At 40.0% G+C, this 251,205-nt stretch overlaps 10 protein-coding genes and 1 long non-coding RNA gene across 24 annotated transcripts in view; 5 read left to right on the forward strand and 6 right to left on the reverse strand.

Moving 5' to 3' along the window:
- Window positions 1-4,995, reverse strand: part of LOC148099902 (uncharacterized) — an 11,987-nt gene extending 6,992 nt beyond the window's left edge. Inside the window, exon 1 of the long non-coding RNA XR_015719911.1 lies at window positions 4,946-4,995. This is a non-coding gene — a long non-coding RNA (uncharacterized LOC148099902). The remainder of the gene's footprint in view (window positions 1-4,945) is intronic.
- Window positions 1,414-3,550, forward strand: znhit2 (zinc finger, HIT-type containing 2). The gene is made up of 2 exons (XM_006783617.3): window positions 1,414-1,476; window positions 1,658-3,550. Exon 2 carries the CDS (start codon window positions 1,725-1,727, stop codon window positions 3,444-3,446), a length of 1,722 nt encoding a protein of 573 aa, XP_006783680.2. The 5' UTR covers window positions 1,414-1,476; window positions 1,658-1,724; the 3' UTR covers window positions 3,447-3,550.
- On the forward strand, window positions 4,968-64,882 carry lrpprc (leucine-rich pentatricopeptide repeat containing). Its single transcript, XM_006783616.3, has 38 exons — window positions 4,968-5,251; window positions 6,001-6,203; window positions 6,340-6,462; window positions 6,593-6,714; window positions 6,854-6,912; window positions 7,694-7,780; window positions 7,894-8,020; window positions 9,468-9,612; window positions 9,763-9,917; window positions 10,250-10,355; window positions 10,534-10,641; window positions 18,703-18,821; window positions 18,967-19,057; window positions 20,626-20,695; window positions 22,679-22,706; window positions 23,110-23,167; window positions 23,976-24,082; window positions 25,332-25,409; window positions 25,594-25,665; window positions 25,894-26,007; window positions 26,132-26,262; window positions 26,593-26,678; window positions 31,037-31,244; window positions 36,018-36,142; window positions 39,702-39,808; window positions 44,849-44,917; window positions 45,041-45,131; window positions 45,677-45,819; window positions 47,864-47,987; window positions 49,375-49,501; window positions 52,909-52,997; window positions 53,076-53,280; window positions 55,154-55,281; window positions 55,381-55,496; window positions 59,816-59,890; window positions 60,576-60,660; window positions 61,719-61,861; window positions 63,949-64,882. The coding sequence occupies exons 1-38, from the start codon at window positions 4,968-4,970 to the stop codon at window positions 64,012-64,014; spliced, it is 4,374 nt and encodes a 1,457-aa protein (XP_006783679.3). The 3' UTR covers window positions 64,015-64,882.
- Window positions 64,883-65,926: 1,044 nt separating this feature from the next.
- Window positions 65,927-73,815, reverse strand: abcg8 (ATP binding cassette subfamily G member 8). Its single transcript, XM_006783618.3, has 13 exons — window positions 73,552-73,815; window positions 71,562-71,663; window positions 71,303-71,450; window positions 70,820-71,058; window positions 70,435-70,567; window positions 69,652-69,921; window positions 69,243-69,396; window positions 68,832-68,936; window positions 68,553-68,752; window positions 67,707-67,783; window positions 67,291-67,558; window positions 67,057-67,184; window positions 65,927-66,821 (listed from the first exon to the last, which is right to left on the reverse strand). The coding sequence occupies exons 1-13, from the start codon at window positions 73,594-73,596 to the stop codon at window positions 66,684-66,686; spliced, it is 2,007 nt and encodes a 668-aa protein (XP_006783681.2). The 5' UTR covers window positions 73,597-73,815; the 3' UTR covers window positions 65,927-66,683.
- Window positions 73,816-73,951: 136 nt separating this feature from the next.
- abcg5 (ATP binding cassette subfamily G member 5) lies at window positions 73,952-89,680 on the forward strand. The gene is made up of 14 exons (XM_087850101.1): window positions 73,952-74,219; window positions 74,433-74,554; window positions 74,697-74,833; window positions 77,084-77,182; window positions 78,079-78,211; window positions 79,372-79,511; window positions 82,411-82,540; window positions 82,670-82,883; window positions 83,103-83,308; window positions 86,952-87,090; window positions 87,219-87,292; window positions 87,425-87,536; window positions 87,662-87,774; window positions 88,113-89,680. Exons 1-14 carry the CDS (start codon window positions 74,053-74,055, stop codon window positions 88,295-88,297), a joined length of 1,971 nt encoding a protein of 656 aa, XP_087706227.1. The 5' UTR covers window positions 73,952-74,052; the 3' UTR covers window positions 88,298-89,680.
- Window positions 89,152-95,858, reverse strand: dync2li1 (dynein, cytoplasmic 2, light intermediate chain 1). Its single transcript, XM_006783620.3, has 13 exons — window positions 95,729-95,858; window positions 95,502-95,628; window positions 95,380-95,414; window positions 94,387-94,456; window positions 93,981-94,069; window positions 93,576-93,765; window positions 92,914-92,982; window positions 92,706-92,783; window positions 92,489-92,568; window positions 91,929-91,999; window positions 91,677-91,774; window positions 91,465-91,557; window positions 89,152-89,604 (listed from the first exon to the last, which is right to left on the reverse strand). The coding sequence occupies exons 1-13, from the start codon at window positions 95,740-95,742 to the stop codon at window positions 89,542-89,544; spliced, it is 1,077 nt and encodes a 358-aa protein (XP_006783683.2). The 5' UTR covers window positions 95,743-95,858; the 3' UTR covers window positions 89,152-89,541.
- An 89-nt stretch (window positions 95,859-95,947) lies between these two features.
- lyrm7 (LYR motif containing 7) lies at window positions 95,948-98,942 on the reverse strand. Its single transcript, XM_006783621.3, has 5 exons — window positions 98,843-98,942; window positions 98,642-98,714; window positions 97,176-97,246; window positions 96,658-96,739; window positions 95,948-96,493 (listed from the first exon to the last, which is right to left on the reverse strand). The coding sequence occupies exons 1-5, from the start codon at window positions 98,858-98,860 to the stop codon at window positions 96,423-96,425; spliced, it is 315 nt and encodes a 104-aa protein (XP_006783684.1). The 5' UTR covers window positions 98,861-98,942; the 3' UTR covers window positions 95,948-96,422.
- A 715-nt stretch (window positions 98,943-99,657) lies between these two features.
- On the forward strand, window positions 99,658-102,860 carry hint1 (histidine triad nucleotide binding protein 1). Its single transcript, XM_006783622.2, has 3 exons — window positions 99,658-99,821; window positions 102,300-102,404; window positions 102,572-102,860. The coding sequence occupies exons 1-3, from the start codon at window positions 99,711-99,713 to the stop codon at window positions 102,734-102,736; spliced, it is 381 nt and encodes a 126-aa protein (XP_006783685.2). The 5' UTR covers window positions 99,658-99,710; the 3' UTR covers window positions 102,737-102,860.
- A 2,947-nt stretch (window positions 102,861-105,807) lies between these two features.
- Window positions 105,808-144,659, reverse strand: cep170aa (centrosomal protein 170Aa). Of its 7 annotated transcripts, none has more exons than XM_087850103.1 (23): window positions 144,501-144,659; window positions 135,129-135,188; window positions 134,447-134,586; window positions 130,953-131,042; window positions 128,782-128,863; window positions 128,219-128,274; window positions 127,895-128,120; window positions 125,988-126,125; window positions 122,543-122,716; window positions 121,901-122,215; window positions 117,363-117,728; window positions 116,830-117,119; window positions 115,340-115,432; window positions 114,553-114,670; window positions 112,788-114,365; window positions 112,478-112,528; window positions 110,342-110,600; window positions 109,974-110,184; window positions 109,385-109,552; window positions 109,201-109,289; window positions 108,990-109,083; window positions 108,828-108,879; window positions 105,808-108,457 (listed from the first exon to the last, which is right to left on the reverse strand). In XM_087850103.1, the coding sequence occupies exons 3-23, from the start codon at window positions 134,549-134,551 to the stop codon at window positions 108,123-108,125; spliced, it is 4,890 nt and encodes a 1,629-aa protein (XP_087706229.1). In that variant the 5' UTR covers window positions 134,552-134,586; window positions 135,129-135,188; window positions 144,501-144,659; the 3' UTR covers window positions 105,808-108,122. The 7 variants fall into 7 exon arrangements, with proteins under 7 accessions (XP_087706229.1, XP_087706231.1, XP_087706228.1 ...); XM_087850105.1 differs by having other exon boundaries at window positions 110,025-110,205; XM_087850102.1 differs by having other exon boundaries at window positions 109,974-110,205.
- rtkn2 (rhotekin 2) lies at window positions 143,851-216,958 on the forward strand. 8 transcript variants are annotated; one of them, XM_006783630.3, is made up of 14 exons: window positions 147,996-148,150; window positions 148,448-148,549; window positions 150,111-150,310; window positions 151,729-151,787; window positions 151,929-151,982; window positions 152,092-152,209; window positions 152,438-152,638; window positions 153,098-153,192; window positions 153,967-154,073; window positions 154,166-154,297; window positions 154,746-154,914; window positions 155,126-155,233; window positions 155,560-156,295; window positions 216,942-216,958. In XM_006783630.3, the coding sequence occupies exons 1-13, from the start codon at window positions 148,016-148,018 to the stop codon at window positions 156,264-156,266; spliced, it is 2,187 nt and encodes a 728-aa protein (XP_006783693.2). In that variant the 5' UTR covers window positions 147,996-148,015; the 3' UTR covers window positions 156,267-156,295; window positions 216,942-216,958. The 8 variants fall into 8 exon arrangements, with proteins under 8 accessions (XP_035760572.2, XP_087706235.1, XP_006783693.2 ...); XM_006783629.3 differs by lacking the exon at window positions 216,942-216,958 and adding an exon at window positions 157,030-158,518; XM_035904679.2 differs by lacking the exons at window positions 147,996-148,150; window positions 216,942-216,958 and adding an exon at window positions 143,851-144,039 and having other exon boundaries at window positions 155,560-158,518.
- arid5b (AT-rich interaction domain 5B) lies at window positions 158,934-233,466 on the reverse strand. Its single transcript, XM_006783627.3, has 10 exons — window positions 233,349-233,466; window positions 232,763-233,017; window positions 223,311-223,545; window positions 200,306-200,536; window positions 180,082-180,245; window positions 178,077-178,350; window positions 173,430-173,482; window positions 172,291-172,388; window positions 164,271-164,481; window positions 158,934-164,081 (listed from the first exon to the last, which is right to left on the reverse strand). The coding sequence occupies exons 1-10, from the start codon at window positions 233,367-233,369 to the stop codon at window positions 162,081-162,083; spliced, it is 3,543 nt and encodes a 1,180-aa protein (XP_006783690.2). The 5' UTR covers window positions 233,370-233,466; the 3' UTR covers window positions 158,934-162,080.
- Window positions 233,467-251,205: the final 17,739 nt, after the last annotated feature.

Below are 251,205 nucleotides of genomic sequence, written 5' to 3' on the forward strand. Positions count from 1 at the left end.
GTTATAAAAGTATATTGTTTTTACAGAAATCAAATCTTACTTTTATTTTGTCATCACATTTTTAAACCATATAAGTAAACCAAATAAGTAATGTGTTGTTAATAGCAGGAGCAGGAACCATATCCTACTATAATTTGGTCAGATGGGGGTTTCTGTGTGAATGCATCCACAGTCCAAAGACATGCATGTTAGGTTAACTGGTGATTCTAAATTGGCTGTATATGAATGTATGTGGTTCTCTCTGCATTAGCTCTAGATAGACTGGAAACCTGTCCAAGCGAAGCGCTAAAAGAAGGCCCCTTGGGTTATGCTGGCCCTCATCAAGCATTTAGTTTATTTGCTGTCTTCTTTTATGGAGGTCTGTGAAAATTGATATCACTGAATTTACAACCAATTTTCAAGTGCTTTTGCTTGGTTTTTATTTTGGGATAAAACCTTCTGATTCACCTTTAGCCTCTCTGACTGGAAATGCCCCTGAAGCTACCCAGGGTGTCCTGCACCTAGTTAAGAAAATTCAGTTAGTCTCAGATATGACATCAGTCTCCTTAAGTCGGTTTAAATTGTAAAGTAAAGACACTATAAGAGTAAAACCCCAACAATCAGACTTGCTGTGAGCCAGCACATAGCAACAGTGGGACTGACAAACATACTTTTAACAAGAAGAAACAGAAGGAAACCTTGCACAGTCCAGGCTCAGGCAGCCATGTGCCAGGAGCGTATTGGCGTGGTGGAAAGAGAAGATAAAATCTAACGATACATGGTGGTGTATGAACACATGTGGAGCAGGAAGATCAGAGTCGAGAAGAAATTCTCAGTGCATCACACAAAGTCCCATTGCAGGAAAACCTATTCCAGCATAAGTAAGAGATGCTTCAGGGTCACCTGACCGAGCCCTAACTATAAGCATTTTCAAAAAGTAAAGTGTTAAGCCTAATCTTATAAGCAGAGTGGATGTCTGTCACCAGAATCCAAAATCAGAGCTGGTTCCATGGGAAAATAAGACTCTGCCTCCCATTCTGCGTTCAGAAGCTCTAGGAACCAGAAGCCATCAGCCCCAGAGCGAAATGTTGTAGTAGGATTATATGATACTATGATGTCTTTAAAGTATGATGAATACTATTTTTTCAAGATGTTGTATGGATAAGAATTTTTGAATTAATTTGCATCACTACATCTTTTTTTTTTCAGTAAATGTAAACATTTTTGCTTTTTAAAAAAATTCTTAATGCAAATTACTTTAATACATGGTTTTCTTCTAAAACTGGATTGATTACCCAGTTTTTCCTCCCTGTAATCCTATTAATGTAGATTTACCGATAAAAACAATCCACTAATTATGCAAATTATTATTATGCAATATTACAAAAACTGCAGTCTCACGTCAGCGCAGCGCTGAAAACTGCGTAGCTCTACGTCATCAAAAGGCGTCGTGGCGGCGTGAGAGGGAAAACAAATATCAGTGCAAATTGCTGTGAAGTAAGTAGAGCATTTATCATTAAAAAAAAACGGCTATAAGGTTAGGACGGCATTCTGGCGATGCTTAAAGCATTTTTAAAGCTGATAAATGATGGACGCTGCGCAAAATATGCACTTTCCGTTCGTAGCACTTTAACAAGTGTCGTTAATCGAAACTAACGTGCCTTTTCCATATCTGTAGGTTACTGCTCCTGCGCCATAACGCTCTCTCCTGATTTGTTCCAAAACCGCGTGTCGGTTCAGTTCTAATGAATCCAGTAATTAGACGGGGACTGCCTCCGTCCGTGAGGAGTCTTCTCACAGACATCGGTCCAAAGGAGGAATGGACGGATGAGGAGTCCGAAACAGTGACCAGAGATGGCATTCTGCTTCCGCACAGAGGAGCTACGTCTGGAAATGAAGAGCTTCTCACACCTGCCAGGAGCCATGATAATGCTCCAGAGGATGGTGGTGTCTCTGGAAGAAGTGGACTTTGCATGTTGTGTAAAAGTAAACCTCCTTGCTACACCTGTCCCAGGTGTAACCTGCAGTACTGTGGCTTGGAGTGCTACAAGAGCCCTGATCACTCTGCATGCTCTGAAGAGTTTTACAAGGAGTCTGTTCTACAGGAGCTGAAGGAAATGGGGACAACTGAGACTGAAGGGAGAAAGAAAATGCAGGAGATTCTTGTGGGACTCAAACAAAAGGCAGAAATGACACATGGGGGGATGGAGAGTTTGTTAAAAGAGACGGGTGTTGTGTCAGATGACACAGATGATAGGGAAGGAGAGGCAGCTGAGAAAGTCCAGGCTGTGGAGCTCCTGGCCAGGTTAGCAGAGCTTCAGCTGTCTGGAGAAGAGAATGCAACAGAGATTGAGGATATTTTGGGAAAACTTGAAGAGATTGGAGGAGGTGCGCTGATTCCTGAAGACACTGATGAGGATGCTGAAAGTGCACAAGGAGAGCTGGACTTGGCTGATCGGCTCTCAGGGCTCGAAATTGACAAACTTTCAGAAGAGGAGCTGTGGGAACTTCTTAACAACAAAGAGAAAGAGAGTTTTGTGAGTCTCATGAAGGATGGAGCTCTTGGTGGCCTGGTTCCCCTTTGGAAGCCATGGTGGGAGGAACATGAGGAGGGAGGCAGAGCACTGGTGGAAGTGCTTGAGGAAGAAGTAAGCAGACAGGAAAGAGAAACTGTGACAACTAGGGAAAAGCAGGACATTGATAATGGAGTGAAAACCTCACAAGGTGTTCAGAAACGAATCAAATCAAAGCCAAAAAGCTTGAAAGGAGGAACCGGGAAGGAAACGAGCAAAGGCAAAGGAAGTTCAGCAGTACCCCCAATTTCATCAAAAATTCCAAAGCTGAGTTCCTTATGTCCAAATCCATCTCCTCTGGTTTGCTATGGTTTAGTGAATGCACTTTTTGGCTATGCTTTTACCCTGTGCCTGTTTAACGGTGACACCGATTCACTGATGTTTGAGTTCTGTGACATGATTCTTGCTCTGTCTGAGGCACTGAACTCAAGCAAGGTGTTCACCTCTCTCCAAGAGGCCTTAGGCTGTGGAGAAGCTCTCATTTTAGATGGAGGTTACCTTGACAAGGAGGACCTTCTTGCCCCAGCCAGGGCCGTGGAGGCCGTGGCTCACATCATGACTGGCAGAGACAGAAAGGATGCTGCTGGATACTCCCTGGCAGCCTTGAGTCAACTTCGTTCTGTGCTCTCCCGGGCCAAAATGGCCCTGTCTAAAGATGGAGAGGAAGTGGAAAAGAGACGGAAGTACTTCCTGGCAAGCAAGAAGTGTGAATTCTTTCAAGCCTGGGTGCTGGACAATGTACATCAGATTCATAGACTGGAAGTTGAGCTGTGGAGCGAACACAGTAAAAGAGAGAGTGCAAGGAACAGCATGCAGAAAGCCAAGACTCAAGTTGAGAATTTACAGAAAGGGAAGAGAAAAGATAGCGATAAGCTGATTGAAGAACTAAGTTAAAGAAGATTTGGTTTAACGTGTTGATGCAAAAAGTTCATGTTATAATAAAATGCATCATATTCTCTCATATAGTCAAATTCCTACTGGCAATAAAAGCTGATATTTTCCACTAATTTCTTTGGTTATCTTTCTTGTATTAATTTATTTTAATGAGGAGAAAAATAATTTAAAATCTGTTTAAATTTCCTGTATAAGCCATAAGAATTTATATTAGTCAAATTGGAGATAGAGTTATCAATACATACATAGATGGATACTTTATTCATCTCCAGGGGCAAAGTCAGAAATTCCAGCAGTAACACATTAAGTGTTACTATTTTGTAACCGTTATTAGGTGATATACAAATAAGATATAATTTGATATGTAACAAAAGGATCAAGTTTCCACCTTAAATTTGAAACTACAATTTATGAAACTTATGAATTACTTTAAAGGGACCTTTGGAGAAAGAGGTCATTTAATACATTTAGAATGATTTATCTGTAACTGACAAAATATCAGATTTTTGTATGTATAATCCTCTGTTATAATAGTAATTTTGTTTTTCCAAAGGACAGTGGTGATAGAGTTCAAAAGAAGTGACATAAGACTGCAGGGGAGCCTGAGCTGTTTTGCAGTGAGTGTGGAAAACACATCCAAATCCCACACATGCAAGTTTTCTTAGTATTGTTCTGAATGCACAGATTAGTTCACAATACGTTTTGTTATCTAAGTGTTAATTTATTATTTAGGTTTTCATGGTTATAAAATGAATCCAAACAGTTCTAGAGTTTTCGTTATGGCTGTTATGTTTTCATATCTTACGTCAAATAGGAAATTATATAGTGCAGGAGTCTCAAACATAAGGCCAGGGGGGCAGAATTGGCCGGACTAAGACTCCAATCCGGCCCAAAAGGGCTTTGGAAAATGTAAGAGGGCATAATTTTTCCTTTCCACATCTTTCCTTTATCAGCTTCTTCTACTGATAAAGCTCTCCCCCAGGGCCATTCATACTATAACAAAGTAATTAAGTAATAGTTAAATGACAGGGAAGTTCTTGTTATTTTAGTTTTATAAAGTGCATCCAAAGTGAAGAAAAATCGGAAACTTTCTTCAAACTAACATAACTTTTCTGTTGTATAATTACAGGATAGTCAGGGCAATGAGCAACCAGACATTTTTCTCTTACTTTTAATTTCTTAAAGCTTAAGCCCTTTAATCTACAACAGCTGCATTTTCTTAATCACACTTAATGTCTGAGACATACATTTTAATTTTGTTTTAGAAAAGAAAGCTCAGGTATTAAATGTGTAGTTAAACTTTACACCGACATTACGAGAAATTTCACCCACTTAAGATGTAGTTTGAAGAGTTTGACATCCCTCGTACAGTGCGAAAATAGATTTTTTTTTCTCCATAAACGAGTATGATAAAAACAATAAAATAAAACACTGACCTGAACCATACTGTCAAGGCAAAGAATATAAACAATATGTAAAAGTTAGAGATGCTATTTTACATGTATTTTCCAGCCTTTAGCCATGTCCCAAAGAACGTTTCTTTTCACCGTACACCTAGCTTCGCTCTCGCGAGGACTTTTGGCAAGTCACGTGGTGCGGATGTTCTTCCACGCTGCGACAGAAAACATGGCTGCGCTCTTGAGATCATCCCGGTTACTCAAGTTTTCGCCTTCGGGTTTGCTTCAGATCACATGCACTAAAAGAAACGGACCGACGCTTGGTCGGCTGTACAGCGGGGCTCTCGGCGCCAGAAGGACCGGAGTTTGTGCCCGACAGATCGGACCTGTTACTGAAAACGCGTCCAGGTACCAGGCATCTGTGATTCACGCGTGAGCATGCAGCAGCAGAGATGTCATTGAGGCTCAATGACACCCAAAGGCACACGCAAGTGTTGACAGATATGACCTGCTGTATTAAATGTGGTTTGTTATCATGTTAGGATACGTTATAGATCACGTAGGTAACAGCTCAGTTCTCGTTGGTTAAACATGGCTACCAGGTTATGCAAGGTGATGATGAGTTGTTGTGTAACCAGGGTAAACTCACTGTCTGTTTAATCTGTAATCAAGCCGGTTACTATAATCTAGTAATCTAATGAAGCTGTAACTGTTAGCAACCAGTTCCTTCCATCAATTTGCTCCCAGCTGTACACACGCTGACTTTTGGGCCTATCACTGAAGACCAGTGTGCACTGTTACACAGCAGCCACGATGATGCGCGTAAATTGCAGCTTAAATGAACATTTATAGTATTATTACTGAGCACGAAATAAAAACTGACCTCAGCTGATATAGAAGTGATGGCTACTAGCAGCCGTGGACCTATTTGGAGGGACTTTTTCCTCACTTCAAGGTCACAGGTCTGGCTTTCACTGTGTACAGCTGTGTTACTGTCTTTGACAACATGCCTGTTGTTGTGCAGTAAACACATACTGTGATGGTGGGGCAGACTTTCTGAAATTAAATATTTCTTTTCTCTGATATGCATCCACAGCAGAACTGAGTTAGTTATTTTTCTGCTGTTGCATTTATACCTGTGGCCTGTATCTTCACAGTCGCGTGTGGTCATATGCAGCGGGGTGTGTGCGTAGTTTTTCTGTGGCCACCGAGCTAAAGGATGAAGCCAGCATTGGAGTGCGCTCCAAGCAAGCGCAGCAGTTTGATTGGGCCCTGACCAGGCTGGACAGTTCTGTGAGGAGGACCGGTCGTATTACCAAGACCCTGCTTCTGCGTATCTTCCATGATATCTGCAGGACAGGTAGGCAAGAGGATGAGCAACCACAGAGGGACCTTTAATAACGGATGCCTGCTAACGGCCATTTGAACTCTTTGAGAGACAGTAATAAAATGTTTTGCTTTCTCTCTCCTTCCTCATCCACCTCTGCCATCTGCAGGCTATCCCAGTGGCAACCAGGCCCTGTTGCTGCTCCGTAGCTGTGGGTCCCTGCTGCCTGAGGTACCTCTGGAAGAACGCACTGAGCTGGCACACCGTGTGTGGGAGAAACTGAAGGAGTTGGGTAAGGGGCTGCGCTAAGTAGAGTGTTTGTTTATCTTGCACACACAAGAGATGTGCACTACAAAATCCTAGTTGTGTAGTGAGTATTTTGTATATGTTTAATTACCCTGGCTGCACATTGTCTTTGCTAGGTGCACAGTATGATGTGAGCCACTACAATGCTTTGCTGAAGGTTTACCTGCAGAATGAGTTCAAATTCTCCCCCACTGACTTCCTGGCCAAGATGGAAGCGGCTAATATCCAGCCCAACAGAGTAAGTAGTGCAGTGCAGAGTGCTGTAATGGCAAGAAATGCATAGTTAGATTTGTGTTCTTGGTCCCATCAACTACATGAAGAGAGTATTTAATTTTGTTAATTCTAGCTGTTTTAATTTGTTTTATTTTTATTCATAGGTTACCTACCAGAGGCTCATCGCAGCCTACTGCCAAAATGGAGATATTGAAGGAGCCAGGTGGGTAAACGTTCTTGTCTTAATAGTAACCTGTCCACTGCGGGTACTTTTGCTGAACTAACAGTTTCACAGTTCAGGTGAATGGAGTAGGTGTCTTTAAAGAAACTATTTTGGTTACTCCTAAAAGTCCACATGCATATAACACCATGTGAAATGTTTTCATTGATCCCAGTACTACTGATGAGATTGTCTCTATTTCTACTGACTGCAGTGTGACTTGTGAGCACTGATCTTGCCAGGCAAACTCTCCTCACAAATTTCAGTCTATTTCCTGAGTGAATGACTCATTCACTATTGTTTTTTTTTTTAAAAGGAACAGTTCATATTAATTAACATGAGCATTTATATTCATCATGTAAATATGACTTTAGTCATCTGTAGTCCCTGGTATGACCCTACAATAATAAAATCCATCCTCCCCAACAATCAGATTGCCCACTATGAGCAAGCACTTAGCGACAGTAGGAAGTTAAAAAGTACCTTTTTAACGGGAAGAAATTTTTGCAGAGCCAGGCTAAAGGAGGGGCAGCCAAGGCTTTCCATGATCGGCCCTCTTGTTATATCATGATCAGGAGGGCTGATCATTATAAATTTTTCTGTGTGGTGGTTTTTGTTTATTTATTCTTTTAAATACTTGTCATTCAGCTCAGCAGCCTTTTCTGTGTCTGGGTATTTTGGTTTACTGTGCTTCTCATGGGTTTACTGTTAGATTACTTGTTGTGTTGCGTGCTTTTTTTTCTTCTCATTTTAATGTTGATGTAATGCTTTTCGGCTTTCTCAGCACCATATTGGGTTTCATGAAGAATAAAGACTTGCCCATCACTGAAGCTGTGTTCAGCTCGTTGGTGACAGGTCATGCTCGTGCAGGGTAAGTGTCAGTACTATTTTTTTTCTTCACATACTGAATTTAATATCACATAACAAATGCTATAATTGAAGGAATTTGGATTTAAATAAGCTGTTATCTTTATTACTCCTCAGTGACATCGAGAGTGCTAAGAACATCTTGTCTGTGATGCATGGAGCAGGAATTGAACCGGGTCCCGACACTTATGTGTCACTGTTGAACGCATATGCTGAGAACGGCGATCTGGAAAACATGAAAAAGGTGTGTGCATTAATTGTGTGTAGTGCCACCGAAGAGTTGAAGGTGTAGGTGCATTTAAGCTTGCAGCTTTTGAACTGCTTGCCACTTTTTTAGCTTATCTGGTGAAGGTATGCTGAGCTTGTGTGATGCGATTTCTCAAACAGTCCATCCAAAACTCAAGAGTCAGTACAGTCCAAATTTAATTAAATTTTCAGATAAGGATTACTTAATGGGTGATCATGGTCTGTTGCTACTCTTGCTTTATTTATGTACTTCACACATTACAGTAACCTTTGAATTGTGAGCTGGATGAGCTACTGTGTCACTGACATTGTGATTAAAAATATAACATATAATTGTATTTGCAAACCTAGTGCAAACCACATGTGATGATTTTTTTCTGTCTCACTGCATTTTTGCCCATGTTGTATATCGTGAGTAAGTTGAGGCAGGGATTTTACCAACAAAAAGTTCAAAAATCTTCTGTTTTGAGTCTTTTCTACGGTGGCCCTGAGAGGCCAAACGGACTGCAACTTAAGAAAACACCAGCAATAAGAAAAAGGCTCCAAAAGCACACAAAAATGACAACATAAATAGGAAAAAACAAAACAGAATTAGGAAAAAACAAAACAGAAATTGGAGAAACAACAACATAAATAGGAAAAAACTGATTTCCAAAAGCACAAGGGAAGTGTTTCTGGGGAGACAATAACCCGATGGACCATTTGCAGGAACCAAAATATGCTAAGAATTGCGCTGGGAGACACTTAAAAGAAGTGGAGGATCTATCGGCTTTGTGAGCAAAGAAAAGATGAGAGGTAAGTGTGTTAGCCTAACTGTTAGCCTAAAAATCTGTCATTAGTATTATATGAATCATGATAAAACACACCTAGCATGTTTTGGGTTCCTACAGCTGTTCCATTGGGTTATTGTCTCCCCAGAAACACTTGCCTTGTGTTTTTTCCTATTTCTGTTGTGTTTTGTTTCCTTTTGCAGCGTTTTTCTTATTGCTGGTGTTTTCTTAAGTTGCAGTCCGTTTGGCCTCTCAAGGCCACCGTACTTTTCAGGTATTAGCACAGGTCGTCTTAGACCAAGCCTGATAAAGTTTGTTAAATGGATTGTTGATTTAAATTGTCCATTACATCTGAGCGGCTAGCACAGGGAATTAATCTGTTAAAAACAAACATGCCCCCCTAGGGGCTACAAACATATGAAAAATGGGTTTGGCTAATAATTATATTGCTTACTGTATAATAAATGTAATTTTGTCTTAAATAAATAATTCATCTGTCTAGTAATAATGCTGTTTAAAGTCAGACATGTCAGGTTGCCAAATAATTGATATATATAACTTTTGATTTTCAGACAAAATTTTATAAAAGTAATCAGAAGAATTTTAGATTTTCAAGGTTGCTTACTCAGTTTTATACCCCTCCTCTCGCTTCCTTATTAATTTGCTTTCTTTCAGACTCTGGAGGCGGCAGAGAGTGCAGACTGCAGTCTGATGGACCGGGACATCATGCAGGTCATCTTCACGCTGGCCAAGTCCAAACACCAGCAGCACATCCCAGAGATGGTCGAGCGCTTGAGGCATGAGAGGGGTTACGTTCCAGGTACACATTAATGCGACGTGTTTTACAGCACTCACTTTAGTTTTATGAAAGTAAAATCGTAAAAAGAAATACAATTTAGTCAAAGTCTCGACTTAAAGAAATTGGGAGCTGTTATACAAATTGTGTGTGTGTGTGTTGTTGTTCTTGCAGATGCCATGAACTTGTGTCTGAGCCTGATAACTCAGGGACAGGAGGACACAGCTTTTCACATCTTGAAGACGTTTCCCACACTGCAGTCTGATAACTCAAGTGACTCTGCCAACCTGGGCAACTTCTTCCTCCGACATTGCATCAACATGGATACGGTACTCAGGCCCTGGTCTCTTTAAGAGACAAAGACACAGGATCAGACCATATTTTAGAGGAGGGGTGTCAAACATATGGCTGATATAATAAAGACTTTCTCCCTGCCCATTCATACTACACCAAAGTACTTAAGTAATAGATATTCAATTAAAATTCACTTGACATCAAACTCGGCTGTTTATGGCTGCTAAAGTAAAGTTGGTTTGATATCCCTGGTCAGTTCTCTTTTGCAGTTGACTGTTAGCTGGCATTGATTTTCAAACTGGATGCAGTGTTTGTAACATTAATAACAATATAAATGACATTTTTGTTTCCTATATTTGGACTCCAGTCTCTGGAGAAGATCATCTGCTTCTGCAAAGAGCTCCAAGAGTCAAATATGCACACATCACCACTCAGCTTCACTCTGTCCTGCGCCCTGGAGGCCAAGAAAACTGGTACGGCACATGCTTTCACTTACATGCATCTGCTTACTCACAGATATATTTATTTGCTACTGATGCATGCACACTCGCCAATTTACTTGCATGTGGTCAATTGTAAGCAAAACATAAAAGTTTGCCAGTTATATCCAGTAATATATCAAGTTATTAACTTTTTTATGTGTTTTTGCAGGTACTTCTTTAGAGCTGATGAAATTATTTAAGGAGGAGAAGTTGCCCGTAAGACCTCACTTCTTCTGGCCCCTTCTCACTCAGCACGTCAAAGACAAGAACATAGCTGGTACACACACACACACACACACACACTTACTTTTACTACTACCTTTGTGATGATTAAGCCTGATTCAAACCATAACCTCAGGATCAAGTCGTACCAAGATCAGCTAAAACTTTGCCCCTCCCTAAGATACTCATACAACTTTGATTTTGCAACATGGTCATATTGATGAGGTCCATTTGACTTTATTTTATATCCTGATTAATTGCTGTAGAAGGTAAACATGTCTTCATGTGTTAATGTTATGTTTTTTGATTAAATTATTGCTCATGTGCTTGTAATCTGTGCCATCACTTGGAAGCCAATAACTTGACAGAAACCATTAGATCTTGTAGCTAAACAAGCCGCTTTACCTGATGCGAGCAATCGTGTGTGTATGAGAACCTAACAGGTGCTATAAAGCCTTGTGACAGAAGGAAAAACTGACCTACGAGCTGTTTTTAATACACGTACAGTGGGGCAAAAAAGTATTTAGTCAGCCACCGATTGTGCAAGTTCCCCCACTTAAAATGATGACAGAGGTCAGTAATTTGCACCAGAGGTACACTTCAACTGTGAGAGACAGAATGTGAAAAAAAATCCATGAATTCACATGGTAGGATTTGTAAAGAATTTATTCGTAAATCAGGGTGGAAAATAAGTATTTGGTCACCTCAAACAAGGAAAATCCCTGGCTCTCACAGACCTGTAACGTCTTCTGTAAGAAGCTTTTCTGTCCCCCACTCGTTACCTGTATGAATGGCACCTGTTTGACCTCATCATCTGTATGAAAGACACCTGTCCACAGCCTCAACCAGTCAGACTCCAAACTCCGCCATGGCCAAGACCAAAGAGCTTTCGAAGGACACCAGGAAAAGAATTGTAGACCTGCACCAGACTGGGAAGAGTGAATCTACAATAGGCAAGCAGCTTGGTGTGAAAAAATCAACTGTGGGAGCAATCATCAGAAAATGGAAGACATACAAGACCACTGATAATCTCCCTCGATCTGGGGCTCCACGCAAGATCTCATCCCGTGGGGTCAAAATGATCATGAGAACGGTGAGCAAAGATCCCAGAACCACACGGGGGGACCTGGTGAATGACCTGCAGAGAGCTGGGACCAAAGTAACAAAGGTCACCATCAGTAACACACTACAACGGCAGGGAATCAAATCCCGCAGTGCCAGACGTGTTCCGCTGCTGAAGCCAGTGCATGTCCAGGCCCGTCTGAAGTTTGCCAAAGAGCACATGGATGATACAGCAGAGGATTGGGAGAATGTCATGTGGTCAGATGAAACCAAAGTAGAACTTTTTGGTATAAACTCAACTCGTCGTGTTTGGAGGAAGAAGAATACTGAGTTGCATCCCAAGAACACCATACCTACTGTGAAGCATGGGGGTGGAAACATCATGCTATGGGGCTGTTTTTCTGCCAAGGGGACAGGACAACTGATCCGTGTTAAGGACAGAATGAATGGGGCCAAGTATCGTGAGATTTTGAGCCAAAACCTCCTTCCATCAGTGAGAACTTTGAAGATGAAACGAGGCTGGGTCTTCCAACATGACAATGATCCAAAACACACCGCCCGGGCAACAAAGGAGTGGCTCCGTAAGAAGCATTTGAAAGTCCTGGAGTGGCCTAGCCAGTCTCCAGACCTCAACCCCATAGAAAATCTGTGGCGGGAGTTGAAAGTCCGTGTTGCTCGGCGACAGCCCCAAAACATCACTGCTCTTGAGAAGATCTGCATGGAGGAATGGGCCAAAATACCAGCTACTGTGTGTGCAAACCTGGTAAAGACCTATAGTAAACGTTTGACCTCTGTTATTGCCAACAAAGGTTATGTTACAAAGTATTGAGTTGTATTTTTGTTATTGACCAAATACTTATTTTCCACCCTGATTTACGAATAAATTCTTTACAAATCCTACCATGTGAATTCATGGATTTTTTTTTTTCACATTCTGTCTCTCACAGTTGAAGTGTACCTCTGGTGCAAATTACTGACCTCTGTCATCATTTTAAGTGGGGGAACTTGCACAATCGGTGGCTGACTAAATACTTTTTTGCCCCACTGTAATAGGAAATAGGTTTTTGGTGAATGTCATATTAGCAGTTTTTGAACATGTTTTTCTTTTTTTTCTTTGGTGCAGAGGGGATTATGACTTCCTCTGTACCAGAAAGAGCTTTTAAAAGAGTTTCCCTTAAATATTAATGACTCACAGAGTGGTCCAACTGGGACAGGTTTCACTTGGCTGGGGCAGTCAAGGGCGAAGAGGTCTGATCCTTGCATGACAGAGTCGGAGCAGGCGAAGACGAGACAAACGCACACAGAAACACCTACTCACAAATCCACGCGGGTCTCTCTAGAGAGTTCTTGGAATAGATAGCAAATTTTAGAAGATGTACACACTTTGCATTTGTTCCGGATCCTAAAGAAATGTTGACTTTCAGGAAGTGCAGAGACAAATGAACATTGTATTTTTAGCTTATCTGGCTGAAGGACCGATGAGCTTATGCCATGGCGAAGCTTCTGTCCGCACATCACAAGAATTGCTACTTTTCCTTCAGCATTGCTCATAATTTAATCGAACTTGCACACATTGGTCACCTAATGGGTCTTTTGGCATTTTACAGGAAATAACTGGTGAAATGAGCCAGAAAAGCTACTACGTCATTAACGTTTTGGTTTTTATCGGGTTTTGGGAACTCAGAACACTTTTAGACCTGTTGTGTAAGTCTTTGAAATAATATTCGGTATGTGCTTCTAGCAGTGTTGCAAAAAGACACTATACATATAAAAGCGAACACTACATCAACTGCGCAGAAGCAGTCTGAATGGTTGGACTTCTGCATCTCCCTCCTGCTCATACAGACCCACGTAGATGGATGCACAGACCTCTCGGGTGCATCGAGGGGTCAGAGGTCATTTTGCTTCAGTCGTTTCCTCCAATCATTTGTCTAAGTCAACTTGTTTTTCAGTCCAGATGTTTTTCCGATTCCCTGCAGTACTCCTTTTCCGCTGAAGTGTTATGCCGATGCCCTGTGGGGGCATGGGGCTACATTTAGATTATGAGAGTAATCTTTGCTTTATTTCTTTCCAGGATAATAATCAAATGGGGACTTTTGTTTTTCTCCTGAGCTAAAAAAAGCAGTAGCAGTAGCTGGTTGTATGAAATTAACACATAAATGGAGCCATTACATCAATTAATGTAATTTATTTCTGCAAAGTATTCTGGACAATAATGAGCAGGGTAGGTAAAAAAGTATATTTCATAGCATATTATTTTGTACTCTTGGACAACAATGAGCTAATGCGTGATATTACACAGAAAATGTGACGGCTGCCAGAATATTTACAAGAGCAGCTTTTTAAAAAAAAGCTGTTTCTTTCATGTCAGAACAAGCTTGACAAATAATTTCATTTTTAACTTTTAAATTTTACTCACCTGGAGCTTTTGACAGGTACTATTTGTGTTAAATCTGAAATGTGGCACAGCCCCCCCCTTTTTTTTGTTTCTTCTTTCACTGGGCACGTTACTTTTGCTGGACTCTTGTCTGACACTCGGTTGAAAACTTTTTTGGGTTTTTTGCCTCTTAATATAGTTTAATGGCTCAGCAGATGCATTTTATGGGAATATTTCTGTCCCCAATTTATGTCTCGTTTGAAGGAAAATAATTAGTTTCTTTCTCTTGTCTTTGTCGGCTATGGGAAATCGTCTCACTGACAGATAGCTGGCATCTGGCGACTTGTCAAAATTCATAACTCATTAGTGAATGTGCTCTGTCAAATGTGTTCAGCAGCCGCTCGGTTTTTAAGTGCTTTATTTATGCTGAACCCTGGGTCTCTCTTTGGGGTTTTTTAGAGCGATTAATAAATGATGTATTTTTCAACTGTCAGCCAATTGACAGCATTTGAACTGGCAGGGAGTAGAAACCGGTTACGCCGGTGTGGCGATGCTGCAGATTGGCTTCTCCGTGTGGTCGAGACAGATTCGCAGTTTGAATGGTGAGATGTCTCGGCGGCTAGCTTGACAGCATGAACAACTGGACTAGACAGGAGTTTAAACATGCACAACCACACACAGACACTTACTCCAGCTTAAATTCTCTGACCGCACAGTGTCGAAGCCACACAGACACATCGGACAGCATCCATTTAGGTATCACAGAAGGAGGAAGGAGGAAGAACGGAAGGAAGGAAAACGGAGAAACTTCACTCTCACTGACACACTCGCTTGTTGGTGATGGTGTTAGCCTCAACGCTCATGAATGATGCAACTTCTTTTTTCTTCCCCCTTTTTCTCTCTCCTGCTGTTGTTGGAGGTGTGTGTGTGTATTGAAAGTTGGAAGTGGAGAGGGCGGGCTTTCGAATACCAGTGCAGGTGATGTGACTGATGCAGAGTGACTTGATTTCATGTAAATGTAAGGGCTCTGAGGGAATTCACTTTGGATTACGCGCCCCACTGTGCACGGCCTATGAAATATTAAGCGCCGTGTCACTTTTTGTCCACAGGTGTCACTAGCAGGCAGAGAGGCCGGAGCTGTGGAATTGAAGGCGGGCAGTGGCGGGGGATGGGGGAGAAATAAGGAAAAAAGGAAGGGGGGGGGGATTTCCCTCTACATTCTGATTAGGTGTGGATTTGGCGGGTTTGGAAAAAGCATATGTTTGGCCATATATGCCACCTGCCTGCAGCTAGTCGATGCTTGTCAGTCCTCGCAACGCAAAGCACTCTTATCACATCTGACATGGAGGAGCAAGAAAAGGGAGCGGAGGGGAAATTGTAGAGGAAGGTGGTGTTTCTGGCCTTGTTTGTTTGAGAGTCGGGGTGATGAGGTAAAGGCTCCCTTCTCTGCTTTTGCCCCTTACCTGATTTTGTTTACATCCTCTGTGGGAAGCAGACTTTTCTGTCAGATAGTTAGCACATTCACAGCCTGACCCTGAACTTAATTCTGATTTAAAATGTAGTGTGAGAGCCAAGTATCATCTTGATTAAATGAAAGAAAAGGAAGGGTGTAATTGCAGCTCTTGATGTCTCACGAAATAGACATTTTCTTATGTTTTTAAACATAACCTGCCCTTGCCTTGCAGCAACAATGTCTACCTTTAGAGAGTCATGGACACGGAGAGACAGATGGTGTTAGGGGGGGAGAGAGCAAAGGGGGAAGTGACAGGTACTCATGTCCAAGGACAAGAGGAGATGACAGCGACCAGTTCACTCCACTCCTCTCCTCCTCTCTCTTCTCCATCCTCACTTCTCGTCTGTGACAGTTAACCTGAAGACATGAATCTGATGATGATATCTTGTGACCACTGCCATGCTTAACTCACTACTTTGATACTTCTTGCCTGGATGGTATGTCAGTCTTAATGCTGACCAACCTAGAGAGGTCTCCCCTCTTCTCAGTTGTCCTCTGTGCCAAATCTGTCTTTAAATTGTTCAGACAGGGAGGAAAGAAGAAAGAGGCTTTCACATTATTATGTATTCTGGAGTGAAAAGACAAAAGAGAGAGTGTTTAGCGTTGTAGCTTAACTGTTTTACTAATTTATTCGTAGTTAACAGTTTTGACAGATGAGACAAAGGCACTGGTTCTGTATTTACTATATTGACGTTACTTAGATATAGTACTCTGCAAAAGTCACCCCTCTTTTCTTTACATTTTGCTAGGGATATAGTAAAATGTGCATGGAAGGCAAAAACAGTCTGTACAATTCTAAGAAGCTTGAAAGTCAATATTTTAATAGATAGTATTGGATTGTGGATCAACATCTGATGATATCCATCAGATTTCGACAAGATCTCCGACATCAACGCCAAAATTCAGCCCCAAACCATCACAGAGCCTCCATCTTGGTTTATAGATGTACCTACTGATGATGATTTGAACCTCCCATTGCATTTGTCTTCCACTACCACTCCCAGTTTCCTCAAATGTTTTTAAAGTACACACTGCACACCTTGTCTAGTACTTGGCTAATAGCTCTTTGGGAATCACTTTATTGGTGCAAAACAAAAAAAATCCTAAAGATATGGTTTTAAAATCCGTTCTTTACCAAGTTATTGGTGATGTGTAGGCACAACACTAGTTCATCCCTTGAAATAGGTGTCATTTTAAGGATGAGTGATTCTTAGTTCAGTTTAAAGTGGCTTTACAGTGAAAAGGAGTGAGAAAGCAGCCAATGTTCAAACAAAAACTTTTAAAAGATCTTCAGAGAGCTTGGAGAACTATTTTTTAAGACCACTTTAAAAATTCTAAGAAAGTCTGGCTCCCTGGAAGTAAAATATAAAGATATTAAGACTTTTGCACAGTATTGCATGCGTAACCCCCTTTTTTAAAAAAATAAAGAAAGAAAGAAATTTTTAATAACTAGTATTATTCATAGGCTTGCTTCTTAGTTAACTCAATTCAAGCCTTTAAATAAAACCGAAGAAGAAACAACCTGGAGTTCAGAGGAATTAAAGCTTTTGGTTAGAGTTGATTGTGGTGATGAAAGCACACAAACCTGCTCGACTGACCAAAGAAAAGTGCTGACGGTCATAAAAGCTCATGTGTGGAAGCTGAAAAACGTGAGAGAACCTGTCCATTTATATACTTCCAGCTATCCATTCACTTGTTTTCAGCTCCTTTTGCTCTCTGTGAAATTGATTATGGATTATTCAGGAGGACAGAAGGTGCTCCCTGTTTTCTTTCATAAAAAAAGAGTTGGATGAAAGCGATTAGGGGGTAAGAATGGAGGGATGGGCAGCAGAGTGGATGGATCCTCCATTGAGAAGATCGTCTGTTTACTTTAACTTGAAAGCAGGTAGATGGATAGTGAGAGGGGATGATGAATGAGTGAAATGGAGGGCGGAGAAGGGTGGATGGATGGAGTGGTTCAGGTAGCCCTACCTGGGATAATGCACCCCAGCGGCAGGTTTTAATGGCATATAAAAGCCCAGGACTCATCTTTTATTCAGCTGAAAAGAGGCTGCCAGGTGAACACATACGTCCCATTAGGATGCAGAAACACAGATATGTGTGTTTGTTTTAGTACCTGAGTGCAGCTTAAATACACACAGCATCTTAAGGTATGTCAACTCAAGGAAGCACTTTAGGATAGTTTTCAGAAGTCCGCTTGGGAGCCAGGTGTATAAGCCCTTGATGTGCTTATGCATAGCATGTATAGTACCATAGATGGATTATTTCTGTCCTTGCACCAAATTGTAACACTTAATAAGAGCAAACACGCACACACAAACGTGTATATGTGCTCATTTAGGCCCATTTCCTTTGTGGCCATGCTCCCAGAAATATGCAAAGTGCTCCAAAGCTGCTTGCATATGTGCACGCACAAACATGAAGATGCTTGAAGGCATGTTAAACATGCGAATGGCTGTTCCATATGCATGTGACTGTTTTTGGCCTCTTTCCCTGGAGCAGGACCTCCAGTTTCTGCTGGAGAACAGGGTGAGGGTGTAAGGGTCCACTTCAGGGCAACTGCATGTTTATGCACACGCACTCACTCGTCTGAGGTAGATCGCGAAAGAGCCATTTGCACGTTGTTGCTGAAAAGAAGAGTGGATTTAATAGTTTTTTGGCAGACCTGTGCACAAATATGAGAAAAGGAAAGCATGTATAAAAGTTCTTAATTTCACCCTTTTAGTCACATTAACTTCAAGGCCTTTCATATTCTATAATGCATTTGTCATTAGAATCTGAATGATAGAAAAGCTGGTTTTAAAAAAATTAGGATTATCATTTATAACGGTGCAAATAACAACCTTGCTTTTAAATTTGTGTGTTTGAGACTTTTCCTCTGATTTTTAAACTGAATATATTCTGGTTTAGGGGTACATGTTTGACAGTAGCATCCTAGATTCTAGGAATGAGTGATTTTCAAACAATATTTAACAGAGTACCTTCAGAATTTAAAGGAACCTCTGATAGGAGCATTGATCTATTTTTGTCTTTTTTCTCTTTTTATTCTGTTGTTTCATAAAAAAAACAACAACTCTTAGTTGCTTCTTTCACTACACAACATAAATGCATCCATCTGGGGGAATAAAGGCAGATTTTTCTTACTTATTACTTGTGTGTTGTAGGTGTTGTAGAGGTGATGAAAGGCATGCAGGATCTCGATGTTTCCCCTGATGTCGAGACTTTATCCAACTACATCCTCCCTGTGTTCCCCAGCATTGATGCAGCTCGACAAGCCCTCAAGGTAATCCATAAATCTGTGTGAGGGTTCTTGTTTGTTGGTTTGTTTGTTTTGTTTTGTTTTTTTCATGTGAGCAGTTTTCATTTAAAATGTTTATTCTGATTTAAAGTTGTCTGGGATTTTTTTGTTTTGTTTTTTTGGTCTTCAGGATGCAGGCATCTCTGTGGAGTCGGAGGGCTTTTTATGCTCAGAGATGCGCTTGGTGGCTGTGACCGACCTGGCCAAACTCTACACTCTGCGTAAGTACACACTCTCTTATTCAGTCTAAAGAATCTCTGCAGCATTTTTTGCACTTTGCCTGCAGGCTAATTGGCTCAGCATTAACACACACACACACTTGCCCACTTGCTTCTCGGTGCTCATCAGGCCTTTTAAGAGATTAGTTTGTGTGAATATGTAAGAAGCGAGAACGAGAGGCACCTCAACTGGCAGAGGAATGGGATAGAGATGGCCGCTAAATAATGGATGACTCTTCCTGTTTTCTCTTTCTTCTGTTTTTAGTCTCTAGCATCCACCACTCATTTTCACAGGCAGATGTTGGTTTCCTTCATTTGTACTCCCTAGTGAATTTATTTCCTTTTTTTTTGACTTCACGTGAAGAAAGTTTTACGGATTCTTTAACCCTCACACATCTTCCTGGAAATGGTGCTGGGTCTTATCTGCTGCCAGCGTTATGTATTGCCTTTTTGTGTGCAAAAAAATTGTCTTGGCAGAATAGTTAGAAACTTTTCTGGGGTCAAAAAACAATTTTGACCCACCCCTAGAATGTGGAAGCAGAAACCAAGACCATGTCTGCATGCTTAAATGCATTGAGTTTAGGGTCACTGTAGTGACTATATTAATTTCTTAAAGTTCTCTCTTTCTTTTATATTTAATATAACCACACTACCGACGGACAAGCGCTTGTTTTTATGCGTTGTGGTTAGCAACAACGACGGTAACACCATCGCGTGTCTGCTTGTTTATGTTCCACATAAACCTTTCACAATAAAGCTGTGAAAATAAACTGAATCACGTGAAAGAGCAGATTATTTACGGATGAGAATTAAAAAAAGAGCCGCCAGGTGCTAAAAAATAAACCTTAGACTCAAACGTTAGAACAGGCTTTTCCCCGCAGCACGCCGTGTAATAAATACTCACACAGAAAACGGCGGCCTTTACAACTTATGTCTAAAAATGTATAGTTTCATGCATCGGTTAAAACACTCGACTCCAGCTACATGATGCGCAGCTGGAAACACTTCCCGCAAGACGAGCTGCCCGAGATTCACAAAATGTACAGAAAATGCTACATTTTTGTGATTTATATCCTTATCGGACGATAGAATTCTTATATCGGGATATGAGATTTTGGTCATATCGCACAGCCCTAATTGAGTTACTGCCATGTGATTGGCATAGTGGTGTTTCTTCCAGTTAATAATGGCAGGTGAATGTAGAAGTCTTCACACAGGCAATATGTCATCAGTGTTACACTTCGACACTGCCTTTTACGCAGCGTTTGGGACTGTAGCTTCTGGCTTATTACTGGAATAGCATTACTTCTAATCACATTCCGTGTTTGCAGGGTTTTAAGCAGACTGGTGAGGGTGGAATAACTATCACATTACAGCTTTAAACAAAGCTTTGAATTTAAGCTTTCTCCTGAACTTTCCTGAAAATGTGCTGAAAGCCTTGCATGTTAGATTATTGATTAGTTGAATTGCAAGGCCACCAATCCCAATCTTAAACTTCATTGCAGGATTTCAGAATGTAAATCGGTTTGTCGCTTTTTTTCCTGTAATCATGATTTGTCTTCTCTTTCCAGTGTCGGATCCTTCCTTCCCCTCCCTGGACCTCGGTGTTTTCCGCAGCAGCCTCATTCTGGGCTTCAAAAAGTGAGTCATTAGCCTGCCGTCCCTTCATGTGTTCACATGTTCCCCATCACTTTATATTCCATATTTCTCCATATTTTGCCCCCAAACTCCTCACTGGTGTTTGAGGGAGGCCTGTAGCTATGTGGAGGTCACTGCAGCATATGCTATGAATATGACATGTGCAGCTGATCACACCATCTACAGTGTCTGTGCTTCAGCAGCTGCGGGGAAAAACACTACCACACACACATGCATGCAGACACATGCACACACACAAACGATATACATGGATGCCTCATGCATATGGAGCTTGCCATCCCTTAGCTCTTGCCTCAAAGCACCGTGGGAGATATGTAAATTAGCAGATGCCCAACACTGTCGCTCATACCCAGACCCCCATACTGGTCTCTGGTTGTCTCACCCTACACAGACACACAAACGCAGACTTAGCCTTAGGACCTGGGTCTGACCCACAGGCTTTCTTGAAGGGATGTTTATGAATATTTACAGTTTAGCACTACACACCCGCACAAAAACACTCCAGCCCCTGAGTGAGGCTGGAGGTGTGTCAAGAGAAAAATGCTGACTTGTCTGCTGGGACCAAAGTTATTTCTTCCACTAAGCCAGGATACGCTCAGTTGAGCTTAAATTTGAGCTTTTTAATTCAGCTGGTAGTTTCTTTGTTGTAGCGCGTGCTAACTAACAAAAGGGAAAAAGTTATGCTGATTATTCTCAGGAATCCATCATTTAAAAAAACAAAACAAAACAATGCCATAGTTTGAGCTTGGCAGCATAGTTTTTACTTTAAGGACTAGAATTTTTTTATTTTTTTTTAAAAGCTAAAAATTTATTCAGAAGCTTTATAATAAAAATGTAGTAAAAAATAATCCAATTTTTCGACAAACTTTAAATTAATATGTTTCTCTGCATATGTGTTGTTTCCATTTTAACTCACAGTATCCACGTTTGTTTTTATTTTATCTCCAGAGCTTTTTTTTATTGGCTTTTCTCTCATTGCACACACACGTACACACACACACACACACTCTCACCGTTCTGATAGTTAGGTTGGCTGACAGGGTCATAATTGGGCTTGTCACTTGGGGACCGTGTGTGTCTGTGTGTGCATGTGTGTGTTTGCGAACGCCGTGTCATCGCTGTGTAAGACCTGCTCCTGTCAAAGACAAGGTCAGGGGATAATTTAATCATTAAAGACCTCTTCTTCCCTCCTCTCATCACCCACTTTCTCCTCCTTTCCGCCAACTAGCTGACAACGCCAGAAATGTCACACATCGTCATCATTTAGCCTGTGTGCATGTGTGTGACTTGTGTGTTTCACTGTGTCTTTTGTGGTTTTTCCAGGCTTTTATACTGCCGTCTCTCCTCTCGTGTACAGCGAGGTTGAGAATGTCAAATTACAAAATCTGTCGCTCTTTCTCGGTGTATTGTGCCACACTGTCAATTCAGAAGCTACGGGAACATAACACATGTCTGTGTTACGATTACTTGATTTCAAATGTCATATCATGTGTGTTGTTAGAATAAAAGTTACGTCATTTATTGAGTAAGTCCTTAATGCAAAACGTCTTTGAGCGAAGATGTATCATTGTAGTTCCTGAAGAACTGGATTTTCCTCACTTTGGGGGGAAAATGTAGCAAAATGTAAAGAATTTGTGTTTTTCTTTAAAGGTATGAAAATGTATTTTTGCTGATTTAAATATTATATAGTGTTTTTACCTAATACTTTTTGTTTTGTAGTGTGGCGTTAAAGGGAGGCTGTTAGCTACTAGCTTAAAACAGTTATATATTAAAACAAAGATATTAAGGGGAAATAAGCTGGTGACGCATTTCAGGTAGTAAAGATGTCCTTTTATATTTAAAGTATAGCCTATGCTTGCTTATGACCAAACTGTACAGCAACTCTGTGAAGTTGGAGTCTTGTTGACCTGCCCGTGTTTCGTGCTGACTGGGTACTCATGTCTTGTCCTCTACTGCCCCCTGCAGGTCTGCTGATGTGGAGAGCATGGTGAAGGTAAGAGGTCGACATGCCCACGCGGGCTGCAAAGAGTGATATAGAAGTACAACAGAGAGGTTTAGAAGGAGTTTATCAGCGGCTATGTTAGAACAAACAAGTGCAAATAAAAAGAAGCATTTTTTAAACTTGACACAAGTTTAATGAGACATGAGATGAATTTCTGTCTGCCTCTGATTGGCTTTCTCCTTGTATGTTGAGATGAGTTGCATTTAGGAGCGTTGTAATATAAGGGTTTGATATTTAATTTGCTTTTCTGACAGAAAGTCAGTCACATTCAGTAAAATCTACATTGTTAAAACATGGCCCATGCCTGTCCTTATTTGGTTATGCTTTGTACATTCTTCCACTTGCTGCATATGACATACTGTAATTTCTATGTGTGATCAATTTGTGTTTCCAGATTACTGAGGTCTTATACAAAGATGAACGCTTCTCTAAAGGAAACTCTTCCCCTGCTGGTAAGGAAATATTTATATGTCCCATTCCTACCAACAATTCATGATGCTGATATCTTGTATACAAGGACACGCCTGGAATGTGTTTGTGTGCGTTTGTGCAGGTGAGAAGGAGAGAGGAGTGAGAGTATGGCTGTACGTGTAACTCATATTGGTATTCAGAGTCGGGACTGTATGCGCTGTTACTTTCTAACTATAATTCAGATGACAAAAAATGCTTTGCATGTGTTTACGTTCAGTCTCAGTAGCAGTGGACTGCTGCCCGGCCCACTTCTCATCATTTTGTGTGTGTGTGTGTGTTGCTGTGTGGATGAAAGACCTGCCCTCTCCATCGGAGGAAAGGGAGCCTTGCTGCTGACACAGCGTGGAGTAGTTAAAGTGGGTACGTGTGACTGTTAGGCAGCGTTTTTGCGCTGTCAGTGTGTGTGCAGAGCGTTAATGTCGCTCTGTGTGTGTGTGTGTGTGTCACAGAATGTCCAAAGTGCTGAAACTGGTGTGTGTGCTGGTGGGAGCGATGGAGACCGTTATCCATGTCACATCCAGTTACACGACATCTGCAAGTGTGTGTGTGTGTGTGTACACGCTGCAGTAAGAGGAATGTGTCACTGCCAGCCGTCGTACATTCACTCAAACTCCAGCCCAAAAGCAGCTTCTGTCAGCAGAAAAGAAACACAATCACACACTCTGCAGAGGTTACAGAAAAATAGTATAAATGCACAAATGGCCAGAGTGACTGACACGGTGGCAAATGAAATTTATTCCCAAGACCACGGCTCACTGTGCATGTGTATATGCGTGTGTGTTTGTGCAGAAGCTACAGCCTACTTCCTGTATAATCTGATCGACAGCATGTCAGAAGGGCAGGTGCGGGCGCAAGAAGACAAACTGCGGAAATTCTTCAGTCAGCTGCAGTCTAAGGTACACACACCGATTAAGTTGATTGGGGGGAGAAATGCACACACCACACATTCATGTACTAACATCTCTATATCCAGTACATTCATAACCTTCCCACTTTAAAGGAGCTTGGACTGTCTGATCTGAGATGATGCGGTGTGTAATCGGACTCGGATTATTTACAATATACACGCTCATCCTGTGCTCTATTTTTGAAGAGTGAAGGTTTGAGTTACGAGGTCCAGACATGTCGAAGAAGATTAAATCATGTTTTACATCAAGGATTTAGGGGGGGGGGGGGGGGAAAGGAAGAAACAAAAACTCTCTTCACTGGCTTTGTTTGGAATTTAACGTTTAAAAAAAAAGTTAATCCTTAAGTGGACATTTTTTTTTGATACCAGTGTTGGCAGTGCTGTTTCTCACCTTCATCTGCGGAAATCCTTTTCATATAAAGCGATACTTCATATGCTTTGGAGCAAATATGAATATATATCACAAAAATTTATTAGTTTGTCATTTTCCTTTAAATTCTAATCAGCATAAACATTCACAAGATGGAAAGTATCCTAATCAATTTCTCAAAGTCCAGACTAGTGTTTTGTGAGAGTGTGTATATATTTTTGTTTGATTCTATTTTATTATTTTGGGTTTTAAGGTCTTTAATTTTTATCCAGAATTACATTATTTTATTCACCTTCCGGGGGTTTTGACTATTGTATATTATATATTTTTCTATATGTATCCAGCCATTATTTAGTTGTTTTTAATGTTTTTTTGTCTTGTATGTATTTAAAGTTGTCCTGTTGTATTATATTTTCATTGTTTTCATGTCATTATTGGCTCATCAGTCATCTGTGGAGGGCATTAACCCACATAACCTAAAACACACAAAAGCTCAAACTCTCATCTGCAAAGTGGAATCCAGTGAATAGTTGCATAATCATTTTTGACTAATGAGTCAATAGCGTCAACTCTAATTTGCATGCAGGTCATCTCTCAGGTATTAATCGCCAAAAAAAGGATGTCACTGAAAGAATTTTGCCATTTTGTTGTTAATTAGTCGTTAATGTCCCTTTATTGAAATTGCATCATTTCCAGTAGCACCTGATTACAGCATTATGCTTCGCAAACGATTTTGACCATAAGCTCTTGATGGATTATTTTTAATTTAGTTGTGGCTGAGAGATTTTCAGCTGACTTTGTAACAGAAATCGACAGGTGAAGCTCGAGTTTCTTGCTGATGTTTGTTTTCCTGCTGATTTCTACACAGAATATAATGATTTCAGCAAACCTCTATCGAGGGATAAGGAACCTTCTGGATTCCTGCCACGTTCCTGAGCTTGTCAAGGTATTGAGCCCGACCTTCAGTCTTTTATTTTTAAATATACCTACTGTTACTTTGGACATTTTATTATATCGTTTTCAGGTAAATTAGAGTCAGTTTTTCCACTATGTTTTCTGCACTGTTACTCTAAGTGCTCATTATATTGGATGCCAAGTGTTGACGCTGTGTGTGCATGTGTGTGTGTCAGGATGTGATGGCTTTGGTAGACCCCAAAGAGAAAGTCTCCAATGGCCCTGTGTCAGCTACTCCTCGTGCCACTGTAAGTAGGACATTGTGAAGGACGCATACAAAATGTTCACGTTTCACAATTATCCTCATAACTTTCTTTGATGTGCCATTTTGTAAAGACATCTTCCCCGCACCCCAAGTAAGAGCGCAGCTCTCCTGTGGAGATGAATGTCCATGTGTCTATTTGTACAAGCTCCTGTACCCGTGAGGTTGGACAGTGGTCATGTACATGTGTTTAACACCTTTCTGTCTCCTGTAGGGAATTGAGGGCAAGGTGTTGGCACTTGAGAATAAATTGGCTGAACTAAAAGCAGAGAACAAACCATTAGGACTTGTTCTCAAACAGGCCATCCAGGCTCTGAGTGCTGAGGAGGTAAAATTTCTTTTGGTCTCATAAGGCTCTTTTTCTTTTGTTTTCTTTTTTGAAGTTAGTTGTTTTGTTTTTGTGTTTGGTTTTGGGTTATTGTTTTTTCCTGAGAGCGTTGTTGTCTGATCAGAACCTGCAGCGTGCCCTCGAGCTGAAGCAGCAGCACGAAGAGGAGATGACAGCCGGCGGCTACGCCATCCTCATCAACCTGTGCTGTCGCCAAAACAATGTGGAGGAAGCGCTGAACCTGAAGAGAGAATTGTGAGTGGAGCATAATGTGCGCACACAAACAAATTTTCTACACGCGCGCACACACACAGACGCACACGGCTGCACTGTGGCCAGTAGCAGGCCATTAAAGTTTAACTTGAGTGGTATTAGGGGAGACATTAATGCAGGGTCCAGCCGCTTAGTTGACTGGCTAAAACACAGGAAACTCTCCCCTCTGCCTCCCCCGTTTCCTTCTCTTCACTCACCACCTGCTTCCAGCATCAGCCTGAACACTGAGAACGTACAATAGATGAGTTGCATTACTGTAAGTGGAATACATTAATCAAGTCTGTCTGTTGCTATCTCTGTCTCTGCTTTTAGGAGTCGTAAGGACTCATCAGTAGCACTGGATGCCAGCAAATACCTTGCGCTGGTCAAGGTCCTTTCTGTAAATGGCAGAATGGAGGGTAAGTTAACCTAGAACTGCAAATAATGTATTTTTTTTCCCTTCTTTGTACTATTAGTTTGACAAATTCTTTGATTAGTAAATTTCTTAAGTTAAGTCCTTTTTTTTTGAGTGATTAATCCTTTTTTGTTTTGTTTATTTTAATTTTGCGTGATGAGGATACTCTTATAAAGTTGAGCTTGCTCCAGTAGCTTTCCCTCTTTAAATAAAAGTAATACATACAATTGACTGCTGCTTTTTCTTTGTCAGTGTATCTGGCTTGAACTTAAAAACCGATGCGCTTGTTTGTACGTGTCACCAGCTCTGTCACAATCTGTCGTTTCCCCTCCCTCAAACCACATTAGCTGGCTATTTCCAGAATGCTACGGTGGGTTTCCTTCAGCCCATCGAAGACCCAATTACCATCAGTTTTGCCGCTCTGCTTTTTGCACCCAATGACAGGAAAAATGTTTCCCTTGTCTCTCCTCACCGTTCCTCTCCTCCCCTTTTGCTATCTCTCTGTCTTCCTCGGCATCTCTCTATCTGACCCTCTCTCCTCTGCTCCGTCGCAAAGCGTGTCATTCTCTTATCCCCTCCAACACACACACACACACACACGCACATCCGTGTCAGTGAGAAACGAGAGAGGGGAAAATTACAGGACTGTGTGTATTTTTCCAGAATTATTGAAATCTGCCTTGATGCTAATGGCAGATCATGTCCACCAAAGTGCTTGAACATTTCTCACACACACATACACACAGCGACACGCGAATTTGCATGTGAATTCAAGCAAAAGGCATTTGGTGGCACGGCGGTTGGTGTATCCATCTGTGTATGTGTGTTGGGGTGCGTATAGGCAGCGCTAACGCATTTGCCATTAGTCGGAGTGTGCATATGGAGGGGGACGCTTGTCAGCCACATTAGCACACATGGCTAACCTTGATTTTAGCCTGTCCCCACCCAGACGCTGGTCCGCCTGGCTCCCAGCACACACCAGGACCAGATGAAGATCATGTCTCCTGGCATCCTTCTTTACTTCTCACTGTCTCTAATGGCTTTTTTTGTTTTTTGCTCATGGCTCTCTCATTTCACCTAACAGGCGAACTTTGTTTTTACAATACGTCATCCTTTTCACTTTATTCTTTTTACTTTCCTTCCGCTGTTGCTCTTAGGTAATTCTTAATAATTGATTCCTCTTCTAACAGCTGATTGATCTTCCTATGCTGCTCACTCCTCATATTAACTTTCACATGTCCATAAATCTTCCTGATCTTGCATCTCTTTGGCTTTTTTTTCTAGCATGTTGAGGTTCAAAAACAACATTGTAGGTTCATCTGTTGAGATTTAGGAAAAGCTTCTCCACTCAACATGGGCAGGTGGAAAACTGCTGAACATTAAATGAACATGTTTATTATTGTTATTATGTTTTATTCAGTACTGTAATAGTCCACATTTAGTGTCTATTTCAAACAAATTATATAAAATTCAGTGTTTATTGGCTAATACAGATATATGCTGTTAGAAACACTTTTGTTAACAAGATCTACTCCAGATATCTTACTTCCACCAAAACACATGTTTATGGTATTTTCTTGAGAATATCAAAATGATGTGCTTTAGCTCACTGGATCTAGATGCAGTTCTGGCCTCTGTCCTCTGAGTATCCTCTCTCTCCATCTTTGCATAGCTCTGTCCTTTTTTAAATATACCTCTCCTATCACAACCATCTGTTTGACCTGCCCTTGCTCCGCTTCCTCCACCTGTCCATCCTCCCACTTTGGTAAACAGAACTTGTTCTGGCTTTTGGTGGTCCTGGATATGTCTTTGGAGCTATGTGTGTTTGGGAAAGAGACATCACTAGCAGTCATGTCATGGAACATTAGGTGAACCACTGGGCTGTGTGATGTTTGTTTACCTGGCCTGTCTGCCTCCCCATCTCTTCAAGTGTGTGTGCGCACACGTGTGTGTGTGTGTTCTGGCTCGCTGTGCTGGCCATGATGCTCGGCTGAGCTGATGGATATGCATACTGGCTAAACGAACAGATAAAGGGGGAGATGGAGAGAGGACGCCGTGGGGGAAGTTTGGACGGTGGACGGAGGGATGTTAGCTAGTGTTGATCCATTTGGGCAGATCAACTCCAAGCCATTGGTCTCAGTGATTAGTGGGTCTGTCAGTTAGTGATGGAGAGAGGTACGGAGAAAGGGAGAGTGGGAGGCATGGAGATGGATAGTCGGAGTGAAGCACAAGTTTCACTGGAAGTGATAAATAATACAGACTTGACAACGACTCAAGTCATTAGAGATATTGTTTAATGTTGATACCACCATTTGTAATCAACTCTGTGGAAAACTGTTCTTTAGGGGGAAAAGTGTTTTGTTTTTTGGAGGTTTTCTTTGTTTTTCTTGTGGATAACCTTGCTCAGTTCGTCTGTTCATGAAGTGATGTCCGCTTCATTTTTATCTTTTTGCTTCTGCTTACATTACATACATTTATACACTCGTTTTTACCCGAGTGGTGAGCAATGAATTTTCACCAAGGGGCCTCATGAGAGGCTGGGACCGTCGTAGAGAACCGCTCCAATAAGCTGATCTCAATTCTGCTCATGAATTTTATCTCTTCATAAGCTTATTAGTGCAGTCCACCACAACAGTCCCGATTTCTCATGTGGCCCCTTGGGGAAATTAAATGGCCACCCCTGCTTTAAACCAATTCCACCACTAATTTTACTTATCAGGGTCAGGATTTAGTTGCCGCTTAAGGTAATGCTTATGAAATAAATTAGCCTGAACTGAAAAGACTTGAGGGTAATTTAAAAGTTGCAATGAAGAAAGCGGCTAAAATGTTGGGGTGGGGGGGCAATTGGAGGGCAGATCATCTAAATCCTCTTGCTTTGTCTTCAGTTGCACAGATATGATACGGGGAATTGCAGTGTGTTGAGTATCGCAGAATTAGTAAAACGTGAGAATATATTTGTAGTTGGAAACTATGTTGATGGTGTCAGTTGCTGATGTCTTGATAATTAAAAACAGAAACAGAGCAGCAACAGAAACCCGATAAGTTGAAAGAGTGCCCTTATCTCCATCAGGCCCACATTCAATTAACCAAACTTATCCCTTTTGAAAAGCTTAACCCTCCTTTTATTCTCTCCCCCTGTTTAGCGGTGTCTCCTCCACTGCCAGTCACCCCGTCCCCCTCTTCGCCCCTCTATTTTTTCCCCCCGTCCCATTAAATCTGTGACAGCCATGGGTTCCCATCGCCATAACAACTGGCATAGGGAGGTGGAGGGCTGGAGAGACAGACTGAAATTAGGATGCCAAAGCACTCACCAGTGGCCCCGTATCTCAGCCCACAAGGGTGTGTGTTCCCAGTAGAGTGACACTCGTTTGAGGGGTTTTGTTGTATTAACAGCTGTGTAGGTGTGGATATCATTACTCCCATGTGTTCACTTTATTTGCTTTCATGCATCTGTGTACTAAAATCTCCACCAGTGAAAAGAGCGAGGATCTTTGTTGTGTGAATTGTAAGAGAGGATCCAACATTATCCTGCATTTGGAGGCTTAATGGTGATTATTCAAATATATTCTGTGTCTGTGCATCTCTCCATCTCCCTCCTCCTTCTTGGTCATGCTGTATAGATTAGTATCCGTGGTGGAGAGCGGCTGTATCGCTGTCAGCCCATTAGCAGCTGTCTAAATAGATGGTAAACGCATCTTAATTGCTTTACCCTGATACACCGCATATACACACACAAACCACACTCTCTTTTCACCATTTAGCCCCTAGTGTTGGCCAGATGGACGCGTGGCCCAGTAAAAAGCCCTCCATTACCGGCTGGACTTGACCAAACTGATCCACCCCTCAGCCCGCTTAGCGAGGTCTCACTGGGTCCACGGCGGGCCCTTGTCGCCACATACCTATAATTTAGCCCCCCAAGTGCTTTCCACATGGCCACGGCAAAAAGCTGGCCTCCATTGTAGAGGTCTGGTAATTGTAGTCTCGTTTAGAAAACTGCAAGTAGCAATTAGCACAGAGTTGGCATTATACGGGGTTGGATTTGCATCCCCCGCTGGGTGCAAAATTCTGTTTTAATATGGGTTTGTTTCCCCCACATGGAATTAGCTAAAGGGGCCTTTTATCACATTCACACACCCTACTCTTCTCCCAGCCAATATCTGCCCTCCTCTCGCTTTCTTTCTCCTCTCTGCATCATCTCTCTTTCTCCTTCTTTTTTGTTCTTTTCATGTGCCCGTTCTCTGTCTATCTAATCCACTGTCACATCGCTTGTTTCGATGGAGAGGTGCATGCTGACACCTCACTGAAGCGTCGCACACAGATGTGGGAGCAAGTGATGCTGACGTTTCTTCCTTTCCATCTCAGAGGCAGTGGACATCCTGAAGGAGATGAAAGAGAAGGATGTGCCGATGAACGACACACACGTGACCACCCTGTTTCACACGCTCAACGCTGTAGCGGCCGCAGGCGATATCCCTTCCATCCGCCGACTGCAGGACACGGTCTTTACCCTCGGTCTGGTCAAGCCCACTGCTAATCTCTGCTCCCCCGTGGTTACTGCCTACCTGGTCAGGTAAAAGAAATCCTAAGTGTTACAAAAGTGTCCCAAACTCCCTTAAAGTTAAAACATCGATTTGAGTTGTATGTTCCAGTTTTATGGTTGATGGTCTCCACTTAACCAGCCAACAAGCTCACTTTTGTTTTCAGATTTGAGCCTTCATCTGCCAAAGCGTGTTGCCAGGTGTGTGTATGCATGTGTGTCTCAATGAGTCACTCATTCCTCCCTATGATCATAGCTGAGGTTATATTCTGGGTCAGCGATTCAGATAGAGAGAGGATGTGGAAATTGCTCATTTATGTTAGCCGTGTGTGTTTATGCGCGTCAGAGCCAGGTTTTGTTTGTTTGAGGATGCGCCAGCTGCAACCTCTCCCATGAGCTCCCCCACCCCTGATCCCCTGAAACACCCACTGCTCTCCTCTGAGGTTTAAGTGTGGGTGTGCGGGGAGAGATGGCCATCGATGCTGCTCCTCATAATGCAAGTATGCAAATGAGCATTAGCAAATATTGGCTGCGGGGTCACTGCTATTGCCCCACCCTCAACTCTATTCGGTTTGTGTGTGTTTTTCAGCGCATGTGCGTGTTCTATTTGTCGAAGCAGCTTTTAAGTAGATCAACTCATTAGCATGTTAATTATGTACAGACCACTAATTGCTGGATTTACCATAGACACGTAATGCGCGGTTAGGGGGCACACACACATACTGTGCATGCTTTCATGTGCAGTTTACCTCTAGCGTGCTTACTGCAGCAGAGGTAGACCTCTGCAAAGAAAGCTCTCTTGCACGCACACACATACACACACTCCCTCTCACCGGGTGCTCCCTTGTTGCTGTTTGTGTTGCTGTAAGTCTGGTCTCTGGCACAAACAGTTTCCAGGTTCACTCGTTAATCACTGCCTCTGTGAGATTAGCAGGCTAATTTACTACTGGGTCATCAACAGCCGCCAAAACACAAACGCACACAGCAGCTTAGCACAGCCTCGTTCACAAATCAAGTGCCAGTTGTACTTCCTCCAAATGATACTGCAGTGAACACACACTAATAAACACGAAGGGAAAAGATGGCTGCTGGTATTCTAACATCTGTCATGTGTTTATGATTTGTTAGTAGGACATTTGGGTGCGTTTAGTTGGCTGGTTGTTGAGTGTTAGTCAACTCATCTGGATAAAAGATAAAATTTTGACAAAGTTGTCCAGTTTGCTGTGCATAAAGTGGATTGGTGTAATTGTAACAGATGGCTTAACTCTACTTAAATTGATAGATTTTAAGTAACAACCTAATAATAAAGCTTATTCAGGACACTCTTGTGAATAATCACTATTTTTATTTAACTTTATTTTACTTTGGCTACAGATTTATCTTAGTTACATTTTTAAATCCTATTTTAAAACAGCAAATGTCTTAAATTAGTCTTTTGTGAAAGTGCAGTGGTGGTTCTTGTAGTTCCATCAGTGGTTCAGTCAAGCCTCAGTACTGGAACACTTGACTTTTGCACGCCGGTTGAATCTGTCTCTTTGCCCTCTTCTCTTTTTTTATCTTTTATCTTCACCCATTCGTCTCCACCTCTTCATTCCGTCAGTCAGCGGACAAACAGTCGGAAGGAGGAGGAGGAGGAGGGATGAAGGGAAGCGATAAAAGAGGACAAAGCAGGCATCACTCCCGCCTGCACCCATCTCATCGCAGCGTCAGCGCTAATGACTTAATGAACACTTCTCCGCCAGATTAGCCCTTGACAGCCCATCATATGCGCCGCCCCGTTAGCCGTCATGCCTGTCCGCTTTGTATTGTGTCTGCTAACCTGCTACTACGCTAGCTGGCAGCTAGCTCACATTGCCACATCCTCGTGGAAGTGATTAGCAACAGCAAATGCTAATGAGTCCAGCAAAATGAAGAGCTGGCAGGACGTGGATGATAAGACGGCAGCCACATTGATGGAATATGAGGAGGAGGGTAGAGCTGAAAAGAGACAAGTGGCTTAGAGAAAAACGCCTCATTCACTCCCACTCCCTAGGAATAAAAGGAAGAAATGGAAATCCCATGTAGAGAAATCGAAGCAGCCGGAGTTGAATAATGGAAGAACGTGAAAAGACATGCTAAAAGATGCATGTTTAACTCTTAACATGGTCGATACTAAATTAAGCTTATGTTAAAGTTGGTCTAATGAATATTTTTGACATATTTATCCTTTTAAGCCAACTGTTTTCTGATTGGCTGCCCCTCATAAACATAACAGCAGGTGGGTGCTCACAGCCAGGGCAGTGTGCATGACATGGCCACGTAAGGACGCTGCCTCTGATTGATGTAGCAGAACAGTCTGAATATGGGCTTTGGCTCATAAGGTTTAAGTGCACATACATTTACTTAATTATTTAATGGCTCCATAACGTAATGATTTACATAGCTGTTTGGTAACCAAAATGTTGCCGGTGGCCGGAGGCACGAATCTCCCTTGGGGTTGCATCGGTGTGAGCTACCCACCGGCTACTTCCCTGTGACAAGGGAATATAATAAACCCACTGGCAAATTGATAAAGTTAGAAGTTATTATTCCCAGTAGCTTATATATAAAAGCTATACAAATTTGTGAATACTCTGCATTTTAAACTAGCCATTAAATCCCAATCCCAAATTGGGAACATCAGCTGAATTATCTGTTCAGCCAAAATGGTGATGGGAATGATTCACATCACCACAACGTTACACGCACAGTTTCACTCATGTGGGGGGTGAACAGTACTAGCATAAGTGCCTTTCTTGAATACACGTAGCGGTGTGCTGATCAGTTTCATTTGTGTTTCAAGACACAGACACCTCGTTTTCCCTCACGCGAGGACAGTGGCTTGATAACAGGCCTGCTCATCTCCTCCGAACAAAAGGGGGAGGAGGGGTGACGGAAATGGAGAGGGAGGTAAAGAATGGGGGAGTAAGATGAGGTAAAATGAGCTTCCTTGTCTAATCCTTCAGGTTTCTATGGAGCAAAGCGCTCGTTATTTTTTCAGGGCTTAATTGGCTGGAAAGTGGCTGACATGCAAAGTTGGGGACATTAACAGGGCTGTGCGCTGCAGTAAATGGCAATGCAAAGTGACAGTTAAATTGTACCTAGGGGAAATTATCCATCTTTCGACATCTTTAGCTCTTTTTTTGGGGGGTGGGGGGGGGTTAGCGGGCGGCGAGAGGGGAGGAAGGCAGAAGGGGTATAATTGCAACGCCAGGCCCCTTTTCTCTCTCTCTCTCATTAGAAAAGAGGGATTATAAGTAGTTATGGAGATGCTTGATGGAGGGATGAATAAGGTGGACAGATAGTTGAGATGATGAAACAAATGAGGAATGAAATGGCCTTGCGCACCACACCATAATAGTTAAATTGTATGTATATGATACGTCAACTACAAAGAGCATACTGTGCTTTTTTTTCCCTATCCCTCTCTCATTTTGGGGGGTAAACTGCACACCAACGCCTCCCTTTCTGGTCTCCTCCCATCTCCACACTCTTTCTCTCATTTTCAAAAATCTCTTAGTCGCTCTTCTGCGTTGTTCAATCAGACTGTTATGCATTTGAACAGCCTCTTGACTGCCGCTGCTGAATAATGTTGTCCCTCTTCATTTCAATTAGCAGACCTCTTTGCCTTCCAACCCTAATCACTCCATCCCTCCTCCCTCCATCACTCTCTTCTGCTGCTGCTGGCTCACAGAAGCTGAACTCAAGGTCACATCATTTTCGGTCCTTTTTTTCCCTTTAAAGTTGTTGGTCTTTTTGGACATATTTCACAAATCTGCTTATTTAATTGATTAGATGAGAGGAAAAAAAAACACTGCAAAAACTATACCTGTCCATTCTGTCTAACACTGTCTTTTTCTCACTCATTCACTCTGCCCCTTGCCTCCTTTGTGGGTGCCTTATATGCTTTGACCTCTGTGTGATTGACATGGTAATTACCCAATCAACAGATTGATGGCAGCGCTGTCACAATAGAGGGGATTGATGTGGTCTCTCCCACTCCCCCTTCTTGCTCTTGCTCTCTTACTTCCTTTACCCTCTCTGCCTCTCTACTTCTCTCGTTATCACTCCTTCAGGTGCACTCATCCTCCTTCTGCATGCTCTTTTGTTTGTTGGAAGGCGTGAAAGTAGAAGGTTAGGCGGGGGGGTGACATGAGATGAAGCCGTGGTGATGCTGCTGGTGAGGTGGGGGGGGGGGACTAATTTTGTTGCCATATTTCTGTTAAATTGCTCAGCTGGGGGGTGAGGTCATCGGAGGAGTGTGAGAGCTGACAGCATGGGGAAAAAAAGATGGTGTGGAGGAAGAAGGATGGAAGGATAAAAAGAAGACGGGAAGGTTAGAAGAAAAGGGAAATGAGAGAAGAGAAAATGAGGGGAAGGTTAAAGGGCGTTGAAGAGACAAAAGGAAGAGCAAGAGAAGTTTGAAGGCGCAAGAGGAGCAGAGCAGAGAGGGTAAAGATCAGTGGAGTCCTTTTATCTGTTGCATTGCTTCCTCTCTAAAAGCCTGTCCAGAGAGACATTAGCCCCTCACAGATAGGTGTGTGAGAGTGTGCCTGATTGTGTGAGAATGATGTATTGGGGCCAAAAGGCTTCATCGCCCACAGTTGTGCTGTCATGAATTCAAAGGCCTGTATTGTTGGGGTGGGTCATAGTGCTTGAATGGGAGGTCACAGGGTTAACACCCCATGATACGCTCTTCTATTCTCTACTGACACAATCCTGTACATGACTGATTGCACAGACCTGGCATCTAACTCGCTCTCTCTCTGTCTTTGTCTGTATCTGCAGTAAGGACGTGTCCGGAGCTCTCGAAGCGGCACTCGAGTGTCAGAAGCGCTACAACCACCTGCCTCGCATCCACGACATTATTGTTGCTCTGGTGGAGAAAGGAGAGACTGAGCTACTGCAGAAAGGTTACACACTTTGTACATAGTCATCACATCCTGTCCTTCAGCTAACTTTTTCCACATCCAGTAACCCATCTATCATCAGTTTATATTAAAAAAAATACTAATGGGCAATTTATTTATTTTTCCTTAATATTGTAAAGACTATTAGAGAATCCGACAATCCCCTAGAAGGAAGCACTTGTCAAGGACTAATTTTTAACAGGAAGAAACCTCCAACAGAACCATATATTTATAAAACATGGATGTTGCTATTGTCATATCACTCAGAGATCCTTTTCAAGGTACCGATGGGTGTGACTTGACCAACAATTCATCAATCAGACGTTGTTAGCCAGTGAGCATATCTGAAATAATCCTTCTTTCTGAAGCATACTAACTAGAATATAGAAAATAGACTTTGCTTTATTTTATTTGACCCAAAATTAGCGGCTGAGCTCATAAACTAATCGGAAAGTGTTTATAGATGTCTGGGCAAACAGCTGCTTTGATGAAAGTTTAGGGCACTTCCTGTATTGTCCTTACATTTCCGGCCAGGAAGCTTCATCCAACCTTTATACTGCCTGTGGTCTGAACAGGGGCTTAGGGAGTAACTATTGTAACTCCCTTTATTTAGGCCTCCCTCACTCCTCTCTCTACCGTTTGTAGTACAGAACGCTGCTGCAGCCTTTTATCAGGTGCCAGAATGCATGATCATATTACTCCAGTTTTTAACAGTACTTCTCCATTTGTATAATCCTAAAAAGCACTAAGATCTTCAGACCAGATGCTCTTAATACAACCTAAGTCTAGGCTGAAAACCAGAGGTGATCGTGCCTTTGCTATCGCAGCAACTGGACTGTGGAACAGTCTCTCTATTGCCAATCGCACTTCCGAGTCTATTCAGTCTTTCAAATCTCGCTTAAAGACTCATCTTTTTACCTTGACTATAACTAGGGCTGTGCGATATGACCAAAATCTCATATCCCGATATAAGACATCTATCAACACTAAAACATTTTGCATTTTCTGAAACTTCTGTAAATCTCGGGCAGCTCGACTTGCGTGAAGTGTTTCCAGCTGGGTATCGCGTACCTGGAGTCGAGTGTTGCATGAAACTATACATTTTTAGACATAAGTTGTAACGTTTCTGTTTTCTTTGTGAGTATTTATTACACGGCGTGCTGCGGAGAAAAGCCTGTTCTAATGTTTGAGTCTAAGGTTTATTTTTTAGCACCTGACGGCTCTTTTTTGCTTCTCATCCATAAATACTCTGCACACTCTTTCACGTGATTCAGTTTATTTCGAAAAGTCTCAACAGGATCTTGAGCTTTATTGTGAAAGGTTTATGTGGAACATAAACAAGCGGACATGCGATGCGCCATTGTTGCTAACAACAACGCATAAAAACTGGTGCTTGTCCGTCCATAGTGTGGTTATATTAAATATAAGAGAAAGAGAAAACTTTAAGAAATTAATATAGCCACTACAGTGACCATCAAAACGATGAAAAAATATTGCCGTAAACAGTTTATTTTGCGGCACCACGAAACAAACAATAGCGTAAAATGAAACGATAGATGTTTTTATATCATCATCCGATATATATCGTTATATCAAACAGCCTTAAGTTATTTTGACTATCATTTTGTTGGCTTCTAAGTTTGTCTTGTGTTGCTGTTTGGTAAATTTGTCTTATTTTATTTATTTCCTAATTTGTGAAGCACTTTGATGACATTGTTGTTTTTAAATGTGCTATATAAATAAATTTTGGTTTGATTTGATTTGATTTATGGAGGGGCAGCCATATGCTATAGCTGGGGTTTAGGTAAGAGGAAAAAAACATAACTACGGGATCATTCAGGTTGTTTGATTGAGCTCAAATCAAATATTTAGTGGTTCCACATCCTCTAAGGACGAGAAGATTTTACATTTTCTTAAATTTAAATTTTTTCATTTATAAATTATAACATGCTTTCATAGCATGTTTGTTTTGTCATGCAAACGAGAATAGTCCTGGTGGGATTTTAAACATTTTTCATTAACCTACAGATTAGGAGTGACAAAAGACGGGTTAATCTGAACTGTGGACCAGGATTCCCCAGAGTTCAGAAGTTCAGAATAGCTGTGTACTTTGTCACTGCGTCTCACAGCTATAATCCAAAGTTTTTTTTCCCCACTCCAGCTTAGCGTGATCCATTTTTGTTTCTTCTGATTGACTCCAACCTTTTGTTATTCATTTGGGTCTTTGTGTGTGGGGAGGAGCTATTCCAAAGTGCTCATTCAGTGTTTGCGTTAAACGCACATGTAACAAGTGCCAACAATCCCAAGAGAGCATAAGAGGACCAGAGAGTGAGAAAGGTTCAGACCAGGGTCACGGTGAAGCATGTCAGCCAGTCACATTTAGAACAGTCTCCCTGTATGTTGACAGCGATGCGGTGAAAAGGTCAAGTTCGGTGTGCCGCCGGGGCAAGTGGCTCTGGAGTACGTAAAGGTTGAAACTGTACAGTGGAGCACCTCTCCACTTCCTTACCTCCCCTCTGTCTCCTTTCATTCCCCCAACATGCCAAAAGGTGACAAACCCTCACAGTTAGTCGCTGCACCCTTAAATCCAAAGTAACTCTGATTAAAGTGCCGAAAGAGGCCAGCATGTAAAGCAGTGTCAACTTACGAATAACAAATTACACCGCCTCTCACTCCATCATATAAAGCATCAGAGAGGATGACTTGTGACATAAACCTTGAGTCACACTCGCAGCATCGTGAGTACCCCTGTGGACCCATGCTGATGCAGTGCATGAATGGTCTAAAAATTCACCTTAAAATACACCTTTTAAAATAAAAGAGAAGAAAAGCTTCCAGCAGACTGGCCTTCAGCTGTCCAAAACACACTAAAAGCATGACACAGCTTGTCAAAATTTTCATTCACATGTGTGACCTTGGTTTGGTTTCAAGCACCAACAGAAAAATAAAGTATAGGGTTTTCAGAGGGTCTGGCAATTATAGCAACTACTGAGCTATTTTCAGATAAGAAGAGGACAGAATACATGCTTTTAACCTGGAAGTTTCAACAGGATCCTGCTGGTGTGGTTCAGTCTTGGGAAGATAGGATTTGCACATAGAAAATGCTAAGTCATTTAATCCAGTCAGAAACTCTGAAAACTTGTTCACATTGGAGCCAATCAGTGAAATATTTCCAGCTTTAAATGAGTGCAAATGAAGGGAGTAGGATTATTCTTTTTTTTCTTCTGTTTGCTGAATATGCAGATTCATTTGGGTTACTGAAAGTTTGCAGGGTGTGTGTTTGTTTGTGTGTCTGGTACCTGTTCTGAAGCTGCTGGATGGAGATAGTACGTAACGCTGAGCAGAGCGTTTTAGCAAGTTCACTGGGGCAGCTTAGGCTTTCATTCGGGACCTGTGTTTGTTTGAGAGCTGTCTTGATAGGGCTGCTTTGTGAGTGGGACATTGTGCCAAATAATGGAATCAGAAGGAAATGAAGTGTGTGGTGGGTTTGTTTACCTTACGGGCGTTTTTCTTCATGACCTTTCTCTGCTCCGTTTCCTCGCCTGTCTGTCTTTCTCTTCAGCCATGGACTTTGTGAGCCAGGAGCGAGGAGAGATGACCATGCTCTATGACCTGTTCTTCGCATTCCTGCAGACGGGCCGCTACCGCGAGGCCCGGAAGATCATCGAGGTAACATTGTGTGTTTATTGGAAGGTTTTATTTGTTTTTGTTAGACTGCACTCTGATCAGATCAGATCTCCAAAGAAAATTAGTTTCTTAGTCTTGGAGAATCTAGCTGATGAAAAATTGTTCTCCGGTGTGCGTGGCCGTCATAAGCCGCACAGGACATGTAGGATGGAATTGCCAACCCTCTTTTTGTTATTGTAAATCATCTGACCTGAATATTCGATGAATATTTATATCTTTGTCATCTTAAGTCCTGCTTTAAAATCTGTGTAGATTAGTGCGAGAAAGAGAGAGGCAAAGCGGGCAGATAAGAAGCGATTTTCACATAAATGGAGAAGGGGTTGGGAATAGACAACAAGATAGAGAGAGTGATGAGCAGATGAATAGAGGGATGAGCCTGACAACAGAGGAACAGAAACAAGGCCGATCAGAATGAGAACAAAACAGTGAAAAATATCTTAACTCCCTCGCCCTGACCTTGCTCTCTCTCGCTCCCTCTCTCGCGTGTCCCGGCGTGCACGGAAATGGGGATTTGTCCCTCTTGAGGATTTTCAAACCCTCTTAAATATTATCAGCGTGTTATTGTGGCTCTCGCTAGATTGTATGACTGTTATCCTACTTATAATAGCGAGTCAGCTACGTGCTACATGTGTGAGATTGCTGATGCCTTGTAAATAGATGTACAGCTGACCTCGTCATGGAAAAAATAGCTCAGATTTGAATCCCACTGAAATGTTGTAGCACAGTACATCCAAAAATCCCCAGACTGCAACTGAAAAAAAAATGCAGGAATATTGATTTAAAAGAAGTCCAGCAAGCCTATTTACATGCCTACTGAAAATTATAGCGTACAAGATGTTAGTGGACAATGGCTGCTTTTTAACCAGAGTGTGTATTTACTACTTCCCACAAAGTATCACATCTACTGGCATTTTTATTAAATAAATAATTGTAATCTTTCCTTATCTGCTTTTCTGGACAAAGTTATCACTTTTTTTCAGATGTAGAATTTTTCTCACATTACTATAGTCGCTGTTGATTACATCGAAACTCACTGGACTCCTCCATTTATTTCGGGAATTATTGCCATAGCTGGACTCGACGTCCCTGGACTCAGGAAGCTATTTATTAGTTCTCTCAGAGGTGGGAATTTAAGATCCACAGAACAGGGCCTCTGCCAGACACTTCCATTGCACCCTTTCTGTATGTTTGGGCACGCCAGGCCTATCCGGCCACCCGATCTAGCGCACCACCAGGTGGTGACCAGTTCACAGCTCAGCTTCTCTCTTCATCCCATTATCTAACATATGCCTCCATAGATCTGATAATACAATTACAAAAATCAACCTGCAGCCTAGGGTGTGCTGGTAGATATGTATCTGTGAACGCCTTAAAGCAGGGATTATACTTTTCACGAGTCTGTCAGAGTTCGCTTGAGTCCCAGTAATGTAAATTCCATTGCCAGATGGTTAGCGTGAGGGTCTATGGAGGACTTAAAAGAATATGTCAGGAATGACTGCTCGGCAACTGGGTCTCCAGTTGTCGGCATCCTGGTCTGCAACAGAGTATAATTTGGGCTTTATGTTTAAATATGGTATTCATGGATGGAGTTTGCTGTGAATTGCTCAGTGGCCAATAACAAAACACCATTTGGGTTCATGCACCAAACTGGGAGGATATAAAAGTGTGTTAAATTGGGAAGGACAGAACCGAAACTAGCGGTTAAAATGCTTCCTATAGCAGAAGACGGCTGCAGGGACTAGCTAATCCTCTCTGGGTTAGACACTACCAGCAACAGTGTTTCTAGTTACATATAGGTGCTTCAAAACTGCATTCACAACTTGGGATTAAAAAAAAAAAAAAGTTCCCCAGATTTACAGTTAACGGCTTTTCTTTGCTGTCTTTCAGAGTCTAATCAGGAGAAAACAAAAAAAAGGCAGTTGATATATTTCAAAAGCCAGGATTCACTTAACCTTCACAGACTTTTAGAACAGTCTAAACACAAAGTTCACTTTTGAACTCCCCCGTATTATACTTGGATGGCGATAGATCCACCGCTGAGGTGATAAACTACAATTGAATCATATCTTTGACTCAAATATGCATACACACACTCAGATGCACAAATACTTTTTCCCCTGTGAGAGCGTCAAGTGGCAGTCCAGAGTGGTGTCTCTCTTTAGGCTGTGTTTGGTATAATTGGCAGCTGATTAATCACAGCTAATTAAATGTAATGATAGAGAAAGGTGGCCAATTTTGTGCTAAATGGTCATGGTTAGATAGGGGATTGTCAGGTGGCCAGGCCTATTATTGTGTGTGTTATGGTCAAGGTTAGGTAGTATTGCTAAAGAGTGGTAAGCCATTATGTGTTTTTGTGTTAGGGAGAGGGGTTTGCCTCTGCGTGTGTGTATTTGTGTGTGTGGGGGGCTAAGTGGCCAGGTGATTAGTGGAATTAGGACATTAGGAATTGAGATGGAGAGGGTTTGTTAAGTGGAGGTGAGGAAAGGTCGACTCCAGCACTTTCTTTTTGTCTATGCACGGAAGTAGGTGGGAGAAACCTGTGAAGATGCTTTGGCAACTAAAGGCTACGCAAGACACCGAGCAAGGTGGCAACAGGGACTCCAGTATAGTTTTATTTGAGCTGTTTGACATGTTTCCATGATCTCTGAGTGACCTTTTGTTTTTTGGGGGTGTGGGGGTTGTTTCGAACTTGAATTCTTTTCATGTAACCATGCGTGTGTGTAAACTATGTGCCTTCTTATTTCTGAGGATTTTGTTTTTGGCCCAGATTAGGGAGATTTGTCCTGATGGATTCAAAATCCCAAACATATTCGTGTGTGTGTGTGTGTGTGTGTGAGCAGTTGTGGTGCTTTGAGCCCTCAAGACTTTACCAAGTAAAAGGAATCAGAGGCAAAGAGATGGAGCACTTGCACCGGGCCTTAGTCTCTAAGAAGATTAGACAGACTGAGAGAGAGTGAGTGCAACACATTTTAATTTGTCCCTTTGGCTGGTTGGGTAAGAACATAATGCCTTTGCCTGGGACAGCTAGAGGGATGGAGAGGAGGAGCAGGAGAGATTTGGAGGAAGAGGGAGGGATTGAGAGAAGTGGGGATTGAAAGAGGAAAGCATGGCAGTCAGGGGAAGGGATGAAGCCGGTCTTTCCTTTTACTCTCCCCTCTCTCACAGTATGATGGGCTCCCATCAAAGAGGCCAGCAGGGATTGAGCGCTGTTGATCCTCATTCAGATTAACTTCCTGCCAGATCGGTCTGTGTCCTTTTTTTTTCTTTCTTTTTTTCCTTAGCCAGATTACCAGGAAGACAGGCAGAGTGAGGTTTCTCAATCCTAGTCTTATTCAGATTGTATCAAAGCCCCCAGGAGACAGATGAAATCCTGATCACTGTTATTCCATGATAATCATCTAGTCACTCCTCATATCAGACTAAATCATAGCTACATGAGCCTGCAGATCAATCTATGTCAGCCTTTATTGACAGCCCACACACTCTGTCTGTCTGCATCTCACTGGTGTCCTAAAAATCTGAGCAAATCTCCTGGCTGTAACTGCCGGGGCGTCAGATTCTCTGCATTTGAAATCATAATTTTGTTGTTGAAGTTCCTTTTTTTTAAAAAATGCCATTTTCAAGAGTGTAGTGGGAGGTCTTTCTGTAGTATTTCCACAGTTCATATAGGGCAGTTCCAGTGTTGCATTGTGGAGTCCTAGATAATGGTCTCTACTACAAGGTAGGGTGTACTGTAAGTGGCTTCACTGGGTTTTTAAACTTATTCGTGGCAAACATTTGCTATTCCTGCTCCCCACGATATACATTAGCTATGAGAGTTTTTTGTATCAATATTGCTCTAAAATGCACTCAACAATCCTCTTTGTTTGGGTTGCCTCTGAGTTTTCTGCCTTCATTTATTCCCAGACTGTTATTCTGAGATACAGTAGCATATTTTGTATGACTTCCTCTTCTTTGTGGAGCGGAACATATGTTTCTTATGAATCTGGCTGTATGTTTGGAGTGTAGAAGAAATTTCAGATCAGTTAGATGCTTCTATGTTGTTACTGGATTAAGAACAAAAATCTGAAATCCGTAAATCTTTGCACAGCACTGCAAATTTGTCAAATCTGAGTTTTGGATAACTGATTATTGAAAAAGTAATTTAAAGTGGAAAAAGTACTTTGCAAACTTCTAATGGACATATTCACTACGCTGTGAAACTCAGTGATTTGTCAGCTCTAATTAAAAGAAAAGAGAGAAATTGAGAATGAAAATAATTTACTCAGATGTAGCTTTGCTAAATACATGTGTCCGACTGCTGAACACATATTATATATCAGCTCTGTTTTCTTTGCCCTTTAGCTTTTATGTATTGATAATCTGCCAAACTAATTATCAAACACATTATCTTTAGAAATAGAGTGACTGAAGATACATCATTGATGATCTTGTAAAACCACTGCACTTACACTTTTGCAAAAAGCCTCCTGCCAGCAGACACTTAAATTTTAAAATCTGTTGTATATCAGCTCGTGATTAGTCTACACCAATAGATGTTAATATTTAAGGACTCTTTATACTGGGGTACGGGTGGATCAGTGTTATGTTAAGGATAATGCTTTAATGGTTTTGTATTATATTAATTTCCACCCTATGTTGTGCACAGTGAAGTAATGTTTTTTTTATTTGTCCTTTAGTTTCGAGAGATTAAAAAAATCCTTAAAGTGAGACCTGGTCAAGGGCAGTGGAAATTGCAGCAAATATAAATAGAAGTAAAGAAACAAACGCAATTGGCATAAAGTACAGACATTGTAGTAATAATAATAGTGACACTGATAAAATATAAGCCTGATGTTGGAAGATGTTATTAACCGGGATCAAGTAAAAAAAAAAAAAAAAAAAAAAAAATTGAAGTATATCTTGTTGCTATGCAGCATCTGACCAGTTATTTGACATCTGAGACACGTGAGGAACAATTTACTGAAGCTGCTATTTATCAATGAATCAACTGATTTCTTTTGTCTGTTTTCTTTTATCTAGACTCCTGGGCTGAGGGCAAAGCCTGGACGCGTGCAGTGGTATGCAGAGAAATGCATTTTAAATAACCAGGTAGGTAACACAAACACACACAGGCCTAAAATTACCAAAGCCACACAAAGAAGAAGAAGAAAAGAATACAAATGCAGAAAAAAAAAATCAAAGTTAAAGTATATATTCTGTCTGTGTGTACAGATAGAGGCCTTGGAGCAGATGGTGGACATGACAGCCAAGCTGTTTGAGTGCGACAGAGATGAGATGTACAATTATCTCCTCCGGCTCTGCAGTAAGTCTTTTCCTTTCATTTGTCTGTGTGCTCTTTTATTTGGTTTCTCTGTTTGTGGGTGTTTGTGGGTTTGACCTACAAACTGCCTTCCCCCCCCCCCCTCCCTGACCTCATCTTCAGTTGTGACTTTTCACCTCTGGGTGTGCCTCCTGAGCTCATTCCCAGACCTTGAGTGTGCAGCAGAATGGGATCAGTCAGAAGTCAGCAGAAGACATGGTGTGATTGCTGCACTGGAGAGCAGAACAGATAACGCTTGTGATTGGAGTGTTAAAGCTGATTGTCGACCCATTACCCTTCCCTACACACACACACACCACTAGCTGGTGTGTTTGATAAATTACAGCATAGTTGAGGGTCAGTCTGTTGATCAGATTAGTGCTTTGATTGCCTTCTCTCAGCATGGAGCGCTTTGTCAGAAATTGCTCTCTTGAGCATGCTGGGTAGTGAGCTGACTATACAGGCTCACAGGTCTGTGTGTCATGGCTTCCAATAACAAATCATAAACATTTTCTCATTCTCACTGCTTCGTTTCTGGTTGCTTTCAGAGGAGACCAACAATTGGCAGAAGGCAGAAGCCATGTGGACGAAGATGCAGGAGGAGAACGTCATTCCCAGGGAGAGGACTCTGCGTTTACTGGCAGACATCCTGAAGAGTAATGGCCAGGAGGTCCCTTTCGAGGTACCTGAGGTAAAGTCCCAGCTTGCAATAAAATGAAAATCCCAATAATGCTCAGTTGGCAGGTCTGTTATTAGAAAGATGATTGCCATGAGCAGGGAAGGCAAACCTAAAAGCAAAGGCAAGAAGAAAGAGCTGTGAAGGTGCCTGATATTAAATATGACATACAGCCCTGTAGCACTAATGGTAAGACTCAACATAGTGGGCCTGTTCATTAAGTCTTTAATCACGGCAGTCAATTTGATCAGTTGAAGTAATTACCTGTCAGGTAATATTTCTTTTTTTTTTTTTGGAATTTTTATTGTCTAAAAAGCTATTTTTTATGATGTGAGATTGTTGCTATTTTGAGATATTATATTAAGTCATTGTTTAATCAATAATTAACAAATCATTGAGGCATTCCCCAAGGCTTTGTCCCAGGACCACTTATGGTTTGAATATAATGCTTCCTCTCAGCCAGATCATTCATAGCCTTAATATTGCCCATTCAGTTTTGCTCATAACACAGTATTAAATCTCTCTCTGCTGTGCAACACCAGTAGCCTTGACAATCTATTGACCTTTCTAAATGACATCAAATCCTGGCTATCTCAGAACCTTCCAAAGTTCATTTGATAATAACTTTTATATATTACCTATTGGTCAGAAAGAATTCCACTTCTCTAGCCTACACTAAGTGTAGCTCACCTAAAATGTCAAGCATTGAGCTCATAGCCTGTCAGGGACTTTTAGATACTGAGCTCTGTTTTGATGTTCAAACAGGAGGAACAGTCTGATAATTGAGCTCAGAATGACAATTTCATTTAATCTTATAATTCTCTCTTTAAAATATTTTTTAATTCTAACACTTTTGTGACTGTTTAACAGGCGGTACTGTTGATTTTATTTTTCCTGTATTTCTTATTTTGTGCCTTGTTAGTGTTTTGTTTGTTTTATAGTAATCAATACTAAGGTTTGCTCAGCCCTCTTTGATGGTTTATACCTAAAATTGCATGGTAATAACACAATAATTACATTTAATATTCGGTACATTACTGGTCCTGCACTGATGTGGCAAAGTGCTTTAAAAGTTGCACTCCCTCATTCAAATCACAATGGTCTAATTACTACTTTTTTAAAATTTAGATGACACTACATGTTTATTTTTTTGTCTGAATAAAACTGTTGCTGACTGAATCGATTAACCAAAGAGCAGGTTGACCCCAGACTCTGATTGTAGGAGCAACCCCCCCACGCCCCCCAAACAACCTCTGAAAACTCTTATCAGCCGCTCTCCATGCAGCCCCCCTACTCTGCTCCACTTTAAGCCCCTGTTCATTACATGCAGAGGAAACAGGATTGAAGCTCTGATCTGAAGTGTAGTCAATCAGACCGGTTGGCTGGTGAAAGGAATTACAGCTTGATCTGTCTCTAAATCTGTAATGCCAGACTAATTTAGCCAGACACTAAATGCTACCATATGGTTGTCGCTTGATGCTTGGCTCGATATGAGTGTTCAGCTGTAACGAAATTAAATGGAGAGAATTAAATGTTATTTCTTTACTAATTAAATACAATAATTAGTAAAGAGATGAAGTCTTAAAGCCTTAAATTCCTCTTGTTTGCTTCATTCCCTCACTATGCATTTTTCCTGAGCTTGGTGTGCAAGCCTGAAGCAGCCTGAAGCATGATGAGACAGAAAGTGATTGCCGTTGCCTGAAGCGATGAACTTCGTGACCCCAGGGGCTCTTGAGTTGACACCACCCGCTCCAGCACACACATTCTCTAGCACGCACACTTTTCCTTTGCCCCTGGGGTGCCAAACCTAATTTGCCCCCAGCCGATACAGCTTAACCCCCTTCCCTTGCTGCTACATGGGTGACCGAGCATTATGGGACCTTGCCCTGCCTGTCAGGCATTATTGCACTGTCATATATGCACATAAACACACCAGCTCTTTCCCAGGACACAGCTGAACATGTTTCAGACCTTAATACTTGGATGTAGCTGCATTTTGTGGACATCAGACTGAGTTTAAGCATTGTTTTACACGTGTGTTTGTGTGCTGTTTTTCTAGACCTGGTACCAGCAAGCTGCCACCACACAGCAGGTCAAGTTCGCAACAACCCCCACTGCAACTGAAAGTGTTAGTGATTACCAGGTCCGTCTGTTGGCCCTCTGTAAGAAGGGCAAGGCCAAAGGTAAGCAGCAGGAGGTCCTGCTATTGTTCTCCTGTAAGAGGGGAGACATACTACATTTGCCATACTTAAAACATCAGAGGTGTATAAAATGACCAATTGCAGTCTCTTAAAACTAGAATTTGAGAATATAAGAGAATAGAAATTGTTTATCAGGCAATTTCCTACTTTCCCGTCATTCATGGTGATAGCATTAGGATCTTTTTTCAATGTTTTATATTCAAAGAGTTCTGCAATATTTCTGCAAAACCATGTGAAAGACTCATTGCCAGTTATTGCAAACGCTGGATTGCAGTTGTTTCTGCCATAGTTAGCAGAACCAGTTATTAGGTTAATGGGCGATTGGTTTTTCTCAAAGGGCCAGTTAGGCTTGGATACCTTTTATCCCTCTTAATAAATGAAATCATGATTTAAAAACTACAGTTTGTATTTGCTCTGGTTATTTTTGACTGATCTTCGATTAAGAAATCTGCAAAAAAAAATAATCACAAATCGGGAAGGGGTAAGTATTTTTTCATGGCACTGTATGTATTGCACCTGCAAAACAAATTATCTCCAAAAGCATCTAAATGTTTTTCTTTACTCAACCCCAGTTAACGTCTTGATAAATTACAGTCTGTTACACTCTTACGTGGGATTCTCTTTCCTAAGAAAGTTTTTCCTCCCCAAAATTGAGCATCTAACTTTCTGACATGTGGCTTTTTTATCTGCCCACCTTTTCATTTTGCTTTCTGCTGATTCATGCTGTGTAGGCATGGCATTTTCCTCTTGACCCAGCATTTTTTGAAATTGTACTATTGGTAAAATCTACTGAGTGCCAAGCCTGCTGATTCATTGGGGGGTGGGGGGGAAATAAATGTCAAATTATACTTGAAATGAAGTAGTTCATATAGCAGTCTTGGGTGACTACTGTTCGAAACAGATGCTGTTAAAGGCGCAATAAAGTGCCTGCTGTCATAGGAATGGATCAGGTTTAATAACTGTTCAACTTTTAAGGCGGTCACAGACACTTTTGGACAATTTCAAGGTATCCAAACATCACAGACCTGGCCAGGTGGTTGATTTTTGAAAGATACATGTCAGAATTTATTTGTCATACTGCCTTCACCACAGTTGAAGAACATCACCTTAAATTATTATTACCTTTTAAACAATGTTTGTATGTAATTACAAATATATCATTTTTCCAACTACTTTAGATACCGCAAATACATGTTTTCCTATAAATATTGAGGAGAAATGGTAACATCATGTTTTACTATTGTGTGTTCACATTAGGCTGTTCCAATCCATTAATACAAGGATAATCTTAAATTCTATTTTTCAGTTATCTCAGCCAATCTCATGACTCACTTTTCCCCTCTCGCTTTTTCTTGTTTTCTTCCTGCAGAAGCATTTGGGATGCTAAAGGAAGCTGACAAAAAAGGTGTGGCACTAGGCCCCTCCCCCTACGACCACCTGATTCGTGCTCTGTTGGCCGAGGGATCTATGGATGAAGCCATGGCAGTCAAGGACATGTAGGTGTATTAATATCTTGATTTGTGCCAAAATCATCTGGAAAAAAGCATTAAAATATTACTGCTATAGTCTCAGTTTATTGTCTTGTACGTATCCCTGGTTGCTAAAAAGACTTCAGGTTGTGCAGAAGTCTATGTGGACTTGTAAACGCTGCTGTGTTTAGGGGCTTAATGTCTAGTATGAAAATCATACAGTCATGCACACAATGCAAAAAAACCCTTTTCATTTGTAGGTGCAATGCAAGTGTTGGTAATCTCACACAATGCCTCGATTGCAGATTTTAAAGTCGCATCTGGAGGAATGTCACTGGTGAATTCATCTCCATCCAGCTCACAGTCAGCTTTGAAGTGAATTTGTATGATGGATTGTCAGTTTTATAATGGATCACACCCTAAAACATGCAGTAGGAGGGTTTTCCAATGCTGTCAGGTTTAGCAGTTTGTCGTGACATAATGCAGTTCTCTCCATACATCTGCTTTGATTTACAAGGAGTGGGTTTTAGCTTTTGTTTTAGAAGGGCAATCAGATTTTTCCCCGATATCTAAGTATGATAACCAACTAATTGTGTTTAGTTTTTCCTTGAAAATCAACAGCAGCAAAACAAAAGGGATCCCTTTCCATAGTTGTTCATATTTTAGAAGAGGTAACATAAGTGAAATATCCAGCCCCTAAAGCAGACAGAAAGCACAGCAGTTTGTATTAAACTTACAATTCAACATGTAGTTTAATGCTCTGCTACTTTTCCTGTCACTCCTCAGCTGGTGGTAGCAGGTCGCCTCAGGCTAAATCTGCAGCTCCTCAGTAGACATGAGGATTACAAACTGATTGTGTGCTAACACATTCAGTTCTGCTGGATATGGACAATGGTTCTTACTAAGCCCTGAGAGACACACACACACATGCTTGGATATATAGATTAATTTTGGTTCTCTGGAAAGCGGGTGACTTTGTGCGGGGACATCAGTCTTCTTCCAATTAGTAATGTATCATGTGTTGTTGTTTCGTTCGTGGGCCATATCAGGGCTTAGGCCTGGAGACGAATGGATGGACAGACAGAGGTATTAAAGATGCGAGCTTAGCACAGGGCTGATCTTCTTCTCTGTTTTGTCTTTTATAGGTAATCTCCAACTTTCCCTTTTTTCTGTCTCCTTTTGTCCCTTTCTTTATATCACTTTCTTTCTGCAGAGGAGAAACACAGAAGCAAAGAGTTACGATAATAACATAATGACACACACTGACTGAAGAGCTGCAGTTACTAATTTGTGCTGAAAGAAAAAACATGTAAAAACATCTATTACACTATCAGTCTCTTCCCTGTTTCCAGCTCCCTACATGGTTCACTCTCTTATATTATGAGAAATAATCATATCAATTTTAGAGCCGTGTTTCAACAAGCACAAGGCAATACAAGCGATAACCCATCTCCAGTCTCTGTTTGAATTGGTTTATGGCATCCCTGCCTGGATAAAAGCTTAGTTTATCTGCGCTCTTAATGAGAAGTGAAATGAGCTGAGAGGAAAGTCGGGGAGAAATGGAAATGGAAAGGAACGGATGGAGATAAACGGGGCTAAATGGGAAAAGAGGAGTGAACAAGGGGAGGAGGGCTAGATTTAATCACGTACGGGGATAATGAAGACGCTATAGGCATTAATTCTCAGTGCGTGTGGGTGTGTTTGTTTTTGGGTAATCTGTACAGAATTGAGCAGCGGGGTACTTATGGTGAGATTAAGGGATTGGGAGAGAGTGATGATGAGAGAGAAGAAGAAGTGGGTGACGCACAATATCCCTAGAAGGAGAAGGTGAGAGTGTGTGTTGGGAGACAGCTTCTGGAGATTTTCTTCCACCTGATAAGAATAATTCTGACCCGCTGCTCAGTCTCCGCAGCAATCTGTCGCCGACCCTGTTACTCCTCCAATCTCCGGCGTGACCCTGTCACAGTGGCCGCCGGATGCTGCCCGGCCTGGTGTCGCCGCAGTGATAAGGATTGCCAGCCTGATGCTCAATTGAGCGGGCAGATTAATCTGGTTGCAGGGGTATAATAATAAAAAGGGGGGGGAAAGGCAGGAGGCAAGCTTGATTGAGGTTTTAGTGGCAAAGAAATGAAAAAGAGGAGGGCTGGAAAGGACAGCAAGTTAGATGGACATGCAGAGTGAAAGGAGGAGGATTTGATGAGAGGGAGCAGCTCCCAGAGGAAGGAACATCACGTATACGACAACATCAATCAACCGCTTGATGTCTGCATTATTTTCAGGTCACAGAGAAGCTCAGACTTGTTTTCAATCAGATTTGTTCCTATTGTCTTGTCTGTCATATATCTTTCAGCTCATGCGTTTATCCCCTCTCTCTCTATGGAGTCTAACGCTTTTCAAAATGCGATGCCTGATAATGGCGGAGAAGACACCGTCGCACGGCTATCGCAGATTATAAAGATGCGTTTTTAGAGATACAGTATCGGCTTTAAAGTTGGAAATAATGGACTTGCCCATAACATCGTTCAGATATGGAACAAATCTGTCATGTATATTATGTATTTCTGATATCAAGAAATGGAAATATTAATAGAGGCATTATGAGAGTAAAATATTTTTAAAAATAAACCCAAACAGAAACACTTTCGCAATGATCTTATTTTTACATAATTTACTCAACTACATATGTGACAAATTGAAGTTTAGCAAAAAAGGTATAAATAAAATGTTAGAAGAACATTTTTCTTACAATGGGCAAAACAATATTTGTAAATTGGCAAAATCTCAGAGGCAGCTTTTTCTGAAATGGATAGTTGTTTCTGGTTTTGTTTATTACTTTCCAACTTTGTGCAAGAACAACATGAAATCTTAATTCTCTTCTTCATTGTCGTCTTCTTTTAGCGGCTCCCTTTAAGCGTAACCACAGCGGATAACCTGCCTGCTGCCTATTCCAAGCATCCACTTCTGTCACACCAACCCCTCTGCATCTCCTCCTTCACTACATCCATGAATCTTCTCTGTGGTCCTCTTCTTTTCCTCCCATCTCAGTCTTGTTTCTCAAACTTTGTCTCCAAACTGCTCAACCTGAGCTGTCCCTCTGATATACTAATTTCTAATCCCATCCTTTCTGGTCACTCGCATTGAAAATACGAGCATCTCCAACACTGCCACTTTCAGCTTGGCCTCACCAAGCCATACATAACAGCAGGTCTCTCTATCATCTGTAAACTCTTGTATTTATCCATCTTGTGTAACTAATATAAAATTGGAAATTATTTTAACATTTAGTAGCTCACAATTGATGTGAGACAAACAAACATCATCAATCCCTTTGGCTGAAGCATTGGTGCACTCCTAGCGTATTCTCTAGTTTGTCTTTTTCTTGTGTATTACTGTAGTATACCACAGTCAACCAAGGAATTATTTGTCTCCCTTAGTGCTGAAACTCGGGTGCCAGGTTTCAAGCTGACTGATATTGCCAGCAGTTTACTCATCATCACACAAAGCAAGAAAGGCCAGGTCAAAGGTAAGAAATGGACATGCATGTTTAACACAAACAAACACGTTTTTTGTACACACAGTCACTTGTTGCACTCCTCCACAGAGGCTCTTGAGAGACTGAAGTCTATGCTTCAGTTGGACCATGTGCCTTCGCATCTTTCCATCACCAGGCTGGTTCAGGCTCTGGGTAGTCACGGCAACGTGGAGGGGATCCAGGATGTGGAATCACTAATAAAGAGACTTGGTACAAGCCCCAACTTGTCCAGCATGGTGTTTGTCAACAACACTGCCCTGGCACACATCAAAAAGTAAGTTTATATGTGGAGATTTGTCAGTGGACCTGTTAGGTTCACAGCATGTACAGCTTTTCAGACATTCCCCAACATGTAATGAAATGTACTGACATTTAGCAGGAAAAAGATGACTGAAGATAGGTTGCATGAGCAAAATGTTTCAACGCAGTCGAGTGAGTCTTTTATGCCATTTCGTAAGCACTGTTGGATATAAACAGTTTAATGCACTACCCCACAGGAGAGTGTGGCAAGATCCAGGCTGACACACTGTTAAAGTAAAAGCTTACAGGGCTGCCAGGGCGTTAAGTACAAATGGGAAACACGGGCATAATAGGATTATTCATGGGTTCCTTTTAATGTCATGAAAAGAGCCGTCCTCCATTCCTCCTTTGTCTCTTCTCAAACTGCAGAGCAAAATAATAAAATGCATTGTGCATGAAAGTTTCATTGTGCCACTTGTGCATTAGAGCTGTGCGCCAGCTCGAACAGAGGCATCCCCGCGCCATCTCAGAGGGACAGCGAGAAGTGAAGGACAGCAAGGCGGTCTCACGCCTGATTGGCCATCGTAGCGCGGATCTGTCAGCTTGAACTCTGACCACTGGGAGCTGCGCTCTGAGCCTCCCTGACACATGCTTCCCCTTTGTATCCGAGTCAAGCTGACTGGTTAAGAGCAGCGGCGGAAAAGCAAGCGGTCCCGGAAAGCGGGGCACCACATTTAGAGGGGCCCTTTGCTGAATTATTCAGACGGTCCCAGTCGCAACAATCAGCGTAGATATGTTCCCCCACCTCCAGACACTCACACTTATATATATACACACACACACCCTGGAAGTTAAATATTCATCACGACTGGTGACGGCAGGGGGTGAGCAGGGAGCATAAAGTGTTAGTAGTGTAGCTGGGTTGCCAGTTTGAGTTGTTTTAGGTTTGTAATGCTGTGGTATGCAGGCTTTGTGTGGTTGTGGCAACCTCAGCAGAAAAACATTTCACAGAATAGGCGGGAGAAGGAGTGTGCACTCAGAGGGAGGCCGTAAGGGACAAAAAGTGAAACTAATATAATTTTAATATTACATTTTTAGATATATTTAAAGTCCAAAAATGGCATTTTGGAGTTTTTGTTTGTTTTTGGTTTTGTTGTCGTTTTATCGGCCACTTTTCCCCATTCTTGATCTCTTTAAAAACAGCTGTATTGGAGGTTTATGCATGTTGCAGTTTACGCATAATAAGTTAGTGCGAATTCAGAATGAAACCTGATCTTTTTTGAGGACAAAATCAGGTGTGGAGGTTTGGTGGTGGTTGGGTGTGTAACAAGTCCAACTTTTAAACAAGGAACCTGCTTGTTTCAAAGTTGAACTTGGACAACTTAAATCACATTGTGAGGTTTGAAGTGTTGCATTACTTTCGAGTTTTACGCGAATTTCCAACTCCATATTTTTAGTCTTAAGCTCATCACAATAATAAACCATATATCCGCTCTCACTGGTGACTTATAAATGCAAGACTAGAGCACTAACAAGCCTGAAAGTCCCACACCATTACACCACCACCAGCAGCCTGAGCTGCTGATACAAGGCGGGATGGATCCATCCTTTCCATGTTGTTTAATCCAAACTTTGACCCTGTCATCAACTTTTTGTTTTGTTTGTTTTTTAGGGGGTTTTTTTAGGGTTTTTTTTTTTTCCCCAGTCTTCACGTTGTCCAGTTTCAATAAACCAGAATGAACTTCAGCAGGTCATCTCATCCATGCCTATATGCCTTAATGCATTGTGTTAATGCCATGCCATAGGACGATTACATATTAGCATTAATGAACGTTTAGAAAGATATACCTTGTAAAATGGCAGGTGAGTGAATATAACAGAAAATTTGTATCCGTCTCCCTCTGCAGTGATGATGTGTCGTCTGCAGTAGAGTTGCTGGAGGGAATCTACACCAGTCCAGACAGCACAAACCCCAGCATGTCCTTCGTCTTTAGAAAGGTTCTGGAAGCTGGGAATGACCATGCCATGGACAAGTGTAAGACATAAGCAGAAATAGAAGGCCACAATCAAAGTAACTGATTTCAACTGAGTGTTTCTCAATAATCCTTTACCAACACAACATGTTGTTCTGTAGTGAGCGCTATGGCCGAGCGGCTAGCCAACCACTTTGCCTGCTACAGACCAGCTTCAGACCTCTTCCTCCAGCTGCTGGATATGGACAAAGTGGAGGACGCCAAATTCATGCTGGCTGTAAGTGTGTGTGAGTGTGTGTGAGTGTGAGTGTGTGTGAGTGTGAGTGAGAGAGAGAGAGAGAATAATAGCTCATAGGCTAAAAGCCAAGACATTTTGGTTTGAAGTGTCAGAAGTATACTTTTAGCCAAGTGTTGTCCAGAGGTATGTTAGATTCAGATTATTTATCTCCTCTGGCTTGGTTGTAGCCTTCAGTGGCTGAGACGAGCTAGAATACTCATAATTAATATTAGAGGGAAATTAGCTACCTTTCATACATGGATACATTACTGTTCTCACGTTACTTCATCACAATTTAATCACGGCGTGAAGGAGTCTGTGTGCTTCTCATTGTGCTTCTCACTGTGCTTCTCACTGTGCACGCTCTCAATAACCTTGATTTGAAGATAAGAGTGACTTGAATGATGCTGAATGTCTTACAAGAGGAACACAGTGGGTTGTCCTGAGTAAATTCAAATGTGTGACTGTTACAAAAAAATGTGCAAAAATAGAAATGAAAGAATCTGCTGTGAAAATGAAAACTTAACTGTTTCTTATGGCCAAGTTAAGGTACTATTTAAGCCCTGCTGAGTTTTGTTTATTCAGCTTGGAATTGGAGCAAAATGCACATACTAAGTGATGTTCTTCGATTTTTTTTTATATTTTTGTGACCACTTTAGATAAATTTTAAATCATATGGGGTGTTTCTGTCCCAGTGAGCGCTTCTCCATTTGACTGCTCTGTGCTTTTACATTTTAAATTATGATATCAAAGTAATTAAAATCTGCCAAAAGAGGGGAGAAAATATCAACAAGGGACCTTGTAGTGAATTTAGTCCATCACAACTCCCAGTTGCTTTCATCCAGTTGTCAGACCCCGGTGTTGTTGGAGAGGTTCTCCTGCCACATTCGTTCACTTATTTATCCAACCTTGCGTTGATGTCAGGAAAAGCTTGCCCGCTTTCCACCACTGAGTCTTGTGGTCTGAAATTTGCCTCCTACTCTTTCACTTATTCAACAGTTCGTATATTACAGCTCAATGACTTTGCATTGAGCCTGGGGATATAGATATGTAGCAGCTAGATGGGTGAGAGACAGGAGATGGATGGAGAGCATGGTGCAAAATAAGAGAGACAGAAATGAAGAATCGAAGGCCTGCAATGTACAAAATAATTATTTGCCCAAGTTCAGTGCATCTCTTGGGACAATAATGGTCCCTCATTCGCAATGGGACTCCACACCAGGTAGCTCTGCATGGAAGGACCTGGGAGGCTGTGTCTCCTCCTTGGTTTGATCCAGGGATCTTGCAAATCCTTAAAAAAAGTAAAACTAAATTTTTAAAAAACTGTAGCATTAACACAAAAGTAAATCAATGGGACACTGGTTTCACCTTTACACTGCTTCCCTGTTAAGTAAAAGATCAAATCAAGAGACAAATAAAGTCTAAAATGGGCCTTCTCTGAAAGATTTTGTCTGCACAGCAGCATAAGTTGCTACCAAATGTTGACAATTAGTATTGCTTTTAAAGAAGTCACTAGTCTGTGACTGTGATGAATCCCCACACAAATGCAGATGACTCAAATCACCTTTATCTATATAGCGCCTTTAAAAACAACAGGATTTGACCCAAAGTGCTTTTCAGCTCTGGCAGATGGATTAACAATGCAAGTATACAAAAATACCCAGAACAGGGATCACAGGTTAAAAACAAGTCTGATACAAACCCAGAAAACACGATAAACACATGTATATGCTAAGAAATGGATCAGTAAAAGGAGAAATTTGTAAACAAACAAACAATATTAAAGACAAACACATAAAGTCAATTGGAAAAAGTAATAAAGTTTAAATCACATTAAAAAAAAACCCCAAATAAAATGGTACAGGATGGCTTAAAAAGTAAGAGTGCAATTGAACAGTGATGTCCTCAGACTGATATAAGAAAGCAATGCATTAAATGGTAACATTCTTGCTTTTACCACATATTTTCCTTACTGTATTTTTCATGTTGCAGTGGACCTGACGATAATAGGGGGGAATCTCAGAAATTCGGTTGGATAAGACGCTATTGCAGAGCCTTAGAAAGTAATCTCACCTTTAATTTTTGAAGTAAGAGTCTGGCACTAAGGGGAACGTGGTTAGGAAAAATATCAAAGTACCATCAAAATGATCCTCATTTGTACCCCTGGAATAAAATGATTAAACATCAGCTTCACTTTAACCGTCCAGAAGAATTAAAAGATGCATCAGAACTGCAAGGCGCTTACTAGGGTGGATCAAATTTTCCACATATTTAAACTTCAAACAAATTTTAAGACTGAAAACTGCAAATTTAAAGTCACTTTAAACTTTAAAGTCAACACTGATAATGATAGTGTCCCTTTTTGAAGTCTGGTGGGGGTGAATGATTGCTTGTATAGCTTATTTGATCTCAAGATTATAGTTTTGCTGTAAACTCGGAAAAACCGTAAGGTGCTGTGGTAAATATCTGTGAGATGTTACTTTAAATACGATAAACCTACCAAAATTACAAGAATGTCTCATGGTAAAATGTGCCGTCCTGTTGTTAAAGTTTGAGTTTAGTCTCACATGTGACCGAGGTTGAGCTACATGCTGTGGTTTGTCCCTCTCGTTTTCCTGACTCTCCCCTCCAAGCTGCTCTTCCAGGGTCACTGCAGGGTAGCTTCCCAACTCCTCCATCCCATAAGTGAAGCAGGACCACAACTCTGAAAAGCTTTTATGCAGGCAAGCACACTATAATGATGACAAGTCTATCAGGAGAGATGGAGGTGAGGTCGATGGGGAGCGAGAGGGATGAAGTCATTAAGGAGCGAGAAAGAAGCTGTGAGGTGTGTGCGTTACAGTCTCGTCTATAACTGCGCTGGGAGAGGTCACTGAGGAAAAAGAGGAAGAATTCCCCAGGTATCCAGAGCTTTTAGGCAGTGTGTGTGAGCAGCAAAGGAGAAGGTAGGTCTGTTCAGCTGCGGCTTTACCACTGGGACTGTTTGGAGTGGCAAGGGAGGGCAAAAAATACAGGAGAGCGAATGAGAGCATGGAGCAAAGTTGCTTCAAAAAGTGAAGTAGCATAGTGGTAGTCTAATTGCCTGATTGTACTAAAGCTATTCTGCACTTAGTGACTCCAGAAGAAGGCAGGCTGCTCCGTGTCTGTGTGTGAAGCTGCGTGTTAATAGCCTTGCAGGCCATCCGCTTTTAATTCTGCGTGGAGCAGAGGAGGGAAACGTGTCCGTTTACGACTGGCTAGTAATCGGAGCTCAACGCAGCTCAGCCGAGAGACTCACTCAGTCACAGAAAGGCAATCTCCTTCACACACCCACAGAGTATATCATATGTATGTTTGTGTGTTTTCACAATAAGCAGTCGTTAACTGACCAGTGACAGAAACATGTCAGTTACTGGGCGGGGTATGCTGTTTTTCAGTGTAATAGGAAGTCAAAATCTGACACCCAGTTTACCAATTTCTCTGACAGTTCTTTAAAAAGAGCAACTTTAAGTGTGTCCCCCATAAAGGTGACCTCCCTGTACCATTAATGACGAGTTTTAACACGCTATAGATAAATAAAGATGCGATTTGACAAACATTAGAATTGTTTCTCAATGTATTTATGTTTTTTAAATAGAAATGGAAGAACCATACACAGCCACAACAGCCTTGGTCGCACACTTCAACCAGTATTTGTCAAAGTCAGCCAATGTGGTTATGTTCAGCACTCTTTCATGAGCAGGCTTTCCAATGGTATAAGATTTAACGTCACAAGGCTTTGTTACAACAGAAATAATCAACCAAACACAAATTGTCTGACTTCTTCAACCGCTAGGGTTACTCCTAAAAGATAAAGAGTTAAGACGCCTGTTTGTGGCGAATTATTTGCTGGAATCTTCCTGAAACTTTTTCACTTCTGTTTTGAATTCCTGTCATCAGCTCATCAGTGTAAATCGCTCCAGTCCAAGCTGCACAGGAAGCAGTCACGCTATGACCGTACTGATGTTTCCACTGAGTAACAGACATGGCCTTTAGTTGGACTTGGCGATAATTATGCTTTTTGTGAAGCTCTGTACCTATTAAGGTCATAAAGAAATGAGTAGTTATTAGATTCATAATTATCCTTTAACCTGAGTGTAACCCTGAGTGTGCGAATGTTTATACGAATGCTTGGGTGTGCTGGAGTGTGCGTGTGTGTGTTTATATACTGTACCTATTTAAAAAGAAGACTGAAGTGTCTTCTTGACTTCAGAAAGAGTCGAGAGGATCAGCTGTCGACTATCACACTTAAGCTCTTATTTCTTTCTCTCTCTTTTTTGGTCTCTTTTGTCCTAATGCAGCGTTGCAATGCTTTGGCTGAACAGAAGGAAGTGCTGCTGTCCTTTGTAACCCAAAAGGCTCAGACACCTGGGCAGGTAAGAAATTCTATCATTCGTGAACACATTATTTGTGACCAAGTGGGTTTCCTTAATTATGGACTAATCAAAATGCAACCTCTATGATATTTAACTACACTTCTCCTTTCAAGTGACTGCTGTAATCCTGATGGCTCAGATCTCTAAATCTAGTCTAAAGATTTGAATTTTTTTGACCCTATTAATGTTTACATTTGGCCACAATCCCCTTCAAGTAGGCCTCTCTGTGCACCTCTGGACCTTTCGCATATCTTGATATGTGTGGATTTTCCCCTGGAAGTCCAGTTCTCACCACTTAATAATCCCAAATGTCAATTTCAGAAGGCACTGGGATGTACTAGGTTGCCTGAGCATCCCCTGAGTTGTGCCTGTGTACTCACCTTGGTGAAGTTGAGTACACAGAAATGCATCTACATTGATTTTTGTCTTTCTGAATGAAGTCTGAAATGTCAGAGAGGCAAAATATTCCTTAATGTGACTTAGTTCAAATAGCCACACGTGGAATTAGGAACCTGAGCGTCTGCAGTCTGTTCCATGTTTAAAAGCACACTCACTTTTGAACAGCATTATTATTTTTACCCATTTTGTTGGAGCATATTTTAATTTCTTTTTTGTTATCAGGATATGAATCACAGTTCAATTCCTTACATGCGCGTCCCTGCATGTGTAATGTGTTTGTGTTTAGGTGGGTAAGATCAAGAACCTGCTCAGCTTGATTCCAGACTTTGCGGAGAAAGAACTGCTGTACCCATACCTGATGAAATGTCACGGTAAGATGCATAAACAGGCACTCGTTCTTACAGAAGAGCTGAACGGGTCTGGTAGTGCAGCATGCAGCTCACTGGACTGTAGCTAAGTCAACATTAACAGACCCATTAACAATGCATCAGGTCAAGCTCAGGGTGTGTGTGTAGGAAAGCGTTCAGGGGTTAGAACACATGTCCTCTAATGAGTTAGCTGTCCTGGCTAGCCTAGCGTGCTAATCTCAACACGTTCCACCACTCAGCTTTTCCCCCCCCTCTCTCCACCTTTTTGCTCCTGTCTACATTTTCTTGTCCTCAGTTTTTTTCTTTTTTATCCTCCTCAATTTGCTTTCACTTCACCTTCTCACCCACCAGTCCCCCCTTCTTCCGTACCTTGTCACACCAGAGATGAGAAGACATGACTATTTAATTAGCATTAGCTCGCTGGTCGGTCAAGGCAGCCATAGGGGAAGCAATTAGTGATGCTCTGCTCGCCTCCGTTCTTTGTCCCATCTGTGTACTTTTTCTTTTTTCTCTTTGAGGGCTTTTCTTTTTTCCTTTCACTCTCATTTTTTCACCTTTGTGACCTTCCCTTTTGGCTGCACACAACCACAGATATTTGTGTGCAGTTGTTTCAGGTTTGTCTCCCTAAAAATGAAAGTTACTGACCCTTTAATATTTTTTTTCTTGTTATCATTTTTAATGTCTATAAAGCCTTATTTTGCTGTCTAGCTGTTTTTAATTTGCGCCTTGAGAATATATTTTCCACGGTGCCAGTGACTCCTCGCCTTTTTCTTCCCCTATGTTCCCTTTTTCCACCTCCTCCATTGAACCAACAAACACAAGTAATAAAAAGAAAGTGTCACACTGCCAAGAAAAAAAGGAAAAAAATGGAAATGCACAGATAGTCAAATGTGCAGCTGCATTTAAAAATCACATTTCTTGGCACCAATAAATTGCCGGGAAAATAACATGATTATCCCACCACACTGTCAGTTTTCTCTAAATATCTAAATTCAAATAAGACATGTTTCTTGTCTCATTTGTTGACTTTCTCCCTCCCACTCCCCACTTTCATCTGGCAGTTCTGGATAAGGACTTACCAGCAGCCAAGGCTTTGCATGAGCAGATGCAGAAGGAGGGGATAGTTGTAGACGAGCTGTCACTCAAACGTCTGGCTGTGCTTTACCGCGAAGCAGGAGAGACGGTGCCCTTCCCCGAGCCCCCCGTAAGTCTCCCTCTCTCTCACACACACATACACACATACACACACACACAGGAGATGCTTTGAGCAAACACTCGGATGCAAATGTGTTTGTGTTTTAACATTTTAGAGGTTTGATTAAATAAAATGAACCATAGATACAAAGGCAGAAAAACTGCAGGAGAAAAGTTGCTCTTCCTTCATTCAGAAAATTCAGTTGTGAAGCTTTTGTGTACTCCACACTGTTGTACATTTCAAACTCTGACGTAAAGGAAAAAGTTGTTTTTTTTTAAAGCAAGAAATATAAATACCCTTAAACATGGCAATTAGTTGGACAATTGATTTTTGGGTTAGAGGTGAATTTGTTGAGTTTGCATCAGACCTCCACAAATGACAATCTGGACCTGTGGAAGGAATTATGAGCAACTGCATTCATATTATCAACATTTTGGTTTGTGTTACCAGGAAACATGGAAAGCATAGTTCACTACAACTAGAAATAAACCTAAAACAGAATTTATGATGAATTTCTGCCTTTCATTTTAGGGTGAACACAAATTTTAACTAAGCAGTGAATTAACCTCTTAAGAAAGAATTGACAATGAAGCTCCAGTTGGCAAGTTTTCTTTAAACATGACTTTTTCCTTATGTTTTGCCTCTGTACATCACCACAGTGGATTTTAAACCACACACTAAAGCTGTCATTGAAGTGCAGACTGCCATCTTTAATTCAGGGATATGAGTTAGAATTGCATTAACAGTTTATGCCGTCACCGCGTTCTGTTTCCTCTCTTAAGATGCTCTGTTTGGCCTGCTGCACCTCACAGCTCCTAACCAGTGCTAGCACTTGTTGTGCTGGTGTCCTAATGTGTGCTGTGGTCTCTGTGTGCCATACTAATATGAAGGAGCAGTATGCCCGCTCGGTATACTTCAGCATGCCCAGGCCTGCAGCAAGCCTCCTGAAGCCATTAGAGTGTGTGTGTGTGTGTGTGTGAGAGAGAGAGAGTAAGAAATGGCGCCCCAGAGTCACGGAGTTGTGTAAGGGAGATGGTGTCACTGCAATAGCCACTCTTCTTTTTGGGTTCATAGTGTTTTTGAGCATTTCAGCACGATGAACATTTTTTTAAGCTGATGTGGGTCTATTTTTAGCAGAGGACACACACACACACACACAGGCCTCTCAGGCACAGCACTTTTGATGCGCTGTCCCCTTGAGGCAGGTATAGGCCGGAGCCTTACCTTCACATCACTCACCTGCAGTACGAAGATAGAAGGAGAAAGAGGGGATGAAGGTAGAGAAGCTCTTACATTATTTACTGAACACCAGGGTAGTTAAGTGATTGCTGGATTTTATAAACAGAGTAGAGGGAGGAGAGTTGCAAGGAGAGGGAAAGGTGAAGAGTCACGGTGTTGAGAAGTTTCTACAAATAAAAGCGCAGCTCCCGTCGCTGGTCTTCATCCTCTCCGAATGTATAGAGGTTTGCATTTTCCGGCAGACTGTTTCCAAAAAGAAATGTTTCAGTTTTATTTCTTTTTATTTCTAAATGCTTTGAACTTTGTCAGAATGTAGCCAAATAAGCCAACATGTGGACAAACCTTTAGAGGAAATAAGATATTTTTAATTAGGGTGCTCTGACCCCCTCGAAACTGTTTGAAATGCGTGCCAGGATCTCCCTCTCCCTCTCTGTAGTGAGCACGGCGATTTATCGGCATTAATTACTACATTAATAAGCAAACGTACATTGTAAGGAGCTGGCGTAATCTGCAGAAAAGCTCTCACCTTCTCCCCCTCCCAAAAACACCCACCACAACACTTTGTCTGGATCAAAACACTGATTAATTAGCCAGGAACAGAGGCAAAGAACGGAAGTGCGTGTTTGGGGAATGTGCTACAAATCCTTTATTTGTGTATTAATGGGGATTTAAAGATGAAACGAGACAACCTGGTTGGAGACTGGAGACTATTTAGACGGACCCAGGAGGGCTCCAGTGCCGCTTACTTTAAGAAAGAGGCGAGATACAAAACACGCCTTACGGTGTAAGGCTGCAGCAGGTGAGCAGGTGTTGGGATGTTTGTTGCTGAATGGTCTGCCTTTGCTTTCTCTTTGCAGGAGTCCTTTAAGTTTTATGCAGACAAGCTGAAAGCTGCCAAAGCCCAGGCGACAGCGGAGGAATAAAGATTAATCATCCTCTCCTCATACCTCATTGCAAAACCCATAGTTTTCTTCCTTTCTTTCTTTTTTTATATGAGTTGTTCAATCTGAAATGTTGAGTGTTGTAACTTTTGGATGCTGAGATTCTGTCCACTGCGATATCAATATTGTTGAACATGTTGCGAATGTACAGAAGTATTTATGCTAATAAACGATGGTAGGAACCCAGATCGAGTGCGTGAGGTTTTTGTGCAATTTCAAAAAAAATCTTTTCAAAATACCCCGCCCACCTTGGGTGATGTTTTATGTCTTAATCGGGTGCAGCTCAGGGGACAAAATGCATTTACTCAAGAACAACAGTTTTCAAAGTACTGCATCTTTTACTTTACAGAATTAAGTTATAGCCAAAAAACCTATAAATTCTTCATCATGTTTCAGGTGGATCTCCAAAATCACTGGAGTCATGTGTTGCATGAGCATTACATCACCAACGCTCAAGTTTCTGACTTGAACTTTTTGAGGGCCTCTGCACAAGTTAAACACATAATTAAATGTAATACCTGTTTTAAAGCATGTGTAAAAACATACAAATGCACATCAAGCACATGAGTGAATAGGTTTTGTACATTATAATCTATATACCCAAGCAACAATGTGAAGCTGAAGAAATGAGATGAATGGATGGATATATGACTAATTTTGAGTCAAAGGTCATAATTAATCTAATGGTGGGCTTTTTCCTCCTTTTTTATGTAAGGTCATTTCCAGTGGCAGGCTAGAAACCAACACAATTTGGAAATTTATGTTATTAAAGGTCCTTTTCAAAGAAGTGTTGAAGCTCGCAAATATATTAATGTATGTTTGACTGTTTTTGCAATATTAAAATTATATTTCAAACACTGAAATGCTTTTTTTGGTCTTAAGTTTAAGGTGTGGCTTACATACTATATTTTCAGTGTTTGTGCACTGAAGGCTCCAGGTTTTCCCATCGCACATAATTAGCTACCATATGTTTGTGAATTCAGAAATCTACCAGGTCCAGGTCTGTAAGTCTGAATTTTGAGTGAGCATAGAGAAACTTTAGACTTTCATTGTCGTGTGTGAAGAAAGCTTCATGCATACTTCATGTACATACTGTAAGTAAAATGTATTTATGTAGTGCTTTTCTAGAAAAATATTGCAAAGGTATCAATAACAACCAGTTTGTGCAAGGTCAAGGGCACATACTGGGGTGCTGACCTGTTTATTTTTCTTCCTTTTTTTGTTCAAGTGATTGGCAACCCCACAATTACTGTACCTGTGACTGTCTTGAAGCCATGAAACAATAAAATAGGCTCAAACACGGCATCCTACACAGTCTGCTCAGAAAGCTCCTGCATGTGTAGATACATTTTCATGCAAGACATGTAGCCATTGATCTGATCTGGGAGACATTTTGCTTGACTGATAGATGACCTTATGCTGTCTAACCCCAGCTCTCTGCAGCTCTCCTCTACTCGACATTGAACTCTGTGCTGGCCTCGGATATTCCCTAGATATTCATGTAATGCAATGCCCGCAGCCCTCTCAGAGCCAGGTCTTAGATAACACTCACTGGTTTTTCCCCAAGAAGATTGCGGGTTTGTTGAGGTCAGCGGAGCTGATTTGGAAAACAAATTAAGGCACAGAAGAAGGAACTTCTGATGTAAACCAGCATGTTTTCTAAGTTATGGTGATATATAAACTTAATATCCCCCTAATATTTCTGCATAAAGGAGCATTGTGTGTTGCCAAAATAGCCGTGATACGAAGGATACACACAAAAAAAGAAAGAAAAATCACACTACCAGTTTAATTTTCAAGCAGCTGCAGAGCTCCAGTGAACTCCATCGTGTAAGTGAATGTGAAGGCTGAGGATGAGTGCACAAACCAAACAAACACGCAGAAGTGAGGCGTTTTGAGACGATACTTTACTAATTTGGGCTCAAACCACGTTAGAAAAAAAGATTTAAGAGGCTTTTGCACCAGTGCAAAAACTCACAGCTTACATAGCATTCAGTCTACACAAGAAGTTTTTTCCGAGTGTGAGTTGGCCTACTAAATTTCTCTTGGTCATCTTTCTTCAGTGCTCAGTATTCTGTCTTAATAATATGCTTAATAACTTTACATATAAAAAAAAAAAAAAAGATAACGCCGAGAAGGAAGATCGAAAATGGAACAAGCAAAAGCTGCAGATTGATATCTGCTAAAGTAGCGCTCTAATCATCTGCCATGCCTGGGAAAAAGAGGGCGAACGAGAGAAAAGTTCATTATTTTCAAATCAATGTTACGACAGTCCTCTGCTGCCATCCAGCAGCAGGCAGCGGTACTGCAACTCCAAACTGTTTCATCACCACGCTCAACTTTTTCTTCTGTAAATCTTTTTCTGTTGGCAGATTAAAACCGTAAACGATGGAAGCATTTTGAAATATTTCAGATGAGTAAATATAGTATTTTATGAATTTTTTTCCCATTACACGGGTAAAGTTTGTGATGCTGAAATTACAGAAATCTAAACATTTTAATCATGCATGTATTTTACTTTTATAGCATTTGAATTAAACGTCTAAAGAGGAATAAAATGGAAAGTTTGGTATCGAAACCAGCCGAACTAGAACCTCCCTGCCACTTATGCAAAATAAAAACCCTGATGATGTCAGAGGGCGTTTGGTTGTTCACCAGTCTTGACTGGACTTCTGCTTGATGAATTTTAGGGAGAGGAAATAGAGCACCATGAAGCCCAGACAGACTCCAAGTAGGACCAAGTAGCAAGAGTACAGCGGGTACTGGTTCATGTGCAGGGCCTCCACCACCTGAATGACATACAGAAAGGATTAGAGGAGAAAAATGTCCATCAAATGGGTTTGTGCATTAAAGTAAGAATTAGCAGGTCCTTAAAAACATTAACAGTCCTGATAAATCTCTTATGGTCTGATTTGTTTAATCCTATAAATCTTAAAGATTTAATATCTGTACAGATAATAGCAAACCTAACAATAATGTGTAAACAAATCATAACTTTAGTTGAAATGATAGTGTTTAACTCACGTGTATGCCATCAACATTGATAGACATGTTTGCAATGGTGAAGGAATACTCGTTGCCTCTGAACTGCACCTGCAGCATGCCCTCAAAACCCCAGCGCATGAATGAGGCATAAGAGAGCCACGATGCCACTGTGGAGACAAAAAACATGAACAAACATTAAATGCTGACCAGCTCATTTTTCTTTCCGAAGCTGTCGCCTGTTGTTTATGGTTTATAACGCAAATAATTCCTCACCAAGCCACAAATTCTCCAGGTTGATAACATAGCCTGCAGTCAAGTAGAAGACGGTGAACAAAGAATTGCCCATGAAGGCAGAAGTCTGCAGGGTGGGAAGCAAAGCAGCTACAAACAGAGCCATGGCCCGGCTGCAGTAAACCATCAGCCACACTAACAAGAAGTTCAGAAGGAAACGGTCTGGCGCCTTGTTAAGTCCTGCCAGCCAATAGATGGGCAGACCATAGACTAATGTGAACACACAGTGTTCTGGTAACTCCCCCAAAACCTGAAAATGGAGAAAAAGCATATATTCAAAAATGCACAACAGTCAAGAATGCATAAAACACACTTGTAGTACTATTCAGCATACAGTGACTCCAGCATGGAACAAGACTGGCCCCTGCTGGAGATTCAGTTTTATCACTGGACTTTACCTTGGCAAAGAAGTAGGAGGTCACAGAGTACATGCCGTCCTGCAGCTCGTGGTAAAGCATGGCTCTCTCTGTGTGACCTGCAGAAAGCATTCAGTCACAATACATGCAGTAGGATCACCTTCATGAGCTGCATTTAGCCTCAGCCAGGCAGTTTGTTTTTTTCACTTAAAAACTAAGATGTCAAAGAGTTGTATTAGGTTAGGACATGAATATATAGCACAATGTCTCTCTACATAAATGTTGTATTTGTTTTATGATACTGGATAAAATGCAGTTTCAGAGATTTTTTTTATTTTCTCTCTGCAGTTAGAGTCACAGTATTTAATTCTAAGTGAGCTTGGCATCATTTTTCTATCTTTTGGTGTCTTCTGACCTTGACCTGAATTTAACTTTTTTATGGTTATGGCTAGACACCTCTACACTGTATATGTGGCTGGATGTCATAAAGTTCAGGGTTAAAGAACACAAATCTGTCTGATAACTCTGATAATCTTTTCATTCTGAACCATCCTACCTTTACCTGCTCTGTTAAAGTGTTCATCATTAATTCAAAGAATAGAATAGAATAGAATAGAATAGAATAGAATAGCCCTTTTGTCATTGCGCATGTACAATGAAATTGTGGATATCTGCAAATGACTGCAAATGCAGAGGTCACAACTTGAAATGTCTTCAGTGATTTTTGCTTTATTTTAAACAGAGAATTTTTTTATGATACTCATTACATGTGAACATTTATAACATAAAACACTTAAATAATTTAAGGTGAATGCATAGAGAAATCAAAACGCAGTCCCAGTGACACTAATTACTGGCTTTATCCTTTCAAACTGCTTTATTACTCACATTTAGCTATGACGTCCAGCACCACAGCAAATGGGGTGAGAGCTCCGATCATGTAGAGAAGAGACACGGTGTCCTGAATGGACAGGCGGGTTTCTCCTGCCCCGTAGTAGAGAGAGCCGACCAGCAGCGACATGAGGAGGGCCTCGAAGCCGTGAACTAATATGGTGACCAGGTCTCTGAAGTCATTATACATGTGACGCCTGATAAACAAGAGGAGAGAGGTCAGTGTTCATATTCAGTCACATAGACTTGAGTGCTCCAAAACATTCATGCTCGTACTTGATGAGGGTGTTAAACTGGTGTAGTTTGCCTGGCAGTCTGTTTTCATGCCTGGAAATAGTTATTACTTCATCTTCTTTTCTCCTGCTTGGCTGTTGAGGGCTGCTGTGTGTGGGAAAAAGAGTAATGGATGAGTTAGTCTGGGTTTTAAAGGTCTGGTCCACAGCTTAAGCATGACCATAAAGGATTTTTAAGCATCTACAACAGGTAATCACAAAAAACAGTAAATCCCTATATCTGGAAAGCTGTAACCAGAGATATTGTGGTGTTATTTCTTACAAAAAATACAGAAAATCTTATGCTTTATTAGATAAATGCTGGTTTATTATCACTACTTACTGTTTTATTATTGAATGAACAACTAAAATAAAATTTTAAAAAAGCCAAACTTCAACACAAAAACATGATCACCTGTCGGTTTGCGCTACATCAGTCCCAGCGGCTTTCCACATGTGGTCGTCAGTATCACGGACCTTTTCCATGAACTGCTCAGCCAGAACTCTGGCCCTCTCCAAACACTCGGCTTCTCGCTCTGGACTGCGCCGGTCTATACTGATCAGATCAACTGGATACACACACACACATAAAAGACACAGGACACCAACAACATGAGGCTTGAATAGGTTTAAAAGAATGAAAAACACAAAGAGATGTAGTATTTATCATTAAGATGAAAACAAATGCTTCTTTTGGAAACTTAGTGGTAAATTGTTGGGTCCCAGCTTTCCTTAAGTTACCATTGAGCATGGGGTTGGTAAGAAGATGTTATTGCATGCTGGGAAGAAGCACATCTTAATTCTCTTTTGACACACTTACTAACCGTAGTAGTCAGAGGGGTTGCAGTATCGTGGGCAGGGGTGTCCCAGAGCAGTGAAGTAAGGCACCATCTCACGAGCTGCACCGCAGTAAACAGCTGAACCTGAAGACATCAGGACGACGAGGTCGAAGAGCTGAAAGATATCTGATCGAGGCTGGTGGACTGAAAGCAGGACCAGACGATTTCCCCGAGCCAGACGGGACAGTGTGATCACCAAGTTGTGAGCTGTAAAGCTGTCTAAACCTGATGTGGGTTCATCCAGGATCAAAATACCTGAGAGGGGAAATAGACCAATCTATCACCTCTGATAAACCCTGTTCTTTATATAACAGATCTTAACAGTATGAGCTCGAAAATAATGGAGGAATCGTGATTGTTAAAGTCAGTAATTAGTCAAATGTGTTTGTTATTCACAGGAAAAACTGTTACACTCGTGTCACTTCCCAGTAGTTTATAGATGTTCAGAAAGGGCGTGAAATACCCTGTTTAGAGCTGAAACATTTAAAACTTGCATAAACACAAGGGTTAAAAATGTTATATCCATCTATAGTAACTGTAGAAGTTGAAATAAAGACAACATATATGACACTGATTACAGTCAGATGCTAAATGGAAATGAGGCACTGGAGGTGGGTTGCAAAGTGGCTTGTAGAGGACACAATTAAAATAGTGTGCCATATATAAAAGCTGCTGCTTGGATTGGGACTTCGTCATTGCCCTGTCTTAACAACATAAATGACAGTTCAGGGGACCACATTAATTAATGTCTGTGTTAATATCTCTCACCGGGGTTCCAGAGAAGCTGGACAGCTATGCTGACTCTCCTCCTCTCTCCACCAGAAACCCCCCTGATGTAGTTGTTTCCCACCCTGGTGTGTGCACACTGCCGCAACCGCAGCTCTGCGATAACATCATCCACCTGTGACAGACAGCAACCAGAGACACTGTTAGTCATTGTTATCTGGACACATACAAGCATTCTTATCATTTAACATGTGTTTGTTCAACAAAAACTCCGAAGAGTTTAAAAGGGCATGCCTTAACGAGAATGTGATAAACATGCTGACAACGGCTCTATTATAAAATGGATAAACAAGAACCTCCCAATCCAAACAATTATGCAAATACTGTTATGGAAATAGTCCCATTTATTGACCAGTCTTAATCTTACCCTCTGGTCCCTTTGAGCCTGTGTGAAGTGAGTGGGCAACCTCAGTTTGGCAACAAAGGAGAGAGTCTCTCGGACGGTGAGGTGAGGAAAAAGCCGATCGTCTTGGCGGACGTGAGCGATGCTTTTCTTGACGAGCTGGGGCATGTTGCGCTTCCCATTAATTAGAATCTCACCGGACTTCGTGATGCCTCCTTCATCCCGACAAGTTATTATGTCCAGCAGAGACGTTTTACCACAACCTGAAAACATATTGAATTCAAGACATTCTCATCTTTGCTTATGTTCAAAAAAACAAACCATAAGCAATATAGAACAGGAGGAATGCATCTATGAGTCTTCCAAATTAGCAGATTTTCTACTTATTTTTACTTAACACACATTTATTCTTCGAGAAAATGCAGTTTTTTCTTTACTGTTCTGGTGGAGCAAAGCGTATCTATTACTTTATTTAATAAAGCAATACTTCAAATCTTTGTACGTCACCTGAGCTGCCAATAAGGGCCAGCATCTGTCCGCTGTGGACAGTGAGGCTCAGCTTGTTGATGGCTGTCTGCTTATTTCCTTTAATTTCCCACGGCATTTTGAACTCTGACAGCCTCTCGTACCACGGGATCTGAGCTGCTGTATCCACCTGTGAACATAAACACACGTACATGATGAACACCTGCAGCATGTATACACATGAACCAGTCAGGAGCTTGAGAAAACTCATGTAAGATAAGAGCAGGTGACCTATAGTTACCTCATAGCAAAGGTTTTTGACCTCCAGCACATTGCAGCCTCCGCTGTAGGTGAAGTAGAGACTGCTGTCCTCCTCAGATGAGAATAACTCTCTGTCTTGATGCTGTTAATGCGAAGCAAGTAAGTCAATACGTTTCATACAGACCAGGATACATGTACTAAATGTTTTTATATATATTGACCTATATATACCTTAAAAACTATGAGAAACAAGATGTTCTTATTTCAAAGTTTCAAATCAGAATTACAGATTTGCTGATTTTACAAACTAATTTCGTTTAGGTAGTAACAACAAACAGTACAGTAGATAATAAACCTGTGGCCACACATTAGTTGGATGTGTTGGATGTGATTAGAAAATGTGATTTTGTCTTTTGTCATTTAGTCTTTTATGGAAAAAAATTGTTACACGCATTAACTTGTGTGTTTGATTGTCAACCTGCTTGTGTTTGTTTGTACTGTATGTGCAAATATCTGCCTGTGTGACCAGAGTCCAATTTAAAATAAACCCAATAGTTCAGTTGCAGAAGAAAAAAAATACAAATGTTCAAGTTGAGATTAACAGCATGCTGCCACTTAATCTAGTTTACATGCTGTAGATTATAACATACAGTTCTGTTTTAAAATTAACGACTTTTTTAGCCACACATCAAATTTGATCATTTATCACTCATGGAAGCTTCTATAAAATAATAATGTACTGGCTGAAAAGAACAAATACATTTTTTTTTTTTTTTACAAATTTTTTTTTCATTGTATAGCAAAACACAGTCGGACATCAGATAGATGTGAAAATGTGAGTCGTGAACGTAATAAAACAAAGAACGCAATTAATACATTTACAACCAAATTAAACCATTAAACAAATGAGTGAAAAATAATTTGATATTTTACTGAATGTATTAATTAGTGATACACTTAACTGGGCACGATCTGATAATTACAATGAGACACAAATATGTTACAAATCCTGATTTGAACACTGGATGGAAAAAGGACCTGGACTTCAGTGCTGTAACTGGGAAAGCTTGGTCTGAAACTGGTAAAAGCTGCTGGCAAGCAAACAACTTGGGTTTGCTGGGGTTAGCATATTTAAGCAGTGAGTCTGCGTTGCCTTACTTAACAGAAGTTTATGCATTTCTGGCTATTTGATGGAAAAACATTTTTTTATGCTTGAGTAAACGAAACCCAGCAGTGGACATGTTATAGCTAAGCAATAATAACTGAACAGGAAGCCAGTGTAATGACACCAGGAAAGGCAAAAGGTACCAGGTGTGATCGTGACCTTAGTGCCTACCAGACTTCATGTACTGAAGCAGTCTACTCTGGACTTAATGAGTTAAATAGTTTAATTTTACAAATAACGTTAAATGGTTCATTTGGGTTCTCATTGCATAAACATCCAGATTTCAGAGCATTCTGGTCGCATTTTTAAGGATATTTATCTCGACAAAATGCATCATAGAGTTTGGAAATGTTGTCACTGCTGATCCTGCTGTTGCAACCAGAACATGCCAGATGCAGAAACTGAAATAGGAGGAAAAACAGAGGTTGCTAAACCCTCTATCCATCCATGTGTTTTTCCAACCAATTATCCAATTCAACATTTCCTATTTGAAATGACAGTTTTTTTCTAAATTAATTTGCACTTAAGTGCATTCAGGGAAAAATTCCAGTTTTTCAGCAAAATGTTAAAATGATATATTAGAAAATCAATCAAATTATTTTCTTCAAGATTATAAATAAGTTTGTTTTTTTAAAGAAAAAACAAAAACCCACATAAAGTAAAGTTTCTAGTACTGGTTGAGCACACTACTGATCATAAATTGATTTAGGTTACTTCAGATCAGTTAATAAAATCCCATGTTATACTCAGTCAAAGAGTTCAGGGAGTTCAGGGCTATAAATAAAGTAAAACAGCACAAAGTTAAGACCTGGATTGGTCATTTTCTTTAGGAGAGCTAAAATTTGCATATTTTGACCTGACAAACCTGTGAGTAGTCGTTTGTGTGTATAAGGTCACTCCCATTGTCCATGGTTAAAATTTGCAGGTTAGAGAGGTCAATACTCCTCTTTTCCTCTCTGTCTGCTGCTTTGTGTCGGCAGTTGTTCACGTCCTCCTGAAGATCTTCTCCCTTCTAGTTCACAATTCTTTCTTCTTGAAGCATCCGAGTTCATGTCATGTCAGTTCGCCCTCTGCTTTATCCTGTCAGTCACAGCTTTTTTGGGACGCAGCCGACAATACGAGGACTGAGTCCAGACTGAAGGGCTGTGAACTGACTTAGCATGTGTGCTTTTTGTCTTCATTATACAACCTTTGATCAAAGTTCTCTGAGATAACATGACATTTGCTGCGCTCACGCTTCCAGAGAGTCACTACTGATCTCGCATTTCTGCTGTGTGCAGGCAACAGGCGCAGAAGACAAAGTCTGGGACTGAAACAATATGAACAATCTGATGTGAAACAGATTTGACACAGACCTGGAGGAGACATGAACAGATTTTATTCAATGCAGATGGAGGAGCCGCAGAACGGGAAAGTAAAAGAGTCCTTCAGGTTTGTGGCGGAGGTGAAGAAAGATGTGTGGAGAGACAGCAGAGAGGAGCAATCAGAGCCCACCTGCTCTCTAAGTGTCAGAAAGATCTCCTACACAGTCAGGTAAGTGCTGCTGACGACCAACACGAGTAACTCAAAAACAGACTCAGAGAATTTGACTTAATTTACTCATTATTACTTGACTGTGATTGTCTGATTATCTGATTGTTCATAAAGAGCTGATTTTTCCCACAGCCGAGATAGACATCGTGTTGAAAAAAATAAAATACTGTCTTTGTCCTTATGCATGTGTGCATATATACATGTGTTTCACAGTGAACGCGTGGGTCCGTGGTGGGACTTACCCTCCTACAGGAACCGATGGACTCGTCAGATCCTGAATGATGTCTCCTTTCATGTTGATAGTGGGCAGATCATGGGCATACTGGGCAACTCAGGTTCGAGGTTCAGTTCAATCCAAGAGCCAAATGTTTAAAGTGAAAAAGAAATACAACATTTTTATCAGGAAGCGTTAAAAATCAGTTAAATCATGAGTGTTTTTATGCATATGTGTCTTTATCTGCACTTTTCATTATAAAGGCTCAGGAAAAACCACATTGCTGGATGCCATCTCAGGGCGGATTGGGAACCAGGGCACGCTGCTGGGAGAAGTCTTCGTTAATGGTAGAAAACTGAAGCAAGAGCAGTATCAGGACTGCTTCTCCTATGTGCTGCAGGTAAGACAAAGAAACGTCCACACATCAAGATTTAACTCATAGCTTTTACTTATTATCCCAGTATTGCATTTCTATTGATACAATATTGATATAATAAGCATTCATAAATAATTAAAAGCAATATTAATGTTAATATAACATAGTGTTATATGTGTTAATATTATAAACATATAAAATATTATGTGTTAATAACTATTAGGTTACATATAGGTATTACATGTACAATAAATGTTAAAATAACACAAGAATTGTGTTTAAGTTAAATTAACAGACTTTTATTAACAATTATAAGAAAATTGTTTCTCTGTTTAAGTTAATAAAAGCCTTGGGTTGCTTAATATCCTTAACTACCATATCAATTTTGACATTTTTAAACTCGTCATACGCTTTTCTGTTGCTTTATTACAAAAAACATGTACATTTATAAACAATTTACTGTGTAATTTTAAACAGCTGCATAAAAAGCACATTTAAATGGTAATAATATACACAGAAACAAAAGAAAAGCGGTCTAAGACTGCATGACCTCCATACTTTGCTCAAATTTCGGATCACAACATCAGTTTTTTGGGGGTCAGGAGTTCGAGTGGTTCGATCACTGGATCCTCATGTTCAATATTTGGCCAAAGTGTCATAGTGTAAATACTGAACCCTGGTTTAAAATCACTGCACACCTGAATGAGGAACGGTTCAACAAAAAACTTCCTCTATTACTGTTCAAGTTTATTATTAATTCTTATTACATTTATTAAGTTGCATATGCTCGCACATCCTCAGATATCCACCAGATAGGTTTCAATCCATTTAAAGCATGCTAGCTAGTGACCACTTCACACAAGTGGATGGCATTAGTCAAAGGGTAAGGCTAAAATAAAATATCAGTTTGATAAACTGAATCCTTAGTAACGTCCAAAAAGCCTCTAAACATTTTTTTCCACAAAAAAATAAATACAATCATTTCCAGCTACATCTACACAGGTCAAAAGAGGCTCCACAGGCATTCACCAAACATTACAGATACTGAACCCAAAACTGACTCCAGTGCATCCATTAGTGTGTCAGTGTGTGCATAATAGTTAGACATACCTTCACAATGGTAAAGAATTCATGGATTGAAACCCAAATGAAATTTAAAAGATGGGCCCAATCCCAACCACTGGTAAGAAAATGTAATGACACGTGGCTTTTTGAGCAATCCTGCTAACAATCAGATGGATAACAAACAAAAAGTCAAAGCAGTTGAAATTACATGACTTCTAATAAAGGAAAATGTATTCCCAATTCATAATTGTCAAAATTGTCGCTTAACAGAAGTTGAAACCCAGCAGTGGACTGATTAATGGGATACTGAACAGAGTTTAAAGTAATTAGCAAATAAGTTCATGCACATTTCACTTTCCTGTAGTTCACACAAACACTCATTAAACTTTCCACTACAGTTTCAAATGCAGCTGGCCTCATGCACATAGCCTGTATGTATTTAGTTTTGCCTGTGGTTGTACAAACCGCCACAAACTCAATGAACATTCTGCAGTAACTCCAGAAAAGCTGCCCTGGCCTCCGTATGAAATTAACTTAAGACCCCTGATAGCCTCCTCATATATGTAATCTCGCAATGAGAGGTGCTCAAGTGTATCCAAAGCCTGAATTAAAAACACTGGTTTAAAACCAGCCTTGCTTCTTTTCAAATCATCTCTCCCCTCTAGCTGATAGCTCCCCCTTCTGCTCTCTAAGCCTCGTCATTAACTTCCGCTGCTAAGCTGTAGATGAGGAGGTGATATGAGCTCCTCATATTAAAGTCATTCAGATGAGAGAATAAGGAGAAGTGGGATTGGGAGGCGCCATGTGTTAATTGAAGCAGGCAGCAGGTTCAGCTGGTTTAAGTCATGCGCCTGTGCCTGTGTGTGTGCACACATCCGAGGCAAAGGTATATTACAGATGGGTCGCACTGGCATATATGAACATAGACGTTTGTGAGGATATATGCTCACTGTACGGGGATGTGCTACAAAGATGCTATAGATGGAGAGAGCGTGACATAAAAGTATCCAGTCCAAACATATACTTCCATTTGTTTACTGATGACCACTCAAGAGAAATACTGAGATGCTTTCTTAATCCATCTCCTTGAGGAATAGAGGTGGTAGTTTCTAGTTTTAAGGCTGCCAAATCACAATTTACAGTGTTTTTTGTGTGTCTAGTTTCTTTTCTGTTAATGCCCTGTTTTCTCTTTCTGCCATTCTTTTCCAGAGCGATAACTTGCTGAGTTATCTGACAGTGGAGGAGACTCTGACCTACACAGCTCAGCTGGCCCTGCGGAAACGCTCGGCTGAAGCTATCAAGAAAAAGGTGACTTTAGAGCTGCGTCTGGGCATTTCTTTCATTATTTTCTTAAACCTGGCATCTCTGCCTGCTACAGAACATATCCCAAAAAATAAATAAATAAATAAATTACAGGCTGATGGATATCAGTATCTACTAAGATGTCAGCACACAAACAGTTTCAGTGCTTATTTGGATGATCAGCTTAATCTTAGAAGGTGCATTGCTGTGTTGTTTTATATTTTAGGTCAGTTAAGTATGGCTGAGTTATTGCTTCACAGAGAGTCATGTGCAGCATTAAGATGACTGAGAATGTGTTACATTTTGTTACAGATCTCTTTGCTTACAGCACATAAATGCTGTAAATGCCCATTTTAAAAAAAAAGAGTACCTGACTTGACATTTAAGAACGGCAGGTCAGTTGTTCTCAGCCTAATATTTTGTTTGAGTCCCTCGCTCTGAAATATTTCCAAACTGTAAAAACAGGAAAATATTGCTTCTCCTAATCTTGTGGAGCTATCAAATACACTCATCAGGGTCTAATGAAGCTCATGTGGTGCTTGGCACCAGCAGTGGGTCCTTTGGATCCTGTAAGTTTAAAGTGGAAACAAAATGAGTTTTTTTCTGGTGCTGGTTACTTCTAGTTTTTTCTTTCTTGTTCTTTTGAACATTATTTTTTTAGACTGTGTAGATTGTTGCTGGGGTCAGACTCAAACCCCTGAGCAATTTTCTGAGTATTGTTCCCATGAGCAGGGTGATTATCTGAAGAGTTCACAGCAAATCTTTTCATAATAATGAGGGGATTTTATTCCAATGTTTTAGCTGATCAATGTATGATATCTCCTGCAGGCCCTTTTTTAGTAGATTTACTAATAGTTGTAACTCTTGTCTCGCCTGAACCTTGACCTCTGGCTCCCATGTAGGTGTCAGCAGTGATGGCTGAGCTGAGCCTTAGTCACGTGGCCCACAGTGTTATTGGAGGTCAGGTTTTCCCTGGGATCTCCGGGGGTGAGCGCCGAAGGGTCTCCATTGCCAGTCAGTTACTTCAGGACCCAAGTGAGTACCAGTGCACCTCAGATACACCTGAGGAGATTTACACAAGTTCATCTGTGACCAACCTGTTTCCTCCAAAGCAAACATTTGCTGTCGGTTTAAATCAAAATAATGAGGTGACGCAGAGTAAAAGTCCTTAATCACTCAAATCTTCACTTTTAATAGATGTAAAATAGATAATAGGAGAGATTAGAAGTGATTTTCACAGGATTATATATAACATACTTTCATAAAATGTTGCAAAATATGTCTTTGGTGGAGTCGTGAAAAAGAAAGTTTCAATGAGGTTGTGTCTGAACTTTGACTGGGCCATTACACCACCTTGATTATTTTCTTTTTCAGTCATTCTGTTGTAGATTTGCTGCTGCTTGTTTGTCAGACTAGCAAACTGCCAAAACAGGACTGCATATAGTCCCGTGAAAACTTTCTTTTTTCCCACGACTGTGTGAGAATGCAGCAGAGGGAGGCAGAAGGATCAGAAGCATGAGAACAGTGGAAAGTTCACCACATAACCTGTCTCTCCCCAGAAGAGTTTTGAAGTCCACACTGGAGAAAAACAAAAGGATCTAAGTGAGACAGGAGTAAGAAGAGACAGAGAAAAGGGACAGAGGGAGAGATGGAGAAGAGTAATAAAGGACTGGGTTATCACACCGCAAGGGGAATGAGCAGAAGCCCACTTCAGTGTGTGTGTGTGTGTGTGTATCCCAGGTGTAGTTTATCAGGACTTCAGTCCTCTAGGGAGGATGGAGGGTCTCAGTCCTCATTCAGGATTAAAATGCCCATGAACACACTCACACACACACAGAGTCACACACAGAGTAATGAGGAGTTCCCATTCGGTGACTCTCCAATCAACCAGGAAATGAATTAATCTCACAATTAAAGTATCTGCTAATTCCACTCTGCTTTCATAATGCGAAGAGCCAATCTTTTAATTGTCCTAATTAGAGTAATTAACTAAAAAAAAGAGAACTCACTTATCTCCGCAAGTTAAGTCGGCCCCACAGAGAGTCCTGCAATGTGCCACTTAATAAAAAGTACATCTGAGAGTTTTTACTTAGAAGGAAAAAGTTATTGTCCTGCCTTTCACTTATTCTCAGTGTTTCACTGCGTGACAAACCTGCAGTGACAGCAGTGATGTCATTGGGATGCTGTCGTTGCAGGGGTGATCCTATTGGATGAGCCGACCACTGGTCTGGACAGCATGACGGCCAATCAGATTGTAGTGCTGTTGGCAGAGCTGGCCAGGAGAGACCGTATCGTCATAGTAACTATCCACCAACCACGCTCTGAGCTCTTCAGGGTGGGTTTTTGAGAAGAACTGGTGAAAAAGAGAATGAATGGCTTGTAGAGTCAAACCTCCTTTAAGGAAGGATGGAATTGCATTTTTCACATGTATGTGCCAACATCAGCTACATTTATCTAACTCACAGCTAAAGAATTAGGTTTTTTTTTATTAGAATTACACCACTTCATATATTAGACACATATTAAGAAAACATTTTGGTTACACTCTACACATGAGTCTTTGATCCTTTGATAGTGAATGTTTTGTGAAAAGTCACATGCTGATGAAATCAAAGGAGCTTACAAAGAAAAGCGTCTGGACTTCTTTAAGTTGCTTGAAGACGTTTCACCTCTCATCCGAAAAGCTTCTTCAGTTCTAAGGTCAAATGGCGGAGAGTCCCAGATTTAAACCCAGTGGGAGTATCCCCCCAAAGAGGAACAAACGGACCCCCTGATGATCCTCTAATCATCTGAGCCAAGGTGTGAAAATGGGTGTGGGTCCCAATCAGCCAGGGTTTCGGGTGAGCTCATTGTGAAACCTGGCCCCACCTTATCACGCGATTTCCTGAGGTCAGATGGCCCAGGATGTGAGTGGGCGTTAAGGCGTCTGGGAAGGGAACTCAAAACTGGATTATAGATGGTAGACATCCTTAAGATGCAGATTGACTGCTGAGTCTTGTCCTGTGGAGGTGGCTCTTCTATGTTGTGCCATATGCTTGTGAAGTGGCTGTTTGGTCTCTCCAATGTAGAGGTCTGGGCATTTCTCACTACACTGTACAGCATACACCACATTGTTAAGTCTGTGTTTTGGAGTTTTGTCTTTCGGGTGAACCAGTTTTTGTCTGAGTGTGTTGCTGGGTCTGAAATGCACCGGGATGTCATACTTGGAGAAAACTCTCCTGAGTTTCTCTGATACATCGGCTACATAGGGGATGACAATGTTGCTGCGTCTGTCTTTCTTATCCTCCCTCGCTGGTGTCTGATCTTCTTTTCTGTGCCTCTTTGCTGACTTTATGAATGCCCAATTAGGATAACCGCACGTTTTGAGTGCTTCCTTTACATGTATGTGTTCCTTCTTTTTTCCTTCAGGCTTAGAGAGAACATGTTCTGCCCGGTGGTGTAGGGTCCTGATTACTCCAAGTTTGTGTTCCAGAGGGTGATGGGAGTCAAAGAGGAGGTACTGGTCCGTGTGTGTGGGCTTCCGGTAAACTTTGATGTTGAGGTTGCCATTCTCTTCAATGTGCACAGAGCAGTCCAGGAAAGGCAAACAGTCGTCCTTTGTGTCTTCTCTGGTGAACTTGATGTTTTTATCCACAGCGTTAATGTGCGCAGTGAAGGATTCCACTTCTTGTGTCTTGATTTTGACTCAGGTGTCGTCTACATATCTGTACCAGTGGCTGGGTACTCTTCCTTTGAAAGAGCCAAGATCCTTCCTTTCCACTTCCTCCATGTAAAGGTTGGCTACTAGGGCTGGACTATATCATACCGTTCACGGTAATACCAGTGTAATTTTGGGCAATGATAGGAAAATGAAATATCGCGATAGAATATGGGTAAAACGCGCATGCGCAGTGCCTATGTTTACATACACACATGGCAGCAACAGAATGAGAAGAGCAAAAGTGGATCATTAAATGAAACGGATGAACCAGAATTGGTTTGTAAAAATGCTGCAACTTCAGTGGTGTGGAACTGGTTTAGCTTTCGTCCGTCAGATACACAACAAAGCACTATTTTTGGTAGAGCATGCCAGCGGGCCGTTGTTATTACCGTGTTTTTTGGAAAATACGGCACACTTAAAATCAATCCTTTGATTTTTCTGAAAATGGACAGTGCCCCTTATAATCCTGTGTGCCTTATGTATGAATTCTGGTTGTGTTTACTGACCTGGAAACGATTTTATGTACACGGCGCTTGAAAATCTGTCAAATGTTTTAGTGCGACTTTGCTAAGCTACAAAGCCGCACTGCTTGATGGATTGTCGGTGCATTACGGCTATCGTAGGGAGGAGCCTCGCGGAGTGATACGTACTGTGCTTCAACATAATGTTACCGTATTGTGTGTGTGTAACCTCTTTTTAAGTTTTGTGGATATTATACATGGTTATGCTGAGGATATGTCGGCCAGTTTCCACTGGAAATGCCTTTTGGTTAAACTGTCAGCAAGGAATTTGCACTGTTAATTGAACATGTTTTTGTCTCTAGAAGCCTTTGTTGTATTTGAAGTATGTTGTGGTAAGGCAGAGGTCTAACAGTGTGCAGATCTGATCGGGTGTGAAGTTGGTCCTGTCTTCTAAGGAGCTGTCTTCTTGTAGTCGTTTTCTGACAGTCTCCACGGCCGCCGTGGTGGGTATGCAAGTGAAGAGAGAGACTACATCAAAGGACACCATGGTTTCATCTGGATCCAGGGTAAGTTTCTGAACCTTGTCGGTGAAGTCGGTGGAGTTCTTGATGTGGTGTGGGGTGTTCCCCACGAGAGGTGCAAGGATGGTAGCAAGGTGTTTTACAATGTTATAAGTGGCTGGGTTTATGCTACTGACTATGGGTCTGAGTGGGACACCTTCCTTGTGAAGGTCAGGGGCCAGGTTTCACAATGAGCTCACCCGAAACCCTGGCTGATTGGGACCCACACCCATTTTCACACCTTGGCTCAGATGATTAGAGGATCATCAGGGGGTCCTTTTATCCCTCTGTGGGGGGATACTCCCACTGGGTTTAAATCTGGGACTCTCCACCATTTGACCTTAGAACTGAAGAAGCTTCTCGGATGAGAGGTGAAACGTCTTCAAGCAACTTAAAGAAGTCCAGACGCTTTTCTTTGCAAGCTCCTTTGACTACAATGACCTGGATGACTGAGAACCTTCACAGACATGCTGATGGAATAATATTGTTTCTTTGTGTGTGTCTACCTCCAAGGTGTTCAACAGGATAGCTATAATGAGTCGTGGGGAGCTAGTATTTTGTGGACAAACAGAAGAGATGGTGGATTTCTTCAGCCAATGTGGATATGAGTGTCCAGAGTACTGCAACCCCTTTGACATCTATGGTACAGTATGATATGACCCAGCACACAGAACGGTGTTGTGTTTTTATTATAAGTCATAATTTTTTTTTAAAAAAACAAGATGATTTTTTCATAGCGTGAACATTAAAATTTCAATTTGATGTCAAACAGTTGACTTCACCTCAGTGGACACACGCAGCAGCGAGAGGGAGGCAGCCACATTCACTCGCATGCATGAAATCACTTCAGCCTATCAGAGGTCTACCATCTACCAGAGCATGCTGGAAAAAATGGAGCAGAGCTTGCAGAGATCAGACAAGCCCGCCATACCCTTTAAGAGCAAAGAGTCACCCAGCGGTGCTGCCAAACTTGGAGTTCTCCTCAGGTCAGTGTGCTTGTACACACCACCCATAAATCACTATTTAAAACTGAAATATGATCACAATATTCCAGGTACAAATTACAAATGTCACTTAGTGTGCTGCTTTATAAAAGACATGTAACATATACAGATTACTTCCATGCATCATGATAATTTCTTCGTAGGGTATCAGTAGGTAAAAAATTTGCTCATTAATTTTGCCTTTCTGTGTTCTGTGTGCAGGCGCACAGTAAGAAACCTGTCCAGAGACAGGATGGGTGTTCTGATGCGTCTATCCCAGAACCTGATTTATGGTCTGTTTGTGGCCTTCTTCGTCATACATTTAGACATCGACGTCACTAAGGGTGCTGTGCAGGACCGCATCGGCATAATCTATCAGAGCATCGGTGCTTCACCATACACGGGCATGCTGAACGCCGTCGCTCTCTGTGAGTTCCGCCAACACCAAACATCTGTTCACCAGGATGAATTAGTACATTTACATTTGCACGTCCCAAACACCAGGATGCTGCCTGACAGTTTTATAAAGAAAAGAGGAAGCTGGATAAAAACTTTGAGTCAATAACTTGAAAACGTGATTTTTTCTTATTCAAAGACTAAATTAAAACATAACTCAGAAGCTAGTACTGACTCTCATTTCAGGACAATGTTGGCTTTATTCTCTTGGACAGACAGATCCAATGAAGAGCTAATAAATGCAGTTTCAACACTTGGAATCAACTCCAGATTCCTTTATCCGCTTATGGAAAAAACACACACAGAGAGGGATTAGGTATCAATTAATTTTGAACTTCTGAAAATATCTCAAATTGACTTTAATTCCTAATCAGCTAAATGCAATACTCTTGTTCAAACCCTTAAATTAAAGCTGAATATCTGCACTTCAATGACATCTTGACTGAATTGCACTGTTTGACCACTGTTTTGGTGTACCGAAACAAAATCACAAAAAATGCATCACTGTTTGAAAATGTATGGACTTAACTGTATAAAATGCTGAAAATAACAATTAGACAAGACAAAAGACAAAATATGAATGTCGACTTTGTTGTCCATGCATTCACTTAAACTATGTGACGTTACAGCACATCTCTGTGCATGTTTCTAACAACGCTTAATCCACATGAGGTGGATACTTGTTAGTTCTGAGAAATGGATATGAAGCATGTTTATCGCAGCTGTGTGTGAGGCCACTTCCCCCTGATTCAGTTGTAAAATCACTTTAATTTCTTACTGACTTTTGTCACCTTTGGCAAAACTGTGTAAAGTCTAGCTTAATCTTGGATGTTAAAGGTATGTAGACTATTGGAGATAAGAATACATGAAAGAAAAAATGTCCATTAGAAGACTGTCCATGAAGTGATAGTTTAGTTGCTGAGGAGATCCTTCAGTTTACATATTTGAAATGATCATTGGGTGTTCATGACCTTTAATCTCTTCAGAGCTCAATGAGCCCGAGTGCCCTTTTACCTACAAACCTAGAGAACATACAATACAGTACAATATTGTGTGCACATAGATTTCCATGATTAACAGTTTTATGGGTTTTTTTATATTGCGTGCTTTGACTTAAGATAACATCAAATACAGGGAGAGAAAAATCTGCACTAAGTCTCCTGTCAGCATTTTATAAACTACAACCACAGCAGTGTCTTTTATAGAGGACTTGTGACTGCCTTTTAACCCACTTTATTTTTAATGTCAGAGAGATTTATGATTTTTATTTGTGGTTTAACAAATAATTTGGTCGTTAGTGGCTTTGTTCAATATCTGGGAGACTTATTTAATGAGTGAAAAAGTAAGGTTAAGAAAAGGACAACAATCAATAGACAAAATAAAATACAACTATTTCCAAAAAGGCTCTATTGGAATGTGTGTTTCAGTGATAGGAATGGATGAATGAATCATCTTGGCTGTATTTCCTTACTGTCGGTCACACCCTTTGTCATTTACAAGGTTTTATCAAAACATAATAAAAATGTTCCAGTTCTTGCCAGATCTGACAGGTAGAGATGAACCTCAGATGAAAAACAACACTTGACATATCACACAGTGTCATCATATAGGCCAGAAAGCAGAAGCACTTTGTGAAAAATTGAGTACACCATGATTCAATAGCTTGTAAAACCACCTTTAGCAGTCTTACTACATCAGTATCTCACATGGAGGGATTTTTGAACACTCTTCTTTACAGCATTGCTTCAGTTCATTGAGGTTTGCAGGCATTTGTCTCTAGAGAGCCATTCTGTTGGAGATTTGCTGCTGAGCTTTGGGATCATTGTCCTGTTATCCTGTTAGCCAAGCTGTAGCTGTAAGACTGTCAGTCTGATTCAAACCAAATCAAATGCCCTCCACTCCCACAGCTGACAGTTAATAGGTGTTTGTGTGGATATGTTGTGTTCGGATTTCTCAGAATGTGACACTGTGCCTTACAGCCAAACATCTCCACAAAGGACATTGTTCCAGATGTCTCGTGGTGTCTTCAGCTGCAACTTTAAACCTACAGTACACTGTGCTGCCATGTAGAGAGAAGAGATTTGGTAAATGGTAAATGGACTGGTTCTTATATAGCGCTTTTCTACTCTTTCTGAGCACTCAAAGCGCTGTACACAACTTGTACATTCACCCATTCACACCCATTCGCACAAGCACATTTTTCTAAGTGCTTTCTAAGTAACATTCACACACACATTCATACTCCGATGGATGCATCGGAGAGCAAGTCTACTTTTCTTGTGTGTTTTGTGTGTGTGTGTGTGTGCTGTCTTGAACGTAAACTTTTAACTATTTTATGCTAACCGGGCTCAGTAGAGTCTGTGGGGTTTTTTGCAGTTTCCATGAGCATAGAAAGTAAATTTGCTCCGACGTCCACTCCTGCCAACTGTTTTGAACTCTTTCTCACTGTAGAATGATGTCTTTATAAGCCTATAATAATTACTTCTTAAAGATTATATCTTCTTCATCTTTATTGTTTGGCATAGATAGGGATGATTGGACATGCTGATGTTTAATTAACTGTGTGCATTTGATTATCAGCACCTACCCGCTACTTACCTCCTTAATTCCTTTGGCAGTAGTAAAGATGTACTCAGTTTTTCATGTACTGCTTCTACATTTTGGTTTAGTTAATAATAACATGGTGCAATATGTCATCTGTTGTTTTTAATCTGTGCTTGTATTTACCTAATTTGGAGGACCAGATGATTTTTATTATGTCTTGATATATAAAACCTAAGAGAGTATACTTTCTCTTTCCTATGACTGTATCAACATAGTCTAAAATCTTAGCTTCAGGTCTCCAGCCCTCACAGACACTGAGGAGAATAGATGTGATAAACGATTGGGCTGAGCTGAAGTCAGCCTCTGTAAACACCCAAACAATCAGAGGTTGTGCTTGGGGATATCATTGTGACCTTCAGTCTCAGAGATAACAACTGATAGGATTCAATGAAAAGCTTTTTTTTTTTTTTTTTTTAAAGAAACAGGCCCATCAAGTTGTCTTGGTAAATTCTTGGCATAAAACCAAGAACACCTGAAATATGGAGCGATCGCAAAAATCCATAATTGGCATCATCCTGTTACGGGGGAAATTAAAGGAAAGCCCTTTTGATATATTTTGTTTTCATATGCATGCTTTCAGTTATGAGACAATAGAACAGAATGGACTGTTCATTATAATGTGCAGATTTTAAAGTACTGGAACTGAATGAAATATGAAAAAGGTAAAAAGGTTTTTTGCACTCTTGAAATCATCATATTTTTCCAAGTTTAATGCAGGTTTAAAAACTGCAAGCAAAACAACATTAAGCCTTTTATACATACATGTGCATGTGCACAATCACTCAGCATTATCATATTCCTTGAATAATCAGTCTCAGATTTGGCAGGCATCAATTTGACAGTATTCATTTATCTTATTTATATCTATTAAATATACTAAAGTTATTCTTTAAAAAATAAAGGAATAGGGTTTGGTTGTTTTTTTTTTCAGATTTGGTTGATTTTATATGGAATGGACCAGAAGTCACTTTTATCTTTTTTTTTGCACCCCTTCTGTTTTTATACTCACAGTCCCAGCATTGCGAGCCATCGGTGATCAGGAGAGTCAGGATGGACTCTACACTAAATGGCAAATGTTCTTGGCCTACATCTTCCACATCCTGCCCCTCAGCATCCTGAGTGTCTTCATCTTCACCTCCTTCCTTTACTGGTTGGTCTTAAACTTGATGTGTTTTTGTGTTGGTGGTGGAAGAAGCACATTCATCCACTCAAGGATTTAGGTTTCATAGTCATCAATGTCTCTCCTGCGTGTTTGTCTCTGCCTTGCTTTGCTCTCAGGACAGTGGGGATGCATCCGGAAGGTTTGCGCTTCCTGTGTTTCACTGCTGTAGTTCTGGTGCCCCATGTTATAGGTGAGCCAAGGGTAAAGTGCTATTTTGGGGGGCACAAATTGGTTAAATGCATTTAATAGCCATGTTTCCACTTTCTTTATCTTTTAGCTGCACATATTCATAAGTTTGTTTGTTTTTTTCCACTCTCATCAGGTGAGTTGCTGACTGTGGTGCTACTAGGTGTGGTCCAAGACCCTAACATGGTCAACACTGGAGTGGCTCTACTCAATATTGCAGGGATAGTGGTGGGATCTGGCTTTCTAAGGTAAAATCCCAAATATGCTTAACTTTATGATTAGAAAACTGATTTAGAATTTATTGAAAATGAAGGTATAATAATGCTAACTCTCAGGACATATGCTTGCTTTCCTCTCCTCTTCTTTGCAACAGGAGCACCCAGCAGATGCCACAGGTCTTTCAGTGGCTCAGTTACCTGACTTTCCAGAAGTACAGCTGTGAGCTGCTCATAGTCACAGAGTTTCATGGTCTCCAGTTCACATGCAGTAAGTTCATTTTTAACATGGGATCATCCTATTCTAGAGGGAATGCTATTTTGTTCATTTACATTGTATTACTAAGAACACTGGCATTGGCCAATATCCTCAGTGATTCTGCGAGTAGTGTAGAGGATAAAGCAGGAAAGATCATTAGAAATAACTGATTTCAATTATCTGTCTTACATTTGATCTTTCTGCTATTGGTCCTTTTAAGACTGATTTATAAAGGATGGGTTCAGGATTAGTGGTCAAAGTCACTCAGCAGCACTTACAGTCATTTAGACTAAAAGGCACTTTCAGAAGATGAAATCTCTTAACACTTTTTTGTGTTTTTGTGATTATAGATAATTCCACATCTTTGCCGGGAGCTTGTGTGGTCACCCATGGCAATCAGATCATTGAGGAGGGTTATCCTGGCGCATTGTCCCGATACACACTATACTTTGTTCTCCTCTACGCTTTCCTGCCTGCTCTGCTGCTGCTGGGCATAATTAGCTTTAAGATCAGGGACAAGGTTGTGCGTCATTAAGCCCACAAACACGGCTTTGTGGGTAAAATCTTCTTTTTAAGTTAAGCTTATAAAGCATTTATGTTATGAAATTCACTATTCAGAGATGACCTACACCCACCACTGTATTAGGTACACCGTACCCTTTTTGCTTTCTCGATAATGAAGGGATGGACATTTTCAGCAATACTCAACAGACTGTTTAAATGATGGCCACCTGGTAGCAGCCCAAAGTGTGCTAGGAAAATAAATTACACCACCAGCAACAAACTCAACCACTGATATAAGACAGGATTCATGTTTAGTTTTTGTTGCTGATTATGCCAAATGTTGACCCTACCATGCAAATGTCATAGCAGAAATCCAGACTTTTGGTGAGTTTATGTGATTTGTACCCTCGGTTTCTCTTTTATAAGCTGACTGGAGTGGCACATGATGCCACTGAAGCCCAACTGCTTCAAGGTTTGACGTGTTATGCATTCAGAGATGCACTTCTGCTTATCATAACGAGCGCTTTTTGAGTTACTGTTGCTTTCCTATCAGTTTGAGGCATTCTGACAATCAAAAAGCCATTTTTTCTTTTTCAGAACATTCTCCTTAAACCCAAGAGATGGTTGCACAGGAAAATCCTAGTAGATCAGCAGTTTTAGAAACGCTTCGACCTGCCTATCTGGCACCAACAACTATGTCATGATCAAAGTCACTTAAATCCTCTTTCTTTCAAATGCACGCTTTGAATTTTAATGTCTTACATTGTTACCATGTGATTATCAGATTAAACATTTGTGTTAAAGCACTTTAACAGGTGTACCTAATAAAGTGGTAATATAAGCACTTAGAATAAGTTTAAATGTTTACACTTGATGCACACAATGTAGTACAGCACGGTTTATCTCTGTTCACTGGGATGAAGCCATGCACATTAAAACACTTAAACATCTGCAGATGTTCTGTAAAATACTCGAAACATGTTACCTGAAAAACGAGCATGTTTATGGCATGTACAGTTTTCTTGTGGTAACCTTAATCTTAGAACCACTGATGGCCGGGAAGAAAAAAAAACATAAATTTGTTTGCTTTGTTTGGAAGAACAAACATTATTACTGGTAAGCTAAAACTATATTTTTCTTGATTAAAATCTCAGCATTTATTTATGTAATTATAGAAAAGTACAACAGAAAATATAATACAAAAGTAAACAAATAGAATATATATACCCTATGTACATTATAACATGTTGTATGTGTGTAATAAAGCAGAAGATCTCATGTCTCCAGCTCTAGACCTTTCCATGATTTCGCTGCATTCCTTTTATACTGCTCCAACTCCTGAAAAACAGACAGATGTAACACTTTTCACATATTACTGAGGCAATGCAAGAAAATCAAAACAGTGCAGGTAAATGCAAAAACACACGCTACTGTGAAGAAATACTTGAGACTAAATCTGATGATGCAGATGAAGGAAGGTTCCACCAAAGGCAAACGTTTTCAATCTTGTTCTAATTTTACTGTTATAAATTTTAACATATAACATGCCAACTTTGGCGTATCGAGTTTGAGATGCAGCCCTCTGTTTTTTTTCCAGCTGAACATTGCACGTCTGACCTTGTTTGACTCCAGGGACAACTGGCACACACCTGAATGCTCCACACTTTGAAAATGCCAAAACCTCTACATCTACAGAGGCGCTCACACCTCAGAGCAGTACTGTGAAACCTTCTTTTTTTTATATCAGTGTAAATAACCACAAGACACTGAAGCCACTAAACTACAACAAATACACATTAACTAGGGGAAAATAGAACTATAGTTAATTAGCTTAAAACTCTTAAGATTGGTCTTTATTTGTATTCGTACTGAACTATGCATTGATACATTTTTACTTCGCAAACCTATCTCTAAATTCATTGTGTTGTCTCTCAAATAAAGAGGTCATTTCTGACTACCATGATCTGCTGAGATTCCTTTTAATCCAGACTAGAGGGTGCTGTCTAGAAAGGAGTTTCTCAAGACTTATTTGGAATTAACCTTTAGCCTGTTTTTCTATTGAGTTCTCAGACCACACAATGGCTGAGTGAAACGACGAGCGCCAGGTGAAAGTCAGTCAGCGATAACAGCCGGTGATTCGGGTTTGTGACTCCATCGGGTTATTGCAGTTCAAGTTCCAGAGTGGCACTATTGCAGGCAGGAATGAAGACAGCTAATCTCTAAGTTTATCACCACAGGATATAAAGTTACAGCCTGTTCATTTCAAGACAGAATCACTACTAGAAACAGACTACTGAAGGACAAAGGGTTACTTTGGATCCAGAGACTGAAGTCCTTCTGTCATTTCAACCTTGCAATTTCATCCATCCATCCATTCGCTTCCGCTTCTCCTTTTCAGGGTCGCGGGGGGCGCTGGAGCCTATCCCAGCTGTCATAGGGCGAGAGGCGGGGTACACCCTGGACAGGTCGCCAGTCTGTCGCAGGGCCAACACACAGGGACAGACAACCATTCGCGCTCACATTCACTCGCACATTCACACCTAGTGGCAATTTGGATTTTCCAATTAACCTATCCCCACAAGCTGCATGTCTTTGGACGGTGGGAGGAAGCCGGAGTACCCGGAGGGAACCCACACAAACACGGGGAGAACATGCAAACTCCACACAGAAAGACCCCGGCCTGATGTTGGAATTGAACTCAGGACCTTCTTGCTGTGCGGCAAGAAGACTGCAATTGCAATTTCAGACTGCCCTTAATAGTGTTTAAAAAAAGAGATATACAATATATTTTTATTCTGACTATTAAAATATTACATATTAATTAGCTTTTGTAACTTTGTATCCCACGAGCTTGTCATTTTAAGCAGGGTTATTATTTTATAAACACACATATCTTAACAGCCTCTTTTATCTGGGCTGCCATTATGTCTAATCTCTTTATCAAATGAAACTGTGCTATGTCACAGAAACTTATCTTCTTCATTTTTGCCTTAAATGCTTTAGTGATTTATTATCTTCCTAAATACTTGCTACCCCTCAGAAGGAGGACAAAAGTCAGGGTCATGAATCTGAGATAAGTGAATGGGAATTCTGATTACCACTGATTAACCACCGTACTGCCAACTCATGAGTCAAGAGACTTGACTGCAGTAGGTCTGTCAAAATAAAAGCAATGCAAACACGTATATAATGTATTACCTGGTCTTTCTGGGCTCTCATGGCATCAATCTGAGGCTCACTGTACTGGGGATCTTTGGCTGGATCTTTTAGCTCTCTCTGCTCATTTGTACTCTGCAATGACAAAGTTGGTTAGACGAACAGATGCTTTTAAATCATGCAAAAGAAAAAGTAGTTTGTCTACATAAGTTGGATTTTGCAGAAGACAAACATGTTGCCAGAAGCTTAACTACCTCTGGGGGGAAGACACGCTCATACACTTTCTTCCAGAGGTCATTTGGATTTTTAGCATGGAGAGACGTAATATCCACATCAACAGTAGGTGGGGAACCTATATTAACAGATTTTAAATAAAATATCACACCAAATGTTAAATAGAGGAGGGTGGATTTAAAGGAGATGCTTTGTTTCATCACAGAGTTTTGTAGTTTATTCAAAACTTGAAGACATTTCTACTTTTGGCTACTGGGGGGCGCTGTGCTCACCTATTTGACCGAAGGAATCAGAGCCTGCCGGAATGATGAGCGGCTTGAGGGGGTCAGAGGAAACAGTTTTCCTGATTACAGAAAAAAAGAACAAGAAAAACAGTATTACAGCTAAAACATTAACCAACAGACCCCTAACATAGACAGCATTTTGCTTTTTTTTTTTTTTTTATTAAATACTCAATGAGAGCAACACACATTTTCCCTTCAAGAAACAATGACAGTTGTTTGTAAGTAGCAGCCATGCTCCTTTAAATGCAATATCTAATAGCTCCATCTTAAACAAAGGTAAAGATTCTAGACTTCTGAGTGTGTATATCTATCTGGAGCTGTCCCATCACATGATTATATAACTAAAGTGAATATCCTAAGCTCCTAAAAACCTGTTCTATATCATACAATTTTTATACAGTACAAAAATGTAAATAAATCTGCAATGAGAAATCTAGTATTATCAAGCATTAGCGGTAACATTAAAGTAACTCTATTGAAACTATAATCTAAAATGAAAGCCCATGCCCATTACTGCTTTGTGTTCAATGTTGCTTTATCCTCCTCACCCTCTCTCCAAACCGAAAGCCAGGTGCAAGAAGAAGCCTTTGGTTTTTGATATAAGGCTCTCTGATTTGATGCTAGTGAACTAATCAAAGCATTAGGAGACACAAACACAAATACAAAGCGGTGGTTAGAGACAGCAAACTTTAAGAAATATATGAAAAAGTGCAAAATTATTTGTTAAATACAAATGTGCTGCAGGAGCATTAAAAACATTCTTACAACGAGAGAGGCCGCGTAGTAATGAGCAATAAAACGCAGTGTTTTACTGACAACTTTCTTCTTGTCAGAGTCAAATTCCTGAAAAGCAGATGGGAGAACTGGTAATCTTATATACAAATATTACTGAAATTTATGATCTAATAATAATTCTGTGTACGTGTCTTTTTTTAATAAATCATTTAAAAAGAGTACAAGTAGTGTGTTTTACCTGGAAGATGTCGTACTTGCTGCCGACGATGAGCAGAGGAACAGGAAAGGGACTGATCAACTCTCTGTCCTGCTGACAGAATCACAGTTAACTCTGGAAACAGCACCAGCCTTACACACTTTTAGTTGAGATTTGCTTTTTGTTCCCTCTGACAATAAAATATCTATTTTCACCATCTTGGTTGCATTTGTCAGGTCGATGCACATGTTACTTTGTGACATTTGAGTGTTTAAAAAGCCAGAGGCATGAATAGTTCATGTAGACACTTTAAATATGCAACTTGTTACGGATGCCTCAGTGCACCAGCACATTTACCCATTGATAACGGTTTTTTTATCATCCTTATTAATCTGCAGTCTCTTTGTGCTGCATCCCTTGTGCTGATCGACTGTAGAGGCTCACCTGTATCAACATAAACCCTGAGGAGGCAGAGCTGCCTTTTCCCTCAGTGCTTTTTACAGTCTATTATGTATTAGCTGAGATGGAAGTTACTTGTGATCCTGTTCTTGGTTACATTAATTTAGCCTAACAATATTAGAATTATTAGATAATAAATGGTTAAAGAAATTTGCTTCATCTCACATGTTGAGTTCCTTTGAGTCGTGGATTTAGAAATTGTAGCACAGCTATAAAATTGTGTGTGTAATGAGACAAGGTCTTACAGGATAGTCTTTAGGTAAGACACGTGCTGCTGAGTGGCTGGGAGTTTGGTGTTTGACTCCGGGTTTGGATTTCGGTACTTGGGAGGAGGTTCTCTCTAGGTGAGCCTGTGCAGCCTGCAGTAGCTTCTCCATTGTTCCCCACAGAGCGTTGGGTTTAGACAGGTCCAGGACGAGGATGACTGAGAGACAGCTGAACAAGACAGGAAAGGAAAGATGGTTTTCCTCTGAGGTCCAGACCAAGAAAACATTCTTCTTCTCTACTGGCATGACATTGCTGTTCAGAAGATTCAGATTTTAAAGATACAAATAATAATCTGAACAGAAAAGATAAATAACATAATTCACACTGTGAATGTGTCAAATACTGACCCCTATTCAAAAGCAGGACGTTTGTAAGAGACCTACCTGATGGTGACAGGAGTGATGGGGATCTGGACGAGGTCTGACAAAGAGGTCCCTCCTCCCAGCTCCCATAGGTGGGCTATGTCTTTAGGCTGAAAGAAGTATATAACAGTTTTATCTTGAAGTTACATAAACATCCAGTGCAACCCTAACCCTCTATGGCTTGTTCCACATTTCAGCAGCATTTAATACCAAGAACTAAAATATTTACTTGCATAATGAGCACATCCTGCCACATAAGTATACTAAACGTACTCTCTAATGTGGTCAGTGTGCTGAAATACTGGAAGGAAGTTCCTTCCTACTAACGCAAATAAAAACATATACAGCATAAGGTGTATAACCACATTTGTCTTCTCATTTTTAAGAGACTAAAGCAAAGTCTCCAAGACTAGAAGGATTTACTTACTGTGTTGTGTCCTCGTGCTCGTCTGCCAAAAGTGTACTCCAAGGCCAGAGTTGGTTTGGATAGTTCATCTCTAGTAGACAAAAAAAAGTGTGTTTATACAAAGTATGATGTCATGAAACTAACTTGTGCTTTTGGTTAAATATTTTACAGTACCTCATTCGTGTGTTTTCTCTAGATCAGCAGAGACACACTACACTTCCTTCTGGCCTTCTCTATATTTCTCCATTAACACTCTCAAAGCAAACGGTACATCTGTAGAGGTCGTTCTAGACATGAGCCACACTGCTGCTCACCAATCATCACCCCGTTTCCCAAACAAAGCTTAAACTCTTTCCCATATCTTCATGGTATGTCTTAACAACTCTATCCCTCTGTTGTCACTACAGCTCTGCACATCACGCTTGTTCTTGAAAATCACTACTCTTCTTTTCATTCCTCAGGCATCCTCTCACTCTCCAAGAGTCCACTCTTAGCTCACAGCTGCCATCACTTCCTCCTTACTAAACTGTCCTCCTCTCTCTCATTTTCTTCATTCATTAGCTCTTCAAACTACTTCATCTTCTCAACAGCCTCTCATCATTCATTAGTACACTTCCTTCCAGCTCAATCTTGCCGCCAAGCTAATATTCTTTCCTTAGTGCCGAGCCTCACATAAGCCTTTCCTTATGTGAGGCAGATCTGCATGCTTTCCCAAATTTTTATTTGTTAACCCCTCCCTTTGAATAATTGCCAGCACTCCCTCAACCCATCACCATGTACTCCTTGTTTTCCTTTTTTATGTCAATAGGATACACCAAATACTTAAATCTCCCTAAACACTTCAGCCATATAAAAGCTTTGCCAAATATTGACTGTAAAAGGATCAGCTTTAGCTTTCGTGATCCAGGCCTGTTTCACTTTGCATGGTGTAAACTGCCCCTGCAATGGGTCTGAATAGTGAATATGAAGAGGGGTTTAGAGCACTCTAGTCTGCCCGGGCATCATCATACCAACCTGTCCAAGCACCTGAGGAGAATGGACGTTTTGCCCTAAAAAAAATAAACGGATGTGAGTTTACTCAGTACAGTAACAAGATACAAACACTTCCGTGTGAAATCAGTGACACACACACACACCCCAGCTTTGCTCCCCATCAGAAGCACCGTCCGCTCGTTCACAGCCTCTCCACCGTCCCTGTCCTCTGCACCTCCGCTCTCCCGGCTGTGGACCTCCGCCGCAGCCAGCTCCCATAATGTGTCCGAGCTGACCCATACGAGACGAGACGGGACGAGTCGGTCGACAGATATTATTATTACTGTTATCACAGTAAACAGTTATAATGATAAAATAAAATAATTCTCACCTTATTTTTGGCATCGAGCTCGATGGTTAGCGAAGGCTACACAGCTAATAGGAAGGCTAACCGTTATAAACGTTGCCAAAGCAACAGCGCGTTTTGATGACGTAATCATCTTATGTTTGTAATGGGCATTGTGGGACATGTAGTTTTAGGCAAACAGACTAAGCTTGTAAAATACATTTCCATATTTTCATATCTACAATCTGCTATATGCCAACAATGTTTTAAATTAAGGTACCCTTTATTACAGATATATTTCACAAAGAGGTTTTTACAAAGGTTTTCAAAGATAATTATTTTTGTGGCTTTAAAGCAGAGCTGATTCTTGTTGTCTGTGGTTGTAACAGCAAATTAAGTTTGGAAATACTTGTAGTTAATCAGATAACAGTTAACATTTTTTACAGTACCAGCAAATTAATATTTTCCCCTTGTTTGATTCAATCATATGAAGAAGCCAGCAGATAATGTTTCAATTCCATTTGATAACATGCTGTACACGAAATGACACAATGCAGTTTTCCCAGCACAGATTCCTCGAAACAGAACGAAGTAGATCCTTGCTGAATCCAAAGTGCGGAGATGATCTTATATTTTATTATTTTTTAATGCTCCTTCTATAAAGTCAAACTGAAGATGAAAAGGCAACAAATGATATATAGTCTTTTTCCTGGTGATCGTGAAGTTATCAAATGGTTTGTCACGACTTTTCCCTTGGTTTGTCACAATAGGGGACGTTTTCTAGCAGAAGGTCATTTCTGGGCCGAAGCACTGAGAGTGAGGAGAAAAAAAACCCAAAAACACAATTGTATCATTAGAGGAAAAAAATCATTAGCAAGTATATACATTATGATCCCTGATGTATGAGTAATCTTTGCATGCACATTCCACTTCCTTAATAATAAATTTAAAAAAAAAGACAAATCATGTCATACACAGCTTATTTTCTTCTACGTGTTCCATTTGCACCACACCCTGTCGAAGGACGATGTCCACGTCTGAGCCCATTTTAATCAGCTATAAAAAAGGTAAAAGAAGTAGAAGTGAAATAAAATAAATTTTATTTTCAAATATCAAAATGCTTCACAGTAAAAATGCTAGAAAATCAAAACAAGTTTAAAGAGCCTTTAGATGCTTTTTAAAAGAATCCACAGATCTCAATCTAAACCATTTCCTTTAAATGCAGAAGTAGCAGCCCAAGTCAGTCCCCCCCCCCCCCTTTTAACGGTTATTCATCCCAGTGGGAAACAAGAAGATGCAAAGAGTCGGACTCGGAAAGTATGAAACAGTTTTGGATCAGCTCTGACTGACATGAAGTTTTATGCTCTTATGATGAACGCAATTAAATTAAATTTAGATAACGTTTCGGAATACCTGCAACCCCGAGATGAGAAAAGAAGTGTTAAAAGACTGTGGCGAGACTCACGTCGATAATAACAAACAGACACTGTACCTTCTGGATGTTTTCTTCTGACGTTTCATTTTTGTTTTTCCGAAACTCCTCATTGATCTTTAATCGTGCAGCTTTGTAGAAGAAAAACAAACATATTTCGAGTCACCTGAGCAATTCTGCAATTCTAATTTGACTTCACAGTAAAAGGCTCAGAAAAAAGGTTTCATTTACACTCATTAGATGAAAATAAATCTCTCCAATGCAGCCTTTCTATTACTCTGTGTACATGCTGCTATTACACACGGCCCTCATTACTGATGTAATCCAGATGATTTTCACATGTTTATCAACCATACAATGCAAAATTACATCAAATATCAGTTTACACTGTAAATAAGAACAAGAGGGTGGACGTTTTATGCTTTAAAAAAAGTCTTGATTCATCCTCAATCATTCAGGTAAGGAAATGCCAAAAAGTTGATCTGGACATAACGTTTTCAGTAGGAGAATTGTTTTGTCACTCATTCCCTCAGACATAGCGGCCACACAAGCAGAAGAACATCACATTTAAAAAAGCCCTGTAAATGTGGTTATCCCAGCTGGACATATGTCAAAGTTGGGAAAGCACCTAAAGAAAGCTCCAGGCTATCCAGGAGGGAAGAAGGACAAATGCTGCCTAAGGGATCACTAAGGGTTTTCTCTTATGTGTCATGAGTATCGAAACAGACTATGAGGTCTATTTACACCTATAGGCCATTGGACACTCTTTCAATGATGAGGATGTATACAATCTGGACAGAGAGGAACGCTGGTTTTAATGGAAAGTCATGGATTTATGTGAGAAGCCCTATGGCGACATCTTTGTTTGCTGTGATTGCAGCCACTCTGCAAATTGTACTCATGGGTGAGAGTACATTCATCATTGAGTGATGAAACGTTTCTACCAATGAAAATGCTACATCCAGCTGAAAAGAATCAACTTTTTGGAGTTGATGAAAGAGGTTCGTTTCCATGATTTCCCTCCAAATATATATATATACACAACGTTAGTGTAAGTCATGAAGCCAGAGGAACAGTGAGGGAAACCTATTCAGAAAGATCTTCAAAAGAGGAAGACCATTCAGGAGCACAATTTATTTGTAAAAAAATTCTTTAAGTATTTAAAAAAAATATTAATAACAAAAATAGAATTTGGTGGAGAATATTAAAATGCTGTGCATCTGATATGAACACACTCAAATTATTTTGACTTTTATAACTTAAACTGGTAATTGAACTTGAACAAAGACGTCTGGGGACATGGCATTTTAGGCTGTTTGTCCAGCTGAAAAAATAAATAATTTTAGGTATATATATATATAAAAAATTAATGGTAGAGAGGGGTTAATAATATAAGACACGCTCATGGGGCTCATATGACACCGAACATTAGGAATGACCCATTTGATGAATGCTGAGCATGTGTTCACTCATCTCCTGTTTGATAAGCATCAATTATCAGTCCAAGATACTGCTCACAGACTCACCTGTCAGTGCTCGGTCATCATCTTTGAACACAGCCATCCTGGTCCTGTGTAGCGTTTTAAAAACGCCCAGAACCTGTATTCACAAACAGGCAGCTTTTATAACAGCTGTGAATGATGCTACCAGTCACCTGCAATTTCAAGTAACATGCAAGCAATGTTGCAATAAAGGTATTTAAAAAGACGATAATATCCCATACTAACCTTCAAACGAGTGCCCATGTTGCCTTCTTGTGTTCACTTCCGATGTAGGGAGACGTCACATATGTCAGAGCCCAATCAGAGCCGCCGCTGGAAATGAAGCTGTGATTGTAGCCAATGAGGGCTCAGAGTAGTTTAACTGAGCTACTAATTCAATTGAGAACGCCCTCTCTCTAGATTTCCCATTTTATGGGGGGCACTAGTGAGCTGTGTTTTGTGCTGAGAGCTCCCTTCGGACACAAAAGTGCAAATGTTGTGGTGTATATAATCCATTTCTTGGATATTTTACAGGTTTCTGTTGGAGTAAAAAAAACTTTCTGGAAGTATTGACGGCACCATGAGTCACTTTTATGGCTACTGCCGTCTTGAATAGGGGAGTGGAGCTAGCAGCTAGAGAAAACTAATAGCAGCGGCGGCCTGATAGCGGTCGCCGCTGTTTCTTATTATACACACGGGGTTTTGGTGTGGTGTAACTGCTCCTCTAAGGTCAATGGATTTGTGCACTCGTAAAAGCTAGCATTTATTAACGTTTCACTAGCACAACGATGTTTTTTATTGTACTAAAGAATAAAGGACACGAGTCTCATTTTATTTAAAGTCGGGTGTATTATCGAAACCGTGTTTGCGAAAAATAAATAACGTAGTAAGTTTTTAAATCTGGAAGTAGGTGTAAATAACTACTTTCAACATTTAGCTTCGTCCACGCTTATCCACTGAGGGACGTGCGCCCTCTGCTGCCCCTCTGTCTGAACTGCAGCCGGTTTCTGTAAAGTAGCATTAACAGGAATTGGAGTGGCTCTGATCATAGATCGGCTCTGATTTTAGTGACACTGGAAGTTGCGTGGGGGAGCCGTGGCTCATCTGCGTCAACATGGCTGATGAAACAGCGAAAGCGCAGACCGCCAAGCCTGGCGGAGATACGATATTTGGAAAAATTGTACGCAAAGAGATTCCTGCCAACCTAATCTATGAAGACGATCAGGTATGCGTTCATCACTTTGATTCACGAGGACGTTTAAAGTCTGAATGTTTCTCATCGTGGCTCCGCAACTGCCTGCAGGAGGCGTTCAGCTAATGCTAACTCAGCGTTGCAGAAACGCTGTTTTTGTGCCTACTTGCATTTAAAAATGCTGCAGCAGAGCTTGCAGAAATCATGTAATGCATGAGAAGAATCTGCAAGTTTATAAAATATTTCGACAGGCTTCTTGTGCACGCTCTTGGTTTCGTTCTGCATGCCATCATGTGTCGTTGCTCTTGTCATATTTGCTGCAACACAGCTCTGAAGTTACAGACAGTTGGCTTTGCACCAAGAAGTGACAGGGTTCACTCTAGGGCTGCCACAAACAATTATTTTGATAGTCGACTAGTCACCGATTATTTTTGCGAATCTAATCAGATCGTGCATCCATTGGTGTAAAATGTACAGCTTATTGCACCAGCATGCATCCGCTCTTATATAACTATCATTAGCTTACAGCTTTAAGTGTTTAAGGTATGTGCTAACTAAAAATAAAGACAAGATGATAGCTTATTAAATTTTAATGAAATGTGAAGATTGTTTCAGTGGAGTTCTCAAACTCAAACTCAGCCGTCTGCTCCTTGATATCTAAAATATAACGGGACACCGGACTATATTCTCAAGCATCTCACACTTCTGATAATCTGTTGCCTGCTTGATGTTTATTCAACTGTGTAAAAACGATAACTTTAATCTCAGCCAAACCGATTTACTCAGGAACAGATGAAATACTAAAAAGAGCCAAACAATATAATTTTTAAGTTATCTAAGTCACTCATATATCATGTTTAACCTGAGTAGCGAAAGAGGTGGTGGGTTTGAAAACGATTTGCCAGGAGTCCGGTGTTCTCACGGGCTCTAGTGAGCCTTGCCCCTGGCTAGCTATCGAGCTAGTGGGTAACAGACGTCTCCGAAAACGTCGGAGCGCTTTTGAAAATATGTGGTGTCTTGATAAACTGAGCAGATATTTGAGGTTTACACAGTTACATTCTCACCTGAAAATATGTTAAAAGTTTATTTTGTGACCCAGAAAGAATAATAAGAGTAATATTAAAACTAACTAGCTGCCGCCATTGTTGTAAACTGAGCTGGGCTGCGCTATGAATTCTGGGACACAGCTTCTTCCTCGGGGTTTAACAGCCGCTGGCATCCTTGTACATGCAGTGCTGCCATCTTCTGTTTCAGTCCGCTATTACACTCTTAAATCCTACTACCTATTCCTGCCTCTTTTGGGATCTTACAAAGCTTCAAACGACATGTCGACTATTAAATTAGTCATCGACGATTTTGATAGTCGTCGACGTGACTAGTCGACTAATCGTGGCAGCCCTAGTTCACTCCAGTGCTGTTTGCAGACTTGTTAAACTGAGAACCTTCACAGACGACTTGTTAAACATGTAGCCGCTGTGGGCTAGAGCAAGACAAGGAAAATTAAAAGGTGAGGTTCCTACAATAAAGCAACCAAGCAACATCAAGTGATTTGCAGCAGACATTAGTGAAATGGGGAATCAGAGCGTTAAAAAAAAGCAATATTTATTTTTATTTCTAAGTTTTGGAACTGCTTTGTATTCCCAGTGTAAAGAGCTATAGTTGATAACTACAGATAATTTATATCTGTCATATTTACAGATTCCACATTTTTGTACGCCTTAAATGCAACAAAAACATGTAAACATTGTGTCACATTAAGGCTTGGGTTGTGCCACTAGTTGAATTTTAGTTGCAATTTTGTCAAAGTCGACATACATTTGTTGTTGTGCCCCATTCTGCTTTCTTTGATGTGTTTCAGATATTTGTGACAGAAAGATAGCAGCAAGATTGAAAGGGAAGGTTTACAAGATGATAGTGAGGCCTGCTGTGATGTAGTGTTCGTAGACAGTGGCACTGACAAAAAGGCAGGAAGTAGAGCTAGAGGTGCAGATGAGATTCTTCATTGGGAGTGATGAGGAGGTACAGAAATGAGATTTAATAAAGAAGAACATGCAGAGGGTTGGTGTGACAGAGGAGGATGCTTGGAATAGGGTGGTGGCAGGTTATCTGCTGTGGTGAAGAAAATGAGTGACTCGTGATCATCTCATTTAGAGCTGAAATTACAATTAGAGTTGATGGAAATTAGCCTAAAAAATACAATTTTATTCCTGTTGTTTTGTTTTTTTTTTAAGTTTAATAAATCTGTTTTTCCAAAATGTGTGTTTAAAATTTTCAGTATTGACCAAATATTCATGACTATGATTTTTGAGATTTTTGAGCCTTAATGTGTTTAACTCCAAATACTGGGGTGTGCATAAATACATAAAACTATGTAAGTACTGTTAAGACTGGAGTTATTATCATTTTTTTAATGATATTTTTATTTTTTGTTTTCAGCTAACTTTCAGTTATTTCCAATTTTGATTGTGCACAGTCTAATTCTGTTTTCTAATTTCTTGCTTTGGCTGTCAGTGTGTAGCCTTCCCTGATGTCTCACCTCAGGCTCCCACTCACATCCTAGTCGTCCCAAAAAAGCCAATTGTTCAGCTCTCTCAAGCCGAGGATGATGATGCTGCAGTAAGTATCATTGTAATGACTTTTGCTTGTGAAATAAACTATAAACAATCTCACACAATCATTTCCCTGGCATATTTCTATCAGTGACCACTAGGGGGAACTATTTGCCTTTTTAATACTTTAATGCAGGGTGTATTTTCAACTCATATTTGCTGTGTGTCTCTTAGTTGTTGGGCCACATGCTGATTGTTGCAAAGAAGTGTGCTCAAGATGCCGGCCTGTCCAAAGGCTACAGGATTATCATCAATGATGGGCCGGACGGAGGCCAGTCGGTGTACCACATCCACATCCACGTTCTCGGTGGGCGCAGCATGGGGTGGCCCCCTGGCTAACGCTCAGCTTCCAGCACCCACCATCCAGCCATGCATGTTCACATCTGTTGTCTGATTACCAGTGCTGTTAAATCTGATCGAGCCAAAATATATCTGTGGAAATAAAAGGCACATCACAACACCACTCGTGCTCTCTTGTCTTTATTCTTAAACCGGACATTTTTTTAATAGAAAGCTTGATCGTGTTCTTCAGTGGGGTTAGCAGTAATGTCATTTACAAGCCTTTAACTGAAAGACGAGCAGTTGTGGTCAGAAGTCTGCATATAGTCATGATGGTAACTTAATGATTCCTTTGTATTGTTCTTTTTCCAGGGATTGAATTATTGTACAGCATACCGGATTTTCTCTAATCTACACAGAGTCAAAACTGTACAGACAGGCTCAAATCTATACATACACAATCCTAAAGTGGTGCTGAAGGTTCTGCACTGTCCTTTAACTTGTTAATGCTAAGACTCCAAATTGATCATGACTGATTACAACCAGTAGTTTGTCTTTGCCAGCATTAAAGGAATTGTTTTACAGCACTCATTAGATTGGACCCAGGTCTTTCATAAACTGGAAATTACTGGAACACCAGTACTACTGTCTTGAGAGGATGCTGATCAAGTAAAAAGCCCCTGCCTCAAAATTGACACCTTCTAGCTCAACTGACATTCTGCCCACATGGACAAGCCAAATGTTTTATAGTCAGATGAGACAAAGATTAAGATATGTGGCCACAATGACAAAAGGTGTGTTTGGAGGAGTAAAGGTGAGCCTTTTAAACTTAAGAGTACTGTACCAGTCAAGCATGGTGGTGGTAGCATCATGGTTTGGAGCTCTTCACCTTAAATCAACAGGTAGAAGGTTGGACACAGTTAGGTTTTCCAACAGGAGAATGATCCCAAACTGGTTTTTTAAATGGATTTTATGGGCTAACATTACACTTCTGAAATGGCCTTCTGAAGTCTACACTTATAAGCCCAGTCTGTGTCAGGAAATCGCCAAATTTACCCAAGAGTGGTCAAATATCTGGCTGGAATTATGCCAGAAGCTTATTAATGGCTGCCAAAAGCACCTAGCCAAGGTTCAAGTTGCTAAGGGACATTTGTCCACAAATTAGCAGGAGCGTATTTGAGCTTCTGTGTATACTTTTGACCCTGTGTGGACTCGTGCATCCAATTCTTGTTCTTTAAAGTCATTAAAGATGTATGCTGTACAATCGCTCCACCCTGGGAAAAACAAAAAACAATTCAAAGAAATCATTATAAATGATGACGCCCATGATGAGTATATGCAAACCTGACCACAACTGTAGCTCTTGTGGTTGAAAGGAGTGCAGCTGAAAGGATGAGGGATCGTTCCTGCTCAAAATGGGACTGTGGGACGGTTAGAGTGTGGGTTTCAGCTTTCTTATAAACCACTTTCCTAGACAACATGAGTAAAGTCATCTGTCACAAGAAAACCAAGGGAAAAAATAAAAATATGAGAACCAGTCTGAGTTTTAGATCAATAGAGTGATTATATCTTTGGGCCAAAATAAAGCGTGCCCTCACTGGTTTCAAGGTTAAGAAAATCATTTTGTGTTATGTTTAGTGTTTGGAGCTTGGTTGTAAGATTAATATTAGGGGTAAGAGGCTTGGGAATCCATTAATAAAAGAACAACTTTTAGCCAAAATATAATTGGTACCCATCCAAATGACTTCATCACTGCACTTATTCAGGCCCCAGCCACAAACCTGACAAGTCTGAGGAGAGATGTGAGAATTCTGAATTTATTAGTGGGATAAATTGTATAACCTCCTACATCAATCAAATAGAATTAGATGGCAGGTACCATGTAAAAAAAAAAACTGATGTATTGTAGTTTGAATATAGTTCTTGTAAAAAGATTACAACAGCTGAACATGCAAATGTCTAACTGTTCAGGCATCACAAAGCGAGTAGTTGTATCATTTGCATTTTCAGTTGACGCACTATTAATGGCAATTCTACTCAGTAAAAATGATAGTTCAACTGACTGTAAAGGAGTTCCTTTTTTAAGGAGGAATAACAACAGGTTCCTCATTAATCAGTAGTGCTCACGTTACTTCTGTGCAGGTTATGCAGGTTAACTAAACCCCAAAAAGTAAAAGTGGGATATTTGAGACGGGTTACTAAAACGGCTGAAGCATGAGCATGAGCTCCAAATGTAAATACAGTGAGGATAAAAGCAAGTTAGAGTTTAATCCTTTAATAACAACCTGTTTTTTCTTTCCTGTTTTTTGTCACATCACTTTTTGAGTTCCAGGCTTCCTTGGCTCACCTTCCAACAGTCATGGGATGTTTCTCAGTTGTTACTGGAGATGCATTTCCTGTTCTTTGTGGTTAAGAGTGTGGGATAAGCCAGGTTTATGTTAAAAAGGGACTTGTTTATATACACTCACACGATCAAGGTGTGAATCAGAATGGGGAATAAAGGTGATTTAAGTGACTTCGAAGATGGCATTTGGTGCCACATGGGTATTTCAAAAAAACTGCTGATCTACTGGGATTTTCCCCACATAACCACAACCATCTCTAAGGTTTACAGAGAATGATCCAAAAACAATATCCAGCGGTGGGAGTTCTCTGGGTGAAAATCCCTTTTTTATGTCAGAAGTCAGTGGAGAAATGCCGGATTGCTTCAAGCTGATAGGAAAACAATATTAAGTCAAGTAGTTTCTCATTACAACCAATGATCAGAATTTGCAGTAAACATAAGAATGTGCCTTGTATTGTTTTGGGCTTGTGTTGGTGTAATGATGTGGGGGATATTTTCTTGACATCACAGCCTGCCTGAACATTGTTGATGACTGCATCTGACATCCCTGTGTCACCACAGTGTGCCCATCTCCCGATGGCCGCTTCCAGTAAGATAACTCATCCTGTCACAAAACTCAAACCCGTTTCTTGATCATGAAAATGGGTTCACAATGAGTTCAAATCTCTGAGAATTGTTTCCAGCACCTTGTTTTGAAGGCAAAAGTGCAGTACTAGCAAGGTGTACCTAATGTAGTGACTGGTGAGTGTTTTTTTTCCACTGCCTAGTCAAATGAAATTGGACAGACAAGTGTATGGCTCTTTTTTATTAACAGTAAGAACCAATGCAGATAACTGAACAAATATAAAATGCATGAAACATCCACAACATATTAAAACAAAAAAAATTAAAATAAATAAAATGGTTTTTTTTTCTTTACAAAAATAACAAGAAAAAAAATACAAAGAACACTGAGCAGATGACACATGTAGAGTTTTAAAAAATAAGCCTGTACCTAGCATTCACAGTCCCCCAATTTCTATTTTTTCTGATAAAATGGGAGAAAATAAAAAATAAAAACACAATTAGAGGCTTCTTCTTCTTCTTCTTTTTTTTGTACAGGCAGAATAGTTCCAGAGAGGCAAGGCAGTCACGTCTGATATCAGGCTAAGTGATATCGCTCATCTGATGCAGCCTTTGACTACTTCTGCATGAAAAAACACCACAATCTGATGTGCAAAACCAGATAAATCTTCTTTAGACGACTACGTCTTTTTTTCTTCTTGTAATCAATGCCCCTCAGCTTCAAAACGGGCACTTTGAGGCATTGAAAAACATTGTACAGTACGGTATAGAGAAGGAAATGAACATGTATTGTGGTACCTAATTCACTATTCCATGAGCATCTAAGTACTAATACACCTGCCTTTAAGTTGTCTTATTCTAGTACACAGACTATAAGCTGGAGAGAGATTCAGAAAATGGTTAGTCCCCATAAAGTAACTACAAAAGCAGCAAAGTCAATGAGTAAGAGGTTAATTATACTGAAATTCCACAGTATCAGTAAGATAACAATGCACCTTCTGTATATACACAAGCAAAATTCATTAAATCTTCACAGACGGGGAGCTTATTTTGTAATTATCTAATCAATTCAACGACTCGATATTTTAAACCATAAAAAGGCTTCTTGTGAGGTGCCCATATTGTTTTGACAGCACATTAATTGAAACTAACCCAGCAGCTTTTTTCAAGTTCAGATTTTGTATGCACAAAGAAAACGAACAAGTCAAATCATAAAAAAAGCGTCTAAATATAAAACAGTGGTTTAAACAGTGACCTTCTTTGTTGCTATTTGAAACAGAAGTCAATCTGTGACTTGAAAAAACAAAGCGGAGAAAAAGCCAATTGGAAATCATAAAGACACTTAGGCATAGATTCTCACAGGGGCCAGAAATATCTGTTTGCAATTATTAAAATAATGATTCGTTATAATAAATAATCTTCTTGAATCCTTGATTTGCTAACAGAGACTGGGTTTTGACATTCAGAGAGGTGGGTGAACTGCAGACCAGATCACGTTAAGATGAACTGCAATATCAGTTGGTGACTTTTTACCGTTTGAAAACATACTCGCTTTGGTAAGTGATTATCATTGGTTTCCCTTAGGCTGTTACTACTGAGTAAAACCACTATTCAGTATTGTTGAGAGCAACCCAGGCGCTAGCTTGCAGGGAGAAAACACTCGGCTCTCTCATGCATGTGCTACTGCTCTGACAAACATGTTTCCAGCTACAAGGAGGAAAAAATGGGGAGGACAGAGGGGAACATAACAGGCGAACAAGAAATAGGTGAACCGACAGATGGGGAGGCACTGCAAATCAGTTTGAGAGACGGCTCGATGGACGGTTACAATTCGGAAATATATAAAACATCTGCAATTTGGCAGTTCCTGGCATAAAGCATGTCTATTTATGACTGTGGTTTGTCGGGGTGGTTATTTAAGGCTGCTGAAATATTCTTTGCACTGGCGTGGAGCTAATAAATTATTGCAGTGTGTTGTATTTTGTTCTAGTGTAAATAGAACATGTTTTGCAAGTGTTATGTTACAATGCAGTCTGTCATGAAAGTGTTAAAAGTCTTTGAAGTAGAAGGGATACGGGGTCATGCTGCTACTATGGAGGTTATGTTTTAAGGCATGTCCTTAGTGTAGAAGGGGTCCAGACACACGGAGAAGGCAAGAGGACTGGAGGAGACTGTACGCCCACAGAAATCTGTCCACTGAGAGAGCACCCGACCGGGACCGTCATGTCAGCCGGCCAGCTTGAACAGTTCAAAGTTGAAATGTCAGTCTTTCATTCATGGGTCAATTTCTGTTCATGGTTAACTCATGATGTATCAGCTGAGGGTCAGAGGGGGGAGTCTAAACGTCAGATGAAGCACTTCAATTGGTGAGGAGATCTTTTTTTTTTTTATATTATGCTATAATCCTAGACTGGTATAGTCTCAGAATGGCCATTGTTCTGTCATAAACAAATAAACAAACAAAACAGTTTGAATGTTTCTACATGGATCACCAGCCGCTGGCACTCCAATCCATTTGTTGTTCACATAAACCAAACTTTACTTCTGGGCGATGGCCTCCTCTCCGCTCGGCCGGATCCGGCTGAAGCTAAGACCTCCGACTGCCGATTTACCCAAACCCATGCTGGTGTCGCGTGCTTTCTCCTCCGTGCTGGCAGAAGAAGTCTGAACCCTGGCGGAGGCTGCTGCTGAACCTCCAGACCCTGGAAGTATCTCCGGCAGTGATTCTTTGGCTGGGGGTGCCGACCCAGGGCTGGTAGCAGAGGTGGGAGTTGATTTGGCGGCTTGGGGCTTTGTAGGGGTTGTGGGGCTGGTCAGGCTGAGGCTGGCCAAGGCATCCAGAGTCCCATCTGGGTCTACCATCACATTGATCACTATCACAGAAATAGAAAGAGGGTCAGTGTGTGAAAGGCTTCATGTAAAAGCCAGTGTATATTTTCTATTGTAAAATATAGTTTTTGATCTGGTCTTGCTTTAAAAGCCACATTCACAAGTATAGAAAAAGAAAAACATTTCAGATTTGCAGAGAATCAGCTCACGAGCTCTTTCTGACACCTCCGTTTCCTACATATGTGTCCGTCCCATTTTGGAGGATGATGAATTTTTAGCATTTGAAAGAAATCCATCATTTTTATTTCTTTTCCCTTAGTATTAAGGTGCTTCTCAACTTTAAAATACAAATAAACAGAGTGGAGATGCAGGAAAATGTCTACGACTCTGAGCGAGTTCACATTTATAATTTACCTTGAAGTTGCTTTTCGACTCTCTTCAGTTCAAGCAGAATACCAGAAATTTCCTGTGAATGGAGGGTGGAAATAAAATGATTAGGAAGTAAAACGATTGGATTCACTTAACACTGGGAATTCTTTATCACTCGATATGATTCAGACAGATGAATTTACGCACCTTGTTGGAAGTTTTAAGGAGTGGTACTTCACTCTCTGATCTTAGTTTACTCTCAATTTCATCCCAGTTCCTGTCCTTATCCTTAAACAAAATCCTGGAAGCAAACATTGTACAACAGGTCATGTTTGTATTCAGGATCAATGGGTTAGAGTTAGGCACTGTAGATATGGTGTTAAATGCTAATGGTACTTATATCAACAAGTATAATCACCTTATTTTTCCTGCTGTTTTGTCAATGGAGTGCCTGATCTTGGTGGACAGCTGGGAAACTGAATGGAGCAGCAGGCTGTCTAACACGGCCTGCATGCACACAGAAGAAGAAACTGACTGTTAAGCTGACTGCTGAATGCAATGCAGCAGAAATTTGGTGTCATATGTTCTTGTTTGCCTCTCACCTCCTCTCTATTCCAGGTGCGTCTTCTTAAAGCTCGAGGCTCCAAGTTGTCAGGAGCACGGGGCCGGAGCTCTGCTGGTTTACCGTTTATCTCTGGTGGCTTACTAGTTGAAATCACAGGTGGGATCTTCCTGAAGTTGAGGCTCTCATCAAACACCCGATCAACCAACTAGGCAAAGAGGGGGAGAGAAGAAGCAGGGAGAGAAGAAGGATGTCAAAGTTTTGAACCGAAAGTAGAACTTCGGTGTTGTTCTACTTTAGTTTAACATAGTTAATATGTGAGAATTCATGGGAAATGAAAGAAGAATATCAGTAAAAGCTAAGCAGCTCTGAAGCTTTTTAACTGTTTAGCCAAAGAAAGTCGGTTTTTAGTCTTATAGTAGAAAAATAATAAAAAAAATACTCTCTTGGTCAAAATAAGGATAAACAAATGAAAGTGGAGTGCATGGGACTGTAATATGTGAATACCACACAGCAGGTGAGATTAAGAAGCAGCAGAGAGGCATTTTTTAAATGAAAGCAAAACATTAAGATGGAAGAGTGCAATGGAAACACACGCAGTAAGGCAAGAAGAAGAAGAAAATTGGCACCTTTTTCATGCTGTCCTGTATATCCGGCTGCGTGGGACGTGCAGGGCCTACCTCTTCCCGAGTGTCAATGGCCGATCCTGGAGTGGTGGCAGCAGTGCTGACTGTGGTGCTGGGTGCTGTGCCGGATGAGCTGACTGAGTCAATCTCGCCGGCAACATCGTGGATTTCACGAGCCAAGATGGCCAAGTCCTTAGCCAGGTCCTGGCTGATCCTGCGCACACAGGGGAATAACCTGTTAACCATCAGACGGGGTTCTTTAGGACTCGGGATAAACAGCCACATGAACACATGAAACCTGCATACACAGAACAGCATATACAAAACCGTTAAACCATTAAAGCTCAGTTTCACTCAGTGTGGATCAGTACCTGGCTATCTCCTCGCTGTGTGCTGTCCAGTCCCTGATGTACTCCTCTTGCTCTTTCATGCGGTGTTTGATCCCAACTCCACCTGGGCCCGTCACCCCAACTGGGCTCACAATGGCGCTGAGTCTGGAGTTGCGGTGTGGGACGATGTGATGAGGTCGCACGTGGGGCCGTTTCGGAGAATTGCGATTGGAGCCGAACTCTTCCTCCGAGGTGGAACCGTACTCTGGTGGCAGACGTCTCCACCTGCTGCTGCTGGACACTATGATAGAAGTGCATGAGAAATGTCATCTTTCAGTCAAAAATATTGTATTTATTCATTTCCAATATCAGTTATTCATAAAACAGATAAATGTGCTTGTAAAGTTGAGACGCTTTGTTTCTGAGGAAGCCAGCAGCCGATTCTGCTCTAGTCCGACAAAATATGAATGTTAAGCAGAGGAGAATGGATGCTTCCTTGTTTGTTGACAAACACAGATATTTCTCAAAGGCAACGACGATAAGCTTGATTACTGAACTGAACTGCCTTGCCGAGCTTGAATAAAAAACGATGGGAGAATAAGAAGCGTTAGTGGTGCCAAGTATTTCAGGAATACTATCATTATTGTAACTTTGTTTAGTTGTTGTATGGACTGATGCAGCAATGTTTGGAGTTAAAAAAAACATAATTAAAAGCAACAACAACAAAAAAAGAAACACTAGTTGAGTTTACTGAAAAGCTCTCGGCCCATGCTGCCAACAAAAGCATCCAACAAGTTAACAAATCTTGTTAGAGCCATGTTAGTGTATGTTAACCTGCTTCAAAATGTTCACACGCCAGAGCCATTAATGTACTGTAACTGTGCCATGATGAGATGACACAGAGTGCTCTTCCAGTTTTCTCAGAGTGGAAGTGTCTAGATCAGGGGTGTCAAACATAAGGCCAGAGGGCTAGAATCAGCCCAGCAAAGACTAATTCAGGACCAAGTAAAGGAAGGCATAAACAACACCAAAGTAATTAGGTATTTGCTCAACAGTTAAATGAAAGAAAATTTCCATGTTTTTCACTATCAACTATAAAACTTTCAGGGTTTTTTTTTTTTTTTTTTACAATAGGACTAAAATAAATGGTCAAAAAAACCCTTTTGCTTTAAAATTAAGGGACAGCCTGAGCAATGACCTACCAGAACAACTTCTGTAATTCTGCACGTCTTATAACTTAAGCGCAAAGAGTCGTGCTGACAGATTTCTTTTTTTGCCACAAAGTGGACTGTACGTGGTCCGACACCCCTGCTCTACATGAAAATTCTCCACAAGGTGGAGCCAGGACCACATAATCGCAGAGTTGGAGATCAAATATCAGATCTTTGGAGAAGTGAAGCTTAATCTTTAATACTGCGTTGAATACATCGCTGTTAGCATTTATACCTGCTATAAAAAATTTCGTATACTTTACAGAGCTGATACGACTGTATTGATTTGTTATCAGGAGTGACACTCGGCTGATCATATTGGAATTGAATATGATTGAATTCACTGAATCTATAAAAACATTTAAAAAACATGGTAAACTTGTAAAAATCTAGCTACTGCATCAGCACAGTAACCAATCTAGATACAAACAAATCCTGTTACATTTGTATCACGGCAGTTTTAACCTTGTGCTAATTAATAATTACATACAGTACAACATACTACTACAAAAACAGAACTAGGAAACCTCTGAAAAGGTGCACCTCAGGCTGCATGTAGCATGGGATATAGGGCCAAACTACAGATTTGCAGTACGAAAAGTCAAGCGTAAGAGCATTCAAGTCCTCATCACAGCAGATTTTAGGTAGGAGACGTTAACAATACAAATATGCTAGAGCTGGGTCATTGTAGTTTACTTTGACTGATTTACTGGTGATTTACTAAGCCTTTGCATTTTTGTATGTGGCAATTTTTGCCAAAGAAGCTACTCAACGTACATACATTGTTTTCATTTGACTTTTAAATGCAAGCAGCGCCATTTTTAAAACTGAGTTGCTGCAGTAACACAGTTCAGATCCTGTGGAGCTCAACCTTCTATTCCTGTGACCCAGGTCTGACACACACTTGTACACACTAGACACACACACACACACAGTCTGGTTAGGCTCTATAGTCCTGGTACAGTACCCATTAGCTCCTCCTCTGTATCACCACCTGGAGGTTCGGGTTGAAAGCTCTCTGGATAATGAAAACCAATGCACCAAATCATCACAACACGGTGGAAATGTTTGGACACAGATGTTTACACACTGACATGTGAGGTATGCAATGATGTAGATGTAATTAGACTTTGTCATACTTTTTATAAAGAAACTGATAATTAGGTCAAAACAAAAATAAAATGAACAGCTAAAACTAGAATTCTACTTTTTCCTTTCTCTGTGCAACTAAAAAATCTGAATCAATCAGACAACAGTGATGGAGTAGATGTATTCACCTGTGGGCGAGCAGTACCCCGCTGTAGTGGTCTTGGTTTTGGCTTCATTCAGTTTGGACACGCTGTTGGCTCTCATTCTGGGTGTCAGCTTGTTCTCCGTGGGTGTTGATGAGCGCAAGCCCAGACGCAGAGCAGTCTCAGACGATAGCCGGGGTGAAGAGGTGGAGCTTCGGTTCACTGTACACTCAGAGTCACTGCGGGCTGAGATGGAGCCCAGACGGTTTCTTCGCGGCTGCGCCAGCAAATCCAGCCGTGACATCCCTTTCCGGCCCGATGGCGGTTTTGAGGTGGAGCTGGTGGTGGACACCTCAGAAGCCACAGACACCCTGTCTGCATCAGCTAGATCCGTGTCAGATGTGTCTCCCAGTCGAGCACGACGGAGAAGAGAAGCTCTTGTGGGTCGCGGCTGAGGCAGTGAGGCTTGCTTGCTCAAGGAGGAGGCTGTGGCTGCATGAAGAGTCCGGCTGGTTTTGGAAGAACCACTGGCAGATGTCTTTGCAGACCTATCAAGTTTGGATTGCAAGACATCATCTGAGCCGCGTCCGTGTGTTGAGTGCCCCAGAGGTCCAGAGTAGGTCTCCTGGTCTGAGGAGAGGATGTCGGAGATGGGAAAGGATGAAGTCTGGTCGTCATCAGTGAGATCTGCAGAGGGCTGCCGTGCTCTGGAGGAGGCAGAAGATGGCTGAACAGAGCGACGTGCATCAGTCCGGCTCGTTGCCTCGACTGGCCTGGTTCTAGTCTTTCTCTCCAACCGTTCACGAGCACTGGGATTTGTGATGCTGGTTTTGGAAGCTGTGCTCATATTGCTTTTCTCCCGGTGCATGCTGCTGAGGGAACGCCGTTTTTGTACACTGGCTGCTGCTTTCTTATCTGCCGATTCAGCCACATGACTAGCTGTGCTGGCTGTGTCCACATCTGACTCAGGAGAGATAGAGTCAGTCCGAGGGAGGAGGGCTGAACTTGAACCCTGAGCAGTGATGCCAGCTTTACTACTTTTCTGATCTAGTTTGTTTTCATCTCTTAGTTTGGCCTCTAGGAAAGCCATGACAGCTTCAGTGTCCTTCAGGAGAGTTGCAGTATCCATGCTGCCTACAGAATCACTGCGTTCACGCCCATTGCAGCCTCTGTTTATACGTGGGATGAGCTCAGCAGGGACGCTGGCACTGGGCTTCTCAATTGTGAAACTGCCCTGGCGGACTAGAGGCTTTCCAGACTTCTCGCTTCCTTCTCCTGCTCCTCCTGCTCCTCCTTTCCTCTCCTCTGACTTCTTCCTCCTCTCAGTGCTTCCAGAGGTCCGGAGAGAACCCTTAGATGGAGAGGAGGTGGAACTTTGTTTCCGTTTACTAGTCATTTCGCTGTTCTCCATGGGAGTCGGGGACTCCCCGTCTCCCTTGTTCTCTTTCTCCTGAGGTTCAGTATCCTGCTTTTCCCCAATCTCTGACCTCAGAGTCTGGGTAGCGGATTTAGCCCGGGAGTCATCCACAGGGAGCTGAGGGAGGGTCCTACGCTTACGGTCAGTCAGACTGGACGAGGATTCGCCTCTGCTGAGGGAGGCACCAGACTCAACAGTATTAGCACCTAGAAGAAAAACCAACTTAATTGTGATTCTTTCTTTTTTTTTTTTTCGTTTGTTTGCATTAAATTTAATAAAAAAAAAAAAAAAAAGATTTTCAGTCCTAGTTCTACTTTGAAATAATTAGCATATCAAAAATTTTAAAAATGAAAACATATTGTGTTTAAAAACTGAGTTTCCAATAGTATCTACCTCTCTCTTTGTGCAGGAAACTGCCTGTTTCTGCTCCTGAACCCTCTGGGTCGGTTCTTGTGTGATTGGCTGCTATGCTGGCCCACTGAGAGACCCAGCTAGAATCACCAGGGAGAGCCTGGGAGGACACAACAGAGAAGAAAACAGGATTGAGAAAATTACAATAGAGCTCACTTAACTTAATGGTGGCACAAAAAATACCCAGCAGATCATGACAATCGCTATATCTAAAAGCCACTAAAGCAAATGTATAATAAATGATGAGAGAACTGAGTTAGACTGTAAGGATGAAGATATTTCACTGCATTTTTATTTGATATTAAAAAAATAAGAGTTTGCTATATGCTCTGTGTGTTATTTAAAAACATATAAATCACCCAGACAGGGGGGCATAAAAGACAGAAGAACAGACAGAAAGGCTGTCTATGCACACACACGCTGTCCCCTCCCTCTTGTAAAACTGCCTAAAGGGCCGAGCATGTCTCTCCTCATCTTAGTATGATCTAGGTCACTCGTAGGGAGGACTTGCCTACTCCCACGAACAGGCTTAGGGAGTAAGTGCCATCAGAGTTATTCTGACACACAATATGAAGCTTAGTCATGAATCTTAAGTCTGTTATATGACACTGGACTAAGAGGCTATTGTCAGTACTTTAACAACACATGCTAATCTATAGGTGAACATAAAAAAGCTAATCAAAGACAGAAAAAGGAAGAAAAAAACTATAAGGGGCATAAAAACGTAACAAAGCAAAAACAAATAACCAGTTCAAGTTCTGTTTTCTACCTCTTTTCCACTCTGTCCTGCCTCCTTTCCTTTTCCTTCTCCTTTCAGGTCTGACAGAATCGATGAGTCTTTGTTCTGCTGCACACCAAACACCTAAAAATATGTAAAAAAGAAGAATACAAAAACATTTTGCTCAAGTACAGTTAATCTTTAGACAATATGCACATTTTGTATGCAACAGAATAATGGTAGTCTTTGGAATGAAAATGAAATACCTCCATAATATATTTTATAAACATATCATTCAACAGTTCTCCTACTGAACAAAAGTAAACTAAACAGAAGTAAGTGCTGTTGAAATAAAGCATTAATTGGGTCTGGTTAGTTGAGTACCATGGCGACATAAAAAAATATCAGTCACACATCACACAGACACACACACACAGACACACACAGACACACATGCACTATTTACAAAGGAAAAGAGAGCGAAAGGCGGACAGACTGTGAGCAGTGTGCCAATTAGTGTGTCAGCTAATTACAGGAATTAGCATAACAACACTTCCAGTTTTGAATGTAATGTGCCCAGACTACCACTACCTCGAAATACACCCCACTAATTATATCACAGCTCCTCCTAAGATAACACCTGCATGCAACACTAGAAGGGACAAGTGCCACACTAAGATGTCATTTAGTAAAGTTAAAATCAGGCCTGTGTGACAACCTCGTAATTTAATAACCCACAGCAACAACCTGACTTCCTAAAAAAGGTTTATGTGCAGCCAATTCCAACTTCTAAATCGGTTAGGTGACAAATGTTAGAGTTGCTAACTTTCCTTTCTACAACTTTCTAACCTTAGCAAGTAAAATTGTCTCTGTAAATTTAACTCTCAGTCATCTCTCTAAGTGCATTTCTTGCCTATTTCCAGTATGTTTTCAGTGACCATGAAAAAGCTCTATGGCATAAGGCCAGTGGCAGCAGTAGGAAATTGATGATGGTGGCGCAGCCTCCCTGGAGCATTGTTTAATAAAGCAGGACAGTCCTTGATGGAGTAAGTCTCTCCAGGCAACTACAGAAGCATTAGCTTTACCAATGGGACAGAGAAGATGGGTGGTGGTCAAAAAAGGCAACAGAAAGGGGAAAGCTTTGTTTTAATGTCAACAATGCCAAATACTCTCATAGGACTCACTACCCCTAAAACTGCCAATGAAGCAGGTAATAAACAGACTATTAACCTTGCTCTGGCCTGTTTATGTTGGCTCAGTTACTTTCTGTAGTTACTGCAGAGAGACTTTAAATGATGCTTGTCATTCTAACTGCTACTTTTATGGTCAAAGTTTGGAAACGAAAAGCAACAACACACATAATTTTTGTTTTCTTGTGACTTTGGAGGGATCAGAATATAAAACATTAAGACTCAAACAACAAAATGCAACAAATGTCCTTTAAATAACCCACATTTAAATTTACTATTGTAATTTATTGTATACTATTTACACAGCACATCTCAGGTGAAAAAAGATTAACAGACATGTTTCCACGCTACCTTGTCTATCATTCGCCTGGCCTCCTCTTCCTCCGGGTTCTTGTTTTCCAGTTCGATGGTGTAGGTACCTTTATCACTGTGGTCGTCTTCTGCCTCCACACCAGCTGTACTTGCACCTCTGCCCACAATTGATGTGTCCTCACTGGGGGTGGTGGGGCTACCTGTCGCCAGCCCGGTACTGGCCGAGCTCCGACCAATACTTGGGTCCTCTGACCTCTGTTTAAGAAGCACTCGGGCAGCTGTAGGGGCACCTACAGTCACTGTAGCTGGTATTGGGGCTGGGACCTTACCTGAAAGGTACACACACAGAGCACAGAAATACAGCTGTTAAAAAAAATAATGGTCACACATACATAAAATGCTTTTCAGAGGATAAATAGTGCCTTTGTGTCATTCCTTTACTTAAATAGCTAAACTCCCAGTATGTCTTATTATATTTAATGGGTATAGTTTTAAACATTTACTTTGGGAAAGACAAACAAAATCTGGTCATAGAAAGAGTGTAAAAATACATTAAATCTGAGTTTTATTACCTGAGTCTGAGGCTGTTGTGGCCGAGGTGGAAATGCTAAACACCTTGGGGTGAGAAGGAGGCTGAGGACAGAGTCCCTCTCCACCAACTCCTGCTCCCAGCAGGGGTGCGGTCTGGGAAAATGAATATGACCGGCGCTTGCGAGGATTTTCCTCATCATAGAACTCGATCATAAAAGCAGTACGAGTCCCAGTTGTTCTGGTCCCACTGACTGTTATGTTGCCCCCTCCTGTTTCTCCAGATCCTCCTGCTCCCACGTGGCTGTGTGACGCTTTTAGGCGTTCCTCTAAAGCATGGCGTCTGTTGGCAAAACGCAGCCCCAGCCCATTCTCTGAGTCGCTCTGGGTGCCATCCTCATGTTTGCTGCCTAAAGGGACAAAAAAAAAAAAAAGAAGAAAAAAAAAGAATTATTTTAATTGACTATATTGACCGTCCACATATTCTCAAGCAAAAGATCTTACATTTACATCACAACATATATGCAGAATAATTCCACAGCAACAGACCGCAGCTTATGTAAAAAGATGCAATATAGCAATGCTGTGCATACAGCAGCATGTGCGGCACGTTCTGACAACAAGCAGTTAAAACAAGAGCCAGGCACACAGAACCACATCCACCTAAAACCACATTCGTAGTCTAAATGAACTATGAACTTTCAGTTGTGACACAAACATTTAACAGATAAAACAGACCCCAAAATCACAACCTACCGCATTACTCGAGTTATTCTACATTTGGATCAGCCTGGGTCAAATCATCACGTCCACGCTAATCCAGACATGCCACCCACACCCACCACTATCCTTGCCTACTTCACTGACAGCAAGAGAGGCGAGGGGGAGGGGAGGAGGAAAGCATGGAGAGGGAAGCGAAGTAGAAGAAGGCTGGACTAGAGTGTGTGCGTACGTGTGTATGTGTGTAGAGGGGGTTCAGGCTGAAGAAGGAGGGGAAGTAAAAGGGGAAAGAAAAGGGAAGGGTGAACAGAGAGGAAGATTGGGGGATGTGGAAAATGAGGAGGGTGGAGGGGCAAGGAATGAAAACGGATTAAGTGTGACAAAAAGGAAAAAACAGAGACTGAAGAATGCTCAGGATACGGAATGTATTGTCATTAGAGCTAAGAGAATGTCACACAATCAAAGGCCTAACCAGTCACTGGCATTTAACTAGCTGGCAGTCAGTCCATCAGGATATGGGAGAAGCGAAGGGAAGGAAACACCACAGGACTGGTGCTGCACATGATCACACACATTGTATAAACCCAAAGCTCTGTGATATAGTTAATACTTTCTCCAAAATAATACAGGCCCCAAAAGCTTGTTTTTAGGCTGTTTTTCACTTCAGACACAATGTGCAAGTAGTGCTACTGAACTGCCCTCTGTGAGAAAAGAGGACAAAGAGCCTAAAAGATGCATACAGGCTGAGTGGTCTTCAATGGCTTGGCAGGTTCACTGTGCACAGACTGTTCCTTTGAATCTGTTAATGCTAAACGTGACTTCACTTATAACTTTCTAGATTTATTTCATTGTAATCAGGACTGAGAGTCAAGTTATGGACAGTACTGAATTAAAACTGGAAAGCCGGTAAACATTAGTGCCGTATCAGTATAATGCATTCTTTATGTCAACAGTGACATGTGTACTTACAGAAGCTCCACATATAACACGCTTTAGTTTTCTAATTACTTCTACTACTTGAATCTATTACTTTTGTTTGTTTTGTCAAGTCTAAGAAAGTCTGTTTAAAAAAATGTGAGAGCTGGAGATCTAAACAGCAATACACCTTTTGAGATGACCTCTATACCATCCCAACACTAGGTGTCTCTGTTTTGCTTTGGTCTTGTTGTGCTTTGGTGGATAGCTGGATGAGCTACACCTGGGCCCAGTATGCCCAGCTTTAACAGCTCCCTCCTTCCTGCAGACTGACTGGCTATGCTACAGTGAACTCTTTTAATTTAATTATTTTACTTTTCATGCATGCTGCCAGCCACGCATGCATGCATTATAATGCTGACTGTTTGATAAATGCAAGTTCTTTTAAGTTGATCATATTTTTTCTACGTTTCTACATCTAGTTGTGTCTTATTCCTTGCTATAGTTTATGAGCCAGACTGTGGCACTCTTTTTTAAAAAAAAAAAAAAAAAAATCTGCCTTTCACAGGGCGCCAACCTTCATTCAAGTACAATATTAAATTGCAGAGTACCCCTGTAAGTACTTTTTCCACACTGGGATATCACAATGATTCTGCTGCCTAGGGCATAATTCAGAGTCTGTGGCTCATTTGTCACATTCCACCGGCCACGTCCTTGAAATGTTCCATCTTTCCAAACTGTAGTTTATTAAAGCATTTATTAAAGCATCTATTTCATTAACAAGAAGAAAAAAAGAAAACAGTAGCTTGAAGAGATCAGCAGATAAGCAGACAACGAGAGGCAGGTCTTTCATGCTGTGTGTCCGAGACAAAGAAGCCCTTGGTAGGGCCAGAAGAGAACAGAGATGTCTGTGAGAGTCCAGTGCTCTGTCCCACTCGCCCCACTATGACTCACAGTGGAGCTGGCCTCTGCCCGCACACGCACACACACGCACAAGTAAACAGACACATAGACATACAAAGCTCAGCATTTGATACAAGAAAGTACTTACTTTACATGTAGACACACTCACACAAGCAGGCAAGCAAACACACAACCTCAAATATACACAGAATTGTACTGTATGTAAGGATACACTGCAAGTACAACACATGCAATTGAATTTAAAGTCCTGAGTATGTGATAGGCTTTAACTATTAGGGCAAATTAATTACATTTCACATGAAACACTCATCATTAATAAGAAAATGAATTTTGTATTCTTAATAACATCTCAAATCACACATATTTGGCAATATGCTGATAAGCGTGCAATGAAATACTTAAATTTTCATGCACACACATGGCAGTTCATATTCTAAATAACCAACAGTATAAAGATATATCATGTAGACTATTTCCTACAGTGAGAAAAGAAAGACTTACCTTGATGGTTAGAAATCAAAACCTCAGTTGCTTCTTCTCAATTTTCTTGCTGAACCTCTGCCACCCTCTCTGCCTAGCACCTCTATGACACACCCTGAGCACATCTCACAAGCCTCCTCTCACACATGCCGCACTGCTTGTCTGCAGATCAGTGCAGAGCATGATTCCAGCACACACATGCAGCAGACGCAGACCTGGCGAATTTCAGCAACACAAATGAACGTGTAAGCAGCGCATGCTTCGCACACGCACTCATCAGCACTGAAACGCATGTCTCACACATGCCGCTGCAGCCTTCACGCACAGACACACAGACAGATGTTCAGCACTAGTGCTTGCTATGTATGTCTGAACGCTCGCCTTCCCTGCCATCATTTGCATCACTGTTACTATAACAACTAACTCAAAAAAATGCTCCCTTCCTTTGCTGCCTCCCTTTCCGCTTCTACTGCAGTGTACACAAGTCTCTCTGTCTCTCTCTCTCTGTCTTGCTTCTCTTTGTTTAGTCACCTTGGCTGCAGTTACTGCAAATACTGCTCTCTCATCCTGCTTTTTCCTACCTTCCCTCTGTACCTGTCTGCAGATAGCCTCCTATAGATAGATCTCCTTGCTCTTCAGCCACATTTTGAAAAGACTGCAGCGTCCAGCAACCCAAAACTCTTATTAAAATAATAGTCCCATAGCTGAGCCATTCTGACAGCCAATTAACATGTGTGTTGTACTAACTCCATCTAATGAATTACCTTCTCTCCCTTTCACTTCTGCTAATAGATTTCCATTTTCATCAGCTCGCATCTGCTGGCCCTTCCCTTGCACATGCCAGCACTATCATAAATTGGCCTTCATTTAATTGACTCAAGACATGTGCATGGCCTAGCGTAGCATCAAACATAAACTCTCTTTAGAGGGAGAGAGCACAAAGCTTAACCTTGCTCGGTTTAATCAATTCTCATAAAAACCCATAGCAGCAGGAGCCGACTCAGCAGCTGGTTGCAGGTAATGGGGACAAAGAAACACAGAGAACCAAGAAATCTACAGCAATAGTATTTTTCAAACCTTACCCCACACATAACACAAAAGAAGAAAAACATTTTTCTGATCATGCAATCAGGCTTTAAATGGCAGGATGTATTCTATGCATGCATGTGAGTATGAGTACTCTTTTCTGCAAACAGGAAAAAAGGGGCTGAGCTATACAGCAGCAGAGGAGTAGGCATGGTATTTTCTGCTAGCTGCTAATCTCCCCTGCTTGGCTACCACTGCCAACAACCTCTGGCAAAGAATCAACTCCAACTTCACATAGTATGGCAAATGACAGTGTGTTAAATATTGTACTATTACACTAAGAAAGTGAAATTAGAATGACTTTTCTGGTGAACTAACTGATAACTCACAAATAAGGATTATTGCAGGGACTAAATGGGATTCTTTTGTTAGAGGAAGGAGAAATAATCAGGGAAACCAAAAAGAGGCACAACAAAACACACAAACTACAGACATACAAATAGTAAACGCAATCTACCTTTCAGTCTTTTCAGATGAACTGGCACATCGCTCTTGATGCTCTTGCTGCTCTTGCTGTCATCCTCTGTCGACTCGCTGCGCACAAGAGTGGGGTCATTCTGGGCTAGCCAATCAGCTACTTTGCTCTCAGATGCCATCATAGCAGCCTGTAGGGTACTCAAGTCCCTTCCTCCTGCGCCTCCACTTCCTGCTCCACTCTTCTTGGAGCGAGATCTGTGGTGATCGGGCGTGAACTTTGACACGTGGTCTTTAATGGTGACTTTCCCTGGAGACGTGTTGTCAAACTCTATGGTAAAGGAGGCGTGACCTTGAGCTGTGGAGCAGACATACTACTGTGTCAGTCAGTACTAAATATAAGTTTGCTACTACTGAAGCACTTTTCTAAAAGAAAAAATGCATGTAACCAGATTGTGTAATTATACAGTAGTGCATGGACATTTGCTAAAATATACTCAAATAAGCCAGTGTCTCTAGCAGAATAACTGCTACTTTGTCTGCACTAGATACTCATTGATCTCTTATTTGTGCCATAAAAGATTTCTCAAAAGTTCAACATGAATAACATGAAGAATACAAAACATAAATACACCTGCTTTTATCAAGACATATCAAAAAGAATTAAACATATACTTCACTTTACCTGTAGTGATGTGACTGGCTGTGCCCTCAGTGTCCTTGGTAGGAATCTCATGGATGCCGTTACTGGCCATGTGACCCTCCATGGTGGGAATCTCAAAGTAACTGGAATCATGGGCAGTGGGTGCATGAAGACCACCCTCTTTAGCTTTCTCCCCTCGATGTGCCTCTTTGCTTTCTAAGTTCAGAAAATACCAAAAGATGTATTAGAAAATAGATCAAATTTGGGTAGGCAATAAATATTTGACATCAGTGGATTAAAATAAAACCACCCAACCAACCTGTGAAAATCTTAGCCAAAATTAGATGGTGAGATTATATTTTGGGGTTGTGTTGTGTTACCAGCTTGTGGACACAGCACAGCACTGTTCCAGCTAATGTGCTTTTGCTCTGCACACATCCTTTTTAAAAGAAAAACACAAAGCTACCAAAAATTTTGTATGTTGCCTAAAGACTCCATATTCTCAGCTTCTATGTGGAGCACAGGAATACATTACTTAGTCGACACAGATGAATACTAAGGATATGAAAGCGAAAATATTGAAAATCAAGCCATTCAAGACACAGATCAATCCACTCAGGGTTTGTTCTTCACATCAACTTTCTGTTTCTCATTTTCACTTTCTGTCACTCTAAAAAAAAGAATTAGTGCTGGCATAGCTCTTTAAAACCTGATTTCGGGGGACTGGCAATATGGAGCACTTTTTTTCTCATTTGTCCGTATTAGCAAACAGACCCTCTGTGAGATCTGAATATGACAAATGATACTTTCAGAAATTAGAAGGGCCATCTGCTTCATGTTGGGGAGCAAACGTAGGAACATATGGCAATTGACAAAAAGAAATAAGAAACAGAAACTGTCTGCACTATACAAGAGTGAGCAACAGTGAACACATTTCTAATAAAATATTTATTTTAAATATATCACAGAGCTGCTTAATGACTTAGGACAGAAAACAGGACATTCCAAAAGGTACAATCTCTTAGTTAAAAGCTGCCTTTTCCACTTCACTTTACTTCCCTCAGCTCAGTTTAGTTGATTTTTTTAAATCTTTTTGAAACTATCAGTGGCTGCCAGCGTAAGCGGCTCAGCAGTTTTGGAAAGATTTACAACACAGATTAAGACTGAGAGCAAATATGATGTACTTTAGATCAAATATGTGCAGTGATGCTTAAGATTCAATGACTATGAGAACACGGTAATACCATTCAACTAAGACAGAACACATGGTTCAACTTTCAAACAGCAGTACTGCTACACTGTTCACATTTCTTCTCTGTGATCTCTTACCTTTCAGGGCCTTCTGGTGTTAAAACAAAGTATTAAAAAGAGACAAAACAATATAAACAGCAATAGTTCTTCCTTTAAAATTCTGATGAACTCAGAAAACTTCCTCTATCCCACTGATGTAAGGAGTGAGTTAGTGTGAACATAAGTCATCTGAGAATCACTTACATTAGTCACTTCTGCAAAGTAAAGAACTCCAATAATAATTTTAATGTTATTTAACCACTAGGTTCAAACTAACTGCTGAATGTGTTCCAGCATTTCTGTTGGCCTAACAGTACAACACCAAACCCCTTCTCATTTCACAGACTTGAGAGTTGAAGAGATTTCACTGACCGGACAGCTCTTCAATGAGCTTCTGGTAATCAAGTGCAAGGTAAAATATTAGATAAATAACAAAGCTGACCCAAACTGAAAGCATTTTACCAGCTCCATTACTCAAAGTGTATGGATGAGAAAGTGATACTTACCAAAGAATTAGAGCGTGGTTGGCTAATGATTGCTGCAGTGTAAACTTAGTGTGGTCTGTTTGGACACTGTGTGTGTGTGTGTGTGTGTGTGTGTGTGTGTGTGTGTGTGTGTGTGTGTGTGTGTGTGTGTGTGTGTGTGTGTGTGTGTGTGTGTGTGTTGGGAGGAAAGGGGGGAGCTGGTGCAATGGTGTAACCCAATCAGCTTGAGCAACAATACATGAGGAGGGGAGGGTAGGGGACTCTGACAGCACAGCCTATTCAGAGGCAAACAGACACACACTAAATTTAACTGAAGTACACATACATGCTACAAAGCACACAACCAAACAGAATCGCTTTCTATCCCCAAACCTCTCTTTCTCGCTTTCACTTCCTCCTAACTGTCATATCTGAAACAAATGACCTATTAGAGGAAATACACATGGAGGTAAAGCCACACCACTTAAAATTAAATGTCCACTGATAACATACTGATAAATATGCACAATCCAACGTTTCAACATTCATCTTTTAAAAGCCGATGCTGGGGAGGGTAAATGCCTTTTACTCACCCGCTTCCATAACTGAAGTAGCCAATCCCATTTGGCTGATCTTCTGGAAACGTTTTTTTTCCGTTTGGTTTCAAATCAACCCTTCACACTTTCGCAGATTTACTCCAAACTGACAAGCTTTTCTAATCTCACTTCACCACAAAAATACAACACTAAAATCCACAGAGTGATGAGAATCGTAGAGAACAGAAAGCACCTATAACTGACTGTTAAAAGAGGTAAAACAAAAAAAAAAAAACAAACAATCAAAAAAACCCCACAAAAAAACAGTCTTCTTTTACCGACTGGCAAAGATGCTGCCAGACTATCCATCCAGATGTAACGAGAGATTTGAGGATGCTTCAGTCTGCTCCAGTGTTTTTTTTGTGTTTGGTTAACCTCCCCCCACTCCTTCTGGTCCACACTAAACCAGCCTGGCACAGACTGATTTTTTTGTATCACTGAGCTGTTCCACTATTCCTCTAATCCTGTTACTCTGACTATCGGCTTCTCGTTAACGTTATTCCCCCCTCAGTCCAATGGTCACTGTCTAATCGCATAGTGCAGGCAAACAGACATACATGCTATGAAAAAGGCCTTTGTGTGCACTTGGACTGTCACAAATACAAAAACACAGGCTAGTTGGACATCACCCCTTCAACACAAAGAAAGCAACTAAACGGAGCTGGAGGACATTAGGATGACTTAAGCTACTGATTCAACTTAACATAGCATCTTTAATGTGTTAGCTATTTAACAGCAAAGTTTCTATTCACAGTACACTGTAACTATACACTGCAAACAGTAAAACACTTTTATTTTACATTTTTTGCTTGAACTAAAGCAAATAGAAGCTTCATTTAAATTACTGAAAGTGCATCCTATTATAGAGTATGAAATTGAACTTCTACGTCATGTCTATTTGTAAAGCAGTTACCAAGTGCTAACAGTAAAAACACCTTTTACAAACCAATCACAACTACACAAACTTTATTATAATATGTGGAAATCATTTGGCATTCTTACAACTATGTTTTGAAAATGTAACACTGTCATTGTACATGCACATTGTACATGCTTGCTGTGTATAACCCAAGAAAGCACATGTTTGCGTTTGATCTCTGAAAGTGTAAAATAATTCAAAATCTCACAGCCTCCTACCTGAGGTGGAGCTGTCATGCTTTTTTGTGGATGTCCTGTTTTCCTGTTTGAAAGAATTCTCATCATCTGCGTCCCCATCCCCCCACCAAGACGGTTGGCCATACAGGGGGGTCCCACGAGGCAGTGCTGTAATATCCCCTGGGGCAAATGTTCACACAAAAACATTTTAACAAAGCCTTGCAGTGAGTCTACGTGTTACTCTGTGAAGGCGAGTGTTTATTACTGACTTTACATACTCAGGTCGTATCTAGATAAACAGTTCACTGAATCACGTTGCACCAAAATTAACCCAGCTGCTCCTTGCGTATGTCTGTGTTTGTGCTTTAATTCCCCCTAGTCGGGTCTTGCAACACTGACCTATTTTCAAAACTTTAGCCAGCTTGGTCGAACACGCATGTGAACATTCAATGTTTTGGGTTTTTTCTCTTTCAGAAATAAATGGTGGATATGAAAGACAAGCTTTCCATTTGCCTCCCTGTTCCTATCAGACTATAAGAAAAGGTACTATGCTCCAGTGGTAACTCTTAAACTGAGTAAGGAAGTGAGAGGAGTGCTGTATCAGAGGACATCTCGTCAAGTTCTTTGCATTCTTTCCTCATCTTATGCCTTTTCCCCCCATTTTAGTACCCTTCACCCTGCAATGTGTTAGTTTAAACACCGTATATCCAGATAATTATAGCTCCTCAGTGCCAAATTGGTTACAGTAAGTAGGGCTAATCTATATAAAAACTACTGAACGTATGTTTACTGTAAATTATAATATGTGGGTGAGGTCTGGTACTGAAGCAATAACACTGAGATTGCATCCTCATGAAAAACAGCATGAGTGTTATTTAAACTGAGTGGAAGATCAGGCAGCATACAAAGCTGAGTGTATATCATTGCCTGTTTAGGTCCAAATTTATGTCTGTGTCTGTGTATCTTACTGCATTTTATAGACAGCAGAGCTGGGATGTTGGTTTGCATTATTCATTCAATCTGACCCTATTACAGCTTAAGCTGTCTGTAAACCCAAGCCCTCTATGGCCTTGTTTTAACATCTGGAGATTAACCAGAAAGACTGCTAGCACCCCAACATGCCCACTGATGTCACTTATTAGGGACACCCTCAAATGTAAGCCGTCTTCATGATAATACTCAGTGCCGGGCAGCAATTTTTCCTGTGACCATGTCCACCCCCTACTGGCCTAACCCTACCACACTTAAATTACACAATATTCTTATTTTAAAAAAGGTTTCCTTATTTGGGAAAAAACCATCAACAAAAAAAACCCACAATAACAACAACAACAACAAAAAAAAGACACAAACACTAAACCAGGGGTGGGGAACTCCAGGCCTCAAGGGCCGCTGTCCTGCAGGTTTTAGATATCACCCTGTGTCAACACACCTGAATCAAATGATTATTTCATTACAAGTCCTCTGGAGAACTTCAAGACATGTTGAGGAGGTAATTCAGCTGTTTAGATCAGCTGTTTTGGATCAAGGACACACCTAAAACCTGCAGGACACTGGCCCTTGAGGCCTGGAGTTCCCCCACCCCTGCACTAAATGATGACATGAATGTGAAGCCTGAATGAGAATATAAAGCCTGCTCTCTCAGGGTTGTAGAAAGTGAAAAATTCAGTGAACTGCTTTTGAAACTGTGGTATTACATCTAGAGGTTTTAGAGAGTATTTGCAGAACTATATACCAGAACATACATTGTCTACTTGTTAATATCAGCATTAAACCATTACTAAACATTTGTATTGCTTTTGTTGTTATTTCAGTCCCAGGGCTACTTTTGGATCCCCACAAAATTAAAATTCCACTGAAGATATCTTTATTCATAAGAGAAATTTGTAAATTTAAGGAAACAGCAGACTCATTTACTTTTCCACATTTACTTCTGTTTTGTCTCTTACCTACTATCCTCTCCTCAGCTTTGTGAGTGTCCACAGGTTTGGCAGATGACTCTTTGGAGGAAGTGACCCCATCCGTGACTTTGCTCTCCCCTGATTTAGTGTGGCTGGGGGATCTATGTGCCTTTGTTGGGGTCTTACTGGGAGATTTGGTTGTGGCTGTGGTGCTAGCGGTTTCACCAGTCGATGGTTTCTTGCTGAGTTGGAGGCCAATGGTGAACTTTTCATGCTAAAAGGAGAAGAAGAAATGGACACATAAAATGAATAGCCATATATGTCGTACAATGCAACTGTGAAACATGATCATGTTAGGACAAAGGTCCTCACCTTTAGAGCCTCCTCAGGCACAGTGAGTTCTCCTCTCACCACCGTAAACAGGTTGGTATGTGAAACAGAAAGGTTAAGGAAATTCCGGTCACCATAGCACAACTATGACATAATTACAGACACTAATGCAAGCCCACAGGTGGGGAAGCACAAAGGAGGTAAGGACCTGCACAACCAGGTTAAAAAAAATACAAAGTAAAACTAATTTAAATGATTCTAATATTTTTCCTATTTTAATTATAAAATAATAATAATAATAATAATCATCATAATAATCTAAAAATGCTAATCTATTGAAAGAAATCATTCATAATTCCCTATGTATTGTTATAGATTGATAAAAGTTATGGGGTGTCAGGCATGAGCTGTTTTGGCTTCTGTGATGGGGCATGACACAAACTGTTTAAGAACTGATACACTACTGCAAGTTGTGAATTCAACTATGTTTATAGGTCACAACACAAGTTTGGCACCTTGGCGAGAATTAAAAATTTTCCTCAGCATGTTCTCTAAATGGTGAACCTATTGCTGGTTGTGTGAGGGGTGAACAGATTAGTGAAGGATATCATATCCAAACCTCAGCTTGTCCTCTAACTTTAGAGTGATGTACATCTGCTCCTGAATGCGGACATCGTTTACAAAGGTCTGCAGAGAGAGGGTACAAAAAGGCAGTTATTTAAAGAAATGGTCACAGAAAAATTCCAAATAAAACGTGCTTTAGTACTTTAAGTACTATGGTTGACATCTTTCTTTCTTTATATTTATTTCCTTTTCATCAACAATTAACATTCTAATGTTTAATTTTTTTACTTAGGTTTTTTTTTTTATATATATATACAGCCATTATAAATCACAAAAGCTCAGCAGGGACAGCTTGCTTGGTCTAACCAACAATTCAACATGTAAAGATATTCAGGTTAATAACATTCAATACAAGACATGACAAAGCTTTAGATTCATAAAGTAAGCTAAAAACAGATGATGTTCAGCATTTTTGCAAAAACAAATACATCACTCAGCCATCTATGTCTCTAGCTTGTTAAGAGGTTAAACTAATGGATGGATAAAATGATTAACCGATTAGCAAAATAGCAACAGATTAATTTTCTAGTGATAAAATAATCAACTTAAGATTACAGCTCTAGTCTAAACAGCCTTAACAGTTTACAGTTTTAGGATTATGAAGCTAGGATAAACCAATCCGACAGATTTAAACACCAATAATAAACTTTCATATAGTCAACAGGGCTTTTTATATAGGAACTACGACTGGTCTGGATAGCGTGGATCAAATGCCAAAGCAAATGAAATCCTGTATTTCTTTGTTTTGTTTGGAGTTTTGCTTTCCATTTCTCTCCTTCTCATATCCCCACACAACCCTTTCACCCTTTTTTCTACTGTACAGCTCTGGGAAAGATCAGGTTTCCCTGGATAGCCAATGAAAATCTATTACACTTGCACTGCTGTTGTAATAAAACATTCCTGTCTTCTCTCCAGTGAGATGAAATCCAAATATTTCAACAACACAGCTATGAAATGACTTCAGAAAGACAGTAAATGGTGACACTGTCCAAACATAGCTTTTTAGACCGTGGCAAACCTCAGTATATCCACTGACTCAGCAGGAGAAAACTTCCTCTAAATCCCATCAAAGAAGCTGGACGGTTAATGACACAGCAGGAAGCGGCTCTGACTCTGGCTTCCTGTCTGAGAGCTAGAGAGGATGTGAGGGGCATTGTGCATATGTGTCTAATCTGGTGGGCTGTGACTGAGTACGAATCATTACACATGACTAACGCCATGTGGTAGCTGCGTGTAACCAGGTCAAAGTCAAAGAGACAGAGAAACCAAGAATTACGAACGAATATAAATGTGTTCCCCATAATTCTCACATGCATCATGCTAACATCAATTATGGTGTTTGTTATGTGGTATTTTGGGATGAATGTACTGCTCGAATTTTGGTATCAACCAATTTAATCTATTCCAACTTGGGTATCACTATCCATTACCCTAAATATGCAAATAATTATGCTTTTGTCCACACATCTTTTATCTTATACCCAAAAACATTACGCATCTACAACAAACTTATTAAAAATTCACAAAACTTCGTGCAATAAGAAAAATTTATAATGTTTACTCTTTATTTCATCTTCCACAATAGCATTCTTTCTGCCAGCTCACATGTTTACAATGTGTATATCAAGTAGCATCAGAAAACACTGACAGCTTTTTTCTTCCATTGTCTTCTCATAAACCCTTTAGGGAGGGTTATTTAAATCAATCAAGGTAAGAAAACAGGTCCTAAAGATGTGTTTTATTGGCAAATTGACTCCTTAATTCATGTTCACATCACAGTTTGCCCTTAAGCAGCAATTTGCATAATTGGGTTTAGATTCAAATTGATCCAAGCCTTGATATGAATCTTGATTGACAAGGTGATTGATTAGCAGCAGAAAAGAAGTTCCCAATGACTTCCAGAAATAAACCAATCTCTAACCTCATCTCCATCTCTCCTACTTTTAACTTGACTATATTGAATGTTTTGTTTCTTTGTATCTATTGGTCTCTCTCTCTCTATTTCTCTCTATCCTTTTATTATCTTACTCCTCCCCATCTGTCATCCATCTTCTCCCCCTTTTCCCTTTGCTTTTTGACTCTGTATCCTCTTCTAGTCCTTTTATCTTGATGCTTACTCCTGTCCTTAGCATATTTTGGTGTTTGTACTCACCCCATTCAGACTGCCCAGATCCTTAACCTTGTGTTCATCAGTCCCAGGCTCGTAGTTGATGACAGCATGCTGCTTGTCCACACTGCGCGACTTTAAACAAAAGGAAACAAACACGAAACATTAGCAAGTGGTAACAGCTGTTAATGTGATTATTGACATCTGGACCTCAAAATAATGTGTGATTGTTGGCTTTACTCTTCATGTGTGCTGTTGCACTCCAGCACAGATTCACAGGTTATTCACACTAAACATCAGGACAGTAACTGTTTCTTACATAAACGATTAGAATGCTGTATGTCACTGAACCGAAGCCTTTGTGGAATTATCAGAATCCATGACAATGTCAAGAATGTAACTCTGAAGGTAAATATCAGGGTTACTGCATATGATATCCACTATCATATCAACTCTAAGCATATCAGCAGGTATTTCAATGTCTGTGTCAGGGCTCTTTGTAATCATTTGCATTTGTGCACAGCTGTACACACACTTTGCGCACACACAGACACAGACACACACAAAGTAGACAAAGAGGAGCAGTGGAATAGTAATTGGAGATTGGAGGTAAAATATTGATTTTAAGCAGGCTGTTTTGAGGATAAACAATTTCCAGTAGAAACACTGCAACCTTCTGCATAGCTAAAAAAAAAAAAAAAAAAAAAGATGGCAAGAGCCTCGGAGAGAAATATGCTGTGGAATTTGGTAAATATGTCTCATGTACCAGTGCCACACAAATGTTTCATGTATCTGAAGAATTGCAATGACACTGACTGGTTAGCAAATTGCTGCAGTCAGATATCTACTGCAAAACCCTAAATCTATAAAAATGCAAATAAAGCAAGAAAACCTGGAATTATTTTGTGTGGAAATGTCAATGTTTCCATTTTAATTTTACTGTTTGAGATTGAAAAGTCTGCTGGATCTGGGGTTGATATTAGGCAAGTCATTTCTCAATGATTAGCTCATCTGGGAGTGACCACATTTCTGTTGCCAGCCTTAAACCTCTCCAACGCTGACAAATACAGATGTTATATCCAGTAAATATGTGCACAAGCATAAACTCAGGTTCATCTAAGGGCTTTAGGGTTGTGGAACCACAGAACCTCTTTCACCAACCTGTTAAATGCAAAATTTTAACAATGCAGATGTCACAGAAAAGATGGCCCAAGGGCAGTGTTCAAAGAATCCATAACAATACACAAAGACACAGATGTCAAAAGGACCGTATATACTCACAGAGGCGATTGGTGACGAAACACAGGTAACAACGAGATGCAAGTGGAAACAATTAAGCATAGGTGAAAGAAATGATGGCAGGGCAGCCAAATACAAAGGATGGAAACTATAAAAGTAACAGATACATTGGGCACCATTAAAAATAGAACTAATAATGACTAAAAATAATCAAAGACTAAGTAATTTCTGCAGTGAAGCAAGGCAGACAATAGTGAATTTATTCCACTGAAATCAGCCAGTGCTGATTATGGGAGCTGAATCTGATATTCAGTTCTCATATGACTTTCCTATAAGCCATTCACTCCTTGTTTAAACAAAGAAACATGCTCGTGGTGAAGAAAAAATGTTAAGATAAAGCTGCAAGGCTTAGTAAAACCAAGGGAAGCAACTCCAGAGGGCCAACTGTGAAAGCGATTACTTTAGTGAGATTAGGCTAGATCAAACAGGATAGAGACTAGCTGAGCTGCTCATTGTACAGGAGAGAGGACTCGTGCTGCTATACTCAGACGCACTGACAACCAACAGAACATATGCAGAGCCAAGCCACGTCCTCAAAATGTTTAATTCAGGAAAAATCATTTGTAGCAGTTAAATTAATGTCATAAAGTTTGGTGTTCCTCTATTCACTAAACACCTTCTCTGTTCAATAAGAAAATAAGAGCTAGGCGTTTCGGATCATTATCCTTAATTTGCAAATACCACGACTGTCAAAAGCAATGTAGCACAAACACAGTATGACTGATGGGAAAAACAAGCTAATTCTTCAAGCTGACAACACAACATCTACAAAACACTTACGCAGACCACTCAAGCAACTGTGTGATAAATTCTGTCATATATTCACTTGTATTTTGATATTCTATCTGTGAGTGTGCATTACAGTTTTATTTGGTGCATGACACAAGCAGCCTTAAACCATGTGATGATGCCTTGGCTTGTTAAAACAGTCACATGGAGGGTAACTGTAAGCCGCTTCACATGTGCTGTCCAAGTACACAAAACCAATAATGTCTGTAACTTGGAATAGTTCCCCTATCTTTCTCTGGTTCCAAACACATCACAGGGATAGAATTACAAGAAGACACACAGAAAGAAATATCCACATACAGAAGCCGAAGACACGCAGGTCATCAAAAACACATTAAGAAACCACTTGAAGAAAAGAAAGAGATCTTTTACAACTCAAAGCAAAGCAAACAACCTGTATTACTTAAGCACTGAAGGCTGTGAGAAACCAGATTGTAAAGGCGTGATACGATACCATCTGAACAGCAAGTACTTTCCATGTTTAATGGATGCAAAGACATTAGTAAGATATCATCGAGTTTGTTTTATAACATATCCTTTTTAAATATTTTACCATAAAAGTTAGATATTTTGCATATATATATATATATATATATATATATATATATATATCAACTTTAGTCTCTGCTTCACATGCATTTCACACAACGCATGACATCTAAATTATTTTAATAGTGTAGATTTAGCTAATCTACACTATTAAACTCATACATAGGTTGTATTTTAAACAACTATGAAAATTAGATTTGATTATCTGAACATTTATCATTTTAACTAATACAAATTACACACAGAAAATCTAATTTTCAGTGTTGTATAGAGGTTTTGTACTGAAAACAGAAACTAAAAGCAGACAGAAGTGTATGTGTGATGCACAATGTAAACAGTGAACAGAAAATGTCTGCTGACTCAGGATCAGTGAGTGCTAAACAAATGTGTTTTGACAATCATACTTTCTGACAGGCACTGGTGGCTACGAAAAGTTCTCTAAAAATGTAATGTCATAACTGGAGTCCTGTAGCCATGGATGAATACTCTATCCACAACAACACACATCAGAAAAGATCTAACTCAAGAGGTATCTGCCCCACTTTCTATTATTAGTGCAGTGACCAGAGGTACACATGAGCATGCACGTGGTCTCTCTGGATGCATGCACAGCTGCAGCGACATCAGCATACAGACATATAAATCAACCTCTGCTACTTTAAGAGCAGCAGCATGAGCATTGTGTGCTATTGTTGTTCAATCCTTAGTACAGTTATTGCACTGTCCAATGAAACAAGAAGTGAACTCGGCAGCTTACTTCTAAGGCTGAGAGAAATTTCTAGGTAAGGTCACATCTATGTGTACAGCAGTTTTAATGATCTCTAAACAGTAAAATCAAACACGATTGTTTTATTGGGGCTTTTTTTCAGTGAAAAAAAAAGAGGCATGTCAAATGTCTTTACCTGTAGCATGAGCTCACAGTCATCCCGGCCGACAAAGATCATTTCCCGTGGGAGTCGGTGGCGAGTCCCACCGCTGCTAACCAGAAACCAGGAGGTCACGCTCATCTTTGTACCCTGCAGCAGCCTCTCATGCAAACCTCCTGAAAAGAAACATGCAGAAGTGTAAGTAATCTGTTATTCTGTGACCACAGTTTAGATGTGGTTGAATCCACAGCAAATTACCCACTCAGCAAAAAATATTTGTATAGAATTCAAATTCAAAGGTTACAGCTGTAATCCTGGCATTTTTCCTCATAATCCAGAGCCAGTCTTCCCCCCCAAGAAAACACCTCTTCTTAGAATCAACCTAAGTCTTACACTCTAAATAAATGTTGATACATCATATTTCAGAAATGAAATCTACGAATATGTGTGGATAATTTTTATAAAAACAGTATATAAACAACAGTGGGAGGAATTGTTTTGTACCAACAGTATTATTTAAAATAACAGATTGTAATAAAAAAAAGAATGAAAAATGTGTTTGTTGCCATACCCTGTGGAGATCACTGATCAAGGTTTAACTTATCAGTGCACCACAGTATTCAAAAATAGAACTCTTTATTAATGTACATGAAATCTGAATGTATGCAAAAGTAAGTCATAATTTGAATGAAATATGTTGGTGAACTCTACTACACACCTCTGCTCCAGGTAGCTCACTGCAGATTGACCACTGACAGCAAAACACAGCTACGCCATCCTGAAAAAGATGAAGAACCAACATTTTTGTTTTCTTCTTTTTCATTTATTCTCACAGATTCAGGCAATCACAGATTTTCTATCATCATGAAAAATTGGTAACCTCATATGACAGAAGAGATCATGACGACATCAGAGATGGTCTGAGAAAAAGTCTTTCACAACTCTTTCCATCTTCATTTTGTTTTGCTCCAAGGGGGAATGAGATCGAGTGGGCGGTCTTGCAATGTGATGCCTCTGTCTACGCCTGGAAATGAACACTGGGCCAGCCAGTAAGATACATCCTCTCTCTCTCTTTCTCTCTCTCTCTGCCTGCCTTGATCACTGCCAGATGTTAGAGGAGGAAGTGATGTAGATTTGTTGGCTGGCCGGCCCATCAGGACATTAATTTTCCCTCCTGCCTCCCTCCTCCCCTTGCTCTCCTTCAGATGAGCTAAAAACGAGGTCAAAGCCAGCCATTCTTACTTTCTAACTGCCTAGACCTGAAACTACAGCATTAAGGAGATCTAACTGATGGGCTGTTGACCTCTATACCTATTTTTAAACTGATTGAGCATGCTAGAAGTTTGTTTTGAGCAACAGACTGAGTGACTGTTCCTGTCTGAATAAGCAACAGGGTGTAAAATATGAGACTAAAGGGGCATTTTAAACTAAATTTTAGCTGTAACTAATGTTGTACCAGCTATGAAATTCATTTTAACATACTGTTGTTCATGTGGGGTTTGGACGGTTCTAAAACATTTCCTAAGTAATTATTTCAAATTAAAAATAAGTTTCCAAGCTTTTGACATTAATTTGAAGTGACACTCAAATAACCAGAGCTCTCTGTCGTGTGTAGAAAGTGCCAAGAAAAGCCCACCAGAGTGGGAATTAAAGATTATTGAGCTAAGCTCTTGCTCACTTGACCTTTTAAGTACTTAGTATACCAACTCAATAATCTCTTGGGTAAAGTTTTAATCAACTGCACACCTCAGTTCTTGCATGACACTGTAGGAAATATGGGTTGGGAATAGGACTGTATCAGCAGCTGTCTCTGATGTAAAACAGATCAGCTTTCATTCCAGTAACCACTCTGAATATCTGACAGCTTTACATGCTGAGTGAAAGATTTAATAGGAAAATTTAGAAACTTGGTAGGTACTCAAATACAAGTAATGTGCTGCAACAAGCTGCTATAGAGAGAAGCACTTTTGAAGATGTCGCATTTTTACAACAGTGATTACATTCTCAAATTACTAAATCTGACATATGATTTCTCTGCATTTTCACATGCAATTATCAGGAGCAAACATAAGTATTAAGCACCAACCAAATATAAAGTGATTTGCACAGCTTGTATTGGTCACTTCTGCAGGGAGGTGTTGTAGTCTTTTTGCAACTTTTAGCTCACCTCAAAGTTGAAAAGGTTTCACTTGAGACCCATCCAAGTCATGTTGCTAAGTGTTATTTTTTACATAACTTCTCTTCCTTTTATTTTAGTATAGTAAACTCATGTTAACTGTGAAGTTAAAATAAAAGTAAACTAATTTAAAATGTTTTCATCTGCAAAATAAATAAGATTATTATCATATATTAAATCCAGCACCAGGGCTAATGATCAGATCCCAACTAATGATGTTCTGCTTACATTGCATGCGCCACCTGTTTGGCTAACAGGTGGCACAATTTGTATTGACAAACCTGCAGGTACATGTGAATATTATGTGGCAGATATTACAGATAATGGTGTTTGGATACACCACTAGTGCAACCAAACCTAGCAACAGAACTATAATTGTTTGTGGTTTCCTACTCGACTGTAACTAAAGCATCACAGAGCTGCCTGTCTCAATAACCACTGCAAACTCACATCAGAATGCAAGCCTAATGAGAATGTGGTTAAATAGTCTGGATGCAATCCATACCAGTCTCCTTTATGGTGCCATTAAAAGGAAAGAAATCTTCTCACTATTTCACATGAAAGATGTGGCACAGATGGAGGAATGCAATGGTAGGTCTGAAGAAGGACACACGGCTGAGAGGGAAATATTATCAGTTCTGCATGTAGTCTTTTCCTTCTCTATAATAAAAACGGTGAGTGCGAGTGCATCCAAGTAACAATATTAGAAATATTAGAAAAGTCCTTGTGTTTTGGACAGCTAGTCTGACATATCATGCAATATAAGGCACTGCATGGGCAATTCACAAAGCACTAATGTGTAACGCGTAGCCAAAAGAAGGACAAAAATATTTCATTGTTTACATATTCAAACACACTGTTTATATATGTAAACGCTGGAGTGGCGATGTAGCACGTTTTCAGCAGCATTTTCTACTAGGGCTAATAAGGAGGAATAGTGACTCATGGGTTTTGAAAGGAATTTCCCAACCCCCGACCTGCACTTACACTATTTCCAACACACTCAATCTCACACACACGCACACATCCACAAGGACTGAAACAGGAGGATTATTCTAAGATGACTGTGAACTCTTTGTATAGAGAAGATTGCAGAGGAGATACAGGAAGCATGTGCAGCGCTCCTCGCTGCAGACACTCATCTTTGCATCCACAGAGCACAGTTAGGTCATTTTTGATAGGCTGATATGAATTAAAAAACATTTGTTATCTATAGCGAGGCTGCTCACTGACTTTTGGAAAATCCGATTTAACTGCACTTGTATTTTGTATGCGGCACGGTGGCACGGTGGTTAGCACTGTTGCCGCACAGCAAGAAGGTCCTGAGTTCAATTCCAACATCAGGCCGGGGTCTTTCTGCGTGGAGTTTGCATGTTCTCCCCGTGTTTGTGTGGGTTCCCTCCGGGTACTCCGGCTTCCTCCCACCGTCCAAAGACATGCAGCTTGTGGGGATAGGTTAATTGGATAATCCAAATTGTCACTAGGTGTGAATGTGCGAATGAATGTGAGTGCGAATGGTTGTCTATCCCTGTGTTTTGGCCCTGCGATAGACTGCCGACCTGTCCAGGATGTACCCCGCCTCTCGCCCTATGACAGCTGGGATAGGCTCCAGCGCCCCCTGCGACCCTGAAAAGGATAAGCGGAAGCGAATGGATGGATGTATTTTGTATGTATTTCGGACCAGAAAAAGTTATACAAATAGCCTTTTATCCTTTCAACAATTCAAACCTCCTCCTTTGACATGAATTACCCAATCATAAACGCTGGCTGAAGGGTGGCAGGAGGAAGTGATGTCAGTGAGCACTAGTTTATTTACTGGCATCACCTAATATGATTTTTTTTTTTTGGTACTGGCCTGCTACTCTCCACGTAGCATCTGGCTGGAGTGTGCGTTCCAGGATGATGCAACAGCTGGGTAACCATTAGAAAACACTCATCTGCTTTTCCTCTCTAACTTTCCAGATGTCACATCAACTGGCACAACCATGACAGCTGACTCGCACCACATCACACACAGAGACATCGCACACACATATGTCCTACGCAAACGAAGCGACAGACAGTAAGAGGGAGAGGACGAAGGGGAAAGAGATGGGATGAGCACAGAGAGACAACTCATTCTTTCATCACACTCACACACTCATTTCCACATGGTCTTATGATAAGAGCCAAACTTAGTACTTCTAAGGGCGTGGTTGCATGCCTGCATTTATAGCCTGTATCTGACAGCAGTTAAATAAAATACAAAAATAATAATAATAATTGTCACATTTGCTCCTTATTCACTGGGATCAATCAAAGTAATTACATTTAAAAAACCTTTCAGGTACTTGTTGCTTTGATTTTTTTGTCTGGTTGGTATTTGTCTGGCAGACATGAGACAATGCATCTAATGTTTACAACAGCCGAGGCTGATTGTCCAAATATAAACAGCACTCAGTAGTTACAGTAGCTTCAGCACTTACAGGCCCTTAGGCTAAACAGACAAAGAACAGAGCAATAGCTGTACTAAATTAAACTCTGGTCACTCTGACTGATAGTATAAGCAATATTGTAGCTTCACAAAGAAAGCAAAGATGGTATGTGATGTTCTAGAGTACCTTGAAGGTATAAAACCAATAAAAGAAAGTATACTGGCACGCAAAACAAACAGCAAAGAAGTCTATTCTTTCAATAACACCAATGGAAGATCTGTGAGGGCTTTCAGATCAATGTCAATAAATAATAGGTCAGAGACGCTGAATCAGTCTCGCAAGCTTAGTGATGTTTTTGTGCAAAGAGTGCAAAGGACCCTGAGGGGTGCAAATCAGGGGAACAAACTCAAGACAAGATGGTAACCTTTGGACAAACAGACAAAGGCTTTTCTATCCCCCAATGGTTTTAGTCGACTACATACATACAGACATGAAAGCATGTAGTGGAGAACTACAATCTATTGTTCTTCTAAAAACAAGACAAAAGGAGTATCCCAGCTCTTGTTGTGATATAATAATATACCAGACAATTTCCACAAGAAAAAAGATTCTGTCCATAATATGAGATAGGTTTTGTTGCTCTTGGGAGAAAAAAACAAAAATTATGTTTTTATTTCCTTTTAAAACTTTCTAATGGTGACCACTTGTTTTTAATAGAATTTACATTCAATAATTTTTAAAACATGATAATTGAAATAAAATAACTGTGGAGCATTTTGTTTCACGATAATGCTCTTATTTTGTTTTTCAGCAAAATCTCCTCCTTTCAAATTCCTTCCCTGCCAGGCAATGACAGATTTAGTGCACATTTATTTATGTTTTCAATTTAGATTTATTTAATTATAAGTACCAAGAAATCCTATTTTAGAAAGACTATTTTTTTTCCAAACTCTAGGCAAAATTGGATTAATTAGTTGTGATCTCAACACTGACAAAAATAATAAACATAACAGCACAAGTTTTATTGTGTTGCACAGAATATAATGCACCATTCTAATACATGAGTATGATACCGTTGTCAAACATGTTTAGTCTAATGTCTAATGTAAGAGAAATAAGTCTATCGGTATCGGTCCAAAGCACTAAGTTACAACACTTTGAATAACAAAGGCAACCAGTCAATAAATGTATAATAAATAAAATAAATTTTATTTAAGAATAATTCAATGATACGGTACATCAAAAATGTTCTTAAGAGAACACAAAAGAAGAAGCTATGGCTGATTCAGACATACCATTATGTGATATTTTTATTGTTTGTGACATGACATTGGCCTGCTTTAACTTCTTCTAATAAAGGAAGAATAGCCAGTAAAATCAAAACACTGCCTTTCCAAATTATGTTAAAAGGTATCTCATCACAGTCTGACATAAAGCCGGATTCTACGGAGTATATTTTGACATCCATGATAAACACTTTGGGTTTATCATCATAAAAAGGCTGAATGCAGTCTGACAGTGTGTATTTCAGCCAAGGATGCTCTTCTAACATCCAAACCCTGCTTAAACACCAGGAGCAAAAGAAAAAAAAAACAAGAACTAAGCCAAATGAGAATAAGCATCTTTTAGACACACACACACACACGCACACACACACACACACACACGTACATCTAAAGTAAACAAGTGTTTAATATTCCATTTAATCTCAAACTGAATTATATATTGAACAAAAGCATAAGTATGTATCAGTATGTAAGACCTTTCTAAACATTTTTAAGGCTATACTCATGCTTTCTTAAATATAAATGTAAATATTAGTATAAATACTTTGTGACAATAAATAACTCAAGAATAATCAACTGCCTCTCCAGTGACTTTATCATCCTATCCATATTTATCCACTGTGGTTAATAAAGTAATGTAAATGTGTATGTAAAAAACGGACTTCATTCTTACACATCTTACCTGGTTCAAAAATAGACTATATACCCACATTAATCTAATGTGACAGAGTTATAGCACCGTGGAAGGACATAATAAATCATTATGGGCAGTGTAAGTCAGCAGAAACTTGGGTGCGCGTGTGCAGCTATGGCTTTATGTGTAGTTGATGTGGCTTTTACATGCAGCATGTGGGTGAAAAAGAAACTGTTCAATGCAGCAGAAAAGACCATATGGTGTAGAAAAGCAGCCACACACACACACACACACACACACACACACACACCACATAAGCCATCGGCAAGAGGAACAAACAAGCAAACACCATCATTTAGCCAGCATCCATCCTGACTGCTTCAGTGTTGTTACCAAACACAACCCAGCACACCCTGGCCTTAAGACATAAACCCACCACATGCTTAGTGAACCCTTCAAAATGAACTATAGCCCTCCTTATGGAAATTTAACCTTTATAGAATGTGAAGAACAGGATTAATGGGAAAAACAACAGTATTATTCATGTTGAGTGGAAGGAGGAACATCAGCACCCTGGGCAATCCTTACAGTAATATAGATATGCTGAAAAAGAGATTATTAATAATCCAAGAGAGTTAATGATGCACATGCCCTGAAGCATAGTCATTTTCATGTGACTCTTTTTTTGAAGCATGGGTACACTACATTTTTCAGAAACAAGGTCTGGAGGCAGCTTTCTAATAGGGAATAAGAAAAATAAATTGTAAATGAAAAAAACAACATGAATTACCTATTAAACTTCCAGAAATAAATATTTAATTACAAAAAACTGAAACTTTTAACTAACTAATTATTCATGTAGATAGTTTTACCTATTTTAGCATCAAGAGGGCACAACATATAAACTCCATTTACATAAAAAACATATTGCAGTCCTTTCAAATATACCTTTGGTCTGATGACTGCTCTAATGGCCCCGCATAGCCCCTGCTGAGCAGATAATGACTAACCCATGGCCCTTTAACAGGAACATTAGTATTTGGCCAACCCTGCCACTTTGATTATGGTGCCAACATTTATCCTGGCTGTAGCAATAGCTTCAGTAGCAGATAAAAATAGTGAACTCTCTCACTCTTGCACTTAGAAGGGAAAAAAAACATAAACATTAGCATAACAGGACAATCAGGAGTTGGCAGAGGGAAAGATGAGAATAGAACATGTTCAAATATAAGATTGATATCTAGTGGAAAGAAGTATCAAATGAAGGAAACTCAGAGGGGAGTATGTTACACACCAAAACAGATGTGTAATTTCTCTTTCTGTGAGAGGTTAAATGGCATATCTTCTTTTCTTTTCTTTTCTTTTTTTTTTAAATCAGACACACCCTTGATGTTCCATAACAAGGGAGAGGCAGATGATTGTATATATATAAAATGCTCCATGCTTGTTTTTGGGTATTTTGTCTGGTATACTGTGCTGTCTCTCCCAATTTGTAACCACAGACTTCGCTATTCACCTCTCTTGTTTTTCCCTCTGACACCACACGCCAGCATGAGCATTACCAGGCAAGGCTATGTCACTCTCATAACCCTTTTAACGTTTCTACTCTGGCAGATTACAAAACTGAGATTCACTTCTATTTTTAGCAACAGGCTCCCAATTACAAAACTTTTAACAACATCTTAAATACAACTGAATACAATCAGATACAATCAGTTCAAGACTGGCTTGTTTTCTGTCACACATAACACTCCTGGGCCACTGAAGTAAAATGAACTCACTTCCTAAACTTCCTACTATACACAATGGCCGTGGGCAGGCTGAGTAAGAGTCTCCCAACTTGAAACAAGAATTTAAAATATTACTGAAGGATATACTATATGCATACAAATTACTCTTTGAACAGTAGATTGAGTTAAGATGGTGAGAAAGAATATCAGGGTGAAAAAGCTCAATGAGTATGGTAATTTACAGCAGTGCACATTAAATGTGAGTTGATCAAACAGCACTGATAGTCGAATTACTGCAAGAAGCTTCTAGATTTTCTTTCTAAAGAAAAATAAAACTCAAAAAAGCTATGTTTTAAGTGTAATAGACAAGTCTGTAGTCAGGCTCGGCTGTAGTTTAGCTTCAGTCAGTTTGCTGCTTCCTCTCCGAAAGTGCAGCAACCGTCCTGTGACACTGACACAGTTTTTAAAAATGCAACCGCCAGTGGAGCCAACAACCCTGCTGGCAGCCACATTTGTGGGGAGAACACAGGAAGAAGGCGGAAAAAGGGGAGAAAAGGGAAAAGGAGCAAAACTGGATTGGATGGTATTATCTGCACATTCTTTTGGCTCGAACCCAAGAAATTTGAATTCTTACAGCTGAGGGAGGAGACTAGCAAGACACACTGATGTGAAACACGTAGCTGTCAAAGAACATCTAATCGGGTTATAAACTCAGACCAGAGCTGCAAGTGACTTTCACCAGCACCTTTGAGTCTACTGGATGAAATTAAAGGGCAAAATATAGCTGATTACATAAAATAAAACAGCTTCTAATGCTGTGAATATAAATATTAATTTTAAATGTTTTGAACAGTTGTGAGGCTTTGATTGATATGCATCTGCCTCTGGCATTTGTGCTAAATTGGTAACAGTAATTAAACAATAATTACAATATTTTTGCATTGATTTCTAGCATCAAGTACCATTTGCTTATGAACAGCCTGTCAAGAGTTATCAAATTACCATATGGCATTTAAACTAAAGAATTTGCTGTTATTTTCAAAAGTTTTACAGCTAATGTGATGATGACAGCAAAAAAATCAAACTCAACACAAAGAGAGCGGATGCATGCAGGCCAGCTACATCTGCCCCACGAAAACAAAGCCTCCACACAGAAGAAGAGGAGGGGGGTCCGTTATCGGAAAACACTCGGCAGTTGTCTTACTTAGAGCAAAACCTGCCCATAAAATCTACCTCTTAGACAATACAAACTAAAAGAAGATCCGAGGGGTAGCATGTTTCCACTAAGATAAACAAAGCGTTCAGTGTGACCGACCTTCATTGATGTGCATCTTGTCTCGATTAGCCTCTGTCTGGCTACAAAAGGATGCAACTACTGGATAAAATCAGGTCAGTAGTAAACAATAGTATTGATCTGGAGTGAAGCAGTATGTGGTCGGTGTTTTTACAAGGGCAGCAAAGTGGCTATAGTCTGTGCGGCTTACAAAGGTGGAGCAGGGTAGGCTTGTCATGCCGCTGCTGACAATAGTAGCCATCCCGTTAGCCAAGAGGGAGTCAGACCAGTCTGTATAGTCGTTACAAGAGCCGGAGTGTTTTTTGTTTCCTAAATTTTACTCAGATTTAATACAGATTTAATGGTTTGAAAATTTGGGAGAATTTTCTATGAGCTCACTGAAAGAGGAAACTGACATCAGTGGACTGCAGAAGGAAAGCAAAAGCGACTCTTTATATTTTTTGTCTGCCGCAAACTTCACGTGAGTAACGGTCAACCACCTAGCTAAAACCATACTACGGACTGTCCACTGTATACTGTTCGCTAAGAAAAAAAATCAAGTACACTCCACACTTACCCTTTCCTTAAAGATGTTTTTTGCTCTGTGACTCCGTGTGGAACCCAGCCCTGTCGTTGCTGCAGTTCAGTCTGGCTCTATGCGGTGGCCTTCTCTTCCTCCGTTGCTCAGCAATAAGCTACTGACTCCCTGCAAAACAGCGGCGAGCGGACCAGCATCCTGAAAGAGGCGTCGAAGTGGCAAATAGGCCAATCGCTGCCTCCGGTCAGACGTTTCAAAATAAATGTCAAAGAGACAACAGGATACTCAGATTTGCGAGTTGAGGCGTCGATCATAATTTAAGTGGTGTTTTAAGTTTTATTCATACCGCTGTCGCAGTATGGAAATCTGCTTCCGCTAAAAGGAAGTTGAGGTAGTTTTTAAAATTTTTTTATTGCTATTCTTAGTCATCATTTCAGGGTGTTTTTTTTCCCCTCAAAATTAACTGGAAATTTTACGTTATTTTCTCGATTTATGTCATTTTGGAGTTATTTTCTCTGACTTTTTTCAGATAAAAACCTGACATTTTGATATATGGATGGCAAATAATGTTGGGTTTTTTAGTGGTGGAAACGGGCTTCCATAGTAGATAGCAATTTTTCAGTTTTGTTTTTTGTGATATGATGTGATTGTGATGTTTTTAGTTTGCAAAAAGAATAGGTTGAATAGAATGTACAGAATGTATGGTAATAAAAAAATGGTAAATGATAAAGTTCATAAAACATCCTTCTTCTTAGAGAAATTAGGATTAAAAGACAACATTCATTCAACATTCAGACAGCAGTTCACCCCGAGTGATTGTGTCACTGCCAAACAAGCCCGTCAAGTATGGCCTAAAGATCTTCTAGGTTTGTGATACATGCATCCCCTATGCAATCTGAAATGGTTAACATAGGGAAACGAAAATGGAAAGAAAGGATAGAAGTTGATAAGAATCTGGGTGAAACCATTGTCCAGCAGTTGTGTAGTAGATTCAGAAAGACAAGAAGCAACATTGGCACAGATAATTTTTTTCCTCCAGTGTACTCTTTCACCGTGCCTCCTGGAGACACTTTTATGGGGACTCTACATACATCCTTTATCTGATGAAGGCTTCTGAGTCCAGGGAGGCTTACAGCACAGAGTTTGCATTCAGTGGCAGCTTTACCATAGTCAGCTATGTCAGCAGAAAGAAATGGCTGTTGTACTCCTGAGCATGATGCATCACAACAAAATGGGGAATGAAAATACCAGAAAGGGGAAAAAACACTAATTAATCAAATTTTATAACTAGACCAAAGGAGGTGTAGATACTATGGACAAGATGGTTGGCACCGACACCTGCAAGTGTAAAACATAGAGATGGCCCACGGTGCTGTGTTACAACTTCACATTGCCACCCTGAATACCTACACCTTTTTCACAGGTCAGCACCCTGAATTCAACAATGGTATTATCAGTGCTTGACAGATCTTCCTCATTGAGCTCTCAAAGCAGCTTGAGACAACACATATGAAAAAATGAGTTAAGGTTGCCCCCCAACTGCAAGGTGTGTGACTTTCACAGTTTAAACGCTGTCTCCCCAGAAAGCATTTAAATTACTTTTTAAAATTTATTTGTGTATTTGATACTATAATAAACTTAATATTCAGAACTACACGCACAACTATAATCTCATGATCACCTGAGTTAAACCAGAGGTTCAACCAAAGTCTTTCTCTTATGAGTTTCAACTAAAAAGTTCAACATGTTGTTCTAACTTATAAAGCCAAATTGTGTGCATTGTGTCCCTATCGATCCTTTTATATTTTTGGATATATGAAACCATTCTTTGACAAAATATGCATGTAATAACCTGTGTGTATTTTGAATAATTTATTATATGGGCAAAGTTAAAAAAAATAATAATAAAGAAAAAGAAACTTGTATTTACAGTAATACCATATTTATGGAATTACTGTACCCTAGACCCAATGCTACTAAAAGCATTGTAGAGATAAAGACTGATATCATAGATTAAATTATTAAAAAATATAAGTAAGAAAGACATGACGAGTCTTTTTAAAGCCATAAACCATTATAGCACTTTCCCAATAAAATTCCAAGCTCTTGCATCCTTCTAGGAATTAATGCATTTCAGGCACATGCCTGTATGTTAACACGTTTTCCACTTATAGATAGGTCAGCTGCTGGTGCAATTGCAGACTAGGACTACAGTGTGAAATAAAACGTTACAGCCTATGAATACACACAGATATGGATTATTGTAGGACAGTCGCTCAGACTAACAATGCTCTCCAGATGGTAAAGTAGCTGACTGTGTACTGAGTGACTCAGAGGATTACACCGCATGTGAACCTCGTCTAAAATTCAAAATCCTGCGTTTTATTTTTAAAAGCGGATGTAATTTCCTGTATTAGTGGAATTTCTCTGCCCAGCTTGACGGAGTTCATCCTCGGGAGCGCCTGCGTCCACAACTGCAACCGTGGATGCTTCCAACTCAACCAGAAGCGATGTCAGCCAGAACCGGGTGGGCGGGTTTCCTGGACTCGCACTGGTTACGTTCCGGGGTCTTTTGTTACAGTACCACCACCTGGACTGTGCAGAGGTCATGCTGATAATGAAGGCTGTACCTGCTGCATGATATCCAGGAACCAAACTACTAGAGATTATCAAACGAATTAGGGATGTAGCACCACAAGAAAAACATCCACCGCTTTTAAAAAATATGAAATTAAGGAGGTCGATTAAATGGCAGTAACATATAAAAGATTCATATTTGTTTTGCTTTAAAAACGTGAGCTCAAAATGGAAATGCTCATTGCATAAACGTGAGAATTATACTTCTAAATTAGCATTACAGCCTGTTAGTTAATTACATGTTTGTATGTATTATATTATAATATTTAAAATACATTTTCAGATGAATTAAAAATAAAATATAACAATAATATATGTAATAAAATGTATGTTATCTGATACTGTCTATGATTTTATACCGTCTAAAAATTCAAACTCGAAAACGGTTCAGCCCTGTTTTGTCTGACACACTGACGCAATGACGCCCCCTCCCTGTTGGCGTAAAGGCACTCGTTTTTATGTATTGCAGTGCCGCCGGGAAAAGCGGAACGTTTTTTCATGTTTATTTTTGAACTGTACCCTTTTATGTATTATTGTTAAAATATTATTTCTTCTTTATTTAATGGTTGTTATTTAATGATTTCGATTGCATAGGACATTTGTAAGTTAGAGTTTAATTTTATTTTAATTTTAAGGTTTGATCTAGCGTGACGTGGTGACTACAACATTGTATTAAGTCGTAGCTTTATGTATTGGTTACATTTTATACCCTAATTCTTATTTATTTGATATGATATTAAATGCGCTGAGAGAACAACACACTTTTAAGCTTTTTAATGGGTTTACTTTATGTTAACGCGACGGGAGATTTCGTTTACGGGGGGTACGATAAGAGAAATCGAACCGCCCCCGGCCGTTTGAAGCAGGAGCAGTAATACGCTGCAAGTGCAGCAGCTCTTAGCGAATGGACATGCAACATGGACGATCCGCGGGACGTTCAAACTTCCAAGAAAAATGGGGGCTCCAGGTCATTGTTTTTGGCCGGCTCCGCGGTGGATATGGAGATTAAACGAAAGAAAATACGACAGAGTACTTTATTCCTACAAACAGAGGTATGGGCGGTACGACAGTGATTGTTTCGTATGATTTACCCAATGGAGTGGGTGCAAAGTGCACGTCAAACACGCGAATGCTGATCTTTTTAATTCACATGGCTTTAATAACATAGTTTCATGCGCTGCTACTTGACTTGCTAACGCCCTTCTCAAGCTGGATTTCAACCCTCCAGGGCAAAGTTAGTTCGGGGGCAGTGCCCCTTTGTCAATATTCACTTCCCTGAAACCATATCCGTGTACGCTGCATCATCATTGTATGTTTGCTTCCTTCTGCTCCAACTAATCTCCCTGCAGGCAAAGAACATGCAGCCGTGCCCTAGTCTTCTGAAAGACACTCTCCAGATAGTAGAGGATATGAATTTGTTGTACATACGACAGATTTCTAAGAAGCTACAGGTGCATATTGTTGATTGTGATATGGAGAATGATGATCTTTGTGTTATATTAGATGTGTTTATAACAGACATCATCAAACTTCATTTAGTTAGAATGTGTCTGCTGCATGCCTACCAGTTTTCACTTGTTTTGTGCTTTTCGAAATGCCAATCGTACATTTCCAAACTTCATCTTTGCCATTAAAACTGCTACCCGAGACAACTTATTAATCTCATTCAGCTGGCATTACCATCTAACCCCTTCATGCATGCATCATTACGTCACCGAAAGGTTGGTCTTGAGTTTGTGATTTCAAGCTTAACAAGTAATTTGAAACATCACCAGTGTATCATCTTAACTGTGATGGTAGTTACTAGTGGGGCTAATGTGTCAAATGATTGCAAGTCCACCAAAGGGTCCAAAAATTGTAGGGAAATCAGTTTTTCACAAAAAATGCTTAATATTGAGATTCCAGCATTCCTACAAAGGAATGTAAATGTATAAAAAGTTAAAAGTATTTCTAAATGTTGATTAATTATTTGAGGTCTGAATCAGTTTTTATTGTAATACATGAGCAGATTTTTCCTAGATCTTTCATCTGACATATGCTCTCATTAAAACAATAAATAAAAAGACTAAAACTAAATAAACAATAAACACTAAACTGAAAAAATAAAACTAACTGAAAGTAAACTAAAAGAATAACACCCAAAAGGTTGAGTCTGTTCATCTGGACAAAGAATAACAAAAAATTAGCAGTAATTAAAAATAAAAAATAATTAGAAAATACCATGAAATATTGACTGGTATGGCCCACTTGTGATCAGATGTGTTTGGACACCCTTGGGCAAGACGATTTCCCAACCGCCATGCTGTTTAAGATCTGTCCTTTGTATTAAACCCAGAAAATGTTAGTTCTGTTGGTGCCAGAGTGACCTTGGATTTTGTTTAACAACTGCTTTTCTTTAAAAATACCATATAAGGTAAAAACATGAAAAGAAATGTAGGTCTGCTGTGTCTTAAGGCAATAAAAACAATTAAATAAAACTTCAATGAAACAAAATACAAGTTATCATATACACAAACAGATGTGCGCACACAAAGAGCTGTTAAGTTTAAGCCTATGAGAATAAAGGTTTTAAGTTTGTTTTTGAATATAGACCAAGTTCCAATTGTCCTCAGGTCAGCTGGCTGCTTGTTCCAAACATCATCACCACAGTAACTGAAAACACCCTCAGCACGCTTCTGTCCAATTCTGGGAACAGTTAAAAGATCTGCACCTGATGACCTGAAAGGTCTAATTGGGCTATAAACTCTGAGGAAGTCAGAGGGGGTAAACCACTGAGTGCTTTATAAGCTACACAATGTGAAGTGGACTAAAAGACTGAAAGAAAATTCTGGTAATCTGAAAAGCAATTTCCTATGAAAAAAGTTTGCATAACTAATGAAAACCTTTGCTGTGATGCCGCTCATGTCCAAGCTTTTGTTGTCTGATGCACTAACACAATAGAAAACGTCATAGAAAAGTTGCCAGTCTGTTCTTTTTTGACACTTGTTCATTCTTGTCTGTCTGTCCACAAAGACAACTAACATACAGGAGAAACTTGACTTTGAGATGAGAATGCGAGAGGGGGCCTACAAGCTGCTGCTCGCTTGCAGTAAGAGAGAACAGGTACTAAATGCTTCCAAGAACATGTTTACCTGCAACGCCCGGATAAAGGCATATCTCTGTCAGCTGCAGAAGCAAAAAGAGGAAGAGGACATGATGGGGGGAGTCGGCAGGTAGGGAGATTGATGCTTATGGCCCAGTCTTCTTCAGTTTGAGTCTACATTACTGGTGTGTGTGTGTGGGTGAAACAATTGTCCTGTCACTAATGAAAGAACTGAGCGGGTTTTGGACAGAGGTTTTTAAAATGTATTTTAATCCATCCATCCATCCATCTTCATCCGCTTTATCCGGGGCCGGGTCGCGGGGGCAGCAGCCTAAGCAAAGAGGCCCAGACCTCCCTCTCCCCAGCCACCTCCTCCAGCTCATCCGGGGGAACACCAAGGCGTTCCCAGGCCAGCCGAGAGATATAATCTCTCCAGCGTGTCCTGGGTCTGCCCCGGGGCCTCCTCCCGGTGGGACATGCCTGGAACACCTCACCCAGGAGGCGCCCAGGGGGCATCCTTACCAGATGCCCAAACCACCTCAGCTGGCTCCTTTCGATGTGGAGCAGCAGCGGCTCTACTCTGAGCCCCTCCCGGATGGCCGAACTTCTCACCCTATCTCTAAGGGAGATGCCAGCCACCCTTCGGAGGAAGCTCATTTCCGCCGCTTGTATCCGCGATCTCGTCCTTTCGGTCACTACCCACAGCTCGTGGCCATAGGTGAGGGTAGGGACGTAGATCGACCGGTAAATTGAGAGCTTCGCTTTTACACTCAGCTCCCTCTTCACCACGACGGACCGGTGCAGCGTCTGCATTACTGCAGCTGCAGCCCCAATCCGTCTGTCGATCTCCGGCTCCCTTCTCCCATCACTCGCGAACAAGACCCCGAGATACTTGAACTCCTCCACTTGGGGCACTTCTCCTCCGTGAATCGCAACCTTATCGTGGTGGAGGGGTTTGTGTGTCCCAGGGATCCCAGGGGCTATGTTGTCTGGGGGCTTTTGCCCCCTGGTAGGGTCTCCCATGGCAAATTGGTCCTGGGTGAGGGACCAGACAAAGAGCGATTCAGAAGACCCCTATGAAAAAAACACAGAGGGAACAGTTTACCCTGCCCGGGATAGGGTTACCGGGGCCCCGCCCTGGAGCCAGGCCCGGGGAGGGTGCCCGAGGGCGAGCGTCTGGTGGCCGGGCCTTAGTCCATGGGGCCCGGCCGGGCACAGCCCGAAGAGGAGACATGGGCCCATCCTCCCGCAGGCCCACCACCCGCAGGAGGCGCCATAGGGGTCGGGTGCATTGTGTGCCGGGTGGCGGCCAGGAGCGGAGGCCCTGGCGGACTGACCCCCGGCTGCCAAGACTGGCAATAGGGACATGGAATGTATTTTAAAAAATAACAAAATCCAGGAAGTCTTGTTAGATGTGTCTAAAATCTTAATCATGCAGTGATTCCATCCTTTTTTGTAAATGCATATACACTTTATTTGTTTTGTTAAATTAAATACATTACACACATTTTGATCTATTGTAATGGTAAATTCCAAATTTTATTCCAGACCTTCAGATCTAATTTCAGGTGCCCGTTTGCCCTGTAATGGAACAATTGCTTTGTCAGGTAAGATTGCTCATCTTTTATTCAGAATAAATCAGCACCGCACATCTATAACTATGCAACGATTACATTTAGTTGCAACATTTTGCTCCCTGAGTTAATTTTTAAGAGCCTTTCTTTTTAATTAACTTTCTGCAAACGTAGGGCTGCGCATACCTTTGATGTGGAGGGACTCAGACCACTTTAACAACAGAGGGAGTAAGTTTGCTCTTTGTTATCTTTCATGCCTCATGTTCAGCTTTGCCTCCTGTAATTTTGTAAATACTGACTGTACTAATGCATTCTGTACATCCATGACATTTGTTAGGTTCTCGCAGGGTGGCTGTGTTCTGTCTGATGCAGATTGGCTCAGAAGTGTTTGACACTGAAATGGTGGTGGTGGATAGATCAGTCACTGACATCTGCTTTGAGGGAATTACCATCTTGTAAGTGTTTTTGTGCTTATGTAATATGCAAAGTAGTACTCTCTGAACTGCTGCACTCCACCCTTTAAGTGGATGTATGTCTATTTTATAGATTTATATATAAGGGAAATTTAAAAGTATTTAATGAAATTTTGATCTAGTATATGTATAATGTATATTGTGTCGCTTCAGCCCTGGTTTGTTAATATGTTTTAATGGTTATGCTCTTATTAAAATCCCCACCCTTAGTAAAGAAGCAGTTCCTCAGTTTGAGCTGAAGGTGGAGTTGTGGAGCTGTGCCCTAGAGGAGGAGCTCACACTGGTAAACACGCCAAAGAAACTGGCAAAGAAGCTCCGCAACTCCTTTGGAAAGAGCTCTGGGAGGAAGCTCTGCTCTCTGCTGGACACTCCAGACCCTGACACCTTCCTACAGCACAACCCAATACCGTCGTATGTATTGTGCTGTCATAAAATACTTTATAGGCTCTTGGCTCAAGATTTTTTACAATAACTCTACAATGACTTGTTAGTGGAACCAGGACTGTTGGGCCAGATCTTGTGTGGGTTTTGAAAACAAACCCAGTTCCCGTGTTTAGCTTTTAAGTAATCATGATTTATTTTTTTGTCATAATAAAAATAAGAATTTTATTAAAATGAGCAGAAAAGCATAGTTTAAACCATGTAGATTATTAATTTGGATTTCTCAGCTGAAAGTATCTCAAGTATCACCTGTTCACTGAGATATAATTTACAAAAATATAGGTTATGTGTACATTTTATAAGTTGAATTGTCTTCATTATCTTTACTGTTATTGTCAAATTTAAACTTGGCAATATTTCCCCTGAAAAGTCAGCGTGCTCTACTTAAAGACTGCTAAAATGTTCATATGTGTCTTGTACTTGTAACAGTGGAGCCAAATACAGCCTGTTGGCCTACACAACGCTGTGTCTGCCCGAGGCTGAAGGCAGCTTTCAGTCTCACTCCCTTATTGTCCTCCAAGATGGTAAGAAGCAAAACACACCATTTTATATCTGGGGATATGAAATGCTTATGCTTTTTAACTCCTGATTTCATTCTGGAATAGTAATGATAAATATTTTTTAACATCCCTTAAATCTAAACCTCCATTTAAACAAAAGGAAGAGTGATGAAATGGAAAGTTAGGGCAGGAGGGGCAGGTTTCTGCCCCTCCTGCATTGCTGCCCTGCCTTGATCCTGGTTGTCTTTCTGTTAAAAAGAAGTTCTTCCTCCTCACTATGTGCCATGTGCTTGCTCATAGGGGATCATCTAATCACTGGGATTCTCTGTATATATTTTAGGAATTTTACCTTACCATACAAAGTTACTTGATGACTATTGCTGTGAGCTTGTACTAGGTTTTGGTACAAGTTTGCACAGTTCACATATGGGGTTTTTACCCTTCATTTATAAAAGGCTGATGTTGCATGGATGCCTAAGTTTGTGAGTGCAATAATTTGAGAACGAGGCGATGTAAGAGTTTGACCTCAAGGTTGAGGTCAGAGGCCAAGTTTTCTGAAGCTCTTATGAGCACAATAAATCGAGAACGTTGTCACCGAGGAGTTTCAAAATGATACCGTAGCTGCATCTGCTGGGAGGCTGAGGGGAAACACTGGGGCTTTTGTTACAGGAGAATGTATGAGTTGTAATAACATATGTTCTTTTTAGAACTGAATTATTTTTAAATTAACTTTACTTTTTCCATATAGTACAAGGTAACTTATTACACTTTTCTGGTTGCTTTTCATCGTCCTTACAGCCGAGTGGTCCTCTTGGCTTCCACTTTATGGTAACCTCTGCTGCCGGTTAGTGGCTCAGCCTGCCTGTATGACACAGACCATGATGGCCGGTTACCTGAGCCAGAAGGTGTGTTCACTGTTATTTTGTAATGATAGCAATAAGCTCCATCATTGATTCTCTAGTGTCTTAGTATTTATTTGTATTCTGCTGATTTACAGCAAAGTGTGGAAGGCATGAGCCGCTGCTGCAGTCTTTACTGCGTGCTGAGTGCCGGCTTTTTGTCTTGTTTCTTCACTCCAGAAGAAATTGATGCTAAAATACAACCCATTCTCAAAGTACCCATTAATAAGGTAAGAGACGCTAAGAAAAGTCTTGAATTACTTGATAAACATTAATGTTAGCAATTTCTTGTTCTGTTGCATCATTTTATAACACATGACTGGAAGAACAAACTTTTCTAAAACTCTATATAAGATGAGGCTTTGTGGTTACCCCTGTTAAACTTCATTATCTGTTTCAATTGTGCTGTCTGGAAAGAGAAGTTAAACATCAGATTCATTGTTATTGATTTAAATCTCAATTCACCTTTTCCCTAACATTTGCAGAGTAACCAAAATACAAGATACCAAATTACTCACCGTGATACGGCTTGGAGCTTTGGCATTTTGCTGTGGAATTAATTTTCTTCTGCAATATCAGCGATGTAATTTTTAATGCACTAACTCGCGCAGAGGTGTGATTTGTATTCTGTTAGTGATTTTCAGCTTGTAATAGGTTACTTTTGCTTTTTTTGTGCAGGACACCCGAATCCGAGTGTTGGAGAAGGAATCAGCAGGCCACAAATCTAGGAGCCTGTCCATCATTAACCCTTCACCAGAGGGATCGCAGTCCATCGTCTTCACCACAGACACCAGGGAAGCGCTGGAGGACTGGGTGGAAGCCCTCCACCAGCACCATTATGATCAGAGTGAGTGTTATGTGACCATGCACCACAAGCATTTCTATATGAAAACACATGTTTATGTAAAGGGTTTCGTGTGTGTTTGCCATTATAAAAGAGAAACTGGGGTGTGTGGACTAGTCTGCGCAGGAAAAGTGGTTGCACATACACTTAGCTAAATTTTAAGAACAGATGGTATAGGTCTTATTATCTCATTCCTATCCTTGTTTATGACCAGGCCAGTGGGTGCACTGCTGTGACCAGCTAATGAAGATCGAAGTCGCATCTCCACGGAAACCATCACTTTTTCTCTCTAAGCAAGCAGACTCTGTTTACAACGACCTGAGTGAGTAGAGTAATTGGAAAGAGTCACTGAAGTGAGTTAGACGGAGGTTAATATTTTGCCGACTGTTTGATGATGAGGATTTAACAGGATTTATATTTACACATATTCATTTTAAGAAGGTGTAATGCGAGTGCTCACAGCAAATAAGACACTCACTGAAAAAGAATACACATAATACATTAATTTTCAGTGGTGATGCATGTTAATAAGATGCTTTTTCAAGCAAAATATAATGCTGCAATCTGAGCCTTTGTGATGCTTTATTGTATTTTAATAGTACATCAGGGAAAACACTTGATTTTGGTGTTTATTTATTTCCCTTACAGGTATAAATTCACCAGGCAAGTTTGAGAGCATCACTGATATTATCCACAATAAAATTGAGGAGACAGATGGGCACTTCCTTATTGGCCATGAAGAGGAGAAAGAGGCACCTAACTGGTCCAGTCTGTTTGATGGTTCCCATTCAGTGGTAGTGCAGAAGGGTATTCTGTCCCAGAGCAAAACCTCCACCCCTTGTTCGAGCCCCAATCCCAGCAACAGCAGCTGTACTACCAACAGCAGCAAGAAGCGACGCGCTCCACCTCCTCCCCCTGACAGAGAGCCTTATGTTGCTCCCACCCGCCCAGCCAGACCTCCTCTCCCTGCCTCTCTTCATCAGCACCCTCCTCCCTCATACCAGGAGAAAGAGAATTCTAGCACTTCACGTCCAATCACAAGGTCCAAAACAGGCAGACCATCTCTGGATGCCAAGTTTTCTGCCATCATCCAGCAGCTCCAGCGGAATAATGCTGGAGGAGCCACCGCCTCAAGTCGAAAAAATGCTCCTCTGGGCGTGCTCAATGTACACCCACAAGGTCAGCCCCAGCCCCCCCTCCAACAGCTGGACTACCAAAACCACCACACCCAAACCCCTGAGGCCACAGCTGATCATGGCTTTGTGAGAGCCACTGATGGTCCTGGTCCTGTTCCTGCACCACGGAGCAAACTGAGGAAGTCTTTCAGAGAGAGGATGAACCTTAAAGCGTTGTAACCCCAACCTTAGATCAGATCTACAGTGAGGTAACCTTACTACTAATACAGATACCTGCCACACTTTATCAACCGAGCTGGGTAACGCTGCTAAAATCAAATATAGCACTATAGAACTAACTGAGGAGTGATGATAACTCGTCATGATCGGCGATGATATTTGGGCTTGACTGTTGGTGTGGTCCTTAATAGAATACTTCATCATTTGGGAAATGTGATTTGCTGACAGTTTGGTTGGAAAAATTCAATACTACTCTCATATATACAGGAAGGAGCTTGAGCCAGGACATTTAGTTTAGATTAGGAAGGTTATAAAGCTGAAAATGCAAAGACGATTTTTCTCGATAGGTAATAAATGTGTTTACCTGCACATTTCTCTCAATCAAATATTTTAAATAAAACAATAAGGTTAAAAGGGGAGTAATGTCAGAAGCAGTGACTCACTGGAATGGGCATGACACAGCTCAGAGAAGTCACGCCAGCGCAAAACGAGTGTTAGTTAATATTTTAACTTTAGATGTGAGCGTAGGTAGTTTTTACCTTTGGACAGTCTTCAGCCCGAGCTCCAGCTTCATACTGACTGCACAAATCTTACTCAACAATGAAACACATAAGCATAGTTCCAAAAATGCGTAACGGTTGTTTGCCATAAAGGGTGGGTAGGTGATGACGCCACGTTTGAGTTTACACCTTAGTTTGCAATATCAGGACTATGTCTATAAATTTCCTGCTCCTCTTTCCCTTTCTAAACCTTCCATGTGCAGCTAACCCACAGATGAAATTAAAAGCTGAATGCTGGCTTATACACCACTACCACCATCATCAATCGCACTAAAATGGAAAGGCTTATTTCTTTGCTCTGCCACTGGAACATGGATTGAAGAAAGAGCTTTTGAAAAGGCGCCCAAATTGGAATTGATCCATTGGCCGACCGAGGACGAGTCATTCCTTTTGGAACTATTGACTTATTCTACTTACTGTGATGACTTTATGACCACTATAGCTGAATTTAAGGAACAGAATTTTAAGAGCAATTGCAGGCACTAATGTGACATTCCCCCGAGGTCTTAATAATAGTGTGACCTTGGTTTTCAGTGGCTACACAGTATGTCCAACATAATTTAACACTACAGCCAATGTATGCTATAAACATTATTGAATGAATGAGTCTTTTGAGTAGCTGAAATAATGAATGCCCTTGTGTGTGTGTTTTGAACATATCCAGTACTGCCAGCCACTAAATATCTCAGCCACTTAGTGATATTGTGTTGAAGAATGGTCGTCATAATTACACACAGTGTGCAAAACATTAGACTTTGCTCCCTTCACAATCTAGTTGAAGCATTATAGTGAAAGCTGCAGTCCCTGTTTTCTTAAATCTCACCCTCCATACTCTGTTTAATTTAGAGGGGAAGATGTAGATTTAGGAGGAGGTGGATTACAGACGGGTTTAGTTTAAGCCTTGAAAGGGAAAAAGGGAGAGAAGAGTACAGAAAGCGCTGCAGCTTGATTTTTAGCAGTGTGTCAAATGCTTTTTGTTTGATGTGTATTACTGATGCATTAGTCACTTTGATCTTGTACTGTATACACTTGGAAACATTAGAGAGGGTTTGAGGCTAGAACAGCACACCATCAGTTTTTGCTGATGAGAACAGTGGTTATGTCTCAGACCCCGTGATTATCAAAATAATTACATTGCACATCCTACATCCCCCCCCCCCCCAATCAACATCTTGGCCATTTTCAGGTACACTAGGTATGCTTGGGAAATGCATAGAAGTACCACTAGCAGGTACTCTGAAAACTGTGTTATTTTGGACAACTGACTGTGTAGCCCTGGTGAAACTAATTGCATGAAAGTATATCATCTTATAACGGAGCCAAATTTGCTTTCATTTTATGAATTTATAATCAGTTTATATAAATGAAAACAGCATCTTGAATTTGTAGTTTTGTTTTTTTTTTTTTACTGTTTTTGATCAAAATATTTTGTAGTTTTTTACATTAGTATTGTCCTCTGATCTCAATGTTTGTTGTTTAGCATGTTAATTATTTAGACATTTAGTGGCACTTAATTTTATGTATTGCAACCTAGCTATTCATTAATCATGTCCCACTGCAGTGTAATTTGCGTATAGTGCAATGTTAAAAAAAAAATTGTAGTTAATGTTTCTCAAAAGGTGCAATTTTCTTCTCACTCTGTTGTCTTGGAAGCTCACCGTGTTTTTTATGATTGCTGATCTGCAATAAAACGGCCTACATTCCACCCTGGTGAGGCTGCTTTATTTTTGCTGAGCTTGGAAGTATTACTGAATATTTTTCATGTTAAAGGTTTACCAGGGGGTGGCAATAAAAGTCAAAGCATAGCTTTTATTGCAACCTAGTACACATCCCATAGAGATACATGCACTGGCACATTTCTCTACTGCAGCAAATACTGAAGAGGCTTCTCTGGCATTGAGCCCAGAGGTAGCCTGTTGTGAAGATTAAGGCGGATGGAATCTCATAGCCAGATAATGGTATTACAATAATAAAACCCCATTCACACTGCATTTACTGAGGGGGGGAAGCATTGCTTTGATGTTAGCACACTGACATTAAATACCAGTTTATCCAACCCTTGCTATTTATCTGCAGTTCAGTTAAAGAACACAACTGAAGAAACATATAGATAGTAAAATACTTTAATTAAATATACAGGAGGTCATATAATACAAAATGTGTATTTTTTTGTCTTGCCTGCCAGCTGGGTGATTGGTAAACAGATGGCTGCTGTATCAAAAACACTTTCAGGATGCACATTAATGGAAACGACATGGAAAAAAAAGTGAAACGACAACAAATAAACAATATCCTAATTCTTAAATTGTAGTGTTTGAATTTAACGTGATCACGGTGACCTTGAAACAGAGCAAACAAGGACACGGCTAGATTGTGTAACCAACTTTTATACTGTTTTTATACTATATACAGATTATAACAGTTTATATGATAACAACCACGCAGTACTATCTACAGTGCTATTTACACAAAATAAGACGAGAAGGAGGGGTTGCCATGAATTGATCCCGTATGAATGTTCTGTACAGGAGCCAGCACTAATGCCAGTTTTACCTACACACAGCAATGTACAGTACTTAATCAGAAATGAATGTCTTTATCTAAGTATTCGGTAAAACTTTACAGACGTTTTACAGATTTTTTTTTCTTCTTTTGAAACACCAGACATGTTCACTGCGTATTTCGACTATCCTGGATTGCAATTATATAGTGGTTGTAAAAGCCGGCACAGGTGTTGTCTTTCCACCTCAGGCTATGGAGCATGGTAGGCATATTTTATGGAGTCTGGTACCTTTTCATCACTGCTAGAAAACACATAGAGCACACACGCCCTGCGGGTGACAGACACCAGACCTGTGTCAGGATCGGTAAATCTTGCAGGTTCTTGTATAATCGACTGGCTGACAGAGTTAAGCTAGGTCAACAGATTTACTTAATTTAAAGCGTAAGTGTTTAAAATTTAAACTTCTTAAAGTGCCCCTATGTGTTTCACCTTATTTATTTATCTGTTTTATAGCTTTTCTTTTGTATATTTAAAATTATTCCCTCACACAGAAAACACTGCTGCTGAACTGCCTTGCCAGTCCAGGCTTTACTTACTTGTCTACATCATAATGTAACACTGTGACATATTGCCTTCTTAGCAGCTAGTTTGGTGCGCACTCAGACAAAGAATAATGAGCAGTGGCATGAATTAAATCCAGAGTCAACCAGCTGCAACTTCTTTAAAATGCTGCATATCTCAGTTACATCTAAAGAACTGAATTCCAGTAGATTCATCTTTTATTTGTTAGTTTTTTAAGTATTTTTGGGGGGATTTTTGCCTTCGGAGTTGAACCCAGGGCCACTGTGGAATATGGCCGCTTGTGAGCTAAACCAGAACCCAAATTACTTTTATTTTTGACAGCTATATCGTAGAATAATTGGGAAATTCTTGTGTTTACTGTTGGTACAGAGCACGGGTAGTGTGGCTAACATTATCATCCTTTGCTTCTGTCTGTACTCTGCAATTACACATACTGTATTTTTACAGCAAAATTCCCAATAAAGCTGCTTACATTTACATATTTTTCTATTTCTGCTGTCAGACAAGAGAAAGAGCACAAACCCACTGAGACTAATTTAAAATAGCTGTAACTTTCAAGCTATTAAACCATTGCTTAGAACTGCTAGAATTATAACAGTGACATTGTCTAACAATATCACCGTTTATATAAGTAGGGGGACCATTTCAGAGGTTGGGAAGAGTATAGAAAAAAGGTTTTCATCAATAAAGTGTGTAAACTTATTCAAATAGGTCCCCTAAATATATTATGAACCTGTAAATGAGCACAATAGGGGCACTTTATAATTTAAGCACAGATACTAACCATTAGGTTTACAGCATAACTGTTTACATTTTAAAAACGTCCCATTCTGTGCCTCACACATTAAGTCTGGTGTCTGATAGCCAAGTGTGCCGTATTGTTTTTGCATGGGTGTCTGTGCGCTTCGTTTCAGACAAGAGTGACAGTAATATTGACATTCCTACCCTGCTACAGAAGATAAACCTTAACAACTGTAGTGCTAACTCTAATCCAACACTGCGAAAGGCACAGATATTTGCAAAGCAGTAATATCCTAAGTGACAACATTCCTATCAAATCATACAGGGAGTCTTTTCAGCGTACTGAAGAAAAGAATATGTTCACCAACAAAAAAGCTTTTCAAGTCAAGAACAAAAAGATGAAATGCTGATTTTTTTTTGTGGTGAGCATTCCACAGCAGACAGCTGCTTCATTATGCTGGTCCTGCAGACAAAAACAAGCCGCTAGAGTCTACTCATCACAAAAGGTTTAGGGGGTCATATCACTTTTAGTTTAGAAAGTAAAAAAAAAATTAAATGACTTTTTAATCAATGCTTAACAAAAAAAGTAATTTGTCAACAGACTGAACATGAAAACGGCTTATTTTGTATTTGAACTGAAATACATGATTATTAATAAAAGAAAAAACCTGAACTGAGGAACAAGTGAGTCTACAGTACATCTGTCATACACAGCACCTCTAAATGTTTTGTTATGATTAAACTATTCGTGTTATGCAGCACCACAGTGAGTGTTAATGTCTATTCTAAAGAGTCCATGTGGATTTACTGTGGCACAAACAGGCAACAGAGCTCAGCGTGGAGACATGTAAACAGATACAACACCACTGGCTGCCTAAAGAGTAATTATGCGCTAAACAGCTGCTGAACATGGTTTGCAATTGTGAACGCACCTCTAGTTATATAAAGAATTTGATTTACGTTGTCATGTTACTTGTAGTGTTCTTAAGCAACAAAGTTTAGCCCTCAGATGTAGTAAACAAATGGCTTTTCTCTGTTGCCCTCAACATTTCACACATCCAGAGCAACAACCTGACTCATGGTTACTGAGAGCGGCAAACTGATTTGTGAGCACATACACATGAGCATTGTGCAAATAAGAATACGACGACAACAACAAAAAAGATACAGTAAGTGGTGATACAAATAAAGAACAGTGCAAAGTATATAAACAAAGGCATAAACAATTTTTTAAAAAAAATAAAGAAAATGGAATTTTCAGTCCACCTGACTGATGCATTTATCAGTCAGTTATCAGCCAAAGTTATATAATCAGTGTTTTGTTTTGACTGAGCCACAATCCCCGAGATAGAGAAACAAAGACAAAGAAAAGCTGAGACAGTTTCTGAGGATGAAGAAAGAGAGTGGGAAATAAATGTCTCCTCTTTCTCACAGTCTGGTGCTGGGGTGTACCGAGGACAGCTGAGGTGGTGGGAGGGTTGAGAGAGGGTATAGATGGTGCAACAGGTCCCCATACAATGCTGCCCCACCAGGGTGCCTGTAGAAGTGGTGTGGACTAGGGCTAGAGGCCAGCAGCTGCCTGTGGAGCATCATGGAGTGGAATAAAGGGGGCACAAGAGGAGATACTGCTGACTGGCTTTTTAGGTACTGGAGACCCGGATGCTGTTGGAGCCCGTCCTGGGCCCCTGGTGAAACCAGGCTGCCAGGCGGGTATATGCCAGCATAGAGGGGTGCGGCATGAGGTGGGGGAAAAGTGGTTGTAGGGTGTCCCTCAGGAAGATGGTTGTTGAGGTGAACAGCATGGGCCGGCTCAGCTGGTTTCAGCTCTTCTGGATCGCTACGTCGGATTGTGCCAGCAGGGTGGATTGGTGTAACCACACGAACTTTCCTTTCAGGGACATCTTCGCTCTCGGGCTCTGCTAGACTTCTTTTACTGGGTCGATTAGGGCTGGTGAGGGAGGATTCACCTGAAGCTTTGGGGCTGGGAAACGATTGTGATGCCTCTGCTGGGTTCTGCTTGGGGGGAGAGATTGTCATAGGAGGAACTCTGCATGCTTTAGGGTGAGAATCCAAACCCTGGTGCATGATGGAATATGAGAGACTACAGAAGGGAGGCTTAGAGAAAGAGGAAACCCTCTGACAGCGTTGTTTAGAAACTGTGAAGTCTCTTGGCTCATCTTCGGCCTCTCTGCTCTCGCCGTGTGTTTGAGTCCTGTCACTGAAGTGAGATCTGTAGGCCAAGCCCTCTTGCTCCAGGGTGCCACAAACGAAACCCTGGCTGCCTTCACGCTCCCTCGTGTAGTGCTCTCGCCGCTCTGCACTAACAAAGCCAGGAATCCTCTCTTGACTCAGACAGTTCTCCGTTTGCCTATACAGATTGTGGAGGTGAGGGGAAGAGTAGCAGTCACTTGCGTAATTCCGGGGCTGAGAAGCCGGGCCCTGGAGTAGCTTCTCCCCACAGTTTTCCAAGGCATCCTGAGCTCGGGGGAGATAGGGCTGCCATGGTGCGCTTACTTGAGGCTGGGGATGATGGCTCGTCCGGCAATTGTAACTCTCTGAAAGCTCCCCAGCAGTGCTCCTCTCTGATGGGCCACCTGTGGCTTGTTGGTGAGGCTTGCTGCTCTGGGCATGCTGGATGACTGATGGCCTGAATATAGGAGCTACCTCTGGGATGCCATGCCTTTGTCCTAGTCCCTCCTCTTCACTCTTTCTCTTCTCCTTTTCCCCTTCAGACACTGATATGACAGGAACTGAGGATGTAGCTGTGGGTGGTGGAGGCTGAAGAGAAAGAGGTGTAAAGGAGAAAGGGTTGGACTCACACACTTGAGAGAGGAGCTTCTTTTTGGCCAAAGGAGACATGACCCCCTGGCTTGCTTTGCAGTAGGCAGCCGTCTGTCCGGAGCCCTGGGTAGACTCCTTCTTAATAACCCCATAGTCTTCTTTATCTGGGAAGGAATCTGTGCTTAAGTCTATACACTGTTTGTCTGCCTGTTTACACATCGGCAACACCTTCCCCACTCTCCCACCATGACCTTCAATGGGGTCTTTGACCCTGGAGAAGGGCTCAGGCAAGGCTACATGTCCAGCAGGTTTGTCTATATCCCATCGATGAGACAGGTAAGGGTTTTTAGGAATGAAATGACCTTCAGTTTGCTGTTCACAGGTGAGTTTTGACTGCAGGGCCTCACTGATTTGCCTCCATTCTGGCTGGGAACCAGAACCAGTAAGAAGGGGTAGACCAGCATGTGGGCCTCTGCAGTCTGGCTCTTTGGGGCAGAATGAAAATGGCTGCTCCACCGCCAGGGACTCCTCTTTCTTCAGGGTAAGGTGTAACTCTTCCTCCTCTATTACAATTGGTTCATCTTGCAGAGGTACCTCCTGTTTTATGGCTGAGGGAGGGTCATGATTCTCTTCTTTCACCGTATCATCCTGCAATTTGGAAAAATGATAGTTATTTCAGTTTTTCAAAGCAGAAAAGAAACTCATACTTTCTTATTTGGCAAATTCAACACAGGGGATGAGGGACTGATGAGAAAGCATAGCAACATAAAAATTAAATTGAATTGAGAGTGAGATGGAATCCTGATGAGCCAGCAGCTGGATAGGTTTGCTACTAACCTGTGACTGTTCTTGGCCTTTCAGTGTATCCCCTCTATCCTTTTTACTCCCCAGCTTGGGATTGCTCAGGCTTTTTAATTTCTTGGCCCCTAGTCCTTTGGCTTTGGCTCCTGACGCCTTCTCCTGGCTGCTCTCCTGCTTCCTGGGTTTGGCCAAGGGGAGGGGTTTGTCCGGCTCTCCTTTAATATGCCTCTCGTAAGGGAGGAGGAGCCTGAGGAAGAATGTGGGCAAAGCAGATATGATCAAGTTATGTCCTGTCAACTTTGCAAGGCTTGGTTACTGATATATTGTGGATCATTGCACATAAACAAAAAGCTTTTTTTCCTGCTAAACAGGAAAAAGATGGAAGCTTTTTTTTTTTTTTTTTTTTTTTTTTTAAAAAGCAAAACACCTCGGTTGTTTAGCGTAAAATACAATACACCACATTGTTTGGCAACTGAGCTGCAGCTTTGCTCCTGGCATGCAGTGTATCAAATAGCTTGCTTTAAAACCTCCTTGTTTTAATACCTGGCAAGCATTAACGATCCTATTGTAATTAAACTAGGTTAGGGGAAATCCAAGCTCAAATGGGTGCCAGAACATGTGTGTGTGTGTGTGTGAGAGAGAGAAAGAGAGACAGAGGGAATGTGAATAACCAGTTATCTCCTGCTGAGACAGATCACATTTGGTATTACTTTAACCTTGACAGAAAATAATATGTGTGTGTCTGTGTATGTGTGTGTGTGTGTGTGTGTGTGAGGGGATTCTAAAGTTAATGTAGTTTGGAATGAAAAAAAAGGGAAAATATCTTGGAGAAATGACATCATCAAATTCTTTAACCTCACTGCACATAATCTCTAATTTAATATACTAATGTTATTAATGATAGAAGCCGTTAAATCGGTTATAATAATGAAATATTTCAGCTGGTATAAGCATGCTTTAGCTGTTACATGTTATGAAATCCTGAATAGCTGCGTATGCTTCAACTTAATTAAGTCCATACTAAGTAACAAGGAAAAATCTGTAGAATAAACATTAGACTATTTTTGACTTCTGGTAATCCTCCTCTGAATACGTCGCAAGTCACTTTTCCATATCTGATGTCATAACTAATGGGAACATTAGGATCTGGATAACATAACAACACCCATGTGTAAAATAATAGCATGAAGAAACCAGTGAGGGAAACTTTTAGGCTTTTATTGCTAGGAAAAGAAAATGGAAATTGGCACTAGACCAGAAATAAGAAACGCTGTGGAACAGGAAACCAAGACAACTGAAAAACTACGACACTAAGAACTTCAATAAGTTCTTCTGAAAATCTTTCCAGCTCCTCTGTCAGTTTCTTTAAAACAATAAAAATCCATGAAAGCCAGACAGAAACATGACTTTCTAAGTCATGAGAAGAAAAAAAAAGGTCTTCTCGTGTAACGACAAGAGACGGTTGCACTATTCCTTTTAAGGGACATGGCGGTAAAACAAACAAGGAATCAAGAGCTGTTTCGCCTCCTCTTCAAAAGGAAGAAAAAAAAGCCTCAGAGAGTTCAAGAGGCTCTGTGGGATTTTTTGTTATTTTTCCTCTGAACAAAAGTGCTGGCAGGGAAAGCGGTGAAACTACATTTCATACAGCTGGTCTGGCACCAGGCCCCAGGCCAAGAAAGGAAATGTACTATTAAATGTGACTTATTGGAGAGATGGAGAGCAAAGAGGTTGTGAAAGAGAAGAGAGGAGGGAAAGGGCCAAAAGGAAAAAGAAACAGAAGGAGAGAAAGAGCGGCATAATGACATGTTAATGAACAGGAAAAATGATTTTGAATAAAGGAATGAAAAATCCTAGAAAACATAACTTTAAAGTAGAAGCTGTGGATTTTTCCCTGTTAAACAGGGAAGTGCTTCTCAGTCTTTCTATAATTAGGCCTTATTGCACAAAAAAGGAAGGTGAAGTAAATCTTCCACTGTTATAAACTAAAGGTCTTGAAAATTATTATCAACATACCGACATGTAAAAGTATCTAGAGGCTATTAGAGATCAAAGGGCTAGAAAAGTGACATGTTTGCTGCATATACAAGGGTCTACTGTTGACTATCAGCAGGATCTGTGGGAAAGAGATGGCTGCCTGGGCCTGGGTCAACTTTATGGAATGTCAATAAGGGCTAGGGGGATGGTGGTGTTGCTGGTTAATGTAAGAGCCGAACCAGGGAAATTACTGGAGCTGAAAATAGTTACAAATGGAAAGCTTAAGATGTTATGTTGGTCCGGGAAACCAAAAAATAAAAAAAATAAAAAAAATCAGCCTCAGGAAGTTGTATTCATTGTTAGAAAGACTTGTTTTGTAACACTTAACTACTGACCAAAAATTTAAGTCTATCAAAATATGATTGCACATTTTATACACCTATTACAGTATCTTTGACTGCCAGGAAACAAGTATTAAAACTGCAGGAGTCAATTTTTAATTCTGTAAAAAACAAACAAACAAGGCAAAGCAAGTAAAAATTAAAAATAAAATCCTAATAGACCCCTGCGTGTGAAAGCAATTTCAAACACTGCACCTATAACTTAATCATGACTGTGTAGTATGATATAATAAGCACTTATAATACAATACTGCTATAAGTAGCAATTTCCTTCAAAGCAGGGGAAGGGCTAAGCTTGGCAGCCACTGAAATAGTTGAGAGAAAGCCAGATGTAGTTATTAATTTGAGCCACTTGGGGGCGTATTCTGCACTGGAAGACTCCAGCAAGGAATTTCATCAAGGCAGGAGAGGCAACATTTTTATGAGGTCAATAAATACTTAACTTCCTCTCATGCCAATTTATCACCTGGCTTTTGTTTAAGCGGCCGTTTTCCATGTTCCTTAACAAGGAATCCAAATACGCAGTGAAGATGAAATATTTATATTGATAGACAGAAACTATCTCATGTAATTAATCAGAAAAAAACATTTCTTCATATATACGATGGATTATATGTGACTGATTTTGGAATCTGGGTTCAACAACACTGTGATTCAACAGAACAAAACTGTCAACTAAGCAGGTCTGTGCCTTTGAAATAAGGGCTTACACACAAAGCACTTCCACTGAAAACAACAAAAAAAAAAAGACAACTTGGCAAAAACAAGGTGACTTTACCAGCAATGTGCTGCAGTTGTCCGAGTCTTGTGTTACAGGAACAAGCAGTGTGCTCAAATCCAAGAAATGCCTAAGTCACCAAATAAGTGGAAAAAGCCCACAGGCTGTTCCATTTCAACAATTTCCCTCTCGAAATTAATTTTTGCTGGTGTTGTGTTAAGATCACAAGAGCTGCTTCATGCGTTAAAAAAAAAAGAAAAAAAAAAGGCTGGTGGACAAGCCCCTGGGGCTGTAGAAAGATTTGGAGGAAAGAAAAATAACGTACTTTTACAAGGCTGTGAGGAAAAGAGAATAAAATAGAAAAGGATAAAATCAAATCTTTATCATATGTAAGTGGAATGATTAAGCACCATCACAGCGATGAGAAAACAATAACTGCTGTAGAGAAAGAGCCAAGATGCCGGCAGAGGGATAAACAGACATTGTAGCTGGTCCCTTTGCTTTGGATTTATGCCTCAAAGCCTCTCTTTTGTCTCGAAGCCAAACCACTTGAGGTGACCCTCATTCATGCAGTTAAAACAGGAGGGCAGCGCAGGAATGTATGAAAAACTTAAGTCCTTTGTCAAGTCTGAAAATACCAGATTTAAAATGACCTCTACTGTTCCCCCGGGGTTTGCTCTCATTAGCTGCTGCTGCTGCAGCTTGCAGTAAATGTTCACCATACAAGGTGTGAGCCAAGAGTGCTACATGTAAGTGTTTAAAATAAATGTGTACTATTCTGCATAAAGGACCACTCAAGTCTTTCAGTCACTAAAGTATTAATACGCCGTAATATCCACAATATGTTCCCTCTTGCTGCCCTGAAGTGGACTGAAATCTCAGCAAGAATATCATTAATTTAATTTGCAACACTGAAGCACTTATTAATTTCAGTAGACTTGAATAGATTCTCATACAGTCGATTGCCTGTCACACATCAGTGCCATAATTTGTGATTTCTCACTGCCACTGGGGGAAAAAAAACCCTCAGACCTTTTGATTAAATTCGACACATAAAGAAATGATCCGATATTGTGATTTGTTAGATGGCTGCAAAAAAGAAAGAAGAAGAGATTTTTATCACTGAATGCTCAATAAAGCATTTGTCTTGGGGAAACCATCTCACTCTCAGATGTTAAAATAGCTGCCTGCTATTTTAGTGTAAAGAACATGCAGCTCTTTGGCTGCCTTCCCACTCTAGCTCAAGTCCACATTCTGTGGAAGTGTCATGGATATACAAAGACTTTGGCCATCCTTCTGATACAGACAACATGTTGAGACATTATTATAGTCTTAAGGAATGCTGAGAGTAAATACTATGTTATCATATTGCAACTGTCCTATCTCTCTCCTGTTTTTTTTACTTTCTTTCTTTTTTTTTTAAAAACTAAAACAGTCAACCATTTTTACTTTATTAAATTCTATCAATGTCTCATCCTGCTTCTTACAAGGTGATACTCTTTCCACACCACTTCTTACTGCAATCTAATGATACCCCCTGCTGCAGGACAACAGACCAACTTAAATCTGTGTTTCAGTGTAAAAAGATAATGCGCTACATCTGATGTATTGCAACACAGCAAGGACAATGCGGAGCGAGACGCTGACGAGTTCAGAATAAAATTTACAAAACAATCCTGTCTCTTTCTCTCTTGCCCAAATTTGAAACCCGTGGTATTATACGGTAATTCTCAGAGCAAGGACTGACTCAAGGTTTCCTAATAATGTATTTTTATATCTGGAAAGCAGCTTTAGTGAATGCAAAAGAACATCGATACCAGGAGGAATGAATAAAGGCTGAATCAATAAAACATCTAGTCGACTAAAATTGGAACAGTCGTGCATCTGTCTTAAAAGAAACACATATCTGCATGATCTGAGCCAGAGAATATTTCACAGGCTCCGTGTACAGTACATCTGGCAAACATCCATTACTTTATAGACAAAATGATTTAATCCAAAAAAAACCCCCTCATCTGCGTTTTCTGCTATTACCCAAAACCTCAGAGTTTTTAAATAGCAAATTATTCTAAATTGCTTCGCTGTTGCCATGGATACCCCCCACCTCCCCCTCCAAACCACCCACCCCCCTCCCCCCCACACCAATACCAACCCCGTGGTGCAATTACATTAGAGTGCCAAGGCATGGTGAGGTATTAAAAATCCGTAACAGGCAGAAATGAACAGAGATGGTGGAATGTGATGTTTCTGTTACAAGAGATCACGTAGGAAACCTGGAAGATTAAATATGTAGGAGCTGTTAAAAGGCGCTGACCTGTATAATGAAAGAAACAGCATGAAGTGCAAGGCAGGGAGTGGAAGAGAGAGACACGGGGAGAGGGAGAGTGAAAGAGAGAGAGAGGAGGGAGAAAATGGCACAGCACAGAAGCAAAAGGCAGTCTATTTCAAGGTTATTGATGCCATCTTTTTCATGACCTCATTTTTAATTCAGAGCGCTGGGCCCTGACAGCTAATCTCGGGAAACGGTTTAAATAAATATCATTAAAGCTTCCCCGTAGCTGCAGCGGCAGACCTTGGCTTGGACATTTCTACATTGATTTTTCCCTGCGCACTAATGAAGGGCGCTCTGTGCCTAAACAACAGTAACTTTGAAAATGACAATTAGCTGAGGTTATCTCCTGTTCAATTCCAGCTATGTAACTCTATTTCTACCAGTGATTACCGCCCGCTCCTGGACAGCATAAATATAGTGATTATGCCCCTGGCTCCATCTTTCACAATAACATCTCCTAGGAAACCATTTCATATGATTTTACCATTAGGGCTGTAAAGGGATAATGTGTATAATTTAAAACGAGCACTGAATGCTTGTGGATATTCACAGTCTTTAACCCAAATAACACCAAGACAGCCAAGAATATCCACTTAATTGAAAGCAATTATGTCCTGAAATATTGTTTCCTTTTTTCCTACTAGCTGGAGACTTTTTATTTCCTGCTCTACTCTACTTTGGCCCACTGAGACAAATCAAAGTGATCCTTCTGAGAGATGAGGAAAACATAGGTGTTGTTCCAGTTTGTTCACTGTACATTCTTCCCTGTGAAATATATTTCTGTAGCACGTTGACTAATGATTAAAGGTGGAAACAAAGACGCCTCTGGGGAACAAACACATACTTCAGCGAGCCCACAAACAGCCTCATTCATCATGCAGAGAGAATGGCCGTGTTTGCTGAGTTAATACAATGAAGCTAATTGCCCTCCAAGCAGCCCAAACACCAAGGCTCAGCTAAAATTATTCCCCTGAATGGAAACTTGCTCAGCTTCAGCTGATATCTCTCTCTCTCTCTCTCTCTCTCACACACACACACACACACACACGCACACGCGCGCGCACACACAGTCACCCCCAACCCCTCCTTCTTACACCTTCTCTCTGTCAGACTGATATTCACTGCAGTGTGTGGATATTATTGCTTTGTATTGATTCAGCATTATTTTCTCTCAGCTGCTTCTCGGTGGCTGGAGAGGGAAAGGCCAGCGCAGCAGCAGTCACACCTCAGCGCTTCCCACAAATTCGTCCTACACCCCTATTTTATGCCTTACAGACAAATGAACAATATAGCGTTTTACTTCAAAGTAATTGCTGCACTCCACAAAATAAGGATGAAACACGTCTTGGATTCTGCGTTTTGCAACAACAACAAAAAAAAAGCAAAAACCTCTTTTTTCCCCAGTATCATATTTGAAGCCATGAATTGATAGTCACGTCTATTATTAGTAGAAATAAGAGCATCCAGTTTGCAGCAGGTTCTTATTTGAAGTTCGGAGAAACAACTGGGAATGCAGCATAAACACTGGAGGCACCCGCAGCTGAACATTTAGAGGCGCATTGTCAGCTTGTCAACAAATTCAACACCTAAAATAATATACTCTCACAAATATGGTGTTGCAAATTTCCTGGAAAAACTGCCCTGGCCGCCACTGCCTGTGCTCGTGAATTCGCTTACAGCATGCAATCTTGACACAATATGAAGGTGCCTGGCTCCCTCATATGGCACTGCTGGCATATTGCTGTATTACGGATAGGTGTGTGTGTGTATGTGCCTGAACTGTGCTGATGCATAAACCTGCAGCAGCCGGAGGGATGTGGAGAGGGTCACAGGCCCGGAGGAATGACCTGCTTCATGAGCGACTGGTTATCTCTTGCTGGGAAGATCGTATTTGGCATTTGTTTAACCTTGGGAAAGTGGCCGTGTGTGTATGTTTGCATGTGTGTGTGTGTGTTTGTGTGTGTTTGTGAGTGTGTGCTAGCAGCCCTGCATTAATAACCACACAGCTCCCTTAGGATCATATCCATATGCTTGCTTAGGTTTTGTAATACCATCTGAGTGATTATAATGTGGAGGTTGAAAATGCTGCAGTATCAGGCTGAACGATTAAATGAATATATTAAACTGGTGTTTTCATTTTATCCCGCAGCTTTCTGTGCTTGTAATGCATATATAGTGGAAAATGGAGAGACTGCATGCGTATTCATATAGGTCAGCTAATAATTAAAAACTTTGCTGTTATTTTGGACTCCTTAATCCTCTTTGGTTTGTTTGTAGAGCGGAATTGGAGCAGATTACAGCACAATTGGTTTCACTGTGCCACACAACTGATCAATTGAGGCAAGGAAAATAACCCAATCTCATGTCATAGGATAAGGAAGACATTTCTAAATACAATTACAGCTACATGCTAAAACAGTCAGCATCCCACTGTTGCTCTTCATGTGTACATTGACTTTCCGTAAATAAGATCAATATGTGTCCCGCTGTGTCCCGATGTTACAAATAAAGCATTGTGAAAGTACATTTGATGCAGCTGTGAAGGAATTTACCCACTTCAGGCGATGCAGACTGTTCACATGTGCATGCATAACAATGTGTCATATATAACTGCCCGACATAATAACTCACCTCTCGTAGTGTCTCCGTGTACATGTGGCGGCACTTGTGCTGCTGGGGTTGCCGCCCAATTCATCATATACATGTTTCCACTGTCTGCGGACTGTGATCTGGAGCGATGGGTGAGAATACAGAGTGATCAGACAAAAAGACAAAAGAAATAGAGACAAAAAAAAGAGATAAAAATAAGACGAAGAGAAAGAAAAACACCAAAAAATAATAAAAGACATAAGTGGTTGACATCATTTCAAGGTCTTGGGGAGCTGATGAGTCATCGTGTTCCAGTTATTGAATCCTCAACACTCAATTCTCTAACATAATAAGCTCTGTTAACATCATGCAGTCAGTTGTTCCTGCTACAAACCCTTATTCCACAACAGATGGGAATAACGGACGAGCTACAACACAAAACACAAAAGAATGACGGCTGCCACAGAGCCAACAAAGCCACAACATGAAACGTGAGATAATCAGCTGCAGATATGAGCGTTTTAAAAGGATATGAGCCTCAATTATATGAGCTGTATCCTGTTTACGGCCTAGTTTAGTTGTCTGTTTGGACGACACAGCTAGCATATTTAGAAACAGACATAAGCAATCGACTTGAAGACTTAATATCAAACATTGACTTCACTTTGAAAATACGTCGCACTTGAATAGTGAGTGAATAAAAGGCAGGTAAGGCTGCCAAGTTAAATGCCTCATACACCCTCATTTCTGACTCACTCTGGCTGTGTGTGAACTCGCATATAGTACTTGCTCACACGTGGGTATGTATGTGCATTTCTCCAAATGGGAAAAAATGAGTGATTTAACCAATTTCCTTTTGACCAGTTTAGAACAGAGGAACATGTGTTTTCCACTCCAAGGGGGTTTTGAAACAACAGCATCATTTCTGCTAAAAGTGGCTCTGAGCGAAACTTTCTTCTTGGGAAAACAGTGACTGAGCTCAAGGGGTAAAAGGAGGGCAGAGAAATAAAAGGCAGGGAGGAAAGAAGGAAGACAGGTTGGAGGACAGCATTAGTGGAAGAGACAATTTAGAAGAAGAAAAAAAAGAGCAAGTGTGGATTTTTGGAGGAGAAACAGAAAGAGGGTGGGGAGGGAACTTCATGGAAAAGCAGGACTATATTGCCACATGTGTGAATACTTACCAACTCATATCCTCCGAGTTTCTGAGCAGCTTGAAACATAGTCCAAAGGTTGACTGTGGGAGAGACAGAAGACAAACAAGGGAGTTAGGAACTCTGGGAAAGGACTTGAGCTGAAACACATGACGTCATGTGCAGTCATTACACAAGAGAGAAGGCGATGAATATCAAACTTATTTAAAAGCTGCCATAACAAAACAAGTGTTATGACTAAAAGGTATGTTTACACGCTGAAGTCATTTGTTTAGATTAAAAGTAGTACTGGGCGCTATAATTGTATTTATTACATAAATGGATTGTTAGTGCTGACAAATCAACATGTTTAAAAGCTGATGACATTTTATTTTAGGTAAAGTCTAAAAGCCTACAGAAAGCATCAGTACGGACAAATACATGTTTAGCGTTAAACCATATAATGCACATATAAATGAGCGAATGCACGGATTAAACAATAAACTAATGAGACACACTGAAGAGAGTAGTAATTACATATTCTTTGTCTGGAAAAGTGAAAACAGCTTTTCATCATAATTTCACACAAAACAATTCTGCACTTCAGCTAAAAGGATGCAAATGAATACTGAGCACTTATACAATCATGACTATGTGATAGAATACAGCATATGCTTTATCCTGACAAAGAGATGTGTTAACCCTCAGCTGCCGCCTGCAGGTATGAATGAAACACCATTAAAAGCATCAAACACTTGGCAATATGCTCAAACTTCTGTTTGAACTAATGCAAATTCATTTGCATTGATTTTCCCATGCAAATACCCCATGACAGCCCATATCAAAATACAAGTCTTGTGTAACATTTTCCTAAAAATAGCCGTGTAAGCTTTCAGAAAGGCTTCAAATGGCTGTCTGTCGTTGAAAGAAAATATTTCCCACAAACAAAGAACCACGAGTTCATTGGGAGACTTTTGTGCCAATGACATTTGTATTTGCTTTCTGTAACATCATTGTTTAACATTTTTATATGAAGGCCTATAAATAAGAAAAGGAGGCCTCGCCTGGGGAGAAATCCATCAAAATTCAATCTGTGCGTACACAAAGCCTTGCATTTGTCAAAATGACATTTTCCTATCTCCGCATTTGACAGCATTGATTTTTTCCTTCCCTCCTCTCTGTGACCGTTGTCAATGCACGGGTGGAATAACAAAGGGAGCTGGGTAGGTTTTTCTGTTTGAACTGAGCACGCTGGCGTATTGTGCTTTCTGACTGTAGAAACAGAAAGATTGTCTATTTAACTAGCTTGTTATGCATCGACTGTAATTATTACAATAGCACACGGGACTGGGAGGGAACAGGACACATAAAGGAAATGAGAGAACATGCCTTTTCTTAGATGTCTTGTCATTAGCAATTTCTTTTCTTAATTCCCCTCTATTTGGCAGGGGCAATTATCACTGAGATAAGGATGACAAAACAGGAACACAATGCAGCCTCAATGACACACCGATGGCATGGCAATTAGACAACAAGGCTGGAAGAAGGAGACAAATTGGAACTGATGTTCACAATCACATGCTGATGCCCGAGCACTGAAGCACACACAAAAAAATTTCACACAGAGGCACACACTCACACTTAACAGTTAATCTTGGCGATCAAGGGCATTCGCAACATACAGTGTAACTACTTCTACTCTGTTTTATTCCTCCTACATCCACTATCACAATCTCGAAATTATCTTTCTACAATCTCTGCTGCAGCCATGCAACTTAAATGGCAGCAGCTGTACAGCAAAGTCAACAAACAAAAAACCCCCAAAACAAAAATAGAAGGACGACAACTCACTGGAATAAACTGCAGCCACACTTGGTAGCTGTTTTCTGCAATTCAAATGCTAGTGCTCTCGTAGCTTTTAAAATGACTGAGCAATGCAAATTAGAAACAAAAAGAGCGCATACTACAGCTGGAACATTAAGTTTAGGGATAGCAATAATCAGTGGGTAGTTTCACAAACAATCATTTTAAAAACCAATCAATTCAAAAATTGTATTATTTGGGTACTCTGGCTTCCTCCCACAGGCCAAAAATATGCATATTAGGTTAACTGGTGATTCTAAATTGGCTGCATCAGCCCTGCGATAGACTGGTGTACACTGATGTTCACCCTATGACAGCTGGGATAGGTGTTTAAGAAAATGGACCGATGGATGAAATTATCTGGCTCCAACTCTTGAAATGTGAAGACTTTGTTTTTCTTTTCATTTTACTGAATACATCAGCAGGGAGAAAAAAACCCAGTTCATTGGATGTCACCTTGCACGCTGGGATTCTGTGACTTTTTCATAGTTTCACAAATGAATCACTGATTAGCTGTAAGTAGAACACTAAACAACATGTTGATCTCTAGATTAAACAGAGAAATTGTTCATTTCCACCTTCCAGCAAAGATAAGAATATCTTGAGCCTCTAAAACGTAAAGACATCTTGTGCTTATCTTGACAGAAAACTGAATATGAGGCCGGCTGGTCTCAGATGAGCACCTGAGCTCTAAGATGTTTAATTCATACAAACCTTGAAGTGAAACATGAATTCCGCATGAGCGTGAGGCAGGAAAACAAGTGGGTGCTGAGCTAAACCAGCAATATTAGCATTTCTCTGTTTAAAATAGATTATGAGTCATTCGAGGTAAAGGCAGACCGACTGAATTTCAGTGGTTAGCGGTCTTATCTCTCAGCCAGACTGTAAAGCTTCACTATTATGATGTTAAAGGTAAGGCTCCACGGCTAGAAGATGAGGTGGAATACGCAGAAATAGTCTTCGTTCAGGCTCAGATAGGGTTTTTTTTGGAGGTGAGTCAAATGGATATTTTAGTGATCCAGCCAACAAAGCATGGGTAAGTCTGGTAAATCAATCAACCATCTGTTGCTTTGGTAAACTCTGGAGAACTTCATAAAAGATTATTACTCAAATGCAACTGAAATAACATAATTTGGATTTCCATTTCAGGAAAGTGAGCTCTGATCTTTTAATGCATTTGTAGCAAGTTTAAAGAGAAGACTATGAAAACAGCGTCTGATTACATCTAAGGGTTTGTTGTATTAATTATGATGTGTTTTCCTTTTTTCCTCCTCTTTACATGTGCTGATGTGCGCTCGCTGCCAAGGACGAAGTTTAAACAGCATGATTTCACCATTTAATGAGGGCCTTGCTTATGATGTGTCTGGTTTTGAGATTCAAAGCATGTACTGTATGTAAAACAGTTGGCGCGTGGACCTCGACTTTATTCTGAGCTCAAACTGAGAAATGCCAGCTAAAAGTAAAGCGAGTTGGGTATGCAATTCTCCCTCCGACTCTCTACGTATTCCTCGCTCCCTCTTTATATCTCCCGCAACCACAATGACCTATTTAAGCAACAACATGTCGGCAGTCAAGATGACAGGACTGTCAAAATACCGCAGTGAGGTTAGCACAGTCGAGTCGACCACAGCTTACCTTCGTGTAATAGTTTAGAGTAATGAGTTTTACTACGCTATAAAATGTCACTGTTACATTCAAAAGGCATGTCTCCCCTCTCCCCGTCTCTCGTTAATTTGCTGGAGTTGTCGTGCTACATTCTGATCTGAATGGCTAAATTCTCCTTGGTTCCTCTGACATGAATGCAAATGTTATGTCCCTCCTTGAATAAAGACTGAGCATGAACTAAATCTGAAAACCACAGTTTGTGAAGAGAGCCCGCATTCTCATGCGTCTTGCCTCGACATCAAACACATAAAGCAAACACACTTTTTCACTTTCCAGAGACCACAGCGTGCCCTTTTTGATGCTTAGGTGCGCGTTTCTTCTTCTTCTTCTCTGTCCTGTTCACACCAAGTGCAAGCTAAGCATCCGACCTATATTAGAAATCTTTCATCTTGGGCCGACGTGTTTCCCATACATGTGATGTTCTTTTAACACTGGTAGAGGACGTTCTTGGCCTTCACAGGAAACCCCTTTGACAAGTGAGAGAAGATATTCTCTCTTTATATAAAAGCCAGGCAAAATGTGCTCTGACAGGAAGTCTCCTGAGTCTTTTACTAACTGCTAGATGGGATTTTTCTCAACATAGAATATTAATCCTTTAGTTTATTATTACTACACACTGAGTTAGTTTTTTAACATTTTGGCTGCAGTTTAAACATATGGGAGCACATGAAACTCTCACACACTAGATGAATAGGAGAAAGTCCACCATTGACTAAAAACCAGCTACTTGTTTCTCCTTTGATCACAACAGGGGCTCTGCATATATAACATGTGGTTAGAGATGCCGATTAGAGTCCATGCGAGGTTTTCCCCTGCCCGTTACACCGACATGTGTGACTTACAGAGTGCACTTTCACTCTGATACATATACTTGTGTTTCTTTTCTCCAAGCACACGATATTTTAGGGTTCAAATAATAATGTGCTTTCTTTTTTCTGTGCAGGGAAATTCTGAAGAGGTTTGGGGGCTTTTTTTTATTGCTTGTTCCTACAGGTGTCTTTTACTCCAATTTTTTTTTAATCTCCTCTCAGCCTCAGTCGATGTTACGACCTAAATTTTCAAAATAACTCCTGTAAAAATGTATCCACACAAATTTTTACTATCGATTCGAGCGCTGCATTGCTTCAACAACGGCAGTGTGGGAATAAGAGAAAAAGTTGCCCTACTCACTCTGTTTGAAGCCGAGGAAGGGGATCCTCTCTATGGGCGTGTCTCTTTCTTTCATGTACTTGTAGAGGTCTACTAAGAAAGCCTGCTCCTCCGCTCGGCTCTCCTCTGATGTATCCTCCTCTTTCTTGTCCTCTTTCTCGCTTCTCTCCTCCCTCTCCTTTTCCTTTCCTCTGTCCTTCTCCTCGGATAAAGATTTCTTACTGAGGCCAATGGCCTTTTGTTTGGCCGGTGCGGTTATTTTTCCGTTGGGTACCGTTTTACAGTTGGGTTTGACCTGCAAAGAGAGAGCATACAGACTCAGCGGATGTATTCAGCGGAAAATTAAACCCTTAACAGAGTGTTATTCAAATGATGTCAGACAGTTTGTATGACTTTTGTTAGGGTTTAAGCACAAGTAAATATTCCTAATGGCCACAGAGGAAAACTCCCATTGATTATCAATGAAGCAGCTCCTCTGGTCATAACAGATTAGGCACAGATAGGTTTGACTCCAGCTTTGAGAAAGAATTGCTTATATTGATTTAACTGTCCAAGGTCATAGGAATAACTGTGGAAGAGCTTTTACCAAAGATATTTCCCTCACAGGAATATTACGACTAATGTCAGACAATAAACGAGGACAGAGGTACAAAATCAAAATATCAATAGAAAGTGATACCACTAAACCGATTTTTTAAATAAAGAAAACATGACAAAGACCTAGTAATGGGGCTTGATGATTATTTCTTGTTTCCAGTTTCCTCCATCATCTAACATGATTTCAGAATGAGTTGAGTGCTTCTCATTGGTGGAAACTGTTCTTAGATTAAAATAGGAAATAACCCGTTAATAACCCAATTTTAGATTACACTGTACCTGGTAAGAGGCTATTATGAGAAAAGTGACACAGACAAAAAAGTACCTCTCAACAAAAGATCCTATCATAATATCTATCAGTGATAAACTAATCAGGTGAAATCACATTAGATTTAGGAAGAAGTCAATTATAGAAGTATAATCAGCAAATGCTGTCATAATAAAAATAATAATTTTTAAACAGTCTTCATTCCCCAGTCGTCCTTGCTTCATTTGTGTTGATTTGTGACATCCCTTTTTGTAGCACGTGGCCTTCGCAATCGTGTTGCTTTTTACACGTCCCGAATAGACTACACTGTTGCTGTGTTGGTCATTGTGTAGGAAAGTAAAGTTTATTCTGTAACTTAAGATTCAAGGACAACGTGGAAAGCAGCTGGTTGGCAACAAAAGCTGTGATCTTAACATAAAGCTAGTGGACTTTAAAGTTACTATTTGTTGTATAATATCCTTATAATATGTCTTTTACAAATATTTATGTAAGTGTAACCTTGTAGACTAACTTACATGGCTATATGTTCTAAGGAAATGAAATATATGGTGTATGTATACCGTACAGGCAATGCGTGTAATAGACCTGCTGACTGGAGGATACCATGCCAGTGTCAATTTTTTGCTTTGCCTTGGCATGAAAAAAGTGCTTTTTCTCCAATAAACTGCAGAAATCTGAAGTGGCAGAGCAGTTCCTCTCAGAGCACCGAGTCCGCTCAGAGTCATGTGAAGGACGCTCTGCAGGCAACAGCAAACAGCTTCCCCACAACTTTAACTAAAACTGATAAATTATTGTCTTACTAAGCCTAACCATAACAGTGTGCAAGACTGCTTCCTCCAAGCCAATTTGAAGAATCCAGGGATCAAACCCTGAACCCTGTAATTATAGGACAACATAACTCAGAATCTGAGCCAAAGCTGCCAAAACAGTTCTAGTCTGTGTTTTTATTTATTTTTTAATCTATAGGGTTATCTCTGGAGCATTCACGCATACATGTACAGTGACACTGATGAAGCATCCTCTAGTGGACGGCTGTTACCGTGATATCGCAGCTGTTTTTATGGCAACACTTCTCCGTTTTATTTTAAGAAATATTTGCTTTTAGCCCATGTCCCAGTTGTAACATGTAAATACTCCCTGAGGGAATGTAACTTATCTTACCTTGGTTGTAATTTTGCCCTCTGGACTAGAGGGTTCCTGTGCTGTCACTGCTGTCGAACCCTGGTTTGACCCTGATGACCCCTGACCCTGAGCCTGACTCTGGGAGTCTCTCCTCTGAGAGAAGGACAGCTTCTTCTTCCGAGGTCGCCCCTTCAGGTTGGGAGCTGAAGGAAAGGGAACAATGACAATTAGATTTATCCATTTAGATGGAAATTTGCTTTTTAAAATCACTGAATACTTTCAGCTCTTTGTTGCCAACATCTAATTCTTTCATAATAATATACTTTGTTTTACAAGAAGAATAAAAAAAAAGACTTAAAAAGAAAACGCCTTTTAAACCCAAATATGTATTTCTTGCCTGGGAACTTAGAGGGAGGCTATGACAGGAACATTTACAATCAGGGGAAAGGAATTTCACAGGCCTGCTAGCCTGTAGCTAATTATTTTTAAACTGGATTAGTGCAACATTGTGCTGAATGGGGTTGCAGCCTGCCAAATTGCTCCAATGTGCTAGTAAACACGATCCTCAAGTTCACTGCCAGCCTAAAAGAGAAACTCCATTTTAAATTCAGACAGATGTATTTTTAAGATTACAGATGAGGGCGTCATAACAGTCAGGCAGTTAGAATAATAATGAAAATGACAGATGCTGGTTAACCGAGAAACCCACAAAAGGGAAGAAATTTTAAACAGTCAGTTTGTGCTAAGAGAAATATTTCACACAGATGCTAGACAAACATAGCTTGTATTTTTTTTCTAACCGCAACATATATAACATAAAAATGCTTTGTCTTGCCCCCCCGATTCTAAGCAACATAAATAATTACACTGTACTACAGCACATCAGATGAACTGATAATCATGACTCTATTTTTGGTTTCCCTCTGGTTAGTCTTCTCATGTCTTAAAGCTCAACGCTGTTAATTAAAAACACATGAACCTGCATGATAGGAGCTCTTTGTTTGAAAGGCTGGCAGATATAATTGCTCAGTTCACATTACACACACAATAAAGTATCTAAGCCCTCCAAGTCCTTTGTACACCCACGTTTATGTCAACCCGCAATTGTAATGTAACTTTTTGGCAGAGTGACTTGCCTCCTCGCAGCAACACAAACAGAGATAAGCTCAAAGGAGAGGGAAAGAAAAACTTCAAATAATCTAAGTTCAGTCATGTATTTCTCAGCGTCGACATTCTTTCTTTCCATCTGCAATGACAATTAAATCACATCCAAGGTTGTTCTCTGCCAAAAGGACTCTGTGATTATTTTTGTCGGATCAAATTCCCATCAAGAGAATGTTACAATAACACCAGAGCTGAATAAAACTAAGAGGCAGTCATTAAAAGGGTAAAATGATCACGACTCAGCAACCCATCACTTCATGTTGTTATTTTCACAACCGCTACGCTGCGGAGAAACAGCACAGGGAAAATTCCAAGGACATTTGTTGTGCATTTGTCATCTCTTTGGCACTAAAAAAACAAGTTTTCAACGCTGTAATCTTTACTTAGAAAGCGCTGGGTGTGTTCCTCCCTCCACTGTTTATCCACTTTGGTGCTTATCCGGCTCCTTTTATTCGGCCAATTACTCATTAATACTGAAAGATAACACATCTTATTGTATTTACTTATGTTTAATTTTGAAGGGACATAGACATAAGCCATAAAATATCACATTATGTTTCGTCTCAGCCAAATTGTGATGCTTAGGCTTTATGTAAGCAACACAAGCCATAAATATAAAGTAAAAAAGAAAATGAAAGCTTGAGATGACTAAGAAAACATATCTCATAGAGAACAAATATAAGAGGAGTTATTATGACTGCTTGCAGGTTTGAATCCAGATTTATCCTCCAACATGTGACATTAGATTTAAACAAACATCGCAGGTCCAAGTGAGGTCACACACTCAGTGCGGTTCTGTTTTTAGTCCAATCACTAACCTCGCTGACACCATACACTGAGTTACATAACCTGCCTGTCTGTTTACATTTTTCATCAAGTCAAATACTGCTGCGTAAGAAAAAGCTGCAATTACTGCAAAACGCTGCTGCAGAACACTCTGCAACAGGGCAGCGAGTGAATCTGAATTCAGTGACTTATTGACAGAGGCCAAACAGAACACATTTAAACCAGCCAGGCAGAAGCTGCCGATAGGGGTTAAATGGTGCATTCATGTACTTTTGTAAATATACAGAAACAAGCACACAAGGTCAAGTAAAGGCAATTTTTCTGTGCTGCAGAAGAAGCGCTGATCTGCTCTCCTCGTGGCAGTGTTGCGTAAGGGAGGAGTCATCAGCTTTAGAATAACACAAAGAAAATAAAACGTGGACTGACTCTGTGCAGATCGATTTTGTCGAATGGAAACACAGACATTTATAGTCTGTAGAAAAACAAAGCCAACATCACAAGACGATGATTCTACAGCACCCTGGGAGACGTGGTATTTTTAACACTCCGTGGGCATTAAGTGTTTTTGTCAATGTACTAGAAAAGAACAAGATCATTTAAGCACACTTGATACTTCCCCTCTGCAAGCCAAATATGGACCTTATAATCATACACCAAAAATGGATGCTGACCAAGCTTCCCCTTAAGTTAATAATTTCTTACTTTGTGGCTTTCTGCTTATTTGGGACACTGACATGACTTGGAGACATGCACTGAAGTGACCAGAGGACTCTTTCCTAGTCCTCCATAAAGCCCTAAGGCATACTGCTAACACATGCAGACACACACATACACCATCACCAGACACTGGTGTTATAGTAAAACAAAAAAATAGTGACTAAATTCATATATATGGATAAGGGTTATTCCCATCATAAGCCACGAACGTCACAATGACTTCAGCACAGAGAAGCACAGGATGAACACTTGATCTCAGGATGCAGCTGAATGCTTTTAACAGCTTTAAAACATTGCTTTGTCTAATAATTTCTACCCCCTCAGATTCAATTAGACACAGCCCTGGCACCTCTGTTTCATTGCTATTCAGCTGATGTCAATGATAATGAAAAACTCATTAGAGACAGCTCAGGAAGGGTTCTGACGGTTCTATGCATCAACAGAGGCGAGCCACAGGGAACCACAACAAAATGGACTGATTGATTGAGCGGCTGCTGTGAGTAGAGAGACATATCAAGCCAACTGGAGAATTCAAGTGATGGATGTCTCAGTTGATAAAGCTCACAAAGCTGACTGAAAAAGTGCAATATCTGCATGCTCACTTAATGAACAGGAGGGTGGCTTCACAGATCCTCTTTAAAGTAGTTGGACAAATGATCACGCTGATGGGCTGCATGGGCCAAATAATTGTGTTGTGCCTGTTTTTGTATTTGTTTGGCAAACTGAAATTAAAGGCTTAGAGGATAGAAAAACACTTTGATGTGCTTTACAGGATTAGTGGCCAACTCATCCTTTCATTTGGCACTTTGGAGTAACACTTATGACAGAAATAATCACTCACAACTACAGATGTGTGCAGCGGTTTCCTAATTTTAGCCACACCAGCAATATCGGTTAAAAGAATGGCAATTTTGGTCAGCTGAAAGATCAGTTCACCACTTTGGCACAGATGAAACAAGACAAAACAGCTAAACAGAGGAAATTTTTAAAGATGTTGTTAAAGGTTCACATGGATAACAATAATTTTGACTGAAAGTCCTCGACAACTGCAAAAAGTTTGGTACAGACTAGATTTTTAACTTGCTATTATCATAGTAAAAAATATTTACAATAAAGTTTGATTAGGCTAGAAAAGTACACAAAGGTGGCAGATAGCATCTAATCCCATAAATGAAGGTTATTCTTTAATGAGAATCTTGATTGTATTACCATAAATGTGCAGTCATACAGAAAGAGTGGGAGTTACTCACGCCTTTGTTTTCTAACACTAGTACATTCCCATGTTATTGTATTGTTTAGCCTGTGACATTATTCCATTGTTAGGTGGTTGCTAGGCAAGATGACGACATAATAGAGCCTGCATTATGAAAGTTTTTCTGGGAATAATTGAGATGTTACCGTCATGAAAAAAGAATGATAGACTGCTTTTCTGAGGTGTTACAGTTGCATAAAGCTTCAAATGGGTCATTTTAGCCCATTTGTAGGTAGTTGCTAGGCAACATGATGACATGATATTATCTGATATAGATAAGAACCTCCAGGGGCCGAAGATGTTCCTGTGTGCCAATTTTGGTTGCTCAACTCCTCATTGTACGCGAGGAAAACAAACAAACAGATTTCATGTATTATAGTAAGAAGATTATAACATGCATACTGACACAATGTCACCACTTCATTTTTTAAATATTAAAGCTACATTTCTCATGACACCCCTTGCATTTTTTCTCTGAAGCTATTTTCAAGTCAAAAGTTGAATCTACTGTTTTTCTTAATGACCAAAAACTCCTTATACAACATGTTGTTAGCACCACTGTAACTGCCTCGGGGAACTACACAGTGTGGTAGACTTACGTTAATTTACAATCATCCTTGTAATCTTATTATGCAAATATACAACGAGGATGCTATAAATGTTGATCATTCATTTTATTGACATTTACAAAGGTCAAGCTGAAATAAATCATTAGAAAAAATTGTTCAGAAATGCTACAAAGTTTCAAATGACAAACTAAACACTTATCTGTGGATTTTCTTGTTCAGTTCACTTTTAAGTGCTATAAATGTTTGATTTTTTGCTTCAGTATTAATCCTTTTAATTATTACAATGCAGGGATTTGTTAGAGGAGCATTCATGACCAACAGTCACCTATTGTTTCTTTTTATTTCAGTGTATTTTACACCCAGTTTCAGGTTAACTATGATAACCTTATTCAGCTCGATAAATAACATTTTTTTTCAACTGTAGACAAGTTAAATGATAATTTCCTTCCTGAAATGATGACTGTTCTGACTCATCACATTTGAAAGAGGAACATATGAGAGTTTTTATCCCCCAGACAAACTGCAATTGGGGAAGAATGCCCCATCTACGCTTTCATGAAACCAGACTCCCACTCATGCTTCTGCGCACATCCTTAATTCTACAGTTGAACTTCAACTACATCTAACTTCAGCTAATGGGGTTCAAGTTCAAACAAAGAGGAGAGTGAGGATGAGTGTGGTATTTCAAGAACAAGCACCAGAAGAACATGTTTTGACATATTTTGTTGTCTTACTTGGTTGCAAATTCACTAAAGGTCTGACACCCACTCAGCAATTATCAGAATAGTTCGCAGCCAAAGGTAACATTCATGTTGCAATACAAGGCCTTGCTTGTACAGTACAGTATGTCCCCCTGGATAGAACATGGCAAAATTTAATCTTGAAATTATAATTAACACCATTTATGGACAGAATTCTTGATAACCACTCAAGTCAGTTTAGCAGCGCAGAGATATTGACGAGTGGAGTTATGTTCCAGAGCTTACAATCAATGTGAATTCTCCAAAGAGAGATCCTCTAGGTCAATTAGTTCAATAAGTAACTCCCTGATGAGTTACATGCTGAAGGTTCAGTAAATGTAAGGTTTTTTTTTTTAACTAAACACACTGTAAAGTTGTGAGAGAGAGAAGAGATCTATCTGTGCAGGTGAGAAGCAGTCCTCCTCAGGGAAGGATTTGTAAATGAAACTAAACCTGTGAAAACGCCCACACTCAGACAAAGGAGGTCGCTCAGGTCTGCTATACAAGCTTACAGTGGCGCATCGGAAATTTACCGCAAGTTATACAACATAAAGCACCGGGAGAGACTCTTTGAGGACCGAGCAGCTGTATTTCCATGTATGCATAAAAAGATGCCACTGGAAAAAGGGGAAGTTTTTCAAACGGAAAACAGAAGCAGACTTAGAGAATTAAACAAAAAAAAAAATAGAATAAAACTAAATATGACTCATAAGGAACAATAATAGCAGCTGTCACAATGCAAACAAAATAACCAAAGGTTAAAAAAACCCTGACAAGTAATGAATAACACATGACAAATCATGATACAAAGTGCCCTCTGATACAACGCTTTAGACACAGACTTTAATCTGTAGAGCAGTGGAGCATTAAATGTGTGATCAGCGAAGTGATATTGCACTTTGGTGGAACATTTTAACTCCACTGGAGGCACAATGAAGTGACAAGGCAGGCTCCAAAGCAACAAACCAACAGTACCAGACTGATTCCTCAGCCAGCGATGACGGGCAACCATGTGTCTTCACTATATGTACGTCAAAGATCTCAGAGTTTGGAGGAATTTCAATTACTTGTTCTCAAGGACTGGATGTTTCTGACCACACTTTCATGGAAAAAGCACGTCTAGGCTAATGTTTCTTTCTCAGGCTCATCTCTGAGTCAATACCTTGTCTATTGCTCTTTTGGTATTTATGACACATATTGCCAGCAATTTTAATCAAAAGGTTCTCAAGGGGAATGCAATACACAACACCTAAGCACATTTGTACTACAACCTACCGCACAGGTCGCTGCTGCTTACCACAAATTAAAACAACAGTTATTTGCCTTTCAAGCTGGCAGTAAATCAGGAAGTGATAGATTTGTTTTTTACCGAATACCACTGGATATTTAAAAAACACACATTCTCCACCCACACTCACTGTTTTGGTTTAAAAGACTCGCTTAAATCTCTCTCAACAGTGCCCTTCATCAGAGCTGGCTTTAATTATACCCACACACTCCTATTAGAAAAAAAAGGAAATTCAGATTTCTATCTTTAATTCCTAATTGTGCCTGTTTTGCCCGTGTGTATGGACTGTAAGTGACTTTGCACTTGCAGTGTGCAGAGATTCAGAAAACACAAGCAGTCCTACCAGTTATCTTACACTATGACCATAATTTAAAAGTGATGGTATAATAGAGCGAAGCATCAACAAAGGGAAGAAAGGACTTTTACAAACATCCTTTGTTTTATGAGGCAACCAAGCAAACTAACCCAACACAGATTTCACAATATCATGACCGAAACCAATACAGCTCTCTTGATTTTCGTCATGTAAAGCAGCATTAGATGCCTCCTCCTCCTCGCGATTATGCCGCGACTGAAGCTGCCGTCACCTTTCGCATACTAACATCAGGCACTTTTGACATGCTCGTAATTCTCACTTTGTCACATCTGACAGCAGAGCTATTCCTCTGTTCCTGCGCTTGAGGCACGTTTCTGCTCAGAGTCATTTGAGACACATACACACACAGACAGACACACAAAACCTTTAATGAACAGCAATACTTCAAGCATCTCCATCGCTGCAATCATCAAAAATTACACAATGCGCCCACAGAGCGAGCGAGTGTGTGTGGGTGGACACAGTACACTGTTTTTATTAATCATCAAAACCTCCGTAGGTTGATAGATGATACAAGTGTTAATTAATTTCTCATAAATATACAGGGGAAGATTATCATTGATAAAGTGCAAAACATTTCACACAACACAATCCAAGAGTGCGGCATTTCATACTAGGTCAACCTCAGGGGGATTTCACATCAGTAACACTGAAATATTTTCATCACCGCTATTGCCTGTTTTTGACTATGAATGCATCTGCAGCATAAGAAGATATTTTAATACTGCTGTGCCTGAGAGCTATTCTGAATTTAATGAGGAGGAATTATTTGGCTTCTTCCTAGGTATGATAATAGTTACACGTTACTGTTATTACAAAAACACATCTTAGCTGTGCCAAGCCTTTAAAAACAACAACAACAAACTCACCTTCCAATTTAACAGAGGGAGAGGAGAGCGAAAGAGATAAAAAATCAGTAAACACAGCAAAGCCCAGCAGCAAGAGCAACAATTTCAAATTTTCACTGGTGCTGTGTTTGGTGAGAGTACCTGTATCAGGAACTTGTTCTGACTACTAACACGCAGAAAATCACTGTAATACAAGGCTATTAGAGCATGGCCCGAGTAAAAAGCAGGGATTAGGCCGACCTGTTTCTAAAAGAGGTCTAACAACAGTCCCCCTGAGGTACAACTGACTCATCCCCAGGTCCTCGACAGCGTCTTGTAAACAGCTCTTTCTTTCCAACAGCACCTTGATTGACTCTGCTCGAAGCGTTTTTTAAAGAGCAAGCTTGCCCAAATTACACACACAAAGAAGCTTAGCCCATTATTGGGTTTTTTTGATGTCTCTATTTTTGTCTGTGTAAATTTTTTTTAAACCTAATGCAGAGGAGGTGAAAAGAGGTTCACTTATCCTCTCCTTTCTATTAGGATAATAGAAAAATGATTTAAATTAACAACATTAAATTGGAGACAATGTCAATATTATTATCTATGTAAAATATTCACTCTCCGAGGGAAATATCCAACTCCTTAGCTTCTAAGTGCTCAGCTATGTTTGCCATTTAGTGGGAAATTAGTAGAATAAAGTGAGTGCAAAGACACAACTCATAGGGCTGGGTGGGTCATTCCTGGTAATCCTCTTCATATTTCACACAGCCAGTTGAATAAATGTTAACATGGAAATCTTTTTTTTTTATTGGCGAAGCAAGTCAAACACATGTGTACTGACCAAACACTGACAGTTGTTATTATATTAAACAGAGGCGGGGGTATATGAAATGTAAAAGGCTAGAAGGAACAAACAAAAACAGCCATTTCTTTCATTTCATTATCTTGTTCATATCTTTAGAATCTATACTTAAAGAAAAGAAACTAAAAGAGAAGTCAGGGACGAGTTTTAAACAGGTCCGGGCGGAAACGACGTAGGGAGGAGATGAATGGAGGCTTCTAAGAACCGAAGTTTTTTTTTTCTTTACACGTTATTGATAATGACAACTATTTACAGACCATAAAGTAATTAAGACAATTTACAATAAAAAAGGGCGTGTGGGTTGTTGAACCTGTCAGAATTGGGTGTACTGTATGCTATGACTTATTTTGCTGTTGTGAGTCAACATTAACGCAACAACCTAAGCCCCAAAACAAGTTTTCACTGGAACTTATCCCACAGTTGGTCTGCCAATTATCCCAAGGATACACAGCCATGGCTGGAAGAGTCCCAGTTCCGAGTATTTTTCATACTTTTCATTTTTCTGTGTTGTTATGGGCTGGGGAGCAACACACAGCTACCTGCATGGTTTGGTACCACTAGTGGTCAGAGAAAAATCAGACTTGCTCTCTCTAATGTGCGCTTAATGTTAGTGCGATTACGTTAATATATTCACAATGCAAAGATGGGAATCCGTGTGAGATTTTTACCAGACCTCCTCTTCGTTTCCAACAACTCTGACATCCCGTTCCAGTCTATTTCCCCAATCCTATCATTTCCTATACAAACACCGCATTATTTCGGCTACAGTCTGTTTTTATTTCCCTCAAAGACGATTCCCCTTAGCTGGCTGACTGACAGCTGTGTGTGTATGCATCATTATCTCCTTCACAGAGCCTGTCTGTTGCCATAGCCTGTGGCAGACCTCAATCACACAGTATTAGAAATGACTTCGGTTTCTGCAGAGTGCCCTGCTTTTGCCTGCTGCAGGTGAGCCACACATTATATGAGCCAGCCAGATATAAGTGAACTACAATATCTGTAACTACAAACGTGTTAAATCAGATACTTGTGTTTATCTGATTTAGCCTGCAGAACATGACAAGACATAATCAGATGCTGATAATGTTTCTGTTCCTGGAAGTAGAGGTTATGGAGGCCAATTAAATGGAAGAGAAAATTAGAAATAAAATGTTCTATGAAGCATCCTACACCTACCGAGAAGCAGCTCGGGTCAGCATGTTTCATCAAAAAGAAATAGTTGTCATCTTTTTGTCACATAAACTCATTTTTTTAAAATATTGTCTATGTAGGTGCAATTTACTAAAAGCTTAAAAGGAAGAGTGCAGTGTTTAATCTGAATTTAGCTGATGTTTTAAATGCTGGTCAGGTCTGCAGTGTTAGTCTGTGGTTTCAGCATACAGTCAGGTAATAAGATCCACAACAGAGGGCCTATGCTAATGCCTTTTTAGACAGTGCACAGTAGATAAATCATGTTTATAGATTGATATCCTCCTCTATGGCCTCTGTGAATATAACAAGATTGCCTCCAATTGCATCTAAATATGAGCTTTACGCATGCAAACACACTGCATAATAAAATACCGCGCACACAGATATGGAATAAAGAGTCTCGCTTGCCATTTCAAACTACAGCCCACCACACTGGCTATTATCTGGTGTTTATTTTCTAATATGTGACTATACTGTAAAATGCTCTTTCTTTCTGTTAATCCTGACAATTTGTCAAATTTAAATCCAGCAGCAGTGCGCAGAACACATCAATTCAAAGTTAAATTAATTTTGTCCCTCCCTCCTTCTGCTGCCTGTTTTTGACTTTCTCCCACTCTCCTGCTTCTCCTATCTGTTTCTCTTTCCTTTCTCTAATAAGTATGTGAGCGGTGGCAAATGTAATTACAAAGGGGTGGGGTTGGGAGGGGGTGCGTGTGTGTGTGTGTGGTGGTGGTGGGGGGCTGCTATGCATACACAACAAAACGCAACATTAAAAAGCTATTATCAGAAAAAAGAACATTTTGGCAGATATATGGCGGAGGGCAGATCTCGCCATATGTTTGCGGAGATGGGGACAACAAGTCAGGTAGTAATTATCAATCATCATCAGGAGAAACTGTCAAAAACGCTAGGCCGGGCACGCTCTGACTAGTGTTGCCATGGAGACAAGCCCACATCCCTCTAAGTGTGTGTTTACCAGGACATTAAAAATACTCTCCCATATTTTTATCTCACACTTATAAAATCATGTAAATCGTTCTCTTGGCTTGCATGAGGGCTCAATGTGTGTGTGTGTGTGTGTGTGTGTGTGTGCGTGTGTGTGTGTGTGTTAAAGATTTCCTGACAAGTCTCAGGAGATTTTTAGGGGATAAAACTGAGGAAAATTAATTCAGTTAAGGTTATGGGTTTTGGTGGTACACCAATTTCCCTGTCTTGTGTTTTGGCATTTTAGGGGTTACAATTAGCAGATGTAAATGGAATATTCTCACCATAGTAATGAAAAAAGAAAATGTGTGTATGTGTGTGTGTATTTGCCAGTAATGAGCTCATTTCTGCAACCATACTGTTGCTGTACACAGACTCTCTATTCAGACTGTCACTATTCATATTCCTCAGCCTAGGAGAGAGGACATTCTCCCAAACCGTCATGACTTTGTCAGTTTAAATTTTACATATTTCATTCTCTCTTTTGCATAGCCTACTTCAGTTCCCCCCCTTTACATGCACTGCATGCCTTTAAATCAAATGTCACTACTTGCTACACGGGCTATTCATTCCCACAACAGTGCAAGTGTGACTTTTCGCAGAATCACACATGAGGAATGTTTCTGGAGCATTTCCAAGCATTTCTATCGACAGTGGTTCCTTCAGATGACACTTTTCATGTGAACTCAATCCATTACCCTTTAGAAATCTGGATTTATTTTCACTTAAAGCCAGCTCTGAAAATTAAATACATAAGCAAGTAAACATAAAAGCAATTTAGGGGAAACTGGTGTAAGTGCAATGTGAATTTTCCTGCTTTATTATGGCAGTCATTTTGGAAAAAAAAGGAGTAGTGTTCTTAATTCATTATTTGTGCGCCGTTGTGCATGCTCCCCCTGGGGAGAAGCAACATTACTCTTTCATCAGATCAAATGAAGCGAAGCCGTGCCGTTCCAGGAAGAGCCAATTAAACAGTTCAAAGAAGTTTATTATTGCGATGGATTATGAAATCATTCTCATCGGATTCATTGGGGTGTGTGTTTCAACAGGGGTGTGAATGTGTGTACTTTAGCACTGCGCAAACTCATAAAGGCTGTCGACTCAAGCTTTCCATTTACAAAGTAAATAGGAAATTATGTTACAGTGTTACATGTTTTACAAGGGAAATCTCACAAACTTAATTTATAGTCAAAATAAGCCGTAATTACAGGAAGAAACTCTTTCCTTCTCATTTCTTCCTTTACTCTTTCCTTTTTCTCTTTCATTTTATCCACCTCATGTGATTGCCTCATGATGGCAGCGTCACCTGTTAAGTACTTATTAACAGTGGGTTTAATCTTAACCCAGCGCCCCTGACTGACACATATGCTGAGGAATGCAATGACCTCTGACCCCGGTGAACCAAATAATTTGATTTATCTCAGGACCCATATGCACAGCATAAATTTTATGCATGGTATATATTAAAAAAAAGAAGTGATACTGGCTCAAATCCAGCAAGGCACAATGTCTTTCTGGTCTCTCTGTGTTGATTTAAACTGTAATAAGTCATAACGCAGTTTTTCTGTCAGGACAAAAACACTACAGCACAATAAAAGCTGTAAATATCTGACAAGTGAACATGTCACCTCAGCTTTTTACTGTGCCAAAGTGTTGGCAAGAGCTCTTAATGGCCATTGTTCCAGGAGAGGAAATTAAAAAATAAATCCCTTTTTGCAAAGAAATGTTAAGAGGACGCAGAGGGACTGCCCCAAATACACACACCCCTGTTGTTCCAAGAGTGGCAAATGTAAAACAGAGTCAAAGTTACATAATGTGGAGGATTTGCTAAAAACGGGATAACGTTCAAACGCTTCCACATCATTGATACTGACAGACTGCAGCAACAACTCAGTAGGAGTGGAGCTCAAAAAAAAAAAAAAATACAGTATTTCAATTTGGCTTTTGGAGGGAGGGAGAGGGAGATAGACAGAGGGAGGGAAGGGGGGGAGGGAGGGAGAAAGAGAGGGAGAGATGAAAGGGAGCAGTGGATAAGCTTCAAGGCTTATCCTATTCATTACTGGAGGAAAAAAAAAATCGTAGCATCGACCTATAAATAAATGAATGCCAGGATAAACACGAAGCCCATACATCAATAAAACATATGTATTCTAATAGATCACGCTCTAGTTACACTTGATGGGATCGAGTCAGCCAATGAGCCCAATCATAGGGACTTTATCATTCTGCAAAGCTACGCAGCATTAGGCCGTGGTGATTATAAATAATCATCATTCTCATAACAAAATAGACCAATAGATACTTTCATCTTTATTCTCTTTTTCTTTTCCTTGTTTATACGCTACTGTGTTTAAGGCATTCAAATTAATTCTCAAATCTACAAACAAACAAACAAACAAAGAAAAGGAAAACAGGACAAGTTATCGCCTCTCTTTGTATTTTCTTTTTAGTAAATAGTTGCATATTCATAAGAAAGAAAATTAACACATTTGTAAACAAATGTCTAAAACTGCAGCCAGCACCGCCTCTGTTTAAGCACTCTCCTTTCCAAGAAACATCTGGGTCACTTTGAACAAAAAAAAGAAAAGAAAAAAAAATCTGGAAACATCAATCACATTCACCGCATAGTGTATAATCCTCACTTTGCTGCTGTCATGTATCAGCGGTGCAACAATGATTTTTGACGTCACTGAAAGTTACACAAGCCTTTTTTTAGGGAAACAGCCGGCAACAAGTCTCCACCTACACAGAGATATTGAACACTTAAACCTGACTAAAAGGCTGCATTCAGGACGTGTTTCCACACCGGAGTCTGACTCTGTAAATAGCGTTTACAGTTACACGTATGAGTCAGTCTTGCTCACCCCAGGTTGCAACATGCTATTCTGTACATTTTTATTAGGGAAATTCAGAAGTTGTATCACATCTCACATCTGGCGTTTATGAAAATCTGACTCTCAGTGTGTTGTTTTTATCACATTTGACTCACGATAAACCGATTTATCAATTGAGCCATTTCGAATGAGGTCAAGCTAACCTCCTCAGCTCAAGCGTAACGTAATAAATAAAAAGCATTGGATTTTATTTTAAAAAAAAAGTTAAAAAGAAATCGTTTATAAACTTAGAAGAGCTCGAGGAGGTTCTTTTTCATGTGTGCATTAAATATAATTTATTTACCAGATTTTTCCCTTTAATTCCTGGAAGCTGTCAACATGAAGACAATTGCACATACATGTTGCAACATACTTGTTATTGGCAATCATTTGCACTGAGCATTTCATCACTTTATTATTATTATTTTTTCCACTGTTAACATCTTGTGGTTCTGCTATTACAAGTAGGAGCCAGTCTGAAGTCATTCTTTTGTGATGCGTTCAAAGACGCTACGGCATCCAATGTGTGAGACTCTGCCCCCTCTTAAAACACTCCATTCAAAAATTACAATGTGCTGACAGGAAAATTTCACCTGGAAAAAACCGCAGAGGGAAAAGCATAATAAGAACTTAGACTGATTTAAAATAGTTTAAGGCGGGTAACTTTGAAATCTTGGATGTCAGAGTTTCCATAAATGCAGCAAAAAGGGGAGATTTCCAGACAATCACTCCTTGCAGCTGCAATAACATGTGATGACAGCATGAAAATGAGATGGTGACTAAATATTTCACTATAGGATCAACGGCATAAAAGAAATTTTATGCTTCTACAAACCAATTTTCATTGTCACTGCATTGAAATCAAATTTATGTTTTGTCAGTATATGTCTGTTGATACAGACCTCATATTTCATGACAGATTAACAGCTTACGAGGATTTCCGCTGAAATGATAGCAGCCCTTTGCTGTTTATCAACCATTCAGCATTTGATTGATGTGCATTTCTATCATCTTTGTGGAAAATTACTGACTACATTAAAATATAAACATTCGACTATGAGGAGCAGGTGACAGTTTCCCACTCATTATGCGTAAATCTTCACCACATATAAGAGTCAGAAGTAGCATGAGTGTAGGGGCAAACCCAGGGCACAAAACAAGGACCGCCCCCATGCTCAGTGGTTATGATGTGCTTTGAACTATATGTCATTGATGCACTCAAAAACAAGTAAGCAAATAAATTGGTATAATGCTGAAATAAGACATGAATGTCCTTTTTTCTCCAAATATCCTCGATAAGCTCCTTCGCTGACAAACTGTTTGCACTGGAAATAACAGCTAAGCTTGTTCCCCAAAGCTAGATACTTATTTATCTATGTTACATTTTGCTATTAATAGATAAGTAGTAATGCAAAGCCATATATGTAGAGCTGCTGTGTTGCTGATGACATAAGAGGGATAATACAAAACAATTGTGCCTTACACGATAGAGAAGTGCTAATGCTACCGATGCCAGTGGAGGAAAGTGGTTTTAGTTAAAATAGCACAGTAGCATTTATTCTGCTGTGCATACCATACACATTAGATACGATGAAACACAAGCCTAGTATATATTAAAGCTATATGTGAGTAATTTAGGTGCTAATAAAGTAAAAATATACAACTTTCACATCTTACACAAGGACATTGCAATGTGCGTTGTCATGTGTAAGTGATCTTTCACCAGATGTTCACTTTGTTTTTATATACAGTTCATGTCCTGATTATGAAATGTGACTATACAGCCACAGCATGTGCTCTGTTCTCCTCTAAAATCCTCCTCTACGGCCTCTGTATACCATGACATATGGACAATGAAAAATTCATGGGCCGTGGTTAACACAAATCTGCAGAGGAGATAGGAAAACATGAGCTTAGCAAGCAATTTGCCTATTACATTGACAGACGGAGCTGTCGTGGGACGATATTGGCATATGCATATTTCATCTAATCAGATTTCATGTTTAAAGAGCAGCGAGAAAGTGGTTCAAGTTGTGGAAACAATGACATCATGCTGTATGTTCATCTAGTGACCCAGCCCAATCAAGCTAGAAGGACTCAATGTTTTCAAAGATTGTATCTCAAAAAGCACAGGTTCAGGATTTTAGGCTGTTTACTTACTATAGATTCACTCGTTTTTTTTTTTCCCTCCGTGTATGTCAGCATCAGTTCAGTTCAAATGTTTCTTTTTTTCCTGTCAAACACAGACACCGCTGACTCTGACATGCAGAAAAACCTCTTAAAAGCACACAAAGCTCAACTAAATTCAGCCACAGATGCATTAAACCAGCGCTCATGCACCGCAGTACAAAAATAGATTGTAAAATATTGTGTGTGATTGGTGCGTCTGGACAGCATTAATATATTGAAGCAATAAATTGTTTTTTTATACTCCTCCCACCCTGGAGGATTACAAAAAAAAAAGAAAAAAGGATTCCAAAGGATCGCAATGAAAATGTTTCTTTTTGATAAAAATCAAATCAGCAATGAGTGAGATGTATTTCAAAGAAAAACAAAGCTGATAATAAAATACATAGATTCTGTGCCAAGACCTGGAGCATATAGGATAAATGCGAGCAAGCCAGAGAAGGAGGAGGAAGAGGGTAACTCCTCTCAACTGCTTTGCCTCAAAAAAGTGATTGCCTCACTAACTCTCAGAATACTGTTGATTTAAGCAATGTGCACACCAGGAGTGTTAGGTTTCTGGAGGTGGGGGTGGGGGTGGAGGGTGGAGAAGGGAGCGGAGAGGAAGGTCAGCAGTTTGGGAGCATAACTTGAGAATGCGAGAAACCGGGAAAAAATGGTGCTTGTAATATTTTCCAAAACAGACGGCCATCTTGTTTAAATATATCATATACAGCACCTCTAGGTTGAGTTTACAAATGTTTATGTTATTGCCTTGTAGCACATACTGCGTCCCTGCCAAATTAATGTGAGTAATACTCAACATAACCAGGGCAGCTAATAACAAATACCTGACCCTTGTCATCTGTCATTCAGCGCTATTTATGGCTTTTTCTCAAGGCATTTTATTCCGGCACAGTCTGTCATTACTCTTAGCTTTATATAAGAGATCGTTTTTCTTTGAGTGTGTCAGTAAGCACACAATAAGTAAAAATATCTGCACTGGCAAGGTTTAATGCATAACTTAAATTTCCTGTTGTACGACTGTGCAGTGTTAATATTACATTCCTCCTGGCAAGAAATTAAATTGGGGACACAAAGTAGCATGGGTATAATCAATCCACGTTGGCAGAGAATGCATGATAATTATAAACAAAATCTGTGTCATTCCCTGCGAGGAAAGCAGCTGCAGGGGTGACAGGCGATGCTGAAGATGAATATGGATCACAGGACTAAAGATCTGGTAACTGACGCAACCCCGGTTTTGCTCGAGCTGGCTCAAAAGCAGGGACGCTGGTAGTGACGAGCTTGGATTGAGTCAGATAAAGAACGTTTCTGATTAATGTCGTTAATACACCAGGAATAACTCTGCACCATCTCCGCACCTTAGTGAACTCCAAGCAAACGCAGGAGAAATGAAAGCCATTATATAGACAACAACAGCCCAAGTACACTAATGTTTCATTATCATCTCTTTAAATGCAGATAAATGAGAATGAGAGTGCACTGAACATGCTCAAATAAAACGACATATGCTGCTTATTAAATAATCATCCCCTACATGATTATGTTGTACATGCACATATTGTAGTGCTCTGTTGAATCCGTAACCAGGATGCCAAGAATAGACTGGATTTCACCACCATCTGACGGCTGCATTTCACACACTTCTATACCAAAAGGCTCAGTGAAACTCTTATTTTTTGCCCTCTCGTCTTCTTTACCTCCTGAGGTAGCTTGACACACTTTCATGAATTAGCCTAGACAAGATGGACAGCTATTACAGCTGCCACAGCAGATTTAGCTGAATCCAAAAGGTCAGAATTAGCATTGAGAGAAGCACAGGAAGAAAAAGTCCTAAAATTGTTCCCCGGATCAATTTCTAACATTTTAATATTTCACAGCAGCACAGTATTCCTTCTTACGTGTCCACTGTGCTAGTATTTATCGTAATAAAGGTGGATTTAATATGGCGTTTATAGCTGCTTTTTCATATGGAGCCTATAAATGGGAGAAGAACTTTACTCAGCAGCTGTGTATATGTGCATAAACCCATGCGTGTGTGTTAAGGTCTACAAGTAAGACACCCTTGAGGCTTTAACTCACCTGCCAGAGTGAAGAAAATTACTTAGCTCTGCTGTTTTGAAACAAATCACAATCAAGTCTCCTAGCAGCAATTCCAGCAGATATAAAACTCTGCTTCAAAACTAGTAAACCCTTAAGTGAAGAACATTAGAAATCTGGTTGCCTTAGTCAAAAAAAAGTGGAATTCCTTTAGGCTATGAAAATAAACCTTTAGCTTAAATGTGGCTCACAGAGGAATGGTATTATTGAGCCAAGTGAATGAGCAACAGCCGCCACAGGATGTTAGCGTTACTATTCATAACTTATTTTCCTATGCCTAAAACCGTTTTCCCTTCTGGTCTCACCTCTGCTGCTCTCTTAAAATGCAATTACCTACTGGCAAATTTACAGGAAAAGAAAAACAATGACTTTTGACCAGAGGAGTCGTTAATGTGAATGTCAAACCGATGCTGCACAAGAGCCCGCTGAGCAACCGAGCAGAGGAAATATATAGAGAGAGCTGAATCACTTTAATCCTTTGTTTTAGACCAACTCGGGGTTTAATACGTGGATTCGAGAGAGGCAAGGAAAGCGGATTGAATGGCAAACAGACATGTTCCAGCACTTCAAGACTCTTCTCCGGAAACGCTGAATGCTTTCCATAGGTGTGACTGATGAGGATGTTTGAACAGTAGACACTAAATAAACGCAAATATACTGAAAGTATGTCATAAAGCAAAAGGTGATTCCTGATTCCTCTCTTGGTTCTAATTATGTAACGTAAACTAAAAAAGCATTGATCAAAAGTACATTTGGTTTCAAAGTAAAGGGCAAACAGAGGAAACAAACAAGGGAGTGACGTGTTATGAAGACAAATCACAGCTTTGAAAAACATAAAACGTTATTATTTTTATATTTATTTCATTATAAACCAAGTCAGGTAACAGGTATAATAAAAGGTGCTGAAAAACTTTTTTTGTATCAATATCAATCCAATCCTCTCTTAAACAACTAAGCTTTTAGTGATATATTAGTGGATACAGCATACTATGTGATGAATACGCCCTAACAGCAGGGATTATGCACCACATTTTCTGTCATTTAACTTTTTTAGCTTTTTTAGGCAACTTTTAGTATAATTTCTGATTTGTCAGCACCATTCAAACATTCATACTCTTATAAATTCATTGCATAATAAACTGCACAGTTGCACTCGTCTGTTTTGCTTTTTCCTCCTCAAGCATGACTCCACAAACCTGACAAGATGACAGCGCCGGTGACAGGTCTCACTCATGTTCTCGCTAACATTTACTCGACTTACACGGCTCTGGTGATTGCTCTCTTTATGGCACGTCACTCAAAGCGTTGTTAAGGATTTGCTCGACAGTTTAGGCAAATGGCCTGCGTTTAACTGTTTGTTTGTCTTTTTATTTGATATTCACTCCAGTGATTTTGGCGGGTGTTGTGCCAATACAAACACCAACTATTGGTCCAGCTCGGCCCTAATTTTACATTTCCAAGAAAAAAAACTAAATAAAATCTAGTTATTTAAAAGTTAAATAGCATTCCAGTGTTCTAACACGTCGTACTATGTGAGAGAAAGGGATCTGAATCAATGCAGCAGAGCCGAAGGTGCGGTCTTATTCTCCTTTGTGCCAAAATCTGGCACCGACATTACCCGCATTCAAATCAGCCACTGACAGTTTGGAAATGTGGGTCTGTTATGTTAATGGCAGTTAGCGTCATGCAGAGATAGAAAGCAAATTCACAGAAAGATAAGCTCAGTTTGTTTTAACTCCACGCCCCCAGATGTGCTTTTGTCACTTTCAAAATTCATATTCAACAAGTCAACTGAAGTGATTTCACTTTAATGTTCACACTCAGCCTATTGAAAAATTCCTTGTCAGAAAGCCAAGCAGGGCTGTTTTTCTCAGCTCATTAAATCCTATATTTTTTTCACAGCACAACAGTATTTGGCATGGGAACCAGAATAATTCACTGGCTCTGTTTTTCTTTGTCCTCTGATGGACTTCGTTTTGATAGGCAGCCCTTAACAAATGAAAATATTAAATGAACCTATGTACTTTTTCACCATTTCACAATTTTCACACAATGGAACTAAATTACTTGGCCCAAAATGCCAATTTCCCACTAAAAGCAGACTTGAACAAATGGTCTGTGTAACCAAAATGACATAATTGGGAGTTTGAGATGAACTGTACTGTGAGAATGAGTTTTAAGAGCATGCGTATGTTCAAAGATCAGGACATGATGAGTTTGATGTTTCACGGGCCAACACTCAAAGTTCCATAAACTGCCACTATAATAGCTGCTGGCATTCAAGATGAGCTAATATGATAATGTATCTAAAGGCTACAATCAAATCTCCAGCTGCCACACTCACCAAACTCGTCACAGATGCTCTCATTCTGCAGCAGGGTGGGGTGTTCGAAGGTGTCCCGGCAGTACAGGATCCTCGTGCTTCCATCCAACGCAGCAATGCCGCCCAGCGCCAGCACCGTGTGGTCTATGAGCAGAGAGGACGGCTGCTCTCTGAGCCGTGCCAAAACGGAACGGTAACGACAATACTGAGGGTAACTGAGGACTAAAACCTTGCGCCCATCTTCTTCCTGGCCTGGAAAACACAACAAAAAGGCACAGAGGTTACACATACTTTAATTTGACATTGAACTGTAACTGTTTTGCTTTTTTCAAGTGCCCCTCTAAGAGTTGTAGAGAAGGGCAGCACTTAATTTTTACAGAACACATCCACTCTTCCGTTTCTCTTCGGCTTTTATGATTTCATTCTAGCTCATCGATCATTATTCGGCTACTTTTATATTCAAGCACATCTACTGCCTGTGTGCTGTGTGTGCCGTGAATATGAAATTATCTGTAATCTCAGACTTTGTCCTAATGAACTTTGTCCTAATGAAATTTTATTTGATTCACAATAAAACCAAGGAGGATCAATATGTAAACCAGCAGAACAAACTTCATACTTTATTTTGTTTCAAGAATTTGTGAAAGGTGCCACATCTGCACTGTTTTCAGACGGACAGGTGTCCCTTGCGAGCTGATATCTCACCACAGTGATTTCTCTGTGTGTATCAGGAAATGCATCGAATTAAGGAAGCAAGATTCTCTAACGCTGCTGTTTCATTGTGACTTTAAATAGTCTTCATGAAAGTTTCACATCCTTTCCTTGTAGTAATAATACACTTCAGCAAACTGACAGGATGACTTTCATGAGTGCAAACATATGACGTTGCTGGGCGGCATGTTCGAAATGCATGACATGCATAGCTGCTTGGGTGACAAGAGGAATGTCAAAACAACTCCAGATGCCTTCTTTTAACAAGCAAGGTCAAGGATGGGAATTCTCAAACAGCAATTTAAACAAGGCTGGTGTGAATCAGTGTTTGCAGGTATCTGTGTACAGCCACTTGCTGATAAATGTCTGAATTTGTTATTTATATAACAATCTCAAAAAAAAAAAATTATGGTTTGTCGCCTTGCTTCAAAAGCTACACTCACTGTTTCACACAGTAATAGCAAACCCTCCCACTGGAGCCAGACTTTACTTTTGTGTGATTAACATTCCATTTACAGTGTGTAAGTTTGACTAATGCATTATCACCTGTGACAACTGACTGGCAGAGAAACCTCTACTGTTATTTGGAGAACCTCAGGACAGGAAGTGCACACTGAGCTGATACAATAAACTGCCATAAATCCCAGGAAGATATGCTGATAGACAGTCGGACAGTTAATATTATACTGGCACCGTGTAAGAACCTAACTAAGAGACTAGCCTGCTTTTAACTTTCGACTTCTGACAATGGTGCTAGATGATTGTTAAAGGCTCAACAGAGGTTTCACAATTCACCCTGAGGGTGCATGACTGTGCGTATGCAATTTCAGTGCAGCCCATCAAAAAGTTGTTTAAATATTCAAGTCTCGACCTGAGCGCCGGGGCAACAGACAGAATGCCATTCCCAGCTAATAAAATGCCATAAAGACACCGTTGAACAAAAACAACTGAAAGTGTACAATGATACAGAAAGATAAAAATGTAACATAAAGTCATACGAATACAGAGCTCTGTGTTAGAAAGATGACAACTTATTACAGGAAAAGGGAAACCACTAGAACCACATATATATGTAGGGTTTGATATGATGTGCTCTGAAACGTGCACTGAGTTTTATTTATATTTGTTATGTGTTTATGGCATTTCTCCTTCATAAGGATGCCTGAGTAATCGCTTATATGTTGATGTTATGCAACTAGGGTGTTGAGGTTACAGGTTACTGACAGTGATTAAAATGACAGTTTTAATGTTTAATTAGAACAGAATGTATCTCCTGCCACCCACATATCAGATATATGATAATCCTTAACTAATTACATGCCCGGTTAATGTTTATTCAGCAGGAGAGGGTTAAGCAAGGCACTTTAGTAAAGAAATATTGCTGTAAATATCGGCCACCTGAAGCCATGAGAGAAGCATTTCCTGCTTTTTAAAAACGTATATATATCTTGTGTTTCCTGTTGGACTACTTCGCAGAAACTGCATGCTCTAGTAAATCTGTCATGAGAACCTACTCCTTTACAAACAATAAATGGAAATGATCTGAATATACACAGAAGCTCTGGCACTGCATCAACTACTTTGTGTAATATAACATCATCAGGGCTGACCACGGACATGCAAATGTTTTCAGTGAACTGCATGCACAGTACTAGTAATTGCAACAAAACATTTGGGCACGAGTGTTGCTCTCTTTCACCAGAATAAACAGGTGCTATGAAGTGTGCTCAGTGCACATGACACACTGGAAACAACTCCTTGGCACTCCAAGCGCTAGCAGTGGTTTTAGATGAAACTATCAACAGTACTATCAGAGCAAGTCCATACAAAATATTTTTTATTTTTATGAATAAACTGTAGAATTCTTTTTACACAAAGGCTGCCTGCCAGATCTGAAAAAGAAAGTCAGCCACATCAGCAATAAATCTGTTATATTATCAGTTATATTGCATGTACCTTTATGGAAGGGGGCTACTTAAAAAGCAACAAAAAAGAATAGCTAAGAGTAGGTTAAAATGAATGTCAACTGAGTTTCCAGCCATGAGCCCTGAATGTGAAATGACTCACTTTAATCTCTGTAAACTGAACTTTAAGCTAGCTCTTGTGAAGTCTGAGCTTGCACAACACTGAACTTCATACGCGGTTTTCTGTTCCAAACAATGAACTAGGTATGCCAATTATAGCCACTTTCATTTCAACTTTTCAAATGCCAAAGTATACATTTTCTAATGTCCTCATTTTTTCTGAACAGCAGAGCTAAATAAAGCTAAATGAATTACCCTGCTACCACAAAACGAGCAAATTCAAGAAAATGCAACTGCTGAATTTTCACTCACTTGGTGTAACAGTAGCATTTTAGATACTGACTAACAGTTTCAACTCTAAGATATTATGACAAATGAATATTGATAATTTCAATAAGTCCAGGGTGTACCCGCCTCTTGACCCATCAGAGTTGGGATAGCTGGCAGACCGTGAGTAATTACATAAGCGTGAAAAAATGGAGGCATAGTAAAAGCTCACGTGTTGTAACCCTGTAATTATAAAGTACAATCATAAAAAAATGACCTAGAACAAAGAACAATACTAGATAACGATCTGACATAAGCTAATCATAAGGCACACAGATAATATGCAAGTGCTTTGTTTCTTAAAAGCAAACACAAATCTGTAAACGTCAGATTTTTCAGACTCACTCATGTTAATAGGCTGTTGTTTGCAGTAAGGTCGTAATACTATTCTAGCTTACTAACCAGACTACAAGGTTCCACAGCTGATGAAGTAGAGTCAAGCAGTTTGAAACACGATTTTTATATGAATTATTAACCACCCTGTCTACTTTTACAAAGCCCTTGGACATGACATTCATGGGAATTTCTGCTGGTGAGTTAATATTTCAGGGGGAGGCTAACTAGCAAGCTTTTCACCTTGCCTTGCTACAGACAGTTTTAAACAGATTTTAAAAATGCATTTTCCCTTTTGTGGTGGTATTTTCTGAAGCTGCAGGCTGATAAAAATCACTGAAATGTGCAGCAGAAGCAGGACAGGAAGGACTCTATTCATAACATATTTACAACAGCTGCATTCCCAACAATTAGCGTAATTAGTTCCACTGTACTCCAACATGCGGACCACCTCAAAAGAAATTATTAAAACCATTCAGCCACTCCACTCACACATATATTCACATGCTACAAAGTCGCTACAAAGCCCACAAATGTATGAACACACATTTTACTGCATACATATCCCACAGCAGTCACACACATTTATCCAAGATTGCGGCATTTGTCATTCGCAATTACAGCTCAGAGGTAGAGCAGGCTTTGTTTCCAAATGTCAGGGATTTTATTGTAAGCGGTCACCGTCAGAACTGCTCTTTCTCCCGAGGACCCTCACAGCATTTCACTTGATTAGATTCAATTTGGAGTGAGAGCCGCAGGGCATTAATAACTGTACAAAGGTGTTGTAAAGTATGCATGTCAGTGTGCGCGCGCGTGTTGGTGCGTATAATGCACATTGAGTGCAAACACACTTTAAAAATTCCTTTTGTTCTTGCAGTCCGACCTTTCAAAATAAAGGACGTCCTTATCTTAATGTAAGCGTCCTAATTGGTTGGGGCTGTGGCTGTATCACTGGAGAGCTGAAGACATTGTGAGAACATTATGCAATTTGTTTCTCTCTCTGAGGACCTCTTTTCTATTTTCTCTTTCTGTCTCTCTGTCCTTTCCTAGTGGTAGTATGGTGTGTTGATCAAACAGCTGCGGTGCGGCAGATTATTTTCAGAACATGCTGTAAAGCTTCTGACCTCATAAACTACAATAGTGTCAGGGTCATAACTGCTCTGCAGGACAGCTGATAATATAACCACTCAGTCAGAGCAGCACAAAATAAATTCCAATACTTTACAGTACACAGTAAAGTGAAAAGGAATACTAATCATTAAATATTACATCCCCTGTGGTGCTTTTAAAACACGTATTACACTTAAAGGGGCACTCAGCTTATTTTCACCTCTCTGTAGCCTGCTGTATCATCTGCTGTGACTCTGGAGGAGCTTTCTAAAGTTTCAAAATATAATGCTGATGATGTCATCGTGCTAGCATTAAGGTTATCTAAGCTTGGACCAGCACTTTCCAAATATATAACTGAAAAAGTGCGGCGTATAAAAGATGTGGGGATAAACAAGCCAAGAAGGCCCTAATCAGAGACGCTATTGAGTTGCATTACTGGAGCTCAACTCATAGCGAGGAATAAAAGGCAGAATATTTTGGCATCTCATGCTTGAATTATGACTTATCTGGTTGGCTATTGTTTCCAATGTGGAGTCAGTGTTAGTCGGTACAGTCACCACTACTTAAGAAATATGTCTGGTCTCCCTTTTCCATCCACCAGAATGCTGCACAATCAGATAAAATCTACCACCCCACATCCCTGCTGTTATCGCTACATATATATATATATATATATATATATATATATATATATATATACATAGATATATATGTATTTGTGTGTGTGTGTCAGATTCAGCAATTCATATTTCTTCTCCTTTTGATTTGAGCTGTCCAAGAGACTGCTAAAAAACCTTGATCCGTTTTCTCATGGTTTTCTGTTATGGTACTACCGAGAATAGCATTAATACAAGCTAATTCAACACCTCCATAGACTTGTCTCTGGTATGCAAGGCCTCCAGAAGAAAATCAATTCAAAAATGTACTATTGCAAGAGAAGGGCTTTTATTAACATATGTCTATAGTTTGATATTCAGTCTTGCAGAAAAAGTTTGCTCAAGCTGTAGACACTTCAAGGATGACTGAGTTACTAAAGCAAAAAGTGCATTACAGTAATTTAATCAGGATGTGACAAAAGCATGGTTGGGTTTCACTCTGTGTTGAGATGACAAGATTGGGCTGATCTTTAAAATATTCCCCAGATTAAAGAAGCATGACTGAAACATTTCTGTAATATGCAAATAAAAATGTGAGCTAGAGTCAGTCTTTTTTTTTTTTTTTCAGACACAGGCATTACACAACTACAGCAAGAGTTCGGGAATTGTGCAACAGGGGCTGGTGATTAAAATGTATGTTTTAGCTTTGAGCCATCGAACCTCTAATGTCAGGAAGACAATTATACAAGAAAGTCTGCAATACTCATTTGTGGGCTGGAATACTTTAAAAATGACATCAGTCAGGAAGCATAACATTAACAAATGTTTCTCCATTTATTTTTCTATCATGGGAACATTTTAGAGTTTCAGGTATACAAGCAGGACTGCATGCTGTGAGTCCATACATTATGTTAATGGTGTCATGACCCACGTAAATAATAAGACAGATGATGCACAAATGAAAGGGAACCGAAATGGGGAGCAAAGCACAAAAAGTGAACAAACTGAGAAGTTGCAGTGCACAGTTTTCTTTTTATACTTTTGGTTTGAACACGTGAAATAAAACAACTGTACACCAGATGTAGTATTTCCTTTTTAAAGGGCCGGAACACAAGATTTGATAGTCCTGATTTTCTGGCTTATTGGCAGCCGCTGTTCTTTATTCAACAAATAAAATGGAAAAACAAATGAGACTCAACTTGCAGGGTGAAGTTGCTGATAATTCATTTGGAAATCCATCACAGAGAACAAATGAAATATCTGCTTTGATGGTGCATTCAAGGAAATGCGTAAATCTGAGAGCCTGCCAAACAGCAGCTTTTTAATGTGAAGCATGATAGAAAGAATGAATGTCATCTTTTTTGCAACATCTGTGTCTGCCTCCTGTCAGAGGTAGACACAAAAGTTCCAAAAGTTGATTTCCTCTCAGAATCACTCATCTATGACATGCTTTTGGAAACCCACTTATCTTTCATAGACATCCAGCTCACCAAATTTCCCTTGAATACATCATTGCAATTTAAAACATAAAATTACTCAACTTCTTTTCTCACTAATGACAGCAAAGTCTTATGAGTTGTGCTATATGGTATGTCAGCTGTACCGGTATACCAGTTATATTGTCTTGCATGACGTGAATTGTTCAAATACAGCTATAGTCATACATCTACTCCACCCACAGTAACATCGAGCCAGGTGAGTCAAGGAAGGACTTAAAGGTGTTTCATCTGACTTAAGAATAATTTGTACCACAAGGTTCGCAAGAATAGATTGTTTTCAAAGCTGCACTTCACAGCTCAGCTGTGGAAACATTAAAATAAGACAGCGGCAACAAAAAGTTGCATTACATCTAACCGAAAAGCGGAACAGAGAGCCTGTTAAGTGCTAATTCTCTAGCCCTGTGCCAAATAGTGAATTCCTGTTAACAGAGTCTGTGTGCAGAATACATATTATTGTGGGTGTGTGGTTTATTTGTGCTTTATTTCTCATTTTATGATGACATTTAAAGGTTTTAAATTCTACAAACAGAACAATGAACTGTTGGGAACCTATATAAAGACCCACTTATAAAGAGATATTGTACAAACTTTTGGTCACACCAAATAGTATGACTTTCTAATTCTTTTATAAGCATTATAAAATGGCATTTACATATTAGTTAATATGTGCGATGATGTGCTGCATGACATGTTTAATGAACATATTTAATAAAACAACTATCTACAGCATACAGTAGCTCTAATGAGGTAGTGTGTAAAGTAAAAATAAGGGTTTTTACTTCTACCACAGCATAATAAAAGCAACACGCAGTAATCCATGTGCATAAAAAGGGATGAAAGGAGATTGTACTGTGGTCCCACTGTACAGGAATAAGTATGATGAGAAGAAGCTCAGCCACTATAACATATTTTGTGTAATTACACCAAATGAAGAATTTCTCTTTAATAACAAGCATGATAAACGAGTCATCATAATCAAAATCTCAGAAATGCTGCATTCAACATGAAACTCATTAGTTGAGGTTGAAGCAGCTGCTCTGGCAGATGAATAGCAATTGCAATGTTAGATGAAACATCATTGATATCATTGAATTTCAAAAACCAGCAAAATAAAAGGGTGATCTATTTGCCGCATCTTTGAGCTCCTCTGCTTTTCATTGGAGAATTTCTGTAGCGGCTTTGAAAGTTGGGAATAAAACTAGTCGTAATACGAGGGTTGCTGACAGTTAAAAGCAGATCTGTGCTAGCTAATTAAAAACCAAATGCTACTCATGTAAACTGTGTCATTTACATTCAACCAAGCTTAAAAATATTCAAACTGCCCACAAGCTCTGACAAGATCTTTCAAGCAAGTGTGCTCATTTCTCTTGTCACAGACAAGCAGGAAGAAGCTGAAAACCATTACTCTCATGCTCTCTGTCACCCGCTGTAGTCCTTAAATCACTCACTCGGCTCAAATTTGCTGTTGTCAACATTTCCACATTATCTGCTCGGCCAAGGAATTTACTGGATCCCCCTGCTGCTTTTGTGGGGTTGGCGAGAAATGGCAAGGCATGTAACCCGGAGCCAATAATGTCACTTTCATATTTGATTTTTTTTTCCTTCCTTTTTGAATCCCACGGTAACACCAAAACAAGTCCAAAAGCTTAAAATATAGGGACAAGTGAGGCTGCGGTGAAGAAAGGGGGCAGAAAATAAGTAGGGAAAGTAAAGAAAAGTAGGTTCTTGTTTGGTATTCTCCCTCCATGCTGTGGGCTCTCTTCTCTGTGCTCTGTATTGATCTTCGAAACTGCCCTGTTTCCATTTAGCCTCTTCTCATAATATATAACACAGCTCTGATTTATTCACCTCCTTTCTCTCTCCGACTTTTCAATGAGGGGACATGACACTGAGAGACAGCAGGCGCCCGATCTGGCTGTTGGTTTCAGGTTATTGAAACCTGACCAAATAAAGAGGGAACGGCATCTGTCAATGACACCAAATGGAAATGATGTGTGGGGGGCATCACATTTACACTACAGGCAACCTCATGCTTTCAATGAAGACAGAATTACATAAAACAATGAAATAAATTCGTTGAATTTGCATGATTCATCGCCCATCCAATCTGTGAATGACTACACTATCTGGGATAAAACGAAATGTGCTAGAACATTTCGCTAATTGCAACCTAGTCTGTGCAGTAAACAAAATCACATTAATCACACCGGGGATGCAGCAGCATCAATAAATCACTATAGTAGAGTAAAACAAAGCAAAGCCATCACACAGACACTAACGCACAGTTTATTTTCTTTAAAGGGAGTAAAATTGAAACAATATTTCAAATTTGTTTAATGGATTTGCACAAAATAACAAACTGTGTTTGCAAATGACTCAGTGGCCGTCCATCATCAACATTGCATCAGTCACACACACTGGCTCGCCTCTCCCCTGCTCATTATATCAGCTGCAAGCTGTGCTCTCACAGACAAATGCACACAATGTACACAGCATACGTTCTGCCTTTTAGATCAAAAGACAAGCTGAAATCTAACTATCACAGTGAGTTGGCTGAGATGATTTAAATCAGGACATTTTTTGACAATTTATTTCCTTTCTCAGAACAGATATGACAAATTCATAAATCAATTCCCATAAATCAACTATAACGAAAATGATCATGTAGATGAACTGTACTTAACTGAAGACTATTCCTACATGAGCAGCCACTGTTTTTATGCCGTATTAGCAAACAATTACATCTCAACATCTAATACGAAACTGTTCATTTTTAGTGACTAATCAATAAAAAAACCTCTCACCTGAGCCATTTTAGCTTCTTTAAGCTTCTTTCATGTTTTGGTTTTAACGTCAACACACTTGCATCTTTGTGCACAGCTGGATGCCCTAAAAACCTACTAAGCAACTCATTACCTCAAGCATACCAACACAGTATACAGCTGGTGAACACAGCTTAGCATTTAGCAGCTGAAGATCCAGATATTTTCCCTCAAGAATTGGTGGAGATCAAAACAGAGTGGAAACAAGCAGAGTATGGAAATTATTTTTACCAAATTAATCCAAGTGCTATGTTGTTGCCCCGTGTCTATTTGTTAACATGCCCACTGTAATAAGTTTATCTTTGTTAGCTGTTGTATTCACAGATCACTCAGTGGCCTGAAATTGGGCAGAAGGACAAATACACAGTAAACTATTTGCTTGAAACTGGGGCATTTGGAGGAGCACAAAGCAGTTCAACCTCAGCTGATGTGTATTATTATTAGTACATTTTTTTAAAGTCAGCTTAAATTAGCACTCTGATCTGATTTGCTTTCTGTATAATGCTTTGAACAAACTGTATTTTCTCACCTGCTTTTTTTATATAAAATATCATTATTTACTGCCAGTATAATGTATCACTGCATATTCTGCTATATAGATATTTCCCCCCACCCCTCAAATGAGCACTATTGTAATCTGTGATTGTTACAAATAAATGTTCACAAAAGCCTCTCAGAGGCATTTTCTGCCTTTTAGCTGCGTTTGCAAACATAGTTTGTTCCCGACATTTATATTTTCACCAGAATGTTTTATATTTTAATACACCCTGTTGAGCACAGAGTCTGGTCTTTTGTTTATTGCGAAAGTGTTTCAGTGACAAGCTGCGAAGCAAGTAAACCACAGCAGAATTTCAAAGCTGACAAACAATGTGGAAGCAGGTTTGTCACAAGGTGGAGACTGACACAGGCGCAGTTTACTTTGGGATATTTTGTTATAAATATGACTGTTTGGAACACATTGAGCTTACCGGCGGATAGCTAAAAAGCGTTATGTGCTCCAACACAAGAAGGTGAATGAACTGTACCCATCAGGAATTCAAGCTGATCACATCTGCTGCTCTGCGTGAAGGCTGTGATATTAAAAAAGTATCAGATGGGTGGAGTGAGTATGACTTAGTATGTGAGAGTCTGGCTTTTACGTGCACATGCCTAATTCTTGCAAGAGAATAATATTCTCACAAAAGGGCACCAACACCCAGAGGAAATGTTCCACTGAAACTGTACAGAGGGCAAATAGAAAGAGAGAGTAACAAAGAGAGAGAGTAATACATAAAATAGAGAGAAAGAGAGCCCTCCATGCATGCTGGCTCCTGTTCTTAATTATAGTAAAGCACTAAAGTGCCTCATTCATTTCAGCAGGGTGGGGCGGCGGACTGTGACAAAGGGAAAAAAAGAAAAAGGAAAAAAAAAAAAGAAACGTTTATATAATTTTCACCTCAATTTATTCAAGTGTGAGGCACAAGGATTGAGGACACACAGCTATGCATACTACACTAGTATGCACACACACACACACACACACACACAGAGAGAAAAATTCAACTTCCCTCAGCTTAATTCCTTCCCAGATGTTTTTGCGGTTGATGGTGGTGGGAGGGGGGGGGTTCAAAAACACACACCCATATTAAATGTTTTCAGTTAAACAGGCAAGAGAAGAGAAGAGAAGAGAAGAGAAGAGAAGAGAAGAGAAGAGAAGAGAAGAGAAGAGAAGAGAAGAGACAAAAACAACACAAGCACTTTCCTCCGGTTGATTTATGTGATTCTATTACATTAAACATTCTTTCCCCTGAGCAGGCTCAGCTCCCTAGCAACCATCGCTCGCAGCCCTAATGTGTCTGGCACAGGGCCAGGGAAAGCTGCCTGCCTTATTGATTGCCAGATTGAAAAGTTTGCATTTAATAGGTCCTGTAATACATGAAGGAATTATTCAGAGAGGCTCCTTGTCAAAAACCCAAATTGGTTCTTTTGACTATAAAAAAACAACGGGGGCCGTGTAACAAATGAGCTTTCAGAAAGCTCCTCTTTTGTGCCTGAAATGAAATTCGATGTAGCTTTGACCCTTCAGAATTATCACTGTCACCAGGAAGTAAACTCGAAACTGATAGCTATGAGGTTCGAGGCCACATTGTCGCTTAAGATGAGGAAGACAAGTTTGTGCCATGTTGATCCCCTTTTGTGCGGTGATGGATTGGCCCTAAACACTGTTCGCTGTCTGGTCCGCGGCTGCATCCTGACTAATGAAAGACTACTGCTGGGTTTTGGGGGTCAATCCACTTATAGCGCAGTCAATTCAGAGAGTAAAAAAAGCTGCTCTGCGAGAACCCAAAATGTGCAAATACCACAGGGAGTAAATTTAATCAACTATCTTTGGTTGGAGAAATACAGCTTCCTTTCAACTACACAAACAAGTAAAACCCTTCCCCGTGTCTCTTTCCCTCTCCTCAAACAAGCCTAAAAGCTGTTACACCCAGGTGATGATACTCTATCTGCTATGACGGCCACTCTCATTTGTCACGCGGCTCTGTCCGACACAAACTCAATTGAGCAGCTGTGATCAGAAATCTCAGAGGTTGTCAGCAACAGAGAGAATGAAGAATACATAGAGAGTTTCTTTGGCTCAGCCTGTAGAAGACAGCATTTTCAACCGCACATATCATTCTCCCGCAGAATGAAATGGATGACATGTTTGCCTTTAAATGTATCTTTAATGGGACAGCGAGTTCCCATTTAAGTGAGTTCTGCTGGAAGGTTAGAGCAAAGGAGGGAGAGGGAGAGAGAAAAAAAACACATCTTATCAGGAGATTGGGAATTGGGTCAGGCAAGGAATTACATGCCATTCTAGATCAAAGTTGCCGTGTGTATTTCCTCAAAGAAGGGCCCCTCATTATCAGCTCAGACTTATTTCTCAGGGCGTATACTCAGCATAGTGTGCAAAAGGAAACATAATTTAATGTGTTTTAGTAAAAGAATGAATAAAAAAAAGAAAAGAAAAGAAGAAGAAGAGGGACAAAAGAATAATACTGGAGGCTATTTGGGACAGGCATGTTTCCCAATGGTAAAACTGTAATGAGAGAGAGAGAAGAGAGCGGGTGTTTGCTGGAGATGCTGAGGGTGGGGGGGTGGGGGTGTTGTTGTCATTCAGCATGGCTCCATTGCGAATTCCTGTCATTAAATATGAACTTCTCTTTCTCCCTCGCCCTATCTCTCTATCATCAGATCTGTATAGAGGAGGAAGGCTTTGTATAAACAGCCTGTGCAGTTAAGCCAACTGGAACCCTTTTCAATAATTACATCCAGCACAATACTCAATTTACATTGCATTTATTTAGCTGGAGGATTTGACAATGTGGCAAAGAAAAGAGTGACATTAGCAGTAGATGATAACAACTAGAGCGGTGCGCTCCCCAAGGGGAGATGTTTTAGTCTGTGGCTTAGAGGGAGACTTTACAGATAGCAATATGTCATTAAAAACCAGTGCCATCTGTTCACATTTCTTGTTTATGTGCTGTCATGGATATAAACCGTACTGAAGATACAAAAGCAAATCCCAGAAATGCAATCTGTAGGATTTTCTCTTGCATTCTTTGCTGTGCAATTAGTTGTGATTACACATTCCTGCAGCACCACAATAAAGAAAACAAGACCCGCTAACAATTGTTTTCTCTCCACAAGCACTAATGATCTCTGTTTGAAGTTCCCAAGCTCAGTCCTACACAAACAGTTTTCACATAGCTGCTGTCTCATTCGCCTAACATACACAGTATCTGGCGAAACGAGCAGGTAATTTCTGATAAACTTGCAGCCGTCTTGGCTCTAAACTCATTCATTCCAGATTACAGAACATGACCTCTGATGTGGCAAACCTCCATCCTGCGCTTTACTAACAGAGCTGTAATTACTGTAATGCAGCACATACAGTGTTTGTAGCTGCTTGTCTCACATTGCACAGGACTGATAAGAACTTCAGTGAAGAATATCTACCAGCTGTGATAACAAGTTTATGTGCACTGGTCATTCATGCCAAAAGGCTTCTTACTTCTCTCTGCTGTTTTTTTTAATATAATTATTATGAAACAAGTCCAACAGGAATCTAAAATGACAGTGCAAGATATTTTATTTGTTCTGTATAGTGTTGTACTTTGACTACAGTATAATGACAAAGTCTGACATGAAACGAAAACAACATGAATCAGAGATTCTTTGGCAAAAGCCTTTGTTGTCTAAGAAATAACTTGCTAAGTTAGTCTTTGTGATGCCTGACAACATGGGTGTGTCATACTTAGCTCTTCATGAGAGTCCAACACAGCTGTTTTTCCCCCTCCCATTCAGTAATTATCCTCAGCAATATAAATAAAATTTTGCACCTACTCTACAAGGCAGCAATTCTGTGACTAGGCTTTTGTTAACTTTAAATATTACCCTCTGACACTGTGAATGAAACAACAGCTTTCCCTGAGTTATGGCTGACGGGAAAATCGGGGAGGGGGGGGAGAAGGGGCTGGCTGAATGCCTCTCATTTTGCCAAGTGCTCCTCGGGCCACCACATAACAAGGAAATGGACTGAAAGATTGAGAAAGAAGACAGAGAAGCATCAATGATCTATTGTTTGCAGGGAGGGCACTGCATACAACTCCTCTGGCAGTTAATATATCAAAGAAAGCCAAACATACTACACCATCTGCAACGAGATATTTTGCAAATACACATTACGTCATCTGTAGTTCTTTGGCTTAATAAAAGCATTAAGAACAGCTATGTACCCAGGCAAGTATGTGTGACTATGCGCACACACTCCCACAGCTTCCAACAAAGGTCTGGAATCTATCAAAGCTTCCAAATTGCAATTACCTTTCAAAGGAGGAAAAATGCATTACAGTACCTCTGTGCTGTGAAATGAACGCAAGGCTATACTTTATACTGTGTACTACAGTTTACACCCTTCAGCTTGGCTGTGCACCTGTGTTTAGTTCAGCCTTACACATTATGAAATATATTATGTGGTGTTGAGAAGCTGATCCGCAATCAGCGATGAAAGCTATTTTTACCTTGGCAAGGGTCTGACTCAAAGTGTTTTTCCAACACTCTAATGCTATGATACAAATAAATGGTTATTTAATGTTCACACACTCTCACATACTGTAGAAGTCAAGAAGCTATTATTATCATCGTTCTGCAGAGTTCAGTCTTATTAATTTACGCACCTTCAAATCTTGAAAATAATGAGCCAAGTCTCTGGTATTATTAAGAGAGACAAGTGGAATTATTAAACTCGCACAACTTGGAAGCTCACAATAAACTGATAAAATCTGTGTTTAGTTTTGTAAGAACAACGGAAATGTCACTTAGGAAATATTTTATTACAGCATCAGATTTAATGTATCTCTGCTTTAAAGATGATGCAAAAGTCTGTTCATTTATCTTCAGATCAGACACAGATGTGCCTGTGCTGATAATTATATGTTATTATAAAGTAATTAACAAGAACTAATGAGGCAAAGGTAAAGTCCTTGAAAAAAATGCCACTTAAAGTAAAGTTAGCAATTCCAGTTTGGTAACTTAGTAATGTCTGTTTGTCCATCCATCCATTCAGCTGCTCACAGGGCTATAGTCTTACATTTCTATATCATTACCACTGATATATTTCACTACTGTAACTGGTAATATGTATATAAAATGTCAAATTCTGGGCCAATACTGACACCCATATTTAAAAACAACAATTTAGCCAACAGGTGATCTTTTTTTCTGTTATATCATCGATTAATTTGCTTTTTGTTACTCTTCATCAGACCATATTTGCCAATTATCCAGTGCAAAACGGATGGAATACAACAGATAAATATCAGCAGCCATCAGTAAATGGCATCTTATGTGCTGATAGCCTATACTGACGTTTGGCTAATATATCGATGCATTAGCAGTCATTTACTGAATGATAAATAGTATTTTTGTGAGTAAATCTTACTATGTGCTTTGCCAAAACTATCATATACATAATCAAAAGGGAAAAAAGCAAATTTTCCCTGACTTGCAATGAAGTAGAATCATCAAACAGTATAAAATTTAAACAGTTGAAACTAAAAGCAACTAAAATGCCTCAGATCTGCACTTCAGTGGAGAACTTAACACTGCTCATGTTGTAGGTTTGACTTTCAAGCCTTTTTAATAAGCACAACAGGGTGTCCAGAGGAGGACATGCATTCATAAAGCAGATGGACTGGCATGCTCATAAAAAATGCAGGGTTATTAATTGTACAATCTGTGATGTCTAGAAAGCCTACCGAGCAGCACAAAAAAAACATCCATATCTATCTATCTGAAGGCAGAATGTGAGGCTGTCATGCAGAAAGAAACATATCGGGGGAGATGTACAAAAATCCTCTGCACTGAAATATTAATGCTGCCGTAATCCTTTAAATAGGCATCATATTACACATCATGTTTTGACATAGACTAATACAGAAATCTCTCTAAAAAGTCTGCTGGTTGGGTAACGCTTAAGTATGAGTCAGAGTAACTGGAACAGGCAGGCGATTTGCTTAAGAAAAGAAAGCAAATGTTTCTCAGTCAACACACAGCCTCAGATAAAGCCTCATTATCCATGTGATTTTAGAGCTTTCATAACAGTGAATCATTAAAAAGAATAATTTAATAATGAATCTATCAGGGAATTTGTCTTCGAGGCAGAGCTGCTAGCGCATTATGAAAGCACCTCACTCTGTTTCTGTCTATTTAAGATGCCTGGCAGAGGTCACATCAATAGCATCTCTGTTGTTCCAGACCTGACTAATGGAGAGAAGAGAGACACAACTGTTGTTTCAGACCTCCCTAATGGAGAGACGGAGCTCTTCATTTCCTCTGAGGCCATTCTCATTGTTTAACCATGCACCAGCCTTCATTGCATAAGCCAAAAAAACACATTATGTGACAATCCAGAAATAAAATAACACAAATTATTGATGAATATAGCTATCCAAAGAAGCTGAATTTGATTACGGTGTGAGCCATAACACGATATGGCTCGACTGTTGGGTGGTCTCTTTCTCTTTCTCTCTCTTTCTCCCATTCAAATTCGAGGCATGCTCAAACATCTAATAGATTTTTCCACCCCAGCACACAATTTACTGCTTACAGATTTAGAATTCTCTGGCTTCCGGCCAGGCCACAGTCAGAAGGGAATTAATGATATGAGCACATCAGTGAGGAAAAACAGCTTGTGATTCTCTCTCCTACAGGTCTGGGCATAATGAAGAAGATACTGCCATAAACCCCCCAAAAGAAAAAAAAAAAACATAGCAAAGGAGGAGAGAAGAAAACAGGAGGGGGTGAGAAAGGCACATAATCAATACAAACACTCCATTAAATTACTTCAAAAGAGATTTTGGACAGTTTCTAGAATTAGTTCTGTAGAGAAAAAAAAGCAGAAGGGGAAGCAAATATGTCTGAGGGGCGGAAAGCAAACAAGTGCAAACGATACAATCTGCCACATACTCTGAACGGAGGAGTACAGTGGCAGTGTGTCTTACGAAAGCATGGCATTCTTTCTTTGCCTGAGTCACAACATACCATTACTCTTGTAACACCACAACCCAGTTGTCTTTATCTTTTTCAAGAAACTGCTTACTCCTTCCCACGTTGCAGTCGAAACATAAAACGCTTTCACGTGTGATAGTGACTCAGTGTCCCAAATATTGTTCTGTATTGTCACCAAGACAAATCAACCATGAGAAGACCGCATCTGTCTGTTTCCTTATCACAAGTTCCTACCCGCATAAACATTCTGTGACTCTCTGAACAGTCTCTTCTCTGAAAGGGGACAGAATCTACCCTCTACATCAAATTGAAATGTTCCGACTGAAATATTGTCAGGATATCAACTCGGGTATATGTGCCAAGCCTGGCATACAGATCAGATGTTGTATCGGAGGGAAATACAGCGGCTATATCCCCCGAGTGAGCGAGGCTGTAAAGATTCTTGGGGAAAAAAAGCCAGGTACGCGTGTCACGGGCCTATTACGCCTTCGAGATCAATCAGTGTAAGTGACAAAAGCGACATCGTTAAATACGCTCAACCACATGTCAGCATTTAGACTTAAAAGTGTGCCGGTGTCCTCCTTAGTGTGAAATTTCCTCTTTGTGTTACTGTCGATCTGCTGCAGCCCAATACAACTCAACGACATCAATGCAAAGAGGGCACCTTAAGTCATTCTGTGCGTCAAGACGACACAGAAAGGGAAAAATGTTTGGACATGACATGGGAAATTTGTCCAAACACACTTAAAAATCACATCAGCAGTAACTGTCAGTTACTGAAGTTGAAGTGTCAGTTCTGAAGTTGCATTCTGACTGACATGTGAAGGTACGAGTGTCATTTCCTGTTTGCATCAACTGGTGTGTTGACTTTTTGTATAACAAGTTCCAAAACCAGTATTCATGCAAAGTAGCTTATCCTGTATGGAAATGATAGAACCATACATCATTTTTTAATTCAATTTTGTAGTGAAGGTTAGGTGTTTATCCGAGAGTTACGTGTTTGATTCTTAGCTTCTCTAATTCCCAAGCTGCCCTTGGGCAAGAAACTCCACTAGTGCATAGATGTGGAAAATATGTAAGTTCCTTTTAGATAAAAGCACCCTCCAAATGTACTTAACGTGAAACTGCATACATTATAACGAAGGTCAGTTATGACGGATTATCACTTTAAGCATAGAGCTCGCGATAACGTGCATTTTCATTCGAATCTGTTATGTGAAATTTGGACATTGACACACTTATTGGATAGAAACATTATTCAAAGAACTCTATTTGTGGCTTTTCATACAACAAAAAGTTGCATAATAAACATGAATTTCCTTGAATTCTAATAAGTGGCCTTAATTTCCATTACTAACTGAATATTGCATGAAAATGTTCTGCCAGATCCAATCCATCATTTGTTGGTTATATAGTATGTAGTATTTCTTTATTAAAAAATAGATGGAGTAATATAATTTTCATTTTTGTATGGTTGAATCTTCAAAGGTGTTAGAGCATAGAAACAGTATTTAAAAAAAGTCAAGGAGATGGGTGAATTCACCATCCCTGTAATTCACTCTATTTTTTTCTGCCAGCATGGTTCCTTTAGTCTCAGTGTTTTCTTGGAGAGCCCTGATCCCTCCAATTGCTGAGGGATGAACTGCCTACAGATCGTACTATGGGTGAGGGCAGGAGTCATGAACACCATCTATGTTCTTTGAACGCAGGAGTCGCAAGCTATGACCTTGTATAATCCTCCACATCATCTCAGCTCACAATCTGTTCAGTGGCATCCACACCGAAGGCTTGAATTAAAGAAAGACAAGACAGAAAACCTATTGAGCTATTTTGTGAGCATGAGCCATTCTGTCTTTTTTTTTTCTCCAATCCTTTATTATTTTTCTTCTACAGCACTCTGTGTCTCCCAGCACAAGCCTACAAACTGTATCAGCAGATACAGCTCTCAAACACTCGGCCTCGTAGTATACGACCAGAAACCAATTTCGGCAGGCAGCAATGAAAAAAAAAAAAAATGAGGCCAGTCCTCTAGGGAGAGATAGAGGGGCAGAATGTAAACTTCCCTGGCAAGCCATCCCTGGTGGATTGAACTGTAAAAAGAAGCTCTAATACCCACTCCACTACAAGATAAACTGAGTGGACAGTTTACATTACCTGATTAAGTGAATTACACCACAGATTACATAAGTACTGCGAAATACATTACATCACCCATGCAGACTTGCTATCTCTTTATCGTTAGTTAGGAATTTGAGTGAGACAAACAATTCAACACAACAATTTTTCAGGGCTGGAGATTCTTCAGAAAAACCCCACACAGTTCTTAAAAAAGAACTGCAGATTGCCTCAAATCAAGTACTTCTGTATTTCCCTTTGCTATTTTGAGTTTAAGCGAGTTCACACTGATAACTCGGTGTGAGTGCACTAGTACGCTGATGGTGGACTTACAATGGTCATAAAGTTGACTGACATTACATGCTTCTTACCCTTGGTGGGTAACCACTTTGGCTACGTACAAAGACTTTCAATGGTGAGGCCAATGCAGTGCAGCAGGTCCAAGAAGGTAGGAGGAGCACTGCTGATAGGATTATCAAATAGACATCCAGATATATATGGTGCTTAGCCAAAACTGGACAGATTGTAAAGGTTCCACAGTACAGTATGTTTAAGCATGGGTCCATTTTGTGAAGCAATGCCCAGCTTTGTTTATAAAATACACGTTTTTCCCATGTATTTAATTTTAGCTGCAAAGATCTACACAATCATTTTAGACTCCTAAAATAGGTGCCTTTTCTTAAAGTGGCGGTGGCAAGCTGGGAAATATATTATTTGTATTTCCTGACCTTGCTCTCTGTCATTTGTGGAAAATTCCCGTGAACATGTTGACTTCCACTACGCAACAATTTGTTTTTCAGCAAGTGTCTTATTGAGTAGTTTGTCCATGAGAGAGGGAACAAAAGATTGAGTGTGTTTGCTCAAGTATGTAAAAAATATCTGCACCAGGGGGTATCATAGAGTTGTTATATCTGCAAGAATGCTGCAGAAGATAATTTAAAAAACACTGTGAACTCTATTATTTTTGGGGGGTTTTCTGTGTTACCCCGATGTCCACACTATAGATTAATGTATGAGTGTTCATTGGCTTGCTAAGCTGTAAACATTTAGAACATTTGGAGCTAACATTCAAATGCTGCCACTATCAGCTTACCAATACGTTCACTCTGACACAGTCAAAAATCACCTATTATGCAATGAGGTACAAAGTGTACATTGTGTGCTACATGGAAGTGTAGTAATGGAAGTATATGAGTAGAGACACAGTGTCAGAGCCAGAATAGATGTTTCTCGTTTTTCCAGTTTTGGTGCTGAGCTAAGAAGCTGCAGCAGCTTTAAATATAGCATAAAGATATTACCTAATTTTGACCTTCTTGGCTAAGAAAGTGACTAGGCATACATGTCAAAACTTAACTTTCAACAGATGACATTGTTAAAAGACCGGAGAAAGACACCCTGTTATTTCAGGTATGGCACTTTGTGAAACACTTGCTGGAATTTGAATTATGATACCAATAATTTCTCTGCCTTGAAGGTTTTGCAGAGCTGCCAACGGTGCAGGACTGCAGTAAAGGTCACTTGCTTCTAATTAATTACTTTACTTAATGTGGGCATCTTTTGTTACACTTTTTACGCATTTCTGAGGAGAGAATACAGTAGAGCTTTGTTCGCTCACCAAACCACAAAACCCAATGTAATACAGATGAAAACAAAAAAATGTCTTCCTGCTGCTTGAAACACATTTGTCTTTTATTTTTCACATGTTGCCTGTGAGACACAAATGCACAGCAGTGCACTTTATTCACGCTGGCAGCATGCCAGGAAAAGTTAGGATGCACACTTGGAAAAAAAAAGGAAAAAAAAGAGAAGTTTCCCTCGATAACAATGGCACACTTTATTGCTCTTTAGCTCACAATGCTTTTCTGTGCAGCTTGTGGTATTGCTGCAGTATCCTGTTATGAGGAACAATCCAATTCTTCTGACATAGTTACACATCAGCCTGAGAATAACAATCAGCAAATGCATCACTCAAGTAATAAAGAAGGCTGCCACTTCAGGCTAAAAGAATCTAAAAAAAAAAAGAGAGAAGAAGAAGCGTGTAGAGTTGTATCATAAAAGCATTAGTTTAGTCAATGAGCGAACGTATTACACAGAATTACAAGCATTCGGCTACAGGATGCTTTAAGGCTACTTTTATATCTGATCTGCTGCTGCTGTGGTATGAATATTTCATTTTGGTAGTCAGCAGCATTGCAGTGGCATATTTCATATTTCTCTCCCAAACTCTCTGCCTCTCTCATATTGTTAGACTGTCAACAACTGACGCACGCCAAAGATATAGTGAACAAACAAACAAATGGATAAGTGAGTGCACACCACTGATTGTCGGTGTGTATCATGCGTGTGCATCTATGTGTGTATGTGTGTCAGAGTGTGTATGCGTGTGTCTCTGGTGCCCTGCCAGAGCCTGAGCCCGTTCTGCTGACTGGGCAGATTCTCTGGCGGAGTGTCCCATCGGAGTGACAAGTGCATTTAGAAACAGCCTGATGGAGTCATTAACGGCAGCGCTGCTCATTAGCAACACATGCACACACACATGCATTCACGCACACACAGAGACAGGCTCTCAGTAGCAACAGCGTTATCATCAGGTTATTACACCAACAACGGTTAAATCTATAAATTCTAGACTATACCACACGTTTACAGAAAATCCAAATAAGGAGCATAATAGCATTTCAGAAGCAAGCTGACACATCTATTTATGAAAGCGAGCAATCATAGACACACACACGCGCCTGCAGGCACATTCACGCTATATTGATTACTGGAATAACAACAAAGCATTCATTATTGATCGCCTTGTCCTTTTTGCGTATGAGATTCAAGCAATGTCGAGTAATCAAGGGCATTACAGCATCACACAGAAACACAACAGCCTCTCTTCCCGGAAGATCCTGAGCAGAAAACACTACAAGAGTCATCAATAAATCACTATTTTCTACAGAAGAAAAAAAAGTATTTTTAAAGCCTGTAGCAGTTTTACTTCCATGTTGGCTTTAGGAATAAGATGGTTATTAAAAATTAATTATTAGAGGATCAGGAAGCTAAAAAATTCTGGCTTGCTTAAATCGCAAGGAAAGGCACTCGTGATCTGACAAGAAATACTGTAATTGATGGCATTTCAAGCATGTTTGCTATGCTATGTAAAACCATTATAAGCAGCATTTGGCATTGCATCACAGCCAAGTGAGAGAAAGGCAAATAAGTAGGAAAAGGCTTCAAAGGGAACATAATGTTCTTTCTGATTATTAGGCTCAAATGCCAGAGTTTCCTATCTGAATCAGATGAGTCATCTCCAGAGACATCCAGCTTTACGTTGGGGTTGATTCATGGGTAAGGCTGTAGTGAGAACCCAAGAGCCTGCTTCAAGAAACAAGCATTCACTGACACTTAATGGCACAGTGTACATGATGAATACACCAGACAGCCATTCAGATACACACAGCAATGATCCTTAAGGCTGCTGAGCTACACAGCCAATTATGATCTGAACTGATGGATAAGACAGTATCAGAGGTGCCTTATACTGCAGTTTGATGTAACTCAATTATTTATGACATTGCCAGCAGAATGATGTGATTTTTGCAGTGCAGTCTTTGTTGTTGCCACACTCAGAAAACAGAGCTGTAACACTGTAAGATGATAATATGTTGGCAAACACTGCCATTACCTCTAGCCTGCTTGTATTAGTGTGATTCTTAGCTCATTATAGCGGGAGTAATTCCAACTACGCACTGATGAATTACTCCAGTCAAGACAACACTTGTTAAACCAACCAAAGGACAATAAACATGTGATGATAAATGGTGAACATGGGACACAAATACATAAACATTCAACACAGCAGCCCAGAGAAAATGGAAAGACGACAGTAACCTTTTGGAATGAAGGAAAATAATAAAAATAACCTCATAAAAGGCTAAAAAGAAATTGAGGTCTCCGCCGGAGCTCACCTAGCTGTGCCCTCTCCCTCTGGACATCCTTGAAGTTGAGTCCACTGGTAAGGGTGCTCTCCCTGTAGCGGTGGAGGGCCTCCCTCCTCCCATTGGTCCCCAGCTCCCGGAGCACCGAGGGTTTCAACGGCGCGGCCTTGAGACTGTTGTCCCATCCTGAGAAGTCTGGTACCGTCCACTTCACCAGGTCCTCCAGTCGCACGATCACCTTCTCAGACAGCGCAATTACTTCGTGCTGAAAAGAGGCAGGAGCAGAATCACGTAGCGAGTTACATAAACGCAGCTGTGCCACGGAAATGGATCATCTACTTCCACCACAATTTTATGGCTCTGAAATGGTTTTGTTGCATAGACACATAAACATTTCAAAACAGCACATCTCCAAGTATGCAGATGTGCTATTTTTAATAACCGAGACCAACAATAACCAACTGTGGTGTGTAAATAATTACACAACTTGGGTTTGTGAGATTAGAAAACCTAAAACAAACACAAATAATTACAGAATACAGTACAGAAAACACATACAGGTTCAAACTTATACTTTTCTAAAAAAAAAAAAAACCTCATAAAAGTGAAAGTGTTGCTCTGAAATATACTAACGTAAAAGTAGCGTCTTAAGTAAAGTATTGCACAACATTAGGTCGACTACTCAAACTAAGCTGAGCATAATCAGGGTCAAAGTTTGGGTAAAAAAAGAGAGGATTAAAATTAGACCAAAGATCAGAGTCGAAATGAGAGTTTATAGAATAAACAGGACACAACAGCTAAACGGTCTGTGTATAATCTCAATTTGTATGTGCATAAAGTAACATTATGGCTTTGGATGCACCTTAATGTAAGTAAATTAACACACCATGAATATGGATGATGTGGATGATTGCTGAATTGAATTTATGCCAGCAACTAAATCAATGTCATTGAGGACATAGGTGTTTTTGACTCTTTGATTAGCGTTTAGGAAGTCGGGCTCCTGATAATCACCGTGAATGTTAAGATTTTATGCTCTAAAATGACAAGACGCACTCAGTGGCTATGATTACACCTTCAAAGTGAAGAAGAGCAGTTGAAATGTAATTTGTTATACCGGGAATGTAATGAATGAAGAGGAAAACGCTGTAGCCACAGGTTTCTTCAGTGCACAGTAAAACTAATGTGGCACTGTCAGGAAACTATAAAATTTAAATTTATAGCAGTGACGCGCATGGTTGACACAGAGGCAACGTTTTGTGTACATACTTCAGTCTGCTCAGTTGGCTTGCTTAATAAGATTTGTTCTCCCGTCTGTGTGTGCTTCAACCTATTTTTTTTCCTACGGTGGATTCAGCTCCTTTTAATAACTCTCATGCTCAAAAGAACTACAAGTCCAGAGGAGAGGGAAGGAAGCAGACATGCTTAAATGTGTTTCCATTTGAAGGGCTAATGGCTGAAGTGCTTGTTACCAACAGAATGGAGTGCTGTGCTGTAAGATGGCTATTACAGAAACAGGGAAATCTGGAGGACAGATGTGTACGGGCAGAAACGCAGACACACTGAGTAGGTCTCTGATGTTTACCTTGGTTATCTCCAATTTACCAGGCATCTGTCTGCCTGTACTTATTTCCCCTCAAAGAGCTGTCGACATTAAAATAACAGCCATTTATGTCATATCAATGTGTGTTGGCAGAGGGTGTGGACAAAATAAAGCTACACTTTAGAACAAATCCTTTCTTTGTGAATCTTAAAATGTTGAGAGGCTGTTTTTTTTAGCCATTTAATGCCGTATTTGTTTCGAGTTTGTCACCAAATTCCAGAAACATACATATGGCTTTTGTGTGTTTCAGATTCTCCCTGAGTGCTCTGTCTATACAATTACCCATATTCAGTTCTCACATCATTGCAACTAAAGGCATATCAAATCCCAACCAGTTGGAGACAGTATTTCCTTATAAAGGAAAAGCCTGCGAGGGATAGCTTGATATAGCTGTGCCTCCCTCACTAAGTAGAAACATCAAACATGGGTTTTCGGTCTTCTTATAATGAGCTGTCTTCAGCTGTCAAGTGGTGGCGGGTGGTTGTAACCGGCTTTCCATGCAATGAAAAACTGACTGCTGTTTCTGCCTTCAGAAAAGCCGGCCATTTGAATAATGTAGAGCAACAGTAAATAGCATTCAGCCTGCAGCCAAAACCCACATTGTAGTGTATTTCTACAGAATTACCTACTATACTTTGATGCAATCTTTTGACAGCATATTGAGAAACAACATCATGAAATATTGCACTTGAACCCATTTACAGCTAAAATAATGCACTGAATGCTCAAACAGTCAAACGGCAGTAATTCAAGTCTCCCAATAGCACACCGGAGCATACACGCAGCTATATCAAACCTTAAAAACACACAGCCATTCCCTCTATATTAATCAGGTGAATGACATGGTGCCTTGTGTGACTGTCAACAGATGCTGTTTGGGGACTTGTTCGGCTTGAGAGCAAAACACAACAGGTGAGCGCAATTCAGGAGCTGTCAACACAGTCCAGAATATAATCAGTCTATGAAGAGTGCTGCAGCCCTGAAAACAGGCTACATCCATTACTTTGCCATATAATGCCTTTCCTTTCCCTTCTGTACTTTGGCTGCACAACTTTACAGCAGCGAGTCTGTGAGCTGCAGCAGGAAGATGAATTTTGGCTTGTGGTTTGCATAAGTCATGATATTTGGTTGAGAAATGTTTAGGTAAAGAGTTTAGTAATGTGCTGTGTTTCCGTAAAAGGCTTCTGAAAACCAGCCAAGTCAGTCAGTTGTTGAGAAATGATCAAAACAGCAGCATTGCACCAACCTCGTTTGCCCTTACACTGAGAAAAACACTGAACTGCAGCTACAACAAATGACTATTTCCTTCATGACTTTTAGCCTGGAGTCAAAGTGGCATTGCAAGAGAAAATATTTAAACCTAGACCCACTCAATATTTGATATCAAATATATTTGTTGATATTTTTGAATAAATATTAAACTCCTAGAAGCTGTGATCGCTCAGTTCTGAGTATATTCTGGGCTTCTTATACCACAGCAACAGAAACCTGAATAGTTTTCACACTACTGGGAAATTTAAAGGCACTGATCTAGCAACAGAAGAACCTCTCAGCTAGTCTGATTGAATATCATCAGACAATGGTCAGTTTGTTGGGGGGCTATAACCGGTAGATATCCAGGCCAGGACCTGTACCATCCACTTGTTATTGTTTATGTATAATGATAGATCATAAAAAGCAAAATTGGGATCATCTGAAGAACCCCTGCATGCTATACCAAAGGCTTCTCAATAATGTGATTGTTCAAAGAAACCACAAATTTCCAGTATCAGTCAGTAAAATTGATTAAGAAAATAATGCGTAATAATAGGGGAAATAATGACTACAATAACTGCTAACCTACTTGCTAAACTGCTGTTGACTAATATTCTGTCAGCCCTATTAATTGACTAATTTTACTAAGATTAATCACTGTAGCAGCGTTGCAGGGGTCTTCTTCTCACTCCTCTGATTTGGGGCGTCTTGGGGCCCTGCTCCTCTGTAAATGCCGCCCATCCACACTGTGCTGTCATTTCGAGTTAGGCAGTTGATAGTTTAGCAAAGCGGCAGACACAGCCAGCAGGCCACTTGATAATATAGGTCAGAGGACTACAAGCCTGCAGCCACGAGGTGACACTCCACATCAGCAACACACCAAATAGCCTGGTGTCATTTCATTGACACTTCCGACACAGATGCATTAGAAGCATTTATACACAACACTAAATATCTTCATGTGTTGGCATAATTTTACTGTGGGTACATCAATAAGCCCATATAAACACAAACTGCTCCTTTTACGGTTGAGTTAAAATGCAAGATAACACATTAACAGCTCAGTGTTACAGCGTGGCTCCATACTTCTATCAATAATTTATGTTATTACTGCAGCAGCATGATATCTCCAAAAACATTACTGAGTGAATTTATTGCTATGACTGCACATAATGGACTGAAAGTAGAAAAAACAGCCTGCTGCTGCGAAACTGTAGATAACTCTGTTCCAGAAACCCATGACTCCAGCAATCTCATTGAAATTAAACTCGCTAAAATCCATATCATTCAATTTATATGGATGCAATAGTGTACTGGTGGCAAAACAGCACATAAGAGACATTCCCAATCCTATATTTGGTGATCCAATTACAAACAATGTACCCTGAAATATTCCATATCACTCCAAACAATTCCCTGTGAGAAATCCACGCCACTATGCGCGAGCATTAAGGCAGACATTCCTGACTGTCAGCGTTCTGCGGCGGAGCGTCTCATCGCTCAGACGGGACTTTCAGCTTGAGAGTCAAGGGGTGCATGCTCCCAGTTGGTGGGTATCTTTCCATACTATGGGCACACACGTACACATACACACAGTGCTCCTGTCATGCTGGGAAGGTTTCAGCCTGCTGCCTCGGAGAGGTCAGCACTGGAATTCCTAAGGCCAAAGGAGATTAGTAATTGAGTAATGGACATGGTGACATGGACAATGAAGAGACAGAGAGGGCGAAAGAGAGAGGTGGAAAAATTGAGAGAAAGAAGGAGAAAGAAAGAGAGAGAGGCTAGGAAACACAATATGAGTTCATTATCTATCTCCCCTCCCCATGACTGACCTTGGCTTCAGTGTCCCAAAACAAACTTATCTGGGAATTAAAGAGGAACTCAAGGGAGTAAGCCTGGAACAATTGAATTAGAATATTTTCTTTTTGAGACTGCCTAAAGACTACAAAGAGTTCAAAGCATCGCATTTAAAAGGTGACTGTACATTATGTACTACCACTTAATTGAAGCAGTTTATTCACATGCATAAATGTTGCCGTAATATCGGCAGGGTGCTGAACTCATCTTTTATTCACTGATTCCATTAAGCAACTTCACTTACATCGGCCGGGGTGATTTATGAACTTTGCATTCTTTTGCAGTTATAACGAAAGAGAGAAATAGCAAGATAAGAGGAGTTTTCAAAGCCTTACTGAAAGTGGGTGAGGCATCCATCATGTAAGGTGACACCACAAAAAAGCTGTGTCAGCTCCCTTGAATCGCTGGAGCTTTGTATCCTTGTATTTTAGCAAATGCGCACGCAAAAAATAAAAAATAAAATAAAAAAATAGAAATACAGAGAGACTGAATGCATGTTGATTCCACATGCTCCATCTAAGAGAGCGCAGTTAAGAATTAAAAATATTGGCTGGAGGATTTAAGCAAGAGCTTCCCATCTGTGGCTGCATTCTCCTCAAAGGTTATAATAACGATCCACTATAGCTGGGGGCGCTGGAGTCATGCATCAAGGCAAATGTTTGCCTGTTCAAGTGGTTAGTCAATGACAAAGTAGAAAAAAACTGAACTAAAGAGCACCAAAAGTCTTCTGTGTGTTGACAAACAGGCTCCGCTGTAACATATCATTACTTTAGCCTGCAAAGACATTTATTGAAAAGAATCAGAATGTTTGCAGGGGTTTTTTATAGCCTTTGAAGTCCAGTGTATTACATTTTAAAGGTTTTAAATTACACTATCCTAAAAAGCTGGTAATAATTTACATGCTATTTCAGCAATGGTGAGGAATTCACTGGAGGGCAGTGTTCAGAGTTAATGACTTGTTCTGCGGCAGGAGAAGGCATATATGCGTGCACGCCACACGTGCACACTAAACACATCCCCACTCCAACCCCCCACCCCACCTCTAAATTCCTGCCATTGTTGTGTGAATGGGGAGATTTGCTATAATGCACACACTGGTCAAGGCAACAGAGCAGTATGGACGCACTCAAAGGATCACTGTAAAAATGTGCCATATCACATTTACACTCGAGTCATTCAGCAGAACGACCTTATCCATCAAAATGCCGGTCGCATATCTAAGCCACTTACACTTAACTCAACTAGCATCCCAGATGCTTGAATTACCCATTCAGGGTTTTTCCCTTAGGAAAAATCAAAGAAGCAGCAAATGAATACAATCTAATTTCCCTACAAGCTGGCTTTCCAAGCACTGAAACACATGCATGGACTACTGCCATGTACTGAAGAAATGGCTCTGGATGCATGCCAAAGTGTTTTCCACAGCAATCAATACTGGCCTACTGCTGCAGTCCCCAGCCTGTCAGTGTGTCTGTGTATGTGTATGTGTGTCTCTGTGTCTATGTGTGTGTATGTATGTGTGTGTGAGCCAAAGCCTTGTCAGCTAGAGGGACAGAATAGAGGAGAAGAGAGGTCAGATGAAATCAGAGGTGATGATAATAGCACATTAATATAACATGATCTAGAAATATTCTCTGCGGTTGTGACTTCCCATTAAGAGAACCTTGCTGTATTTGCACTAATGTGGGGTATATAGTATAAGATAAGAATAAGCAATTAACCGCCTGAAGCAGCGTATACAATAAGTGGGTGTTGTGTGTGTGTGTGTGTGTGTGTGTGGTGAGCTGTTATCTACAACAGCTCTCTCCTGAAATAGGGAGTCCAAAAACAGAAAGTATTACAGCCGGTGAGCAGTACCAGCAAGAGAGGCAGGCCATTTGGAGTGAGAAGAAATAATGTGTCACTCAGTGAGTTTTAAAACACATGTGACTGCTTCGTCGGTGGCAGTTTGCAGGCAGACAAATAGAGCAGAGGCCCCAATAGAGGGTTTGTCATAATGGGTGAGCAACTCTACACAAAGCCTGTTTAAAGAGCAAGCTGAGCTCAACTGGTGGGGGTAAACACTGTTTGTCATGCTGTGATCCAATGAAAAATAAAGCTCCCTCTACATATGGACTTAATAATTAACTCAGCATAAATAGGTTAATAAATTTTTCCCTGGATCTGTTTATCAACCGTTCAGCAAATACGGGCGCCGAGAGTTACGCTTCTTCGATGAATCATTATTTTTGTTTCCAGCCAAAGTTGAGTGGATTCAAAGCTGGCTGTGTTTAAAAGGAATTGACCTCCAACCCTTTGACAGAAGAAAAACAAGCACAGTAGGTCACGGGTTGGTTCCTCTTGTCACTGCACAGCACAGCAAAACATGACAAATACAGCGCAGGAGAGGCTGAGAGCAAACAAATACCTGAGAAATAACCAGGAAATTACATCATACCACAGCACTGAGAACACAAGTGAATCAGTAATCCAATTCTGGGGAATTGTTCAATATATGGCTGTTCTGATATCTTAAAACAAAGTCATGCCTTTTTGGTATTTGGAGGATATTGGCTTCAGGCTTAAGATAATAGTTATCTACAAGATACAAGGCATGATCTGTTGGAAAAAGAGAGCAAAGCAGCATCCACTGTCATAAGTCATACACTGATTCTGCTTTATGTTGTGTAAAAATATTCAAGAGTAAATCTCACATGATCTGAGAGTAAATGTTATAAATTGTGGCTTTACCTCATGATGTTGCCCGTGCTCATTTAACACCAAAACCTTGTGAAAACAACACACTTCCTGAGAACTGCAAGTTATCAAGTTCATATCTGCATGAGTCACTGGACTAATTTGAACCCCTGATTTTCAGCCAGTCAATTACAGATTTAGAGTCAGCGTGGCTCCACAGTCATTAATCTGTCTTTATACACCACTGGTCCTGGAGAAAAATGACTAATGGGAGGTTTATAAATTCCACTTTTCAGCGCAGCTAAAAATGAACTTCTCTCTAATGTTTACCTTTTCACACATACATCACTCAGACGCAGAGTTTAGCAGCCGATGAGTTTTAATGTCATAGCTTTATTGTCAGACTGGCTTGCCCTTCCTGTTTGTTTTTTGGATTACGGCTTGCCTCTGTAAGCACTCCTAGCTGACTCATGCGGTGCAGATTAGTGTTATGGGGCAAAGTCAGCGAGAATCTGAATGGGCTCTGTGAAGGTCATAAACTGACTTGAAGTTGTCAGGGCAATTTCCACTCTGTAATATACAGTAAGTAGTCCGATTTGCTGAGAGTGGAGTGTTTGACAAGTCCTTTAATTGAGGTCAGCCTGGAGGCACCTACATTGCACTTAAACATATCAGCCCTCTTCTATAATCATTACAATGCCTTGTTTATGCATAGAGACTGCTTTTTATTTCTGCTATGACTTCTCTTATCCTGCACTTTTTCATATATATGACAAATATGAGGTTTCATTTGCACTGCCAGGACACACCTTCTGGTAGTTAAGTATCATATTTTCCAGATATGATGTCCAGTGGAGTGGAATGTAAGCACTTTGCAATGCAAATAAGTCTTTGGGAAAGGGGCGGGGAAGACAAGTCGTTGCGCAAGCGTTGCCTTAGAATCAGCAATGCATGCACTCGAAGTAATTACTAAATAATTGCAGCGTGTTAAAGACTAACGCGAGGGGATTTCGGGAGGTGATACCAGTTCATACAAGAATGATAGTTTGTCTAAAGCGCTGCCCATAAATAGCCACCTTTTTCATGAAAGGGAAATGTGATAGGCACTCTATTACTCAAGAGGAAAGAATGTAAGTAAACCTTCAGCGGAAGAGTCAAGTACAAACACGGCTTTGTCCTTCCCTATAAACAATATATGAGCACCAGAGGGTGATTTCAATGCAGCCGCAAGTGATCAAAAGCACATAGCAGTAATTAAAGTGCTGCGGTCGTATCAGGGAAAAAAAAACAACACATCATTTGTTTTACAGCTGGTTAGAAAAACTCAATAATCAGACTAATGCCATTCAGTGCAGCGATGTAACCGGATCACAAGCGCCACATATGGCCACAGCCAATTATAACTATTGCTTTTCTGTGCCAACAACAGCGTAATTCAACACACAGAGGTTTTAAGTGCAATATCACATTGTTAAGGATGGAAATGCTCACATGGAAAATTATGCAAAACGCGGAGAGTAGCTAAAACGTGTCAGCGCTGGCTTTTTGCTCTGCCACGCTTTATGACTCGCTCTACTTCTTTCAACATCAGGCTGCATTACAAAATATCTAATAACTATCGTAGCGACCGATCTGAGCCAGTTTGATCCCATGCATTCATTACCGTTTCGCAATTTCCGCCCATATGTCTGCGCTTGACACGCTTTACCCAGAAATGAAATGACAGAGCCCAGGCGCAGGATTGTTGCGGATTTTCCCCTTTATAACACAATTAACCCCACAGAGCGCAGCGGCAGCCTTATTGAGCGCAGCTGGACAAGTGCACATTCAGCAGTTGACACCACAATAGACAAACAGACTAAAAGTAAAACTAGTGGAAAAAGAAAATACCGCTGTAGGTCAGTCCTTTTACTGCTCGCATTAATCAATGTCAGTAACAGTGCCTGTGTTTATAAATGCCCGTGTCACCGGAGACATCCAATGCCAACTCTTAATGCGGTAAAGATGTTAAATTAAATCCTCCCGAACGAGATGGACTAAAAACACCAAAAAAAAAATTCACAATTATTCATCAGACGATTAATATTCCTACCTCTCCATGAGTGACTGTGCGTCCCTGGGGAGTATCCTCGGGTAGAAAATAAAGTTTGGAGCTTGATAAAAGTTGTTTGCTTGTTCTTTCTTCCCAGAGCAGCTGAAGCTCCGCTATGCAAATAGGATCCTCCGGTTTGCATCTGACGAAGAAAAAGTCTCCCAGAGACAGAATTCTCGGTTTGGCGTCCCGGTTAAATTTAAAGGCTTTATAGAATATATATGGTCCATGTAAACCGCAAGACGAGCCCACCCACTGTAGAGGGAAAAAAAGGCAAACAGGGAAATATTTACATTGCTTATCAACTCGTTTTCGTAAACCATTTGTAACAAGGCGGACAAAAACATTTCTAATGTCCCTGCGTTACTACGCACAGTTGGCTAATATCAAAATAGGATCTCTCCGTCTTAAGCAAACAATTAGTATCATGTAACTATTTTTAGATGGTCAACATATTCACAGATGTAGTCATACAAATGCTGTATGTTTAAAGTTTTGTGGATAGGAACATGAGGATACTTTAGAGCAGGTGGCGTTTAGCGCAATGCGAAAATAAAACAAATCGACGGTTGATATCAAACGTTACCTTCAGTGAGTTCGGCTCCATCTCGACGTTATGAATTGATTAAACTCAACACGCTCTCCAAACTTGCTGGCTTGAATGGATTGGCAAGGTCCTGAAAGGGACGTATTTTTCTAGAGTTTAAAACATGGCGTTTCCGTCGTTGAAGCGACACCGAAAAAATATGTTTTCAATTAAATACGCCGCGAGAAACATCGCCCATATTTGTATTCTAATCCGATTAAGAAAATATTTTATAGTGGCCTTTTCGGCACATTTCTATTATTCGCGACCGCTTATTTAGGTAAAATATTAAAGTCCAACTCAAATATTTAAAACAATCACTCAGCTATGAAACATAACTGTAAATAGAAAAATAAAAAACAGGATCTGAGCAAAATATTCTGCCCACAGAAGCTGACTTTGTGCCATTATTCTGCGTTTAAGGGCTTTTACGAGACTATGTATCTTCCAGGACTTCTGTAAACGACGTTCAGTATGAAAGCACATTTCTCAGAGTAATGACACTGAAGCGCTCGCTGTGGATGCCTTCAAGAAACAATGTTACATGAAAGTTAATAGGGCTATCAAATGATTCCTCAAAAGGCAGTGTAGGACCCGTGAGGTGCTTTTGCTTTGAGCGGAACTTGGTATGCGCTATGGCTCAGGCTCGAGCAGTGGGTTTAATGCTGAAAATAATGCCCTTTATATATTTTGAAACGAGCATTTGAAAAGACAAAAAAAAAAAAAAAAAAAAAAAAAAAAAATTGGCCGAGTTAGAAAGCGGGGCGTCACGAGACAAAATTCACGAGGCGGTCCTTTCTCCGTACATAAATCATATTCAAACGCTAACCTGACCTTGTGCAGACAGCTGGATATGTGTTTGACACAGGTTAACATATCTGAACGATTAAAGTCTCTTATAATTACATTGATGAATATTTATCATTTTAAACAGTCGGGGATTGCAACCGATGTAAGGAAACCAGTATTACCTTATGGATTATTAATAACAGCTATGTTATTCATACCAAGTTACACAAACTTCTCAGTTTCTATTTACATCTGCGGACTCATTGTCCTTTGAGTCCTCGCTGTCTGAATGTGTCAGCTCTATTTTATCGGCTGTCTGGAATTATTCGTATATTCAAAAGTACCGACTGAGTCCACAGCGCTGTGCTGTTTCTCCACCGTCATCCACCCTTTGCCCTGCATTTATCCACCACTCAGATCTCAGACCATGCAACAGCAACACAGGCCTACTTCTGACACCAGCTATTTCAAGCACTATTACGCAATGCGCCTTTTTTTTCCAGAAATGATGGGCAGAGAATACAGGCGCATTGATTCCCACCCAGCAAAGTGTATTTATGTCTTCTTAACTGACATGTTGTGTTGTTCTAGTTAAATGAATGCCTGCCTGGTGTTTATTTTAAAGACATACAGAAAGTGATGAAGAATTAGTGGCATCAGGGCTGAAAGATGGTAATTTCCTCCTATTATCCCCCCCACTCCACATTCAAAGAAAAGGCAGGACGTTATGCATTAATACAAAAATAGCTGAGGCAATGTTCTGTGACACTCAGATATTTTAAGTACCAGTTTAGAGCAAAAGGTGAATTACACAGAGGCTCATTGTCTTACATGTGGCTGCAGCAGTGTTGGGATTCCTGCAGTGAATCCAATATAAACCGCAGCTCTTAGTGTTATCTTTCCTGATTTCTCCCACAGCCATTTCAGTTGCTGAATCAATGGGGTTGCATTGTTAATGGCAGCCAGCATAATGAAGTCCTTGGTTAATCAATGGCACCACTCGAGCTCTTATCTGGCAATTGCAAGTGTTTTCTTGTCAACAGCTAGAGCCCAGCGCGAGTGCAACATTATTATGCAGATATTGGTGTGAATGAATCTTCACGTTGAGAGTCTTTTTTGAAAGCAAATGAAAACAGTATGCAGAAAGAGAGAGAGGTACTGGTTAAATATGATAATATATATCAATATATGGGGCATCTTAAAATTTTGCAGTAGCAGATGCGGCACAATTCGCTGGAAATCAAAGTTTACAATGTCATCTGCCTCGCTTTATATCAACTTTGTGACGAGATGAGATTTAATAAAGGGAATCTGTAAGAGATATTTTTATGCAGTAGTTTAGTGAGTGAACTTGAAACACGGAGAATGGATGGATGGTTAAGACTGGAAAGAATAAGCATCCTCAAAAACTTTCCACAAATAAGCAGCACGAGGAACATGCAATGCATCATTCTGAACACCGAATATTCTTTGGAAAAAACAAAACTATGAGCTCACAAAGAAGCCTGAAACCCTATTGAAAAATATTCACAAATGAACTCACTAAAAGGCCTTATTGTGGGAAATAAAGTGAGAAGCTGGATAAATATGTAGCTCTGGACAGCTACCTTGCTATTTGTTGCCTGTAACAAGAACATACTGTACTAGATACCTGTTAAAGGGGTGAAAGCTTCCTTTTTCCTCAGCACAGGTGTTCCACATTCACTATAATGAGCCAGCCTCAGTGGGGAGCCACAAATGTGGTTGGAGAGCCACCTCAAAGTAAAGTGAGGTTACAATTTTAACCATGGCAAAGCAATACCACACTAATAGAAAAAAATAGGACATATAATTTCAACCACATGTTGACCTGTCTCACTAATGAATGTGACATTTCTTTTTAGAATAGCTCAAGCAACATTAAAGAGAGATTAAATCAGTATTGTGGTGAACCCTTCCAGAAGAGAAGTGAATAAAAGTGTATTTTCCAGCAGTATACTAACAAAAAAAACCTGTTTTAAAAGTAGGCAGGGCTTTTTTTTTTAATCCTTTCATAAATCCAATCACGCAAATCCAATTCAATAAAGCATTTACTATTAATGCATGGGAGAAAAAACAAAACAGAGCTAGCTTTTTAGCGCCTTTAAGTTAATTTTCTTAGTCTTCCTTTCCTGCAGCTTTTGTTTTATTTTCAACAACACCAAGTAGGCAACTTGTCTTCAGAGTTAAAAACAAAAAAAACAAAACAAAAACAAAAACAACAAAAAACCCCCAAAACAAACCAAAACAAAACCCTAGAATAAATCCATTGTGTTCCACTTGCTCAGAATCAGGAGGCAGGCATATAAAGTTAAAGAAATAATAATAAAGAAGGTAGTGGATGAACATGGGAACTAAAAATGTAATTGTTTCCACCAGGAGCTGGTAGAGACCAAAGACAGAGCTAAAATGAAAAGAAATACATGACTTACATTCACCAGATATTCAAACGCTACCCTGAATGTATGCAAAATGAATGCTAATGTTGGACATCACCTGGAGACTATAATGTTGCAAAAGGATCCCAATACATTTAGATGCAATTAGTATACATCATAGACTTGTTTCTTTTGCCCCCAAGTGGCCAGAAAAGGTTCTGCATATTCAAATTTGGTTTTTGATCATTATTACAGTTATTAGCAACAATTACCACTGTACATTCATCAATGCACTAAAATGTCATAAAAATCATACTGCTTTTAATTTTACTGACAAATGTAGGTGAAGTAATACTGGATTTATCCCAACTGTGTACGTTTAGACCCATAATAATATAATAATATAATACTATTTAATAGAATACTTTTATTTCTGGACATTTGCTGTGATTGGGTAGATTTTATTTATAGAAATTATAAAAAATTAAGTAAAAGGTACTCCAGGTGAGCAGGAGGTTTTCGGCTATCATCCTATTTATAAGTAAAAGGGACTATGATGACTTTGTAAATGTTTCTAAAATGTTTGAAAGCTATTGTTGGAGATTGTTCACTCTGGGTTTTTTATGTCTGTAGTACTTCATGCTATAGTGGCTCTTTTTAAACATGGTTTTTGTAAAATGAGGTCACCACGTGTGTAAGTGTTCCCTATGGGCCAAAAGCTGAGGCTACTGAGTGCTTTCTTACTTTACTTGTATCTACATGTCAGTAAAGAAAACACCCTTGATCCTACCCACTGTTCAAACCTTGTGTTTATTAGAGGCAACCAATCAGAAGGACAACTAAAAGTATGTCATAGCTAACTGCAGTAAAAATAGGGAGCTAGAAATAGGCAGAATAGGCCACTTTAAGTAAATGCACTTAGTGACTTTTTCCATTATTTTTGTAACAAAATATCACAACTCAAAATACCAAAGAAAAAAAGGATCATTAAGTTGTAAAAAAAACAAAACACCAAAAGCCTCCTCATTTACTTAATTAGTCATCTAATAGAGTGTTGGAAATATCCTGAAAGGAGAACTAGGCAGATTTATAACTAATACACACGTAAATGCACGGATAAACATCACTTTTACTGACAGTAAAAGCTTTCAATGCAACATTAGGATTCAGATTTCTAATTGTGCTGCCAGGCATTATGAAAATCTACTGATGACTAAAGTAAGAAAGCATCTGAGAAATTAGGCCAACACACTCTATCTCCTACTCATTCCAAATGCACAAATGCATTACCAAGTGGATATCCATCTATCATCAGTGGAAAGCCCTGGAACATTAAAAATCCATCAAGTAAATTTGTCCAGGGGAACGTGTTTCAGTAGTAACTTTACACCTGCGTCTTTGTGCTGCTGTAATCACACGACAATGGCTGCTGTCTGCAGCATGACTTTAGGCAAGGTAAGAGGAGATCTGAGAGATGTTGCGGGGCTAATTTTAGCCTTAGACTCATTATAAGACGGTGTTACATTTCTCCCCATTCAATCACATGTCGGTCCACCTACAGTGGACAGCACGTAAACAAGAAAGCTGTCTTGTTTATTAACAGGATCACTTTTAATCAGGACTTCATCTGGAGGCTATTTGAGAAGATTTCTGTGTATATAAGCAGGTGTCAGCAGTGTACTCTAGGCTGAATATTAACTGACTTCGCTCATAAATATCTGTGATGCAGTGATATCTTCAGAACATCAAAGGAGCGAGCGCGTGCAGTGAACTGTGTGGATTATTACAGTTCACAGCAGAACAGATATCGTCTTGGAAAAATACTTCTCTTCTCTCTTTTAGTTCTTATCAAATATCACACTTGTTTATCTGAGGCACAATACATCATGATTTATGCATAATTTATAGCTTCTGCATTCCACTTTTTCAGTTTCAGTATGCAGCACTGGGGTGCCTTATTTCCCGCAAACCAATTTTTGTATCCATTCATAGCTGTGACACTGATGATACCCAATACTACATATTTATATGCGTGTTATAGTAATTCATAAGGCAAACATTGGTAGACCCAGTCTGAATGACTGTCGTGACAATGAACTAATTGCCTGCAAAACACAATTTCACATTCACGGGCCACTATTACAGCTGAATTGTTTGATAATGTCAAGTGAGTCATTTTATTAAGCGCCACACAAATGTAATCATGCGGCAGGGCAACGTGAATTCGAGTGTATACAAGTGTTAACATCAGTATGGGTTTTAGGTTATTACCACCACAGCAAATGTAAATTTGCCTCATTGATGGAGAGTGCTCAGCTGAATCAGAAATGTGCAAACCACAAACAAAATAGGCTGCTTCATTCCCCTGCCATCTGCACACACATCAGGACACACACACTCCCTCGCACACACTAGCGCATACAGACAAACACATGCACACAGACGCACACTGTCGCATTTTATATCTCCCCATCTGAAACCAGGATTAGAACCATGAATAATGTATTTATGTAAATGTCTGATGGGTATAACTATAAAAGATGAGAGTGATTGAAAAGGCATTTTGTTAGATTGAGTTACAGCTGCCTGTGAGTTATGGATGTTTTCAGTGCAGGCAAACATCACTGAATTTAAAAAAGAAAAGAAAAAAAAAGCTGTAATTTTTGAAGCATAGGGGTCACAGTGTCACCCTCACATCTGAGGAATCCATTAGAACTGATACCTGATCTCAGCATTTAAGATTTGCTTTGCATGTTTCAGAGATCAGTATGGTTATTACACCCAGTGGTCAAACCATCATTGACTATGAAATCACTGAGGACACTGACCTCAGCATTTACCATCTGTGTAATGCATCACTACTACCTTTTCTGTCAGACACCGATTGTTATAAAACAGGCATAAATGTCAGCAGACATCTATGATCAGATTATTCACTGGTGCGTGTCAGCCTCCCATCTGCTCTTAGAGTGCTGTGTTATGTATATGTGCGTATAGCCAATAACAATGCAGGTATTTTACACTGGCTGTTTTCAAGCTTTCTCCTCAGGTATTCTATTTGAATAATAGCTTCAGTTGTCATGTGCGCAACACTGCTGTAATCTGTGTAATCCCCATGATATATCTGGAAACCAGGACGCAGCAATCAGCCTATTCAAGAATGGAGACAAAGGATAAGTTTGGAATTAATGAATGACAACTGCTAAATTGTTCCATTACAGCAGTACAAGAAAGGTAATACAGTATTGTATTCTGAGCTCAGAGCCTGAGCACACATATTAAAGAGAAAAAAAACTCTCAACATTAATAATTTATCTCATTTTATAAGGCAATTTAGCAGTCACTTGAAGTTGCTATGGTGACAGGGGGGTATTTTGAGACAACTAATGACCTATGCAAAACCCACTCACTGTAAACTTCACTCAAGCTAAATGAGATTGCTGTCTGTGCTGTGTGTGATACATGGCTGAGAACTTAATCCCCACGCTATGCTTGGCCTTTTTCTGCACAGGACAAATTAAGGTTGTTAATATCAATGTAAAACATCTGTGGGCTGTTTACTGTACAGGGAATATGAGCCAAGTAGCAACTGGGGGCCAACACTGTGCTGCATAATAGTCTTTTGTTTTGATTGCTAATGCAGAATTCATAACAGTTGTCAGGTTAAGGTCAGAAAAAAAAAACCTAGCGAGTGAAAGGAAAATGAATACACATGATATGGTTTGAGTGTAATTCAATATGTTTCACACTAAATCCACTTCAATATCTCTTTATTTTTCGGCTTACGTCAAAGATTCCACATTGGAAAAGCTTTGAAGACTTGCTCTGTTCTAGGGCGAATCATATTTGTCCAATAACTGCTTGGCCTGTTGCAGCTGTCGGGGCTGAGAGAGAATGAGTCATGTGTTACCCATTTAAGTCCAATTTCTCCCATGCAAATGCCTGACATGTGTGACTCTGCAGGGCCCTGGGTTAAAGCAGTATTTCTGAAACGAAGGGAGAGAATTCAGGACGGAGCTATATGACCATTTAACCACCTGCTTCACCCGTGACCTGTGCTGTTTAAAGAAAGTTTATATTTGGGAAACAATCAGCTTGTGTTGTTTCTGACATGCCTCTAAATCAGGCACAGCTGGCATGAAATTAAATGAATAAACAAAAGAGGAATGGACTCAGCGTTTTTGCCTTAAAAGGAGCTCTCTTTCTGGAAAATATGAGTTACATCCAGTGAGCTGTGGTGACTCTATGATTTTGAAACATAACATTTTTCGTCCCCAAAATAGATGAACACACACAGGGTAATGTCTGCTTGTTGTAATCACACCTCTCCAACCTCCTTCCTTCCTTTTTATAAAGTTGTGGTTCTTTTGTCCATTCGCTTAAATATCACAGACTAATAATAAAGGCACGCCTTCAGATATGTTTTTTTTCCCCTGCTCTTCCTGGAAGCAGTGGTGTTGAGTGCCACCTGTTGGGATACAATCTTAATGACACCGAGCTGGTGAAAACTGTCACACAGGACTGCAGAGGATAATCTACACTGTACACAAAGTCAAGTTATTAATTAGTCAGTATGGAGATAGTGAGATAGCACTCAGAAATTTAGAAAAAAGCTGCACTGTAGCTTTTTTTAGACTAAAATGATACATTTTTAAGGTAAGATTGAACAATATAATATAAAGATTGTGATTTTGATAAGGATAGAGATAATGATTATTATGAAAAAATAAGATTTAATGTGTTTGTAATTTCTGCTTATTTCTCTCGTGTGTATTATCCAAACTATTTGCATACCAAAAGTGTGTCTGTATTTTCTTTTCATTGAGAAGAACAACAAAAAAATCAACAAACGTAAAACAGCCTCTTCAACAGCTGGCAAGGCATGTAGTACACAAACTGTAAGCTAGATAACCTAAACAAATGAAAATTAGTCTATTTATAAGGCCAGATGACTCAACACATCTGCTGAACCACAGGGGAATTTCAGTGTGGGCGTTTCATGCACAGTTATTCATAAAGAGATATTCTATATATGAGATAAAGATGAAAACCTCATAGGAAATGAATACATATTTGCAATGTAAAAAAAATCATATTTATCACACAAACACACACACACATATATAGAATTGCGTGCACAAGTTTGAACTAAATTGGGATATTCTCTAATCTACACAGGGCCAGAATTATACATCCAGGCTAAAATTATATATGTGCACTCACATAATCTTTTAATAAGTGGTGGTGAAAGTTCTGCCATGTCTTTTTAACTTGACAAGGCCAAGACCTAATAAGTTCTTGTTAGTGTTCATGATTCACCGCAGCTTGTAGTTTCTTTTTGCCAAAATAAAAAGGATTTGGTTGACAGCACTCTTATATCAATACTCAGAACAATGGAAAAATCCAAGGAAGGGGAATTGCAGATTTAAACAAGCTGGGAAGGCCTCTTCGAGCTATTTCTAAACAACTGAATATTCTCCAGATCATCAGTTCAAACATTTTACGTTAAATTTAAAGATACTGAAGATGAGGCTTTCAAACTCGAGAACACTGCAAAAGCTGTCAAGCTCGGTGGTGCTAGCATCATGCTCTGTGGCCATAACCAAAAGCAAAAGAAAACATACAAAAATCCCCTGGCAGGCAGTAAGCCTGAGTATTAGGGAGGTGTTGAGGAGCTCCAGCTGATGATCCAGTCTTTGTACTATGTAGCAAATGTGGCTCATTAAATGTAATAACAAAATCTTTTAGAAGAATATGAATAAAACATGTTTGTGTAACTAATAAACTAAAAAAAACTGCACCAGGGTTTATCCAACAAAAGAACGATCTTGACTTCATTATAGCTTTGCTTGGGGTTGTTTTCCTCAGACGTCAGCCACAATAACCTCAAACACCATGCCAGAGATGAAGCAGAAATGTTAAAATAAAGCAGTGAAAAACAGCTAATGCTTATTTTTTCTATATTTTTGCTGGCCCTGCACTGATGTTAATGCTCCAAAACCCAAAGTTTGTGCAAAAAACTTAAAATCATGCATTCCGTATATAGGAGTATGCATTTACATCACTAATGCAGTGTTAAGTGACCAATTTCAAATTGCGTGTTTCGTTAATAGTCATCACGCTTTCTAGTCTGTAGGCTGTTGTTATCAACAATATTTCAAACACTGATCCACTGTTTTATCCATTTTATTTTATTCCACATGACAGACAAGTTTGTTCTTTGTGCTGAGACAGCAAACAATGCCACTCTGCATGAGCCTTGTAGCTGCACTGATTGAAGCAGCGGCACAGAGGGAATCACTGTTCTGTGATCGGAGACCAGAGCCCCTCGGCCATCTCTGTCAATATCATCTCCACACAGCAAACAGCTGAATCATGAACAGCACCCTCACACAGAAATGCAGGGTCACACCAGGCCTGGGGTGTAATGTTGGATGACCTTTCTGTCTCAGTCCACAGAAGGGAGCTTGTTTCCATTTATGAGTGACAATCTCTGACTCTCTCAGAGAAAAAAACACTGCTGTAGTAAAGCGCAAACGCTGCTGACTGAAATTAGTTTCATTTTGTATCAGTGCCACTTTTGTTTTCTTTTTGAATAATTCTAGGTTTTAATTCTTTGGAAACCAACAACCTGGATAAGAACCATGGTCGTGATTCACAAATACACCAGCAGTTTCTTAAGAAACTCAAACCACAGTTTATTTTCTCTTCCTCTCCCTTTATTTCCCATGCAAGCAGCTGGATACTCTCTCCCTGGTTTTTTTTTAAAATGTGGTTGAAATTCTCATTTTGATTTTACATGACGTAAACAGAAGTATGATGACAGACAATTTGGAACAAAGACAGGAAAAGTCTGACTCTTTTCCAGGGTCGCAAACCTTTCTACTGTTTCCTTTCAAATGCACTGACTGGCTAGATTAATGTGAATAGAAATCTACTGAGTATGCAGCCAAATAGGACACAATGACGTGTGCATGTTTTAAACTTAGAAAGCCTGTTAGCCTGACATGTCAATTCCTGCACAGTGAGATAAGATATGTAATTAGAGTACTAAATCACAGTCTTATGTTAGATAAAGTCTAATGACAGATAAGAAACAAGAAGAAATTAGCTCTTTATACTGATGTATTTCTTAAGATCAAGGATACTGTTGGTTTTTCATTTATTTTTACTTTTTACATATTGGGATGAATCATTGTGCTGACTGAAAAAGATAAAGTAAAGATAAAGATTCCTTTATTGTCGCTGTACTTGGGCATTGTACAACTTGAGCAGAGCTTACGTTTCAGCATACATACATTCTTACTTGCTTACAGTCATCATTCATTCCACATAAATAATAAAACAGCAAATATGTACTATGATGTAATCTTACATTAGGCAGCATTGGTGGACATTGTACGGGCACAGGTGTAATCTTTAAAATCTGGGTATTATACCCAAAAAACACAAGGCTACTTCAAAAATACGGAATCACAGAAATAAGCTATTTTAAGAAAAAGTAAAAGAGTTCAACTAAACTGAATTATTCTCAAGAAAATAACATTTAATAAAATATCATAACTCAACAAACTGAGCTACCCAAATGAGAGACAGCTCAACCTATATAGTTACTGAATAAACTATTTTAAACATCAGAGGGGAAACAATAGCTAAACATAATACAAGAAGAAACCCCATTCTCCCCTATGTGATCACAACACTCATTTCGGTGGCCTCTACACTTAAACCAGCTCCACCCGCTCCTCTTTTACTCAGACCTGGAAGGACTGGAGCAGCAGCCTGGTAACAGAGCATTTCAGTCGTGGGTTGTGGGCAACCATCGCACACAGAAATATTGCAGGTAGGAGTGGTGGGTGAAGCTCACTAGGTCCATTCACTGGGCTTGTCATTCAGTGTTGTGATGTATGGCCCAGGGGAAAAAAGCCGTTTCTCAGCCTGGCTGTCCTGCTTTTTAAACACTTGTACCTCCCACCAAAGCGCATGAGGTCGAACAGGTGCTGTCCAGGGTGAGACGAGTCAGCAAAAATTTTCTTAGCTGTCCTGTGACACAGAGTGCTTGCTATGTCCTCCAGAGAGGGACGGCCGATGAGCTTTTGCGCTCTCTTAATGAACCTCTGCAGGTTTTTCTTGTTTGCCAGCAAGCAGTTAGCATTGTTAGCAGCAGTTAATGAAAGAGGTTCCAAAACCAAATTTGTGTAAAGTTGCAAATAGAAATTTCCAGTTAACTCTGTCAAACGCTTTTTCTGCATCTAAAGAAAATATTGTAGTTTCAATATTTTTACTGTATGAGTGGTCTATCAAATTAAGTAATCTACGTGTATTTGTTGATGAGTGCCTGCCTTTTATAAAACCAGTTTGGTCAGGATGAATTAAGAAGGGGGTTATTTTCTCTAATCTCTTTGAGAGAGCTTTGCAGATTATTTTAAGGTCTACATTTATAAGGGATATTGGACGATAGCTTGAGGGATATACAGGGTCTTTGCCTGGTTTTAGCAGGAGATTAATGTTTGCAGAATTCATATTTGATGGAAGTCTGTCCTTTTCTTTGATTTCCAACAACGTTCTGTAAAAAACTGGTGCTAGAATCGTCCAGAATTCTTTGTAGAATTCTGCAGGGAAGCCGTCTGGACCTGGAGCCTTATTATTGGGCATACTTATCAGGGCTTCCTGGAGTTCACCTGGCGTCAGTGGCAAATCCAGTGGCGAATTCATTTTACTGTTTAGGTGTGGACGTAAAGTCACCCTCTATCATGTAGGCAACAGAACATAAATAAAAAATAAATTCTCATTCACAGCAGGTGTCCTACATAACAAATTCAAACTAAGCACATCCATTAGAATTGAAATTTAGATAGGAATAATATTTGTATTCTTATGTTATGTATGATTAAAGAATTGCTTCAGTACTTCAACTTTTACTGGAATATATATATATTTTTATATTAGTATCTGTACTTCTACATAAGTAAAGAAAGTCTGTACTTTTGCCACCTGTGGTGCTCATGCTCAGGACAGGGTGCTAATGACTCTGCTTCTGAATACCTTGCTTGTAACAACTGGCTATTTGAGCTACTGTTGTCTGGTCACTCTCCTCTGACCTCTGGCATCAACAAGGCATATTCACACAGGAAACTGCCGCTCACTGAATACTTCCTCTTTTTCAAACCATTTTCAGTAAACCCTAGAGACAAATGTGTGGGGAAAATCCCATTAGATCAGCAATTTCTGAAACACTCAGACCAGCCCACCTGGCACCAACAACCATTCCATATTCAAAGTCACTGAAATCACTTTTCTTCAGCCTTTTGGATGCTTAATTGCTTCTGAAGATTGTGGTGACTTTTCTGGATACCATGTCTAAAAGCATAGAGTTGCTAGTATGTGATTCGTTATTTGGATATTTATGTTATCTAATAAAGTGGCCAGTGAGTGCAGGTGTAAAACTAAGAACTAGAGCCCGTGAAATACAGACAACAAGTAAAACTAAACAGGACGTGAAAGAAAGCTACTCTTCAAAATAAAACAGGAAAAGACCAAAGGAAACAAAAGAAAAACAAACGACCCACCTAAACACCTAATATAAACCAAATAAAGCCTTGTGTTTTTTTAAAACAAGAATAGAAAAAAGAGAAAAAAGAAAGCCCTATGACCTTTTACATTTTGTGGCCTATTTGTTCTACTTCAGTTTGAGCCTGATTGGGCCTAATTTATAGTTCCAGCAGAGGAGCTGCTTGTCATTCTTGCTAAAGAAACATGATATGATGCTGCCCTCTCCTGTACACTTAAAGAATTTATGATTAAGCCAATCATGCCGCTCATAAATCATAAAAAAAAAACAACTTTCTGTTTACCTGGTGTTCAGCTTATCTGATCTCTGATCTCCTGTGAGGATCAAGGCAGGACTTTACCCATGGGAACTTTATTTGATTTCCGCATGTTTATTTTATTTAATTTACAGTGAAAGGCACAGTGAACACTGAAAATTCAGGTGATCAGTTCTGACCTGCATAAAGGCAGAGAGAGAGAAACCTGATTAGCGCTGTTTAGCTTACACTGTAACAAATGTTTGTGAAAATTACAGTGAAAAACTTCCAAAGGCAACAGTACTGGACCATAAAGTAAAAAATAATACCTTACTTTACCAGAAACATTCAGTTACTGTAAATCAAGAACAGTACGTGACATTAATGTTTACTGTTAATGTGTTTAAAAAAAACAACCCTACAGTTCTAGGTGAAAATATATTTTTTCATTTGTAAAAGTACAGTGAGTATACCATAATTTCAAAAGCAATTGCAATAAAATACATTTGAGGCATTTTGCTCTACATTTAACTTTACTTAACAACCATCCATCATTTTGAAAAATCATAAAGTCTCAATTTCTGCAAAAAAAACAAAAAAAAAACATGTTAAGTATTAAATATTAATTATTTTTCAGAGGAAAAAAAATGCTTCAGAGTTTAAATGTAATTTTTTTTTCTTTTTTCTGAACTGTATGGGGAATGGAATATCTTTGAGTTTCTTCAACATAAACCCGGAGAAGAGCACAAAAGTTGAACCAAAGCAAAACAAGAAGCAACTGCAAGAGAACCCAGGAGTCGTCAGACTCGTTGCAGATCTCGTCACTGATTATGAATAGAGAGAGACATGTTAACTGTTGTAACTGTTGTAAGATGGACTTAACTGAGCTGTTGAGGCTGAATATGTGTTTTCACTTAACCTCGGTGATTTAATCAGCAGTTAATTTGGTTCTGTTCAAGTGTGAACTGAAATGTTTACCATACTTTTTGGTGGTGTTACCAATTCCCAATGATGACTTAAGCAATAACCTCAATGCAGCAGGAACTTGTTTTTGTGATTTTACTTACTGTACTTTCAGTTTGGTCAAATGGGATGAGGGGGTAGACTGACTTTGTTTATATAAATCTCTAAATAGCAACTATTATGTTGAAACATTACCTGCAGGGAATAATCCTTTTGGCTTTTTTAGTCGCAGAAACAACTTTTCATAGGTTTTTATTCATTTGAAATATTCTGTGATACTTTGCAGAGTTTACTGGTTAATGTTTTCAAATTCATAAAATTGTTTCTGAAGAATATTTGTGCCTTTGTTTCAGTGCCTTTGTGATACTTCAGAGTGTGTTGAATGCTGATGATATTTCTAAGATCTACAACAGGGGTGGGGCAACTCCAGGCCTGAAGTGGCAGTATCCTGCAGGTTTTAGATGTGTCCTTGATCCAACACAGCTGATTTAAATTGCTAAATTACCTCCTCAACATGTCTTGAAGTTCTCCAGAGGACTGGTAATGAACTAATCATTTGATTCAGGTGTGTTGACCCAGGGTGATATCTCCAACCTGCAGGACACCGGCACTGGAGGCCTGGAGTTGCCTACCCCTGATCGACAAGATCTCCTGTAAGATAAATAAACTGAATCCATATCTCACAAAACTTTTCAGTGATTAAGAGTAAATTCCATTATGTATACATTGCTTTTGTATAAATTGTCTTGTTTTTTAACACTTTAAAAAAATAGCCTTTTGGTCCTACCATATTTAAAGCATTGCATTTAAATGAATGGATGATTGTGGGCATGGAGAGAAACACTTACTGACCATCATGACAGCCAGAAAAAGGTGAGATTGTTATTTGCTGGAAAAGCTAACTCACCAGTGGTCATACTTGACATGGACCTCATCAGCGTCTTTGCTGGCCTACTAGTCGCCCCTTCTGATCACAAACTAGTGTTTTGAAGGATTAGCAGCAGTGGTTGGACAATAGGTGTACATTCATTTAACAACAGAGGGATTTAGGTTCATTTCTTTCTTGCGCCCCTTTTATACCATCGCACAAACTCTGTGTATCTTTTTTTCTGTGTATCTTTTAGTTACAACAGTCTTTTGTCCAATCCCGGCTGTTGCTGAACAAAGAAGACTTCCACTACCTTTTCCCAGGCCAGCACCTGGCACTAGCCCTGAACTTTATCCTTCTGAGCGAAATAGTTAGCAGATAACATAGATAACATAGTGCTTAGGCCTAGCTAAGCAGTTTTCACAAGGTCTTGCTGATACATACTTACTTCATCTTGAGCATGCAAAGGTTATACAAAAATCATACAGTGAAATTCTTAACACCTAAATCTAAATGTGAGGGTTAACTAGAATTTTCCCATTACAGATAACATTGATTTTTCACGTTTCAAGTTGTAAATGGAGAGCTGGTTCAAACCTAAGGATTGTTGTCCCTGGTGATGTATTGTAGTCCTACAGTTGTGGTGAGTTTGGGCAGTAGCACAAAGTTTGGTTTTCATGCACTTTGCTGCCTCAGTTATTATATAGATTTTTTTACACGTTTCTATGATACAGTGAAGACAGTAACTATGAAAATTTGTGGATACGTTATATATAGTTTTGATTAAAAGGCTTCATATAATGGTGCATTAACCATTACAGAAACAAAACATGATTTAGGTAATTACCAGAACTGTTCATTTATAAACCTCATATATCATAATTATAGCAGGCCTTTAGTGACCTTTGTACTAAAGAAATACACACGAAAGCACAAACTTGTGTCAGGTAAATTTATTATGGAGTCGGGGCAAGGTCTAAAGAAATTATTATAGCAAAGTTAGCTAAGCATAATGCATCATAATGCTCAGTGTTTTAATAGGTAAAAGAGGAAAATGGATGGGCCTCTTTGCTGGTCTGCTAATCAGAAGGATGTGGAAAAATGTTACACAGTGAAGTGGAAACTACTTTCTCCCTCAATCTCATTCAGTCTGTTAGATCTGCTAAAACTGTGGCAAGGAGCCACGGGTCAGACTCGAACCTGGACCGGCTGCTCTAAGCCGTCGCTCACTCGAAACACTGAGCTAAACCAACACCATTCTGAATTTGCATATCCATCCTAGTCTCATCTCTGTGTTTTGATATTTCTTCAGCCTCATGTCTCCATGTCTGTTTTTCCCCAGTCCTGGTGTCAATTCCACGTGTCTGAGTCTCTGTGTTAGTTCCTCTTTTACTGCAACAGCACTGCAACTTGTACAAGCTATGTTGTTATTATTAATAGTAGTTGTTGTAGTATTAGTAATATTGGGTTTTTTTTGTCTTCTTCTTCTTCTTCTTCTTCTTCTTCTTATTATTATTATTATTATTATTATTATTGCAGCAGAGAGGATCATGACAGCCGATAGTGTTCACTGTGGACTAATGCGGGACCCTCAAGCAGAGCTGGTGACAATACACAGATTAAGTTTCAGTTCCCTGACCATCATAGCCATCTGAGACTATTCAATTCAATTCAGTTTTATTTATATAGCGCCAAATCACAACAAAAGTCGCCTCAAGGCGCTTCATAGATACAGAGAAAAACCCAACAATCATATGACCCCCTATGAGCAAGCACTTTGGCGACAGTGGGAAGGAAAAACTCCCTTTTAACAGGAAGAAACCTCCGGCAGAACCAGGCTCAGGGAGGGGCGGGGCCATCTGCTGCGACCGGTTGGGGTGAGAGAAGGAAGACAGGATAAAAGACATGCTGTAATAATAAGCTGTAATAAACTCTTCAATCACGGCTGGATACAGAGTCTGATATCCTTCATATTTAAATAGACACAAACAAAATCTCAACACTGCTTTATGTGCAAAACCAGTTTCTTAATGTTTAACAATGCATCTTGGTTTACAGTGGGCTGTGTCTCTTATTTCCTTTGTCATTAACAATAAGCAGTGGTTGACTGCAAACTCTATGCTAGCTAACTCTAATTTCTTATGCATTGTACCGTATTTTATGCGGTGAAGTTCTGTCAACCACAGCTGCCAGTACTTTACCGTAACGTTTAATTTTACAATAAAATATCATGATCTATCTTACATTTGTATTGTATTTTTCACTGGTAAGAGCTAGAAAGAAAGAAAGTGTACTTTATTGATCCCCGTGGGGAAATTCCTCTCTGCATTTAACCCATTCACTCAGTGAAGCAGTGGGCAGCCATTGGGCGCCCGGGGAGCAGTGTGTAGGGACGGTACCTTGCTCAGGGGTGCCTCAGGGTAGCTGTTCAGGGGAATCGAACCCCCGACCTTTGGATCATGGGGCCACCACTCTACTTACTGAGCTATCCCTGCCCCTGTAATGAGGTTTACAGTTAACTTTTGTTTTTAAAGTTGTTTACTGTAAACAGGATTATCATACAGGTGCTATAATTTAAAGTAAATGACTGTAAACAGGTTGAAATTGTCGCCCTATTTTATACATTGAAGTCCTGGCAACCACAGCCGCCAGAATTTTACCGTAAAGTCTGCAAAAGAGTTTTACAGAAAATTACCGTAAATAGGTTTACGATTCATTTGTTTTCTATAGTAATTGACTGTAAACAAGTTCTAAACTGTTGAATTTACAGATGACAAAAAAGTGTACCATAATGTATTTTTCTGACAAACACACCTGCCAGTATTTTACCGTGAATTCAATTTTTTAATTTTAATTTTTTACAGTGTTTTGCTCTTGTTGCGGCTTGTTGCGAAGAGGAGAAAAGGAAAAGATTAGTGATCTCGAAGATGAACATGCGTGTAAGTGAAAGTGCTGTAACACTGTAATTATATTATCATATGCATTATCAGTATCAGTATGCATTAACTACTTAATGCCTTAAGCTACTCGTATTA

The sequence above is a fragment of the Neolamprologus brichardi genome, chromosome 13, assembly GCF_056152115.1.
Source record: "Neolamprologus brichardi isolate AB-2024 chromosome 13, ASM5615211v1, whole genome shotgun sequence".
Lineage (NCBI taxonomy): Eukaryota > Metazoa > Chordata > Actinopteri > Cichliformes > Cichlidae > Neolamprologus > Neolamprologus brichardi.

What these genes read in the sequence shown, in the direction of transcription:
- abcg5 (XM_087850101.1), top strand. Translation starts at nt 74,053, where the DNA reads ATGAACAGATTTTATTCAATGCAGATGGAGGAGCCGCAGAACGGGAAA. An exon ending in GGGCATACTGGGCAACTCAG is followed by an intron (nt 74,555 to 74,696) that starts GTTCGAGGTTCA and finishes TTCATTATAAAG; the next exon opens with GCTCAGGAAAAACCACATTG. An exon ending in CACGCTCTGAGCTCTTCAGG is followed by an intron (nt 79,512 to 82,410) that starts GTGGGTTTTTGA and finishes TCTACCTCCAAG; the next exon opens with GTGTTCAACAGGATAGCTAT.
- cep170aa (XM_087850102.1), bottom strand. Translation starts at nt 134,551, where the DNA reads ATGAGCGTGACCTCCTGGTTTCTGGTTAGCAGCGGTGGGACTCGCCAC. An exon ending in AGCTGAGGAGAGGATAGTAG is followed by an intron (nt 126,126 to 127,894) that starts GTAAGAGACAAA and finishes CATTTGCCCCAG; the next exon opens with GGGATATTACAGCACTGCCT. An exon ending in AAAACAGCAGGAAAAATAAG is followed by an intron (nt 109,084 to 109,200) that starts GTGATTATACTT and finishes GTTTGCTTCCAG; the next exon opens with GATTTTGTTTAAGGATAAGG.
- hint1 (XM_006783622.2), top strand. Translation starts at nt 99,711, where the DNA reads ATGGCTGATGAAACAGCGAAAGCGCAGACCGCCAAGCCTGGCGGAGAT. An exon ending in TAATCTATGAAGACGATCAG is followed by an intron (nt 99,822 to 102,299) that starts GTATGCGTTCAT and finishes TTTGGCTGTCAG; the next exon opens with TGTGTAGCCTTCCCTGATGT. An exon ending in CCGAGGATGATGATGCTGCA is followed by an intron (nt 102,405 to 102,571) that starts GTAAGTATCATT and finishes TGTGTCTCTTAG; the next exon opens with TTGTTGGGCCACATGCTGAT.
- znhit2 (XM_006783617.3), top strand. Translation starts at nt 1,725, where the DNA reads ATGAATCCAGTAATTAGACGGGGACTGCCTCCGTCCGTGAGGAGTCTT.
- rtkn2 (XM_006783630.3), top strand. Translation starts at nt 148,016, where the DNA reads ATGGACGATCCGCGGGACGTTCAAACTTCCAAGAAAAATGGGGGCTCC. An exon ending in CCGGTTACCTGAGCCAGAAG is followed by an intron (nt 154,074 to 154,165) that starts GTGTGTTCACTG and finishes GCTGATTTACAG; the next exon opens with CAAAGTGTGGAAGGCATGAG. An exon ending in CTCTGTTTACAACGACCTGA is followed by an intron (nt 155,234 to 155,559) that starts GTGAGTAGAGTA and finishes TTTCCCTTACAG; the next exon opens with GTATAAATTCACCAGGCAAG.
- lyrm7 (XM_006783621.3), bottom strand. An exon ending in TGATGACCGAGCACTGACAG is followed by an intron (nt 97,247 to 98,641) that starts GTGAGTCTGTGA and finishes TCTTCTACAAAG; the next exon opens with CTGCACGATTAAAGATCAAT. An exon ending in CGTAGAAGAAAATAAGCTGT is followed by an intron (nt 96,494 to 96,657) that starts GTATGACATGAT and finishes CCTCACTCTCAG; the next exon opens with TGCTTCGGCCCAGAAATGAC.
- lrpprc (XM_006783616.3), top strand. Translation starts at nt 4,968, where the DNA reads ATGTCCCAAAGAACGTTTCTTTTCACCGTACACCTAGCTTCGCTCTCG. An exon ending in CTAATATCCAGCCCAACAGA is followed by an intron (nt 6,715 to 6,853) that starts GTAAGTAGTGCA and finishes TTTTATTCATAG; the next exon opens with GTTACCTACCAGAGGCTCAT. An exon ending in GCCATGGCAGTCAAGGACAT is followed by an intron (nt 49,502 to 52,908) that starts GTAGGTGTATTA and finishes TGTCTCCCTTAG; the next exon opens with TGCTGAAACTCGGGTGCCAG.
- arid5b (XM_006783627.3), bottom strand. Translation starts at nt 233,369, where the DNA reads ATGGAGCCGAACTCACTGAAG. An exon ending in GAGGGAGAGGGCACAGCTAG is followed by an intron (nt 200,537 to 223,310) that starts GTGAGCTCCGGC and finishes TGTGTTTTCCAG; the next exon opens with GCCAGGAAGAAGATGGGCGC. An exon ending in ACACGGAGACACTACGAGAG is followed by an intron (nt 164,482 to 172,290) that starts GTGAGTTATTAT and finishes ATTCTTCCTCAG; the next exon opens with GCTCCTCCTCCCTTACGAGA.
- dync2li1 (XM_006783620.3), bottom strand. An exon ending in GAGCACGAGGACACAACACA is followed by an intron (nt 94,070 to 94,386) that starts GTAAGTAAATCC and finishes TACTTCTTTCAG; the next exon opens with CCTAAAGACATAGCCCACCT. An exon ending in ACTACGCGGCCTCTCTCGTT is followed by an intron (nt 92,569 to 92,705) that starts GTAAGAATGTTT and finishes TGCTTTGATTAG; the next exon opens with TTCACTAGCATCAAATCAGA.
- abcg8 (XM_006783618.3), bottom strand. Translation starts at nt 73,596, where the DNA reads ATGGACAATGGGAGTGACCTTATACACACAAACGACTACTCACAG. An exon ending in ACACAAACGACTACTCACAG is followed by an intron (nt 71,664 to 73,551) that starts GTTTGTCAGGTC and finishes TCGCATTAACAG; the next exon opens with CATCAAGACAGAGAGTTATT. An exon ending in CCTGGAGAATTTGTGGCTTG is followed by an intron (nt 67,185 to 67,290) that starts GTGAGGAATTAT and finishes TTGTCTCCACAG; the next exon opens with TGGCATCGTGGCTCTCTTAT.